The following is a 288358-nucleotide window of genomic DNA, read 5'->3' as shown; positions in this document are numbered from 1 at the left end:
TAGCCGTGACGAGCAATGGAGGATCCAGCCCAACAAAAGTAGGGGTGTTTTGATCATTTCATAGGGGGCTGCCTGTGAAATGATCCACACACCCTTGTTTTTGCTGAGTTGGATGTTCTAGCTCCCACTTCGATCGCAACCTTTTCTGTTTTTCTTTAATGCAATAGTTAATATATATATAGAGGTAAAAAAATTGGGTTTTTCAAATAAGTCCTCTATTAAATTACTTTCAATTTTTTTGAAAATTTTATTAAAATATATATATATATATATAGATATTTTTTTTTCATTCTTATACTAAAAATGCATTAAATAACTTTTAAGAATAAGACAAGAGACAAAAAATTTAGATTATAGCTTTTTAGTTCATCTACCTAATAACAACAAATATATGCATTATAATACAATTACAGGTTCAAGGGTTCTGAATCCGGATCCGATTCCATTATGGATGGGCTAAAATCGGATTGAATCGATAAAGAAAACCCTAAAATCAGCCATAGGTGACCCTTAAAATCCTATTTTTTCCTATCCTCGACCGTGACTGATTCCATTATGGATGGGCTAGAATCGGATTGAATCGATAAAGAAAACCCTAAAATCAGACATAGGTGACCTTAAAATCCTTTTTTTTCCTATCCTGGACTGTGACTGATTCCAATCCAAATCGACTGATTCAACCGATCTGATCCGATCTTAATTTCTCAAACCCTGCTTTATTGACAACCTTAGATACATGCATGAACAGAGGGAGAAAACATGAACAGATGAAATCAGCAACATCAAGGAAATAATGAAAGTCTCCTTCTCTTTAAGGTTTAGACTTTAAGATTACATGCCATGTCTAATCATTAATAGTAAGATAGATAGAACTTCCTATGCAAATTAATTCAACTTTTCTTTGGACTAATTCGCCAACAAAATCAACCCACATCACATAAATAAATTTCAATTTTCAACCTGATTAATTTTTCTGATTCAATTTTTCTGATTTCTATCTTCCCGTTTTGAAATACAAGTTAATTATTATAATATGAAGAAATGTTTTTTGTGAGGGGAGTGAGAAGCGAAATGACCGTCCCACTCCCATGATGTTTTCTTACGTATTTTCATTGGTCTTGTGCACGTACAAGGGCCATGCTCTCTCACAGAAAACTCTTCCCCTTATATTTTATAGTTTTTTATATCTTTTTTAAGAACAAGAAAGTCAATAGAGTCATATTCACCACAAAAAAAACAACTATAGAATCATCATAAATAATCAAGATCAATATAGAATCAAAACGAAATCTAATATAATATTTAACAAAATTATGAAATGTGAGAGTAAAAGTTCGATACTATAATAGGAATGATTAATGGAAGGATGGTGGTGGATGGTGTAAAATCTTCTCAAATTCCTTGATCGGCGTTTGCGGTTCAGTTAGTTTCAGGTTGAGAAGTAAACACTTGGTAAACGCGGCATCCAACAGTCCAAGGTCGATTGAATCAGTTTTCTTATTTTTTTGCTTCTCGAGTTCGGCATCATTGGATGTCGTGCCTACCAAGTTTCGAGCTCTCAACTTCAAATTTTTGAGTTGCAGATAGATAGATAGATAATTACGTACCATCGCCGTTGTCGTTAGCTTGGAGGACGATGAAGACATACTTGACGAGAGGGATAAGAACGAGGGTGTAGAAGATCATGGAGAGGACACCTAATATGTCATCGTTGTTCTTTATCCCATTAGTGAAGGTGCTTGCATACACATAAAGTGGTGACGTTCCGATGTCACCGTACACTATCCCTATGCTTTGGAATGCCAACTGCAATATCGTCGCCCAATCCACCGCCTGAACATAATTCATTCATTCACACATTTTCACAGTTACTTACAACACAAAAATAACAATTAATTAAGTGACAAAGCAGAACAACACCAGAGAGAGAGAGAGAGAGAGAGAGAGAGAGACCTTGGAATGGTGGCCGTCATGGCCACGAATGTGACCGGATTCGGCATCCAAAGAGTCGAATCGCCGGAGCGTCTGCGAAGAGAGCTTCTTTCCTTGCAGTCCTCCATTCTGTGGTGGTGGTGATGGTGGTTGTTCTTCTGACGCTACAACCACATCGGTTGATGACATCTCGACCTCCGGCCAAGTTGCGTACAACTTTAGCTGCCTACGTAACTAAGCGCGCTCTCTTGTTGAGGGATTGAACAGATCGATATCTTGAATCCTTCGTTAACCGAGAGAGATTATTTTAATATACTATCAGAGGCACAGAAGTCTTCAGCACTCAAAGAAAAGAAAGAAGGAAAAAAAAAAGGTTGAAAGTGAAAGATAGCTTGGGAAACTAAGCCAAACTGGTCATCGCCGACCGACTTGGAAGTACGGAGTTATTAGTGGAAGGTATATTTATAATAAAATATATAGACAATGGAGGGGACAAAACCAAGCCAGCCAAACACGTACGTTTCTCTCTCTCTCTCTCTCTCTCTCTCTTTCTCTCACACTTTTTTCGGGTCCAGGTGGGAACTTGCTAGTGTTGTTCATATGTGTGGGCGTCCATTGGATGTTTCTAACAACCTCTGGCTAGATTTGGAAGGCGATCTACTTACCTTGCCTTACTTTGCTTCTATTTGCCAAGGAAATGGGATTTTAAAGGTATTTTAAAAAATACAAAAATCGAAGGGTATTTATGAACCCAAAAGGGAAGTGAATTATTCGATTTCCTTAGCTGTCAACAAGATAGTACGAGACGGACTCACATTCCATATAAGAATGGGTTCTAACCATGCAGATGGCATCCACTATGTATGGGACCCACACATAGTGGATGCGGATGCCATCTGGATGATTGGAACCCATTTTTATACATTCACATACGAGAATGTGAACCTAACTCGGTAGTAGGAGCATTTCTCCAACAACTGTAGAAGCAAAAAATTTCCCCCTTTGCCATGCCAGTTGCCTCTTCATTTGATGCTCTAATATTGCTTCCTTATTTAGTTATTAGTTAGTGTAATTACTAGTTTTTATTTACTATTTTTTAATTAGTTTAACCTGATGGTAATTGTTTATACCCTATTTTCGGTCTAATTCGGCCAATAACAAATAGACTGAAATTCTTTTCAATCAAGACTGATTTGTCAATCTTTAACCGCTTTCGGTCAGTGACTGAATATAGTTTACACCCCTATTTCGGTCATCACTGGGCCGTACAATCGGGTTAAACAAATACGGTTGCAAACTGTTCCTAGGGAATTATTCAAATTTCAAATTTAAATAGGAGCAATTGCTGACAAGAACTACCCTAACTACTAGGCTACTTATAAAAGAGGAAGCCCAGCAACAAAGGAGGGACAACAAATTAAATCAAATAAGTCTTTATATTTATTTTTTTTTTTTTCTTTTTAGGAGTAGTGTAATTGTAAATGGTTTCTGTTCTTTTCCTTAAAAGAACCTGTTAGGATTATTCTCCAATAGTACTATCAGATGCAATGATGCATCATTCCAAATCAAATTGAAGATCTCTAGCTACAGTCCTTCATTTTACCAAAGATGTATCTGGAGCAAAAACTAATTTGATTGCTTCTTTTTCTTGTTTTTGGCATTGCAATCTTTGCATTTCTTTTTGAAAAGTCCTTGGATAACCACGGCACTAGTAGAATCCATCTTCCCTTGGAACAAAAGTAGAATAGTTTCCTCATTCAACAACGGTCTTGAGAACGAAGTAAAATTTGAAGGAAACAGTAATTACTAGGGGTTTCAATCGTATAGTCAGTTTTGGTTGGGCTGAATTGGTTTCAGACCCATAGTGATCAAGTCGATGCCGAACCAATAAGGTATATATATGTCAATTTCGGTCAGGTTCAATTTGATTCCGATTTTTTTTGCCCCCTCTATACGATTAGAGAACGCTACATGGTCCTATACAGTGTGTGACTTCTGCACCTAGACATAGGGTTGTGCAAAATGACCACCACACCCGTAGGCATCTCTGCCTTTCCTTGAGGACATGGCGATCATTTTACACAGCCATGTGTTTAGGTATAGGAACCGCGCATTACATGCGACCAGGTACCATTCTGTTCCACATTAAATAACTTTTGTGAATAAAAAAGGGAAGCAATTAAAAGAAGATTATATAGCTTCTTTAGTTCATCACTTTAGTGACAACAAATTGTTCTTGTTGGGTTTCCTATTTCTGTTGGTGTAGTATCAATTTCTACTGGTTTTAAAGAACCCATAACGGAAACGAAACGATAAGCATTCGGTTCTCTTCGGACTGAACCGATTGGTTCAGTCTGTCCAATCGATTCGGGCTGGAATTTGACACCCTAGTAATTGCTCCTCCCTCTCTATAATATATAGTTCTACACCAAGAAGTCAACAACAAACATGGGGTTTTAAAAATGGAATAGAGGCATAAGTTGAATCGACCGATACTGAACTTGATTAACCCGAACTCTGTTTCTACTGAGTCTGACCGAGTTCAATTAATTCTTAGCTAGGTTTTCTGATTGTGCAGAAGTAGCAGCAAATATAGAATCAGTTTCTGACTTTGACTATTCAATTCATGAATTCAACTAATTACTCAAAAGTCAAAAACCGAATTCCTCACCTTCCTTCTTCTTTCTTCATCTTTCCCTCTATTTTCACACGGAATAAACACAACTTCTCAAATCCAATCTTCCACTTGGCAGCTTTAGTTGCCACCTTTAAAGGACTTTTTTTCTCTTTCTATTTTTTGTTTTCTCTTATCCATCCATTGTCCATAAATAAACATACAAGGGTTGTGTTTGTTTAGCACTTGTAATGAGAATGAGCTTATTCATTATAAATCAATTTCCTAAGCAAACAGAAATAGTGAAGGAAAAATTTTTGAGTTTCAGTTTTAATGGCAAAGAGATCGATCATGGGAAAACCATAGCCATTAGGGTATTTTATATTATTGGGTAAATTATACGTCGCCCCTTGGTTTTTAAACGAAACTCAGATCACCCTCTGGTTTTTGAAAAAACTCAAATCCCCCTTGGTTTAGACCCTAATATGACAAATTAGTCCCTACCGTTAGTTTTATGTTGTTAAGTGATGATGTCAGCTAGTTAAATAAATTTAAATTTCTAAACTACCCTTGACCAATGTTGAAGATGAAGGAAGGGTAGTATTGTAAATTTAATTCTAATATTTTAGGACAAAGGTAAAATAGTCCTTTCACACCAATAACTAACAACGAACTAATTAACACCGTTATTGTAGAGGAGGTGATTTGAGTTATTTCAAAAACCAAGGGGTGATCTAAGTTTCGTTTGAAAACCAGGGATGACGCGTAATTTACCCAATATTAATTGTTCTAAAGAGAGAAAAAACATATAAAAATATCTACAACGAGGGGGCATAGGGTAGCCCGGCGGTTCAGAAATACTTTCCTTCATTGATTCTTCATACCATGCATTGCTTCCTAATTAAGTTTGATAGAACCAGTACACCTCCCTTTGTTTTCTAGTACCAATATTCAAGGGCAAAATTGTCCATATATCATGCATGGCGATGGTTCCTATACTTATAATAATTTGGTAATTTTCCCTTTAAATATTCAAACCACTAAACATAGCCATAGGAATGGAAATGAGTACACCCCTCAATGGCTCAATCTCATGGTTTTAGGAATCGATATTGTATTGGCTGACTCATATTGGTATCGACAAAGATCGAAACCAATTCCTGATAAAGATTGATATCAATTCCCAATCGATATTGTGTCGATGGATTTATACAGACAAAAGGTAAAAAGATTTAAAAAAAAAAAAAAATTTATGAAGAAAAACAAGATAGATATGCCCAATTCCAATCAAGACTGATCCAGATTGATATCGGACCCTCAATACTATATCGAATACTGATTCCTAAATTCGTGTTCCATCTTAGGGCCTCATTAGATGATGATGTAGTAAAACCTAGGATTTATATCGTCTACGGTTTCTTGACCGGTGCGGTTCCCTAGTGCCTCTCACAAGAGGGGGGTGAGACCCACCCAGGGCATCTGAACAAACACCTTGCCCGGATGAGATCCACTCTCCTCTTATGAGAGACACTAGGGAACCGCACCGGTCAGGAAACCGCCCACAATAAAATTTCTAAAACCTAAAGAGGAAATGGTGTGTTTCAATCCTCACACGGAGACTAATTGTATTAAAAGCATTTCCCTTTTATCTTCCGTTTTAAACATTTCATTTATAGTTTGAATTGTCAACCCTAATTTTGTTTCTTTAGTGTGAAAAAGACTGGTTGGTCAGGGATACACATCATGAGGCAAGAACATCAGGTGCAACGAATACCTCCTCCTCGGTTCCCCCACAACACAATAAGAGAGGTGGTCGAGACTCGGGATCAATCAAACGTCAAAATATTCTTCGTCCTATTATTTGAATTGTCAACCTTTTTATTTGATTCGTCTCTGACCAAAGAATCTCTTACCTTCAATAATTAATCAAAACGTGGAAAAAAGTTTCTCTAAGCTGGAAGTTTGAAAAAGGATCTTCAAGCGGATTCTTCTCTTTTGCCAAGTGGATGAAGGATATGATAATTTTAATAGTTGGTACATTGGATATGCAAATAGTATATTCAATTGGTCATATGTCAAATTTTAGAACTTAATTCAGTTAAGGGCAAGGGATCATTGTCTGGTCACGTGACCCCTGCATCAACACAGAGGTTGGCAATAATTTTGCATGCTCCTATATCTTGGCATAGGAGCCACACGCCCAAGCAGTGGTCTTTTTTCCTTCAATTAGGGCGATAATTTTGCATGCTCTTATGTCTTGGCTTAGAGTCATGCGACCATGCAATGTTCTTTTCTCCTTCAATCAAATACCTTCTCATATATTAGCATGTATCTACATATTTTTCCGTGTACAAATACTATTACTTTGATAATTACTGTGCACTTTTTTTCTCATAAGAAAAAACTACTGTGTACTTTCTCTTAGTCTTTGATTTCTTCTTAACTTGTATCTGGCCTGTCGAATATTTTGGATTAGGTTAGAACTTAATTCATAGGTGAGTAGGGGACCTTGGGGTTTGTCTGTCGATAAATTTTAAGTTCCATCTGGACTACTACGAGGCAGATTTTCTAGAATTTGTTTCTTCTCCCCACACCCCATGGACGGTATGAGATGGGGTAGGATGATAACCCGTGAGGAGGAGATTGGGACTTGATTTTCATGTGATGCTTGGACATTATCCTCTCCCATCAATTTTATTGTCCCATAGGGTGTGCTTCAATCATATACTTTGTATTATCCACGGAATATGATCTCACTTGTTGACCTTTTCTTTCTTCAAGTTTTCTTTCTCATTATAAAGGAGGATTAAGTTTTTCTTAACCCATGTCTCTATCATTGGTGATGTGATGATTGGACTCTAGATTCATCATTAACTCATTATTGTATGAAATTAAAAATACCCTTCTTTAGTTAAATCATACAAGAATAAAATAGTTGCAGAGATTCCCCCTTCACAATGGGTAAAAGGAAACGGACCGAGAGAGGATGTTCTTTACTATATATGTTAACCTCACAAAACTCTACTGTCGCAGTCCAACCATATGCCATGAAATATAATTAAGTCATCCCCTTTGTCTTATTGGGTTTACGAGTCTTCAGATCCTATTTGACAAATTTAGATAGGCTGTGAGATGATTATGAAGTTAAATTTCCCAAGATATTTAGCAAAAGTCTAAGGTTGTGTTTGGTATATATTCTTGGAATTCATTTTAGGTCGATTTTGCATTCTTGAATAATAAAAACAACTATTTTTTATCATCCGCAAAAATAAAAAATCGACCTAAAATGCATACAAACGCAAAATAAGTTTCTAATTTCGAATTTCAAAACAATCTTACATGTCTATAATACCATCAACGTGTGGTACACTATTTTTAATTATGATTTTTTTTTTTTTAACATTCCATACTTATAAGATTGGATGTGCATATTTTATTGTTTTTTTAATGATATTTAAATATATCTACATGGTTGTGGTATTATAATTTCCAATGCATAGGGAAATTGTAATTATGTGACAAGTGACAACCCCATTTACATATCTTGGTCAACCTTATTTACATATGTGGATAGGGCTTAATAGTGATATATGTACTCTTCTTATGCATTTGATTAATTATGTATGTTCTATCAAAAAAAAAAAAGAAAAAGATTAATTATGTATGTTTAGTACCAATTGGCCATTAATTGTTAAGTGAATAAGTAATTGTGTCTATCTCTCTCCTCCTCAAAACAAGGGGCAAAGATGTCTTTTCATATAGGGAGGAGATAGAAAGACTCATGGGAGTACTGGCGTAGGTCACACTTCTGGACAGAGTTCTTTTCCCCTAAAATTTATTCTTTTTAAGTAATTGAGAGGGATTTGAGAAGCTGTATGAACCGCTAGGGGAGGGCACACTAGCACCCTCTCTTTTTATTTTTCTACTCCTTGCATAAAATGAAATCACTGCACTCCTATCATTCCTATGTCCGACATCGTTCCAGCACACGTCATTGGTGTGCTTCGATCCTTCTCCCAATATTAAAATGCAAAGTAATAAATAGAATAAAAATAAATTAAAATAACAACCCATTCAAGTGGAATCAAATATTTTTTTTTGGGAAGCAGTTTTCTGTACATTAGCACTCTCATGTGTCTTTCTCTCTCCTCTTTAAAACAAGGGGGCAGATGTGTCTTTTCACATGGGGAGGAGAGAGATAGACTCAAGGGAGTGCTGGCGTAGGCCACACTCCCGGGCAGAAAACTTTTTCCCTTTTTTTTTTAACTTGTATTTTTAATTGTCCAAGTGCATACACGTGCAAGTTTACTAGGGCGGCTCAACCCTAGGCCTAAGTTTAAGCCAAGTCTAACCAATCCCGGGCCTCGAAATCCCAATCATGGCTCATGTCCTTATAATCTCAAGATGGGCTCTGGCTCGTGGGACAAACTTGCACCCCTAGCCATATGTAAAGAAAAAAAGTAGCTCCATTGTTGTTGTTCAACAATGAGATATCAAATTTTTTTAGGGAGAGGGATTGGTACATTGCTGCATGTGGTAAGCTAGCGGACACTCTAATGAGGGTGCAAGACGGGGCATTATATAGGAGGGTAGCGGGGTCATTTCAAAGGGGGGGGGGGGGGGGAAGAGTGATAGATACAATGGGCTCTAACTCATGGTATGTGGGTAGTGTTCCAACCTTTTTTTCTTATTTAGAAATTTTTTGTGGATTTGGGGCGGGGGGTTGTGGAGTAGGGGTTGAAGAAGTTTTGTAAACTATATATTTTTCCATAGGGAAAAAGAACGTTGCCTGGTTGTGTGGCCCTTGCACTCAGACACAGCCCTCTTAAATGACCTTCCCACCCCCTACAAAGTGAAAAATCTCCCTTGGTATACCCTTGCGTCCCCTCATTGCCCCCTGGTGCAAGGCCACATGACTAGGCAGTGTTCTTCCCTTTTCAATATAATAGACCAAGATTTCCTTCACCCACCATGAGCATCAGTAGCATCAAATTGCCAAAGAAAAGGATAATTTCAACTGCATAAATAGTGGGTGAGAATGTGAAGAAGGCCCAAGAATTCAATCACATGATCACTTCATCGGTGGAAAAGGAATTTGTCGGTGAGGAAAATTTCTACCACTTTCAGTAGTTCAAGAAAGAGATACACCAAGCCGTAATGTCAATGTGTGTCTATTCAAGGGGTCACATCCAACTAAAACCAGGAGATGGAGGGGAGGGGAGGGGAAAAGAAGAGAAGAGAATGTTCTTGTGCTTTCCTCTTCGCTAATGTAATAATGCTTTGGTAGATGGATCCATGGTTTGAGGTGTCAATAACGGTTCGGTCACATCGGATGATCTGTAGGCCACTCCTATATCGGTGAAACAGTATGGACAAGGGGTAAAACTCTCAAAAGAACTCAAATTTTAGGAAAACCAAAGGCAAAAACTGTCCGATATGGCGATATGGGCTGATCCATGCATCGATACCATATCAGTTTTCGAGATGACCGATACTTAATGTGATACCTGCACTAAATCCATGGATGGATCTGCTTTTCTTTTGATAATTTTGTGATGAAATATCAGAGTCACTCATCATCTCCTCCATACTATATGGAGATATGAGCATGGTTTTAGTGCACGGTATCCACAACACGCAAAACCGATACGATACCGATATGGTATCGGCTTGGATCGGTTGTATCGGACAAAGTTACCCTTACATTTCCTTTAAAAATGAGTTTTCTGACCATTTTACCCCTTGTCTGTACCGTACTACCAATATGGTATCGGCGACTAACAAAACTGGTACGTATTGCCCGATACGATACCGATACTTAGAACCATGGATATGAGGGTTTAGTTAGCTCATCCCTATAATTGACACTTCAACAACCGACCACATAATGCCCATAAGCAATTCTAACTATGATTAAAGGTTTTGAATGATGCATTAATTCAAATTGGTCATCATCCATGAAAAACTTTGAAGAACTGGGTGGCATTGTTTACCAAATTCTGTCTCACCTCACCCACTTGATAATGTATGCAACTCATCTTGTTGGTCTGAATTAAGTATGTGATATATTATATATATAATGGCTTTCATTCTCTTCTTACCCTTCAATCACTTCAGTTGGAAAGATAATATTAATGGATTCCATGGTCTCCTTCATCTTTGTGATCCACCATTTATGATTTGTCCATTCTAGGGGTCTCAATTGTTTAGCTTGAATTGGTTGGACAAATCAAAACCTCTTAGAAAAAATTGGATCGAATTCTTTTCGGTTTGGTTTTGATTTGGGTTTTTATGAAACTTATTAGAAAATCGAATCCAAAAAAAAAAAAAAAAAATTTTTAATTGTTTTTTGAGTCCTTTTAGACATCACTACGCCTAGTGAAGTGTAACGCGTTCCTACTTGCTATTTGGTAGAACATGGGTTAGTAAAGATAAACAAGGAAAATTGCTCAAATTCTAATTCAAAGTTTTAGTAAAATTACCAAAATGTCATCAAATAGAGACGAATATGAAATACAAAATGGCATCTTTTGTAATTTTAGATATTTTCTCTACCCATTTTAAGTTGAAATTGTACCAATGAGATGCTTGCCTAGTCCTATATCACATGGATTAACCTAAGGGTGTCAAAATCAAACTGAAATCGTTTACCGAAATCGAAACCATGAAACCGTTTAATAAATGGTTCGATTATAGTTTTAAAATTGAGGCCGTTTAGTTAAACGGTTTGAGCCAAACCGTTTAACCGAATACATCGTTTAACACACTTAAATGTATATAAATGTGCCAAAAATGGAAACCGTTTAATAATGGTTTGGTTATAGTTTCAAAATTGAGGCTGTTTATTTAAACGATTTGAATCGAACCGAACCATTTAACACTCTTAAATGTACATAAATACGTCAAAAGCAAACAGAAACCGTTTACCAAATCGAACTGAGAAATCGTTTACTAAATGGTTCGGTTATGGTTTCAAAATTGAGACCATTTAATTAAACGGTTTCAACTAAACCAAGTCGTTTAATTGAAATCGAACCATTTAACCCCCTTAGACTAACCCATGTATTGTCATGTAGCAAATAGTGAAGCATTATACTTCACTGGGTATAATGATGGGGAAGAAAACCTATATATATAACAACCCGGTAATGGATCGATGAAACCCGTTAAGCCAATCCGATAAAAGGCAAGGCTGAACCAAACCAAATCAAAACCAAAACTGAACTTCAATTTAACGATTTGGTTTTGGTTTTGGTTTGGACTAGTATCAGAGTAGAACCGGTTCAGTCTGACTGAAACCGGACCGAACCAAACCAACTAATTCACACCCCCTGGTTCACAGATTTTTGTACCTTTCCAGACAACTGTTATTCTACTAGAAGGATTTTACCTGCCAGATGTTTTTACCTGGTGCCTGTCCTATTATAAGCTCACATTGCTCTAAGTACTTCTTTCTTTGCTCCAAGTAACTAAAACCTTTCTTGTGATCTGAATTTTATGCAGTTCTACTAAAAGAATCTGAGATGGAATGTTATTGGTTTTAGTACCAATTATTATGTGTTTAACTCACACGGAAAAACCCTAAAAGTGTAAGAATTGGCCAAATTTATAAGCAATGTTAAGAACCTCAGGATCAGCTATCTAATGAACCCCTTGTGATGATGGCATAGCTATATTAAGCATTTAGCAACTTTTTTCCTTTCCTGCACCCTTCACTATATTCCCAGGGAGACTAACAGCTTGACTGACTCTCTGGCTAGGAAGGTGGTGTCTTTAATGTATAGGACACCTTGACCCAACTCCACTCCTTGGTTGTCGGATTCTTGTAACTTAGACACCTTGCATTGGTCACGCTTCAATAAATAATCCTTTTTCTACAAAAAAAATAAAAAAAAAACAGATTGATGGCATAGCTGACTCTAGGGTCCTTAGACATTTTCTAACTATAAGATTGTCCATCAATTGTTTACCTCTAATAGACAACACAGTCAAGAAGATATGGATGCTCATTATAGCTAAGATTTGTAATAACAGATTCTCTATTTGAGATTATTATAATTGTAATTTGTGTAAACACCCTTATGTTTGAAAAGGCAGGTTACATCATTGGTGTATTGTAAACTAGCGCCATTGTGTTTATCTCTCTCTCTCTCTTCCTCCCCCCTTCTCCCCTTTTTCAAACTGACCCCTGTCCCACCTCTATGATACCCCATCCCGCTCCCCCATTGGTGTCACCCGCTAATTTACCATACACAGGGGGTGTGTCTATCCCTCTCCCTATATCATGTAGTGGAATGACTTTATATTATTAGGGCAAGAGATCGTTGCCTGGTCATTTAACGTTTGCAACAGTGTAGGGGTCAATGAGAATGCATATAGAGGCCCATCAATGTAGATGCAATTTTTTATTTCATGGGGGTACTTTCGTGAGCTCCTGTGTCTGGGTGTAGGATCCACACGACAAGGTATAGTTTTTTTTCCCATATTATTATTAATGTTTTCTTTATGTTGTTATCCTATAGTTATATTATATTGTGTACCGACTATCTTCTATGTCTACATCTTTATAGGGAAGTAGTTTTCTGTCCGGGATTGTGGCCTACGCCAGAACTCCCATGTGTCTATCTCTTTCCTCCTCAAAACAAGGGGGTAGAAGTGTCTTTTGAAAATGGGAGGAGAGAGATAGACTCATGGAAGTGCTGGCATAGGCCACACTCCCGGACAGAAAACTTTCTCGCATCTTTATATTATTAATGTTTTTTTTATATTATTATTATATTTTGTATTATTATATTAATCAATGATAATTCTCAAAACTCAAGAGTTTTATGGTAATCGGCTTTAAACGGAAACTAAAAAGTTCAAACTAAACCGAACCGTTTAGATAAACGGTTTTATTCTTTAAAAACCAATACCTAACCATTTAATAAACGGTTTGACAGTTTCGAATTAAACAATTTGATTCTATAAACGGTTTCCGTTGATTAATTTGGCACCTTTAAATTAAGCCATGGCATACACACATAAATTTCCCATAAATCTATTTAAATACAAAATAATAATAATAAGGGAAAATTACATATACCTCCCCTGTACTTTGGCCTAATTACATGTTCCTCCCCTTGATTTTCCCACTTTACATTCGATTTCCCAGTAGTTTTTCAAAAATTACTAATTCCTCCCCTGCCATTAGCATCTGTCAGTTATGTGCTGATGTGACGTAGTTAGATTTTTTATAATGCCCAAACTAACCCTTGATCATTTGAGATGGCCCTTTTGCCCTTCTTCTTTATCTACCTCCTGCAACTTCGTCCCAACTATGCTCCAGCAACCTCTGATTTTGACACTGAATCAAACTTTTCTGAACCCAACAATACCCTTCTTCTTCTTCATGCTGCAATCCCACCCGCCCCCACCCACCTCATCATGGATAAATCCACATTTTGATTACCCTTCTTCCATTTCATCTTGCTTTCTAGGGTTTGGTAAGAATCGTTCTAACTGGTCCCTGGATTCCTGTGAACCTAAGTTACAGGTGTTGAAGATGATAATGTCCGAAGAAAACAAAGTACAAGAAGTAATGCTAGGGCTTGCAACACAGGTTTTCAAGTTCATGACTCCTTGAGAAGCAAGTATCACGTTCAATCGAACTGGAATCAATGAGATTAAATTAACAACGAAATTCCTGCAAATTCTAAAATTCTATCAATACCCATCAGTCAAAGCTCCTAGAATAAGAAGGTTTGCATTCGAGCTAGCAATTTGGATGATGAAAAACAACAAAGCAACGATTCGTACTTTTAGGGCTCCTGGGATGGAGGGGGAGCTTGAGATTGTGAGACAGACGATATCAGAGATGGAAAAGGCTATAACATTTTCTCAGGAACAGTTGGATTAAGCAGGCACACTGAAACACTCCACTCACTTGTTGATAATGCACATGAGTTTCTGCAAATCTAATATTATTTGACTAAATGCACATTGTGTATAGTTATTGGTTTTTCTTGGAAAGATTTAGAGATAAAATTCTTCATTCTTCATTCATTGTTGAACCCCTAATTTCCATCTATAAATACCTTTTGCTCTCCTCCCTTAGAATCAATCAACTTTGAAGCTGTAAATAGAGAGGAAACAGAGAAAGGGAGAGGTAGAGAGATGGCGTTTTTTCAGTTTTTGCAACTTCTGGGATTAGCCATGGCAACCACTCTCATGTTCATATGCTGGATTTCGCCCATCCAAGCTATAAAAGGCTTGAAAGAATGGTTTTGGAGGTCCAAAATCAAATTTCCCTTTGAGGAATATTGAAGATATGTGGAAAAAGGATAAAGATTCTCTTTTGAAGCCGTAAATGAAACCCATAACATCCATTCAATTGTCTTACCTTACTTTGCTCCTTGGGGAAAATTATATGGTAATTAGTTAAGCTTCATGGTCCATGGATGGATTATCTTTGTGTATATATTGCTAAGAGGAACAGAGTGAAGGAGAGGAGGCAAAAGGGCTTTGCGATAAAACCCATCTACAGGTGGCCTCGCTCAAATCATGGCTGATTTCTTGAGTGGTTTGGAGAGTAGGGTTTTTATTAGAAATGAAAAAAGTCAAATAGGTTTGTGAGTTTTTTTTGCCGAGGGATCTCAACTCTGTGCTTGGTTTTCTTTCTTTTTGGATAGCCTACCTTTGGCTAACTTTGAAGATGCAGAGATATGGGGTATCTTGATCACCGAGGCAAGTGGCAGCGAAGTTAGCGATGGAGTCGACAATGGGGGGGATTGCAGAGGGGTGGGGGTGGGTGGGGTTACAGGAAGAAGAAGAAGAAGAAGAAGAGAAGATGAGCATCGTTTTTAATCAAAAGGGTGAGAGGGTCATCTCACAAAGACTCAGTATTTCTCTAATGTTGCTGACCGTGAAAACAATCTCTGAAATCTCTTTCCTGAGAAAATTCCCAACAGTACTACAAGTTCTTGCGAGCAACTTCAACAATTGCAGGGCTCGTTTCATCATTTATATTCGATTATTTGTTTGGTGACTATTCCTGAGAACCCTCTCTCCAGCATGTCTGAGATCAATTTTTTGCAGGAGACCTCTAGTGTTACCGTATAAGAGTCCGAAGAGGAGGAGGCGGCGGCGGCAGTGGTGGCGGTGGAGGAGGAGCCAACGGATGTAGTGATGGCGGCTACGGTGGTGGTGGTGGCGGTGGAGGAAAGAAATGAGTGTTTTAAGGTTGAAGATGATGAAAAGGGTATCATTGTAATTCTACTTGTGATATTTTAGAACAAGGGTAATATTGTCTTTTTAAACCATTAACTAACAGTTCTCCAACACCGTCAGCCATAAAGGGTCAAAGTGTAAAGTGGGAAAATCAAGGGGAGAAATGTGTCATTAAGCCAAAGTACAGGGGAAGTATATGTAATTTTCCCTAATAATAATAATAATGAAAAAGAATGCTGCCCGATTGTTTCCCTATAATAGTAAATTATCGTAGTAGAAGTTTCATAAAAATAAAAATAAAACAACTTTTTTATGATAGAAATGATTAAAACAAGAGAATTGTTAATATGTCAAACCTTATTTTCTAGTGTTAATATTGTCTTCCCCCTTCAAACCATTGAAGACATTTACAAAAATGTTACTATAACTTCAAATTCTATCCAACTGATATTATTATTATGGGAAGAGTTCTTCGTGGGGGAGCTCAGAGAACTTTCAGTTCAGGATTTGATTGATTTTGTGCCATTGAAAAAAAATTTACTTTCATTTTGTAAGTTACATTTCTTAAACTTTTTTTTTTTTCTTTTTTTCCCCCCTAATTGTCTGAATATCAAATCTATTTGGGCAAGAGAACACTACCTGGTCGCGTGGCTCCTCCATCAACACAGGTGCCAATGGTACATTGGCAGTACCATGCAAGGTTCGAAAACTCTGGCCTCAGTGCCAACTCGGACCCTTGAAAAATCGAGTCGAGTCGAGATCTCGCCGAGTTGGTGCATTTTTTTTTTCCCGACTCGAAGCCTCATCTCGGTGGATTTTAAACATAGTTTGGGCCTGAAATTTGGTATTCAACCTATTTCAGGCCATTTAAACACAATGGCACTATCAGATTTTATAAAAACAAAGTCCAAATAGGAGTTTCACTTAGTGGGAAAGCAGGACAGACACTTACTTATGCTAGAAACCAAGACAGACATAGGACAAACACACTTATTTTAGCAATCTTGGATTTGTTGGAAAGCTTTGAAAACAAAGCTGTCCAACAAGTCCAAGATTGCTTAAATCTGATTTATATTGAAGGAGTTATGTAGTGGTCAAATTTAATTCGGTGTGCGCGAATGTTGTCAAAATCGCTCTAAATGAAAATATTTTTTTGGACATAAAAAAAAATGAATATTTTACTGCACTTTTGGTTTTTAGCAATGCATTACTATATTAAAATTTATGAAATTTTTAGATTTGAGAAAAACTTCAGCATTAGAAAGTTGAAAATTGCACCTACCACCGAAAATTCAATTTTTTTTCTTGAACTGAAGGGTTGACTTTTTTTTCCTTTTGGAATTTGATTGTTTAACTATTTTTATTGGATTCAAATAGGGGAAATTTGCTTATTTATGAATAATATCTTAAGTAAATGATATTATTTAAATCATATTAGGCATAAATAAGTGTCGGTCTTGGTTCTTGCCATACATAGGTGTCTGTATACCAAGATTTTTCAGCAATATCTCGAGATCTGGCACTCATATAAAGGACCTAGATGGGCATTTTCCTAGGTTAAACCAAGATCTCGGCGAGATATTGATATTTTGAGACTCGTAGGCAGTCTCATCCCGGGATTTCGAAAAATTGAGAAACTCGGTGAGTTCTCGAACTATGGTACCATGCACACTAACATCACGATGGGCGGGGCAATCATTTCACTTCTCGCCTTGTCTAGGGGTAGGAGCGACACGACTAGGTGTTCTCTTGTCCCAATTTTAAAATAATAATTATGAAAGTTAATTTTATGCACCAGTCTGGGGAACTAGACCAGCACCGACTATTAAAAATTAGAATCTATTATTAATTAGTTGATTTTGATCCTAGCCAGTAGAGTAATTTGGGAAAATTATATGATTAGCTACTTTTGGGTTTTCATTTACAAAACTGTCCATCCAATGTTTGAGTTAACAAAAATAGACAAAAACAAGTTTAGTTTTACAAAACTAGACAAAATAGTGACTCTCCTTCCTTCCTTGGCAGTTCCCCCCTCTAAAAAAATCTCTTTTTTTTTTCCCTCTGTTACTTGGGGTAACAGAGAATGGCGGTGGCTGGGACAAGGGTAGGGTTGCAAAGAACGGAGGATGCCTGGGCGAGAAGGCAATGACAGGGGTAAAAATATCTAAAAAATTAAGTGTGGAGGGAGAGACACTATTTTGTCCAATTTTGTAAACCTTAACTTGTTTTTGTCTATTTTTGTTAACTCAAACATAGGATGGAGAGTTTTGTAAATGAAAACCCAAAAGTAACTAATCATGTAATTTTCCCTAATTTATATCGGAGAACAAAAATTAGACCAAGCCAATTAGGTTTGAACCGATTAAGAATCCATTATGTGGTTTTAAGTTTTTCATTCATTAATTCACTCTGTTGGTTCAAACATACTCATGTTAAAATGGATCAAGATTGTGTACGCTACGCCCCCGCCCCCACCCCCCCCCCCCCCCCCCCCGGACATTGTATGGGCTAAAATGTATTATTTAGGTTTAATTGAATTGGACCGGGTCATCCAATGTTTCCAGAGTTTGGAACTGATTAACAAATTGGAACGATTCTGGTCTTGACCCCAAAAAAACTGGGACCCGCCCGATTAACCAGAACCATTCCAATTGACATCCCATACAACCAAATGCGATCTGAAATCCATATATTTTTTGTTGGGAATTTTCTCCCATTTTGGAAAGTAGTTTTCTGTCCGAGAGTGTGGCTTATGCCAGCACTCCCATGTGTCTATCTCTCTCCTCCTCAAAACCAGGGGCAGAGGTGTCTTTTCAAGTGGGAAAAAGAGAGATAGACTCATGGGAGTGCTGGCATAGGCCACACTCCCATACTAAGGAGGTTGTATATTGGTGCAGCAAGCACTACTGCATAAAAAAATAAAAATAAAAAACCTACAGATTGTGTAATTAGTAATTACCCCCAAAACCTTCTTAACAAAATTGTGTGATAACCAACCATCAATTGCATCTTTATTAGAGAAAAAGAATGAATACAGAAGAATCCTCAATAAAGAGGCAAAAATTGAAAGTAGAAAAAGGAGTATACTGAATCAGGCCAGATATCTGTACAATGTTGCGTTCTCCGGGTGCCTGTCCAAGAATTCCCGAACGATCAGGTCTTCAATCCGTCTCTTAATCAATTTTACATCGGGCTACAAATACAATGGTTAAATGTATCATTAACTTAATATTAAAAAAACACAATACTGAAACAAGAGCTTTGATGTGGAAACTAGTTTTGGATTAATTAGAAAGTTACCAGCAAATGCCAAGGTTAAAATCCAGTCTGTTGTGTGTGTGTGTGTGTGTGTGTGTTTGGGGCAAACGAGGCTAATTGAGAAAAGGCCAAGCCAGCTCAATCCAGTCAAGAAAATTGGACCGAAGTTGATATTCAAAAGTGTGGACTGTGGATGTCTTGGTAACCTACCTTGAAAGTGCCGCTTAGCTGTTCCAAGCATTCCCCCACAAGCTGTTGGTGGTTCAAAACTTTCCTACCCTTCATGATCCGAACAACAGCAGCATCGATCGCATATGCCCTGCTTCTTCCAACATCTTCTATCACCTTTTTCTTCTCTTCTACGTGAGGAAGTGGAACCTGTGCAATTCAAATCAACGGACCATCACCCCTTGAGAGATTGAATTTAAAAAAGGAAACACACACACACACTACTAGGAGGGAGAGTAGGTCCAGACCTTGATACGCCGCATCTTGTCAGTAAACATAGAGTTGAACTCAAAAGTATCATTTGCAGAGATACTTCTATTGTTTGGTTTTTTTATCAGAATTTTGTACTTTGAACACGAGAACGAGTGTAGCAGCTTCGTAACTTCTTCATTGGGTAACTTCAACTGGGACACAATCTCCTTAAAACTTAGCTTATCTGATGTGTTGAATAGCAACAAAACGGCAGTCTGAAAATGGAAGCACAAGGAAATATTAACTTCTCATCCCTACAAGTACTTCATTTCCAAAATGAAATGAAGAAAAGAATACTACCAAATGCCATAATGAGAACAGACCTGATAAGTTGTAAGTTGAAGCTCAATGGGCTTTGGTTCAAACCTCCCAATCACATTACAGTTACCAAGTGAAAATATCCAAGTCAACTTCCTTCTTTTTGTAGTGGATGCATAAAATCTGTTAAACACCTCGATGCAGCTAATCTGTAATTTGAATTTCAAAAAATGAGAAATATGAACCATCTAGAATTAAAGATCATCCAAATATTCAGAGTAAATGTTAGAGAAGGAGCCTTTACCAACTCTGCAGGAACATTGAGATCTAAGGACTTATAAGTTGGCCAGTACCCCGTAGTTAGAATAGTGACAGCCATGTCTGAGCCTCGATTTGCATGTGAGTTACTAAAACGGTAGTCCTGAAATTTAAGTTCAGTATCTCTTGCAAAGACCAAATCATTAACCTGTATGCATCAAGAACAATCATTCTTATACTTGGTTAGCCAAAGAGACTGTTCTAAGACAACATTTAGTGGATTCTGAATCAAGTAGTTCATATAAACAAACCATCCCCTCCATCTTTGACGTGAACTGACTACCAAATTGTTGCTTCAGTTTTGATAACAGACACCTCTCATGGTCATCATTAGCACTTCTATCAGAAAGGAGCCTGCGGGCAAGCTTTTTCCTGTGATAAAAAAACCAATAGATAATTGTTCTCAGTTTGAAGACCAGCTAGAATGAAGATTGTGCAACTACATCCTACATGACCAAAAAGTAATTGGTAAGTTGAGTGTTGTACCGACAAAACTCAGCAAAAAGATCTTTTTCGTGGAGATAGACAAGCAATCTCACAATCTGCAGGGTAAAGAGAGTGGTTAAGTACTAAGATCAATTAAGAACGTCCTAGCACACGTCACAATTGAAAAAAAAAAATTAGAAAGAAACCTTTTCAAATATCCCCTCAATTTCTTCATCACTTAAGCTTTCGCTTCCACCACCCTTTTTAAAAGTACTATCACAGAAAGACGCAAAAATTTCTGCACTTGAACTTCCAGCAATTTGCTTGTTGCAGAAGACCTCAAAAGCTTCTTTCAGTGCCTTCCAAAACAGTAAAGGTGGAACAAGTTTCAACCACTTGAAAACTTTAAGAAAGAGAAAGAGGGGAAAGAGAAAGCTATATAGAAAACCAACCTTATGGAATATAGGCTGACCCATGAAATAGTCAGTAACATAAGAATAGTACTTATTGTAAAGTTCTATTGTCTTTTGCACAAAAACCTGGAGCTCAGAAAGAGAGTTCAATTTCTCAAGTGGGGAAAATAATCACAGTATGAATCATAATCAACAATATTGTTCATGGAATAATTTTAGGGAGCAGACTATAGGATATTTTTCACAATAACTGAAGCATTTGCTAGTAATGAGATTATTACCTGCTCTTGCAAACCAACAATGTTTTTATTCTCAACCTGTAATAAATGTGTGAAGTTAGAATAACTTTCTTCAGTATAATATAGATAAGATTGAACACTTGAACATAAAATAATATACCAAGCCTAATGAAGTAAAGCAGAAAGTAGACAGTCCTGTAATAAATTTATATTAACTGACCCCATTTTCTTGGGAAAAGCTTAGTTCAGTTGAGTTTAGTTTTTGCAATATAAGATATAAGGGCAGGTCTACTAAACTCTGAAGCAGGTATACACCTTAACCAAGTAATTTTTTTTTTTTTGGATGAATAAAAATTATATTCAACAAAGCAAAGAGAAACAAACTCCAAAAAAGTAGAAAGAACAAGGAGAAATCACCACAACAGAACAACGGACAAACCTACAGCCAAATCAAGCTAATGGGAAACCAGCCAAAGAGAACATAAACAGACCCAAACAATCAATCAGGAGATTTTAAAGTTGACCTTAACGATGTAAATTAATTCACTAGTGAAGCTATATGTCCATGTCGAGTGAAATGGTGATAATTGGAGAGGTCTTATTATCTAGATAGCAATCAGCTATAGTTATGCAAATGCAAGTGTAAAATTTGTCAATGACTAGGTTTAAGCAGTAGCCTGACTCTCCAGAGTTCCCCCCCACCCCCCCTTTCTCTGCACCATATACTCATCCACATTTCTCTATTCTTAGTTATACCCCTTGTGCATTTTAAAAAACTTAAATACCAAGAGATATCCCTTCACAATAGGAGGCAGATCATGGAGAAAATAGAACATCATCATCTGCTGGGCACATATGGAGGGTTGAGTTGACCTAATGCCTAGAAGGAGAAAATGTTCAATATCTCTACGGAGGACATCAAAACAGAAATCTAGTTAATTTCGTCCATCAATATAATACTAAAGCCTGTAAGATAGATATAAATAGAACAACTTGAGCAGAATGCTCTACAGGTTCTTATCTCAGAAACGGACAGTAGATTGGTTGTTTTTCCTTGGTTTTTATATTTTGTTTTTTAACCCACCACCTTTTTTATAGCAACCAATGGGAAGTTGCTCCATACGTTTTCCGTGAGAAGAGGATTTGTAGCAATTTCATCAGTGGATAAAGCGTAGAGTAATTTTTCATAACTTGAGAAAAGAAATTTGAATCAAATATAGAAAAGCTATTAATCAATAAAGTCAAGTTTCACTGAGAGAATCATCACCAACCTTTTTCTGACTAGCTGCATCATCCACTTCTTTTACCATAGCTGTACCTTCCGAAATTAAATGCTGCAACACATGTTAATATTACAGTGACTTATCTCTCTTGTATAAAACACCTTTTTTTTTTAGTTTTTTCCCTGCTCAGTAAAGCTCCAATTGTTTCAGTAAAACCAAGAATTTTCCTGAAAATATTCCTTCTCTATGGTTTTTACAAGGAAACAAATAGATACTAGTTTAAAATGATGTGAAATTCATAAATACCTCTCTAAATATCATAGATGCTGGTTCTAGCCCTTTGTCTATACTTGAAAAAAGTCTATACATCCTTGAAAGATCTGTCACCTACAGTGAAGTAAACATGAATTATCAACTTTAATCAAATCCACAAATTTCACATTTCCTTGCCTACAACAACCACAAGGTGAATGATATTTTCATATCTAACCATATACCTGACCATCTCGTAACAATATATGCAATCCACTGTGTTCTTTTTCAAGTAGTTGATTCGCAGGTAAAAACAGAAGTTCATGCCGCACTATCTGTTCTCAAATACCACATTGGATAAGATTGTTATAGAACCACACATCTCCAGCCACCTACCCACTCAAAATGCAAATACACAGAAAAGATAGGAACGACAACCCCACCACCCACCCGCCCACCCCCCAAACCCCCCCCCCAAAAAAAAATCTGCAGATATTCTCAAATTGGATACCTTTAACAGCTTCGTTTCGCTGCTCAAATCTAAGTAATTAGTTACCCTTTCTTTCTCATTTTTCAGACATTGCTCTGCCTGCAACATGTCAAAATAAATACCATCAATTGTTTCCAATTCAATTTCTTGTCCAAAATCATCTAAAACCAAAATAGAGACTTACCATCAACATGTAATCTGAGCAAGAATCCTCCAAAATATGGTTTGAAGCCTTGCGAGCATAATATGAGGATGTATGATCAAGCATACACTCCTCAAAGTCCTCATAAACCTTAAGAGCTGTGAACATAGTCAGAGAATTCTTCAATACAGATCGATCAATCTGTGCTCCTTCGCGCTCTTGATCAATCTGATACAGTGATTTTAATCAGTAAGGTTAGGTTAGCACCCCATAAGAAAAAACAATGAAATTAAAAGAAGCCATATGACCAGATGAGGAAGGAACCCCTACCAAATTAATTATCAAATCTCTGGCTTGCTTCAGTCTATTGTGAACCTGAAATTCAATAATTTTCATATTTTAGTTCTGAAAAAGAATGAAAGAGATCTCGAAGATAAGACACTGATATATTCACTCACTCACACAAGTACACTTTCAGATTTTCACTTACAATATCTTGGAAGCATTTTAGACCCAATGCATTCAATTCAGGTACACCATGTCTTGGAATGTAGTAGCGAGTAAGATATTGAAAGAACCGTGAAAGCCATTTGACCATGAGGTTGTGATTCACCCATCTTCTCTCAATTTCTCTTAGAAAGAACTCACCATGTTTCTCTTTTAAAGATGGCAATACCTGATTATGGGAAAAAGGAAATTAGAAGGCATCGAGCAGTCTTTTATGTAAGAATTGTTATCACATAAGCATCATCCAACAGATTTTTTTTTTCTTTTCGAAATGGGTAAATGTTCAAGACATCTTCACAAGAATGGTGTAACAAAAAATAGTAATATATAGAAAATAATAAGCAAGAGGACTGATAAGATGCTATTGAAGCCATCAAATGAATTTCCAACAGAATTGGTTGACAGTGATGAATGAAGGTCCAATTCTGGTCTCATAATTACTATTGTTCCAACTTTGAAACTCCTTCCTAATTTCAATGTTTTATAAAGAAATAATTCAAGGAAGAATTTACTTTTTACTGCTTACAGGAAAGTTATACATCAGGATGCACCATCCAATACAGATGAAGCTAGGAGTCAAGCTCCAATTCATTTGATTAACAAGTAGAAATCAATGTTGAGTTTACACATTCAAGTCCGATAATCAATACACAGTTTGATTATCCGCAACGTATTTTGTCGACTTAGTTACTCCACCTAAAGATTTCAGGGAAACCTACTGCATAACGCCTGATTTTGGTAATAATGAGGGACACCATATCCTAATACAGTGCAACATTGTTTTCAAGTGGTAATAGATTCAACACTTTTAACTCTGTGCTCTATGTTTTGTTTCCAGCATTACTTGACTATTTTTCTATTTTAATAGTAAAACCAAGCTTTATTATTGTCATTATACCTACAAATATCAAAAGGATAAATAATTAAAGGCTAAAACGAACTAGGCAACTCATAAACAGTAGATAAAAAATGACCAAGTGAAGTTCCAATCAACCAAACCAATGTTTTGGGGACGTTTAACGATAATTAAGTTCTTAAGCAAAATAGTCTCTGATTTTCACCCTTCACTAAGAGTGGCAAAGTTGATTTAAGAAGAGCAACTGAACACAATGACAGCATGATGCACTTGCCAACCCACTACTAGACATGAAGACGCAATCATAACCATCATATTAAGATGCAATGGAATAGGAGCACATATAAAGTAAAAAAACCTCAATTTCAAAAATGAGGAGTGACAGATTTTTTTAAGGGAAGTGGTCTCACCGTCTCAGTACGGTAACTGCATAACAATTCCTTGTACCACTCGTAGAGTTGTTTCGAAAAATCATAAGGGGGCTTTTGGATACACATATTATAAACTGTTCTGTTTAAAAAGTGAAGGATATAATATAGAATGGAAGTCTTTGTGGCCTAGATAAACATAAACAACCCCAGCCATATAATTGACTATAATGAAAAGGATACGTGTATAGGGGCATATATTCATCAGCATCAAACAATCTGCGTGTGGATTCAGCTTGGTCCTCCAAAAAGGCCTTCAATTTGGCAATTCCATTATCAATTAACTGCAACCCTTCCTCAAGTTTAATATATGAATGATATTCTATGTTTAATTCCATATCAATCGTCGCAGTGGTGTTGTCAGAGGGAGATGGTACAGCTAACCTGAAAAAAAATACATAAATAAATAAAGTATGTGAGCATCAGTCCAAGTATTAAGAACTATAACCAATAATTGTAAGGCATTCCTATAAAAAAATTTAAGAGGAACCATTGTTTATTGATCCTTTCCAGAGTCGAAAGACTAGAGTTGATTCAGATGAAAATAAAGTAGGCAGTCAAGTAGACCAAGAGAGAAAGATAAAACAATTGAGGTAAATGTTTACAACATTTAAACTTTCAAAAATTAGACAAACTGAATATGCACTATACTATAATATATCTGATATAGACAAAAGGAAAGCAGAAGAAAAGTTGTGAATTTCATAATCAGATCACAATAAGCATTTAGTAAAATTGGTGAAGGCCCTTTCGGGCATTCACACCCTAATGGTCTGCCAAACAGTTGCCCCTTGGAAATAATGCAAGAATTTGAAGCCAAAACAAGTGGATGACCATAAACACCCAATTTATCACATTTTTATGGAAAATAAGAAGGAAGCATGAGAAAGCAACATGAAAGAAAGGTTGTAAGAGCATATCAGTTGGACAGTTTGTATCATCTCCCATCTAATTAGAAATTGGCACAGAAGATCTCATGTTGTACACCTCCTTACTGCTGCAAGTATGCAGGCTTGATAATGAGCCAATATTAAGCTGTTATTTGGATAATCAGTATTCCACAAACGAAAAGATTGAACACGAAGTATAATAAATAGCTCTGAATAAACAATGCAATCATGAGTTTATTTTTATTTTATTAAAAAATAAAAATAAGATAAGACATCCTCGTCGTACACAATAGAACATATTTGGAGAACCATTACTTTTGATATCAGAAATACGCCTCGCAAAACCAAAACCCAATGCGAATTGAAAGGCAATCTCTACTAATCCATCTGACTAAGAAAAAAAGAGAGATTACATCACCTCTGTCTCTTCGGTGTCCCTCTCCGAGTAGTTGCTTCTCGGCCCATCAACTGTAACCAAACCGATCAAGGATCGAGATCAGTGACAGTTACAGGATTGAGCAGAAAAGCAAGATTGTTTTTGCCTTTCCTTTGAAACCTCCTAATATATATATATATATGTTATCCAGTTTAGCAAGACAGACTCGATTTAAAGAAACTACACACAGTGAGTTCATCATCTTCGTATCCATTATGATAGTACGAAACAATGTTCTTCCTAGCAAACAAAGTAAAAGATGGAGATACAGAACCGTATACCTCTGTTTCTGTGAACAACAGTCAAGCTTCGCAAGAAGAAACTGCAGAGAAAAACCTAAATTCGAACAGAAAGAAGAAAGGCAAGTAGAGACTGCGTTTGAGAATTAGAACTACGAAAAGGATCGGATTGGATCGCTACTTCTGATATAATGCGAAAAAATAATAAGGAAAATCGCAAGAAACCGACTTCAACTTCATTAGAGAAGCAGAATTGTAGTGGACGATGGAAAGTTCTTAGCAGAGACTGCGTTTGAGAATAGAACTACGAAGAGGGTTCGCTACTTCTTGCAATACTGCAACGAATTTATAAGAAAATTGGAAGAAACTAAACTTCTTAAGTTCAACTATATAAGGGAAGCAGAATTGAAGCGGGAGATGGAAAGTAGTTGATAGAGCCAATGAAATTACTTAATTATCCCTCAATTTCCAAGATATTTACTGGAATAAGCTTAACGCCGTTTGCTCGGGTTTCCCGTTTCCCTGTTTTAGAAACAAACTTGCAGCTCACGTCTAAACTCTGAAGTCTCATGAGAGTATGGAACGGTTTAATTGACAATTCACATGATTTCTTTCATTTTTTTTTGGGGAGGGGGGGTGGGGCCGGGGGGAACAAAAGGTTTTGTGTATAATCGTACATCATGCACAACCATATATACAATCGTTGGATGAGAGATGAAGGTCTATGGTACATTCTTTAAACCCCATTCGACGGCTGTGTGCATGGTCGTGCATGGTTTTACATCATGCATGGCCATACCCTAATACCATCATTGGATGGGAGATGAGGATCTATGGTGCACCCTTTCATCTACATCTGACGGTCATGCATCGCCTCTATTGTGCCACAGGATGTGCACCACACACCCTGCAGTACGGTAAAGGATCTAGACTCGTGTCTGAATTGGGGGTATCAATTGGTTAGTCCGGGTCGATTTCAATTGGGCCTAATCGGTCCCCTTATTTTAGGATTTTGCATCATGATTGGCTCATTTTAGTAATCAGTCCTCATAAGTTAGGCATGGTCCTATTTATTAAAGGTCGATCGCGTACCGGTCTGTAGTTGGGTTCGTACTAAACATGCTATAAATCGGTTAAAAGTGCCTATAAACGGGATCATGCTAAATGGGCTACAACCGGACTAAGCAAGTCTGGTCCATATAGTTCCTAATGAGATTCAATTCATTGGGATGCAACAAAAACTTAGTTAAGAGAATGTTTCTCACTAGTCCGGCCAACAGCTAAATAAGTAAATCTAATGCATTTGTAGTTCTATGGGCCTCAATCTCAATGACATACGTATGATGACATTTCTAACAATATACATGGCCTTGATTATGTGTTTCGTTAATTTTTTGCTCATCAACTTTATAGTGTATTAATATTTAATTATCAATTTTATGTTTTTATCTGGCCCATAATTCTTTATATATAGGTTATGTAATGCGAGAAGATAAATTAATCAAGGAGATTAAGAAATGGTATATTTGGGATAAAATAAGGAATTTAAGGGGTAATTGAGGTAAAATACATTTATGTCCGGTTCATAAACGGGCTTTAAATGTGTCAGGCTCAGTCAGGTGTCCGTCAGTCCATCCCTATGCACCTTGAACGATACATTTAGCTAACATGTCAAGCCGGATTCATTCTTTCACCACTTAGGATAGGTCGATCTTACCAATGTAAACTTAGAATTGACAACCCTAATCTTAATGACACCTCCATAGTTGTATTTAGAAGTTGACACTTTCTTTTAATTGCCCCTTTTTTTTTATGAAAATCTTTTAATTGCCCCTTGTTTTATTGTCAAAAGATTTTAAGATAAGGTATAAAAAGATTTTCAAAAAATAAGTTGAAAGTGATATGTCACTATCTCTGTCATGTATATTTTTCAAGTATACAACTATTTCAACCAAAAAAAACAAGTATACAACAATGCATATGAAATAACACTATTACCCTTGTTGGGGAAAAAATTGTGTGAAAAGGGCAAAAGAGTAAAATTATAAATTATTTGACACTTCCAAAGATTTCGATTAGAAAATCCCTTTTACTAGGTAATGATTATAAATTTTTTTTTAAATATTGAACTATTGATTTAATTTCACTTAAAAACCAGATGGAGACTTAGTTTCTCAGTCTTTAGTCTTAAGAGACTAATGCCAGGAGAGGCAAATTGGCAATTATCAGCCTTGCTACCTTCCCCGCTGGGTTTTAATTTTGGATCTGACATCGGTCAGGTCTGATACCGATATGACATCGATACATATCGGTTTATATCTGTTGGAATGGGCTGAAAATTCAAAAAAAGACCAGTATTTTAACCAATACATATCAGTATTGGTCACGATTGATACCAATACGATCAATCTAATACCAATACCTAAAACCATGCTTACCCAACCCGAGTCGAACGACTGTGGCCCGATCAATGAATGAAATGTTTAATCGTTCACCCAATATTATTGAAGGGTCGGACTCACTGTTGGACCCCAAAATGATGGGCTAATGTTATGCTTTTAATTACCATCCAAACCCTGATTAGCCCACCCCTTTGTCCAAATTAACATGTTTGCATTATGGTTAAATTGATTAATTAGAAGGCAAAAAGATTCACTATTGGGCTTCCAATATGACCATTTAATGTTTCAGCTTGGACCCTAGCTGTCCACCAAATTTTGGGCCACTCTGATTGCCAAGGCCCAAGGGGTAGATATTAGGGCCATATATATAAGATGCTCTTCTTGTGTGCGTAGTGCCCATAACTAAAGGTCACTTCATTTTCAATTTATGAGCAAGGGTTCTCTTACACTTCTTCTTATTTTTTCTAGGACATGGGCCCTCCACTATGGTGGCCCGGAGAGGGATTTGGCGTCCAGTGGGGGCGGGGGAAGAGTGGAGAAATCAGGTGGGGTAGGAGTCTATCACTCGACCCTTTGCGGTCGAGCCGGTCTAGGACCATCCATGTAGTTTTCTTCGGGCTGATACCTTCTTCTCGGTTCCTTCTTCCATAACCCGAGCTCGGAGAAGGAAGAGATAAAAGGGATCCTATGGAGAATGTGGTCAGAAATCTATAATAAAACGATCGAATTTATCATCTTCATGCACAAGGATAATAGAACAAATGGCAACGAGGTTCAGTTTTTCCAACCTTCGATCGGTCTAACACCAATCTCACAGATTGGTAGCCGCAAATTATTGTCCCCTCCAATTTGCTGCCCCCCTCCAATTCCTCACATGGGGGCAGAAATGATCACCCTACCCCCTGTCCAAAAACACTGTCCAAGGTGGGGTCCACTCCCCCCTATTGGAGGAATTGGAGGTGCCCGAGAGTTGGAGGTGATAATTATTCGGTAGCCGCCGCTATATTATAAGTGCTTCACCAGCTAAGGGTTAGAAAACTTAAACCCTAGACGGCTAACAGGTTGTCCTAATATGGGACTATACTGTCAAAGATCCATGAAGATGAAAACTTTTTTTTTGGGGGGGGGGGGGGGGGGGTGGTGGGGGGAGACTAAAGAACACCAAAGAATGGAATTAAAGAAACGAGATCTCTCTCTCTCTCTCTCTCTGCTACCCATGAAATGACATCTCTGCCATCTATTGATTGATCCAGGATAAAGCATTGATTGGCTCTTGCCAGCCCGCATAGCCTCGGCCATCCGACAGGCAATGTCGACGCTAACTCTGAACCCCTCTTCCCCAATGAAATAGGAGAATTGATCCCATGACCTCCTGAGACCCCTACTACCTATTGGCAGGGGTACCACCAACTACTTTAGAAGAAGTTTTTTCGGTTTTTAGTGAAATTATTCGAAGTAGCTTGCTTTGTCACTATGTACTTATTCATTCAATCATTGTGGGATTTTTGTGTGTGTGTGTGTGTGTGTGTGTGTGTGGTACTTAATCATTGTCAATGTTACATAATAAGGGGAATAGCCTAGATAGCATAATGTCAAATATTGAGAGCTTACCTCAACCATATGACCAACATTTACAAAGCTTTCCCCATATTTTTTTCAAGGGTTTTCATGTTACACATAGTACCAAGCAGAAGATACTGTTTTAAATGCATTAAATTGATGTCTATAAAATTATTGGTCTCGAAATAGATCCAAGACAATCAAATCAGAATTAGCTAACCCCAATCCAAATTTCACCAGGTTCAGACAATGGCATTCTGACGGAGTCGTCTAGTCGATTGCAATGGAGTTTTCCTCATTTCCAATGGATTTGAATCATCAGATAATTGATCGATGGAGACCGACCCAATGCCCGATTACAAGTTGTATAACTTTGGGTGCACAACTTCTGTCACAACATTGCCCATCTGGAAAATCATGGCTATATGCAGATATGTATATAGTTAGATGTAGAAGTTTAACTACTGAAACATAACAGTACCACTAGATAAAGCAAACCCTTATCCCCTTCTAGAATCTCCCGGCCCGGGGGGTTAAGATGTTTCATTAATCCAACTTGATTCAATTAATTTTATTTATTAAGCTTTCTTTTTAATCTAAAAATGCTTTCACTTTCACAGATTTTGGGTTTGGCTCCTCTATGCAACACTGTCCAAGAACATTCAATTATCAAAAAGTTTGACTTACAAATGCTTCTATATAACCCCATCCATCTTCAATATCAGGTCCCACCCAATAACCAGATATCATTACACTGTTATTAGACATGGGATCTAAAAGTTTAGAAATAGTTACACAATGATTGCTACTGGATGCTGTAAGATGTTCAAGATCAGAACTCTCTGTAAATCTTCCAATATCCGAATGACTGGTTATATGCAATTTGTTACCTGGAAGGGTAGCTTGGAATTGTCAGTTTCATATGAATAGGAAGGAAACTATCTGTGTGAGCATATTTAGTTAATCAACTTTCAAATACATAATGTAAGACTAAGTTACTAAAATCCAACTTCAATAGGGTTTTAAGCTGTCATCTACTTCTTTTTTAAGGTTTTAAGCCTCCTAACTGTAAACTGAACCAGCAAAGCTTCTCCAAGGATGAAGCATGCCCAAATTTATTTAAGGTCCATTTTTTTCACTATCTAAAAGATGGGCATACTGTTGTCGTCCAAAATGCATTGAACTTGGTCAAAGACAATCAAACCAACTCTTCCGAATGTAGTGAAGAGAAAGTAATGACAAATGAAGAAATTATTTGCAAGAAGTAATGACAAACAGTAGAACTTTTAAAAAAATTGATCTTTTCCTCCAAGAAGAAAAAGATATAAAGCAGACACTAATTTGGTAATATTTGAATTTTGAGGTCAAAGATGATTAAAATCTCTTGCCAAGAGTTGGCTTGTTTAGACAATGGTAATTTTGGCTTCAAAAGTAAGCAACAAAATAGTGCAAGGAGATTGAAGAAAAGACCTGGCCTAGAGGCTCTGTATCTTGAAAATCTGCTGAAGGCCACCCTAGTTGAATGCTTTCTCTGCAGGGGATCCCCATCACACTATCAGGTTTAATGATAAACATATACAACTAACTCAAACTTTTCCCAGCAAAAACAATATGCCCAGATCAAAGTCATATCAAACAAAAATTTATGACAATAGCTCTCAATCTGAAATAAATGAAGTAAACCATATGTAACAAAACCTAACAAACCAGGACCTGTAGATGGAGGAGAGAGGAAGTGCTGAGAACCACGATAGACTCGGCTCATCTCTATCGTAGACAGACAACTTTTATTTATAATGTTTAGTTACAGCAAATAGAGTCTAAATAAAACTCATACTTAAGAGTACAACTCAAGTCATAAACCAATAAGGAAATTAAATATATCTTAACAAGGAAACTAACAACTAAGACTCACAACTACACCATGATAGGGACTCCCCCTCAAGCTGGAGTATACACATATCAAAAGGCTCCAACTTGGAACAACAAGAATAGATATTAAAGGCAGCATCAATCTTAAAGAACAGTTGTAAACACCAGTGAGCATGGAGAGAACTTCATTCAGGTAGTAATATCAACTCAAGCGCATCAACCATCAACAACAATAGTAGATAAAAATCTTCGTGTTTAATAAATCCAAACAGCAACAATAAAAAAAAACAAGCGATAGTGAACACCAACCGCAATCCAAAAATATCATAGTAGCAACACCAAAGGCTCTTCCAAAGGAATGTAGGCAGTAAGTAGTCATCTTCACAAAGAAGACAAATAAAACTGCAGCATCCGATAGCTACATCATAAGCCCTTCTCAAATAAGGCAAGTACTAATCTCCACAATGAAGATAATGATAAAAGTGCAACATCCAACAGCTACATCATAAGCCCCTTCTCAAGAAAGACACTTCAACAACAGAATAATAATAATGTGATTACTAAAGATCACATAATTAAAGATCTGATTAGTAAATATCAGACTCACTCTTAAACCCCAAACTGAGGTCTCAAATAAAAAGTTTCACTGATAAATAAGCAATATAGGTTATTGCAAACTAAGTAGCAGGATTAGGTTGTTGAGACTAGGCAACATCAGGATGTTGGACATCAAATAACTAAACACCAGGTTGCTGTAACCAAATAAATATGTATTGATGTTGAATATCAGGTTTGGTTTCAGGAAGTTATCTCATCATCCACGCAAGTATTGGACACCAAATTTTACATGTTGGGTTGTTGGGTCGCCCTTGGGGATGAAAGAGATAGGGATGAGGGAGACAGATCAACTCTTTCTCAGTTTTGTTGGTTTAATCAATACTTGAGAATCGTCTGAAATAGCTTCCGGAGTTTCAACCAAATTTGTAGAAGATGAAGAAGACATCAGCCTCGCCATCAGTGGCGCGAACTTTCTCAGTAGCAGTAGTGTAAGATTCCACTCCGGGATCTTGTGACACCTTGTGGGTGTCCCTGGGGCTGATAGCCTCTTGGTGAGATGTATATAGGTACCATGGACTCACGGAAGCAGGGGTGGGATATCATACAATATTAAAAATAAAATGGTGTTGCCACCTAGGTTAGGGCCTAGGACCCGATTGGTGTAGCCCTATCCATGAAAGTGGAATGGACTACATGATTCCATATGGTCTGCTCATATAATTTGGGTAAGTTGTCAGGTTACGAAAATGGGAAGGTGTTAGGCACCCACCTCGCCCGACTGAACCGGCCTTTCTGCTAGATGCTTGATTTCGAATGTTCTCCCATGATAATGCAATATATACTAACATGTATGATGATGAATATGCATAAAATAATGAAAAACCGTAAAAAGAGCAAAAATATGTTTAAACGATTTACATTATGCCAAAAATAAATGACCAGAATAAAAATATGTACCTGACTGGTGAAATTTACCAAAACCATAAAAAATGTGAAATGGGTAACCACCCGACTTAGGTGAAGATGGACAGAAAAGTAACTGCCTTGGACGCCTTGGCGTCACCTTGTGGCCTTGTGACAGCACATCTTATATTATATCAGTTTTGGGCATTTCACAAGTTTATGTTTGATGAGCATATTTATATGTGAATTATTGCCTTTATTTATTGTCTTTTAATTATTAGAACAGTGCTACTCAGGTTATTTTTTTGTGTTTTCAGGTGTTAAGTTTATTTCTGTTGAAAGAGGAGTATTTAAAGCTTAAAGAGTGCTAGGAGAGCAGTTCAAGGCTAAGATCAAGAGAGTTGGACCTTTGTGGGCCAGAACCAGTCCCAGCTTGAACCAGTTTTGAAGACCAAAGTTGCGCAGCCCAGGAGAAGGTTCCAGCCCATATTCCCTGCGATTTTTAGAGAGGGTATTTTTGACCAAGGCTTATTTGTTGGTGACATCTAATATTTCCAGATTTTAAGAGAAGACGAAATCAAACACCAACAAAAAACGAGGCTTGTTTCTTTCCTAATTGCTCTCTTCTTCCTAAAATCTCTCAACTCTCCATGTCTCTCATCTCTCTTCCATCCATTTTCTCTCTCCTCCCTACAATCTCTCTCCTTCCTGAATTTAATTTCTCTTTTCTTTCCTAATTTCTGGCCTCTACTCTCCCTAATTTATCTCTCCCATATATTTCACACACCTCACCCACACGGCTATCCATCTTTCTTTGCTTTTTATATAAATTGTAGGGGCTGAAAAGGGGAGAGATTCAGTATTTGGAGAAGAGGATTTACATTGTTTCATTTTTTTTTTTAGAGGATGGGGATGAGAGTTTTTTTTTTCTTTGAGTTGTAATCGAATGTTGGAGATTACACCATGAATATTCAATCGGATATTTATATCCTCTTCTCCCAATACCCTTGATCGCATGGTGGATTGATCGAATGACGAAATCAAACACCAACAAAAAATACCTATGAAAGCAAAGAAAGATGGATAGCCGTGTGGGTGAGGTTTCTCTCATCCCCAACAAAAAACTCTCATTCCAAGTTGCGGAACTATCATACCTCTAAATTAGGGAAACTCTTATATTTTGGTTGGTCACACGATTTTCCCTCGAGATTAGATCTAGTGGGTCATCTAAGTTACAAAAGACTTTAGCTTGGAGCTCGGGTAGAACCTTTAAGCACATGCACGGTCTCAATTTCACTTTGATTTCACTTTGCCATATATGGCTAAGTATTGAACTCAAACTTTCCTCTACTATGTTTGGCTTTAATGACACACAGGGCTTGCACCAGACACCCAAGTTACTAAGCAGTGTTGGAATAGATTTTTAGTACATATATCTCAATGTAAGGCATGGTCCTTACATTGTTCATAGAGTTTTGTCATATGAGCTATTGAGATTTTTAATCCAGGTACTATTGAGATTTTTAATCCAGGTACTAGTGCGATTTTTAAAGTTAATGGCCAGCATTTAAAGCCTTACATTGAGATGGCTTCTGCAAATTTGGAACAGGTCATGGATCTCCATGAACCACCTTACTCTGAGCCAGAATGATCTTATCAGGTATGCCCTCTCCTTTGTCATTATTTTTATTTTTCATGCATTGTAGACATTGCATATTTTAAGTATGGGGGGGATAGTTGATGAATTGAAATCTGACTTAGGCTTAGGTGTGAGTTTGTACCCATTTTGAAATTCTTGGAAATTTTTCTGCTGTGTTTTTAAAGAGAGAGAGAGAGAGAGATGATTTTGGTACCTTGTGCTTTGAAGTAATAAAATTCTTGTTTTCAAGGAAAGGAATTGGAATAAATCTCAAGGTGGGATTTAAATGGAAAAAAAAATTTTAAATCAAAAGCACTGTCTATCGAGAGAGCTGATCTTGTTAGTAGTCTTGTATACAAGAGTCTTGGTTAGGAGCTAAGGCTGGACCGTGGCACACTTGCATAATAAGTGCCCAAAAAAAAAAGTGAAAATTGGTTGTAGATGACAGGGCGCTCCACCTCAGGAAGCGAGGTTCCTTGATCGAGAACACCCCTTAGCCATCCCCTTGTGAAAGGAAAGAAAAGAAGTTTGGACTCATACTGCATCAATTTCTAAAGCCACAAAGTGGCAATCAAAAGATATATGTATTGAGAATCTATTCCAACACTGCTTAGTAACTTGGGTATCTGGTGCAAGCCTTGCATGTCATTCAAGCCAAACGTAGTAGAGGAACATTTGAGTTCAATACTTAGCCATATATGGCAAAGTGAAATCAAAGTGAAATCAAAGTGAAATTAAGACCGTGCATGTGCTTAAAGGTTCTACCCAAGCTCCAAGCTGAAGTCTTTTGTAACTTAGATGACCCACTAGATCTAATATCAGGGAAAAATCGTGTGACCAACCAAAATATAAGAGTTTCCCTAATTTAGAGGTATGATAGTTCTGCAACTTGGAATGAGATAATAACGTTCAAGTATGGGGGTCCGTAGGAATCTCAATCTCAAAGTTTTATTATCATGCTTGTTTTCAATTTTCGAGTGGATATAGACTTCACCTGTGCTTAGGTAAGGATCAGCTAGAAGGAAGTGAGAATTTGAATTTTGTGTGTTTATTCACTGAAAACACTCACGAGACACAACTCGTTCACTAGGGGTAACCTAAGGGTTTAAAGGCTTGTTGCACGTGCTAAGTGCAATCGTGATTCCTATGAAAGTGAGTTAGGAGGTTTTCTTTTTCTTAGTTTTTCTTTTTGCTCGAGAACTAGCAAAGCTCAAGTATGGGGGTATTTGATGAGCATATTTATGTGCGAATTATTACCTTTATTTATTGTCTTTTAATTATTAGAACAGTGCTACTCGGGTTATTTTTTTGTGTTTTCAGGTGTTAGGTTTATTTCTGTTGAAGATGAGTATTTAAAGCTTAAAGAGTGCTAGGAGAACAGTTCAAGGCTAAGATCAAGAGAGTTGGACCTTTGTGGGCCAGAACCAGTCCTAGCTTGAACCAGTTTTGAAGACCTAAGTTGCGCAGCCCAGGAGAAGGCACCAACCCATATTCCCTGCGATTTTTAGAGAGGGTAATTTTTACCAAGGCTTATTTATTGGTGACATCTAATATTTCCAGATTTTAAGAGAAGACGAAATCAAACACCAACAAAAAACGTGGCTTATTTCTTTCCTAATTGCTCTCTTCTTCCTAAAATCTCTCAACTCTCCACGTCTCTCATCTCTCTTCCATCACGTTTCTCTCTCTCCTCCCTACAATCTCTCTCCTTCTCGAATTTGATTTCTCTTTTCTTTCCTAATTTCTGGCCTCTACTCTCCCTAATTTATCTCTCCCATATATTTCACACACCTCACCCACACGGCTATCCACCTTTCTTTGCTTTTTATATAAACTGTAGGGGCCGAAAAGGGGAGGGATTCGGTATTGGGAGAAGAGGATTTACATTATTTTGTTTTTTTTTTTTTTTGAGAGGATGGGGATGAGAGTTTTTTTTTTCCTTTGAGTTGTAATCGAATGTTGGAGATTGGAGTTTAGTCAAAGCTTGAAGAATTTTCTGCAATTTAATCAGTAAAGTATTCCTTTTCTTTTCTTATTTTCAGATTTGATTACCATGTCTTCTTGTTCGTCTTTTATTTATTTTTCTTCTTCTCTCCTCATCTCTATGGCTAACTAAATCCTGCAACTTGGGGATTGGATGAAGCCATGAGATGAAGAAGAGGAGTGATGATCTCTAGATGCCCATAATTTAATTTTCTGTGTAACCAATGTTATATTTGTAACATGCACATTATTCATGCCATTAATTTCGTATGCATAGTTGTCCAAGTTCCAACATAATTTTGCTTGCCATCATCTTTCAATGCTATGATTTAAAATAACTCATAGGAAATCATCGTTGCTTCAACCATATTTTCTATAGACTTAGTTCATTCATGCGATCAAGGGTGTTTTTGATCGTCATACGATTGAATTTTCATGGTGGATTCCGATTCCTGAGTGCTTTATTAAATCTGATTTCTTTCTTAGATCTGAGTTCTATTCTTAATTCTGAATTTATCTTGCCTTTGCATTCATTAAGTCTTTGCTTGTTAATTTTTTATTGTCATTGTTAGATTAGGTTTGTTTCATTGATTCATTCAATCTTGCTTTTCATTATTAGTAGATTAGTTGTTAGTTGTTAATCGTTATTCGAAAGAGGGCGCTTTGCCTAGGTTAGGACTGAATTTACATAGAGTTCTCCTCCCTATGATCCACCCGTAGCTACATATGACCTGTGCACTTGCAGTATTAATTTTAACTCAAACAATGTTATTTACGTTTACTATTTTGTTTTTTGTTTTTTTATGAATATGCTTATACTATATCCTATGCTTTGTTTATTATACTTCGGTCTTCTCATATTAGTATTGCATTGATATCTATGTTGAATATAAGCATAATTCTATAAAATTATCATCACTATATTTACATATACTGCACGCCTAGGGCACCTAGTCGCATTGACAACTATGAAGTAAATCAATACAATTGCATGGGACAAGTTGCAACCGGAAAACTAATCCAGAATAACAAAGCTTGAGCAAAACCAGTCAACTGAAAAGTAAATCATCGAACCATGAGCCAAATATAACTGACCTGATTGGTCATTTTTCACTGAGGCATTGCATAACATGTTGCAAATAATGGTATATGTATTTTCCAAGTAACATCAACATACTGATTCATGAAACCTAACTTTTGGAAGTTACAGAACAGAGATCACTAAGACCTTGGCCATTTACTCACTTTGACATGCTAAAATCAAAATCAGAGTGCTACTGCCCAAAACTTACGAAGGATTTCTGAATCAAGATTACTCACACTAGTAAGTATTCTAATTCAAGGAAACCAACAAAATTCATGCATTTGTAACTATGTCACAGCATCATAGAAAGATACCAGATCAAATGGGTATAGGTTCAGCATTTGTATCAACTTCTTAAACCACTGGAAGATTTATGTGATTAAGCTTGCAATGCATCCATAAAATCAGAAGATGTACCAGATCAACCCCAATCAAGTTCATAGCCAGAAAGTATTAAAAAAAAAAAAGCATCTACTGTAAAGCAACAGAGTTGATATATGGTCATTTCAACATGATTTATTTCACCCCCTTCAGTTTCCAGATGGTAAATCATCATCTATAATTGAAACAAATATTCACAGAAATAAATATTCACCAGAAACAACTGTACTGTTGGCTTGTCAGCATTTGATGGACCAAGTATAAACGTTAACAAATGCCATGGTTTTCTACACAACACAGCTACTCAAGAGTCGTAAAACTCATTCTCAATGTTGCTCAATACTGGGATATGATAAACAGGCCTTGAACAGTTAAACTGAATCGTATTTGTATTAGCCCATTTACACCATCCATAGAAACCAGTCCTCTATTTTTAGAGAGCGAGGGGGGGGGTGGGGACGGGTGGAGAAATTACAGGATTTCAATTCAAGGATAATAGAGAGATGGTTTTATTCTGAAGAGCTAAAAAGAATCAGAAGAGAGAAAATAAGGGCTTCTGGGTGGAGTGTTTCTGTATTTCTTCCTTACCTTACTTGCCATTTCCGTTGAAGCTTGAAGGGAAGTCGCCCTATAGATGCAGATGCAAACCGCAACCTCGGAAGCCATACTGAAGGATTCGGCTACCGCCCTGGTTTGGTCCTTTCTTTCTTTTCTGTCTCAGTAATTCTATTGCTTGTTTGCTTAGTTGCTGTAAAGTTAAAACCCTCGATAAACCCCGACATGAATTCCATCCCCATAAGGACCATAACCACCGTCTTTAGGGATATTTGATGCTATTTTCACGAGAAAATTACATGGACACCCCCTGTACTATGGCCATTTTGCTTACGATTACCAACGTTTGAAACAATTACTTGACACCTCCGAAACTTGACACTAAGGGTGTCAATTTGGGACCCGAACCGGAAACCGTCCTAATACCATCTCCTTAAAACCCGGTACCGGACCGTCCCATTAGTAAATGGGACAGTACTGATATTTGATTTTGGTACCGAATGATAAATGGAACGGGACGGTTCTGGGACGGGATTCCCAACGGTACCAATACCGAAATACCAATAAGGTACCAGATGGTATTGAAACTACTAGTACCGTTTAAAATGAAAGAATATATAAGATCTTTTTTAAAAAAGAACTGGTATAAGAATTACGACTCATTAAGATTGCCTTTCGAATACGAAGAGGAACAACAGGTCAACAGTCGTAGCTTGAAGTCTTTCCTCACAGAACCTGCTACAGTGCTACTACCTCCTCCCTCCTCCCTCCTCCCTCGACCAACTACATCTACCAGGTTCTTCCTTTTTACACTTCGTACTTCGTACCATACTACCATGGGACATGTGTGATAAATAGAGTTTTGTTTGAGAAAATCAAAGAGGAAACACAACGGGATTTTTCCATTTTGTAGGATTTCTCTAGATTTAAAAAAATGAGAAGCTTATTACATATGATCTTGGGGAGTTTGAAGAAGTAAAACTATGATTTCATAATTTAAGTTGCTTTATAAAAAGCAGTAGACAACTTAGATTTCATGATAGTGAAAAAATTCCACAACACTAATAAACCCGCATTGTTAGAAACAATTAAACTTCTTCTCCCTTTTTCTACAGTGCCTAGAACCGTTTAAGAATCGGTCCCGTCCCGTCCTGCTAGTAATCGGGATTGGGATCTAGGTTTGGTCCCATTAACTAAATGGGACGGTACTAGGATTGGCACTTTTGGTATCGGTACCGGTACCGTCCCATCCCAAATACCAGGAACTGTCCCAATTGACACCCTTATGGACTTGGATCATGTCAATCCGGGCAGCGTACAGCACTGCACACGGCTGCAAGCTGCCCGGATTGATAGGATCTTTTCGCACCTGACAGTATTAATTTGATGTTAGTGTTTAATTAAAAATATCTATTTTACCCTTATAACCATTTCTATTGAAACTTGCTAAGTATAACATTTGCCCTTTACATGTTTTAACCTTGAAAAACCCTAAAAACCCCAAATCGAGGATGTTGTAGTCGCCGAAGAAGAAGCAACCAGGTCTTCGTGTATCAATTTGCAGCCTCAAAGCTTGGAAAATTGGTGAAGCCATGTGCAGACATCTGAGCTCACCACATGGCACTTGCGCTCAAGCATCCATGAAAATAACTACTGGAATGAAAAAATAAAAAACAATTAAAAATTATCCTATCTTCTGCAAATCACGAACTACCCACCTTCAAAAAATTATCCAATTTTCTGCTAATCCAAAGAACCCATTCTTCAAATCCATTGGTTTCTTCTTTCTTTTTTTTTGATGAAAAAACAAAACCATATATTAAAACCAATGGGTGGGGGTATGACACCAAGATGTTTGGGGGTATGACACCACTTAAAAGTTAGAGTACTAAAGTTCTTTGTGAGTTTAGCAAGTTCCAAAAAACTAGTTAAAGTATTCCAGGGGATTAGGGGTGGGGGGAGAAGGTCAAAAAGGTGTTTGTTGCAGCACCATTGGTTTCTTCTTGTTTCTTCTTCTCTTAGTCTCGTAGTAATGTCGACGTCGATTGCGTTACAAGACGATGAGCCCCAACTTCGGACTAACCAGACCTTCTGACCTAGAGAAGAGTTGCAAAAATTGCAGAGTATAAGAGCTCATCTCAGGAGGATCAACAAGCAAGCCTTCTGTCAAAACAATTTAGGCATTTCCATTGTCGCTGATTTGCTTTTCAAGACTTGATTTTTATTTTTCTTGTTTTGTTCTGGGTTTAATGAGTTAGGTTTCTCAGATAAGAGTTTTCTCCCGTCTATGTTTCAGCAATAAAAAAAATACAGAACACCAGTAGGTGCAACAGGATTCTCTTCGTTTAATTCTTTCTTGAATCCCAAAAACCCTTTGTAGGGTAGGGGTAGGGCGTTGGGGTTACAGCAGGAGGAAAAGGAAAAGGAAGAAGAAGAAGAAGGGGGTAAATATGTCACTTCACTACACCTTAAGGGTAGTTTAGGTATTTACAAAATATTTAATCCATGGTAACGATGACTGACTCCCGAACAGGGCTACTTGAAATAAATGGTAGACGACAGGGGATGTTCAAGTAATTGCTTTGAATGTTGGAGAGATTAAGTAATTAGGCCATAGTACAGGGGGTGTCCATGTAATTTTCTCTATTTTCATTTAAGATGGTAAACGACTTGGTCCAGATCTGAATCACACTAATACTCTTTGGAACCGAACTAGAATCGAACCGAATACCTGATTCCGGAGGAAAATTATCCTCTCCAATTCCCTAAAGCTTGGCAGTGCGTCAATGCTGGGTGGAGATGTCAACACGTGGCAGCTCAAACATCCAACGGTCCGAGCTCATTGACTATGTTGAGCTTGGACCAGTCAATGAGCTCGGACCATTGGATGTCCGAGCTGCCACATGTCGGCATCTCCACCTAGCACTGTCTCACTGTTGAGCTTTAGGAATTGGAGAGGATAATAATCTGGTTCCGGAACGTTTTACACGCTTAGGGATGGGTATGCTATGGTATATCGTATGCGAGCCCTTATATGTCTATCTCTCTCTTCACCTTTTAAAATGACTCTTTAACATACGGTATAGCGCTAGCATACCCAGCTTTTTCCCAAAAAAACGGGAGAGGGATGGTGCTACTATGCTAGCAGTATACTGTATGCTAGCACCGTATGTGTTTATCTCTCTCTTTCCCCTTTGAAATGACTCTCTTACCCTTCAAAGGAGGGAAGGAAGAGAGAGAGAGAGAGAGAGAAGAGAAACACATACAGTATACCGCTGGCATACACACCATTTTCCCAAATTTAAATTAGACCTGAGGTATTCTAGACATTGTTTCTTTAAACGATAGTTACCCAAGTGTAGTTTATCCAAAGTTAAACACAATATAACTAAGAGAGAAACAATGCTACCTGGGTGTATACAGTGCGCTGCCCCTACGCCCAGACACAGGGGTGTACGAAATAACCGTTGCACCCCATGGAAAGGTGGAAAATCTCGGGGGTGTGGCGGTCATTTTGCACACCCCTATGTCTGGTCACTAGGGCAACGCACCGCACACACCCAAGTAGTGTTGTTTATCCTTAGACATAAATATAGCATTGAAGGGGGGGGAGAGGGTATGACCATAGTTAGTTAAAACATGACTGATAAAATTTTTTGTTTAGTATGGCATTTTTACAACGGCTTAAAATTTGAATGAAAGAAAAAAATATAATCAATTATTTTGCGAACAATAAAAATTCAAAATATAAAAAATACGAGTTCTAAAATCCTAAATCATTCAGCAAAAAAAGATCGATGGTGTGGAATGACTGCTAGACTGGTAGTCCTTCAAAACACAAGCCCTAACCATTCCATTAAATCTTCGTTTTTGTGATGGTCTCTAATCCATAAAACAAAGGGAGAGGGTTCTCTGTCTGACAACATGGACCCTGCGCCAGTGTAGAGGTCAATCACAGCGTGCATGGAAACATCAATAGTGTTCAGATTTCAGAGAATCAAACCACAGAGAAAACACACAAGGATTTAACGAGGTTCGGCCATGGATGCCTACGTCCTCAGATCAGAACTCCCAAAATCTTATCTTATTTCTTTGTTGGGAAAAAACATACAAATAAATAGATGAGAAGGTGGAACAGTTGCCAAACAAGGAGCACACAAAAGAAGGAAACAATAATTCTACAATATTTGACGATATCTCCTTCCAAGAATAGGAGATCCGGAGCAATCTTTCCAATAATCCCCCTCAAGTTGGGGCGCAGACATCGTCGGAGGTCAACTTGTTCACCATGTCTTGGAATGATCCTTTTGGCAGAGCCTTAGTAAAGATATCTGCTAACTGATCTTCACTACGAACATATGGTGTCTCAATTGTTTTATCTTGGACCTTTTCACACACAAAGTGGCAATCCACTTCTATGTGCTTAGTTCTTTCATGAAATATAGGGTTTGAAGCAATATGAGTGGCAGCTTGATTGTCACAAAACAGCTTTGTAGGTTTGGACACAACCTCACACCCCAACTCCTGCAAAAGCAATCGAAGCCACACAATTTCACTAGTGGCAGAAGCCATGGCCCGGTACTCAGCCTCGGCACTTGAGCAAGCCACCACAGTTTGTTTTTTACTCTTTCAAGTAACAATATTTCCACCAACAAAGGTACAGAATTCGGTGGTAGACTTTCTGTCCTTAGGGCTCCCAGCCCAATTTGCATCAGAGTACCCAACGATTTGGGTGTGCCCATTATTCTTCATCAAGATCCCTCTTCCAGGAGAGGTTTTTAAATAGCGAAGTAAATGATCAACAAGTTCCATGTGACCCTGAGTGGGAGCCTGCATAAACTGGCTCACATAACTAACGGCATAGGCAATGTTAGGTCTAGTGATGATCAAGTAAATCAGCCGCCCTACCAACCGTTGATATCGCCCAGGATCACTCAAAAGAGTATTATTAGTGTTAAACTTGCCGCTGTAGTTCATAGGAACACTCACAGGTTTAGCCCCAATTTTTCCAATTTCTTTCAACAGGTCTAGAACATATTTTCGTTGTGAAAGGAACAGACCTTTGTGTGAGCTAGCCACTTTAATACCCAAGAAGTATCTCAGTTTATCGAGATCTTTGATTTCAAACTCTTGACTCAGGTGTTGTTTGAGTGCTTCAATTTCAAAATGATTACTACTAGTGATGACAAGGTCATCCACATAAACCAGAACGACAACAATGCCTTTGTCAGTGTTCTTAATGAACATCGAGGAATCAGATTTATCTCTTAAAAAACCAAATCGGATGAGAGCAGTACTGAGCTTACCATACCAAGCACATGGGGACTGTTTAAGTCCGTATATAGCCTTTTTGAGCTTGCAAACCATCCCATCCTCATTTTGTAAAGCATGGCCAGGGGGGAGATCCATATAAACCTCTTCTTCAAGATCTCCATGTAGAAACGCATTTTTTACATCCATTTGGAACAGAGACCATCTGCAATTGATTGCCACAGACATGAGCACCCGCACAATGTTCATTTTCACAACAAGGGCAAACGTTTCCTTATAATCGATACCATAGGTTTGCGTGTACCCTTTGGCAACCAGGCGAGCTTTGTACCTCTCGATTGACCCATCACTGTTATATTTGATCTTATAGATCTAACGACAACCAACAGTACGTTTGCCGGCAGGTAAACGAACCACTTCCCAAGTGTGATTTCGATCAAGGGCTTGGAGTTCGTCCTTCATGGCATTCACCCACACACGATGACTGTTTGCTTCTGCAAAACTGTTGGGCTCTTTATGACTCTCAATGGCAGACAAAAAACTCCAAAAATTTGGAGAGATACTATCATATCCAACATAATCTTGGATGGGATGTTGAACCGTATGATAAGTGGCAAAATCACGAAGCCGAGTTGAAGGCTTAGGAACCCGGTTTGACTTGCGAACAGGAACAGTGGTGGAACCCGCGGGAACAGGAACTTCTTATGGAACAAAAATTTTGGGAACTTCGGGCACAGGCACAGTCTCTGTCTCTGTCACAGGTGTGGATTCAGCCATGTCTTCGTTGCCGGTGGTAGGTTCACCACCCTCACCATCAACCTCAACCTCCACATTATTATCACCATCATTTTCCAAACTGTCACCCTGACTTTCAGCTAACGGTAACGGCACAGGAGCCAATTCAACCAAGAAATCATTATAGTACTCCCCTTAAATTGGAGTCCTGTCAGGAAAAAACATATGAGCTTCATTGAAAAGAACATCACGAGAGATGTAAAGGCGTCTGGTAGTGGGTTCATAACATTTGTAGCCCTTTTTAACAAAAGAGTAACCCACAAACACACACTTGCGGGCATGGGAATCCAGCTTACTACTGGTTTGAGAATGGAGATAACAAATGTAGCCAAATACCCTCAAGTGAGAGATATTAAACTTCCGACCATGAAGGACCTCCATAGGAGTCTTATAACCAAGAACCTTACTTAGAAGGCGATTAATAAGGTAACAGCTTGTAAGAACTGCATCAGCCCAATAGGACTTGGGCACATGACTAGAGAACATCAAAGCCCGGGTTACTTCAAGGAGGTGCTGATTTTTACGTTCGGCAACTCCATTCTATTGCGGGGTGCCTACACAAGATGTCTGATGAACAATACCCAAGCTGTGTAGAAAGGACTGAAACGGGCTGTTGGTGTATTCAGTCCAATTATCAGTCTGTAAAATCTTGATGCAAGTATTAAATTGGTTACGAATCATGGTGCAAAAAACTTGAAACACATGAAGAACCTCACTCTTAGACTTAAGCAAATAGATCCAAGTAGAATGAGATTTGTCCTCAATAAAATTGATAAAATATTTGTAACCATTTCTGGCATCAACAGGAGCACTTCCCCAACGTCAGAATGAACTAAACCAAACAACTCAGCTGATTACCGATTACTGTGAGAAAAAGAAAGTCTATGTTGTTTAGCAAAATGACAAGGATCACAAGAGTTAGAATCATGATTCAAAGACATATCAAGAGAACGTAAAATTTGGTCAGAAGGGTGACCCAGACGCAAATGCCACAACTGAGAAGCTCCCGCTGTATTTTCCTTTGCAACAAAAGCACCTTCATGAAGATTTATGGTATAGAGACCATTCTGAAGTTGACCTTCACCAATCATCTTCCTAGTGACGCGATCCTGAAATAACACCTTTTGAGGAGAAAAAATGACATTGCAGCTCCACTCTTTAGTACACTTGCTTACAGATAACAAATTTGAAGATAAATCAGGAACAAGTAATGCATCAGAATTTTTTGAAAAAATTTTAAGTTGCCCAACACCATGAGTAGGAACCTGCACTCCGTTAGCCACAGTAATTTTAGGATATGCAGTACTAGTATTAGTGTTGAGGAACAGGTGTGAGGAATCACACATGTGATCAGTAGCACCAGAATCAACAATGAAACCATTTTTAGAAAGTGCAGATAAGGCATGAATATTACCAAATGTCTTGACCATATTTCCTGATTCGGTTGTAGAACTGACAGTGCCAGAAGAAGTCGTCCCATGTGCCTGAAGCAATTGTTGGAATTGATGAGCTAAAGTTTCGAGTTTTGATTGAAATTCGGTGGAATTCGCCTGGGCTGCCACTTTAGACTCTTGGTTCTTATCTTTGCTTTGGCGAAGATGGGGATAGAGTGACCAACACCTGTCCTTGGTGTGGCCATCACGATTACAATGATCACAATGGAATCGGTTTTGCCCTTTTCCTTTTCCTTTGCCAGATCTAGCATTTTTGTCACTTTGCTGTTTATTAGTTGTAACACTATGAGCCAAGTTTTCAGAAGGATCTTTTTGAACAATGGACTCAGATTTCATAACACGGCGCCTGATTTCTTCTCTCTAGATTATGGAACACACAGAGGCAAAGGATGGCAAAGTAGTACTCATGAGAACTTGACGTTTAAGGTCCTCGTACTCGGGTTTGACACTGGCTAACAACTGAAAAATTATGTCATGTTCTTCATGCTTAACATAATTAGCAATAACCTGAGTAGCAGGTCTATATTGACGAAGTTCGTCCCACTTTTTCTTTAGGTTCCCAAGATGTTCAGTTAAAGATTGATTGGAACCTTGCTTGGATCGAGCAAGTTCCTGCTGCAACTCAAAGATGCGAGACGCATTGTTCGCTTGACCATACATTTCATTCAATGATTCCCATAAATTCTGGGCATATCCGAATATGCAAATATCTCATAAACTTGTGATTCCATTGAATTGAAAACCCAAGTCATGACCGAATGGTCACTGGCTTGCCAATCAGAAAATTTGGGATCATCCTCAGCCGAGGCCTTAGTTTGGCCATTAATATGGCCGAGTTTTGATCTCCCTCCAAAGGCAATGGTCATGGCTCTAGACCAGGGAAGGAAGTTTCTTCCATTCAAAACCATGGAAGTAAGACGCTGGCTGTTTGTTTCTTGCGCCACAGCCTTGGTGGAACCAGAGCCATTGCTGGCATCTTTTCCACGATTATTTTCTTTCTCAGTTTCAACATCAGACATGATGACAAAATAGAATAATAAGAGATCAAAGACAGATGTAAGAAGAAGCTTATCTGGTGAAGAGAACACTCAGCAAGCCAAGAAAAGGAACCCAATAACAGTCTCCCCGACCGAGCCAGCAACTCCTTCGAACTGAGCGAGATAGCAAGAGAACAAGCCGATATTACACCCACTCTGATACCATGTTCAGATTTCAGAGAATCAAACCACAGAGAAGGATTTAACGAGGTTCGGCCATGGATGCCTACGTCCTCGGATCAGAACTCCCAAAATCTTATCTTATTTCTTCGTTGGGAAAAAAACATACAAATAAATAGATGAGAAGGTGGAACAGTTGCCAAACAAGGAGCACACAAAAGAAGGAAACAATAATTCTACAATATTTGACGATATCTCCTTCCAAGAATAGGAGATGCGGAGCAGTCTTTCCAATAAATAGGGATGCGATTTTTGCATTTCACAAGAGATGTAGCAATAATTTCACCCCGGGCTGTGTCTAGGCGTGGAAGCCATCCTGCCAACAAGTAAAATGATACTTGACTCAATAATTATTTTTTTTTGGTAAAAACTTGACTCAATTGTTAGTGCCCCATTTAATATGAAGTTTGAAGAAAAAAAAATGTGAAATGGAATTGTATAAAATATGGGGAAAGAAGCATATGTACAATTCCTTTACACTACTCTCACATAAATAAACAATGGGATCCACACTAACTCTCTCTCTCTCTCTCTTATTCGGACAACGTAAGCTCCATGTAGAACCCATATGGATGACATCATTTTGTAGACCCTCATTGGTGTAACATGCAAATTTCCCCTTACACTGCCCTTGTAGAAAACCCTCCCCCATAAAATATAAATAAAGCAAAAGAAAAAGGTGTGTTTCTGTTTCTTGTGCGAATCTCTTCACCTTTTCTTTATTCCAAGTACAATCATAACTGAGCAACAATAACACGAAGCAGTAAGGATAAAATCATATTTCATAAACATGAAGCATAAAATTTTGCATTTTCTCTTGTTCCAGTCCTATCCACACACTTATTCCTCCTCCCTCATTTCCTCTGCTGCTACTACCCTGGGCAAGCAAGAGCACAAACTCATCAGTCCCACCCACAATTGGCCCATAGTGAATGGGCTTCCCACTCCCAAAATCAAGCTCATAGAAAGGCAGCTTCCACCAAGCTGAGACATAAAAATTCCCATTCAAAGTTGCAGGCACCCCTTTATGAACCTCTAACCAATCAATCACTGATCTCGCATACTCATCTGTTACTCTATCCGTGGCTCCCATCACCATCTCCACTGCAAAGGACAAAGGCTTCTCCTCCAAATCACCCACTTTTGCAGAAGCAAATGCTGTAATTACAGCATTTCCAATGAACCCATTTGGCAGAGGTGGAGAAATCTTAGACCTTATGTCTACTGCAAACAGAACTGTTGAAATCTCCTCTGGGTGACTAAACACTACCCTTGTTCTTGCTCTCCACAGGTGAGCAACCATGACATCAAAGCTTGAACACTTGGCCTGGGCCTTGTCTTTGAGGGTTTTCACCATGTGGGGACTGAAAGTAAAGAGCTTGCGAGTGTACTTTCCTGAGAATTGGAATGATGGGGAGGGTTGGCAGGGTGAGGTGAAGGAGGATGTCAGAGAAGATATCTCTATTTGCTTTGTGTACTCTTGGTGTGGGTACTTAATCTGAGGTGGGTTTCTTGCTTTAATACAGGTTCTGTCAATGTATAGTACGTGGGTCTTCAAGCCCTGGCCTCTGCAAATAGAAGCAAGGTTCTGAAACATCTCACTTGCAGCTCTGCCGTCGAGTATGCTGTGGTTTGTCACAAACCCAATTGAGAAGCCTCCACATTTAAACCTTGTGACCTGAAAAACAATGATAATATCATAAAACTTAGTTACAGGTTTCTCATATAGATTTCTTTTGAATTGATGATGAAGTAACAATATCAATTGCCTGAATTGTAAGAAGTGGTTTCTCAGGTAGGCTCTTGGACCGGCCAGGTCGATGAATAAGGTGATGAAATGAAGGGTTAGGAAGAGAGAGGTCTCCAAGGTCCTTCAGGGCAAGTCCTGAAGTCGCACTCACAAACAAGGCTCCAGCATTGTTGCAGATAAGCTCCAGCCTATCAGTCTCTACGTTGAATTTCAGTCTGCCGGCCATGAAGTAGTAAGGAATCAGAAGCACCTCAGACACTGATCTCTTCACTCTTTCTGATATATCCAGTGTAGATGAAAACCCACAAGGAAGAGCCTCAAAGAAGAAGACTGTCTCAACAGGAAAGCACACAGCTTGATCAATGTTGGAAAGGAAGAGAGTCTCCACTGGAATTGGATTCTTGGGAGACACCAGTGTTTCTGGTTCTTCCTTGGTTACATCTTGGCTTGTTATGGATATGATGGTCTCCATGGCTTCACAGATTTACAGTAACAGTTGGTTTGGTTAGTTGAAGGTTGGATCATTGGTTGAGATTCTTATCGCTAATCTTTATTATATAGTAACAAAACAGAATATGTCGGAATAGAGCTCGCGGCTGACGGGGTAGAAAAAGCATGAGTAGGTATTTCCTAGTTTCAGGCTTTTATGTTGATCTCACATAGAAGCTTCCTCATGGCTTAAATTGGTGTGCATTCACCATTCATGCACCTTATCATGTCCTTTGTATTTCTTTCTGTCCTAGTTATTTGTTACAGGCTTCTCATACCTTTGAGAGAGAGAGAGAGAGAGAGAATTTTGGACCTTCAAGGTAAACGGCCAAGCCAAACTAATTTTAAACTTCTATTTTAACTTAACAATATCAAATAAAATAATTGTTATATTGGCATTTAGAGTTTTCATTAACTAAAAACAAGGTTATTTTTAATTAAAATCCATAAAAACCCTATATAGTCTACCCATTGACCAAATTATGTAATTTCATGATTATGTCTTAACAGTATAGATCCAATTTGTTCAATGCACAACCTAATAGTCGATAACCATGGCCTGTGCAACAAAAACTGTGAGCTTCTCTCCTCCAAACCATTTCAATCCAATTTGTTCAATTACCGAACCCTACCCAATCCATTGCCATCCTACCAGCTGCAACTGGCATTTGTTCTTGGAGGGTCTATGAAGCACCCTGCATTCTTGCTTTCCATGTTCCTTCGGTTTTGAATTTACTCCTAACTTGAACCAAACTCCTTGTGAACAACTCTGGCTTCATAAAAAATACTGCAACTCTCAATCATTCTGAATTAAAACCAGTATGCAACTTATTGCATCTAGTATGTTGTTTTTAGGGTTTTGCTTTGTGTAACCAACCAGCTGTCACCATACTGAATTTGCCCTCCAGGGTGGTCTTTTTTGGCTAGCATGTTGCAATAATAGTAATACCAAAAAAAAATCAATGATATCGATTTTCATAATTATCCTTTGTCTTATACGGTCTCATAAGATGGTGACAGCTCAATGCCACCATGCTTGGTTACATTAAGAATATCCCTATTTTTTAATAGAATTATCCGTATATCATTTTTTCTAAAGAATATATACTCATATATTCTTAATGCTTTCAACACAACAAAGGCGCCAGAGGATTTTCAGCATATAAAGGAAATCCATGCTCATGTGTGGAAAGTTGTTGGGTGCAATGTACCACACAAAGTCAACCACAAAATCATTGCAATGGGATCAATGATAAGAGACTATTATTCAAAAATTAAAGAACCATTCAGCAGGATGGAACAAGTTCAATGAAAATACCGCTGCTGATTTACCATCACTACTGAATAACCATTCCATGGAATAAAGAAATCCCACCAGCAATGTCTCGTGCTCTTGGTGATGTGGATCTTGTCTGGTAAATGCGTAGTTGTTAACTTCAATCTTGTTCTGTCCTTGAAGAACTCCATGGAAAACTACATATAAAATCTCCAACCCTGGGGACAAGAAAACCCTAGAATTGGTATAAAACTGCAACCCAAAATGTGTGAACTTGGATAGTTATTATCTGTTTCAATGACAAAGCTCGACATGTTCCATCAACAAAACTGGCTTAGCACATGAACAATGTAAAGTTTCAATTACCAACCAAATAATTTATTTTCAGCTCTGGATTGGAAATGCCAATATCCAGATTTTTATCACAAAGTCAAACACTGTCTAGAGGACAGATAAACTACACTAGCAAGATGAAAGAATGTTACAAAAAAAAAACAATTATGATGAGGCCACAAAGATGATGAGTTCCTCATGAGTGAGATGAAGGGACATAAACAAGCAAGGAGTAGAATCATATAGCCCGAGGTAGTTTCTCCAGCAATGCAGAAAGATAAACCTCTTCCTTTGATTTAGGTGAAATAACCCACTTGTGTTTTCTATACCTGAACTGCAAAAACATGAACATGTAGTCATCCAGGTCCCTTCTGCTGCAAAAGAACCGATCTATCCACAACAACCCCCCTGGCCTTAAAATGCGATCCCAATCAAATAAGATGAAATCCATCAATTGAAGATCAATCCATCCATCCAACAACCCAGTTGTATGAATCAAGTCCATTGTGTTGTCGAAGAAAGGAAGCCGTTGGTTCAATGCAACATACAAAGGAACCAGGCCTCTTAGAGCAATCATCTCATTGAATGGTGCCCCAAGGTTCAGAGCAGTTGTTATAATTGTCACATTTTGTTCTCTCATCCTCGCAGCAAAAGTTCCCGTGCCAATGCCAAAGTCCAGACCTATTCTTATCTCCCCAGGTTTGACTGCTAAAACATCACTTATCAGAAAATCTATTGGAAGTGAACCATTACTGACCCATTTAACCATTTCCTTCTCCATTTCGAAACATCCAGTGCACTTGCTAAAACCCCGCCTGGAATTTTTGCTTGATAAGCAGCCAAAGTTCCTGCACTGATAATTGCTCCACCGAACATTTCCATTGTCCGGTAACTTCCAGAGGGACTCATTGATTGGGAAGGGCTTCTGATAGAGTTTCGAGGCTCTTGTCAAGCACCGCCTCCTGGGCAAAGGGTCACAACCTTTAATCATGAGCTTCTGAGCTAGGTTCCAATCATCTTTGCAGTAGGATCCAACATCGTAGTTCATGTACTCTTCTAGTTCATTCTTCATCAAGACACAAGCATGCCCTATTGTGTTATAAATCCTCTCTGTACCATAAATATTGAGCTTCCCTATTCTGTTACTTTTTGGTGTTACATACTTCCGAACCTCCTCAGTCATGAAATAGTTAATCAAGGGGTCTTCCCTCATTGTACTGTTCCTAACCCCATCAACTCCAGGTAGTCGAATCTGTCTAAGGGATATATGAGCACTGTATAGAGGGTGGATTACCTCCTCCTCTAAAAACTTCCCATACTCTGCTTTGGAAATGTTCATTTTATCCGAGGTGCTCTCCAGATTTTGTACAGTGATCTCTAACTTGTCCTGCAAACTAGCCATCTTAGACAGAACTTCATCAACCCGGTCAGATAAAGCTTTTGCATCAAACCCAACATAAACATCTTTTACATGATAAAAATGATGGCAAATGTCTTCATCATGGAGGAAGAACCCGGCAAAGTAGAATCTAGAGAGACTGGTTATACTTAGAAATATAACAAGCCCACCTAACAGAACCTGAAATGAACCCATTATTCTTGAAAGTCTGCATCTTGGAAAGCAGAACCTACCCATTCCTGACTAAAAAAAATACTGTTTTGTTACTCAAAAGTCGTAAAATTTTCCCCTCTTCAATGGATGGCCAACCTGACTAAGATTTAGAACTTTCAGAAATTAGCTAAAATTTTAAATGTTAGTAAGACTAAATTGAACATGGAGTAGTTAATTGATGCTTGATACCTGGATCAATGGAGGGTTAAAAGAAAGAACTAGGTGCCTTTTCAAACGAAATTCACAGGAATATGTAAAGCTCAAAATAACTGCATTGCAAGCTGTTTGTCTACGAGAGAGTCAAGAATGTACCAAAATCTAGTACTCCAGTGAAAATTTCCTCTTCAATTTAGATATCCAGAGAAGAGAATGATCAGAGCTCGACAAGTAATTCGTGACCATAGCATCGACTGATACATAGCCCTTCAAAAACGAAAAGTCAGAAAATTTTATATCAGATCCAACTGAACTCGAACTGGAACTTACTTAAGGTACTAGCAATAACGTTCTCACATCTGTAAAACAGTGAAGATGAAGCATTTCAAAAACTATATTAAAAGATGGGTCTTCGGCTGATACACTTTGCTTCTTCGAAGGAGATCAATAGAAACTCTAGGGGCTCGAATCTCGTAAATAGAATCCCTATGAGAGATAATTTTAAAATGCGTAGAAACGTTAAGTGCAAGACAAAGGGTTGGGTTTTCCATGATGCAGAGCAGCTCAACTTGTGCTTCTCGGCCATTTCACCCCACCTCCTCCTACCCCTTACTACGGGTCTTCTTTTTTCTTCCATTTTGGAGAAAAAATCTGTGATACATGAACCACTCATGAAGACAGTTCAATGATGTAGATAAGATCATCGTCTTCTTCAGAGTGAAAAGGGTTTGGTTGTTTCTTCCTTTTCGAGTTTTTGATCTCAAAGAGCATTTCCGTGTATGCAGAATGCCTCTCGCGGAGACTTGAAAGAGAGGATCACACGGATCAGTTGATTCGGTCCAGTTTCCGTCTGCTTTTTTCAATCTTTGTCCCCTCTAGTTCTCTGCCCGGGCCAGTTCCCAGTGCCTGTAATAAGGGGGGCGCAATAACCACCCTACCCTTGTCCGAACACTCTACCTAGATGAGGTTCACCCCTCTCAGTACAGGCACTAGGGGAACTGGAAGAGATAATTTTCCGTATTGGAATGGAGCGAAATCGTCTACAAAAGAATGCTATAGTGTCAATTTGGAACAAAACCGTTCATATAAAATCATACCAAATCGTACCGCTCCAATTTGGTACAGTTTAGATATTGGAAAATGGCATCTCTCTTGATTCAGAACGGTATCAATTTCTAAGACGAAATTGTTTGGTATGTACGGATACCATACCAAATCATCTATACTGTATCGAGTGTGTACCAAACCTATAACTGTATATTTAGTTTCAAATTTTTAAAAATGGAAAAAGAACACTACATGGTCGCGTGCGACCCATAGTTCCTACGTCTAGACACAAGGCCACACAACTATGTATCTAGGCGCAAGAGCCACACACTGCACACGACCAAGTAGCGTTATCTTCTCCTTTAAAAAATTTAAAATTTCTGGATTTGTGTCTTCATAAGGGTACTATCCTACCTTCCCATTTTACTCTTTAAATTTTATTCGGTATCATAACCACCGAAAACTATTTTACCACAAGTGTGCGGAATTGGGGCTTCTTTGGAGAAAATAATTGTTGGTTGCATGCATGGTTTGATTGGAATTCAAATGTGTAACTACTCCAAGCGAGTTATGATGTCATAACTGATTGATGGGATGATGATCCACGTAAAAATAGTGAAACTGAAGAAGCACATGTTGGCCACCATCGTTCTCGGCACCGGTAGCTATAGGTGGCGGTGGCATAACAACTGCTTTTCAAGGTTGAAACTCACGATATTCCTCATACAATAGAGTAGAGCATTCTCCAATTTGTGAGGATCAGGAACAAATCCCCACATAAACAAAGAGATAATCGATTGATGAAGGTAAGACTTGGGTAAAGTTGTGGCTGGCCATTTTCTCTGTTTTCGATACCGAAAAAACCGTTTTTAATACCGAATACATACTATTTTTATGCCAAATACATACTGTATCGAAACCATACCAAGTCGGTACAATATCAGTATTGAAAATACATATTGTCCCCATTACTGACTGACACCCTTAATTCCCTATGAAATAAAAAACCACATCAATATTGATGCCCTTGCATGTGCTCTCATTGGCCCTTGCGCCAGTGCAGATGCTACATGACCAGACAACGATCTCTTGCCCATCAAAAAATTGTAAAGCCGTATTGAATTTTATTGGATTTTTTGGAATTTTCAATTCGATCCAAATGGTTTGGTCCGGTCGATCTATTTGTCGGTATCATTGATTTCGGTCGATTAACGGTTTCACCACATATACTTATTTGGAAAGCTCCACTGTCTGCTACCTAAGAAACTTTCTCAATTTCAACCCATTAAACTTTGCAAAATGAAATGAGATGAGTATAAAAAAAAATTACATTGCAAAATGAAATGAAAAGAAAAATAGAAAATTAATGCATTGAAAAGGGAAAAAAAATTTTGAATACTAAAATTAAATTATGCCACCTAGAGAGAAAGACTCTCTACTAAATGAATTACATTTTTTCTTTGGTAAACTATTAAATGAATTACATAAGGAAAAGAAGTATGAAAAGATAAACTCTCTAAAGACTAATCCGATAAGAGGGGGGAAAATTAAAGAATGCCTATAGATAAGAAATATACGGTTGAGGGAAGTTAGAAAGAGGTAATAGGAAATTACTAGTTGGATTGCTTATTCTATTTCAAAAGTAAGTTTCAATATGTATTTTTAAACCATTCCTCTTTTTGTTTTGGTTTATTGTCCTTAAGGAATGAACTCTTGACCAACCAAGTTTGCTTTGTCAAAAGTAAAAAATCTTTTAGTTCTTTTATTTTTATTTTTTATGAGAAAAGATGATTCTATTAAGTAAGTAGAAAAGTATGTACATCATACACAAAACACTTCGCTGGAGTCTTAGGTCTGAGTGTAGCCAAAGTATGGGATCGAAGAGAAGTTGTCCATTGATTATGTTTAAGAGAGATTGGGATAGTAGTGAAGTTAGAGGTGAGTTCTGCTATTTCTATAAAAAGGGAGAGCATATTCCAAGGTACAGGTATGTGGGAATTAGGTACTAAGACTATGGTTAGATATCCATAACTCCTTTGGATTGATTCCTTGTTTGAGCGCGTGTTTCCACCCTTGTAAGATTCCTGTTAGCTCAGCCTCCCATGGCTTGGGTGAATGCGAAATTCTTGCAGACACTAAAACATTGTCGCCATCTAACAAAAAGTAATACCCTCAGCCAGTTAGGCCCATGGACGAGTCAGAGAGGCCTGCACAGCACAAAATAGGGAATGGTATAGCATAGTCTTTTAATTATTTAGTTCTACATGAAAGGTGGGAGAAACTCTACTAAATTTATGGTGAGGGTAGGGCCCACATATTGTGCGCTTTTTGCAAGCTAGCGACATGCACCAGTGAGAGGTGCGAGATGAGTTGGGCAAGGGTGTCATTTCACTGGAGGTGGAGAGAGACAAGCCCATGGTAGGGCAGTCCAGCGACATGCCCAACAATTTCTCTAAGTTTATATATCCTTATGGGAACTATAAAAAATAATGGTTCTAAATGAGAAATATCTCACTTTGGGGATGTCTAGGGTTGGGTCTTAGATGCCAACCAAGTGCTTTTTCACACAAACACACATGCACATTGGGCCAGACTGAGCCGGTGTGATGAGGTTGTGGGCCCACCTTATTTATAACTATATAGTCATATACATACATGAGGTACACATACTATAAATATCTCATTTGTGGTAGCCTAGAGTTTATACTTTATATTGAAGACTACTCTCCCTTTTCTCTTCCTTTGTGTTTTATTAGATTGAGTATTCTTTTCCTTACTTCGTCTTTTTGAATTGTTGAGCATAGCTTTCTAAATCTCTGAGTATTTCTGAGAGTGAGTGCAACACCTTTGTGATTTCTAAGAGAGTTATTAAACAACTTACTAACTCATTCCCTCCCATTTCAAATATGCGGTCATTCTCTATTAGTAGTTTAATTTCAGTATTGTAGCTTATGGTCAGTATAATTGTGTTTTTGAGAGAGCAATGGTAGTGAAGAGAAAGCAAGCAGAAATAGAAGTTTATGAGAGAGAGAAAGTAGTGAAAAGAAAGCTAGGAGAAAAGAATGATCCATTAGTGAAGCTGAAGTTTTGGACTGGGGATACATCAGTTGGACTTGTGAAGAAGAAGCTGATGAAAAGTGATCTTAATAATCTAAGCAGGTTGATATTGCCAGGGGCAGAGGTGAGGAAGCATGTGTTGCCCTTGCTTCATCCCTGGGAATTCTATGAAGTGGAAGGGGGAGATGGAGGAAGAGGACTGATGGTGCATGTGAAGGACTTGGACACGAATACACAACATTGGTTGAGTTTCAAAATGTGGGAGAACAGCAATTCTTACAAGCTTGGGCTGTGGTTGATTCCGGATTTCGTGAGGAGAAGAAATCTTCAGTAGGATGCCATGATCGTCATGTTCTGGGTTGACAACGATTCTAATTCCACCAAGAGGGGCTTCTATTTCTATGTTGTCAAAAAATCCTACCCTCAACCGAATCCTTATCTCTGCAAATTCGCACAGATTTCCTCCATCTTAGCCTACCTGGACCTGATTCTTCTGATTGGTCATCCATCGATGCATGGGATGAAAACTTCCCAAAAATTAATTAGCAAATCAATTGGATGGTAGCAGTTAATTAGGGAGGGAGTAATTAAGCAAGAAACTATTTCTTGAAAATTAATAATCATATGAATAGGCTTTGAGACAGCTTGAATAATGGAGCCAGATTGGTCCCTGGTGATGTAGCCCAAACCACCAAAGGAGTTTCCTTTATTAAGTGAGGCATTACAATTGATCTTCACCATACCTTGAGGGGGATTAGACCTGCAGGTGTGAGATGGAATATCAGCCCAAGAGTTTGGTCTAGGATGATGCCCACCATTGTGATTATGAGCGCTGCAAAATTCTCTATTATAAGCTTCAGCCATATCGATAACCTCCATTGGAGATTTGTTGACTTTGTTAAAAATCAAGTCATTCCTTGAGAGCCAAAGCGACCAACATATGAATGAACAAAGAACAAAACTCTTCTCAACTCTGATCTTATCAAGTTTGCTGAGGTTACACCAATACTAGATCCAGGAATGGATGAGGAGATCTTCATTATCTCGGATTCTATGAGATAAAGAAGAACCAAACCAGATGGTCTTCACACACTGACAATGCAAAATAATATGATCAATGAACTCCATTTTTGCTCCACATCTAGGGCAAGAGGGATTAGTAGGAACTTGACGAATACGAAGACCTTCTATAAGCGAGCCCGTTTGTACACATCTTCCGTAAAAAGGATTGGATTTTAGGCAAAGTTTTGCATTTCCAAATAAAGTTTCCATACCTGTGCAGGTATGTTAGCTCTCATAGAATGGCGATATGTGGAAGCCCTACTAACTTTGATATCTCAAGTTGGTTGGATAATATATGATATGCCGATTTAACTGTAAAGATCCCATTCCTAGTACCACCCCAAACTTGATAGTAATCTCGAGGAATAATACCAAGTTTAATCTTCTTGATGCCTTCACTGTCAGATGGAGAGAACCATTGATCCAACAACTCTGTTTTCCAAGACCTACTTTCAACATCAATAAGCTCAAAACCACAGTGAGAGGACATTCAAGTCAAGGAGAGCAGGCTATTGAGGCTTGAAATCCTTTGCAGTTGGAACAAGGGGTGTCAATTCCAGTCCCGGCCCGACATATCCAACCAAGCCCGGCCAGCCCAGTCTGTTTACTAAACGTGTCAGGCTCAAGCCCGGCATGTTTAGTAATCGAGCAGTCCCGATGTGGGGTCCTAGTCCGTCAGATACCCGACTAGACTGATCGATTTTAGGCCCGACCTAGCCCGCTCGGTTACAGCCCGACCCTTTACCTTGTAAACTTCCCCTCCCTTGTGTGGCTGTGTTTCATCTTGTCTTCTACCAGTTTATGTTTTTCAATTTCAGAATTTATGGATTAATTACAATAACCTAATCTTATTAGGACCGTTTAATTTTGATAGTTGGTGATGATTATTTCAATTCTGTCCACAAGATTATTCAATTAAAAATTTTTTCTTTCATAATTTTGTCTTCAATTTCAAATTCTGTTGAACACTTGATAGAGTCTACTTCGAATAATCGAATAGGATTTCTTTTATGGGTTTCAACCGTTTCATTGTTGAATTTGATTCCTTGACATTACTGGTCTGATTTGTTTGAAATTGATATCACAAGTTAAAATCAAGGCTTTGCGTTAGCACTAGACTTTGGTCTATAAACGTATAACCCGTAAAATGGTATTGCGATATTGCAATGTTGCAATTTGCATGGCAGATATCGTTGACAAGTCCACTTGTCGGTCTGCACAAGTTTCCTATGCTGCTGTGAGCTGTAGCGTACTTCCGTAGGTAACGCCAATTCCAGAGTCTTGACTGGCAAACCGACGGCTCACAACTGTCTCTTTACACCGTTCCTCATGTTTTCAGATACCAGTATGTGGGACCCACATTGATTATCCAAACCCTACACGTGGCAAAACTACGTTTTTGCCCTTTGGGTCACCGTGGCAACTGGCAAGCCCAATCTGCGGCTACGACATCCGTAACTATCATTATCCGTCGGTTGAAGGCTTAAGGGTCTAGAGGAGTAGATTTTATAGTGCTTCGCAAGTAAACAAAGGCCGTACACAGAATCCTTCACCGTTGGATTATTGGCACATAGTAAAGACAGTACAGAGTCTAGTCAACGCTACAATTCAAGATACAATAATAGCCGTATGATCCTATTTGAACGGTGATTTTGTCCTATAAAACCAACCCTGGCCCGCCGTATTTCTCATGGGAGCATCGGATAACTGCCTTCCCTGCCAAATTATATTCACGGAAAGCACATGTATATATCGGGATTATCAGCCATATTATAATTTTAACTACCCTAATCAAAACTCGAAAAGATACCTTCACTCAATGCTTTTTATATGACTGAAATGCCCTGCATTATTTTCATATTTCTGCATGGGTCTTTCCCATTATTATTATTTTTAATTTTTTCAAAAGTTTTTTTTCTTCTTTGGGTAAATTTTTTTTCAAAAGTTAAAAGAAGGCTGAATGTCCTGAGGACTCCTGAGTTCGACTCTGCCTCCTCTCTTAGGGCCACTCGGTTGAGAGGAAACTCCCTGGTGAACATGGGGGCCCAGTATCTCTCGGTTCGTGTGTGTTGCAAGGTCGTGCATGAGCCCTGGGGGGAATTAGTCGGCCAGAGGTCGGATACCTCCAGTTCCAGGAAAAAAAAAATACTTTCAGGCTGCATGGTGCCTATAATGAAATGATTGACCTATCTCTAGTGAAATGAAAAATTCTATCCCTGTTGGATGCTCATATGTGCGTTCTCATTGGCCCTACACTGGTGCAAAGGATACACAACATGATATTGTCAAAATTCAAGATCATGCGATGATAAAGTTTTAAAAATCGGAATATTTGGATTGAAATTGGTTGAGGCCGATCTTAGTTTATGTTGATCCGGTTTGACCGATCCCTTTAAAAAATTAGGATTAGGGCATATTTGGGCCGATTTTGACTGATCCTGATCCAATCTGAATTGAAATCGGTCGGACCGATCCGATCCGATCCCGATTCTGGGGTTTTAAACTTTATCTCATCATCCGGTGGGCTCCATCATGGAAAACGATGGATTAGGACATCAGAATCAGATGGTTGTAGCCGTAGATTAAAGCCCAAACTTTTAACAGATTCTGAGTTCTGACAATCGAATGGACCACCCTATTCTGAATCTGAACGGTCAGGATTAAATTCCATGTTTTTTCCCCTTTTTCGTTTATATCGTAATTATTTTGATAAAAAAAATTTTCCTTCGATTAATGAAATTTCAAAATCTCAGATAATAAGGGTAATATGGTCAGAAAATGGCATGGAACCTGCTTACGAAACTAGAAATTCTTCCAAACCAGCGTAAATTTTTTTATTTTTTTTTCTTCTACACTGCTCTGTCTCTGTGTTTTAAATCCCCCCTCCCTTGCTAAAAACTCGTATGTTATTATTTTCTCTCTCTAGCCCTTCTCTCTCTCTGTAGTCTAGGCCAGAGGGAGAACACGACTTTGGTTTAGTTGTCCTTCCCTTGGCCTTCCCTCTCTTTTTATCTTCTTCTTTGCCTTCGTTAGCCATGAAAGCTCAGCTCTTTTAAAGCAGGTAAACATCCTTTACTATGTCCTTGTCTCTCTCTCTCTCTCTCTCTATATATATATATATATATTCTTTTCTTTCTATCTGTCTGGTTTATTCTTGTGGTGTGTATGTGTCTGCTGTGCTTTGTTTTATGTTATTGTATTCGTCATTTTTCGTGAAGAAGTTGACAATCGAGGTCAATCGATATATAACCATGAAGACCCATTTGCGCAGGCTTTCGTTTTAACGTGGGTTTTGACGTTTAAGCTCTTCCATGGAGGTTAGGAAATCTTCTCTATCATTCCTCTCTGTATGTTTTGTTCTTCTTGTGAGACGATTTAATGTACTTCTCTTGCTGTTCTTATGGTTTTTTTAGTTTTGGAATAAGTTGAATTCGATGGGATCATATGGGAATTCTCATTATGAATGCTGGGTTCGTGATGCTTGTACAGTTTGCTTAGTTTGAGCGTTGTTTGAGTGGTTGATAATATGGAGTTCAGTTTCTAGAGTTTAACACAATTGGGTTTCTGGGTTTCTTTCCAATTTGGTCTTTTTTCTTCTGTTTCTTGATGTTCTTTTGAGATGGTTGTATGCGGGCTAGCGTCAGATGTTGCTTCGAGTTCGGAAATGGATCTGGGATTCGTTGTCATTATGTACCCGGTTTCTGATTTTGAGGCTCTGCTTTTATGTGTTTTTTGCTGGTGCTGGTTAGTTTCGTAGGAATCTGGTTTCTGAGTTTAGTGAGTTTTTTAACTTTTAACCCTTTGAATGTTTGCCCACATTGTTTGTGGTGTTAAAGTGGAGTCTTCCCTCTGATTTGCATACCCAAATATTGGGATTTCTGATCAAATAAATGTTTGTTTTAATTTGTTCTTCAAGAGCATTTTCTCCTGGATTGGGCTCTTCTTTGGTGGTATGCAAGAAAATCTTTTTGTTTCCCATACTGGCATATTTATGGCTAATTGGGTTTGCCTGATTGGCTCAATGAGGTCGCTTGTGTGTGTTCTTGATTATGAGAAACTACCTGCTTAAATTCTCGTGGCTCTCTTCGGTAATGGAATATTTATGGTTTTAATTTTTGAACCATAGAAAGAAGAAAAGCCATTAAACCTGAGTTCTCATGTTAGAGGATCTTTGTGCACTTGTTTTAGGTTTTGGTGTTTTCCTGTTTGAAAACTGATACATAGTTACTGTTTGTTGTTCCTTCCGGACTATCTAGTCACTGTTTTCTGCTGTAGTAAAATATCTGAACTCTACATTCACACATTTCTAGTGGCATTTGGGAAAGGCCATCCATCTATTTGGATTTATTATGTCCAGAAAGAATGTTTATTTGTTTGTCTCTAGAATCAATGTTGGGGAGCTGAACTATCTATCATCCTGAAGTGGTTTGCTTGGAATGTCATTTTAGTACTTTTAGGGTTTGTTTGGAATCTACTTGAAATCTAATTTGTATAGATTAAATTTTACTTGGTGACTTATCACTTTAACAGTTAGTTGTGGGAAGGAAATTTCAAGGAAAATAAATGACTTTTTTTGTGCATATCACAGAGGTGATTCTGTTGCAAACTGTGTTTGCCTTAATTTCACTACATTCAATGTGAACTATGAGCAGAAATGCTAACGCATTATCTACTGCTGAGAACCACATCCTTAAATTTATGTTTGTAAACCTCAAGCTTGATTGCTACCTTATGATAATGTAGAGAGCATTCTAAAGATTCATATCAATGGAATCATCACTTAGCTTTTGACACATTAGTTATTTAGTACCAAAAATGTACTTTCATGTGTTATTTTTGTCATTCCTCTTATTGGCACGTCAGTCAAACATTTTGTTTCTCCATTTTTAGAGTTCCAAGTGGTCTGTTTTGCACCTACATGCATATTGCAATATTTTGGTAGGCCAAGCAGGTCAGTATGTCAGTCTCTAAACAGGGTTTTGTGAGCCCAGGATTTTCATTTTTTAAAGCTTATTCATTTTGTTAATGTAAGCTTGCTTAAGCTATGCTTAACTTAATTCATTATTTAGTTTAAGTAATTTCATCTACTACCCGGTCATGAGTTGCAAATGATTTTATCTGTTTTGAATGGTATTTAAAGTAGTAGATTCATATGTATGACAGATGATTTGCTTACATTTATTGGTTTTAATTTTTTTTTTTTTTCTCTTTTAGCAGATGGATTCAGCTGAACTGAACCTTGAATGCATAGAAAAAACATCTCCCGACCAGTTACTTGCACCAGGTTCTCCAGAAATAAGTGGTATCGTTGGAGATCCACAGGTGCTTCCTCGAATTGGGGATCAGTATCAGCTGGAAATTCTACCACTGATAGAAGAATCTGACCGTATTCAGCTTCTAAAGAATCCAACTGATGCACAAGACATGGTTGACATTACCAATTCTTTTATAATGGGATTACCCATCCCTATTATGTGGGTCCATGATGATCTTGCTAATGATAAATGTGAATCGCTGGAACATCTCAGTGATCCAGATGACGCAATGGACCGAAATGGGTTAGTAGAGTCTGAAAATAACAAAGAGGACCAGATTATTTCAAATAATGGAGATTTGAAACTTGAATCTTTGGATGTTGCTCCAAAATATGGAAAAGGAGTCGGGCCATCAGAAAGCCTTGAGTCTTCTGTGGTGGTAAGCAAGCAGATGGATGTGGTGTTGCCTATGGTCCAAGAAAGGAAATCTAACCTGGTTCAGATGCGTGGAGGCAGAACTTATTGTCCAGTTCCGGGCTCTTTAGGTGGATCCTGGAGTGACATTGAGAAGGAGAGTTTTATCCTTGGTCTATATGTCTTTGGAAAGAATCTTATTCAGGTGAAAAGATTTATGGAGAGTAAAGAGATGGGGGATATACTATCTTTCTATTATGGGGAGTTTTATGGGTCTGATGGGCATCGTAAATGGGTAGAGTGCAGGAAGATAAGAAGCAGAAGGTGTATACATGGGCAAAGAATTTTTACTGGATTGAGGCAACAAGAATTGTTGTCACGCTTGCTTCCTCATGCGTCAGAGGAATGCCAGAATACTTTGCTGGAGGTATACATAATATAGTTTTTAAGTATTCAATTTGAACCTTTATTTTTAGAATTTTTCTGATCAGAATAAGTTGGTGTCTAATGAGATATATGTGTATATAATATGATGAAATTTATATTTGGAAATTAGGGTTTACATGTTAATCAACTTTTTTTCTCCTTAATATGTCAGTGTACAATTACATTGCATGTCCTTATCCAGGCTTTTTGACTTTTTGATATCCTTTTGTATATTAGTTATGTCATAGTATTCTTTACTGCTGAAATTTGGGCATATAATTCCTCTATCAAGTAGTTCTGTAGTGTTTTGATACATGATGGCCTGGTCTTTATATTCCATGATAGGGGAAGTATGGGATTTTTTTTTCTTTCTTAAATTCTATAGTAGCTAAGACGCATACTTATAAGCTGAGGAATGAGCATGTCTGGGCAAGGTGTGGACCATAAGCCAAATGAAGGTACACAAGCATTGTTATGGAGGTTTGGTTATGGGTTCAGGTATGGTATGTGTCCAGGAATCAGATCACCCGACTCCCAAAACTTAGGATATGGGGTGTGTGTTCAAAATTGGGTATGGGTACAGGGACTCGACTAAAATGTGTTGGGGAATGTTAATATTCTCCTTCGCAGCCATGTCTAAATGTCCGACTATTGGTGTTGGACACATATTCCAATACCCGTACCCATGCCCTTGTCCTCTTTTACATGGAAAGTCGAATGGTTCTCAAGTGTCTGGGGAATTAGATGATTTATTGGTTTAATTATTACTGTCATTGTTATTATTTTGTTGGTGGCTCATCACAATATTAATAAAACATAGAGAGTGCCAGCTAGGTCTTGATATTTTTCTTAATGAATTACATTGCACAGATCTTTGTGTTGAACATGGAGAAGATCAAGATGTCACGGGGGTTGCCTTCTATTCTTTGACAAGAATAGAAGCTGAGTGACATCCTTTGGGTCGTACTTAAACTTTTTCTTCTTTTTATTGGGGGGAGGGGGTTGGTGATGCAGTTCAGAAGAACAAGAAGGCCACAACAAATCAGGCCATTGGACTGGGTTAAGAAGGGACCAATATGTTTAATTTTGAGTGTCCAATGGGTTATATGGGCCATGGGCTTAGTATTTTTGTATTTACTAGTATAATAGGCCAATCTATAAGACCAAATATGAGGGATTTAAAGCCTACACGGGATTAGCGTTAGTTTCTATTTTAATAAGTTGTATTTTTTATTTTAGTACTGTTTCTAGAAGGGTTGGATAGATATGCTACAATCCAGCCATAGTTTCTATTTTGTTAGGTTCTAGAAGAGTTTATATTTTCTGGAAAACTTAGGTTCTTCCATTCATGGGGGGTTTCCTATTTTCCTTATTTCATTGAAGTTATAAATAAAGAGTAAGGGATCACACTACCTGAACGATTTGAGAAATAATTTAGCCTGAGCTTGTGAGTTCTGTGAGAGATGAAACATGATTCTGTGGGATTCAGAACTGTTCTACTGTAAAAGTTTCAGGTTTCGGTGGTTGGTTTCGAGGCCCAAATGGCCAAATTAGGTCCTAAAACTTATAGTGAACCCAATTTTAGGTCCTCTAAACATAGTTTGACTTTGGACCCTAGGTTGGTAGTATACGTTGTACGCTGTATACATTTTCTAATATGACTTGTTCCACACAAAATTCAGTACTAGAACACATAATTCAATTAAAACAACTAGAATATGCACAAGGAATGAATAGACATAAAATTATTGACCATCAAATGTTATGCATGATTCATTGCAAAGAGTCAAAGATATAGGAGTCAATAATACAAGCAAGTCACCCTCTGCCCATCCTAGAGTCCTAGTACCACGTCAAGTTCTAGGCAGTGATATATCTTCAACTTTGAATCTTTCACAAATCTACCACAAATGCAGCAAAACTTCGATTCCGATGCGTTCCACTACTATTCAACTACTTGCTCCACGCTTATGTGGGAGTGATTTGGCCAAATATAACAAAACCCAAGTTTTCTCTGAAACCAGCGAAATGAACGAAATGGTTCAAAATTTCGATCCTGTTACAATATCAGACTTACAAACCAGCAACCACTAGAGAGAAAGTGGAAGAGAAGAAGGGAGAGACTGCTAAAGAAACTAGCAATCAGTAGATCTAGCAGTCCCCTCATAGTATCTATTTATAAAGAGCAAATACAAGGAAAAGAACCCTTGAGTAGTTACAATATAAGACTCCTAGTTAAAATAGGAAAGTACAACTAATCTAACTAGTAAAATAACAAACCAAAGCTAATTAAAGAAACCAGCCACAATAGGGACACTCCCCCTATCGTGGTACACACCAATTGTACCCCCACGGTACAAGTTGTAATCGTTAACACTCCCCCTCAAGCTGGAGCATACAAGGCACCCATGCCCAGCTTGGAACAGACTTTCCAGAATGCAGGACCAAACAGAGGTTTGGTGAAGACATCCCTCAGTTGATCAAAAGAAGAAACAAATGGTGTAACAATCAGCTTGTTCATGTCATGATGACATTCCTTACAAATGACAGTTGACTTCAATGTGCTTGATTCTCTCATAAAACATTGGATTACTGACAATGCAGATAGCAGCACGGTTATCACAAAACATCTTAATAGGTGAAGTGAATGGAAAACCCAACTCTTGGAGCAATGATTTCAGCCACATCAATTCAGCTGTAGTATGAGCCATAGGTCAATATTTAGCCTCAACACTGGACCTAGTCATAGTTGTTTGTTTCTTGCTTCTCTAGGTGACTAAATTACCACCAACAAACGTGCAAAACCCTGTGGTAGACCTCCTATCACCATCAGAACCAGCCTAGTCAGCATTAGAAAATCCTACCAGATCAAGACTCTGATGAGGATGATAAATGAGCCCTTTCCTGAAGCCCCTTTTTAGATACTTTAATATGCGACAAGCTCTCTCCCAAGTGAGCCTTCTTTGGTGATTGCATAAACTGACTTGCAACACAAATAACAAATGAAATCTTTGGTTGAGTTACATTGAGATAAATAAGCTTCTCGACGAGTCTCTTGTACCGGTGTTTATCTTCAAAATCTTCACCACTAGACGTCTCAAATTTCGGATGTGATTAATTGATAAAAATATTTTCATTCAGAGCGATTTTGACAACATTCATGCACGCCAAATTAAGTTTAACAGAAACATAACTCCTTCAATATAAATCAGATTTAAGCAATCTTAGATTTGTTTGAAAGCTTTCTATTCACGGTCAAAATCACTCTGAATGAATATTTTTTTAGACATCAAAACAAATGAATATTTTACCACACTTTTGGTTTTTAGCAATGTTTTATCATATTAAGATTTATGAACTTTTTAGATTTGAGAAAAACCCTAGCATTTAAAAGTCGAAAATTGCACCTACCGCCGAAAATCCAATTTGTGTTCTTGAACTAGGGGGTTGACTTTTTATCGTTATGGAATTTGATTTTTTATCTATTTTTATTGGATTCAAATAGGGGGTATTTGCTTATTTATGAATAATATCTTAAGTAAATGAAATCATTTACTTAAATGATATTGGGCATAAATAAGTGTTTGTCTTGGTTTCTGGCATAAATAGTTGTCTATCTTGGTTTCTGGCATAAATGTCTGTATACCAAAGTTTCCCTTTGAGATGACCAAGACCACCGAGATCTCGAACCACTCGACGAGACAATGCAATCTTCTCATTTCGCCTAGCATCTCTTCTCGGTTTTTTAATAAACCGAGATATTACCGAGATCTCGGCGAGTTCTTGTTCCATGATCATCCCCAGATATAATAGTGTCATCTACATAGACAACAAGAACAACCACCTTCGAGACTTAGCGTTGGATAAACACAAAGTGGTAAGAGTAACATTGGGAAAAACCACAATGAGTAACAATAGAATTGAATTTGTCAAACCACACTCTAGGTGACTGTTTTAACCCATAGATAGCTTTGTGTAGCTTTGGCTGAATTCTCCCTAAGCAACATACCTGGGAGGCTGCTCCATATAGGCCTCCTCCTATAAATCACCATAGAAAAATGCATTCTTGATGACCATCTGATACAAAGGCCAATCTAAATTCAAAGACAATAATATTAGTACACAAACAAAATTATGGTGGGCAACAGGAGAAAAGGATTCAAATAATAGTCTACACCAAAAGTCTGAGTATATCCCTTCGCTACCAACCGAGCCTTGAGACGTTCAACAGAGTCATCCGGGTTGTACTTTATTGTGTAGACCCATCGACAACAAACCAAATCTTTTCCTGGGGGCAAATCCACTAGAGTTCATGTCTGTCTAGACAACAGAGCATCCACTAGAGTTCATGATGATTCTTAGGAATAGAATCAATAGGCAATGAAAGAGCAAAACTATGGAAGGAAGATGGAAGATGAGATACAGACACATAGCTTTCTATAGGATAGGCAGTCAAATATTTGTTAGTGTAAGATAGAGTACTTTTCCAAAGTGCAATTGGTTGGTTGGTAGGAACCTCAATAACAAGATCAGATTGTATGGTGGGCTGAGCAGGCACTGGAGCTGAGGTGGATGGCATGGTCTTCTAGCGCTGCTGATATACCTGTAGTGGAGCATCATCAAAGGGAATAAGTACAGGAATAGGCGGAGAACAATCAGTATTAACTGAGAATGTAGGTGGCATGGAATAATAAGATGTACTCTCAAAGAAGGTGACATCAGCACTAACAAATTGTCGCTGATAAATAGGATCATAGAATTTGAATCCTTTTTGAGTTCTAGAATAACAAAAAAAAATTCATTTGACTGCCTGGGGAGATAATTTGTCAATGTGAGGTTGTAAAACATGAATAACACACACACAACCAAAGACCCATGATGAAAAAGTAAACACGGGAGCATGACGGTATAAAATAGAAAAAGGTGATTGATTAACTAGAACTTGAGGAGGGCATCCTATTAGTTAAATAACTCGCAGTGAGGACGACATCGCACTAATACTGTTTAGGAACATGCATATGAATCATAAGTGAGCGAGCAATTTCCAACAAGTGTCTATTTTTATGTTTGGCTACTCCATTTTGTTGTGGGGTATCCGAACAACTTGTTTGATGAATCATACCATGAGCTAAACAAAACTCGGAAATTTCCCGCTGAGTATATTCAATGGCATTATCAAATCTGAAAATTTTAATGGGAACATCAAATTGAGTTTTTTATTTCTTGATAAAAGTAGTTAAAAACAGTAAGAAATTCGGAACGATCTTTCAACAAATAAACCTAAGTCAACTGGGAATGATCATCCACGAAAGTAACAAATTAAGAATAGCCTTATCTATTACTGACACGAAAAGACCCCAAATATCAGAATGAATTAAATAGAATAAAGACAGACTCCTAGACTCTTACGAGCAAGAAACGCCTACAGTTGATGTTTGCTAAGTTCACAAGCTTCACACTCGAGGCAAGAGATGGATTTACAACTCGGAACCATCAATTAAAGCTTGCACAAGGATAGATGCCCTAGGAGAAGATGTCATTGAAGAGGAGAGGGTCCACTAGTAGATGTAGCAACAGCAGTCAATGGTCCAATGCCATCAAGTAGTATAATCCAGCCTGCTCAAGTCCACCACCAATCGTCCTCCTTGTCTGAAGGTTGTTTGAAGGTCCTGAAAGGCACAATAAGAAGTGTAGAAAGCAACAGAGCAGCTAAGTGCCTTAGTAAGTTGGCTAATACATAGAAGACTTAATGGTAACTTCGGAACATAAAGAACATATGACAATGTCATGGAAGTGGTAGGAGATACCGCTCCATGACCTGCCACATAAGTGGAGGAGCCATCAGCAAGGATTAATTTTGAACTGGTAACATGGAAGAAAATAAGTCAGACTTCCTTGTCATGTGGGAAGATGCCCCAGAATCAATAATCAATGGAGTGGTGGTAAGGAAGGTTGAGTTACCTACGTGGGCTGAAGTAGCTGTGGAAGTGGAAGTAGATGACTCAAGTTGTTGTAGACACTTTAGTATCTTATTATAATTGTCTCGAGGCACATAAACAGTGGAAGATGCCCCAGATGCAGATGCAAGTGTGATGTCACCAAAGGTTACTCTTTCAATAGAACTGTCAGTCATAGCTGTATTGGCTTAACACATTTTCCCAGTCTGGTCGACCATGTTTGGCCCAACATGTGTCAACAGTATGAGTTGGCTTGTTGCAAAAAATACAATGTCAAGAAGACCTGTCAGTTTGCTGTCCACTAGTACCACAACCATTAGGTCCACGACCACGACTTTTCCATTGGCCACGACCTCTACCAGAGAAGGAGGAACCTCGTCCCCTGCTAGCAAGAAAAGCTGAACCTTCCCGAAGAGTATAAGAGGAATCAACCTTTGGTGCAGTTACCAAACGCTGAAGGCGAGAGAATGTTTCATTCAACAAAGGCACTTTTTCACCAGTGAGAAGTTGACTTTTAACAAACTGGTAGTCAGGATGAAGGCCAGCTAAAAATTTTGGAGCATGGAACTCAGCTCGTTGATGTATCATTTGTTTCAAATCAGTAGTAAGAGGCTGATGGATCTGAAGTTCTTCAATAATACCCTTATAGTTGCTGAAATACTCATTCAATGGCTTATCCCCTTGCTTGAAGTTGAACATCTTCTCATAGAGTTCATAGGTTCAGGATGTATTCTTCTCTTGAGAGAAGCTGTCTTTCTTTTTATCATCCTAGACCATAACATTGGCTGTGATAGCAGGGTTCATACTATTCCACAACCAAATTTTGGATGTGGAATTTTCACGCATCCATTCTTCATAGGCAGTAATAGCAGTAGGATCCTTCAAATCAGCAGACAGAGGATCAGAAGTAAGGTATTTCATCTTCCTTTTGGCATGATTGTAGATTTGGACAGCTTGAGCCCATAACAAGTAGTTAGATTCATCATTCAGTTTTATACTGGTAATTTGAATGTGTACATTACCAACAGGAACTTTAGGATCAGTCATCATGCACATGGGTAAGATGGGAATCAAGGACAGAACCAACAGCAGCAAGGAACAATAGCCGGAACCCAGTCAAGTAGCAGTAGGATGGTTCTAAGAAGTAACAGCAGCAAGTAATCGGCAGTAAGTATACTCCAAACCAAGACAAATTAGTACCTTAAAAACCCAGAATTGGTTGATTTGGAGAAGAAGCAGATAAGCAGGTCTGATGGACCTGAAATTGCAATCGAAGGAACACCTTGGAGAGAGAAACAAAACCCCAAAAACAGAGTATCACCAGCAGTTGAATAGAAAGATAGCAGCAGCAAATCAAGAGCTTAAATCAGTTCTGGAACTTGGATCGAAGGCACATCTCCAACAGTATTAAATAGCCCTCAAAAGAGGAATAGCATCTGATGGCCGGAACAAAAAATTCTACCAGCATGATAATGGCGATAAAACAGGGATATCCAGAATCGATAATAGTAGCAAACTTCACATATATTGATCACAGTGGGCCAGAAACTCCATTGTCAGCAAGGTAGATAGTGTAGAGAGCCCTAGTTTATCTTCTTATCATTCTCAACTAGGGCTGTGGATAACACATAGGCAGCATGGGCTGCTGCAACCAGAAACCGAGAACTGTACATGAAGAACCATCAAACCAGTGAGAAGAATGGTGATAACTGGTTAATAAATCTCTGATACCATGTTACAATATCAGACTTAGAAACCAGCAACCACCAGAGAGGAAGTGGAAGAGAAGAAGGGAGAGACTGCTAAAGAAACTTGCAATCGGTAGATCTAGCAATCCCCTCTATAGTATCTATTTATAAAGAGCAAATACAGGAAAAAGAACCCTTGAGTAGTTACAATATAAGACCCCAAGTTAAAACAGGAAAGAACAACTAATCTAACTAGTAAAATAACAAACCAAAGCTAATTAAAGAAACCAGCCCCGATAGGGACACTCCCCTTATCGGGGTGCACACCAATTGTACCCCCACGGTACAAGTTGTAATTGTTAACAGATTCATTTCATTCGAAACTTGATATTTTTTATTAAAGGAATGTATTATTTTGGTCGAAACGAAATACTGAAACGATACTTTTCGTTGAAATTTCGAACTCTTTTTTCTTGGGATTTTGTTCAAGGTTTCGTTTCGACATCTGTTGAATCGAAATTTTGGCAAAATCTTGAACTATATCTACTGTAGGATGCAGTAGGGAAACCTTGGTCAGATGCCAAGGACCTTGGTCAGTTGGATTCCTTCTCCACAGTTAGGTGAGAGGCCTAACATATCCTTTCTTCTATTCTTCTACTCTTCTAACTTCTTTTTTTCTTCCATTAAAAGGTCGGATTTTGTTTTTCAGTCTTACATATGTTACTTTTCTTATTTTGTTAGCTCTCTTGAGTACTATTCTGTCCACTAACTGTTGTCTGAGTTCCTTGTTAAGTTTTGGACAGATTTTTGGTGCTGTAGTTGATTCTATGACATCCCATCGATCCCTTAAACTGTAGTTGTGCCTTCTAAAAGACCTGCGGCAGCACCTTATTGGCTTGTTTCCTAATTCTGTTCTGCTACTTTCTATTTTCTATACCCACTTACTAATTTGTTCCCTATTTCTTCACTTTAGTTGCTGTTTTCTGCCGTTACCAACCTTAAGTTCCTAAGTTTAGTCACTTTCTATTTTGATAACCTTTAGATTTCTCCCTATCTAACTGTTAGATTCGATTCTAATTTTGGCAAGCCATTCCTCACACAGTCACACCTAATAGCCCTTGTGATCAGAGTTGCATCCAGATCTGATCATTCTTTGACCTGGTTTCTGATATTGCTCTTTTGGTAGGTTATTGAGAGACCTGCTATTCTAGATCTTTGTAGGCTATTGGTCCCAACTTTGGGTAGTTCTATAGCCATTATTTGGGGTTGTGCGAGGTGTGTTGGTGCTTTGAGCCTCGATAAGGTGACATAAATGCCATCAGTTAGATGTCATATACCTGGATGATAGCTTATCTAGATGATGGAGTCATCAGGTCTTCATGATATCTAATTCCTTGATTCGCTGATGTGAACTTTGTGGTTTTCAGCTGATGGACAATGTTATGAATATAATCTTGGTTGGTGGAGAGGAAATCACCTTGCATGTTAAGATCAAGTGTTTATTTTCATTTTCTGTGATTGCTTGGGTTGTAGGCTGTGATTTTCCCACTTTAAACTTGGTAGGGGCAAAATAATGGGGAAAAAGATAGGATATAAATAAGTTGATCTTTTCATAAAAAATAAATTAGTATAAATCATTTGTTTGTGAATTTGAATAATATTTAAAATAATATTTCTTTATGCCCTAGTGTCTCTGAATCCTATTCTTTGGGCCTTGCCGAGTCCAACACCTTGTGTCCGTGTCAGATTCTAAGACCTGCCCCTATCTGTGCAACATAGTGGATTGCTAAGTGCCACCTTGATTCATTCGTTTGATTATTAGTGCACGGATTTTGGGTTCTGCTTGAGAATAAAATTTGGGCCATAGGGGCTTGGCTGAGGCTATGATCTTCTGGGTCATATTCAGCCTGGCTTAGGTGCTGGGTTTAATTTGAATAAACTCGAATAGGCCTACCCAAGCAAACTAAATGATTCAGGTGTACATGAGAGTAGTCATCAAACATATTTGAATTTTTTGAGCTTAGCTAAGAACATTTTCTTTTAAACTATTCCACTATTTTTAGGTCTGTATTTTCTGTGAGAGCATAGATCTCAGATCTCTTCCTGCTATTTAGACCTATCATTTTTCGCATTCACCTTCCATTTTTTGGAGTCTAAAAGTTGTGCAAGACAACTCTTCACTAATGCTGTTATTGGTCTTCCCTGCATAAGGATTTCCTTCATAAATCACATAAGGAGGCAATCCTTAATTTTCCATCCATTAGAACATCTTTATCTTGGTTATGACTTTGATTTCTGATGATTGTATGATTATTCTTGTAGTTCTGTTAAGGAATTCCCTTAAATCTTGATTGGTAATGTCAGTCATCCAACACTCAGAAGACTTACATACTCCATCACATGCTCCAATTCTATGGCCAACATCTTGTTCATCTACTCCTTAGTGCTAGTTGGTCCATTATTATGAAGTGGTTGTCTTTCAAATTAATTTTTTCTGTCCCAACTAACACCTCGTTTTTCTTTTAATCCATTTCATGTGAGTAGCCATTACTGAAGGAACAGAATCATGAAAAATCCAACAGAGATATAACTAGCGGGCACATGTGCAGTGGGCAATCGACTTTGTGCTGCAAATTATAAACCTTTCCATCCTTAAAGCCTAGGGCTAACATGTTCTCGTTTATGGATACATGTGGTTTACTAATCTAAGCTTTCAAGTAAATAATACAGGTTTTGCTTGCTATCTTGTTAGAGCACCCTGGTGCCTCACTGACCAGGCTCTTTTTTAGGCGAGGAGAGAAGTCACCAAGGTTCTATTGTGTCCCTGCCTGGACATTAAGGTATCTTCTTTGGTCCCTGGCGGCTAATGAGAGCTAAGGGTAGGTGCTTGGGGTCCCCCCGGGATTGTTGATGCTCTCTCAGTTACAACATTACCCTCACATAGGCAACTCAGCAACTCATTAGAAAGAACTCTAGCTATGTGTATGAATAGGACCTATCTACGCTCATAATAGGAATTAGTAATCATTTCTATGTCCATTTTGTCCTCCCCTTGCCCTTCCTATGTGAGTCTTCAACTTGCACCTGATCATTCCTTCTTGCCAGTATCGTTGCTGGTCTTTGTCATGACTGAAATATGATAAAAGGTCCAAACTGTAAGTGTGAAGATTTATATTTCACAATTTATCTACCTTGATCCTTTTATCATCATCAACTTTGTCAGCATTATTGTTATTGTATTGTTCTCATCTTTTGGATCTTCTAGAGGTATCATAGTTGTTGATTTCATTTTTGGGTATGGAATTAGTTTTCTTTAATACTTTTTTTTTCTTTCAGAAATAACTATTATGGTGAAAAATAATTTTAGAAACTAAAATTAAAAAGAGTGAAATTTAATGTGCAAAAAAGGGTATTTATATGCTTAAGTATGTAGCCTATGTAACGAGCAAAATCCATTTTCTGAATTTTTGGACTTGTCCGACTATTGTGCATGCATCAGACACATGTGGGTAGTTCTACTCAAGAGATTATTTTATAACTCCTGTCTTGTTTTCAACTGTTATTTGCAACATGCATGATTTATAGAGTTGAATGGAAAAACAGGATTTGTATGGCCAACCCATTTTAGTTGGAATGAGGTTCAGTTGAGTTCAGTTTCAACTGTTACTTGCAAAGATTTCAGTTCTTATCGGCTTGTGCACAAAGTAATGGAGAAAGGTAGCTGATTAATTCAAGTGTTTTGGTATTCTCCTTTAGAGACAGGATTCTTGTCTTTAATTGAAAGTATTAGAATATGTTTAACAATTTTTGAGGAAACAATAGAGAATTTCTGTATTCTGGTTCCTGGAACAGATACCCATTGGATAGGATACAAAGAACCCTTAAGTAAGCATAGTGCAGCAGAAGCTGCTGAAGAAATGCTTTCCATACGATTTGTTTCACTGGATTCAATACAGATGTCAATTTTAGCCTTATGTACCGGTAAAATAGCCTTTCACTGCAACATCTGGAGTTAACATTGCATGCTGAGAACATGCATATGTGTGGAACTAAGCTTGGGAACGTAGAATAGTGAACCAAGAATGTGCAGATCAATATTATGCACTCAAGTACATGCACATAGTGTGTCTAGCAACTGCTGCGGTGCTTATCGAACAAGTATTGATAACATGTTAATCTCATTAATATTGGACACCAATGAAAGGAAATGGATTTGAAATTACATGGTTGCATCTTTTGTAATAATGAAAATGAAGGAAAAGGAATTCTTAGAATTTACACTGAAATTACACTGGATTATCTTTTTAAACACTGTGTTCTTCTTACCTGGGTTGCTTGTTAGAAATTTGCATATCCTGTTATATGCTTTTTCCAATGAGTATGCGGATTTGTTCTTGATATGACAGAGTGTAGGAGACAATCTGATGCTACTTCCAGTATTTTCATTAATGGACATTGGCATGGAGGTGGTATCCTTGTCATCTTTCACTGCTAAAGCCTCCTGTATTTAAATTCTGGACTCAATTTTTTCCTCTGTTAGGTCTTAGATGATAAAGTTTAGTACTTGCAGATGTCTCCAAATCTTTTGTTATAGTGACTGGTTAAGAAAATGTTGGACCTGTATCTGCAACTATTATTGCTTCTTATCTGTTCAGAAAATACTATGCCCTTCTGTCTGCAACTAAGTTGTGAGCGATTGGCAGGTGTCTAGGACATTTGGAGAGGGGAAAATTTCTTTAGAAGAATATGTATCCACCTTAAAGGCTACAGTTGGCATGAACATCCTTATTGAAGCTGTAGGAATTGGTAAAGGGAAACAAGATCTGACAGGCATCATGATGGAGCCTCTAAAGTCCAATCAAGTTATTTCTACTCGTCCTGAAATACCAATCGGCAAGGCATGCTCATCACTTACATCTGGGGAAATCATCAAGTTTCTAACAGGAGACTTCCGGTTAAGCAAAGCCCGGTCAAATGATCTCTTTTGGGAAGCAGTTTGGCCCCGTTTACTAGCAAGAGGGTGGCACTCTGAGCAGCCTAAGAATCATGGGTGTACTGGTTCCAAGCATGCTTTGGTGTTCCTTGTACCTGGTGTTAAGAAATTCTCAAGAAGGAGACATGTGAAAGGAAACCAATACTTTGATTCTGTCAGTGATGTCTTGAATAAAGTTGCGTCAGACCCAAGGCTTCTGGAGCTTGAGGTTGAAGCAGTTACAAGTGGAGGCAAGGAAGAATTTAGGTGGGAGTCGGAGTTGAAATTGGATCAAGGTGGGTTCTCTGATCGTCAACGACATTGTTATCTTCGACCACGCCTTTCAAATTGCAAGTCAGACCTCATGAAGTTTACTATTGTGGATACCAGTTTGGTTCATGGAGAAGGACCATCGAAAATCAGAGAACTAAGAAGTATACCTGTCGACACTACTAATACTTCCATCCCAACTAAAATATCCAGAGAACCTGAGGGAGATAGCTCTGAGGAGAATTTGGATGATCCAGACCCGGGTCATGATCAAGGTGATGCTAATATTTCCAGCCCTTCAAAGGTCATGTTTAACAGGGGGTCTCATTCTGACACATCAAATTGCATTAAGCATGTTATGCCAACTTACTGTCAAGATCCCTCAAATGGGCCATCAGACAATCATGAGAATTCATATCGCAATATTGAGAAGCAACCAAGGAACACTAAGTGCCAACTCAGCCGGCTTGCTAATGGTCCAGGTCCCTCCAGTGGTTTATCAGACAACCATGAGAATACATACTCCAATACTGAGAAGCAACCAAGGAAGACTAGGTGCCAATTCAGCCAGAGGGTGAAACCCAGCCAGTCAAACCATGCCCCCGTCACAAAAAGGCGGAGGTTGACTGCTTGTAGTCATTCAGAAACAAGCCGCAGTAGGAACAGTTTTTCTGTGGCTCCTGTACAAAAACAAGGGGAACCTTCTTTCCAGTCAAACTTACTTCATGCAAGTGATAACATGGTTTCTCAAGTGGGGCAATCTCTGGATAAGGTATCTTCTACATGTTCTTCAGCTAAAGGCAGTCCAGACCAGAGCAGTGAAGGGATCCTCACTGGGAATGGTTTTGGTGAACTACTTAATGAGAAACCTCAACCGCGGACTTACTTTGACCTTAATCTACCCCATGCTCCACCAGATTTTGAAATGGATGAACCCTTTACTGAAAATGTAGACAGCCAGGGTGACCCAAAGAGGTCATTGTTACCATCTGAAAACAGCCAGAAGCCGGAGGATTCCGAGGCATTGAGAACCAATAATGCTGATCAGCAGCCCACTGTAAATGCCCGGAGGCAGAGCACAAGAAACCGGCCATTGACAACGAAGGCGTTAGAGGCTCTTGCTAGTGGGTTCCAGAACACAAAGCGAAGGAAGAGGGGTGCAGAGGCCCTTTCAGGAGAGACCTCAATTCCAAGGCCTTCCAGACGAGCCCGTGGCAAGGTTGGAGTTACTGGAAATTGGGGTGTTGAAGCTGGAGTCGTGGATTCCAAGGTTGTGGCAATGGTGGTTGATGGTGAGTGTAGCAGTGATGCCTACACAATTAGCAAGCCCCAGGTTGGATCTGAGAAGGATGGGACTCATGAGTTATTAGGGATCACTAAACCTACATATCATCCTGAAGTTTTAATGTGTAAAGACGATTGATATTGTTAGATGGTGACATCATTTGGGTGTTGCAGATGAAGATGCAAGAAAGTTGGGAAAGAGTGGTCTGCCAGTTGGCATGCCCAAGAACTTGTGTTCATTGTATTTACCAGTAATCCAGGGAGATCAGTGTCTCTTTTGGATGCTTTTATCCCATTACATGCAAGGAGACGAACAATTTATCCGTTCCAAATGTCTGCAGTGCATTTGGCTGCTGAAATCAATGAAACATAAAGGGGCGAAAATAATGGTGTTTCAGGGCAGGTTAGTCACATCTGATGGAGCAAAACTTTGTTCTTTTGAGTAGTAGGAAGAAGAAATGAAGTGACTTCAGAGGAAGTCGGGTTTTTCAGATAAGAACATTTGACAGTTTCAATACTTATCCTTTCCCATAAGATCGATCGACAATGCTGTAAAGCAGTTCTGACCAGCAAAGCTGGAGGGTGTCATTCTCTTATGTCAACTAAGGGGAGTAATGCTTTGCGTTGTTGACTGGTCGCATTCTGATTGTTGTCTCTGATTGTAGAGCCACAATATACACAAATTTGGTACCCATAATTATCGATTGTGGCCGTGTTGTAATGAACATAGTTTCTCCCAGGTTTATACTCCATCTGTATCGAATCATAGTTTCTACTTTTGAATTCTTTTCTTCTTTTTTTTTCCCAGTTCTGCTTTATTCTCACTGTGATATAGGATTCATTACATGAACAGAACTTATATTCGTCCAGCTCTGTCCTAGGAAACATGTTTTGATGGTAGTACCTGAGTAGGAGTTGAGCATATAATCATTGGTTGTCTTTACAGGCAAATACATTATGGACTGCCAAAATACAAAGTCCTTGCATGAAATGACATCTCTGCCTCCTATGTATGAAATATAACACAATCTGTTTCCCTCTATGTGCAAAACCATTTCGTCGCCCCTTATTGATGTGCTGGCCCCATGCCGCTTGCTCAGAGAACCCTCTCATTTTTATTTTTATTTTTGGAAGAAGGGAGAGGGGGGGGGGGGGAAGTGTGATATTAAACAGTTGAAACAGATACAGAAGCTTCAAAGTTACAAATCTTGGAGTTTCCAGTCTCCATTTGTAAATGAATGAGCCTAGGCTACAAATGGTTCACCTAAAATTTTCAAAAGTATTATTGGATTTTCCTAATCTAACTCAGAATTTTAAGTTAAAATGGACCTTTTTAAACAGATTGCTTTGAGAGTAGGTTAAAGTTGTGGAAGGAAGAAGACAAGGCTTGAACTGATTCATTGATGGGCTGGCTTTTGCAGGGTTTTTGCATTAAAGAGATCCAAAACCCACATCCCTACAACTGATTCCATACTTAGTTGGAACCAATCATTGGAAGCTTTCTTAAAATAAAAGGCTACTTTTCTGTATCCTTATAAGAAAATTTTTTGATCTTCCTAACTTCCTTTTTCATGACAATTATAAACAATAAGTCTACTAAGGACTCTCTATTTAATTTTTTTTTGAAGCTCCATTTTATTTTTATTCTTATAAGTTATTTAATAACACCAACTTAGGAGTCTTTGAATCTTTTATTAATATGAGCTGAGAAATGGTACCTTACCATATGATAGCTAAGCTTTTCTATTTCCAGATTTCATTTGGTCAATTTAGATGGACCTTAGAAGTAAGGTATACTCATAAGATCAAAATAATTAAATTTGATCTTATGACTGTAACAAATGAACAGCCACATGATTGTTTGGTCTCTATCAACTCTCTTATCTCATTAATCTCTAAATCTTCTTTATTAACCCACCCAACAAATCTCATTAAGATCCCCAGAATGGATGGTTGTGATGTTTTATATTTAATTAGTTGGAATCCATGAAATATGGGAAAAAGATTCTCTCCAACTTCAACTCCTCTCCAACCACCCATCCAATGGTGGGGTGGATTTGGATACGCATCCTCAAGTGTTGGCAGGTGTTGGGATATGTGTCCAAGTTCTCCCAGCCGTTGGATGGGTGGTTAGAGAGGGGTTGATCGTCATGAACGACTTTGGATTAATCCATTTGACAAGAAAAAAATTTTGGATCTTGATGTTGCATGCCTTGTACAGAACTACATAAGATATATTATAAAAGAAGGTAGCTTATGAATTTAAGGACTCACATTAGCATCCATTTGATCTTATAATTACAAGAAAAAAATAGAGAATCATGAGACTCACACCATGTTGAAAGACCAAGTTAACTGATAATTAACAAGTATCTTTCATGGGGTGGAACATCAAATATGACAAATTTTGCTTATTAATTTCTTTGAAAGAGACTTTCAATAACATTTTTCTTGATCAGACATTGTTTGCATCTCATATAATTATGTTTTAATGGAAAAGGATACAAGTAATGCATGGATCTATCCATGGGAGAGCCATAATGCATGGTGACAGAACTAAGAACAAAATCCTGTCTGAGGTTTTTGTCTTTTATCTTACATATTAAGTTTAAACCAATCAAGTAAGAGAGGGGAGAGAATGTGTGGTCTTGTGGGTAGTTTGTCTTTTACATGGTTGTGTTCATGTTTGAAGTTTGGTTCTTCAAAATGATCCCAAAAAGAGGATAAATTGAGTGAGATTTATCTTGATTGTTCATCTCAACACTGTCTCACAGGAGAAGTTTCGGCATACCTAACTCTACAGGGAAATAAACAACGCTTTGGCATACTTGGTTCTATAGGTGAACAAACAACTTAGGGGAGGATAATAAAGGAACCTAAACTTTGATACCATGTTGGAGGATCCAACCGAGAAACTTAAGGTATTAGATAGAGAGAGCTCTTCAAGTATATATGAAGGCACCAAGGACTTGAACAAATCAAAGTGGGACCATAATTCTATAACCTTACAACTCAATATAGTGTCTTGTCCTTTCAAAAGCATGAGAGAGATTTTCTCATTATAATATTAACTCATTCTTCCTTGTTGGCCTTTCAGAAGAACACCTTCAACTCCAAAAGTTAGATTTAGAGCTAAAATTAAACCTAAAAGGCTAAAATATGCATGGGTTGCTAACAAAGAGTAGGTGGCATGTTTGGCAGTCTCTCTTATCTCACTCCACGGGGAAGATATTGACTCATTTTCTTGCACGTACGGGTCAGGTGCCAACACCTGTCCTTTTTGCTTTCATAAATACTCTCTTCATCCTTTAAATGGTAGTAAGTGGGACAGGTGTTGACACCTAACCCATACGTGTTGAGGATATCGACTCCATTTTATAATCATATAGTAACTTTGCATTAGTAACATACGTAGAATGGATTAGAACCTCACTTACATCATTTTCATCATCTACAAAAGAATAAAGAGATGATATTCTTCTCTACATTATAGTAATTACATTTTATTTAAAGCTAATGCTTCCTTTGTGGGTAGGTTTGTTATCAAAATTATATTAAAGGAAGTTAAGCTATAAATTTTTGTAGAGAAATGTCTATAAAAAATTATTTGTTAGGAGGCATGAAAAATGCAAATAAATTGATCCTTTTTATTAATTAGCACGCGCGAATGTGATTGCTGAAAATATAAAATCTCAAACCATAAACCCAAAGGCTTACAAAAATGTAAGTTTCTTTTGTATTCTATTGAATAAATAAATTTGTAGTTTGAACTCGGTTATTAATCAAATCCATACCATGCATGAGACTAACATAGTTTAGGTCTGATGTTTATAAGAAATAAGAAAAATTACAGGAGAAGTTCATACTAAAAAATAGAACTTAGGTTGTTGGAAGTAAAGTGAAGAAGAGAAATGATACTAAAACAAATTTTTTATTTAAAATTAATAATGATTGTGTAACTAACTCAAAAACTTAGGCTGTGTTTGGTATGCATTCTAAGTTGATTTCACATTCTCGTATGATACAGAATGTGAAATTGACCTGGAATACATTTCAAGAATGCATACCAAACGCAGCCTTAAAGTTGGTTTTATATTTTTTATGACAACTATACGGCTAGTTCCAAGATTTTTTATGGGGGTTGGAAAATTCTAAAAATTTTCTAATTTGGTAATGTGCATATCTATTTGTTGGGTAGTGATTTCTTCTCTCTTGGGTGTTGTTTATTTGATTTTTTTGTTTGGTTTTGAGTTTTTTTGGACCTTTTGTATTTATGTCCCTTGTGTTCTTTTTCTTTCCCTCCAAGTATATTTCTTTAGTATTATGGAAACTTAATTATTAAATAGTTTTCTTTTGAAATCCAAGTAATTCGATTAATTAAAGGAAGGCAGCAACAGCAAAAGACACCCAACATATATTAAGAAAATCAGAACTAGAGTGCCTAATTAAATTTACTTTGATTTGAACAGGAAAATATCATAGGGTTAAGGAATTTTTTGTAAAGTTTACTTATCCCAATTAAAAATTTCTATTTATCCAATACTTTTTTGCAATTTATGTAAAATAGAACGGTGAAAACTCCAAATTTACAAGAAAATTTTGTGTGTCTGTGTTTTTTTCTCATTCCTACATGAAAATAAACGGAAGCTAAAACAAGGTTTTAGTTATCAGCATCGGTACATATATCTGACTCAATCAATACCAATATCGGCACCAATATGTATTAGTGAATCCATAGTATCAATACAATTTGAATTAATAAAAAAATCCACTTTTAACCGTATCCATCAATCCACATTGATGTCGTATCAATATCAAACTCCATTATTGATATGTATCAATTGGCATGATTGATATGATACCCGATTCTTAGATCAGTAAAATTATCAAAATGCCATCAAAAGTACATGGATATAAAATAAGAGAGAATGTTCTCTGTGCCGCAACGCAGACTGCACCCAGGCACATGGGTCTACCACTCAGGGGGCAAGGTGGTCATTGCGCCCACCTCCGTATGCCTGGGAACAGCCTATTCTACGGCACAGAGAACAGTGCCCCATAAAATAATATCATTTGTAATTTTAATTGCTTCATCTACTCATTTTAAGCTGAGATTCGCTTGTGCAATCTTTTACCATATGGACTAATCCATGTACCACATGAATTAACCCATATATTATCATACGATAAATAGTAAAACATTATACTTCACTAGGTAGAGTGACAGATAATAAAACTTTTTTTCGTAAAATGAATCTAAAATTCTAAATGCCACCGACTATGGCATGGAAATGAACTTTTTTTACTAAAATTGAAAGTCTGACGTGACATGATGACATGACACCCATGATCTACCTCCTAAAGAAAGAAATGTTAGCGGTAGGGTCCATGAAGGGATAGGCCATCTCAATTCTCAGCCACCCAACGAGTAGACCCTACCATTGGGACCCACTGTATTGGTAAGCCATGACATGAAATCATAACCGACCATTGAAGAGGAAAATGGGTCCTGGGGCCCACTGTATCGGTAAGCCATGACATGAAGAAATCAAAACCGACCATTGAAGAGGAAAATTAGTCCTGGGGCCCACTACTTAGAAAGATTTCCTGGCCAGACCGCCAGATTGGAATGCCTTGGATGATTCCTAATCGTGTAATTTATGTCCTATGGTTTTCTTGTGTTTTATGAGAACACAAATGCTACATGATTGGCTAAGTTTTTTGCTCTTGCCATAAAGGAAAAAAAAAGACATTCTAAATGTCACTATGTCTAGTAAAATATAATATTTTATTATTTGTTACTTGACACTCCATGTCATAGAAGATCCACATATATCTCAATGGCCAAATTTTAATAAAAAATAATCAAAAAAAATTACTCAAACTCTGATTCAAAGTTTTAATAAAATTATCAAAATGACGTCAAATAGAGATGAATATAAAATACAAATTGACATCTTTTATAATATTAGCTATTTCCTCTACTTATTTAAATTGAAATTGTAGCAATGAGATGTTTGCCTCTTACTATTTGTGATGTGACAAATAGTGAATCGTTATTCTTAGCATAATGACGAGTAATCCTAATAAAATTCGAAGAAAATGAATATACCATTATTAAATATGGGAAGTTTTTCTTCATCGCCACCATTCTAGGGTCATGAATGTTTGACCCCCCCCCCTATAGGAGAAAAGTTGACAATGTCCCACACCCGTTGCATGATATCCTCTCAACACCATCCACACCTATTGATCAGGGAATGACCGTGGATGTGGGAATACTCTGTCCTTATTAGATTATTGAATGAGGATTCATGGTTACCTATATGAGAGATAGAAATATTAAAGGAAAAAGAACGCTAATTAGTCATGTGGTTCCTATGTCCAAACACAGGATCACGTGTTTTTACCCTAATGCAGACTCTACATGCCCTGAAAGCAATTTCTTGCCCAAATATTAATTAACACCCTTTTTTTTTTTGGTAGAACACCTTTTTTTTTTTTTTTTTTTTTTTTTTTTTTTAACTCGTGGGCACAGTCAATTGGACTAAAACACATTGAGAGCAGATGAAGAATACTGAGGACAAGCATGGTTATTAATATTGGTATTGGGATTCATATCGATCTCGGCCAATATTGATATCATTACTAATGTAAATCGATTTTGGCCTTAATTTTAGTAAATAATTTAATTTTTGGATAAATTTATCGAAGAATTGTTCCACTAATACTAATACTGAAATTTTGTTCCTTCACTAATATCGATACCAATAGTTAAATCCATGGTCACAAGTCATTGGTAGAATTCAAATCCAAACTAAACCTTCTGTGGAATTCTCCCATGGGAATTATTCCCGCCGAATCTGAATTGTACGAATTATTCGATCGAATCCAAATTAGACTCAATGATTCGAAAAAAATTGCGATATATTGATACTAAAATTCCGCAAAAACCCTTTTTTTTTGGTAAACAAAAAAATATTCGGATTCGGGAATTATTCAGCGAATTAAACAACTAAACTTATGATTGTCTAAAAAAAATTAAAAATTAATTATTCAGTATGTAATTCTTGGTTAGAAGTCTCTTTTTTTTTTTTTTGAATAGAAATTCTTGGTTAGAACTTAGTATTCAGTAGCAAAAAAAAAAAAAAAAATGGTCGAGTAACTGTAACTTTTTTTTTTGTTGATGGTTTAAAACCATAGAATCAATGACTCAATAAAATATCCATGATCAATTCAAAAGGTCTCAACTTGAACTTTATGTAAAAAAAATGACCTAATGTTTTAATCACAATCATATAGTCAAGGCTTATCCAGTAAAAAATTATATAGTCAAGAACAGCATGTCATTTGAAAGTTTAACTTGAGATCCTTATAGGGAGATCCTATTGGTTATGATTTTTAATTCTTGTTATGTTTTTTAATTAATGAAACAAATGTTATCCCAATTTTTATATTATTTATATATTGTGTACATATGATAATTGGTTGATAATAGTAAATATGTACTACAAATATTAAAAATAACGTCCCAATTTTTTGTCCGAATTATTATTTTTTAAACGAATAATTCTCGAATCCAACTTTGAATCCAAATTTTATTTTGTCCACTTCTTTGACCACTTTTTGACCAAATTCTTAAATTAAAAAAATGAATTATTTCAAATAATTCTCCGTTTGAATAATTCCCGAATCCGAATTTGCTAACTAGGTGTGGGAACACGGCAATTAACAAGTGAACTATAATAGGTGTAATGGATGGTACAAATTTTAAACTTGGTACAAAATTACAAACCGACGATCAAATAAAACGATAAAAAAAAAACAAAGAACGGTAAACAACGGGAAACAAACGAAATAGGTTTTAATGTTTATATTTATAAAAAAAATTGGAACCAAAAAAATGGCACTAATCTCATATAAATTGGCCTCCTTTTTAATATTCAATAAATTTTTATTAAAAAAAATCTCATATAAATTGAGAAATTTTTATTTGAAATACATGTTTCTTTCTAATGTTCAAAATAACTGTAACATCCAACTTTAATCCATATATATGCCACAACCCATTGGAAGTTCCAAGACATGTCATCTAATATCATCCAATATCAATTCCCAATTCATACATTATAACGTCCAAAGTTGAGCAATGTGCTTTGGCTATGGTGTTACTGTTGTCAACATAACCAACACACTTATGAAGTGATGCATGTATAGTTGGAGTTAGGCGTCATCGCTTTAGAAGCCCTTTTAGTAGATGCATCGGTTTCATTGTAGCTCAATTTCAAGATACATGCATTGACCTTGAGTTAAAGGTGATATCATGAGAAATGTAGCCCTTCAAGTCATCTTTACGTCAGTGAAAGAATTAGGTCGATCAGAGAGAGAGCGAGTGAGAGAGAGAGAGAGAAAGTTGATTAATTAAGTAAGATATTGTTCAACAAGTCCAAAGTCTTAAAAAACGCTAAAAAAAAGAGGAACATATTTTAAATGCGTTTAAAACGGGAATACTTATCGTTTCTTCTTGTATGTTTGGGAAACATACGACAAAACGTGTTTAAAACGATAAAAAAACGTGAACCAGATCCATTGTGTGTGTGTGTGAGAGAGAGAGAGAAAACCGGATACTCTCCAACGCGCTAGTGCATTTAGTGCGCATTGGATGGCTAGTGTTGTCCTTGGGGTGCATGCCAACCCGCTCAGCCATCCGATGCGCAATGGAGAGGATATGAATTCACAATTTTGGCTATAGCTAGGATTTAAAAGAATGGAATCGGGATTCAGATTGGTTCATCATGTTGCATGTTGGCCACGCATTTACTATGCTGACAAATTTTTATTGTTGGAAATATATCCATCAATTCTATGTTGTATGAATTAAATAATTTAATTTATATGGTTCAATAATGCAACTTGATAGTCTTTAGGTTTTAACCTATAATTGTTCAGGACTAGCACTACAAGAAATAAGACCAAAGTGCACTATTTGAGAACTTTTCTTGCAGTGTAAGGATCGGACTGGACTCTCCGTTTATTATGTGTACCTATGAATAAAGATTCCATGGCACAAGTGCAATTGCACATACAGTGTGTAGATTTAAACAGATCATATGAGAATTTTACATGTGTTTTTGTATGTTGATTGGAAAAGAAATTCTTGTCAATAGTATATGGATGATCTCTTGACGTGAGGGGTCCTTATCGGTGTGATTATGTATTGTGAGTTTTGATCGACCAACTATTGATGTCTCCCTTGACTATATATCGGTGTACTAGAGTTATAATGTTTGACTATATTCAAAAGAGAAGCCCAACATGGAATCTATTGTCCTTATTGGGAGAATATTAAAGAGAGAACTTCTATAATGGATTGGACAAAAATCCAATACCAATGGTATTTTGATAAAAAAAAAATTTTAACCTTTGAAAATTAATATATCTATTGATAATTATTTTATAAAATTTTTAAAAATATCTTACTGGTCTAATCGAAATTATATAATCTCTGAAAAATGAATTTACTTAGATTGGAGTTTTCTAGGAAATCCATACATGCACTATAGTCTATAATGCGATATTTTATATATATATATATATGGACTTGATGCATAATTAAGTACTTAATTTGGGTCTTCTCTCCATTGTAAAGTAGTTCTTGCCGTTTTCGGCTAAGTACATATCCCCTTTTATGTAGGGATGTAAATGGATCGGATTCGGCTCGGATAGCGCTCTATCCGCATCCGCATCCGCATCCGATTAGCTTTCGAATGGATTCAAATAGTAGTAAATGGATACGGACACGGATACGGATCGGATATTTTTTTCGTGTACATGTAAATATAGCTTTTCGAATTGCTATAGCTTATCCGTATTCGCATCCATTTAGCTTTTGGAAGGATTCGAATAATGCTAAACGGATACTGACACGGATATGAAAACGAATTTCGGCTATTCACTTACACCCCTACCTTTATGAGGGTTTTTGCACCAAAAAAATTATAAAAAAAAAAACAACTAATTAATTTGGGAAAATTTTAGTTACACCTACTTGATAGAATGACATATAAGTAAATATCACATTATGAATATGAAAATATAAGCTGGAACCCTATCACATTGCTAAAAAATGCTCACATGATCGTAATGTAATTCCAAATGTATGTAACCTGCTACTTAGCATGCCAAAATTACTATTTCCATCCCTTCCCCACGTGAGAGAGAGAGAGAGAGAGAGAGAGGGGGTAGAGTATTAGAACTTAGAAAAAGACAATGGTATGGGTCCGCAATGGTGTCAACTTAATTAAAGAGTCCATGTCGTTTTCCATGCTTTTTCTCTAGGGCGGCAATCCGGTGTTTGCAGCCCAATAACACAATACAAGCCACCACACCAACGGAAGTATGGATAATAGAATTAATTATTCACATAATAAGACCTACATGGTCAGACTAGAAAAGATAAAAATAGGAGAAATAGTACTCTGGCATCATAAGAAAGTATTTTTTTTAAAATATATACAGGGAAAAAGAATGCTAATCAGTCACGTGGTTACTGTACCTAGGCACAGGATCATGCGAAAGGACCATTAAACCCCCAGTGAAATTGAAAAGCTCATACAAGTCAATGCCTCTGCACATTCTCTCCTTGGCTCCCCTCGTAGGTCAGGGGCTATACGACTAGTTAGCGTTATATATATAAGACTCTCTAAGCCTAAGGCATATATTGCGTTTGCTTAATTTTTTTTGCATTTCATTAATAAATGAATAAACAATGTTTATGTGAGAGGGTGAAGAGTTTCTGCTTTCAGAGAGAACCCTGTCCCTATATATAGGATTTTCTTATTAATTCCCTCAAGGTGTCAAATAATTTATAACTTTATTTTTATGTCATTTTAGTATGATAAATAATTTTTTTGAATGTGGGTAATGGAGTCCTTTCATGTATACTAAAAAAATATACATGACAATGACATCTTTTGATAATGACATAATGATACGTTACTTTCAATTTATTTTTGAAAATCCTTTTTATATCTTTCTAACAACTTTTGGGAATAAGACAATGGACAATTAAGAAGTGTCACACACACACACACACACACACACACACACACACACACACACTTACACTTGTAAGGCATTGCATCGTTTCTCACACACACACACTTACACTTGTAAGGCATTGCATCGTTTCTTGCTGTTTAGGCAATCAGACCCTTAGGCGAGGTGCATGGACACGTTTCTATTCGATCAGTCAATTACTGATCCATAATCGGGCTCAAGTGACTGGGCTTTAAACAAGCTAATTGATTAATTGGGTTATAAATAGTCCTTAAACTAGTCATAAACGGGATATAATTGGGCTAAATTGGCTGAAATTGATTAATCGGATTATAAATAATCGGTTATCGATAGGTTGCAGTCTTTGGTTGATCCCGATCGAGCAATCATCAGGCTACTGCCTTACATCGAAAATGTCCAATTATTAATGGTCAATGTTCCAGCCCAACATGTTTAGTAATTAATCGAGCCAGTCTCAACCTTCAGCCGATTAGTTCAGGTCGAATCTACTAGTGCAGTTCAAGTTTTAACACCCCTAATGAAGTCCACCCTGACATTCTTTCTCTTGTTCTACCCAATGGAATGATACCATTTTCTACACTGCTATTGGAGTGGTGTGCAGATTCCTCCCCACACTAGCATTGTGGGAAACCCTCTCCATAAATATATCCATATTCATCCAATCTATTTTCTTCTTTTTATTTTCAATTATTATTTTTTACTCGTCCAAATTTAAACAATTTTATAACCCATCAACACGCATATGAACAAATGTGCCACGTCATCCACTATCTGATCAACCTTCACCGTCTCTATTGATTTTAAAAAAGGGGAAAATATTAAAGAAAAACAAAGCATAGAATCTATCAAAACTCGACGTGATGGAGTACCTAAAAAAGAATCTTCATGCAATGACATAATCACCCCTATGATTGTCTTGAATATTGGATGTCTACCCTTACGTTTAGTTGTTCACGTAAGGGTATCAATTTAAAACCGAAACCGGTCGTGTAAAACCGAATTGAAGTAAATGGATTCGGTTGTAGTTTCAACTGGAATCTTCTTTAGGTTTGGTTTGATGTCTAAAATCGTTAAATCGAATCGAATTACCTGTTTTCAAATCGAATAAGGAACCGTATGAAATTATATATTTTTTTAAAAGTTTTTAATCAAATGTGGATGATAAATTCTTTTCCATTTTAGTGTTTTGAGAAAAATTTGATGGACTATAATCCTAATAGATAAGGATTTTTTTTAGCGAACATGTAAAAAAGTTAGCCTAGCTAAATACAAAATCGAATAAAAACCTAAACCGAATCGAACTGAGTCAATTCAATTGCAATTTTAAAAATGTATTGCTATTTTTGGTTTGGTTCGATTTTATTTTTTACATTTTGTTTCTTAAATCGAATCGAAACGAAAACCGAAATCGAACCAATTCACTCTCTTTCGTTTATGGGACTACGGGTAAGGGTGTCAAAATCAAACCGAAACTGTTTATCGAAACAAATTCAAAAACATTAAATAAACGGTTTGATTATGGTTTGAGAATTGATGCTGTTTAGTTAAACGGTTTGAACCAAATCGAATCCCTTAACCGAATAAATCGTTTAACACTCTTAATCTACATAAATGTGTCAAAATCAAAGAAACTATTTATCGAACCGAATCGTTTAATATCAAAACCATGAAACCGTTTAATAAATGGTTCTGTTAAGGTTTCACAATTAGTCGGGCCGTTTAACACCCTTATCTATGGGTGTAGGTGATCAGACAAATTAGGACTGGTGAGGGTACTTCAGTCATTCAGAAATTTATGGCGGCTTGTTTCGGGCGTGAAACAAAATCGTACGGTTCCAGAGGTACTTTGTGAGGATTTGGCATATTTAACGCAGGCGACATTTTTGAAAAAATGAGCAAATGAGTAAAAGTGAGACTCTTAGGGTGAGTGAATGAATATTTGAATAAAATCAGCATGGGACCTGGGAGGGCTTTACTGGCTTAGGCTTACTTTGAAAATTAAAGTAAGCCAGCCCCACACGTAAACAGACAAAACCACGACTATAAGCTCTCCTTCTCGTCTGCCAGCGATGTTTCAACTCAAAATCTCCTATTATTTTATCTGCTTCACGGCCACATTTCTATGCTGGTCTTTCCAACTCAATGACCCATCCTTTGTCTCGTGCAAGTATTGATATGTTGCCCCTCTCTCTCGGCTTGAGCTCCTCTCCAGGGAGTCCAGTACGTTCAAGGGGTATCCAGACGTTGGGTTATGTCGCACACATCTCTAGGCATGTACCGAGATGTGTGTGGCACAACCCAACCCTTGGATGCCTCTTGGACGTGCCCTAGGCGATGAGCTCTCTGGAGAAGAGCCGGACTCTCTCTCCCCTTTCGGGTAGGGAGCGACTATAGATTTACATAAATATCTACCACATGACAGATTGTATACGGGGTTAAAATTTTGTGGAGAGATGGGATAGGTACCAAGGTCTTCAATTATATGTTTAGTTTTAGTTTGAGTGAAGTTGGTCAAATGACAAAATAAAGCTTTGAAAATTCAATAAAAAAATTAAATAATTAAAAATAAAGAAAAAAGATCTCTATTTGGTGGTGTTTGACTCTGAATTTTTATGTATGATCAATCTTGACCATTCCCTAGATATCTGATGATTTGATATGTTAAATGACTCCTTTACTTGTATGACTCACAAAATTGTATATCTAAGAACAACGAGCACATGAAAGTAAAACAAGCACACACACAAGAAATGAGAGATTTACGTGATTCGGCGATACTACCTACGCCCACAGAGTAATACGATCTTCTACTAAGAACAAGAGAAGAGATACAATTCTATCATTGTAACTTGATTCTCAAACATGAGATCCTTGTACACCACTACACCACTCTCTCTCTCTCTTCACTTTTCTCACTTCGTCAATTACTCACTTTCTCTCTCTCAATCTTGATGTCTCTCCACTCCTAACTTCTCAGGTACTAAATCCTTGGAAGATACATCTCTCATTTTATAGACTCTTCCTTCACCATCTTGGAAGAGTTCATCCACTTGGAAGACTCTACATCTTCCTCTCTCTTAGAAGCCTTCACCTTCTTGAAGACTTTACTACTTGTAAGACTCTACACTTTTTTATTTTCTTGAAAGACTCTACTTTCTTAAAGACTCCACACCTTTCTCATTAAAAGATCCTAATGGATAACTCAACTAGACCATTGAACTAAATCCATCAACCGGTCTAGATAAACAATATCAAACCCAACAGTTTATTCTAAGTTCATTTACATATATGAACAATATAATTCACGAAAATCACTACACAAAATTATCAAAATGTGATACATGTGGCAAAAATGTTTTTCTGTTGTTTGTAGATACGGTAATTGAAAGATTATGCATCTTTGTCACAATCACCAATATCTCATCATAAAAAGGGGTGTAACTAGTGCACGAGGCTCCCCCGGCTGCAAGGTCTGGGGAGAGTCATAATGTACACAGCCATACCTCACTTCACAAAGAGGTTGTTTTCTGACCAATGTCTCATCATATCTCAATGAATTAATGTCTTAGTGTGATCTTGATAATCTTTAAGTTACCCAAACAATAAAATTCACTTAGTAAAATATGGGAACACGTTTTCTTGTCAGCCTAGCCAAGAAGGAAACTCTAATTGGTAGACCTAATTCTATCGTCTGCAAAATTGTATGGCTGAATTTTATTGGACACATAGACCCCATAGTCCCCTACTCACATATCAAGTTTTCGAACAAACCAAGTTTGTCACACCACACCAATCAAAATATGACCGAGAAACGATTTCTTAAAGAAAGAGAGTGTCAGTGTGGACTCACTACCCATTATGTGAGAGAGCGTGGAAAGGAATCCTCGCGACGCTTGGGTGGGAATCTCTTTCCCTAACTTCTGATTTTGTACAAGAAAATAAATAGTTTTGTATATAGTGGAATGACATAAAAGGACTCATGTCACTGTTAACGGCATTCTCCATGTTAGGGTTTCAGTCATTTTTAAGCTTACAATATATAAACAAGGAAAAAAGGATTAAATATAGAGTAGGGTGGGAATTAAGGCTGGGTGGCAATACTTTAATACTAATGAGCAAAGGAAGGGACAAATCCGTAGAGCTTGAGTGACTTGTGATCATTTATAAAATACAAAGGCAAGGGGAGACCAGGTTCCGATGTTCTTGAGCTGCAAGAGTTTCCTTTCTACTCCAGAAATGAAGGAGAATTCCCTGGTTTTTGTCTTCCTCTAGCAATGGCAAATCCCAACTTTTCTGTACACTTACAGACAAACCCAAATCCCAGTTTTCCTTTTGAGAGCACCAACAACTAAGAAATTACCAAAGAAAGAAAATTTTTTTTTCTTTTCTTTTTTGGTAGAACTTGAGAAAAGAATAGAAGAAAGAGAGAAAGAACGACAAAACTACAATAATAAGCTCAATCATTCTCTTCCTTCCATGTCAAACATCACAGGTGAAGCAGCTGGGAGCTTCTCTTCTGGCAACACAGGAGAAGAAGAGCAACAACAACAACAACAACTGGTGCAAGATCACTTCCATGGTTCTAACTCAGGACCTTCAACTACAACTAACAGCAATGGTTCTATCTCACAACAACAACCACTGGTCAAGAAGAAAAGGAATCTACCAGGAACTCCAGGCAAATCCAACTACTCCCCTGAACCTCAATTATTGCTTTCTTATACTTAAAATATTCTTTTTCTCTTTTCATAGTCTTTATCTTTGATTGGTTTTGGAGATTTCTCCTATCTAAGTGGGCCAGAACTTATCAAAGTTTTGTGTTTGATTCTTGAAGTTTTTCCTATAATTGAAATGGATTCAGATTTTTCTGGAAACTTTATTGCTTAGTGTTGATGGGTTTTGCATGTAAGCCTAGGTTATGGTGATTTTGATCTCTAATTTGAAGTCTTTAATTAAGGGTAATTAAACCTTAAAATGATGATTAATGCTAATTAGTAATTGTCATCCATGTATGTGAGTGTAGACCCAAGTGCAGAAGTGGTTGCTCTATCTCCAAAGACTCTTATGGCAACCAACAGATTTGTGTGTGAGATATGCAATAAGGGGTTCCAAAGGGATCAAAACCTGCAACTTCACAGAAGAGGTCATAATCTTCCTTGGAAGCTTAGGCAAAGAACAGCAAATGAGATAAGGAAGAGGGTGTATATATGCCCTGAGCCTACTTGTGTCCATCACAACCCATCTAGAGCATTGGGTGACCTTACTGGAATCAAGAAGCATTTCAGTAGGAAACATGGAGAGAAGAAATGGAAATGTGATAAGTGTTCTAAGAAATATGCAGTTCAATCAGATTGGAAAGCTCATTCAAAGACTTGTGGTACAAAGGAGTACAAATGTGATTGTGGAACAATCTTCTCCAGGTTTGTTATTTTCTCCTTTTCTGAATCCATTAATTTGGGTTTCTGATTCAGATTTTTTACAGTAACAGAGGTTGATCAAAGAGGGTATTTCTCATGTTCATATTAACATTAATGGAGGTTTTACTATTAACTTCAAAATAGTTCCACTTTAAGATAAGCTGTCCATTGCATGAACTGGCTGGCACACAATACTTGATTGATGAGGATTTCAAATTTTCAACACCTTGAATTATTGTCACTTATAACTTCCCAAACGTGTTAAGATTGGTGAAATGGCCGACAAAGTAATGAACTCTTTTACATCCCCTTTTGATTCCTTTCATACTTTCAATCCCTGTCTACATCAAACCCTACTAAACTCTTAAAAAGCAAACCCAAGAAATGTAATCTTATTCTCTATTCTAATTTCATCTTTTCTTCTTTCTTAAAAGACTTCCTGCATTATCTACTACTGGATTCTTTTTTTTTTGCTTCTTGCAGTACTACAACCTTCAATTAACCTATATAAACAATTTTTTTTTACCATTTCAATATGAAATGGGTGTTCTCATAATTAACTAATGGAAGAGGATTATTTGAGCAAGTGGCATAGGGGAGCGCAGCAGAACGATTTCATACATAGGAGAGCAGTCAGCTCATTTTATAGATCTGGCTCTCTCCGGCCGTGGTGGGAGCAGGAGGATCCAGCCTAGCAAAAACAGGGGGGTTTGGGTCATTTCACAGGCAGGCCTGCCTGTGAAATGACCTAAACCCCCCTGTACCCCCCTGTTTTTCTGGGTTGGATCCTCCCGCTCCCGTCAAAGCTGGAGGAGAGCCGAATACCATATCAGGTGAGAGGCAACTGCGATAAGATAAGCCCATGCTCACAATGAAGTCTCGAGTTCAAGCCTTCTGCACTCACCTCCCCCGCCCCCTTTCTATAGAGTAGGTATTGACAAAAAAAAAAGCTCATTTTTTTGTGAGTAGGAGAGAGGATGCTAGCATACCTTCCCTTGGCGGCTCAAAATAGAAAAAGTATTTCTGAGCCGTCGGAGTTTCCTATGCCACCTCACAGATAATTTTTATTTGTTTATTGCTCTTTCTTCAAAAAATAATTTAATTATTCTATAAAGGGGTTAAAAGAAACCTTACCCTTAAAAAATATAAAAAAAGATGCATGGACTTCCATGGACTTACAAGGCCACAAAGGACCACATCCCAATGCACTTTCATATTCTTTAATTTTTTGTATTTTATTTATCTAACTCCTCCTGTGAGAGAGAGAGGTTAGTGGAAATTTTCAGGCCACACAGTGGATTCAGGATCAGGCTGGTAGAACCCTTAAAATATAACCCAATTGTAAAACATTATTATTACTACCACTACAGTACAGAGAGATCAGAATCAGTTATTTTTCTATGAGTATCTTTATGTGTTCTCTGTTCTTGAAAGTGTTTCTTCTTCTTTGTGTATGCAGAAGAGATAGCTTCATCACTCACAGGGCTTTCTGTGATGCCCTAACAGAAGAAAACAGTAAAGGAAGTCATGGGCTCACCTCAACCTTTGGAGGGAACTTACATGGTCAAGTTTCAGAGCTCATACCATCATTGCCTGTCACCAATATATCAATAGGAATACATGAATTCAGCCACCAGGAAACCAAGAACCCATCAATGATCAAGTCTCTCCCACAGGATCTCATGTCAATGCAAGTAAAGTCTCAGAGCATGACAGGAGGAATTTTCTCGAACAGCTCAAGCTCACTCTTTGGTGTCCCAAGAAATAACATATCTTCACCTTCCTCTTGCCTTCAGCTCAGTGCCAACAGCTCATCGAGCTTTAATGGCCTTCACAGCAGTACTAAAATGAACCAACAACTGGCCGGTTCGACGTCGTCGTCGGCCCACTTGTCTGCAACTGCATTGTTGCAGAAAGCAGCTCAAATGGGTGCAACTACAAGTAATAACATTAGCTCTCCTATGATGAAAAAGAGCTCGGTTACAGCCATGGCAGGGCCTGATCAGATCTCAGGCATTAGAACAACATCATTTGGAGGAGGAATTTCTCAGCAACACATACAACCACAATTAATAGACCATTCATCACAACTAGTTGGGATGGATGGTGGAGGATTCACAAACCACTTCTTGCAGAAAGCCCCAGATCAGATTTCTAGGGCAAATGAAATGGGAATGTTCTCTGAGATGTTTACAGGTGCAGGTAATCAAAACCATGGAAGGAATTGTAATTCAGGGTTAGGGATGCCAAACAATGGACAGAATCCGGCAGGAGCATCCACGTCGAGCTTCGGAGGGACCAGAGGAGGGGATGATATGATGACTGTGGATTTCTTGGGGATTGGTGGATCTAGGTCAGTAAATTTGCATGAACAACAACTGAGTCAGAAAAGATTGCAAGAATTGAATCCTTTCCAAGAACAGATATCACATGGACAAGAAGACATGGAGAAATCATTGTGGGATATTTGATTGTATGATCTTTATGAGCTTTCCAATGATTTCAATCATGCAAGGAAGGAGGAAGCACTCAAAAAGAGTGTAATTAAGGAAGTAATGAGGGCCTGCCTTGGTTGCAGGGAAGACAAGATATTTTTAGTTAGTTTTAGTATATGGTTGACCTTAAGAATGAAGCAAAAGACCAACTCCACTCCATCTATTTTTGAGGAGTGGGTGGGAATACTTTCTTGCATTTTAGAAAGAAAACAATATTTCAGTCTTGCATGGTCATTTGGCATTTGATGGGCCCAGCCCAGCTCAAGTTTAACCTTCAAAACTATTACATACTTATTTGGGAAAATGATTTACACACTAATGGGGTATAATAGAATCTTATATGTTAGCATTGTATTGATCATCGGATGGGACGGAAGGCATCTCAGCCACTCATTCTTGCTATTGTTGTATTACCTGCATCCCCTCTTCCCATCCCCTTTCTCTCCATCTGATCTGGCTCCCCCTCCCTCTCCTTATAGCCACCTCTCTTTGCCCTTTGTCAAATTGCAACATTTCCCATGTCGCCTTGATTCGAAGAGGATTCTCAGGATGATCTTCTCCATCTAGGGTTGAGTGATGGCACATTTTATCATTTTAGACAAGTGCCACTTAGTGCCGGTGATGGATCTTCTCAAACTTCTTCTCCATTGCCAATAATTGCATAGAACTGAGAAGAACTCAAAGGAGTTTAGCAACTTCTAGTTGAGGAACAATAAAAGAGGGAGGGGAAAATGAGGTAGGAGAGAGATTGAGATATTTTATGTTGCAAAGATCCTCAGAGATCAATCTGGAGTGCCAAGTAGGAGGCTAGGGTATTGTGGCAGAGAAAGGCAAAGGTGGCTAGGGTGAGGGAGATCGATAAAGGGTGGCAGGGAGGCAGTGGGAGGTGGGAGGTGGTTGGGTGGGGTTCAAGGGGTGGGCACAAGAGTTTTGGAAGAGGGTAGTTGCAAGGGTTGTGTGGGTCGCGAAAGGGAGAGTTGGAGGAGTTGCTCTGTTCGGAATCTGTTGAAACCCAAGATTAGAACCTTGTTGAGTGAGATGATTATCCAGAGATAAGGCTCTTACGTAGCGCAAAGAGATAACAAATGATGATCCTAGCACTATCAAAGAAAGCAAGGAGAGGGTCTCTATTAATAGACATTTTTGCTTCATTGGATAACTAGGAGATAATATTTTTTTCATCCCCTTACACACGATAGTCTTCGGAAGCTCTTCCACTTCTGTTGGAAGAGATGTAGAGAGGGGGAGTCCTGACGTAGCTCATGGGTTGCAGTAGCAGTGAGTTTTAGTGGTAGAGGAGGGAAGTATTGGTGGTTCGTAGACTCTGGTGGTAGCGGGAAGCTCGATCACGGTCATGGTTGGGTGCACAGCGGTGGATCGTGTATGGGTGATGTAGGGCAATGGCAATAGAAGATTGAGATGCTTCCCACATCACCAACACTGAGTTCCATTACACAATGCTAGTGTGTAGATCCATCCCCCTTCCAATTTAATTAACGGGATAAAAACGGGCACATGAGTTCCTAATACACACCCCTTACATCCTTCTCTGGTCTCTCCTCATTTAATGTGTCGGTCCTATATATGGTTTGTAATCCATCAAAACCCCTTCTCCCTCTCTCTTGCGTGCATGATACCTATATACATGGGTCGTGTGCCCATCCCTCTCCCTTAATTAACTGAAAGAGCTACGATGCAAACTTGCCAAAGACAAATCTCAAAAAAAAGGGAAGGGATATGGTTCTCTAAGCCAGTGTCATAGGGGAGCACACCAATGAAGAGTGATGAAACGATTTCTCAATTAAGGAGGAGAGAGATAATGCTACTGTGCTCTCCACAGTCGACTAAGAGAACCTTTTCCCAAAAGAGAATTAGGAAAGTGGTGAACTTACCCATTTGAGGCTTTTGTCCCCTAAATATCCAACCATATTCCAGTACCAGATGCATATTTCTACTTCCAAGAAGCTTAAGCCAGCTCCATCTAATTCTGATGAGATCCCATGTTATCTTCCAACCTACCCTAGGGGGTAGGAAGTGTTTCATATACAATGATTTAAAGCTTGGTACCAGATACATGGGATTGACTAGTAACAAGTATGACTTTGAATAGAGTTGATCAAATACCGAAGATCTTTATAGCCAATCCTATTTAGTTATCTGCCCAATTGGATCTCAGACGGTGCAACGACCAAGTGATCTAGAAAGAAAACATTAAGCCTCTCAAAAAAACCCTATCCACTCCCGTCGATAGAGAAAACCCTCACTTGCAGCGGTCTCCTATTTCAAAATTTTCACCGACAGTTGCATGACCTCCGGCTCGCGATGTAGCTACTCCGCCCCTGTGGCATGATCCTTCTCCGCCACAGTGGTGTGACCACCTCTGCCCCCGGTGGCATGTTCCATCTTCCCTTTTTTCCCCCTTTCCCTTTCTTCTCCTTCTCTCCCTGGCCCCATCTCAGATCTATATCTCACTCGCCTCATTTAATTTCTGATCTGTTTCAGATCTTGGTGCTTCGTCTCCTACTCTCACTCTCCTCTTTTAATTTCAGATATGTTCTAAAACTCCACCGTTCCCTCTCTTTCTTTTTTTTTTTGGTTCCCCTTTTCCTTCCCTTTCTTCTCCTTCTCTCGCTCGCCTCATCTCAAATACCACTCTAACCAGGGCTCTGTCTCCTACTCTCACTCTCCTTATTTCATTTCAAATCTGTTTCAGATCTTGGCACTGATGTCGGATCTTGGTAAAGTTTCCTCGGTGGGAGGCGCTAGCTAGAGATTACATAGGCAGGGAGAATGGAACCGGCGATGAAAGGGGTTCTACCGCTGCAGATGCCGGAGATCTAAAGACCTGGTTCCTAGTTACCCTACATCTCGACAATCTCTCCCTCATTTCAGTCTGTATTATCGACCCTAGCTCCTGTGTCTGGCTTCGCATTTCCATCGTCGTCATCCACAACTTCATCATTTCAGATTCTGGGCTCTCTGTGGACAACACCGAGAGGCTTCCAAACAAGGGAGCTTCAATTTTTCTTTTTTCTTTGTTTGTGTTTACAGGCGATGCCGACTCAGGTGCTGGTGGCACCGAGGTTACCATCGGCTCCGAAGCTCCAGCTGTCATTCAATCTTCACCATCCTTCTCCTGCTGTCGGACGAAGTTCCACTCGCCGATCCAGCAGATCCTTGCAGATTTGTTCGAAAGAAGGTTGTGGCAGCGATTCTGGTGGTCTTCTTGTCGTCGGTCGAAGCTCCACTCGTCGATCCAACAGACCTGTGCCGATCCGGCAAGTCTGTTTGAAAGTAGGTTGTGGCAGTGTGACGACACACGTGGGTAGTTTGGCGTTGGTCTTTTCGGCACGTATGGGCCCCCCTCTATTGATATGCCTGTGCATGCACTTAACTTTAGCTGTGTTTACGGCTTTTTATCTAGGGAAGTGGTTATGACCCATCCCCTAGTCTGGATGACCCAGTCAATGGCCTATGAGACTGGGTCAAATTCCATGCGATCCTTGGTTTTGGAATATCCATGCCTTGTGTTTATCATGTCCTCTATCTATTTTATGTTTCTCGATTTCCTTTGTTTGGCGTTGGGCGCCCATGAATGAATAACCTTCTTTCTACTCAAAAAAAAAAAATCCTATTTAGTTGGAATAAAACTAAGTTTGATTGAGTTGAGTTGTATTAGATATGGGATTTACCACGCCGACTAGGATTAATTGATCCAAACCGATCATTACCCGATCCTATGAGTCATTGGCAGGTATTGGTTGGTTCAATTTCAGCCTACGTGATATTTGAATCTATGCCCATCATGGATCAAGGAATCGATATCGGATCGTTAGAATTGCCCGATGTATATTGATATTGGTAGTCGACGAGACCGATTCTTGGTTGATCCCATACCAATGGATCGACATGGACCAAGGGTAAAAATATTTATAAAATGATTTTTATTGAAAACCAAGGTCAAATCTATTCGATACGGGTCAATCCAAATTAGTATCGACTGAGACCAATCCCACATCCAATACCGATTCCTAAAACCTTTATGCCCATACATATTCATCATCATGGTTTAGGTAGGGTTGTAGTGATGCAGACGTTTTATCCAATTCATAGAAGTTGGTACACAGTTTTGGACTTGGGAAGTTGAACCTGAGCAGTTTTGGAGTACATGGAGTGTTAATGGGCCTAAACTAATACATAAATGGGCCAAATCTTAGCTTTCTAGCTGCGGCTAGGGAGGAGCTGGGCTAAGCTGCTGCTTACCTCACCCAGCCCAAGCTTGGGCATCAAGCCAAGAGTGTATGTACATTGTACACTCTCTATACAGTATACACTGTAGGAAATCATCCCTAAATGAAGAACAAAGAACAAAAAGATTTCATTCATTTCAATTCGGTAATACTCTTGCATTAATGGTTAATCAATTGAGTATTCTTACCACACAAAAAAATCAATTGAGTATTCTATTTCTTTACGTGTAAAAATACTCTGCCGTACTGCAAGCTGTGCGCGGCGCACAACAGAGACCATGTGTGCCATGTGGCTTCTATGGTACCGCAGGATGTGCATCGTACACCCTGCAATACGACAGAGGATCCGGATTCTTTTTGGACCAAGATCCTCTGCAGTACCGGCGGGGCGATAGTGCACATCCGACGGCACAGCAGAGGCCAGGTGGCACACATGGCACACATGGCCTCTACTGTCTTTCGGATGTGCACTGCGCCCCCGCATCGCAGAGGATTTTCATGCATTCTTTTTTACAGTCTTGTATAGGGAACTGAGTTTTAAATGTATACGTAGAGAAAGCTGCGTGCATAGAAAGATGTAAGCACGGTTTGGGGAGGGATTTTTTTTCTTATTTCTTTTGCGACCAATTTTAGGGTCAAACAAAGAAGACTTAGGGAAGTACTTATCTTTAAGGACTCTGGCCCAAACTGAACAGGATCTTGGACTTGGAATAGTATTGCTAAGGTACTACCGGACCTTAAGAAAATCTCTTTCCGGCAAATTGGCAATGGGTTATCAACTTCCTGTTGGCATGACCCTTGGATTCCAGCAGAGCCAGGTAAATCTTCTCCTCAGGTTATTCATCCTTCTCCTAATTTTCATTCTGTCTATGATTTATTACTTAATAATATGTGGGATTATTCCAAGTTGATTGCTTGTTTCCACCCTTCCAATGTAAATGCAATTCTTGGAATACATGTTTCTCAACGCGAGGACTCTTGGAGGTGTACTCTAACTAAGAATGGCAGTTTCTCAACCAAGAAGGCTGCTACATTTATTACTACTTCTAACCCCCACAACTCCTCTCTCTCCAAATGGTGGATGTTTTTTTGGAAATTAAAAATTCACCCTCGATTTAAAATCTTTTTTTGGCGTGTTTTACATGCAGGGATTCCCATACGAGGCACCCTTTCACAATGTATGGCTATCGAGCCTCAATGTGTTCTTTGTGGCTCTTGTGTTGAGTCCATCCGACACCTTTTCTTATCTTGTGATTGGACTAAGCACATGTGGGCTTCTGGTCCTTTGGGTCTGAGAACTGAGCAATTATCTACTCCCTCTTTCATCGATCTTGTTACCTCCATGCGTGATTCTCCTTATCTGGACAAGGCTTCTTTAGTTTAGTTCTTTTCTGTTTTTATTATTACTTGTTATTTTATTTGGATTGTAAGAAACAAAGTTCTTATGTGCAATGCTCCAGTTGACCCTCGGATGGTCCTAAACAATGAATCAAGATGGTTATCAGATATGGATATCACCCCTCCTGAGCGGCAACTGGCTAGCTCCTCCCATTTAAAAATAAATTACCTATCTTTGACACCTCTTAATTCCAATATATCTGGTTTGTTGGTCACAGGAATTTCTGAACCAGATCTTAATTTAGCTCAGTGGGCTTATTATGTTTTGATAGATGGTCAGAGTGTCCTAACAGATGCAGGTAGATGCGCTACACAGGATAGAAGGAAGCGAAACTTGTTGCTTTGTGGGAAGGATGGCATAGAACAAGACAAGTAGGAATCGAGATTAGAGATATATGATTATGCAATAGCATACTTTTTAACTTTGTAACTTATCAATCCCCATCCCCTATATCTTTGAACATATTACCTCTCTTTGTTCACTTTGCTGAGGTAACTGAACACTTTCGTAATTTAACTTTTCACATGTATAGGGTCAGTAGCCAGGACATCCAACCATTGTAAATTTTACTTTGTAGCTTTTTCTATTTTCATCAAAAAAAAAATTATAGGAGGTCTACACCATAGCCAGTTCCTAGTATCGTTTTAACTCTCCCTATTAACTGAAGGTCCAAAATGCCCTACTAGTTTTTGACAATCCCATCATAATGAAGAGCTAGGGTGTGGAGGGAATCTCCACACCCATGATGTAGAGAAACTAGATCTGGGAAATATTTGTTCACAACCTCTCTCTCTCTCTCTCCCATTTCTTGGCGTCAATGTTTGAAGGTGGCCACAAAATTTTGCTGAGGCAAAGATTAGCACTTATAGTTAGGGATGTCAAAAATCAGCATGGATCCCTCATCTTTCTTTGGGGCCGGAACAATTGGATACCTAAAATCCACCACCCCTCTTCCATCTACCCGAATCATCATATACCACCTTTCATTTTTGTCTTTGACCTTCTCCCAAACAGAAGCTGGAATCTCCCTCTTCTTTCCTCCATTATCCCACCACACATAGCACACTTCATCACCACAATCCCTTTATCAAATAATCCTCATGAGGATTTCATTTTCTGCCCTTTTACTCAGACTAGGAATCTCACCACCAAAGTGGCAGCTAGACTTTTAGATGACCAATCATTCATTCCAAATCAGAACAATCATGTTGACCATTCTAAACCGGTCTGGAAATTGATCTGGTCTCTTAAGATACACCCAAAATTCAAGATCTTTCTCTGGAAAATTCTCAAGAATGGATTAAGTACTCGGTCTGTCCTGGCAAAATTTTTGCTCATTCATGTAAGGATGTCAAAATGGAACCGCAACCGAATATCAGAACCGAAACCGACCGTTTACGATTGAACCAAACCGCACCGCAGAAAAATTATCTAGTTTTGATTTTATAGGTTCTCTTCCCGGTTCGATTTTGATGTTCACTGCAAAATCGCGGTTCTAAACCGAATAAGAAACCGGAAAAACCGAATAGAAACCTATACCTCTTACTTTAATACTAACCCATGCATCAATTGGATTAATTAATAACATATAATTAATTTAATAAATATAATTATTGCATCAACATGAAACATAAAATAAGTAAAATTCCATGGGTTAACTATATATTATATTTGTTCAAGTATGAATTGAAAATTATAGATGATGTTAAAATGGATTAACAAAATCCTACTTTTTAATAGAAGAAATAGTTTATTCATCATGTGAGAGTGGAGAAAAAAAAAATGGAAAAACAAAGAATAGGAAAGGAAAATGACGGGTGAAGATGAAAAGTTTTTTATTTTTATCACGTAGGCATAGGAAATATGATGAGTGAGGGAGACCGGGAGAGAATGGGGAAACACGGGAATATAAAGGCCTTGAAAACCAAGGTTGTCTTCATTAGTATTTCCCAAAACGACATTACACAAACCGCATGTAAACCGGTTGTGAATCGGATAATGAAAATCGAATAGAAACCGATAAAACCAGACCGTATGCAAAACGATTCTGATTTTGACTGATTCTTATCCGGTTTGATTTTGATTTCACCTTATCAAAATATAAACCACCGCAACCGAACCGAATAACCAGAACCGCACCGTTAGACACCCTTACATTCATGACCTGTGCCTTTTTTGTAAATCCCACAGTGAAACACCATGGCACTTATTCCTTTCTTGTGATTTCTCTAAACATGCACATTTGGTCTGTTGGACCACTGGGTCTGCGGACTGAAGCTTTAATGGCAGATTCGTTTCTCCATCTCTTTCTTTCTTTCAAAATCACACCCCCACTGTCTTCCTTCGATCTTAAATTCATGATGGCCATTTTTTCTATCACTTGCTACTTCATTTGGAATGAAAGGAACAAATGTTGGGTATCCAATTCCTCTCCAAACCCCACCCCAGTTATTACCAACATCCAACACTGGATAGGTGACCTACATCTCATCCCTCATGAATTCCAAATTCCATATGAACCACAACCCCCCCTCCCCTCCACTCAAACTATTGCATCTTTGACAAATATCTTTAACTTCACCACTCTTGATTCATTGACTGTTATTTGTGATGGGAGTTTCCAAAATGAAACAAGGAATGCAGGTTGGACAGCAATTTTAATAAGAAACAAACAGGTTTTATGCTCTTGTTCTGATTTTGGTTTTGCATGATCAGCACAAGAAGTAGAGGCAAAAGGACTTCTACTTGGACTACAACAAATAGGCCAAATTGCAAGGCATCACGCTCAACATCTAGTCTGATTGCCATGAACTGATACAATGGCTCACTCAGTCTACAATGCAATGGCCAGGGGAATTGTTTTCTGTCTCGTGGGATATTAAGCATATTTTGAATTCCTTTCCAAATTTTTGTATCTCTAAAAAGGACAGATGTGTTATTCAGCCAGCTCACGAGTTGGCAACCAAAGCTAGATACTCTTAAGACTAATATGTACTTATCTCCTACTTCTCTTTAATTTATATGGGAAAGGTATTCATATACAGAAGATTCTCCCATCTAGTCCATCAAATAAGGGGTCTTAAGGGTTTATATGACATTTCAGATGGACATAAATGCCAATCTGACTGCATTTAATGCAAGTCGTGTACATACACGACCGTACAAGAAAACTTTTGCCAATTTATATATCTCTTTATCAAAAAAAAAAACTTACAGTTTGACTTCAGTTCTAGTTTTTTACAAATTTTTTTATTCGGTTGGATCTCAATCTAAAACAATTAGATCAATCGAAACTGGAAAAATCAGCCAAAAAATTATTGGATTTGATATTTCATAATATTTTTGGGTAACCGAGTGCTAACGGGACGTGGAGCTCTTGCACCAGTGTTGTAGCCAATGATTATGCGCACAAAGACATTGGTTTGGATGCGATTTTCGATTTCACTAGGGGCTAAACGGTCTTTTTGCGCACAAATGCATTAGTTTTTGTCAAGGCGGAGGAACCATTCTAACCATGCGATTGGTTAATGTTCTTTTTCCAATATTTTTAAAGGAAAAGATCTTTGCTTAGTGGCACCCCCTACGCCCTCTCACAAGGCACAATGAAATGACAAACATATCCCCTGGGTAGATATCTAGGAGTAAAGGTGTCAATTGGGTGGCTCGACTTTCGGTTTTAGTGTGAGTTTCAGAGAAATCAAAACCGGACCAATAAGGACTTTCATTTCAGTTCAGGTTGGACTCGGGTTCAATTCGATTTGTGATAACAGTTTCAATTCAGGTCGCTTGGTTTGAAAACTGGTTATAAACTGGTTTTGGATAGGGGTCGGTTTCAAAACGGATTGTTGAAAAGGATCTCCCATTCTTCCTTCAAATATTCTACTGTATTTTTTCCCTTCTTCTTTCGATACTCATTGTTTTAAATCCGTGTCGGTTCTTTGCTCCTTGGGAGATTTGGCTCCTGTCCTACAGTGGCGGGAGCATCCAGCCGGACCAGCCCAGCTAAACAACACCAAAAACAGGGGTGGGGTGGTCATTTCACAGGTGGGTCCCACCTGGGCTCCACATGTGAAATGACCACCCCACCCTCGGTTTTTAGGGCGGATCAACTACCCACATGGGGATGGGTGGGGACAGATCTGACCCCTCCATGGGGCATGGGTCCCACACCCCATGGAGGGTTCAGATCTGTCCCCACCCGTCCCCATGTGGGTAGCAGATCTGAACTCGTTTTAAGGTGGTTTTGCTGAGTTGGATGCTCTAGCTCCCGCCACTGCAGGACAGGAGCCGGATCCGCAAAGAACACCTTTAATAAAATTGTAATTACAGAAAAATAACAGGGGTAATTTGGGTATTATGATTATGAGAAAAGGAAAACCCTAACCCTAACTCGTCTGTTCCGTGCGGCTGTGCCTCGTTCAAGCAGAAATATTTTATCAATCCATCTATATAAAGAATAGAAGACTCAGAGATGCAAAATCGTTAGCGAAGTCTACCGAAGGTTTGGTTGCAGGAGTTTTATGTCTGTATCCTGTATGTATGGTCCATAGAAACTCAGGCATTCTGTTTACTTTGTGTCTATCTTCTTCTGTTTTTCAGTAACCACTCGTGAACCCTAGTAACGATGTGAATTTTGATCTTTTTTTCTTTTTTTTTGGTTGTTGTTGTTGTTGTTGTTGTTGTTGTTGTATGATAAAGAAAAGGAGGCTGTGATGTTGAGAACTACCTATTTTCTGAAGGGAATGTAAAAGTTTCTCTTCTGATTATAAATCAAACCAATGGATCCTTCTGAGCCCTCCTTATCGATCATCGATCATCTCTCCCTTCTTCTATTTTTCAGTTTTTCATTTCTCATCTCTCTTTTAGTTTTAGTTTTGTTTTTTTTTTTTTTTTGATTCGTAAGGTTCCGTTGAAGTGATGATAAAGTGATTCGGAAATTTACAAAATGTCGATTATTATATCAGACTACAATTATCTGATCAACGGCATCATTCATACATATTTTCAAAAAGCTTCTTCGCTTTCTTTTCTCAATATGTAGGTGTTAGAATCGATTCTGCATTGGTTTTTCATTTTTTTTTTTTTTTTTTTTTTGAATATTTTCTGAATCCCGAAGATAAAATCTCGAAGCAATCACTGCCGAGAAGAAAGAAGAATAACAACACCTAGAACTCTCAAGTTAATGTCATTTTCATTTTCTTTTCATTTTGTTCATTTTTTTCATTTGTACTCAATTTTCTTCACCCACCTACCACTTTTGATTTTTTTGAAAAGAAAAAAGTCTACTATTTCACCTTAATGTTATTTTCTTTGTTGCCCAAAAAGTGATTATTTTTCCATTCCAAATTATAACGAAACAGTATATTCATGGGTTTTGCCATTAATTTTCCTTCAAAATCAGTTGTTTACAGTTTTACCCTTATCTAGACTTCCACGAATATGGGATAGGCCAGGTATTGGAATCAGACAATGCCCATACTAGGAGGATGAACCCTAAAAATTCCATCTATCCCCTCCCCAAAAAAAAAAAAAAAAAAAACCCTAAAAATTCCGTATTGATTTCAACGCCAATTGAGCATCGATTTCATTCCGATTCATTCTAGGGTTCTTGAGCACCAATTCCATAGTATATTTTTTTTTGGTAAGACCAATTCCAAAGTATTATGACAAATGAAATTGCACCATCAGAATTGGTTCAGCATACCAACTATTCTGGCAATTTAATCTGGATGTTGAGGTAGTTTTATTTTTCCAACCTAACCATGTACTTGAGATAAAAAGTGGGATTTTGAAATGTCACATCAGTGGATAAAACATTTAATGATTTTTTTTTCATATATATCACGAGGCTGATTTTATAATCGATGAACTCGAACTTTCTCAATTGCATCTAAGATCCAAGGATAATTAGCCTATTCTCTAAATATTCTAGTGGTATAGTTTTGTTATAGTTTGGTAGTCAGAGGTTATGCCTTTACCTTAGCTTTGTAAGTTCACCACTCCAAGGTAACCAAACATGGTTATATCATCATTTTCCTACCCCCACATGAATCACCTCTAAACAAATGGAGCCTAATGGATCTACAGGCCATAGTCATTTAGGAATGTTTCCACATTCAAAGGATCAGGGTCTATCCAAGAACTAGCATACATGCCAAAGCTTAAAAGCTTGGAATCAGATTGGATCCGTATAAATCATTCGGAACACTAGAAAATGGATTGGAAAGATCTAGCAGGAAATCAAAATACATCCATAGCTCAACTCAAAAAAAAAAAAAAAAAATTGTAGGAAATCAAAATTGGGCATGATAAAAGAGAAAATGGATTGGGGAGACCTAGCCCCCCTTTGGTCCTGCAAATTTAACATCTACTTTAAAAGAAATCAAGATTTTACATTATTTGCATTAAGTATGACATGAACAAGCATTTACCCACGACCTATTGGTGGTGCTATTGGATGCCCCAACCTCAATAGGATGTTCACTTGGTTTACATTAGTAGGGGCTGCCTTCAAAATTTCTTTTTCTGCTTTTTTTGCCACATCAATTGCACCCCTGTGATGGCAAACTAAAGATTAGTAGTTTCCTAAAGGTTAACAACAATTATAAAATTAACTTAACGAGCATTGGTCCAGGGAAAGTATACCTGATCAACATCTCATGAGGCATGGAGACCTCAACCTGGAGTAAAATTTTGCCTTGTATTGAGTGGCGTGTTATGTGCTCAACAACCATCTTCTGAAATTTATTCCAGTTAATTTAATACACCAATAGTAAGAAACTAATAAATGGCACAAACCACCCCACCCCCCTTAAATAAAACTCACACAACAACAATAATATGCTGAAAAAATACAAGACAAGGAAAGTGATCAAAGCTCCTGCATAATGTGCATATTCAAGGACAGAGATATGGTATCAGAAGAGAACACCACAACCAATGCCTCAAGGTTCTGAATATAGATTATTGGAAAAGTGATGTGTTAAGATATTTTTTGTTTCGATAAATCAGACATATTAAGACCTTAAGATAGTATCAAAACCATTCGTGCCACATTTATCACATTGACATGTACTTGCTAAGTGATAATCCCAACCACCCTGACAGAATTAACAGAAATACTGCAAATTTATTGGATTGCATGTGATCTTCAACATCATATAAATATGAGGTTTGATGATGAAACACATCTAACTAAAGGACAATGAAACTGAGGTTTTTTTTTCAGAATAGACTCAAATAGAGTAATTCCCACACCCCTTTTATGGAGATCTTTATCTGGACACTTCAAATAATGAGTCGTGTCATATCCGTGTTTGACACATCATATAATGAATGCAAGAAATGAAATTTTTTATGCACTTACGTAGTATCCTTAAGCCATGTCTGGTAAACATGCTATAAAGAGCAACTAGCAAGTGGTTATATGCACTTCATTTGTCTTTAGCGATAATACTAAAACTTTCAGCTAGTTTAAATTGATCAGAATTAAATAATAACAAATGGAACATGTCACTCTGATGACTCAGCAAGTGACTCAGCAACCTCTCATAAGACGTCTCCTGATCTGGTTAAACAAACCGACTCACATACGATAATGCAACCACCATAACAAGTTCATCTTGTTCTCCTGTACAACTCCTTTTTACTTATCTCTTGTACATCTATTGTAACTAATTCACAGTACTATAAATATACAAGAAACTCACGACTGACAAAGTGAGAAACCATTCCATTAAACGACTCTTTTATGATAATCAGAGCAAACCTGGTTTTCCTCTAAAAACACAAAAAAAAATTTCCGATGGCTATGGCTTCTTCCGCTTCTGCAACAACAGAATCCTCCACGACTGTCTCCTCTTTCTCCTCTCAGTCTGCTATGGCGTCATCCAACGTCGCCACCCCGATTGCCCTCGGCAACATATCCCACATTCTTCAGATCAAGCTCAATCGCAACAACTACCTTCTTTGGAGGGCTCAATTCCTCCCTTTGTTTCAGCTACATGGTTATCTCCGCTTCGTCGACGGCACTCATCCTTGTCCTCCTCCAACCATCATCTCCACTGATGCGCAAGTCACTGTGAACCCTGCAGTCACGGAATGGCAACACCAAGACCAGCTTATTTTATGCTGTCTTCTCTCCACACTTACTGAATCTGTCTTCTCCAACATCGTTGGCCTCGACACCTCTTATGCGGTATGGTGTAAGTTAGAAAAACTGTACGCTCCTCAATCCCAGGCTCGCATCATGCAATTGGAGTTTCAACTCCGTTCTATCAAAAAGGGTTCTCTCCCCGTCGCCGACTTCATCCAAAAGGCTAAGACTTTGGCTGACCATCTTGCTGCGGTTGCTTACCCTGTACCGGATTCTCAGCTCATTCTTAGTATTCTCAGTGGCCTCGGTCCCGAATATGATGGCTTCGTTACCTCGGTCACCTCTCGGATTGACCCTATAGAACTTGATGATTTAATCGGTTTGCTATTCAATCAGGAGATACTGCTTCAAAGCCGTTCTACTGATCTCCAACCTGATGCCTCCATCACTGCTCATGCTGCTATACGCTCTTCCAATACTTCCTCTTCAATTTCACATAATCGTGGAAGGGGTAATGGTCGCGGTCACGGCCGTGCTCGCTCTTTCTCCCAGCATTTTGATAATCGGCCCCGTGTTACTTGTCAGGTATGCACTAAGCCGGGTCATTCTGCTCTACAGTGCTATCAACGCTTTAATCCTGCATATAAGTATCCACAACAGCCCTCTGGTCAAGGCATCTCTTCACCACCAGCAGCTATGTATGCTGCCCAGCCGCCATCTTCTCCTCCCTGTGGACAGTATATTACTACTCCTACGGCTTCGGATCCCTACTGGTATCCTGGTGCCACGCATCATCTTACCTCTGACATGGCAAATCTGAGCACTTGGTCTGACTACACTGGTTCTGATCACGTTCGGGTCGCCAATGGTTCAGGTTTGCGTATCTCTCATATTGTATCCTCCACATTATACACACCAGTTTCTAAATTTTCTCTACGTCATAGTTATCATGTCCCACATATCAAGAAGAACCTGCTTTCTGTATCTCAGTTTACACAAGAAAATGATGTGGTTTTTGAGTTTCACCCGACTTTCTGTTGTGCTAAGGATCGATACTCGGGGAATATCCTGCTGCGGGGCCAGAATAAAGGTGGGTTATATCAGCTTCAAGATGCCCACACCAATAAAGTCTCTACCTCTCTTACGGATGTGCTGCGCTCCAGTGTTTCTCCTTCCGCTTGTCTTGGTGAACGTGCTCCAATCATGGTCTGGCATGATCGGTTCAGTCACCCTACCAATCGCGTCACCTCCTCTATTGTTCACAAGCATGCATTGCCGACTACAACATCCTCTTCTCATGGTTTTGTGAACCTTGTCACTTGGGAAAGTCGCATTGACTTCCATTTTCTTCTTCTTTAAATTACTGTACTGCACCATTGGAATTAATTCATTCGGATTTGTGGGGACCCTCTCCTATACCTTCCCCTTCTGGTTTTCGCTATTATATTAGCTTTATTGATGCTTACAGTAGATATACCTGGTTATTTCCACTTACTGTCAAATCAGAAGCTCTTCCTACCTTTATCAGGTTCAAGACACTGGTGGAATTTTTTGGTTCCAAAATTAAGGCAATACAATCTGAGGGTGGTCGTGAATATCACATTTTTCGTCATTATTTGGAACAACATGGCATCTTACATCAGCTCTCCTGCCCTCATACTCAGGCTCAAAATGGCAGGGCCAAACGCAAGCACAGGCACATCGTTGAGACTGGTGTCACCTTACTTACCCGCGCCTCTGTTCCCCGCACACACTGGGATGATGCTTTTCTCACAGCTGTATTTCTTATTAATCGCATGCCGACTCCAATGCTTCACAATGCCAAGCCATATGAAATATTATTTGGTCAGCAACCCGATTATTTACAGTAAAGAATTTTTGGTTGTGCATGCTACCCGTGGCTCCGGCCTTACACTCACCACAAATTGGAGGATCGCTCCAAACAGTGTGTTTATTGGCTACGCACCTCACCATTCTGGGGTGGCGGAGGGATCATACCATTCGAGCCTTTTTTTATGCTTTTCCGGAGGTCTGGAGAAAGCTGTAATCAATAGGTCGACAAGCCTCCCTTCCCGAAAGGAAGGACGTGAAAAAGCGTGGGTATCGATGTCTTGACCGCCAAACTGGTCGGATCCATGTCTCTCACCATGTGGTCTTCAATGAAGAATTTTTTCCATTTGCCCTCCCTACCACCTCCACTCCATCACCACCACAGCCAAACAAACCCATCGTTCTCGGTCCATTCCCTAGTCCCCTGGTTCCCATTCAGGGGGTGCCTACCTCACCGTCCCCACTCAACCCCTTAGGTATTACTTCACCACCCTCCACTGACCCAATTTCCCCTACCCCAACCGAGATGGCTCCCTTTCCACTACCGAACCCATCTCCCACTTTAGCTCTACCACCCCCACCCACACCATCCCATCCTATGCTCACTAGGCTAAAAAATAATATAAGAAAGCCTAAGGTGCTGCTCACATCTAAGCACCCCATTTGTCAGTGCTTCCACTCCATGGTTACCGAACCTGAGGCGACATGTTTCTCAACTGCAAACAAAGATCCCTGGTAGCGCCACGCAATGGCATCTGAGTTCAATGCGTTACTTTGCAATGGCACTTGGGATTAGTTCCCCATAACCTATCCATGAATCTGGTTAATTGTAAATGGATTTATCGGATTAAAACAAAGGCTGACGGTACTATTGATCGTTATAAGGCGCATCTTGTCACCAAAGGCTTCACCCAACAGGCTAGCTTGGACTATGATGAAACTTTCAACCCGATTATCAAGCCTGCAACGATACGGGTTGTTCTCTCCCTTGCCGTCACTTACAAATGGACGTTACGCCAACTTGACGTCCAAAATGCTTTCCTTCGTGGGAACCTTACCGAACAAGTCTTCATGCGACAGCCCCAAGGGTACGTTGATCCACAATTTCCCAACCATGTCTACCAGCTCTGCAAGGCTCTCTATGGCCTCAAACAAGCCCCTAGGGCTTGGTACCATCGCCTGAGTACCTACCTCATTTCTCTTGGCTTTGTCACATCTCAGGCTGATTCATCACTATTCATTCATCGCACCTCCAATGCCATTCTACTTCTCCTCATCTATGTGGATGACATTGTCATCACCGGCAGTAACCCCCACTCGGTTACCTCTCTCATCACCACCCTTGGACAGGAATTCACGATCAAGAACCTTGGCACTGTAAGTTATTTTTTGGGCATTGAATCTCATCGCTCTTCTCAAGGTTTGCACCTCACATAATCTAAGTATGCTGCCAGCCTCCTTCAACGCACCCACATGCTCAAGGCAAAGCCGTGTTCTATTCCTATGGCCCCTTCCTCCTCCAAACTTTCAAAGGAATCCGGCCAGCCCTTGTCTGATGTCACTTTGTATCGTACCACTGTAGGTGCTCTCCAGTATCTCACACTTACACGGCCAGATCTGGAATTCTCTGTCAACAAAGTCTGTCACTTCATGCATTGCCCCACCACTGAGCATTGGATTGCTGTCAAGCGCATTCTTCATTATGTCAAGGCCACACTCCATCATGAGATTTATCTCCAACCCTTTCGCTCAGCTACATTAACTGCATTCACCGATGCAGATTGGGCGGGTTGTCCCGACGATTGCAAATCCACCAGTGGATTTGTATTTTCCTTGGACCCAACTTGATCTCCTGGAACTCCAAGAAGCAACCCACCGTTGCTAGGTCTAGCGCCGAATCAGAATACAAAGGGGTTGCTAACTCTGCCTCCGAGTTACTCTGGCTCCAATATCTCCTTCGTGACATTGGCTACTCACCACCTTGCCCACCGGTCATTTGGTGTGACAATATTGGGGTTGCACGCACAAAACACGTGGAGATTGACTATCATTTCATTCGTGATCAAGTTGCCAAGAAGGTCTTAGAGGTTCGCTTCATTCCAACTCAAGAGCAAACTGCAGACATCATGACCAAGCCCCTTGCAGTTTCTTGCTTCGGTGTTCTTCGTTCCAAGCTTACTGTCACCGACCCACAGTTGCGCTTGAGGGGGTGTAATGGAACACGTCACTCTGATGACTCAGCAAGTGACTCAGCAACCTCTCATAAGACGTCTCCTGAGCTGGTTAAACAAACCGACTCACATACGATAATGCAACCACCATAACAAGTTCCATCTTGTTCTCCTGTACAACTCCTTTATACTTATCTCTTGTACATCTATTGTAACTAATTCACAGTATTATAAATATACAAGAAACTCACGATTGAGAACGTGAGAAACCATTCCATTAAACGACTCTTATAATAACAATTCGCTTTTATTTTTATTAAATTCCATTTTTTTTTATGAAATAATTTTTCATGCCATGCTTGATGATGCATGTGTCATTTAACTTTAAACATCTTTTCTACTGTATAGAATACAAGTTAGACCAAATCAACTCAAATAGAGTGAGAAGGATGGGGGTAAGAGACGGAAGGGTGAAGGCAGGACTCAATCGCAGGTCTGGTTTATGACAACCCAAAGAACCAGCTGAGCTAGCTGGCACCCTCACACTGCAAAGTTAAGTAATAAGCATACAGCATAACTGTGTTAAATGTAAAGTCAGATGGGAATCTGTAAGTTGTACTGGTCAAAGGATTGATGAACTTTTCCATAACTTGATAATAGCTTACAAATGCCTCACAATGAACTCACACAAGCCTCCAACTTTCAACATCCAATCTTGAATTTGCTACAGTCCAGTGCAAAAATACTCCCTCCCCCCCCCCCCAACAAGATTGACTTCCTCTCCTTCGGATGTCCCCAAATGTTTGTCCACCTTATTAATTGGGTAATAACTTCTTGGGAAAAGGCTGGGTATGCTAGCGGTATACAGTAAGATAGCACCCTATGTGTCTATCTCTCTCTTCCTCCCTTTGAGGGGTAAGGGAGTCATTTCAAAAGAGGGGAAGAGAGAGATAGACACATAGGGTGCTAGCTTACGGTATACAGCTAGCATATCCATCCCTCTCCCTAACTTCTTATCAACTTTACCATTCTACTCCTTGCATTGATTACAACAACTCATTTTTAAAATCAATCCTATGAGATGAAGGAATAAACTAGTGGAAGGTAAAATTGAAAAGAAAGGACCCACCTTAAACTTTGTGCTATTCAAAAGTTGACAGACATTAGAGGGCAGAGAGAGAAGTGTGCTCATTGATACACCCAGCCCATTGCATGAGTTGTCGACCGACATTAGAGAGCAGAGGGAGAGGTGTGCTCATTGGTTGAGTTGTCTTCTCCACTAAATGAAGTTACATGGTTAATTATTCCAGGCAAACCTGTTAGCCAAGTGAGGTTCAGAGTGTAATTGGTCAGTAATTGTCTTAAGACATGCAGTTTAACCATCCTGTTTCAGCTACTAGTAATTTCATTACCCCCTACCCCCCAAAAAAGAATGTATCTAATTTTATTGTTGTTCTAATTAAGTTGAAATATCAAAATAGGTCAAAAAGTTTTGGGATAATGCTTGAAATTGAAAATTGGAAGATCCAAGACAGTTTCTACTTTGAGATGCAATGTTATGAACATCTATACAGCATACTAATTTCTTTCTGACAGCAAACTAGATATCCTTTTTCCTAATAGGACTGACAGCATTGTTTGAATGCTTGTCCAAGCGGAAAGGCAAAAACTTGGACTCCATCAGTTTATAAGCTTTCTTTAAGCAACAAGACAGTTGATGCAGTTAAGATTGTCCAATTGGGCCAATGAGGCCTTGGAAGACTTTATTGTAGCCCAAGGTGGTTTCTATGGACCGTGGAATTCTTATCTTTAGGTTTATTGATGTAACAGGCCTCTTTTCTAATCTCATATCTGGGGTCTTAATTCTGTATACAGGATTAAGTATATAGATAAGATTATGTGGAATCCATTACTTGTTGTTATTAGATTATTTTATTTTAAAAGTGTTTTAGACAGCTGCCATTAGAAGTGGGACCCAGTTTGAAGACTTCTAAAACAGCTTGCGGTTTCTAGATTCCAAGATTTCTGAAATCTTATCACTTCAGGTTGTGTAATACTTTATAACAGATTTTTATTGTAAAAGTGGGGCTAGATTAGGAAACTATAAGTGCGTTAGTTTTTTATTTATTAATCAAGTCGTTAAGATAGATTTGGACACTCCAAGTCAGCCAACGAGAGGAGTTTTCCTTTTGGTTGATTTCTTCTATTATTTTAGTCAAGTAAGGACTCTCCAACAGCAGCCCATGATTGGAGAGTTTAACAAAATTTAGAATTCTGTTTTATTTCCTTTTTCTGTTCAGCTTTATAAATACGATTTGATTGTTGGAAAGGAATTAGATTAGTTAGTTAATGAGTTGAGATGGTTTTCTCTTCTCACTCCTCTCTCTTCACTCCCCTCATGATTTGGGACTTTCCTTTTTCTCTCTCTTTCCCAGCACCAGCAGATCCAACTCCTATATCCTTATTGCCCCCACCAACCATCTTCTAGTTGCTGGTTTTATTTTCTGGTCATTCTTGAAAAGCTTAAAGCTGCCCAAAAGTCTGCTTCTAAGCAAAGTCCTATTTTTAGATCTTAAAATTAAGACCCACTAAACTAATTGTTACAGTCACCTAATATAAACCTTATTTCTTCCCCCAAACCCCCACCCCCCCCCCCCAAAAAAAAAAAAAAAAGAAAGAGGAAGAGAGTGCAAATCCATTTTTCACACTGTTAACCTAAATGCCTAAAACCAAAAAAAAAAAACGAAGAAAAACTCCATTGCCAAAGAAAGATGATCTGTTGACTGTTGTCATGAGCTGGAGAAGAGGACAGGATACCAATGAAAAACACTCCTTTATCAGTAACACAAAATGGAAAAGGAGGGAGATGGATACCAACAGAAACTAGCAAAAATCATTTGAAAACAAAACAAGCACCAACCTAAAGCTTAACTTCCTAGGGTTAGAGTTCCATTGGTCCATGTGATAGGTGAGATGAAGAGAGTCGATTTTCTAGGTAATAAGAGGTAATGATTCCACAGATTCTTGAAACCCTCTCTTCTATGAGTCATACCTATTATAAAACTGAAAGTAGGAGTTGACTTGAACAATTTCTTTGGCAATTAAATTGGGTTATATTCACCCTTTTTTTTTTTTTTTTTCCACTAGGCATTTCAGTTTTCACATTATAATGATATGGCCATTAGCTACCTTACATGAATTGTCGATGGATGCTGTCTCAGGTATTGAACTCACAAGGGACTGATGGTAATTGTCTCAAACTGGGGGGGAATTTCTATAATTTACCAAACAGCAGCAACAATGCAACAATGGTAGGAGGGAAGAAGTGAGTAGTAGTAAACAAAATGGAAGATATATCCGTAAACTAAAAGACTGAATCAAAGCAACTGAAATGATACCTCTGAAAACTTAGATGCGAGAATGTCAGATACAACAGCTTCAACATCATTATTCTTGGAACAGACATTCAAATTCACGGGATCCATACCCTTTGCATTTTCCGATAGGTCTGTTGTACTGGGAGAAAATTGTGAAATCGCAGGATCTAGCACACAGAAGAAAGCCAAAAGTCAATTGAGACTGAAAAAGTATGGCTGAGGACATGCCACCATGATATCTTCTTTTCTTTTTCTTCCTTTTGGGGTGGTGGTTAGAGGGGAGGGGGGGTTGTGATCTGTTTATCAGAAAGATAGTGCACCCAGCCAGCCCTCTCAATATATCAATCCAATGTCTATGTGATAGATCATGAATGCTCCATACTTCAGGTAATCCAATAATTTCGAATACAATGATAAGTCTTACACTGGTACCAGACTCTTCCAAAATCTGTATCTGCATAACTATAATTTCATTTAAACAACTTCATATAGAAGAGAGTAGAATTTTTTTCTGGATTTCTTTTCAAATCTGATGCAAGACATAGTGTACCAAATAGTTTTCACAAGTTGACAGCTGAATACAGAAACTATATTATGGGCTTTTTTTAATCACTGGTCCTCACAATGGGTCTTTCTTGTGTCTAGTTTTTGGCTTGGGCATGGAAAGATGGGCCAAGACTAGGCCCTGCAGTAGCAGTTCTCAATTCATATCATCTAGCCCACCAATCCCAACCCATTAATAACAGATGTAACTGGGTTTGGCCTGCTATTCCACCCAACTGGCACCCCCACTTGAGCATCCATGTGGGCTTTGTTATAACCAAATATGACATAATGTCCATACTGAGGCCTCCCTCATTGGGTTTCCTTTAGCCCATTGCTGGGTGGTTTCACAAATCTTAAGCTGTCCTATACAGCTGTACTGCGCCCAGAATACCAAAAAATAAAGTTTCATCTTAATAATGTTTTTTACCAGGGGAAAAAAAACCCCAATTCAAGTTAAAATCTTCGGAATTAATGTATTTTGTCTTAGGGGAATGTATTATGGATGGATCAGTTCCAAATTCTGATCCATGAGTATCATGCAGACCATCCACTAATTGCATGCCAACTCTTGAAAAATGGAAGAATACTTTGAAGGTACCAACAACCAGCAAAGAGCGGAAAACGTAACTGCAATAGTCACTGATCTGGCCGGAGGCCCTACAGTTCTCTGTTTCATATGTTTTTTCTGTAAAATACCTGTTATTTCTGTGGTTGACCAAAAAAAAAGGGGAAAAAGAAGAAAGAAAGAAAAAGCCCATTTGCAGCCGTTATGGTCGCTAGAGTGCTAGACATTCTCAATTAGCAAAGATTGTATATTCCTCAAAGAAACTGAACATATTCTTTGGTTTGTACACCATTCTTCTCCAATTAATTGGTTATAACATATATAGTTCATATTACGATAACAGCTGTCCTATTTTCTTTTTCTTCTGTGAAACTAGCATAAATGAGTGAGCCGATGCTAGTATATTCACAGTTAAACAATTCAGGTGCATCACATTGATGGGCCATTTCCAAAATTCTCATCTGAAACAATAAAGACTGTACCTATGTGTATGAAGACTTCAGCTACCTCAGTATGGGATCTCTGGATTTGACGACGAACATTTTCACCAATCTCATGTGCGGCACTCACACTCAAAAACGGATCAACCTGCAAGAAAAATAATAAAAACCAAGCTGCTAAAGCTAGAGAGGAGATAGAGTCCAGCTATCTCATGCAGATGCAGTACTCAAATTAAACTAGTCCGTCTTAGCATTTAGAATAGCACAAGAATCATGAAGACTGACCTCAATGTGTACATCAAGATATATAGAAGATCCAGCCTTCCTTCCCCTCAAGCGGTGGCATCCCTACAGGTATTACAGAAATTCTTATCAAACAAAAAACAAGTAAATTTTGCAAAAAGAAAAATTAGTCCTGAATTCATCCCACAAGTGACATTCTTCTTTTTCCCCCTTCTAAACAAAGTTCTGAAGAAGCCAACAGGTTATTAGAACCCAAACATCACCAATATGTTCTGAACAGTGAAACATAACGCTAGAATCATCAAAGTAGAATAAACAGCCAACCAAATCCAGTAGCAGCAAGCATTAAAAGAGACTAATAAATGGAAACAATCAAATAACAAGCATATACAACCAATAATACCATATTTATTGTCATGTATCAGCAACGGCTAGGATAGTGATGCCGATCTCATCACAAGGGAAGAGGAGAAGGACCTACGGTTTTAGGAAATAGGGTATTGGTCTTGTGGTTTTAGTTGAACCAGATTCTTGATCTGGTCTATGGGTGGGTTCATTGTTTGGTTGAACCAAATTTCAAGTCTTGCGCAGGAACAGTTGAATATTTTTCTGGATTTTCTTATTAGCAAGTTGTGGACTATTCCTATTGTGTATTTTCTTTTTCTTTTAGTGTTCTAGAAGGCTGGACAGTTGCCTAAGCCTCAGTCTTAGACCTTAAGTCTTAGTTTCTATTCCTTGCAAGCAGTCTAGAAAACTTTCTATTTTGTTTTCACTAGAACGCTCTTGCTTGTGCATGAAGAGTTTCTATTTTTCTTCTACTATTGCAAGTCTATAAATAAAGAAGGGGTCATAACATCTCCCATGATTTGAGAAACAATTTAGCCTTGGGCTTGTTGAGTTCTGTGAGAGAGAGAGCATGATTCTACGAGATTCAAAACATGCTCTACTCTGGGATGCTAAGGCTGGATTTGGTGGGATTCCTTCTCCACAGTTAGGTGAGACTTGAGAGTTGATGCAGAATTGAAGACCTACCAGTGTAGGAAGTCCAAGAAGTTTCAGTCATAGTGTGGCCCAGCCTATTTTAAAGGGTTGGGTCCACTTTGATTCTTGTTTAAGTTGTTCTTTTCTGTTTTAAGTGTTTTTTAAATCAGTCCCGGTTGAACCAGTGGTTCAATTTGTTCAGTTTGATTCAGTTTAAGTTAGATATTTTGTACATTGTCTTTAAGTGTTTTTAGTTGAGTCCATCTCCTCTTAAAGGCCATTTAGACTTCAAAGAGGATTTGGCCATGTTGTAGGAGTCAGCTAGGGGGTTTCCCAGCCCAACTCCAACTCTATTTTGTGGACTTTAATAAATAAGAAGCGTTGGGGGTCATTCACTAGGACTGCTGATTTGAAGGTGATTTACAACTCTGAATTAAAATCTGATTTCGGAAATCTCCAATCGATATTGTCCTCTTTCATAATCTGTTTTCAGACCCAGATTCTGTTGGCTACTTGCTATAGTCCTACTTCAAGTAGGATTGGGTTTCGCTGGTTTGAATGCTGAAGTCAATACTCCTCATATGCTGATCTATTTCATCTGATTTTAATATCATACATCAAGTTTTAATTGGATTTTATAATTCTATAATCTGATCATTAATCAGAATTGTAGTTTGACAGATTTGACTCTGTCCTACTGTTACTAGCAGTCCTTCATATCTTCAGATCCAGCCATTGGATCTTGCTGGAACTTTCAGCAAGGTTTATAACCCCCAAGAGGAGAACTCGACCAGGCATATTGCCTGATCTAACAGTTTTTAAACTATCTGCTTTCTCCCAATTCTGGAATTTTATGTCTCTGTTTCGATTCTGTTTTTTAGTACTGGTTTAACCTTTAAATTAAATCAGAACTTTTAAGTCCTAGCATATCCTTCTATCTTCTACTCTTCTTCTTCTTCCACTTCAAAGTCAGTTTCTGATTAAAACCCACAGCTGATAAGAATATAGTTCTATTTCGGTTCTGGATATCATTCCTAAAATCTGATAATTACTCTCATTGATTATTCATACTATTGTTCTGACCATGGTACTAAATCTCGTTTCATTTCAGTGTTTCGGTCTGACCAAAATTTCCGAGATACCGAAATTTCGTCGAAATATGGTATTTTTTTGTGGGTGTAAAATGCCAAAAATGACCGAGATTTCCGAAATTTTCGAAACGAGATTACCGAAATTACCAAGATTTCCAAAATTTCCGAAACGAGATGACCGAAATTTCATTGAAATTTCCGAAATATTAGAAATATTGCATTTTTTCATATCGGACTTACGTTTCGTTTCGGACAGGTCGAGATACTCGAAATATTCGATATCTCGACCGAAATTTCGCGAGTTATAGTACTATGGTTCTGACCATGAGTTTGGTTTTATTGCTGTGAATCAATTCTGATCTCACCTCTGGTTTCAGAAGTCTTAGACATCAGACCTGGGGTTTGGAGTGGCCTGTGCATGCGGGTTCCTAATTCTGTAGAGCAGAAGCCAAGCCCCTGCAGTTGATAAACAGAACTCAGCTTTGGTTACTAATTTCTGAGAGCTTCAAATTCTGTTTTTGGAAGCTTTCTACTTTCGAAGACACTGCCGTATCTCTTGATCTAACTGTTGGATTTATTCAAAATTTTGGGGATTCTTTCTATTACTTATCTCTTACACAACCCGAATTTCAGAGAAATTTGATTCTCTGATCGAGAGTCACTAGGTTTCAACCAAGTATGTCCTGTTTTGTGTCCTGCGATCCCACCTGTTGAGCAGAATCTGAAACCTATTTCTAGGTTAAACCAGATTCTATTAAATTGGTATCAGAGCATGACAGAGGGCAATACAACGGCTCCAGATCAAACCCCTGATCCTTTCACTCGAATGTTTGAGATGATGCAGCAACTGTCTGAAGAATGACTCTTAGGGAACAGAGGATTAGTTCTCCACCCCTATGCTTGGCAGTTTTGAACATCAAGGAGTTTAGGTAGGGCAGCCAGCTTATTCCACAGCTAACAACACTCACACATTTATGGTAAGGGGGCACAGAGGAACATAACACCACTATCCCTTGAACATCGCCATGCGTTTTTACTGGCACTCCTCAGTGGCGCTTCAATGATACTCAAGTTGAAGTTGGAGCTGAAGGAGTATAGCGGGAAGCATGACCCCAGGTGTTCTACAACTGGTACGACCTACCAAAGGTCAGGAAACTGAAGCTGACATGAACAACTTGGTTGGGGCTGCACGTGAATGGTGGATAACATATGAACGGAAGTTAGAGCAGCGTGGTACAGCACCGACTACTTGAGCTGCGATGGAAGAAGAGCTCAAGAGTATCTCCCTCAGACGTTTAAAGATCGATTGCACTACCAACTCTCTATGACAGGGGTCTCTATCTGGAGCTGAGCACATGGAACGATTATCCCTTTCTTCTCGCACGGGTATCGAAATAGAGGACATAAAACTGATTGCCAGATTCAGGTTAGGGTTGCAACCAGAGATCAATATGGCAATTGATGTCACTGATATATTTAATCTTCAAGATTGTTTCCGAAAGGCTCTACGTGCCAAAGAATTATTGAAATCCGCAGCCAGGCACTATGGTTTCCAAGTTTGTGAGTACAGTAGGGCACCAAACACTGTTGCCTTGGATAGTCCTACAGTTCGATAGACAGGTGCTTCTACTGCTACAGAGAAGGGAGAGGCTTTTATGGTTAGTGGCAGTGAAACGAAGTACTACCACTACAACAACCATGGCCACTTCGCCAAGTTCTGCCCTCAACACCCGGAGATTGCTAGTGTGGCAGCCGTTCAAGCCCATGTGAAGGTAAAATTATATAATGGAATCCTTCCTGAGGAGGAGATTAAGGAGCAGCCTGCTGATGTTGGTGATAAGGACGGTCCGGAGACTCATGTCACTCATGTTGTATGTTTTTGAAGAACTAGAGAATAATGGCTTGTGACCTTATGTCCACAGCCCACTTTATTTATAATAGACTAGAGACTATTCTAGAATGTGCACAAGTACAAGAATACCCCCTAAGGGATAAAATAAGACAAAAATACCCTTGTACCTCAAATTACAACACTCCCCCTCAAGTTGGTGCATAGATGTCAATCATGCTCAACTTGGAAATAATTGGATGAAAAACTTTACTAGATAAGGCTTTAGTGAACACATCTGTCAGTTGCTCTGCAGAAGTGATAAAAGGAACACAAATGAGGCCTTGTTTTAACTTCTCCTTGATGAAGTGATGATCAATCTCAATATGCTTCGTCCGATCATGCTGAACTGGGTTGTAGGCAATATTGATGGTTGATTTGCTATCACAAAAGAGTTGCATGGGAAGCTGAACAGGGACACACAGATATTGGAGAAGACCCTGAAGCCAGAGAAGTTCACAAATACCATGGGCCATAGCCCTAAACTCAGCCTTTGTAGTAGAATGAGCAACCACTGCTTGCTTCTTGTTGAGGCAAGTAACGAGGTTTCCACCAACCAGAGTATAGTATCTGGAGGTGGAACGTCTATTGTGAGGAGAACCAGCCCAATCAACATCAGTGTAACCTTCAATGCAACTTCAGTGGTTTTGGTTTGGTGTGCCTGAACCGAACCGGTCCCACGACCACGACCACGACCATGACTCCATTTTGGTGAACTTCAAGGCATCAGTAGTGCAAGAAGCAGAGAAATCCTCATAATAGTCTAACTCTTACCACATACTTCACAACTCAGAAAAATATTGGGATAATGTCATCTCTTTCTATTTCGTCTCAAGAATCTTCTTCTGGAGTTCATAGACTTGAGCATCATTACCCACTTGAGAGTAGATATCATTAGCTGCTTTCCAGATTTTGGCCGCTGAATCCAGTAAGAGATAACCCCGCGCAATATTTGGGTGCATGGAATTAATAAGATAGGACATTACCAGATAGTTGTCCGAATTCCATTTGTTCTGAGTAAGACCAGCTTCTTTAGGCTTCATAGCATCCCCGGTAAGTTAGCCAGAAAATCCACGGGACGCTATGGAAAGGAAGCAGGAACAATACCACATCAAATAATTGTTCCCATCCAATTTAATGGAACAAACAAGGAACGTAGGAAAGCAACGATCACAATTAGTGTCTAGAGCATAGCTGTCAAGGCGGCAAGGCAAGTAGGCAACCCAAGGCGGTGGAGGGGTGTCTAAGCGCTTAGGTGACCAAGGCGCCCAAGTATTATTTCTTATTTCCCCTCTTTTCTAACATTATTTAGTATGATATGTACCTTATATCATCAAAAATCAATATTAAGCTACATCAAGTCATCAAAAATCAACATTAAGTCACATCAAGTCATCAAAAATCAATATTAAGCCGCATCAGGTCATCAGAAATCAACATAGAAATAAAAGACAACAGAACTGAAGAAGCAAGTTATTGGAAGTTTGAAACAATCAAAACATACATTTGGTTTTATATGTTCTCGGAATTAGTCATTTTCAGGTATACCTAGTCACATATTTGGTTTATATTGTTCTTAGAAAATATGATCTTATCAATAAGTAATTAACCTGCTCTCGATTTAGAGAAATGTTCTTGTTCTCTAAGAAATTTGATTGATCAAATGATTTTATTTTTACATGAGACTTTTTGTATTAGGCAAAGCACAAAACCAGCTTTCCAACAAATCCAAGATTGCTTAAATCCGGTTTATATTGAAGGAGTTATGTTTCGGTCAAACCTTATTTGGTGTGCACAAATGCTGTCAAAATTGGTCTGCATGAAAATATTTTTTTTAAATATCAAAACAAATGAATATTTTATAGCACTTTTGGTTTTTAGCAATGTTTTACCATTTTAAGATTTATGGAATTTTTAGATTTGAGAAAAACCCTAGCATTAGAAAGTTAAAAAGTTCACTTACCACCAAAAATCTAGTTTGTGTTCTTGACTGGGGAGGGGGGTTGACTTTTTATCCTTTTGGAATTTGATTTTTTAACAATTTTTATTGGATTCAAATAGGGGGTATTTGCTTATTTATGAAAAATATCTTAAGCAAATGTGTTTCACTTAAATGATATTTGGCATAAATAAGTGCTATACCAATTAAAGTAGTACAAGGGGGTGCCCTACAATAAGGCGGTAGGCCGGCAGCCGTCTGGACAACTATGGTCCGGAGAAGCCACATCGGTGGTCACGCCTGACATAGTTGCTAATCAGAAATCAAAAAATCTTCAAACTAAAGGCCTCTGAAAAGGGCATAGCCAAATCAGGCAAATCAAACAATTTCTGGGAAGAGAAACATGATGCAGATTCATCACCGAAATAGTCTTGTTTTATTAGGAATAAGTCTAGGGTTGGGTTCTATACATTTTGGGCCTTTGATCCCATGGGTTTTCTATGTAATAGGTCACTTTTATGGACTTAAAGTATGGGTAATAAGATTGAATACGGGATTAGTTGTTTTAGTTCCATACTTAGTTTTATTTTGGTGTTTTTGTTCATAAATTGAACCGGTTCAACCAATGGTTCAATTTAAGTGATTTTAGTAGTTTTCTTTTAAGTGTTTAGTGGGGCTGGATTAGGACTCTATTTTAAGTATATTTCAGTTTCTTAGCCAGTTTAAGTTACCTAATAGGTTAAGGATTAGGTTAGGCCTTTCCTTTCAGTGTAGGAGTCTATTTTTTAGTCTTTTACATAAGGTTGAAAGGGGGGCAAGTATTGAACACGAATTTTGATAATAAAAATGTTTTTAGCTGCTCTCTTCCATTGAAGATTTGTCTTGTGTTTGATCAAAGCTGGAGGGATTGGTGTTTGATCCAATTGATACCTTGCGGTGGGAAACCCAAGTGGTTTGTTTTGGTTCTCTTTTGAGGCTCTCCATTATTGTTCTACTTGAATTTGACTCTATGGTTGAGGTTGGCGGTAATTCTTCTGCTAACAAAATCTATGACTCATAACCCATCCCTAACCTAATATAATTGGGTTCCCATTGTTCTCTTGGTTTCCCCATATGTTTTATTTCTCATTGTTCTCTTGGATTTCTCATATGATTTATTTCCCATTGTTTTCTGGGTTTCCTCATACGATTTCTCACTCCATTGTTCTCCTGGATTTACCCTAAAGTGATTCACCTTTTGATAAAAGATCCTGGTTTGGTTCCTAGTTTGACTATTCAAACTTAGGACTACATTATGTTTGGTTCCTAGTTTCACTATTAAAACCTAGGACTACATTAAAACATAGATCTCAAAAAGGGAAAAATAGGAGATCTCTCAAACACTATAGATTCACCAAAAAAAGGAACCCTCGGTGGAAGGAATCACCACCAAGGGGTGAGACAAAGGAGCACCACGACGGGGAGTCACTAGAAGCTGGCAGAGGCGGTATTTGGTGCAACCGAGAGAAAAAAAGAGACCGATAGGAGAAAGAGAGAGGCAGAACCGAGAGGGGGGCATAGTTGTCACTGCGTCTAGGCGACTCAAGGCATTGGAGAGGGTCCAAAATCAAGGTGGCACCAACTAGGCGTCCAAGGCGTCCGCCTAGGCGACCAAGGCACCTAGGCGATGCCTTGACAACTATGGAGGGGGCAGCAGCGCTGATACCGAGGGAGGGAGGGGGCGCTGGTGCTGGGTAGTGGCAACGTTGAGAGAGAGAAGGCTGCTAGGGTTTTTGCATTAGGGTTCAGATCCCCATGATGATCTTCGCTCTGATACCATAAAGAATTAGAGGATAATGGCTTGTGACCTTATGTCCACAACCCACTTTATTTATAATAGACTAGAGAATGTTCTAGAATAGGCACAAGTACAAGAATACCCGTAAGGGACAAAAATACCCTTGTACCCCAAATTACAACAGTTTGGTTTAACTGATGGAGGTTACTGAGAATGGTAGTGGTGAGAAGTCTAAGGCATTGGTACTACAATGGAAGTTGAAACAAAGGGTGCAGAAGTCGACGATAATAATGCAGAAGACTACTAGGGTACATCCTTTACTCTTGATGATGATTGTGACATTAAACACGTCGAGTTCGTCATTCCACCCGAATACTTCAAAGTGTAAGCTCCATGCCTGGAAGATAAATTCCCTACTTTCTAGACCTGCCAAAGTTTTGCTACAGGTTAAAGTTGGATGTGCACCATACTAAGCTCATTCCTTGACTCTCCAAACTGGGGAGAGATGATGCAGATCTCATCACAAGGGAAGAGGAGAAGGACCTACGGTTGTAGGAAATAGTGAATTGGTCTTGTGGTTTTAGTTGAACCAGATCCTAGGTCTGGTCTATGGTTGGTTCATGGTTTGGTTGAACCAAATTTCAAATCTTGTGCAGGAACAGTCTAATAAAAAAGGGCATACCCAGAGCACGAGACTCCTGCCACTGTGGGGTTTGGGGAAGATCATAATGTATGCAGCCTTACCCCCACTTTGCGGAGAGGTTGTTTCTCGACTCAAACCTGTAACCAATGGAGCAACCTTACCATTGCACTGAGGTCCACCAATGCGGGGTCTGGGGAGGGTCATAATGTACGCAGGAACAGTTGAATATTTTTCTGTATTTTGTTATTAGCAAGTCGTGGGTTATTTTTATTATGTATTTTCTTTTTCTTTTAGTGTTCTATAAGGCTAGACAATTGTCTAAGTCTCAATCCTAGTCCTTAGGTCTTAGTTTCTATTCCTTGTGACCAGTTTAGAAAACTTTCGACTTTGTTTTCACTAGAAATCTTTTTACCTGTGCATAAAGGGTTGCTATTTTTCTTGGTACTATTGCTAGCCTATAAATAAAGAAGGGGTCGTAACACCACCCCCCACGATTTGGAAAACAATTTAGGCTTGAGCTTGTTGAGTTCTGTGAGAGACAGAGCATGGTTCTGTGGGATTCAGAACTGCCCTATTGTGGGATGCAGTACGGAAATCTTGGTGGGATGCTAAGGTTGGAGTTGGTGGGATGTCTCTTAGCAAAAATGCGTTTAAAACACATTTAAAACAGCGTTCCGTTTTCTACCGTTTTAAAGTGTTTTAAACATGCTCCCTTTTTTTTGTCGTTTTTAAGATCTTAGACTTGTTGAACACAATGGCTTTACTTAACTGACCATATCTCTCTCTCCTGAACTCCGATCGACCTGATATTTCACTGACATAAAAGCTGACTCGAATGGCTACATGTCTCATGATATCACCTTCAACTCAGGTTCAATGGACGGACCCCGGGAAATAGTCCAATCAACAGCTTGCTTGACGATGCTCTGAAGTCTCCCATGTCCGTCCTTCCTGGGGTGGCACCGCCACCACCCGAGGACCCTCTCCCTCCCTCTCTCCCATCTTCTCCTACCTCCCGCCATCCCTTTGCTGGTCCCCTAATCTCTGGCCTGTCTTGGTCCTCCCTTTTCGGCAACTCCAAGTCTCCTACTGGAGATGGCCATTGTTTACATTTTGTTCCCCCCCCCCCACCTTTATCGGTTCCACCATGGTTGCCCAGTACGATTCTATCCTCCTGGTCAATGAAGCTCGCAAATGGGAAATATGCCTTGTTGGGCATTTTATTGATAGTCGTCCCCCCTTCCCCATTGTCAGAACCTCCCTTTCCAAGCAATGGAAACTTCTGGGTTCAGTTGAGACTTGCTTGAGAACGGCCTCTTTATCTTCAAATTTTCTGAGGAGCTAGACAAATCTCGTGTTCTTGAAGGTGGTCCTTGGAATGTTGGCAGGAAACCAATTTTCCTCAGGCAATGGGATCGATACCTGCAACTCAACAAACTCGATCTCAGCTCTATCCCTCTCTGGGTTTCTCTGTCAAGGCTTCCACTTCACTTCTGGTGTGAGGATGGTCTCAGCATGGTGGGCTCTGTCCTAGGGAAGCCTCTCTTCTCAGATGGAAGAACAAAGAAGCAAGATAGGCTCGCCATCGCCAGAATCTGTGTCGAAGTTACTGCCAATGTCCCTCTACCGACCTCTATAACCGTCACTGATAACGAAGGATTTTCCTTCCAACAATCCATGAACTTCGATTGGTCTCCTCCCCATCCTGCTTCTTGCAAAGTTTTTAGTCACTTCCTTGGCAAATGTTAGTCCCTGCCTTGTCCTCCTTCCATTTCCCTTGCTTCTGAAACCAACCCCCAACCCTCTCTCGAACCCGTCAACCCTATCGCTCCTCCATATTCTCTCACCCATGCCATTGACCTTATCGCCTCCCCTGGTAACCCTAGCTTGGGCTCTCAAAAGTCCCTTTCTTCCCTCTCTCCCATCGTTTCCTCCCCTGGTGGAGACGGTGCCCCCTCTTTTTCCCCCTCTCGAGATCGTCGTTGGCGGCAGTCTCGTAATCATGCTTGCCGCTATGTCTCCGCCTCCTCTTCCCCCTCCAATCTCCCCCTGTTACTCCCTCCTGTCTGTTGGTCTCTAATGGCCTAAGGTCCGCTGGTCACAATTGTTTCCTCCCCTTGGACTCTTCGTCTGATCCCTCTGACGCTCCTGCCATCCTTGCTCTTCCTTCTATGGTGCTCGAGTTGGCCCCTACCATCACCGTCTTGTCCTCTCCCAATCCTATCCTTTTGAACCTGGGGATTTCAAATTTCCTCAAAGGGCAAAAGAAATCCTTTTTGACCTCTCGTACCTCTCTCCCTTCTTCCCCTTGCGATACTCCCTTTGTGGGCCCCTCTGTGGTCCCTACTCTTATCCCCTTTCCCTCTATGCCCAAGCCCATCTCCCCCTCCTCTTCAGCTATTCCCGCTGGGCTTAATAGGCCTAGAAATTCTTCCCTTTCAACCCATTGTTTTAATTCTCCTCTCCTCGCCCACCCTAGTTTGGGCCTTTACTCCCAAGTTTGGATCACCCCCCTTTGTGCCCCAGCCTATTGCCCCCATTTGTGCCCCCCTCCCCTTAGAGTCTTTCGTCTTCGCAACCCCAGCTCCCCTTCTTTCCCTAAGAATCGCCCCTACATAGCCTACTCCCTTCCCCGTCCAGACTCCGGAGAAGATTTGCCCCTAAGCTTGGATATCAGAGATCATGCTTTTTGCCGCGAGATTTTGGACCCGGGATAGAGTGAGTTCGTCGAGGCTGGTTTGGGTGTCCCTTACAGTCCAAGAGTTTGCCCTTTCCTTAGCGTGATGCTTTTTGTTGGGGTTTTTGCCCTCTTTTTTGCAAGTTCTTGCCTTTTTTGGTAGAGCTTTGTAATTGGTTCGTGCTTGTTTGTATCCTCTCCCCCCCCCCCCCTTTTTTCCTTTGGTAATGAATTTTTTATTCACCCACAAAAAAAAATGGACGGACCCTAAAATTGAACAACAAACTGTTGCATCTGCTGAAAAGGATTTCTAAAGCGATGACTCCCAACTCCAACTGAACATTCTCTAGGCTTGTATTGGCTGTGTTGACAACAATGAACAACACCATAGCCAAGCCACATTACTCAACAAGACTTTGGACATGTTTTTTTGTTATGGTGTATGAATTTGGAATTGATGTTGAATGATATGTCTTGGAATTTAAAATGAGTTGTGGAAAATATATGCATTAATGTTGAATGTTATCGTCATTTTGAACATTAGATGCAGGCATTCAGGTAATAATTCCTCAATTTATAAGTATACTGCCAATTATTTTCTTTTAAATCTATACGTTTAGAACCCGTACTGTCCTATGGGTCCGTTTCCATTTTTTACCGTTTACCGTATCGTTCAGAGTTTTGCACTGTTTAAGACCAGTACTGTCCTTTTCCCTTTTCTTTTTTTTTCCATTCCGTTTTTGTTAACTATGGGTGAGATTCCTTCTCCGTAGTTAGGTAAGAGGTCTAGCATAACCTTCTATATTCTACACTTCTTTTTCTTCTTCAACTTCAAAGCCAGTTTCTGATTCAAACCCACGGCTTGTAAGAATACAATTCTGTTTCAGTTCTCGTTATCATTCCTTAAATCTGATAATTAATCTCGTTGAGTATTCCTACTATTGTTCTGACCATGAGTTTGGTTTTATTGTTGTGAATCAATTCTGATCTCACCTCTGGTTTCAGACTTCTTAGACATCAGCCTTGGGGTTTGGAGTGGCCTGCATATGCTCTTTCCTAATTCTGCTGAGCAGAAGCCTAGCACCTGCAGTTGACAAACAAAACCCAGCTTCGGTTACTAATTCCTAAGAATCTCTACATCCTGAACCTGTTAAGTCCTAGTTTCTGAATCTGACTTTTATTAGTGTACCTTCTAATTGTTTTCAGTTGCTATTTCCTGATCAGTTTTTAATTCTGTTTTGGGAACTTTATATTTCAAAGACACTGTCATATCTCTTGATCTAGCCATTGGATTTATTCAAAATTTTGGGGATTCTTTCTATTACTTGTCTCCTACACTTGACCAGAATTTCAGAGAGATTTGACTCTCTGATCGAGAATCACTAGGTTTCAACCAAGCATGTCCGGTTTTGTGTCCTGCAATCTTACCTGTTGGGCAGATCTGAAATCTATTTCTAGGTTAGATAGTCAAGAAGCAATGGCCTAAAATTCAATCCGCAACTTTCAAGTCAAAGGCCCAAGTGAAAATCTTGAAGGCACATGAGCTGATAGTAATATAGCTAAACTAGCAGATCAAGTGTAAACTACTTAAACAAGTAGAAAATGGACTACTGTCCAGGATACCTTTTGGAAACTTGGAAAATAGTCCATATGTTTCCTATTAGGCCCTGTTTGTTTGACGGAAAATAGTGGGGTGGGAATAAAGGGGTGGGATAATTGTATGGTTGATGCAGATTCATCACTGAAAAGGGCTTGTTTTATTAGGAATAAGTCTAGGGTTGGGTTGTGTACATGTTGGGCCTTTGGTCCATGGGGTTTTTAATGTAATAGGCCACTTTAATGGGCCTAAACTAGGGGTATTAAGGCTGCATACAGAATTACTTATTAGGGCTTAAATTCTTACAATAAGTTTATTCTTAGGTTGTCTGGTTCAAGCTGGTTGAACCATTGGTCCAGTTTAAGTCGTGGTCTAGTTTGAGTCAATTTAAGTTATTCCTTTTCCTTTTTACTTTTAGTAATTGTTTAGTTAGTTAACTTCACACCAGAACAGATCTGGTAGTATCTTGTACTCCAAGCTAAGGGCCGATTGAGATCTTCCAATTTTGGAACCTTCTACTCCAAGACAAGTGCCGATTGAGAGCTTCCAATTTTGGAACCTTCTAATTTGGTTACTAGACTCTCTTTCTATTTCATATCCATAAAAACAAATCATTGGCATAGACATAGCCCTAGATTTTGATGAATAACCACTGTTGTTGTTGCATGCTTGCTTCTCTAATAAAGTTTCCTTGGTGTTTGATCTGAGGAAGGGACTAGTGTTCGATCCTGTTGACACCCTGCAGTGAGAGCCCGGGTGGATCATCTTTGTTCGTGTTCTTATATTATTACTGCTCTATTGTTGCTTAAGGTTCTCTACCATCATTCAACCCATTATCGAGTAAGTTCAGTCACAGAATTCCTTAGTTGCACATTATGTTCTTGAGTTTTGTGTTAGACTTGTTCCCCAAGTCAATCACCCCCAGCCCAATCCAGCCATCAAACCAACCCCATCTTCTGGTCAAGTATTCCCCTTTCAACAGAGGCACTCGATCTGCTGATTCCCTGCTATGTGATATCTCTCCTATTCTGCCCAGATTGAGTTTTTACATTGTACTGTGACTTATTTGAAATCGGTAGGGAGTTCTATTGTTGATAATATTGTATTGACCCCTGTGGTTCTGACTTCTATTATGTTGCAAACCGATTTTCAATACATAATCAACTCCTAAAATCTGAATTTCTAATTTGGTTTCAGTTCTACCAATACCCTGCCTGCCCTACTGTTACTCGATTCTCCAAATATTGTTGATCTGCCTAACTGATTAGGATCAGATTTCCAATATATGTTAATCATCCTATCCTACATATTCCATCTCAGTTTTATTCCCTTTCCAGAAACTGAAATATATCAGCCATTATCCCTTGGATCTGAAGCATTCTCTGAGATAAGATCCTGTTCTTTGGGGCTGTTTGATTATTTAAAATCTCTACATTAAGGGTTTCCCATTAAATTCCAAAAAAGGTAGGTGTTTGGTTGTCTGGGGTGGGAAACTAAACAGACAACCATCCATGAATTAAAGAAACCTGTCTACTACATGGCAAGCCATTTATACCACCCCTCCCTTCTCCAAAGTCCCACCACTTTGGATAGGATTTTGTGGGGAAGAGAGGGGAATGATTTTATTACAGGTGGGGCCGTGGGGGTCAGAACTTTATTACACATTGGAATAAAAAATAATGAAATTCCATTGTTTACTTTCCTTTCCTTCTCTTTCCTATTCTTTAACCCCATTACATGTGGGGCCCAGAATTTCTCTTTTCCCATCCCTTTTTGTCCACCAAACAAACAGGGCCTTAGTGCTAGAAATGTCACTTTGATGTTGGAAACATGCATTTCCTCACCAACTCGGCATCTAGCAAGTATACAAGCCCATAAAAAGTAGAACTACCAACATGTCATTTCATCCAAAATAGACTAATCAAAACTAAAGTTGGAACAAGCATATGGAAGAAAACTAAAAAGGTTTCATATGAGTCATAATAATTAATAATCCATAAAGGTTTATCCACTATGACTGGTGTAACAATCCCAAGGATCTGTAACCAATGCCTGGTATAGAGAGAGAGAAATTGAGGGAGAAGAAGAGAAGGGCAGCCGACTATGTTAGCTCTCAGTAATGTGAGAGTGTAGTCTCTTCTACCTTTGTCTTATTTATAATAAAATCAACAGAAAGTTACATTAGAAAAGGAAATTAACTCCTTGTCAGCCAAGGAGAGAAAATAGGAAGCTAATCTAATGAGGAAAAAAAATAATTTAATCTAGAGTAGGAAACATAGCAAAGAAATAGCAACTAGCCTATGTAATCATGATAGGGACAATCCCCCTACTCGTGATACATATCTTAACACTCCCCCCTCAAGCTGGAGTATACATATCAAGGGCTCCAGCTTGGAACAATACGAACAGATATTAAAAGCAACACCAGTTTTGAATAGTAGTTGTAGACGCCAATGAACACAGTGAGAACTTCAATCAATCAAGGAGTAGTACCAACTCAAGCAAACCAATCATCAACAACTTCAATAGATAATAATCTTCATGGCGAACAAATCCAATCAACAGTGAGTAAAATAGGCGCCAGTGAACACGAACCGCAATCCACAAATTGTAGCAGCAACAATAAGATCAAAGACACTTCTCAAGAAGGCCAATAGTAGATAGGTAGTCATCTTCTCAAAGAGAGATAAAAGTGCAGCATCCAACAGCTACATCATAAGCGGCAGGTAGTAGGTAGTAATCTTCCCAAAGAAAGATAAAAGCGCAGTTTCCAACGGCTACATCAAAAGCGCTTCTCAAGGATCACAGATAGTAAATAGTATTCTGCTCAAACAAAGGCCGATTTAGAGCCTTAAACAGAGGTCTCAGATAAAAACTCCAATGATAAATAGGTAGTATAGGTACTGCGGACCAGACAGCATCAGGTTGATGTAGACCAGATAAACAGTATAGGTTACTGTGGACCAGATTAGGCAGTATAGGTTACGGCAAACCAGATAGGCAGTACAAGTTATTGCGGACTAGACAACATCAGGTTGCTGTAGATCAAATAAATATGAATTGTTGTTGAATACCATATTCATAATCTTCAATAGCAGATTAGAGAATAATAATCTTCAATCTCCCCCTCATGGGTAGCATTACAAGTGGACAAATGATGACCACCAATAAGCAGCATCTCAAAGGATGAGCATCACAAAAACAATCCAATAATCAAGAGTAGCGCTGCAACAAGATCCCAATAATCTCCAATTCACCCCTTTCACGGTAGAAATAATCTACACGCAAGTACGATCCCAATAAATAATTTCCAATTCCATGCAAATATCAATCTTCAAAAATTGGAACCCTTAATTTGATATCATCGGGCCCACCAAATAATAATATGGTAAATATATAAGTCCAATGGCAATTCTGTAATTACTGCATGCAATCCCCAAGTAATGCAGAAACCGAAACAAAATACCCAATTGAGTTCGGTATGGACCCACCAAAGTACACAATAGGCATAATGCAAGGGGTTAATGGTGGTTTGGTAAATAACCAGAATTTTGCAAGGGGCTATTTATAAATAAAGGAGAAGAATGGCAATACTGTAAAAGTGTAAATATAGAAAAACAAAGGAGAAATGGCATGAATGTAATTTAGAGGAATTCAAATATAAGCAAAAACGGATTGGAAGGTATGATAAAATATGGACATGGGTGGATTAATGCTGAAGAAAGGGTTAAATATGGAAACTAGATAAAGTAATGAAGACATAGACGTTATCGTCCAAGTAATACTGAAGAAGGGGCGAATTGGAATAATAAAAAAAAAAAAAAAGAGTAACTTGTAATTAACTTGAGAAGATTGGGTAATAGTAAAGTGTAGGGGCAAACCTGGGAAGTAGGACTTAAAAGGGATAAAATACTGTCACGCAACATTGGAATTCATGAGGATAATGATTGAAATAGACATAAAGACGGGCATACATGGAAACCAGGAAATAAAATAAAGCAGAAAATCGTGGGAATACCATCATCTTCAACCACGATTCTCAGCAGTAAGGAATTGAGAAGGAGAGAAGGTAACAAGATGACTCCATCATCTCCTTCCTCGGGACGCAACCAGAGGGTGCAAACAGTGGCAGTCGAGAAAGGAATTGTTGAGGCAGAAACCAGGGAAAAGGCAGCGGCAAATTGCAGTGATGAAGCGGAGAATACAGCATTCAATACCATGAAATTCCAGGGAAAAGCCAGGCAGCGGTAACTACAATAGCAGCCGAGATGGTTCCATGTACGAAAACAGCAATAAAATCAGCAATATGGTGGAACTGCTTATCTTTGTCTTCGATCAAATAGTTGTAGAAAAGATAAAATAAAACCACAGCAGAGAAATAAATCCCAGAAATCAAATAGTTGCAGCAGGGGTGTCTCAGCAATAGAAAAAGTCCAGAAATCATCAGCAGTTAAAGTAGAGGTAGTTTGGCAGAAATAGAGCACCAACAATAGAGCTTCAGCAATAGAGGAATCAATCAGCAGTAGCAGGTATGATATTCTTCATACAATACTTCAGTCTTCAAAACCCCAGTTCTTCTATGAACTAAGGTTTCAGCAGTAGCAGGAGAACTTAGAACAACTCTCAAAACAGCTACTGGTTACAGCTCTGATACCATGTAACAATCCCAAGGATCTGTAACCAGTGCCTGGAAAAGAGAGGAGAGAGAGAAGGGCAGCCGACTATGTTAGCGCTCAGTAACGTGAGTGTAGTCTCTTCTTCCTTTGTCTCATTTATAATAAAATCAACAGAAAGTTACATTAGAAAAGGAAACTAACTCCTTGTCAGCCAAGGAGAGAAAATAGGAAGCCAATCTAATATGAAAACAAGAGAATCTAATCTAGAGTAGGAAACATAGCAAAGAAATAGCAACTAGCCTATGTAATCACGATAGGGACAAACCCCCTACTCGTGATACATATGTAACAATCCCAAGGATCTGTAACCAGTGCCTGGTAAAGAGAAGGGCAGCCAACTATGTTAGCTCTCAGTAACGTGAGTGTAGTCTCTTCTCCCTTAGTCTTGTTTATAATAAAATCAACAAAAAGTTACATTAGCAAAGGAAACAAACTCCTTGTTAACCAAGGAGCGAAAATAGGAAGCTAATCTAATATGGAAACAAGAGAATCTAATCTAGAGTAGGAAACATAGCAAAGAAATAGCAACTAACCTATGTAATCACGATAGGGACAAACCCCCTACTTGTGATACATATCTTAACAACTGGCACATAATTAAATTATTCAAGTAAATGACTAAATAGAGGCTTGTTAAATACCTCTACGCATTTAAAAAGAAACTACGGTCCAGATTATAAGAATATCCAATGTGAAGAAAGAACAAAATAGGGAAATAACATGTCCATCGTACTATGAGATGCCAGAGACTAAACCACAAATACAAAAACCATAATTATCCTATTGAAAAAACAGAGAGAGAGAAAAGCATAGTACTTACCCTGACCCCCTCAACTTGGAGTATTGTTTGTTTAAAAAGATCTAAAAGATGCGTCTCAACTCCAGCATCCACCAGTTCCATGACACTAAATGGTTTAACCAACAAACACGTCAAATGAGGAGATCATGTGAGCTCTTACAAAAGTTCTACCATAAATTGGAAATAGAAAAAAAAAAAAAAATGCAATATCCACCATAAAGTAACAAGAAAATGAATGGATGAAGAAAACACTCCGAATTTTATTTTTAAAGTAATAAACCATGTTGTCAGTATATATCATGCATAACAATTTCCTTTAAATGCAAGATCAAATGATACTCAAAATATCGCTTGCAAATATATTAGTAATTCTACAGCTCAACATGCAAAGAGATTGCAACTAGAGATAATTTTAATAATACATATGGAAGATCTTGCATAGGTTTACTACTTAGACACCTCAGAAATATAAATCCAACATCCAAGGCAGTTCAAGCCCTTAGCAAACAAAAAAATAGGTCTCCCTCCCCTCTAAAATTAACCAAACAGAAAGTAGAACAGATTACAGATATACCTCTGGTAGCCGGTTTCAACTCCAACTTTTAGGATCATCCCTGAGACAATGAGCCCTGCAAGAGGATCTAGAAACTTCACACCTAGAATAGAACCTCCTACATTCAAAAAGAATCAGTTAGTGTTCACAAGGTTGAACTGTACGAGGTGATTCCTCATAAAAAGTTTATCGAGAGGCAAATAAGCAATTAAACTTCCCCAAGTAAAATCTTTTGACCATCACACCTCATTGGAAACAAGCACCATTAGTGAGAGGGGAGGGGGGGAACAGGAAGTATTCTAATGCTGAAACCCCAAGACTTTCTGCAAGCCACCCAAATATCCCAAACCCCCTAAAGATTGCATCTGTTCAATTTAGGTACTAGAGCCCTAGTTGTCCGACATTAATTAGTTCAATAAATCGAGCTAAGTCAAACAAATAACCTTATCACAGTTATCATAATAGAGTGGGTCTGAAAACAACAGTTCTTACCAACCCCAATGAGAGCAACTACTGATGAGACAGCATCAGCACGATGATGCCATGCATTTGCTTTCATTAGTCCACTTCCTTGCTTTTCCCCAGCTCTTTTTGTTACCCAAAAGAGACTATTCGCAAGATAAAGAAACAGAGCATAAGTACCCACAATACCAAAACCAGATACTGAAAAACTGAAGCACACTGCCAAATAGAATTAATATGCAAAAAGAAAAACAGAAAGGTCCAGTCATAGAATACAAATATATCACATTTTGCTCATTCACAAAGATATTAATTTTGTGGTAAATAATTACTAATTTTTAAATATAATAGTGCAGTCCATGTAACTCCATAATGAATAGTGTAGCTGTAGTACGCATATTCCTCACAGTAATGAATAGTGTAGCAGTAGTAAGCATATTCCTCACAGAAGTCAGGAGTCACCATAAGATACAAAGGCATGACATAATGAGTAAACAAATGTATCTATGATTACCCAAGCTTGTCAGCTCTATACACCCCTTTTACAAATATCCTAGACAAGAAGGCTATCTTAGCAAGAAACAGCATCAAATTTTTTTGCAGATATCAACGGTGCTTTAAACCAGATAATCTGACAGGTTTTACACTCACAAAGGCATGGAATGTAACATACTAATTAATAAGGTTTTAAGTATCGGTATGTATCGTATCTTATCGTATCATATCGACCGATACATATCGGTATCGATGGGGACCGATACGATACTTTTTTTTCAAATAAAGTTTGTATCGACTGATACGGTCCGATACAGGTAAGATACACTTGATATGCCCTCCTTTAAACCTGTAAAACAGAAATTGTGAGTGAGATACAAAACTGAGAGCAACCGAAGGCCTTGAAACTTGTTTTTCTCTTCGATATGAGTTGGGAGAAACATCTAACATAAAAAGTGATCCTCATTTCAACAAGTTTTGGGGACTTACAGTGCTCAAATCACAGATCGAAACAGATTTGGCTGAAAAAGTGGTAAAGTTGCAGATCTCTTTTTTTTGGCGGTTATGCATCACTAGATTAGGTAAAAACAACACAAATCCTTGCATCAAGATGATATATATATATTTCCATATTGCATAATAAGGTGTTTTATGTTTCAAAACTGTGTTTTATATGTATCATAAGTACATCGATGCATTTCTTGACCATTACCATGCATATCCTTAGCCTATCTTGCGTCTCTCCGATACGATACGATACGTCTCTTGAAATCACCCCTACGATACGATACGTCTCTTAAAATCACAAACACAGCCTTATCCCAACTTAATGGGGTCGGCTACATGGATCCAAATAAAACAAAGTAGGGAAAACTGAGGTCTAAATAGAAAAAAGAAAAAAAAAAAAAGGGGATGAAGAGATGGGGAATGAGATGAGAAATGCAAAAATGAAAAATGACAAATGAAAGGTGGAAAATAAAAGGAAAAATGAAATATGTAAATAAGAGGAACGAGGCACAGCCCAGCAAGTCAGGAGAATCTCAGCTAAATGGAGTCTGCTACATGGATCCTTGCCCTCCCATAGGCTCTATCCGAGGTCATACTTGATACAAGACCTAGACTATGCATGTCCTTCCTCACAACTTCTCCATGGACATTTTAGGCCTGCCCCTAGCTCTTTTAACTCCTTCAATTGGAATTATATCACTCCTCCTTACTAGTGGTCCCTAGGCCTCCGCTGAACATGACCATACCACCTCAAATGACTCTCTCAGAGCTTGTCATTGATCGGGGCAACTCCCAAGTCAGCTCTAATCCGCTCATTTCTTACTTTATCCTTCCTAGTTTTTCCACACATCCATCTTAGCATCCTCATCTCCGATACGATACCCGATATCGATACTTAAATCCTTGACAAGGGTTTCATGATAATTAAAAAAACTAGCAGCAATAGTTGGCTGCACACCACAGAGAGAAACCCTAAGAAGAGTCTCTCAAAATAGAAAGGAAAAAAATGGTAGTGACTGATCAGACCTACTCTGATACCATGTGACAACACCAAAACTTTTTGTTTTTGTTACAAGTGACAACACCAAAACAGGTTATCAGTCCTACAGAAGAGAGAGAGAGAGAAGAGAAGTAGAGGAGAAGATGCCACAAATCTTAGAGAAGAAAATAGACTCACTGTTCTGGCTGAATACCAAACCGTGAGCACAAGGGTGAGTTACATAACATAATATCGAAAGATTTACAATAATACCCCTAGTAACTAGATATTACATAAAGAACCCTAAATATAAGAAGCATATACCCCAAACACCCCTGCAGTAGAACTAACATAATACCAAACCCTTTAACATAGTAGACAGTGAGAAAATGCTCCATACCCTTCTTTGACAGCGATTGACACAATGGTCATATTCAAAGCCAGGATTGGGTGCTCCATGCCAATTCCATGGTGATGGCTACCATGCTCATGTACTGAAGAATGATTAACCATTTCAGAGGTCGACATCAGTAATCCCTGCAGATGGAAAGGAACTTTAATCCTAAGAGATGCAATCAATCAAACACCACACTTCAACACAAACATATTGAAGTGTCACAGCAAGTTGTTGAAAATGTATTAACTTGTCACAGAAAGATATTAGTTTAAAATGCTTCAACTTACCGTGATGTTAAAAATAAGAAGAAGAAGAAACTGAAGTCAATATAGGGGGCAAGAACTACTCATTATCAGTAATATGGTGCAATGAAATGAGGTAAAGGGTGAGGAAAAGGGAAAATGAAACATACTTGCAAAATATCTAAAGCATGCCATGCAATGCCCCCAGCTGTAGCCAAAAGCATACAAGAAATTCCAAGAGCCCCTAGAGTCTCAAATTTTCCATGTCCTGTAAAGAAAAGGAGAGAAAGAGTACATATCAACATAACCAAAACATGAATTTGCAGGAGCTATTCACAGTGAAATGTACAAATAAGCCCAAGACCATTATTGGGAAAATAATTCTGCAATTGCCATTGCATAAACAGAAACAAGTTATTGAAGTTCATAAAAGCAAGTGGTATCACTTTAAAATTCATATGGAGGTTAACATAGGAAACTCTACATAGATTTTGTTTCTTGAAAAGGAATTTTGCCTTATTCCACAGAACTGGTGCACACCACACAGCAGAACAATCAGCAAGTAAGGTTAGCTGATCCCGCACAAGAATCACAATGTTTGCAAAATAGGATTCAAGCATGGTATGTGCTCGTAAAGCAATATCTAGAACTTCAGTACTACATACCTGAAAGATCTCTAAACTGACAGAAAGCAAGCACAGAAGTTCGCTAAAACCCAAGATCACCCAACTTCAAGTGATTGCATCATAGCTAAGGAGCTTAACAGTTCCTTCTATAGGCCATTTTAATTTGAATAGCTGTGATGGTCAAAATACTCTTAAAAAAAAAATTTGTTTTCTTCTACAGTTCCTTTAGCCTTTTCCCCATATTGTTGTAACTAAGTCGAGTTTAATGGCATAACATGGCTCTTGAAATCAACTCCAAATTAGTTGGGATATTAGTTAATTTTGTAACTTAATTGACAAATTTGCTTCCAAAAGTTTTTGGGGTGCATAATATATGAAAACTAAACTTCTAATGTCACACAATGAACGTGAACAGAGGACATAAATGGGAACAAAATAACATTGAAATTTGGCAGATCTTGGTCTAGATTTGAGGTTACAGTGGCCAACATCTCATGATTGCTATGCATCAGTGAATTTGTCTCCTTAGAAAAGGTGGGTCCTTCATTAAGGAAAACCACAAGTGACGTTTGTGTACAGCTTGAAAAGGCAACAATCTATAGCATCTCATGGTTGCTATGCATCAGTGAATTTGTCTCCTTAGAAAAGATGGGTCCTATGATGGATACTGATATGGTGCAAATTGAGGAAAGAGAGATATCTACCGCAAAGTGACTATTTTAGATATATAGGGTCAATCATCAATAAAGAAAGTGATATAGAGGATGATGTTTCACATAGAATTAAAGTGGAATGGATGAAGTGGAGAAGTGCATCCGGAGTGTTGTGTGACCGACGTATTCCTTTAAAGCTTAAAGGAAAGTTCTATAGGACTTTTGTTCGACCAAACATGATGTATGGGGCAGAATGTTGGGCAGTTGACAAGTGTCATATTGATAAGCTTTGTGTAGCAGAAATAAGGATGTCAAGATGGATGTGAGGAAAAACAAGGAAGGAAATACGGACTGAACATATAAGAGTGGATTTGGGAGTTGCCCCGATCAATGACAAGCTCCGAGAGAGTCGTTTAAGGTAGTATGGTCATATCCAATGGAGGCCTAGGGACGCCCCAGTAAGGAGGAGTGATATGATCCCGATTGAAGGAGCTAAAAGAGCTAGGGGCAGACCTAAAATGACCATAGGAGAAGTGGTGAGGAAGGACATACATAGTCTAGGTCTTGTACCAAGTATGACCTCAAACAGAGCCTATTGGAGGGCAAGGATCCATGTCGCAGATCCTGGTTAGATGAGATTCCCCCGACGTGCTGGGTTGTGCCTCTTGCCTCTTACTATCTTTCATTATTCATCTTTCATTTTTCTATTTATTTATCACCTTCCATTTGTCTTTTTTTTTTTCCTTTTTCATTTCTCATCTCTTTCCCCATCCCTCTTTTCCCATCTTTCTTTCTCTTTTTGGGTAGATCTTTGTTTTCTCTACTTTGTGTTGTTTGGATCCATGTAGCCGACCCCATTAAGTTGGGATAAGGCTGAGTTTGTTGTTGTAGAAAAGGTGGGTCCTTCATTAAGGAAAACTACAAGTGAAGTTTGTGTACAGTTTGAAAAGGCAATCATTCCATAGATTTCCACAACATATCAGGAAGTGCGCTATCAAGAATATAATTCCTATGAATCTTACAGACAGTCTGATAGCAGAACACAAAAAGAAACTATTACTCTAAGTTGTCAGCATTTGAAATTTTGAAAAAGGTGTAAATTTATGTTAAACCTCCTCCACATTATAAGTTGTCAATAAGGTTCCAGCATAGAAACTGAAGGAAATTTCAGGATTTCCAGGTCAATTTTTGACATTGCTTCTGGAGTTCATATACATCTTTGTGTTAACAATAATTATCATGTGAACTTTATTCTTGGGAAATTTCTTGGCATACCTAATTTGAAAAGTGCCCTACAAAACTATTCAAACTCTCACATCCAGATACCAACTATGAAAAAGGTATCAGACAGCCCAAAGCTAACTGCCAAAAAAACAGAAGAAAATCCCTAATGCAAATAAGCTGGTTTCTCTTTCCTTGAATAATAATCATGCAGAATAATATCAGATGGACTAACAGGCAAGCCATGCATATCCTGAGATTCATAGAGTAACGCGTAGGTACAAATCAACCATATGGGTGTTCTTTATCCTTAGGAGCCCTCGAAGCCTGAAATGACCACAAAGCAATGCCACTAAGGACCTGTAGAATCAAAAAATATAATAGCAATAAGCATGGAAGCAAACAGATATAAGCTTTTACTATGCTTTAAAAGATACATATTAGTAAATGTATAACTGAAACGCTAATCTTACAATGTTTCCTAATCCATTAAAAAATATTTCAATTGGTCCAACATCTTTGACTCAAGGAAGTGAGAATTGCAATATAGAGGGGGGTAGGACCATTTTCGAGCGACAATGGTGATTAAAGAGATTAAGTGGATTGAAACAATAAAGAAAGGATGAAACTACCAACTCTAATAATCTTTGCAGAATATGATTATTCTTCCAGGTTGTGCATGATAGTGAGGATGGCACCAGGTATTGATCTCGTTAAAGCATTACAAAAGGTTTCTATCTTATGTAATGGTTTCTAGGCGTATATTTGATGGGAGAGCATCTAGAACTGATAATCCCAGATTTTCTTCCATTGGAACACAATATTCCATTATTCTAGCAGTCGACAACAATTGCAACTTTGAATTCATCATTTTTACCAACCACATCGTGCTAGAAAACTTGCAACAATGTTGTGCTCCACATCACGAATCCTAAAACTGAATCCCTAGATATTATCATAGTTGTCATGGCGTCGCCATATCAACGCCATCGCGCATATCGCTGGAGAAGTGGGCATATCGACCACCGATATGGATGATGTAAAAATATCGACCGATATGGCCTCCATGTCGTCGCCATGGCGCCGCCATGGACGCCTTACCACGACATATGGCCATATCGGGCGACATGGTTGTTTCAAATTATAATACTTAATTTTTTAACAATAATCTTTTTTAACCATTTTTTATTTTAATGCTTTTTCCTTGACATAAAAAAAATTAAAAAAACATCAAACAGAAAACACTCATACACCATTGACTAATACACAATCACATATTCACATCAGCAATTTTTTTTTATTTATTTAGATGGGTTGTTTATTAGCTTTATTCACTTAATATAAATTACGTTCTTGTAATTGTTTTTTTGTTTTATTACTTTTGTAGTCACTTTCATATGAATCATATCTCAACTCTCATGATTTTTCAACTTTATTATCAGCAAGACTATTGCTATCAATTATTTGATAATCCATGATCTCATATACACTAATGGATATTACACTTTCATGAATTAAACCATAGTAGATTAGTAGTACACTTTCATGTTAATTTTTGATGTTATAGGGCATATATTATAGCATACTAAATGACATTAAAAATAGAGAAAATAAAAAATAAAACATGGTCGATATGATCGCCATGGCGGGCGACATGTCGATATATCGACATGACACCACTCCACAGACTTGGATCGCCATGACGACGTGACAACTATGGATATTATGGGCTCATACATCAAGACCTATCTATTTAACCCTGTGGTATCAATTTTTAGTTTCTATCATTTTCCAATGTGCCATTTAAATTTTCAACATTTTTCACCATCTCTATAATTTCTATAAGAATTTCATGTATTAGCAAGGGAATTTAAACAAAAACAGAGTTAAACTCAAAACACTGTTTCCGTTTGGAAACTCCATATACTTTTTACAAGGGAGGCACCGCCGAAGTATGGGTAATATACATTACATGTTTACTGTGCTCCAGTTGGTTTGTTTGGTCGATATGACATGAGCTGACAGTTAGCCATCTCTTCTGAAGTGAGAACATCTTAACGGTTATAATTGCAGACTTATTTCTGGTTCAGTCAGTCCATTAAGACTGGTTCATCAGATTTGGTAGGCTTGCTCTTAATTTCTTCATGAACATCTACTTGTGTGTTCAGCCAGTATCTAACTCCCATCTGATTTCAGAGACTTGCCTTAATGTCTTCGTAAACATCAAGTTCTATGGTTACCCAGTCTCTAGAACTCTCTTGTGGATGAATTAGACAAGTAAGGAATGAACGGGATCTCTATCCACATAGAGTTTTTTTTTTTTTCTGCGCATTCTCTCGTTTCGGCAAAATCGTGAAAGGATCACTACTTTAACACTAAGTGATCTTCGTTACTCGTTTGGGAAATGAATATGACTATAATAAGAAAGAATAAACTGAAACCTCAAAAAAAAATCCAGTAAATGAAGACACATATTGAGAGACTCTTGGGATGGGAATCGAACGTACGACATCGGAGATAGAATGGGCGGCGTCGGCGATAATAGCAGTGCTGCCGGTTAAGTATCCAGTGAAGGCTTTGCCGGAAGCAAGAGCAATGTCAGCAGCAAGACCCAGTTTAAATATGTTCTTTCCCTCCTCTCCCGACCGATGATGGGAATGGCCAACATGCCATCTCCTGGGGACCTTGTAATAAGGATGATGATGATCGTCTTGCAGATGAGAATCGAAGGAAATGTAGAAATAATTGGAGCCCTTTCTCGTGTGTTGAGATGAACAGGAAGAGATCCTTGAGACGTAGGGTTTATAGATGGAGCCGAGATTGGAGAACCTGAACCACCCCATTATTCTACTTTACTTTGATCCCGGCGTTTAATTTTTTTCCCTCCCGAGCCTCCCGACCTCTTCGCCGCCTTCTTCAGTTTGCACTTTGCAAAATGAAATGGGGATCACACGGCCAAGCCTCGAGACACACTGCGTGTCTACACTTCTTCCGGAGAGCAGAGAGCAGAGAGCAGACAGCGGAGAAAGGACTATGTTGTCTCTCCTTCTCTTTTTTTCTCTCTTTTTTTCCGTTCTCCCTCCACCTCCTTGACCACCTTTTTAATTTTATTTTTTTTGGTATATTACAAGTCACCCTCTGATTTTCAAACGAAAATAAGATCACCCCCTAATTTTTGAAAAAACTTAAATCACCCCCTGGTTTGGACCCCAATATGATAAATTAATTCCTACCGTTAGTTTTATGCCGTTAAGTGATGATGTCAGCCAATTAAATAAATTAAAATCCCTAGACTACCCTTGATCAATGTTGAAGATGAAGAAAGGGTACTATTGTAAATTGGGTAAATTACACATCACCCCTTGATTTTCAAACGAAACTCAGATCCCCCTGATTTTTGAAAAAACTCAAATCACCCCCTCTACAGTAACGGTGTTAGTCTGTCGTTGTTATTGGTGTGAAATAACTATTTTACCCTTGTACTAAAACATTAGAATTAAATTTACAATACTAGCCTTCATCTTCAACAGTGGTCAAGGGTAGTCTAGGGATTTAAATTTATTTAACTGGCTGACATCATCATTTAACAACATAAAACTAACGGTAGGAACTAATTTGTCATATTGGGGTCTAAACGAGGGGGTGATTTGAGTTTTTTCAAAAATTAGAGGGTGATCTAAGTTTCGTTTGAAAATCAGGGGGTGACGTGTAATTTACCCTAGATAAAATAACAGTTGTGTATCTTCCTTTTTTGGAATCTTGATCAAAGGCTCAAAGCTCCCATCGGAGAACCTGAACCAACCCACCATTGCGTTGTTAACCAATCACGCAGTTAGCATAGTTCCTGTGCCTACACACAAACCAATGCCTTTATACACGAAAAGTCGAAAAGATCATTTTGCCCTTAGTTGGCTATCGTGCTGGTGCAGGGGCTACACAATTGGTTAGCATTCTCTTGCCCTTAGAACACTACCTGGTTACGTGTAGCATGCGGCCCCTACACCCAGATATAGGCAACACGAAATGATGCCCTCGGGTATTTTCGCTTTTTTATGGAGGCATGGCAGTCATTTCACAAGTCATTTCGCACGGCTTGTGTTTGGGCACAAGTGTTACGCGTCATACACGACTATATAACATTCTCTCTCTCTCTCTCTCTCTCTCTCTCTCTCATGTTTTATGGGAAAAGAAAGGGGCGGGGTGAGGCGGGGCGATAATTTTTGGCCAGCTGTTTCTGGTCGGGCAAAGGTACACGCCACAACTCATGATCGGGTGGCGTTCTTTTTCTCATGCTTTATTTTAGGGAAATTATCAGTGCCACCCCCCTGACGTTTGCCTATATTTTAAGGCACACCCACCAACTACCATAATTTCAGTGCCACCCCTTGCTTTGCCAAACTAATTCCACACAGACCCCCTACCGTTAGTTAAGAACTATTCAATGGTGATGTCAGTTATTTAATATTTTTTAAAAGATAATTGTGCCCCTTCTTAAAGAGCGAAGTACCTAATCTATCCTTTCAATTAAAACACCCACAAACCCTTCTTCTTCCTCACACTCAGCGGACGACCTTGGAGAATATCCACTACAACCTACTGGCTTCTGAAGAAGAGACCTACTCCGGTGACCAAGAGTCAATCGATGAAGCCCAGCGTAAACAGTATTCTGTTTACTGTGTTATATTTTCGTTGATGATGTTGTTTTATAGTTAGGGTTTTCAGTTTTGTGCCAGCTTCACATTGTTTGAGAGCAATATATCCTTGGTTTCTCCAGTTATAATTGTTTGCAGTAGTCTACATTTATGATGGTCCTTCTCCATTTTAATGGGGTAAGTTATTGATTCTCTTAAATAACGAACGGCAAAGCCCTACCCCACGATTTAATGAATGAAGAAGAAGAAGCTTTGCTGCTACTTGGTCCATGGATTTCAGCCGTCTCTTCTGAATTAAAGAGGTTTTACTCAGTGGATTACTGTGGATGTGGATTCCGCAGCTTAATCTGTTAGATTCCATAAAAAGTTTTCGGTGGATTCTAGATCTTCGCTTGGGTGGATTCCTGAACTGGATCTTCTATCCCTTCTCATATCTTTTCTGCTTCCCAGGTAACAACTTTCAATTCTCATCCCTAGGATATCTAGTTTGCTGGAAAAATTTTAACTTCTAGTTTGTGCTTTATTTCAACTTCAATTACAACATAGATCTTTGATAAAATTGTGCTAACATCTCTGTTGAATTCCCCCTTGAATCTGAGATCAGTTTATGTTTTAAAGGTTCTGTTACTAATTCGATTTCAAGTACAACTCTTCAAAATCTCAGTTTTCTAGTTTGATATTCTCAATTTGATTTCTTTTATTGATTCTGGTTTCAGTTTGTTGCATCATAGATGATTAAAACATTAATTTTATTCTATTTAAACCTGTCAAATTCTAGAATCACACAGAGCAAGTTTTTAGTTTGCAGATGTATGGTACGACAAGCTGATAGATGGGAACTTCACAGTTTTGATAGTTCTTCCAATCGACTGATCTTGTGGTGATTCTAACTCACATAAAAAATAGCAAAGACATCACCGGCGACGTCGACGTCAACGTCATCCAAGGGCAGGGGATTGAGGTCGAAAGGCAAGGGTCTGCGGAAGGAGGAAGAGGCAATATCACCGTCATCAATAACCGATGAAGATGAGTCACAGTCGCTGTGGCAGTCGTCAAGGAGAACAGGTGGTGAGGGAGAGTGCCGGCGGTGGTGGTGCGACCTTACAACAACAACTGAAGTCTGAAGTCGGAGTGGATGAAGACTACTTAGGCTCGTTGAAGGAGTGACGACGAAGATTCTAACTAAAAATGGATTAATTTAGTGACTGTGTTGCCCTTTTATGTTTTAGTGTAAAGGGTATTTTGGTCAAATGAAATTCAAAGATTAACACTGTTAAAAAATAGGTAATAGTTGATATTATGGTAGTTAGTGTGTGTGCTTTAAAATATAAGCAAACGTTAGGGGTGGCGTTGATAATTTTCCTTTATTTTACCTCTTGGCAAACGGCTTGAAAATTGCCACATGATCAATGTAGAAAAGAAACGTGGTTCGCAAATGAACCAGATACGTGGACGTCCTATTCTCAACTTTAACTTGTGTTGAGCACAGACTCAGAGCACCTGTGTTTTTGCTTTCGAAGCGCAAGTTGGTGCACGATCGGAGGACTTGCCCCTGCTTTCATCGGCTCTTCTTGCAAGCTTCATCACTTTTACTGATTACCAGTGGCTTCTCGTTCTCTTCTTCATATAAGAATCAATAATCCATAGACCTATAGAGCCGAAACCCTACCTAGTTCGTTCATTGAGGCTTCAGCAGCAGCAGCAAATGCAACTGTAATTCAAACCAATCACCGACGACATTTTATGGGGCAGGCCTTGCGCCGAGCGTCAGGGCGTGGCCGGAGTTGGAGCCCCGACGCAGCGCCCACATCGATTTCGCAGGTGAAGAAGAATGTCGAGCACCAGCGGCCACCGGCTGTTCTTATTGAGTCAACGGAGAGCGGCAATGATGGAGCCATTGGAGCTCCCGATTCAGGTCAGTGTACTCCCATTGCATTCTCACATTTACATGTATATCAGGACGTTAATCCAAATTCCAAAAGTACATTACATAATCATCGATAATCATCAATTTCTCCTCTTGAGGAATTGATGTTTGGGTCAGTTCGATCCATCTAGAACTCATTTGATGCTACAAGGCTCTACCGAGAGTCTTAGATGCCAATATGATCTGAGGTAAGTATAGACCTTTGAAACTCTAAAGCTTGATTTATTCATGCGCCTAACTGATTATGTTCCTCCTTGACTCTTCTCCTTCTCCGCAAGTTTATGTTGTACCTAAAGCCTAAGGGCATGTCTTCTCTGAATTTTATCTCGGATGTTGTGAAATTATCTCTTGCAAAATTTAAGACGCAAGAACTTGGTCCACTGAAGAATTCCTTTTTTATGTAAGATGAGTTCTTCCTTAGATTTTCTCATCAGACTCGATGATCCTCGCCGAATGTTTCATAGACATAGCTAGAGTTCTAGGCCCATTTCCAGCGGTCATTCAATGATACTTTCGGATTCCTTTCTCCCTATCATGTCCAACCTTTCACGCCGTTTTGTTTATGGAAAATACATGAAGTTCCTAACCTATCGGAAAACTGAGTGATAACGATTTTTTTCCCCCAAGTTCTTTAATTCTTCCTTAATTTTCAAGAAAACAGTGTAGTCTTTCATATCCTCCATAAATTTCCTTCTTTATTTGATACATGCTCCATTTCAATCTACCATCTCTGTGCTTCTATAGTTCCACAATGAATTTCTCTCAAGATATAGCATATAAGCTTGTGATGCTTTGATAATGAAAAATTGATTTTTTTTTTTTTTTTAATAAACTCTTAAAGAAATACTCACAAGGGATTCAAAACTTGAGGCATATCTATAATGCTGTATAAAAGAGAACAGCAGTGGAACCAAGTAGCAAACAGTTGCATGGATACATGCTTAGGGACTTTTTTATTTGGAAGGCGAAATCCATTGAATTTTTTTGAAGAACCATCTGCACAGAGCACTTCATATGGGAATCTACTCCAAATTGTGAAACTTTACAGTGGTCCGTCTTCCATTCCACTCAATTCAGGGCCTATCCGAACACAAGTCCTGTTATCCTTTCTGTTTACCCAATACATGTGCCTGTTTGCCATTCCCCATATCCATTTAGACGCAACAACTAAACAATTTAAACCCACAAGATCCCAAATGACCAAATACATGTTTTCTCTGATAGTGAAAGGTTGTTTCCTTCCACTGTAATGCTACTTCCCATAACCTCTTTAACCGTTTATTAATTAGCAATGCATCATAAATTTTGTGGTGGTACCCAGCTTTAAAATACACTTTAGGCAATCATCTAATACCGTCAACCACCTAAAATACCAAACGATCACTTAAAATCACGGGGACTAGTTGGAGCCTGGAGCCACCTGTAGCTGCAAACTCATAGGTGACAGTTTTACTACACTTCTCTTAAGTAGTGCGAATGGACTGGACCATCTCTATTGATTTACCCTAATCTTTTTGCCAATTTGTGTTTCCATCAATTTTCTGCTCAGTATTTATTTATGATCTGTGGCTTTGACTCTTGCCACTCATCCATCTTGGCATTTTCATTTCAACCATCTCATTGTGAGTATGCGTTGTTTCTTAATTACTTTATCTACTTCATAAAATCTGGGCTATTTTATGGCCATGTCATAATTTACTCTTCAATCTCTATGTTGATCACCCTGCTTTCCATTAGCATATCTTTGCTTAATGCTGCCTACTATAGTTCTGTGGGCTACGTCTGCTTCAAATACCCCCTTTTTTATGAATAGTTAGTGTATAATGAAAATGATTGCTCAGGAGTTTTTCTTTCTGATTAAATTAACTATCTATCCTTTCTTTGCTAGCATTAGTCTCAGATATACTGTTACTGTCCAGTCCAGCATGTTTGTCTATTACCTCCTATGGGCTTTTCAACCATCCTATGTCTCAACAAATAAGTGGCTGATTGGGAATATTTAATTTTTCTTAATTCTTGATCTCTCTTCTTTTCATCAACTTTTGGTTGATACTTTAAATTCAATAAGGGGAAAACTGTTTCTCATGGCCCCATTTAGGGAGGGTTTCCTAATGGTCCACCATATGAGCCTATGTGGACAGATTATCTGGAAATTCCGACCATTGGATAGAGAGGATTTGGTATGGATTAGACGTGTCAAATTTTCATACTCAAATTTAATCAAATTCCCTCCCATCTTTACCCATGCATCCCCATGTATGTCCATCCACGTGTATGTTACTCCGACCACTACTATGGACTGTTCCATTGTCCTGGATTTTTCAAAGCTCTAATTTGCCACTTGACAAGCTCCGTTTGGGCTGAAACTTGACATATGAATTGGGGACCTTGGGTGTCCACAAAATTTGGGTCCCATCTAATTTGCCACACAGCAATTTTTTGGGGCTGCTTAGGAAAGGCTTCCTGAATGGGCTGTGTAGAGAAACTGTCCCACTGAATATGTACTTTTGAAAATTAAATTCCACTTCCCACCTCCTTTGTCTCTCTCCCCCCCCCCCCTCCCCTCCCTTGCAGTCCCCAATATGGTTAGACCAACCTTTCTTCTATATCATTGGTATAGAAAAGGAACCTAGATTAGTTAGCCAAGTTAGTTTTTTCATAAATTTTTTTTTTACTCCTCTACAGGCCATGTAAAAGTTGTCTTGTCAGCTAAACCAAGAAAGGGAAATACCAGGAACGTTTAAACAAATAAACTGATTTTTTTTTTTTTTTTGGGGACGTTCTTTTATATTTAGCATTTCCTTTTTAGTATGGACCATCTAGACCATGATAAGAGTAGAAAATTCTTACCTTTTCCTTGTCTAACTCAACTCCATCTTAGGGATCACAAACGCCATGAAAATCAAACTTTGCTACCCAGCAAGAAGAAGATGCTCATACTCTCGTAAAGCATGAGAGAGAGTAATGATGTGGGCAATTCTCTAGAATGTGCATGTATCTCCCTTTGTTCCTTCTGCTAGCAAGTAGCAACTTTAGTTTGTATCTCCTTTTGCCCCTTCGTCCTAGCTTGGAACTGAGACAAACACAGGTAAGGGTGACATGCTAAATTAAACCTGGGACTGGTGTCTTGCACCCACTCATGTTTTATTTAATTGTTTGAACCAAATTTTGTGTTTGAAATCTTAACCGAAACCCTGCAAGTTGAAGTTCAAGTTCAAACTTTAAACCCAAATTTTATGAATCTTCTATACAATATTTTTTTTACTCACAGTTCAGGTCATATTATGCTAGGCACTTTTATGAAGTGTATAGGGCCGTTGCTTGTTTGCATTGTTCATCATTCTCAACTACTGAGCTTGAGATGAATGAGTCTTTCGAACATCCACCTTGATAATTGCTAGAATTTTGTGTATAAAAAGTTGATATTGATGTTATGCTTCAGAATCATAATTTTCACATTCTGTTATTGGTGTTATCCTTTCTTTCTTTATTCTAGTTGATGTCTCAAGGGTGAACACTGATAATGTCCTTGAAGAGCGAGATCCACAATATGACACCATGCTTAATCAGATGGTGGGTAGAATTAAATCAAAACCTGGAGGGAAACTTGAAATGGGTGAGGTGAGTTTATGAAAGACATTGACATTTTTTTTTTCAGTAATCCATCAAGATATGTTATTTAACTTGTTCTAGTTTTTATTTTTTTTTCCTTTCGGATGATGCAAAAACTTAATTTTAAGCTTTTCGCTTCATTTTCTTCCACTAATTTAATATGAATAGGAAGGTTTGTTACTGAACTGATGAATTTGATAAATTTACTAAGGTAGCATATGGTGGAATATTGGCTGCTGTAGTTAATAGAACTAGCCAACTAGGGCTATTCCATTCATGGGAATGTCGATAATTTGCCCCCTTGAGTTCATCTTATTAATTATTAGATGTAATAGTATTATTTGCTACTATTACCTGTTATCGTAGATAGTTGATCCTACAATCTTGTCAACAATTACTATTTTGCTGTTATTACCTGCATTTTATTTGATATAAATTTGTAACAACTGCTGTGGCTTTAAAGTGGATGATTAGCTTGTAGCCAATTCCAATTAGTTGGGATAAGGCTTAAGTGAAATGAGTTGTACAATGTATTTATTATTTAACATTGTATTATGGCCATGTGTTAAGCCGTAGCACTCTTGTTTCTTGGAATTTTTTTGCACATGGTACAACAGCACTATGCTATCATCTTGTTTCACTATTCTTTCCCCCATTGGAGTTATAGTGAATCAAAATCTAGCTCTGATACAGAGCCACTGATTAGTTGCTCTTCACATTGTGACTGTGAGGTTGCTAAAGAAAGGCCAGAAAACTGTTATGCGGAGGCTGGAGTAATTGTTGTATGCTGTTTCGTCAATTTGGGACCGTATATGTACCTTTTTTGCTGAAATATATCATGTTACATGAACTTATATAACTGATTTGTCTTTCAATTTGGATATTTCTCAGAAATGTTTTTTTTCCTGTTCTATTTAATATAAGTACTGATTGGTGGTGGTGGTGGTTTGGATTTGTTAGTTAAAATAATTGTGAAAGTTTTGTAGCTTTTGTCACTCTCCGCTGTGTTCTTCTTTCTTCTATTCCTGATCTCTCTTGGACTACATTTCTTCTCCTTTGACAAGATCTCAACTCCTATTTCATGTCATACTGGGATATTATTGTGTTCCTCTTTTATTTTGGCTCCTTTGCATTGTTTCTGTTTCTTCTTCTTGGTGTACAAACTATTCCTCGTTGTAAAGTCCCCATTTAGTTAGGAGCCCAAGAGCCTAGATGTACTCCCTTGTGTTTCTATATATGATGTATGAAAGGAAGAGTTTTGTTGTTACATTCAGAAGCCTTATCCACTTGGAGACATATGATGCTTTCAATCCTAAAGGGCGTACCCAGTGCACGAGGCTCCCACCACTGCGGGGTCTGGGGGGGTCATAATGTATGCAACCTTACCCCTGCTTTTGCAGAGAGGCTGTTTCCAGACTCGAACCCATGAGTCCGTGACCACTTGGTCACAATGGAGCAACCTTACCATTGCACCCAGGCCCGTCCTCTTGATGCTTTCAATCCTGCTAGGTATAATTCCTAAAACACTTACTAGTGTGATGTTGGTTCTATCCTCGTCTTGTCCATTTTATTTTATATTCTGATTTACACACTTTTCTCATCCTTTTGCTTTAGAGTGTAAATCCTGTTGGTACTCTCCAAATAAAAACCCTTACAGTTGGTTTACAGGTAAAACTAAACCCGCTAAAAGAAAAATTATCAGGTAAACTCAATTTGAAGAAAAAAAGGGGGGGTTTTCTTGAAAATTGTCCTGTGTAGTGTTTTTTACTAAAGATAAATGGAGGCCTATTTGCAATTCATACTTTCATCCAAATGGGCTCCATTATGAAATCTGTTTAACATTCAAGTACGCTGCCCGATGAACATGCTGGAGCATGCTTTTACTGGTAGTCATAATTGTCATTTAACTGCTTATTACCCTTCTGCATACTTTATTCAATGCTTTTGAGTGTTTGTTGGTTCATTCCAAACTTATGGTGCAGGCATTTGTTGTGGAGAGGTATAATCGTCCCTTGCCTAAGCAACGGGATACAAAGCCCCGATCAGGGAGGTATGAAGAAAACCCAGTTCCTCCTGAAACTTTGAATGTGGCCCAGTTGCGGCAAATCATCCTTCTGCATGAAGGCAAGGCTGATGTCCATGATGACCCTATGGGTATCCACCAGATTGCCGAGAAGTTCCGGGTTGACACAGTGCAGATTCAGAGGATCTTGCAATTCCTATCATTACCTCCAGAAAACAGTAGCAAAGAGAAAGACAGGCTCTGATGATAGGTGGCCTTCAGTTTCTCTGGCTCTTCTAACAATTCCGAGGATGAGAAGCTCTTGAAAGGAGGAGCAGAAGGACCAAATGAGTTAATCGTATGGATATCTAAAATACAGGATTTCTGTGCACATACTTGTTCATCATTTCGAATAACCCATTCATAAGAAATTCATTTATTCATTCTGTTTCAGCAGAGAATGAGAGAAATGGTTGATTTTCCTATCATTTGGAGGAAAAGATGAGGAATCATGTGTAGGTCTTCTTCATGTGTAGGAAATTTTGTATGAGGAATCTCTGAGGTTCTGAGCTTGTTCTGCACCGTGCTGTGATGTCTCTGATACAAAGCAGGAAACGGTTATTATATAATTATCAATAAATGATGTTCATTTGTCTGAAAGATAGCTTGAAAATGTAAGGACTGGGAAGGGGGAAATGAGTATGGTTTTGCACATGGTCACTGTTTCGCATTTTTATCATATTACAGTGATTCAACTTGTAATTTTTAGGATGTATTTCCACTAGGTTTTAAATATCAGAATCGGGAATTGAATCAGTCAAAATTGGCCTGAATCGGTCTGATCCAGCCGACTCCAAGCCATTTGGAGCATAGTTGGAAAATCTGGTTTTCTGACTCGACTCCTCTTTAAGAAAAACCTGATGACTCGGCCTTGTCAAACCCAATCAAAACGAGTCACGTTTTTTAATTTTTTAACACAATAAATATTTGTAAATTAGTTAAAAATCAGAAAAATACTGAATAAATATGAGAAAACCAGAAAAAAATCAAGGAATCACATATCAATACATTTTGAGTTTTTACCATTAAACACGAGAAGGGAGTTGAGGGTTTCTCATTGTTTTAGAATACAAATTTACTATTTTATTCAACTTGGTTCTAAGTGAACTAACTTCCTGAATTTTTGAAAAACGACTAAACTCGTAGAGCTTGACATGACTCGAACGATTTATGACCCAATCTCGTCATTTTTTACCTTGACCCAGTCTACTCGACTTTTGACTAGGTTTTTCAAAATTTTGACTCGATTTGGGCAACTCGCCCCAATTATCCAACTATGATTTGGAATCAAGAATCGGTCCGATCCAAGTCGGAAGATGAAAAAAATGACATTGAATTGGCCAATCCGATTCTGTTCAGACACTAAACGATTTGAAATTTCGACAGTTTTTCCCCCTTTAATCAACTCCATCAAAGATGTTTATCCCCAAGGCCCCAACCCCACAAAAAAAAATTTTCATTAGAGATTAATCATTACATTTTTTTGAACGGACCTTGGATTCCACCTATCCGCAAAATTTCTACCCCACAGAATCTACCGCAGGAAAGATCTTAGAGCTATACAAGAAAGCCTTCCTATGTGATTCCTAAAACCAATGCCACATAATTAGTGTTAAACTATAAGGGTTACAAAATGTAGATTGGGGAGCCTAAAATTCTAAGTCTCACATTTGGCCAATTTTCTTAGGAAAGTTTTTTGGCCTACCCAACTGAAGTGGTATATCTAGTCCACACACAAATATTGTCATGTAGCAATTCAGATGGGGCTGGAATTTCGTGGATGGATTCACCCTATGGTCCTTTGAATACATATCAAATTTTGCCTCTATCAAAACTTGACCAAATGCCAAAATAAAGCATTGGAAATTCTAGAATTACAGAGAGGTTGTGTGTCACACTACATGGACCAATCTAAATTTTTACTAACTATCCAATATTTGGAAGTGCCACATTATCCTTCCACAGTTCCATGCGACACAATTAGGTGTGCAATCTAGAGATGTTCCTTTATAAGTCAAGTCGACTATAAACTTTTATACATTTTTCTTTTAATTTTAGTTTATTTAGATCATTTCGTAGATTTTTTTTGTTTGTTTTTTTTGTTTTTGTTTACCAAACACTTTCACCAAAACTATATGTATGCTGTTCATGATGCATTGACTTGCAACCTACCACTCCCAAAAAAAAAACGAAAAAAAAAAGAAAGATGTATTGAATATGAGAAATTTACATTATAAGAGTAAAATCATGATTTTAGTAGGAAAAAAGCATTTTGCCACTTGGACAAATTATATGATTATACCAACGAGTGGATAGAGAAGACATTGTTTGAATCAGCCACACATCAAATTTCATAGCCGCCTACTACGCTGGAATGGGAAGGTTATGCTAATGGGAAGCACATGATCATTTTAATCAGTAGGGGACAGAGGAGAGACAATGTAAATTGTCAAAGGCTACTAAGGAAGAGAGAGACTCTGAGAGACTTTCCACTTTGAAAGTCAATCGTTGTCCCCTCCAATTTGCTGTCCCTTTTAATTCCCCCAATTCCTCACATGGGGGTGGAAATAATCACCTTACAAATCGTTATCCTCTCCTGTTACAGCACGGTGTTGTAACTCATCGTGTGACGCTACAGAGGCCATGTGGCACAACGGACCCCATATGGTGCACATGACCTCTACAGCCGCCGCACGATGCGTTACAACACCATGCTGTAACAGCAGAGGATAAAAATTGCCACCCTACCCCCTGCCCGAAAACCCTGTCCAAGGTGGGATCCATTCCCCCTATTAGAAGAATTGGAGGTGCCCGCGAATCGGAGGTGATAATTATTCTTCCACTCTGACATTGAAGGAACTTTTTTCCTTTCAACGAAGTACCTCTGTGTATTGGCATGCATCTCTATGTATGTATACTAGTAGTCTAGCAATTACCATGCATTCCAAGCTCTTGGATTTTTCATAGGTCTATTTTACCATTAGAAAAAAATCCTTTTTAGTTGAAAATTGATATTCGAACAAGGGATTTAAGGTTTACCTGTCCACAATATGTTGCCAATATTTGGGCTGCACTTGAAGCCCTTCCTAGGTGGGCCGTGCAAGAACCAAGAGTTTTTTGAGTATCTGTGGACCGTTATTACATTGTCCTATTGAAGAGAGTGTTTCCAAATCCATCTGACCAAAAGTTGCTCCCACATGTCCCCCTCACAATAGGTGAATTGAGTTTTTTAAAAAATCAAGGGGTGATCTGAATTTTGTTTGAAAACTAGGGAGTGACATGTAATTTATCCAAATAATAAAATAAGGTTAGAATATGCAATGAAGGGCAACCCTGTTTGACTGGTAAATCTTGAGTATCAACTAATCCCAATTTTGAATCTTAGGAATCTTTTTTAACCATCAACTGCCCGTTTGGATCTAAATTCTGACCTGTTTTAGTCTCTACACATCTCTATACTTGTCATTAGAGGATCCAAGCGGCAGTGAATAATAATTTACAGAGACTCAGTGCCTTCGTTCTCGTCTCATTCTCCCATGTCTATTTCGTTCCTGGTACCCAGAATTCCGTTGCCTTGACCGATCAGGTCTAGAATTCCAGCCATAAGCATTTCTGGGTTCGTGAAAGCTCCACCCAGATTGATACGATGGGGACCTCACTGGACTCCTCTCTGGACTCCACATCTCTAGCTCTGGCTCACCCACATACCCATTGCTGCGAGGGTGATATGAGTTGGGAGGAATAAGCCCTTGTGAAAATGCATTATAATTGTCATGGTTAGCTTGGAAATGGCGACTTGTTGCAGAAAACTGCCCAACATTCCCAGAAGCAGCCATGGAAGAATGCCTCCCAGAAGCAGCTGGATTTGCATTGGGAGGCCATCTGGTGTGTGGTGGCTGAAAGGGTCGAGGATTTGGTAACAGAGGCGGGTTTGGTCTTGGCGGATTCAGCAACAAAGCTGGCAAAGAATGCCTCTCCTTTGGTGGGTTCAAAACAATTGAAACAGTTGCAGGCTTCACATTCTGCATTTGCCCAAACTCTATTGAATCAGTATTCAGTGTGAACTGCTTCATAGGAGGCCTTTGTAAGAGAGGAGGAATGGTGGGAGATTGTTGGCTTAGAGATAAAGAGGGAGTTATTGAGAATAGTTGTTTCTCAGGAAACACAGAACCAGTAACCTGTTGAGATGAGAGTAGCTGCATTGCTGCTTGAAGTTGTTGGGGCACTGGACTAGCCATTGTTGGTATTTGCAGTGACGAAAAGGAAGTGCTTGGAATTTGGGTCTGCATGGAACCAGTATGAGGGAGCTTTCCCAAGGAAGGGATGGTGGAAGTCACAGGCACGTCACTGTAAGCTGCTGAATTAGCCTGTGAGAAACGATCACTACTAGCTTCAGATCTCCATCCACTCTGCAAAATTAAGAAAATTTCCATAAAAAACGGGAAAATACAACCAGGTTGAACAGTGAGGCTTAAAAAGGGGGAAAAAATAAAAATTTAACCATGACATCGTTAATCGGCCATAAATTTTAAACAGCTTCGTACAACACATACCACACTTGCAGGTGATTGACACCCAACTGAATCTAACCATTTTTGCCCCCCCCCCCCTTTTTCATTTCTTTTGAATAGCCAAGACACTGAGTCACAGCACAAGTTCATTGTTCATCCAGAAAAATTTATGTGGCAGCTTGGAAGATCTACCACGAGGAACCCTTTGGCTGCTAGGTTATATTTTAGGCTGTATTTGGTATACATTCTAGGAATAGATTCTGGGTCTAGAATGTAATCTGAACCAAGAAAATAGAGAAGAACCGGGTTTCAGAATACGTTCGCCAGAATCTATTCTGAGAATGTATACTAAACATAGCCTAATTTTGAGATGCAGGGCAGCATCCTAACGATGTATTGCATTCGATTGCAGAAATCCAAAAAAGCACCCTTTCAATCAGAGAGTCCCTACGAATCCAACGCCAAAATCTACTTTTAAAAGTCGGACATTTAACTTTCTGGAACAAGACAGCCAGGATCAGGGAATTCTCCAAACTAATGACTGATTGTGGATACAATCCCTTGCAGGTGTGGCACAGTACAGTGTAACCAATTTGGGATCTAACCAACAGAATACAAATGCAAGAATTAAATTACACACCATGATGTGATCTGATCCAGGAGTTGGTGATGGAAGAGATGTCACTTCCACCTTCTCTTCAGCCTTTCCACCCATCCCACTTAAAATCCCAGGTAAACCAATATCACTAGCCTTGATCATATCGAGAAGCCTCACTGTCTCTGCACTGGTTAAGTTACCACCTTGGCCACCAGTCAAGGCAAAAACCAGTTGTGGATTCTTCAGTAGCACAGCAAGCAACTCAAGATCCGGTTCAGGTGCACAACCATTACTGGTTGCAGCAGCCGGAGGGGGGCGACATTCCTTACTGGTTGCAGCTACAGCAGCTGCAGTAGTCTCCACGGATTTTCCGTTATAAGTAGGAGAAGCCAATGATTCTGTAACATTGACATCTGATGACTGTTCAGTCGGGATTTCCGGGGTCAAGGTGTCATCATAGTCAATCTCTAAGTCCCATGGTTCCTTGGGATTAGGTGGAATTTCCAGATTACTATGGTAAAAGGTTTCCTTGTCCCGTCTTATCCTCTCAAACTGAACTTCAACTTCTTTGCTCTTCTCTCCGGTGCCAATTCTCCAGAGACTGCTGATCCTCATCTCTGCAGAGAGTAGAGATAGAAAAGATTAAAATCCTAAGGGTATAATATGAATTTCTACTTTAGATAACAGACAATCAGAAAATATATAAAGAGAACAAAAATTAAACTAAGAAACAAGAGGGAAGCACCCAAATGGAAGGGAAAATCATAACTCCAACCATTAATATATTCAACTTTAGCAGATTTGATCTCACGCTACAGTCTCCCTTCATTTATTAGCTTTCAATAACGCATCCAAAAATCAAAAGGGTCTATAATAGAACATAGGTCAATAGATTGAGTCACATTCACATCCAACTAAAACAGAAGCAAAAACATGCACGTCCAACTCCACAAACTTGCACTGATGTTATCTTCTGCTTATTTCTTTTAATTGTTAGTTACCCAAGATATTAAACAAGATACTGCATAGGCAAGCAGATCACTGTCAGTACAAATGTGTAAATCCAGTTTTTTAAGCCATGTCTGCACCAAGTTATTCATATGATTTACTCGAGAGAATGATTTTCAATTGAGGGAAGGATCTAGCCTTGCAAGAAAATGGGTGCGTTTATCCATTTAATAGGTCATCCAACTGCTGTTCAGGAGCATCCCCAATTTATTCATCAGTTAAATGATTCAAGTAGTTAAGTTCCTTTTAATATTGCTGGACCTGCACTATTAACCAATGGTCATTCAATTCGAAATTTTATCAAGTTCAGCAAACAATGTAAACCCAATGTGGGAGAATCAGGTCATCTCCAGAGGACTTAGCAGTATCAATCAGATGCAATAAACATCCTTGTAATGGGTATTAGATTCTTAGAATGGACGGGACTGGTAATTAAACAGCGTCGCATAATTACTAGTAAGACAATCAATTACCCATTTATTCCCCCCCCCCCCCCCCGCCCCCCAAAAAAAAAAAACATAAATTCAATTGCCCATGTACTGAGCAAAGTACCCTTTACATGAATATTCTTCAACAGGATTATCCAGAAGCAAATTATTGTTCTATTTTCATCTGGTACAGTGATACCAAAAAACATTATTTGGCAATACCAACTATTTATCTTCTCAGAATCTATTTGAGTTCGAATAATCCAGCCTGCATTCAAATACCTGGTTTGCATAGGATCAGGTGGACCAAATCAGGAATCTTGGGGTTACAGTGCTCCCATCTTCCAATTTGATGTCCATGACCTAAAGGAATTGAGACCTCCACCAAAAACTGGAGCTAATATTTTAAGAAATATTGGGATTTATTCTTCTAAGGGAGTCCAAACAGACAGCTCACGTTTACTTTAATCTTTAAGTTATTAACTACTAAACATAAACTAATCGAGAGTTCCAATTCGCACTGTCCGAACTCCAAACACAGTTAATGAATAATTGCTTCATGGAGGGTTTTTCAATCTTTAATCTGATGATTATTACCACAAACCAGGTTACAGGGAAAAGTCATACTTCATCTACCATCCACCCTGTGAAGATCATTCATATGCTGTTCACATGAAAGGGGTTCGGCTTCCGTATTCAATCGTTGCCATCCAAAATATCTTGCATAGAAAACTGATCAGAAAGAGATAGTTAAGTAGGTTTGTTATCGACTTCAAGGGATGACCATAGTTTTCATCTGATGTGCAAAAGAGGATACAGGACCCAGTACAATTGAGACCACATATTGGATGTCACAATCAGTTGCTCCAGTTTTAACACATATGACCAGCATGATTGGCCATGCTACACCCAGGTACTCCTTAAAAAGTTCCTTACTTTTTTTTTTATCAGGAAAAAGTTAGTTACCTTAAAGGTACAAATTGGAGAGAAATCAAAAAATTAGCCCACTAAAGAAAATAAATGAAGTTTGTATATTAATCATTATTCAGAATTTTTTTTTTTTAAAGCGTCAACGGTGGCAGAATGGCCGTTTTGCCGAGCCACATGGCAGCCAAATTTGGTGTACAGGTAGACCCATAGTCCCCCACCCTAATAAATTTCAACCCAATTTAAATTAGACACGGAGAAAACTAAAGACAAAAAATGATCAAAGATAAGAGGCAAAAATATGAACCGCTGAAAATAAATAGGAAAAATCCACTACAAGTCAGATCATACAATTGAGTTTGACCACCAAATTTAATCTATAGCTAATCCAAGATATGCCCTTCCCGTCCATATGATCAGAAATTGCAACATGGCAAAAAAATTTATTGGGCCATTGTGTTAAGCCAAGCAAAACATCCATACTGAAACCTTCTTGCAGTAAATGGAAGTATCTGAATTATTTTTCACACCTTGATTCATTCTCAAGATTTTTACCAAATGGAGATATTTGTATAACAAAAGGAGAAGCGAACATATTTGAAGGCCCCCCTTAAAGGGTATGTCAGCAACTACCATTACAGTACTTGAAATTGCTTTTCTCCAGTACTGGAAACTTCCTAAAATAGATACCCACTCTATCCAGCAGTTAAAATAATTTGACAATAAAAAGAAACAACCCAGATAATGAACAAATGTACCTGGAGGTATCTTCCACGAGATTTGGTCCCTCCTAAACTTCTCCTGCGAGAATTTCTGGTGATTCAAGCTTTCCTTTGATTTAATTGGATCTTCTAATTTGCTGGAAGAAGTTGTTGAGGCAAGCGCAGCAGAATTAGTATCTTCCTCAATTTTTGGTCTATGATGAGGTGTTTTAGACGCTGAAAGCAAATTGCCTCTCTGAGAAGCATATGGTTTCATTGAATCTTCGCTCTTCTGTCTCTGGCCATCATTAGAAGATGAACCAATCTCGCCATACTTGCTCTGCATGAATAGAGCACGCCTTTTGGCTTTCTGTATATCATCGGCTGACATTGGACGACTTTGGTTGACAGACACTGCCCTCGCAACCTGCAGGCTTCTGCTGCTTGTTTTCTGTCCTGGCTGTTCGACTAATACAACTTTTCTGCGTTCTTTCGTTTCTGAAACTAGCTAAGGAATTTCAATTTAACACCAAACTTTTTATAGAAATTGAAGATTGCCATACGACCTAAGCATGAAAGGTTCTTCTAAAACTGGTGCGTTAATTTGTTTGGACACATGTTGATCTCTAACATCCCACCAGATTCTGCTGTGACATTACTGGATTCTCATTATTTCTGTTTATGTTTTCGAATAAGAATTATGTTTACCCCACTTTCCTTCCATCATTCTCATTTTGCTAAGGAGTTCAAATGCAACTCTGTTTCACATGAAGAGTCAGACACTATCAATAGTTTGTCCAGTAGCCCCTTTGGTATAATAGGAATTATTCTGTAATAATGCATCCCTTTTCTGCTTTTGTTTAAAGCAATGAACGAATCTTCATATTGTAGTTGTCTTACCCAAAGGATCATCGGAAAGATACAGTTGTTTTTCCTTCAGAGAAACAAACTGCGATGCTTGGAGGCATGGAATAATAATAAAAGGTGGTGAGAAAGTGATGTTACAAGTCAAGAAAAGAAAAAAAAAAAGGGTGTAACCAGTGCACGAGGCTCCAGCCACTGTAGCACCTGGAAAAGGACATAATGTATACAGTCTTAACCCCAACTTCACGGGAGGTTGTTATCAGAGACTCGAACCCGTGACCACTTGGTATATAAATAAATATTCTGCAGCAACCCTAATCTAATATCACAGCACCCAAGGTGCATTTAACATCAATCTGCCGAAGTTGACAGCCATGAAATAGTATCCCCTTCCATCAGCTTAAACTACACCACTGAAACTGAAGGCAGAACATTGTTGTTGGGTAATTGTTGTTACAGGCCCCACCCCCTTATTTTTTGAGGCATCCAAAGCATATGCAGCCAAGGGCTCTTATTACCACATTCATGCACTGTTCTTATTATACCACTTGATATAATCCTCCGTTTAGTGATGTGAACCCTTGTATTAAGTGTTAGATCATACAGATACAGAACTTTTACTAAACAAAGAAAGGAAACTTCCATAGTTCCATCACAATGTTACCAATAAAGTGTAAGAATGTTGTCCTCTGTAATCTCAAATGACTTACAATTGCATAGCTTGAATTCAAATTTTTCACTGGTCTGGAAAGTAAAATCACCCCAAGACCTTAGTAGTGATATTACAAAGTTTTAGAAGTATCACGCTATATGTTTTGTCGCAATCCCACGGGAGTTTAGAGAATTTCAGCTTTATCAACCTTCGGAGAAATAAAAGTCATGAATTTAACCAAAGAATCAATTTTAACTTGTGTAGGCTGCCTAAACCCAATCATATAAATTTTAACTGTTCAATCTATTTAGTTTTGTTATACTGTGAATGTTCAACTTCAATGGGTAATTACACCAGTAGACAGACAGAAGCAATGCAATATCCCTGGAATTAGATGTTTGGAGATTAAGGTGCTTTGCATAGTTGTCAACCTAGGAAACACCTAGGCATCCAGGCTCATTTTTTTGGATGGGCACCTTCGTTACCTAGGTGACACCTAGGCTCCTTGTTGGTGTCACCTTCGCTGTTCGCCTAGACGCCGTGACAACTATGATGCTTTGCCAATCCAGATATAGAAGAAATACTCCTATTATAGGGCTTGCAGATGTCTCAGTTCCAAAGTGAATGATATGCAGTCTTTGGTCTTCAGTGAAATGACATGAATTCCTTTAAGCAGAAGTAAGCTCTAATCACTCTACCTTGACACCCGAGGGGAGACATCTCAACTCAATAGGTAAAGTGCCCTATTGGCCATGGGTCAGGAACAGTAATAAGGCTCTAGTTCAACTAGTCATGGCTATTGTTTCTGAAGATGAGAAGAGCTTCAATGTTATGTGAAATTTATGAAAACCCGATTCTTTAAGGTCGGTAATATTAGAAGGCTCACCAACAATTTAGAACAAATTTGATGCAGATTCGTGGTTGAACCGACTTGACCAGTCTGGCCATCCAGGCCAAGATAAACCAGGTCCCAACCTTGTTTTGATTCAATAGGATATTAGTTTATTTTATTTATTATGAATTTATTCCCTTTATCTTGTTTATCTTGTTGGATTACTTTATTAGGAGTACAATTTGTAACAGGATTCCTCCCGGGCAAACACACAAGCAGGAACCTCCACTTTTCATCAAAAAATTTCGACATTATGGATTATAAAAAATTGAGATTATCTGGTCACAAATAAAGAAATCATTTTGTTTCAGTATGGAATGTTTGCTTAATTGAGTTAAATTGGTTTACTTAGTTACCTTTAGTTGAGTTAATTTCTATTTTTGGTCTTTAATTTCTTATTTATATGCAAGTCAATTGAGATTTACAGATTTGATAATGGAATGAAATTGGGTTTTGTTTGAATACCTGCATAGCACTTGCTTGATCCCATCTCTGATAAGTCCTACCCATTCTTATTCTTCTTCCTTCTTTTATTTTCTATATTGTTTTCTGTTGCTGACAGTACCATTGGATAAGGGAAAAGATCGTAGATCTCAGTTAAACCTTCATGGTTTGGACTGAGGTTTGGGGGTTTGTTTCCTCACCTTTAGGTGACCCTACCCTCTGGGTCTCAGACCCAAAAGCCTTTGTGTGCATTCCTTCCTCCTTAGTTGATGGTTCACTGGTTTGTTTGTCGCTTTCACAGAATTAGAGTGGTAACAACACACCTCTGGAACCAGGTTTGGGTGTTCCACCTCCTTGCTGGTCGGGATGTTAAAGATACACCCCCCAACCCCTTTACGATTTAACATCCTCTTAATTAATTGACTCAATGGCCCTCCCCTTCTTTCTTTCTCTAGCTTTATCCTAGTTTTATTTTTTCCCAAAATTACCCTCCCCACTTGCGTACATGCAGAATTTGTTCCTCTTGTTAAGCTTTGAACTTCATTAATTTACACGATTACCATCCATTTATTATTTGAGTTTTTTAGAACTTGAATGGGTCATAAACGATCCAAACCGGATTTTTGAAACAATGGATTGCATTAGCATCCACACGCTCTGTGGTGGTTTTTGATGTGTTGTTTATGTATGTCCTAAGAAATGCTACTAACAAGGCTGATTTGTTGGTTGGCTTCCAGCACGAACCATTGTTCAGCCAATCAGTGCTACTTCTGCATTATAATCTAATTCTCCTCTAAACAGGGCAGCACTGCAATTTTGGCTTTGTTTGTTTCCAGGTAAAAACTATGTAGAAGGAAAAATATCAAGTAAAGTCAGAATAAAATAATAGGATTTTACTTGAAATTTTCCTTTTTACATGCGTTTTTTTTACAAGGAAACAAACATAACCTTTTTGTTAAAATGGAAAGGAGGGAACCAAAAGTACTGAGGATACGTGAAGGCACACTTCGATTGTATCTTCTGTTTGAATCATCAGCAGATGCAGGGAGCAGTTTCAGTGTCCGGGAAGGATCCAATTTCCTGAACAAAAAATTAAAGTTAAATCCCTCAGACAATTATTAAAATAATAATCTAAACAGAATTCCAACAAGAACTCGATCTGAGTGGCAATGAGCCAATGAGCAACAATTAATAAGGTTGTTACCTAGAATTTTCTGAACCATCCAAAGTGAGAGCAAGGATCTCCTCCTGCAAAACACAATAAGAAAATAAACTTCAGAACATTAAATGGTTTCCTAAAGGAACTATTTGATTGCCATAAAGCCTTACAGGAATATCAACTTTTGACTGCCAAGCCTCATCACTGAGAATTTCACCCATCCTGCACATAACATAGGGATGATTATAAAAATTGATGGGAGAAGACAACTAAAATATAAAGGATTGAAAACATGCCTCTGCTTCTGAATTATCTCCTTCTGTGCAGCATTGGGGGATTTCATACAAGTGGGTCTCTTCAAAACTTGACTTCTCACAAATATTTTGCTCCACCTTGTTAACAGAACTTTTGCCCTGTTTGATATGTCTGATCTTCAAATCAGATAAATGAGTTTCACAAGGTCAAGGGTAGAATTTGGAAAAGTGCATGGGAAGAGTTTAATGTAACTAGCTCATAAAGGAATTTTCTTCCAGATGTAAAGTGGGAAGTCTAAAAAATGATTAAACTGATATTCTCCGAAGTCTCAATCATCTTGGTTACATCCACAAGACGATTCTTTATTGACCCATGACACTTAGGCCATTCCGTTTTCTTCCCCTCATGAGGATCCTAACTTTATCAGCCAAACAAGGTTTCAATAGGTGTGTATGTCTATCCTAAAAAGAAAAAGGCATATGCTTCCTTTTTTTCATAATTTTCTCTGTACTTTTTCACAAACCAAGAAAAATAACATAAAACCACATTCTTTATGTTAAAGTTTCACAAACAACTAAAGGTTGCTCAACTGAAGTGTTGTACTTTGCTAGCATAGCTGTCATGGCACCAAGGCAAGTCAAGGGGATGGCCAGCCCTACGGCAAGCACCATATTTTATAGGCCTCATATTCCAGGTATGTGGCTTCTCATAAAGGTAAATACGCTTACGATGTTGGTTTATTAAGGTCAAAAGATGCACATAACTTGGTAAGTATAGTATTATAAAAAGTTAAAAAGGGTAGAATTGAGAAATGCTTTAGATTTATAATGAATGGAGGGCCCAAGACTGGGTCTTTACATCTAGGCACCTTGACACAAGGCAATTAGTCGTGTTGGTTGATAAAAGGCTCGCCTTGTTGCCTAGGCAGAAGCTAGGCGTCACCTTGACAACTATTTAGATTGTTTAGAAAACAAAAATGCATGCGGTTTAATTCACCAGTGATAGTTGACATTTTCCAGAGTATAAATAAAACTGCAGGGTCTGGGGAGGGTCATAATGAAAGGAGCCTTACCCCTGTTTCGCAAAGAGGCTGTTTCCAGACTCGAACCCATGACCACTTGGTCACAATGGAGCAACCTTACCATTGCACCAAGACCCGCCCTCTTTCCAGAGTATAAATAAATAATAGAAAATTGAAGATTGACATTTATGAATATGTTAGATACTAAAAAATCATTCTTTTAATATTTTTAAAATGCTAAAAAAGTATAAGCATAGAGTTGCACCAACAGATTAAAACAAATAGTAATTCCAACCCAAATACCCAAACAGCTTTTTGCTTTTTGAAAACATTAAGCTATATGAATAATAAAGCCCAGGCAATCTAGATCACGTAAAAATGAAATTTTAGATAGATCTATTGCCGCCTCAAGAAAAAAGACAAGCACAAAGAGATGAATATATATATATATATATATATATATAGAGAGAGAGAGAGAGAGGATAAAATTGCAACATAGCCACACCTGATGACCTATAAAAGCGCAATCTGTTAACAGTTTGCAAAATGGCAGACATGTGAATAGGCAAAGCTTTATGTAATGGCAGGTGACAAAGAACCTACAAAATAACCATTGTAATATGGTATAAGGATACATTAGATGAAAATTATTGAACTGATAACCTAACAGAATAAATATAGATATACACCTTAAATATGACAACGAGAACAGTTGTCTGTTCCTCCAAAGCTGCTTGGCTCAACCATGTTGTTAAAATTGTCAGACCATCTTTAGTTAAAAACCTGGAAATAGAAAATGACTAGGTTACACTGTGAACAGCAATAGCTTATCATGCCCCCCAAGTCATGGAAAGTTCAATAGTGAGTACCAATATAAAACTGAAGAATTTTGTATCTGCAGGATCCACTCCATCAGCTTCACCTGCCCGGAGAATGTTTCCTCTTTCCTCATCAAATTGAAAATATTCTCAAGGAAATTTTTATCAGAGTTGTCTATGTCAGGTAGAGCTTCCTCCTGCACATTGCAGGAGGGGATTCCTTCAACTGTCTTAGAGTCCACAGAATTCAAAGGAACTTGGTCAATAGGCATGGCCGGATCAGAGCCAGTTAAGCAGCCATCCTGGGATGCCTTAGACTTAACCACCTTTTCCTTTGACAATCGGACAAGCTTTCTCACTCTTGAACGCTGACCAGCAAAGAATTCTCGAACCTGCATGTTAAAGTAATATAACTTTAACTAATTAAAAAATCCAGCATTAACCAATCTAATATCCCAAAAAAATGCTTCAAATAAGTAATATTCTTATTTTAAACTTGCAAACTCTTTCAAAATAATTTCCTAGTTGAAAAGGTGTTTCAAACTCAAAGACAGTCATGTCATATCTTTCAAGGCACACTGAGCAAGATAAGAACAAGAGATCAAATAACTCATACAGACGGTGAAGTCAACGACAACTTCATGGACAAAAATTGAAATAAGAGAGACACTCATATGGTGTTCATAAAGCTAATAAGGTCAGATACTTGAGCTAGATTAAATAGAAAGAACATCACTTTATATTGAAGGCCAACTCCAAAGCCACAAAAGATTGTTTTGTGAGACAATTGCCATAGGGCAAGGGAGGAAAAGGTTGGAGTTCCATGCATTAGATTCAACGTGAGAAGGTCACAACCTGTGTAACAGTAACACCACAAAGAGCGCTGATCTCACGAGATTCCTTCTTGCTAATCGTATCTTTAATAGAAAAGACTGCTTGCATATACTTTACAGCCTTAGGGTTTAGCAAATCTCTTGGTCTTTTCCCTACAAAGAAAGTAATATTATCATTAAATGGCGACTCCAATAAATTGATTACAAAATTCACATTAATATGATACTAGTGAGTTGAATAAGGAAATAGAGAAGTAAAAAGACAGCACAAAAGTTACGACGACAGTTTCCAGCATATAATTGGAAAGCAAAGATATTTCAACAATTACCCTCCCAAAAAAAGGGACATTTCAGTAGTTTTGCATAACATTTCTTAAAATAACCACAAGCCTAAGACAAACAATCAATCATTTTCATAATTCTTAATATCATGAGCTCTCTCTCTCTCTCTCTCCGATAGAGCCATCGCTCTGTCAACTTATAAGCGCCATGCTTTCTCACCCCTTCAAACCAAGTTAGTATCAGGCATCCTCTTTCTCTTTTAATACCTTCAACTTGCACCATACAACAGTTTCAGATGCTCAGGATGCCATCGCTCTGTCAACTTATAAGCGTCATGCTTTCTCACCCCTTCAAACCAAGTTAGTATCAGGCATCCTCTTTCTCTTTTAATACCCTCAACTTGCACCATACAACAGTTTCAGATGCTCAGGATGGCTAAAATTTGTGCAGAGGTGATTAAACAAGATATATCCTATGATCAGAACACTACTGTAACAAACCAAATAAACCTCAAACAGTATCATCATTGCATAGCCAATTAAAGCACCAGAGTCAATCCCCAAACAATAATTAACTTCTCTAATTGACATTGAATCAATAAGAACTAGAACAAATTATACACTCCAGTCAGCACACAGTACAACTACAGAAACTTGAAGTCAATTTAATTGCAACGACACCAAGAGATATGAGAAATCAAAAGATCAAACCATTAAGATTACATGCATTATCATGAACAAGAATCAGATAATCTCCATTACTCACCAATTTTAATTGACAGTGCACCAGCCGCCTGCACAATGAACAAAAAATAAAAAATGGAAGAATGAATTAATGAGCTTCCAATATGGAAAAAAAAAACAAATTATATATAAAAGAATATAAGTACCTAAAGATATTAAAGGAACCTTTAATATATGTTTCCAATTTATCTCAGCTGTACAGTCTTTACAATTCCTTCTTCTTCATTGAACTCTTCCACTAGATTAGATCTTAAACCCTAATTTCACGTTAGGGCAACCCCAGAGGGGGGTGAATTGGCAAATTTGCTAAGGAGAGTTGGCATTAGGGTTTTCTAGAGCATGTAAGTATTAATGATTAAGTTTCAACTTTAACAAAAGAGAAGATCGGTGCATTAGTAATATTAGCGTTTACATCTGCATACTCAAGGTACTCAAATTGGAGAAAATTAGGGTTTGTTGAAAACTTAAATTCACTCGTTCCACAACAAACTTCTTGAATATTAATATCTTGAGAAGGAAAGATTTCCCTTAAAAAGCCCCAGCATCTCTTTCCTCATCCTCACAAAACAGAAGCTGGAGGAAAGGATTACCCGTGAAGATCTTATTTTCTGTCAGAAAACATTCTTCCGGGAAACAATTTCACAATTTCGTATTCTTCCGGCACACATTACATTTTTTGGAGTTCAACTCCAATATATGGTGTCGCCTGCTCTATAATCTCAATGTCAACACTAACAGCTTTACAAGAAATACTTCAATCCAGGTCAAAACCAGACTACCTAAAGAGCGGTTACAAATCTGAAGCTTACAGGCAACGCTTATCTTACAAATTCAAGTCGTGGGAACACATACATGGTAATTGAAGTACAACCTGAGGTTTCACTACTGATGCTTTTTTTTCCTTTTTCTAAAGACACATACAAAAGAAAAGGAAAGACGTACCATTTCTTGAGCCAAAGGATTTACACCAGTGAGTTTGCATTGCGTTACAACAATCTTTTGAAGCTGATCGACCTGGCTGTGAAAGAGCTCTTTCTGAGATTCTAAAAACTTCTGAAAGGACTCCACAGAATTCCCGACATCTATTTCCATGAAAGCATCCTTCGAATTCTCCTTTGAAACCTCCATCATCGACCCGAATTGTACGCTTTTCTTCGTCATATACCACAGATCGACAAAAACGATATAAAATTTCAAGCATTAGGGCTCGAAGAGAGGGATTTTTAAACTGAATGAAAACTTCAAAGCCACCGTTCGAGAAGACGCTTTTGATTACGCTTAGGGTTTGCTAACTCCGACTACCTAACAGAAAGGAGAGAGGAAGGGCCAAAGGGTGCCGCTAATGCGCTCAATCCATCCCACGGGAAGAAAGCTCTGCACGAGGTAATGATAACTTATTATATATTGGCATCGATTTTAAATACCCTTACTTCACAGTTCCCACGGCAGATTGTGCAGTTGTGCCTTGTGGCGGTCGGAACTCGGAACCAGTATTACGGTACACATCTGCAACCGGTAGGAATCGCTACGGAACCACTTTGCGATTCGATGGACTGCAGTTTTGTGACATGGCATGGCAGGTGGGCATATCTGAATCGTTCAATCGGAAGCGGGTAACGTGGATTAATCACGTGTAATATTGTGGGGTAATCCAAATGGTCCACAATAATTATTATTATTTTTCGTTAAGCCCCAGGCCGGGCCAGCCAACGATGGGCTACAAAGAGACCCATAAGGGGCCAGCAAGGGGTCTACTGGGCCACACTTATTACTATACTAGTATATTGTTACTACTATTTTAAGAAAGATGGGGTAAAAGGATCGAAACTCTCTATTTTCCCAGGTTTACACTAGACCCAATTAACTTTAGCTTTGTATTTTTCAATAGAGGTATGAATTACATAAAATTCTTATTTTTTATCCTTCTTTTTATGTTAAAAAATAAATTTATTAAAACTAGGAATAAGAGATTGATAATATTGTTTAGAATATTCGCATGCATATATGACTAGTTCTAGCTAAGTTGGTTAATTAATGAGCTATCATATTTTGTTGTCCATCCACCATCTTAGTATAGTCTGAGATTAAATTGTTTAAAAAAGGCTGAATATAGTTGGAAAATCAGGTTTTTTAATTTGTCTCGTCTTTCAAAAAAACCTAGTGACCCAGTCTAGTTGAATTGGTCAAAGTGAGTCATTTTTTTTTTTTTAATGCAATAAATATGTATAAATTACTAAAAATAAATAAATAAGGAATCACATATCAATGCATTTTGAGGTTATACCATTGAACAACAGAAGAGAGTCGAGTTGAGGGTTTCTTACTATTTTAGAATACAGATTTACTATCTTACTCAACTCAGCTTTTAAAAGAATATTTTTTTCTGATTTAAAAAGAAAAGACTAAACTCATTGAGTTTGTCATGAATTGGGTAAAAATACAAAGTCTTATTTGACTAAGACGATATATGATTGAGTCTCATCATTTTTTTACCTTAGTCAAATCTACATAACTTTTGACCAAGTTTTCCAAGATTTTGACTTGACTCAGACTACTCGTCCCGACCAAATCCCGATTTTCCAACTATGATAACATATATAATAAAAAAAAAAAAGTGCTCAGGGCCATGATTCATGGTTGGGGCCACTCAGTCCATATTTCTATTTTTCCTTGTCCCATTGAGAGTGCTCTAGTGGCTCATAACTTGATTCATCGCGCTTCTGTTTCTTGGGGTGAACCTGTCCTTCCAAAATTTGTGTGAGCAGGTTAGATATAATAGCAGCTGTCCCTCCACTATTATTGGTATTGTGATTGAAACCCATCAATAAAAATAACAATGACATGGTTTGAGGTGATGATGTTAATATAAAAATTAATGGATGGCAAAGGCTTTGGCATTGGGGTTGGGTCTCGGGTATGTTCTTGTGGGAGAAGGTTTAGATCGTTTTCCCAACGGTTAACGAGGTTTAAAAGATGAGGGAGGTTTGGAGCCTTATTTTGAAAAATGAATTGATTTATGGTTTGTCATAGAAAAAATACGTGATGATATATACAATATTAAAGATGTGGGATTTTTATTCTTCTTTGAGAGATTAGGATTAGAGGTGAACATCTCCAAAAGGGGCAAGATGTTTTGGCTTTGGATGTATTCTATACGGAGTCCAAGATACCCACTTACCCAGATCCTTTTGCTGAAATCAAAAGATAGGAATATATGTCACTCAGATTCCATGGCAGAGTTGCAGAGCTTGCATTGAGCATCGATTCCTAAGAGAGGAGTTTTGAAAGGGTGGGGATACCTCCTTTTATTAATCTCCATAGAAAAAGTTTGAAGTTGGAGTACGATTTGATGCCCCAAATGAATTTTATCCTTCTTGTACGTTATTTCGATAAAGAGAGTTGTCTGGATCTTGAAAAGAATCACCTCTTGGCCCCTAATAACTTTGCTATTTTAGAGTTTCTAGAGGAAGAAAGGCTACCTGATCATTCAACCAGTGGGCCTCACTCTCGTTTCAGCAAAATGAGCCACCTAGTACTATGCACTATGGAAGCATAGGAGATCTACAACTAGTGGATGTGGGGCCATTGGAAGCTAATGAGGAAGCTAGTTTGACATTGGTAGAAGATAAGGGTGATGTCAATACGGCTCGGAGTGACTTTGACAATAAAGGAGATATGGGTGTTTCTTCGGGCTATAATTATCTTGTAGGGGACCCTGGGCCTGACCATATCATCAATTCTCTGCAGGGAGATCATAGTGGGGAGTGCAATGTTTTTGGAATTAATGGTAGGGGAGAGCTTGGTTCTAATGGTGTCATTTTGGATCGGAAGAATCCTTCCTTTAATTCAAAGAATCAAAGTGAGAGATGGGTGGTTCCTCCCCACAAACCAAATGGGAAGAAGGTCAATTTTATATTCAAGCGATTGGTAGTTTGGGGTTGATTCTATCATTTTGTCCCTCTTGGGTGGTCTCCCTTTAGCTTGATTTGGTTGTAGGGTAGTCATTTTGTTTGTTTTGGAGCTCTCTCCTCGAATTTTTTTGTTCTCTCTCCTCTTTTTTTTATTTTTGGTTGGGTGGGGGGGAAAGATTCTTTTGCTTTGTTGAATATAATTTTCATTCATCCAATAAAAGTATACAACTAAGGATGTGGTTTTGAACTGGAACCTAAAGCCACCTGAAGCTACACTTGTATGGGTTGGGTTGTGCCCAAACACAAGATGGGACGACATGACCACCCCACCCCCATAAAAGGCGATACCGCCCATGCTCTCATTGGCCCACCCGCTAGCACAAGAGCCACACTCGTAGACAAAGAACGCATTACCATATGTGTGTGTGTGTTAATTTTTTTTTTTCATACAACAATGGAAAAAAAATATGAAAACATGGCCAAGCTTGGCTCGCCATTAACCTACTAGGGCCAAGCATGGGCTAAGATGTCCCAGCTTGGTCTCGGGCTAGAATTCAAGCCTAATTCAGCCCGATTACACCCTCAAATAGAAGTAGGGTTCAAACTTCATATATAGCAAGCAAAGGTGGGGCTTACCTAAAATTCAATCCAACCTAAACCCCCCTCATAGATAACACCTTTGCACACGCACCTGCCTACCCTTAAATAAAATTCAACCTATTGACATTTTTTTTGTATGTCATACCTCTTTTCCTTTTATGGAAGCAAAAATTGTTTCTCATCTCAAATGGAGGTGATTGGATTTGCACCAATGAAAACCATAAATTTCATATAAAATAGAGGTATATGATAAATCTTTTGCCTTCAATTTTTAGTTTTAGATAGTGAATATGGCTTTTCGATTCTATCATAATTTGAGCGAGTCACACATACACCCTAGTATAGGTTCTTCGGCGCTGAGGACATCCCCAAAGAATGGGAGATTTCGTGACAGTTTTGATTGAATGTCTTGTGTTTATATTAAGTTGTTTAATTATTAGTATGTTGAATCATATACAGAATGGGGCTGGTTTAGATCGATCGTAACCAGATGATCATGAATTGCATGAAAAAATGGGTAAATGTAATAATTTGTAAATACCAAAATACTCATGCTAAAATGTCAAGTTATAGCACAATGGAGTTGACCAAGTAGCATAATAATGATTTGAAAATCCAATGAATAAATTCTATATTTTTTAATAATTAATTTATATTATGTTCATTAGTGGAATGAGGAATTAAAGATGCAACAGAAAAAAGCTTAAAGTACATAGAAATCTGGACAAACATATCTCAGTTTAAGTGATGGGTGCAACTTGGTCACTCTCCTAACAGGCCTTGGTCTATGTTCGTTTTATCATCTAACATTCTATTATTCCTAAAACCATTACAATTTGTAATTTGTATTAAAAAAAAAAGGGTTTTTTACAATTACCACCCCAAAAATTTTGATATCTACTATTACCCCCCTAAAAACTTTCAAACAACTGTTACCCTCCCCTGTTGCATACTAATAACTAACTGGCCCCCACCGTTACATACCCGTAACGGAGGGGGTTAGTTGTGACAGTGTGCCGTTGTCATGGATTTTTTAGGACCAAAATACCCTTATGTCAAAACAAAATAAAACAAATCTTCAAATGGGACACTTCCTCTTCACTTTACTTGCACTTCATCTTCTTCACTTCCTCTTCACTTCACCTGTTGCAGCAAACCGGAGGAATAGTAGATATCAAAGTTTTTGGGCTGAAAACAGATCAAATAAAAACTCTGAAACGAGAAACCCCAAGCCAGGCAGAAGTAACCATATAATGAATCCATAGTGCAAGAGCTCCCCGCCCATCTACCAGATAATATGAGAAAGCTTCAGATCCCAGACACTAATCCCACATCGAAGAATGGATCAAAAACTTTAATAAATTATTCCAAACAGGAAAATAGTGGAAGTTATTCTAAATATTATGTTCAATTTAGAATACAGAAATGGAGAGAGAGAGAGAGAGATTTCTTAACAAAACCAACCTTTCCTCTGAACTTGCATTACTGAACTGATGGAGGATCCCCTTCTTATTGTGTATTGCATTAATGCTCATCCTCAAAGGCATAACAAAAGTTCTATAACAAAGAAGAATTTTTATTTTACGAACATAACAAGGGGAAAGGGGAAAAAAATAGAAAATGAACAACCGACCCCTTTGTATAGGTAAACTTTTGATTCAGCATGCATTCAATGTCATATGTCGAGCTGCTGTAACAAATCTATAACTAATATTGTAGACAAAGGAAAGACCAACGGGAAATTTTGGGAGTAGGCTAAAAAAGAGTACAGAATGTGTAGCATGCAAACATGGAAATGGGTTCCGATCTCTTCTCCTTCGGATCAAGCAATTGTTAAATACAATTAAAAGTAAAAGAAAAAGGAATCCGCATGCCCAAATCCTGAAGACTAAACACACCATAAAGCCGTTTCACTGTAGAGTTTAAAGAAATAGCAGCAAAAAAAGAAAGAAAATCAAAATCCCAGAAAATGGAGTTACCTATTAAGGAACATGGCTTCTTCAAGAGCGCAACGCAAGCTAGATTCTTGATGACCCAGACCCTCGCAAGAATCACAATGTTTGCCAGGGCAATCGATTCTGTCACCCCAGTACAAGTACTTCTCCAATGCATGATGTCTATGATACCTACTCTTCACGACCTTCACTAGGGCTCCTACAGAAGGGAAGGAGAACCCAGCAATAAAAATTGAAGTGGAGAGAAGGTAGAGAAACAAAATGGAAGCAATAGAGATGATTAGTATGAGAAATGGGGATCTGGGTTTGTATTTATTGTACTTTGGATTCCTCTGAATAGCCATTACTGTGGTTGAAGAGAGGAGAAGAATGAAGAACATAGAAGAGAAAAGGAGAAAACTGCGTTGGAGATGGAAGAGGTCGGACCAGAGATTCTTCCTCCGGTTTGCTGCAACAGGTGAAGTGAAGAGGAAGTGAAGAAGATGAAGTGCAGGTGAAGTGAAGAGGAAGTGAAGACGAAGGGTCCCATTTGAAGATTTGTTTTATTTTGTTTTGACATAAGGGTATTTTGGTCCTAAAAAATTTGTGACAACGGCACACTGTCACGACTAACCCCCTCCGTTACGGGTATGTAACGGTGGAGGCCAGTTAGTTATTAATATGCAACAGGGGAAGGTAACAGTTGTTTGAAAGTTTTTAGGGGGGTAATAGTAGATATCAAAGTTTTTGGGATGGTAATTGTAAAAAACCCAAAAAAAAAAAAAGGTCTGTCTATGATGCATATTTTGGTTGCTCATGGCACCAACTAGATTCTTTGAGCTAGTTGGTAGATGGATTTGCGAATTGAAGAATATATATAATCTTTAATTTTTTAACTTATTTCTATTAACCGCTCAAAAATATTTTATTTATTTTTGAAATAAATGGATGGTTGAAAAGTACAAGGAGATATGCAACAACATTGGAGGGTATATGATTGGATTTAAGACTCTGTTTGGTTACAAGGGAAATATAAATTCTTTTCTTGAGAAGTAAAATATATTTTACAAGAAAAAAGTCACTTTTGGTGTTTGGTATTTTGGTTGCAATGGAAATTCAAATATTTCCTTGCGAAGTGGAATATGTTTTATAAAAAATATAAATATTTCTTTCACATGAAACCTAAATTAGAATTTTACTACATGGTCAATGTCCACCATTTCCTATAATATCCATACAACTAAAAAGTGTCACATCACCCTTCAACTCGACAAAACTTGGTGTGGGTCTAGAGTGAAAATTTTGCCCTTCAGTGCCCCCCACCCTACCCTCCAAAAAAAATAAAATTAAATAAACACTATAAGGCATTTCTTATGATATGCTCCAACTAGCAATACTTGAATATTGAGACCATACTTTAATTAAAACAAAAATAAAGAAGGGAAAAAGAACTCTACTTGGTTGTGTGGGTAGTGTGTATTGCATGTAACCAACATGTGAATAATCGGACTATAATCAAGTAATAATGACCTTTGATGCAATTTAGGCAATAAAAATTACTCAATTTAGTTAAATAAGATTTTGAATATTGATTGAATAATGGTTATACAGGTTAACGATTGTGTTAATGAAGGTTTACAAAAAATAAAATGATTCACAATTAAGGCATATTCTCACCCTTATTATGTCTCTCTTTCTTCTCCATGTTTCTTGATTTGTTTTGAGTATTTTTTGCAAGAAATCCTTATCCTTATTCTCAATGACTTCTCCATTTCTCTCTCATGTTTCGACAAATTCGTTTGACAGATCACCACCCCACTCTAATGGTGATTCTTACTCCATTTATCAAAAAACAAATAAGGTAGACTCTCTCTCTCCTTATTCTTATTCTCAACGACCTCTACAATCTTGCTAAATCCATAAACTTTGGACAGTTGAAGGTAATTAAACCAGACTACAATTCACTCTTATTCTGCTCTAACATAGCGTGCTAACGCATCAAAGCATGCTAACGCAGCAAGAAAACGTATGCGCCCCTATATGAGTAAGGGCCGCTGCTTCTTTCTTCGTTTGTGTAAGCGTTTTATTCGCTCCGTAGTTTGCTGGTAAGGCAATGAGCAAGAATTCGTGGAAGTGGCAAAAGAAGTGTAGAACAACCTGCATCCTAGCTCATAAAGGTGACAAAGGTTAATTGGTCACTCTCTTCTCCACATTTCTTGCTATGTTTTATTTTATTTTATTTTATTTTATTTTTTGCAAGAAATCCTTATCCTTATTCTCAACGACCTCTCCCTCTCCTCGATTTTTTACGGATTCGTTTGACCAAAACAAAAAACGTGTCCAATATTTACTCACGGATATCTTGCAAATATTGTCTCCTTGATTTCATCTTCTTTATCTTCATATTCCAAAACTTTCACCATTTATACCAAAGGTGAAAGACTTTAACGCTTGCATGTTGCAATCATAGTTTACCTCCATTTCTTTCTTTCGTTCATCTCAGATCAAGGATGAAGAAGAAATCAGGGTCATCTTCCATTGCAAAAATGAAGAAGGCAAGCTCAACAACCACCTGATCGGTTAACAATAATAGGAACATGAAGGAGATGGTTAATGATGGTGAATCCATTACACCATCTCCTCACCTTGAGCTTCGACCGCAAAAGAAATCTGCTGGATCTTTTGATATTCTTTTACCCACTTGAGATGGAAGCACCCCATTGATCGGACGTCCACTTTTCAATCCTAGGATTATCAATGTTTGTATTGATAAGAAACATGATAAGTATTTAACATGTTGATTTTCATACCTTAAAAATGGGGCTAAAAATAAAAACATGGATAAACACGTCTACAACAATTCTTCATCTATCTGTTTTACAAAATAAAAAACAAGATTAGTCTATTGCATCATGTCAAACATTAAATTTTTTCTTTATTGTAATTCAAGGTTAGTATAAAATACCTTTTTGTTTAAAGCTTTGCACTTTGTCTTGTTGTGCGGTTGTGCCCAGTGCCATGATAAATGCTACATTCCACTTAAAGTTTAATTGGCAGATACATTAATTGAATAAATGAATTTGTGATCCCTTTCTTTCATATACTCAAAATAAGCTAAAACTGTCGGGAGATCCCCTTCAATCATCTTCCGTTCATTTCTTTTCATACGACCATTAATTGTCCCCTCTGTCACAACTATATTATTGTAACTATCATAGCACTCCACACCAACATCAACTATTTGTGTTTGACCTATACCAACACTGTGAAAATTATCAACTAACACTTTTACACCATCTGTTAGTTGTTGGTGTGATCGGAGCCCAATTGATTGGTCTTCTGGAATCAGTGGGTGATTGTGATATATATACCCAACCATTGGATTATGGTTTAATAAAAAGAAATGTTGGACAACTAACTCTAACTTTAGACCGATGATGCACTACTTTTCCCTTCTGTCGTTTGTCATTGTTATATCGAAAACCTTCTTTGTAACATAAAAACTCCTTTGAAAAAATCTTAGTTATTGAACCAGTAAGATTCTTTTTCTATGATACTTCAGTCCTTCCTATGCGAACACCAAAATCTTTCCTCTGAGCATAAGTATTATAAAAGAATAAGTTTATTCCCAATTTAAGAAATTCAGACCAATATACGGTGTTTGTGCTTCATTTGAATCCTTAGAATGATGGTCATTCGATTCTTTAAAATCATTCACATCCTCATCCACTATACCTTCAACATCACTATGCTCGGCTTCATCTGTAATGTACACATCTTCTCGTTGAGGCTTCAACTCTGCTACATTTGATTGAGATGCCTTCTCCAACTCTGACTGTGGTTCATTTCCATATACATCCTTTGTCAAACGTTGAACAACAAGATCCAAGCCCTCTTGGGCTTGGCGTAGTGTTCTTGAAGGAAGGAAGGTCTTAAAGAGTGGATTGCTGTGACAGGTTGGTAACGAGAAAAATATAGACATCTGGAATGACTACTACGTTCCTTCTCTTCCATTTTTCAAGTTCCAAGGCACCAAACTAGCTCAATGTGAGATTGTGAAAGTCGTGGATCTTATTGATGAGGCAAATCATTCTTGGGGGTTGACTTACTTCAGCAACACTTCTCTGCTTCAGATAGAGAAACCATTCAAAGGATTAAGCTTACGCTTCTTCCAAGGGAGGACTGTCTGATTTGGGATGGGGCCTGCAATGGCACCTTTTTCAGTCTGCTTATCATCTTCTCACCAACCAAAGGGATCATCTTACATCTCTCTCGCCCTCCTCATCTCATAAGCATAGCTGGGACGAAATGGAAGCGCATCTGGCACTGTAAACCCCCCCCCCCCCCCAAAATCAAGATTTTCCTCTAGAAAGTGTGTGCTCAAGGTGTGGCATCCGGCGACCTTCTTAAGCAGCAGCTCCCCTTGGATCCGAGTTGCAAACGATGTGGCTAGGCAGTGGAATCGAGTGACCATATATTTTTGGAGTGTCCCTTTGCCAAGTCTGCATGGTTTAGAAGCGATTTATTCTTTATTGTTCCTGATGATAATAGCCCTCATCTATCCCACATTCTAAAGATTTGAGATCAATTCAACTTTCCAAGTAAGAAGATACGGGCTAAAGTGCTAAGCCAGTCCTTCTTAGTTTGTTGGCATTTATGGCTTGCCCGGAACGACTACGACATGATACTCGGTAGAAGGAATTGCACCCCTGTGGAGGTGTTTTCTAGAGCAAAAGCAGCTTATCTCGAGTTTAAAGTGGCAAGTTCTGGTAATTGTTCAAGCCTGGACCCGGTGGATACCCCACAATGCTGGTTACCCCTTCCTAGAGCTCGTCTGGAATTGAACTGTGATGCTATTCTTTCCATGGATACAAATGTTGGAGGACTTGATTGTGTTCTCCGTGATCACTGTGGAAGCCCTATCTTGGCAATGTTGGAACCCTCCATCCTTTATGACGCTCTAATGGGAGTGGCGATGGCCATTAGGAAAGGGTTAGAGCTTGTGATTGAGGATGAGCTTGAGCAGGTTACTATTGAGTCCGATAGTGCTCGGCTCATGACATTAATCCAACGATCTTCAAAATCTCCTCCATTCGAAGTTACTGGAATTGTGGAAGACATTATCTCTTTGCCTGCTCAAATACTAGGATGTTATTTCCTATATATCTATAGAGATGCGAATCATGTTACTCATTCTCTAACAAGGAGGGTCTTGTCTCTAACAAGTAAGACAGTGTGGCCTGTTTCCAATCCTTAGCTTCTTGATTTATATAATTGAGATGCCTTGAGTTCATCTCGTCCGTTATCTCATTAAATTTCTCATTTACCAATAAATATACAAAAACATTGAACATGACATCCAATAACATACAAATGAGCAATCACACAAAAATAATCCTATAGTCCATATTGGACCATACATTGAAGGTGCTTTTCTTGTGTGCTATTATACCCCCATTGGTGCGCGATACTCTCTCTTGCCCATTTGAAAGTTGCGATCAAGGAATTCTTCTTTATTATGTTTCAGGGAATAATTGGTCCATTATTTCTTCTTGATTAAAAAGAAACTAAAAATTCATCAATATATATTCATGTATGCATGAATACACCCTAGAGTCGACCTCGGGATAAACTTGACATTGATTTCTCTCTCTCATTTTTTGGCAAAGATTTTATTGCAGCATGTTACTAACAACTTTGTTGGAGCTAATTTTTTTGTTGTTGTTAGGATGGTGAGGGCAGTGGTAAGATAAAGACCATTTTGAATTTCCCATGTCAAAATATATAGAGCTTTGAGAATTAGTTGGATTAGCAATATAGGAGCAAGCTTATCCCATTGTATCAAATACTTAAACAAAAAAAAGATCTCACAATGTTAGAGTAGGGATTCTTTTTCATACTGTAGACATTGAAATTTTGCCACCACCTTTGGCGATGATGATGATGGGACACGGACGATGGACGTCGCACCCCTTTCCCTTTCCTACGACCAGAAAGACAGGGTCCATGGGTACAGACACATTCTAAATACAAAAAAAAAGCCCATTTAGGCTCAAAAAGTGAAAAGTGGGGGACCACACTGTCCATGGCGCCGTGGACAGTGACCTATAGCCCTGTGGAGGCCTCCTACGGCAGTAGGATACGAAATCACGTCGCCGTGGACAACCTATCCGAGCCGTGGGTGCAGGACACCCCCTATAAATAGGAGGGTCCCCCTCCCCTCATTTCATGGATTTCAAGCCTAGAGAGATCCTCCCAGTCTGATTTTTGCCCTCTTTTAGGCATTTGTGAGTGAGTTTTGAACGGTGTTCGGAGTTGTGGGTAGATCCATCAATTACCCATTCGAGCGAAGAGTGATCCCATTCCAGTCAAGTAGTTATTCCGTCTGTATACGGATAACGAAAGTTCATTTGTTATAGCCGCTATTCTATCCGCTTACAGATAACGAAACTTCCCTTTTATTAGCTGTTATTCTGTCCGCTTACAGATAACGAAAGACACATCCAGAGAGCCATTACCCTGTTCAAAGAACCGATGTTGATCCATCCATCCGTCTCCCCTTGAGCCAGGGGATCGCCAAGATCCGAGGAATACTAGTGTGAAGGTATAATCATTGCATTTTTGTCGTTACAATGTAGTCTTTTGTGTTTTTCCGTTTTAATGTATATAGTGTAAATAGAATGTACATTATGTAGTCATACGTTATGAAGAGAGAATATTTGCCCTTTTAGCATCTATAACAGAAAGATCGATTTTTGCCGGGCAAGATGGGTGCCTAACACCTTTCCATGCTTGTAACCTGACCCCTTACCCTAATATCTGACCAGACCATATGGAATCATATAGCCCGTTCCGTACGGATAGGGCTCCACCCATTGGGTCCTAGGCCCTAACACTAGGTGACGACTCCTCACTTTATTTAATATTTTTATGAAGTATAATCCTTATCCCATGATAATGTATCAAAATGATACCCCCATAATACCAGACCGATAGTCTGTCGCCAATAAGGCTGAAGAAACCTCGTCACCGGGGACCACGGTACTTACACATACCCTCTCACATAATGAGTTGTGAGATTTATACTGAGACATTTTCTATCTTCAAACAAAACATAGATCCCCTATTGAATAAATCTGTCTCCCACGTTCTCATTGGTGCAGTTTACCACTATAGAGTTGTAGGAAATCTCAATTCATAAAATAATTTTTCGAAGAAAAGAAAAAAGATAAAAAGGTATAGAGCATGCATGTCAATACATAGACTAGGTGTATGTACTTTTCTTCCCCATTAAAATGTTTGGGCGAAGAATCAATTTTTGACTTGAAACAACCGGACCAACATAAATCAACCGGTTCAATCAAGTCGAATCCTTATTGGTTTGATTTCAGTTTGGGTTGTTTGGAAACCGGTAAAAGCCAAATAGAAACTATTATAAATATCGGATTGAAAACAATAAAAATACAATAAATCGATAAAAATCATTATTTAAAATAAAACGAACCGGTAATGCCCCGATATGAGATCCTTAATTCAGTTTGATTAAAAAAAAAAAAAAACTAATTTGAATCGGAATCAACTCTTTTGCTTAACGGATTAATTTTGGTTTGATCTAGTAACAGACTCAGACCGGTTCATTCAGACTGAAAACCAGTACGAACCAATTGACACCCGGAACAGGGAATGCCACATGGCGTACTACGCACTCCGCGCTCTTTAATTGTGAAAACCAGCAACTGTGAGAGAGAGAGAGAGAGAGAGAGAGGGGGAGTGAAAGGGAAGGAAAAGAAAAATTTTCACGAGAGGTTTTGAAATTGATTTCGAACGTACCTGTAACTCTATTGAATTTCGAAGCTCACCTGACGCAGAGAAGATTTTTGGTTCTTGCACTGTACGCAATTCGTCTCTTCTATCACAAGTTGCCTAACCATCCGTATTGCCCTTACCGTTTTGTTCTCCTGTTTTAATCGGCAGAATGGCGATGGCGAGAGCAAGCTCTGGCCTCGCTTACCCGCAGAGATTCTATGCCGCTGCTGCGTATGTTGGTTTTGGTGGATCTCCAAATTCATCAAAAGGCGTGATTTCGAAGTTCCAGAACGACGTCGCTTTATTGCTCTACGGATTATATCAACAGGTAAGCATGTAATTTATATAAAATGATTTAGTATTGGTACAACTATGGTGGATCTGATGTTGTTTTTCACGAATTTCTCGTCTAATTCACTCAAAGGCTGACAAAGTTTGCGTATGTTGGGTAGTGGAACGTTGCAGTTTTTCAATTACGTTAGTTAATGCACTTTGGTTGAGAAACTTAAAAATTCAGTTAGATCCGGCTCTTAGATTGACATAATATTCTGTAGATTTTTGACCCGGGAAGGGTGAACGCAGATCGGTTAAAAGACATGATTTTTAGGACGAGATCCCTGTTGGAACATGCTGTAATCATATATGCATGTAGTTTTGGGTTGATTCTTTTAATGCTTCCATGAAGACAGAAATTATGATGCCTGTATTGTTGAATTTTGTTCAAAATGGGCTTCTTTGCATGGTTTGAGATATTTAAATCATGACGTTCTACTGAAAGCGCACAGTTGTCTTGAACAATGAAATTGGTATGTTATTTGCAGGCAACAGTGGGATCCTGTAACATTCCTAAACCTCGAGCTTGGAATCCTGTTGAGCAAAGCAAATGGACAAGGTACTGTCTATGAACAGAGTAGTAATTCCTCGGTGTAATTGTTGTAGCTTCAATTTGAAGTTTAAGCGGACAAGTTCTTTTGGATTGCCTATACTGTTGAAGAAAGTGAAATTCATTCTATTAAGGCTTAGTTTTATATTTGTGATACATTCAGTTTACTTCTCAATGTTGTATATATAGGATTCCGCTATGCATAACCGCGTTGGTTACAATTAGACTGTAGCCGTGGCCCTGATTCAGCCATGTCATAGCTTAGATGGAATGAAAATTTTTGGATATATAGATTCCAAGGTCTCCTATTCATATGTCAACTTTCAGCGCGGTCGGAGTTCATCACAAGGCAAAACGGAATTCAGAACTACATGAGTGTGGATGGGACTATAGTGTGTGTATTTAGACTAGGGTAATGATTGAATTTGAGGCGGAAATTTGACACATGGTCAAGCTAGGCAATTCCTTAGATATCCAACAGCCAGATTTGCCACATCATTTTTCCATGGGGCAGAATCAGGCCATGGTTACAAAGCTACTCGGGAATCAACATTTCATTAGTTTTTTTTTTTTCTTCTATTGTAGAACTATTTTGCTTTTTTAATTGTGGTCAAAATTGAATTGTTGGAAGAACCCTGGCCCTCGCACTTGATTTTATCACTAGAACCTCCTACAACCCCCCCCCCCCCCCCAAAAAAAAAAAAATAAAAATAAAAGAGGTGGAGGAAAGATGTGGAATATGCAATGAACAGAGGGGATTCTCTTTTCTCAAAATGGCCAGCCTTTGTGAAACATGAGTTAAGCAATATCAATATATTCTCTCTACAATTGCAAGAGTACCAAAATCAGCTGGGTGTAATTGTACTGTAACAACCGTTGTAATTCAATTATTGGGATAGTCTGTGCATCAATTATAAACTATTACAGCCAATGTTCAACATCACAGGTCATGTCTATGGACTGAAATTTAATTTTATAAAGGATAAGTATGTTCTGAAAAAGTTTGTAGAGGAGAATATCTCTTTGAATCACATGCTTCATTTTCCTTACGTTGTGAACCATAATCTAAAGGTAGTTTTTCTGATAGCTTAAAGTAAAATATGTCAAAATAATAGTTCATATTTGGCATTTTTTAGCTAGAAATGAATGGCTAATTGAAAAGGTGGTACCCTCCTTGAAGTACATGAAATTGTTGGTGCCTTTTCACAATGGAATCAACAGATAATGGTAAATGATTAAGTCAATGATTTAATTGGGTCAACTTCTATACCACATTATGGTTTTCATGGTAATGTATCCTCGAAGGAATACCCCAAACTGCACATTACACGAAGAGCTACCTGCTTTGGTGAATGCAAATCCAAATTTTTGGCCATCATCAACTTTTCCAGAAGAGATCTGAAGCATACTCAAGTATCTGATCATAATTAATTTAATTCCATAACTAGTTTCAATCTAATGGCCAACAATTATTCCTGCTCACGCAAAGCCAATACAACTATTATGTGGAGCCCCAAAACTTTCATGATTGAGTCTAAACATCTACTCTTGCATTTCATCAATATGCCTTGAGAAATTATCTTTCATCCTTTAGTCCCACTTGTTATCAATAGTGATGTGGGAGCACAGCTATCTGATACCACCTTCGGGAAGTCGTCCAAGTGGATCCAGCTTTCTCCAATTGGTCTCCTCATGGTTCTCTTGGCTTTCTGACTATATGATTCTCACTTTGTCTTACATGGACCCACAAAGCAATGGAATTAGTATCATCACAAATAGATTAGATTTTGATTTGATTTTATATTGTAATTCAAGGTGATAAGTAGGAATTGTTTAGTGATGAAATACAACAACAACAACAACAAAAACAACTCAGCCTTATCCCAACTAAATGGGGTCGGCTACATGAATCCTTGCTCTCCAATCAGCTCTATTCAAGGTCATACTTGATACAAGACCTAAGCCATGCATGTCTTTCCTCACCACTTCTCCTAAGGTCATTTTAGGTCTGCCCCTAGCTCTTGTAGTTCCTTCAATCTGAATCAAATCACTCCTCCGTACTGGAGCATCCAAAGGCCTCTGTTGAACATGGCCATGCCACCTCAAACGACTTTCTCGTAGCTTATCATGTATCGGAGCTACTCCCAAACCAGATCTAATAGGATCATTCCTTACTTTATCCTTCCTAGTTTTGCTACTCATCCATCTCAATCCTCGTCTCCGCTACACTGACTTTAGTGATGAAATAAGGATGCTGAATTAGTGTCTCTTAGTGTCTGAGAAAGAATTGCAAGTTGTATTCCTGTCATTTTCCTTTTCCTAACTTCCATGGGTAAAAAATTTCCTATTTGATATGTTTTTGTGTCATTCACAAGGTTATTCATTTACTTTTCCTGGATTCTTCGATCATGATTCATGAATGCAAGCTGATGCAAAAAAATTATTATAAAGACTAGCAGAGTGTCAGTTTCTGAAAGGATTTCTATATTCTGTGTGGTAGTAGTCATAGTGGGAGTTTGAATAAACTACTTTTGTGATTGTGGAGCCATATGGAGGAAATGTAGTTGTGAATATAGATCCGAGATTTTGACAAATTTCTGCATTGATTCACACTTTCACAGTGGGAAATTTGAATGAACTCTTGGTGTAATGTCATATAAGAAACCATGCCTTATTGCTTTCAAAATTTTGCCTAGATTGCCTTCCCCCCACCCCCAAAAAAATAATAATTTTATTGGTGTGTTAAATTTGTTTGGGTTCACCTCTTCACCTTAATCAGGCTTCATTCTAGAAGCTTATGATGTAATATTCCAATCAAAGAGTCAGGTAGGATGTAGCTATAGTACATCTGGGTTTTAATGTAGGTAATTTCTATTTTATGTGATTTGCTATTGCATTTGATATCCAATTATACATCAATTGTTACTCTGTTATGTCTTTTTCTTCTTGACGTGTCAATTTTTACAGCTGGCATGGTCTTGGAAACATGGCCTCAACAGAAGCAATGCGTCTTTTTGTGAAAATCTTGGAGGTGCCTACAAAGTCTTAGAAGTCCCCTCCCCCCTTTATGTTGTTATGAAATGTTTAAACTTTCAGTGAGCCGATTTTTTCTTGTGTAATTTGTTTATATAGGAAGAAGAACCAGGGTGGTATTTGAAGGTACCTGAATTTGTGATCGAGCCTGTTATAGATGTGGAGATGAACGTGAGTTCTTTGAAATTAATAAAAACTTGACAACCCCCCACCCCCCCCCCCCCAAGTATTTTTTTTTAAGGTATATATTAGTATATTATGAGCTTTATGTTTTGGTTGTATTTGTTATTATTATTATTTTTAACTTCCTCTAGCTTAGGATAGATAATTATCTGATGAAAAAGCTGTATTTGAGGAGGACAAGATTATATAACCCCATATTATGTTTTGAGTTATTTGTTTCTGGTATCACTTTTGATTTGCTAGAGTGGTTCTTCTATGAAGCACTTCTTTGCTTCTTACAAGTGATTCTTATAGTAAATGATACTTACCAAGTTACCGTATGATACCTATAAAAGAATGGCGAAGAGATTCATGGGCTGATAAGCAAAAACTTATGAAAACACCTCAGAAGACCTCCCTCCCAAAAAACAAAAAAAAATAAAAAATAAAAATTGTAGGGAATCAAATACCTATTCAAAATCACTCTGTCAAAGTGAATTACAAAACTTCCTTGCAGGGTCTATTACTGATTTGTGGAGTAGTTGGGTGTGCATTGCTTGTTGTAGAAATCATAGTTGTCAAGGCGTCGCCTAGGCCACAACTTAGGCGTCCAGGCGCCTTGGGTGCTGGCGGGTACCTTGGTCGCTGCAGACGCCTTGTCGGTGTCGCCTTATGTCGAGGACCCCTCCTATGCCTCGGGTCGTCTAGAAGCCGAGACAACTATGGTAGAAATGCATTCCATGTCTGAAAATTAGATAAATCATCTTGAAGTGTGATTGGGATTTGAGGTTGAGAATGCCTTGAATTTCATTTCATTTCATATCTGATTCAATTTTTTAGAAATTATGTAAGTTAAAATGTCAGAATTCTTGGAAAGCAAGAGCCTGTTCTTCCAGGTCCAAATCCGATCTTTGCAAACTATCCATTTGAAACGCAGACCAGCCTGAGTAATTGCACTTAAACAGCGTAGAACATGCAGAAAATTCATCTTGTCTTCGGGAGAAAAACTTTGAATGTACTCTTGTTCTGCAATGTTTGTTACCAGTGCATGTGTTGCCAGTTGTTATACAAGTGCAAGTTGGGGTGCTCTGGGGTTGACCATGTGAGGATGCAGAATTCATGTGTTTTTTCCTGTAGTTAACACCCTCTTAAATTCCTCTGGTTTCATTAAACTGTAAACATTCATGCAAGCATGCCATGTAGTTTGAGTTTCTTTGTTGACTTTGTTTAAGTCTTATTCTCTGCAGAATCCAAAATCTGAGTCAGTCACTCAGAATGGGAACTCCTTTCCTGAGCCAAAGACTATCTTCACTGAAAATGGGAGCATAGAGACTCAGGATAAGGATGTTGTATTGGAGGGCCTTGGTTCAGTTGGTGTTTATGATCAATGGGTTCAACCTTCAATATCTGGCCAACGCCCAAAAGCACGATACGAGGTATCATTTGTATCCTTATGACTTATAATTGTCAGTTTGATGTTTCTCTACAAGTTGGAGGTCCCTACTTTGCTGTAGTTTACCTTTATATTGATTGTTTTCAATCTTTGTAGCATGGAGCAGCTGTGGTTCAAGATACAATGTATATTTTTGGTGGAAATCATAACGGTCGTTATCTTAGTGATCTTCAGGTATGCTGTTGAGGCTACTTTGGTTCTTAATCATAAAAACGGATTTTTATATGTGGGACAGGGGCTTGCTTTTTGAATGGGGATTAAGTTGTAGGGGCCTTGATGATGGAATCCACTCAGTTTTGTGAGAGATATTTAATCTCTCTCGCATAGAACCATGGTTTTGGCATTCAGAAAGTTTGTTTCAGAACCCAACTGATGCAGGGGTTTTGTTTGTTTTTGGTTTAAAAAATATGCCTATCCAACCACCATGAATTTATGTTCCTCTTCATTAGTGTTGATTTCTATTTTTTCATGGGGTTTTTAAGAAATATTGGACCATGGCTTGGTGGTATATGCAACGTATAAAGAAGTTCTGGAGTTCGTTTTTTGAAAGATGGAATCTTCCTCCCCCCTCCCCCCCCCCCCCACAAAAAAAAAATAAATCTGTTGGAATTCTATTCTTTCAAATTGAAGATGTAGTATTTCTTCCGCACATGATGCTTGGCCAACAAACATTTCTTTGGTAAGATTTTATGGATCTCGCCCCTTTTATTTCTTTCTTTCCCTTTAATTTTCTCTGAATCATCGTTTCTTGCAACCTGAACCCTAAATTTCCATTTAAGTTCTTTACAATCCTTTAAACCTTCATCCTGGTAAATTCTTAAACTGCCGTATTCTTATTTCTTAAACCTATTAAACCCCTAGTCCATTGTATGCTGTCAGCCCTTTAGCACTTAGAAACTCTGTAAAGTTTGTTGGCAGATCCATATCAAGCCAACCATACCATTTTTTTTATTGTTCACGAAAATCCAATTTTCCCTTTATGGAAATTCCAATATAAACAATCGACCTCTCTGGCTGTTGTTTATGCTTTCTGTTTTGAACTAGACCCCTTAACTTTTGCTAAACTGATTGAGAACCACCTTCTACACCAATTGTTTTTGGGATACCAAAATTTCTCTTTTACATCACCAATGAACTCTTTCAATTAACCCCAATGTGAACCTCTGAGTTCATTGGTTTGAGGTGCATTCTATTGTGGGATTGGAATATTCTGTTTGTTTGATCCTTGATGTTTTAAGCATTATAATGGTGCTTCAATCTATTTTCATAATCTGGGGTTGGAAGTTTAGATTTTTCCAAATTCTTCATGTTTGCTTTTTTTTTTTTCATATAAATGGAGAATACTAAACTACATTCGTTGGGCATTATTTTAGATTTTAGATCTATTAATTCTGTGTCATTAGAGGCCAAACTTAAATCCAGAATTTTTTAAACTATGCTTCAATGTGCAAGAAGAAATAATTTTCTTTAATTATGGAAAATGCAGGTTCTGGATTTGAGAAGTTTGACATGGTCAAGAGTAGAGGTTAAAGCAGGCACCGAGTCTCTAGAATCACCATCTGCAGTACCCATGGCTCCCTGTGCTGGACATTCCTTGGTTAGTATGGAATGAGTTTCTCCTTTGCTTACGTCTGATCCATGTGCACTATACATCTATCCTCTTTCAGTGACATTATTTGATCTATTCTTTCTTATCTAGATACCATGGGAAAATAAACTTATTTCTATTGCTGGACATACAAAAGATCCTTTAGAAACCGTCACAGGTTCAATTCATAATTTATTTTTCTTTGTATTCTGTTCTCATTTTTCTTGAACTTTTCCTTGCCTATTTTTTTCCTTTGATTTCTTTTGACATTTTTGGTTTTTATTGACAGTGAAGGCATTAGATCTGCAAACATGTACTTGGTCAACCTTAAAGACTTATGGAAAACCACCGGTATGTTATGTGCATTTCCTCTACTTGTCGATGAATCTTCCTTTAGTTCGTAAGTTGTATAACCATTATACTTTCAGATTCTCTCTGGATCTTTCTTAACTTACGGATGTGCTTTGATTTTGTTGTTTCTTCGTTTATTGGAAATGCTCCACACATTGGTTTTTTGCTTGCAGGTCTCACGGGGAGGTCAATCAGTGACCCTTGTTGGTTCAACAACTTTAGTCATGTTTGGTGGTGAAGATGCAAAACGAGCTCTCCTTAATGATTTGCACATTCTTGACCTTGAAACCATGACATGGGATGAAATTGATGCTGTGTAAGAGATTTCTCTGGAATAACAACTTTGTTTCACTCTCGAATGTTTGGTTGGGTCATTCATGGTTAAGTAATATTGGAGGCTCTATGGAAGCCATCAGACGTAAGAAGTGGATAGTCCTGGTGTTTTTCCATTCTTCTGTATCAAAGTTTAACAGGGTCATCATATTGAGATTTATAAATTCCTTGGCTATTTTCTTTTCTTGATAAAATGTGCTATGAACCATTGTACTGCCTTGAAAAATGGTGGTGAGCTTAACTTTGTTCAGCATTCCTTAGCCTGAGTTCTGAGATTTCAGTCATAATCTCAAAGGAAAAAGATTGCTATACTGCCCTTGTCCTTTATATCCTCCTCACATAATAAACAGTGGGGTGCACACTGAAATCATATCTCCTATTCTGACCATGTGGGCCCCGTGTGGACCCCATATGGATGATACCATATTCCAGCCCTCATTGGTGTTAAAAGAATGAAGCAGTAGTTGCTTAATTTATTGGGTTTCATGCATAATCAATGTAGGGATGGCAAGAGGGTGGATGGGGATACTGTTGAAAAATGCGGAACGTGCGAAAACAAAAAGAAACAAAAAGAAACATAGGCAGTTAGATAATCAAAACCATTTGATAAAAAGTCATCCTTCCTTATAACCTGAGCCTGTCTCAAGGTAACCATGTGAACCTTAAATCCCCGTCAAAAGTCAAAACTGAATTAAACCTTCCTGAGCCTGGCCAAATGTCATAACTAAGCTAAATCTTGAGGAAGCGTTTTTTTTTTTAATTTAAATAATCGGCTGAGATGGGTCTGTTTTGGTTTTACCTCAGCATTGGAATCTTATTCCCTTGATCATCTTGTAGAGGTGTGCCACCATCTCCAAGGTCTGACCATGCTGCCGCTGTACATGCTGAGAGGTACCTTCTTATCTTTGGTGGGGGTTCGCATGCCACATGTTTCAATGATCTTCATGTCCTTGACTTGCAGACAGTAAGAATGCTGCTTTCTTAGCCAAAGCTTATGTACTTGTATGGTAGGACATCACATTTGACATTCTTCCTGGATATTGCAGATGGAATGGTCAAGACCAACACAACAGGGTGATATACCAAGTCCAAGGGCTGGCCATGCGGGCGTAACAGTAGGGGAGAACTGGTTTATTGCTGGTGGAGGCAATAATAAGAGTGGTATATGATTTGATTTTTGAAGCTTCCGTTTTCTGTATCTAGAAAGTCTTTTAATTTTACATCATTGTGGTAAACTGAACCAACAGGTGCATACATGCTAATTGTCACCAAGTAATACAAGTACCAATCATAACTGTAGAGAAGGATGTGTCACTGAGGATTAGCTCTAATTATGTTGAAGTCAATATGGACTGATCATCATGGCCCAGTCTCACTGCAATATATTTTGCTTGCTTGTGAGAAAGTGTTTCTGGAGGTTTTTGTAACCTATAGCTATGAGCCTATGACCAGCTATATATGTAATTTGGTTGTGGCCATGTATAAAGCTGATGGGTAGGATAGACTATCAGATGCATTGACATTTTAAAAAAGTACAAAATGGAAATGCTTACCCTTGCAATGCACACATTTTACTCTCATATTACAAGCTATGCTTTTGAAATAATTTAGTTTCTGACTGTTCTTAGAGTAAGCACGTGGTTTCAAGGATTGATTTGGATCAATTTGTAGGACCAGATTGATTAGGTTGAAATTGGGTGGGACTGATCCAAAACCCTGTCTTGATCTGACCTTCAACAATGAATAAGCTGTTGCGCAAGAAAATTATAAATTTATATGTACCATAAAGTTGAAAATACTATTTGTCCTAGGTGTAGGAATCCCAATTCAACAAGAGAAGGAATGGCAAGAAACTAGAAAAGGTTGATTTGTCTTGAGTTTTGTGCAATTGGATGGGTAGGATCTGCAGGTCAGGTAGACAGTAGCCCCAGTAGTGATGTCAGACCAGTGGGTATAGGGGGATACTAATTATAATTGAATCTGAATGGCTGAGAGACAAGAGACAGATGAACAGAACAATAGCTTTACTGTTAAACAAATTAAAGAATTAAAAAAAAAATGAAAATTCAGCCAATTGATTGAGTTATTTTTACTGTCCAGAGAATTAATCACTTGCTAAGTTTATTTCCCGAAGTCTTCTGTGTATTAGAAAGATGCATACGATAGTTCGAGCTTGAAATAAATAAACTACCTGACCTTGATTGATTGATGCAGAAGGAGTCCCAAAATGGTAATTGTGGAACTTGAATAGATGAAACTAGAAAGGAAGCACAATTAGGTTTGAACATCAAACCAGGGGAAGGGAGAACCGTTTTCTTAGCAGAAACCATAAACCATTCCCTCGTAAAAGATCTCGTTAGGCTAATATGCATAGCCCATGGCCATGCTTATTGGACCCAATCCTACTCTTAACTCAACATTACTAGTCCTGTGAGGAATTATCCATATTTAGCTAAATAGAAATTAATCCTATCTTAATCATTTCCTATTGGGATTCAAACAAATTACCTTGTTTTCTTTAAGGGTTTTGGGATCTTTTTGTAGGGGAGACTGGGCTGCAGTCATGGTTGGCTCCAGAGGTTATCTAATTGGCCTTGGAGGCTTAGATATTTTTCTATCTTGTCAGGCACATTTGCCATCTCACTTCTTGATACAGGTTTATCACCAAACTGGGCTTCTTTCCTAAGAAATAAGTCTAGGATTGGGTTATAGACATGTTGGGCCTTTGATCCCATGGGTTTTCAATGTAATAGGTCACTTTTATGGACCTAAAGTTGGGGTACATAGGTTGCATACGGGATTAGCTCTATACTTAGTTTATTTTCATGTTTTAGTGTTTTAAATTGAACCGGTTGAATCACTGGTCCAATTTAAGTGATTTTAGGATATTCTTTTAGGATAGAATCTTTTTAATGTAAGTTATATTTTAGGGTCCATACCTCTCCACGAATTTTAGAGAGGGAGTGGGTTGTATTTAGACTTAGCCGGGGATTTCCTATTCCTCACTGTTTTATGAATTCTGCTCTTGCAACCTGCTGCAACCTTTCTTCTATTGAAGATCTGCTTTGTGTGTGATCAAAGCTGGTGGGATTGGTGTGTGATCCAATCGACACCTTGCGGTGTGAAGCCCGGGTGGTTCGTTCGTGGGATTGGTGTTTGATCCAATCGACACTCTGCGGTGTGAAGCCTGAGTGGTTCCTCTCAAGTTCTACTTTCAAGTTTTCTGTCCAAGATCCAATTTTTATTGAAGCCACTGCCATTACAAGCTGCTGCAAGTAAGTTTGTAACCATCCCCATCCCCATACTTCTTCTCATCCTCTGGAGCCCAACCCTAAGTTTTCCCCCTTTTGTTTTTCACTTTCCCATAACCCTAAGTCACCCACAGACCAAACGAGCCATCACCTCAGCCTCAAATTTCAATTGAACCTTCCCCTCCTCAATTGGGAAACTCGATCTGAGTTTGATCTCCAAACTCCCTCACAAACCCTAATTTCCATCACTGCCATTAAAATTCCATAAACCCTAGAATCTGCCCAGCCCATCCCCAACCCTCAAAACCTCACCCGAAGCTGGCCAAGTGACCCTCTCCATACTTGGAAAACTCGATCCAAAGCCCACTCCAAAATTCCTCCAATAAGCCCTAGAATCCCTCACTTTTACACTTTCTAAAAGCCCGAAACCCTAACCTGCTGCCATTCTAGTTTACACACTTCTACTCATCAAAACGTCTCAAGACCTTCATTGGTAGACTCCCATACACCTGCCTAGCATAACCAACACCTCAAACCCTAAACCTAATTTTGACCTAAATTCATATTTTGCCCCAATTGGATTACTAGTTCATATCAGATCCTGATGTACTGGCTCCTAGTTGGTCTCCTACCAATCTAGGACTACATTACTTCTTCAGCAAATACCTTATTTCACTCGAGGATGGAAAGTGAGGTTGCTTTGCCCTTGCATGCGAAGAAAGCCGAAATCTAAATCAAGAATTGGGGGCCCCATTATAGCTAAAGCACCTATTTGAGTAAAGCGCACACAACCTATAACTGTGTTTCTGCGTCAAAGCATGCCAACTTACATGTTCGTCCTGGATTGATTGCATGTAGGGGATAGCATCCTTTTGTGAGATGAAGCTATTGCTTTCTTTCCCCCAGTTTTGGTGTTGTTTCTTATTTTCTTTTATTTTGGTCTGAGCTTCAGCTTTTGGCTCTGTACTTTTGTGCTTTTATCTTCTCTCAGCAATTTATTATTTGGGCAAGAGTTTTCTATTGGTAGTATGGTCTCTACACAAGCGTCTGGGCCAATGGGTGAGCACGCCTGGGTATCTACCCAGGGGGCAGAGGCGTCATCCCACGGTGCCCTGTGAGAGGGCGTAGGAAACACCACCAAGTAGAGATCTTTTTCTCTTATTATTTTTACATAAAAAAAACTTCTGAATCAAACATGGCTTCAAATCCTAAAACACTTAAATAAGTAAAAAGGTGACCGAAAAAGAGGCCAACAGGTGAGATTGTATAGCCCAATCGGCTACAAAAAGGTAAGTTCACTGCTTGGCAAGATTACTGCCCTCCATCAATTACGCTAAATTTTGTTCCAAAAAAAGGTGATGGCTTGTGCATGAGACATGAATGTGATGTCTGACATGATCAAATAAAAGAAAATAGTATCCTTGTGTCGCCAGCAGTGGAAGGATACCTGGCCCACATTGGAGAAGTCTCTCTGTAATAGGAACTGTAACTGTACTAAATCACTGTCGTTGCTGTTGGTGAAACATCCCATGTCTTTCATTCATCTATCTCATTGGAAAAGTTGTGTTGACCAGTCGAATTTACTTCTTTGCGGAAAGTTCCTGGTCCATCTAAATGAACTGTCATGTGTCTAGAATTTGGGTGGTCCTGCTTTCAAAAGGAGTTAAATGGAATTTAATGCATGACTTTTAGATCCCATTGTAAGGAAATAATTGTATGTTATATGACTCATCTATGAATAGGCTTTTGGATTCATTAACCCCCTTCTTCACTGCTACCGTCACCCCACTCCCTCCCTCCCCCCCCACCCCTCCAAGACAAAAAAAAAAAAAAAAAAAAAAAACTCCTTTCTGAAGTTAGAAAATACTTTTGAGCACATCAGTGGATAACAGTCTGTTCTTTTATTCTTGAGAATAGAAACAGATTTTGGTGGTGCTTTACCATATATAACCGGAGTCCCAAGCTTATTTCCAGGCCACTTTTTGGGACCTGTAGCAAGTTTTGATGAGTCATTATCTCATGCACAAATGTTGTTGGTATTCAGGTCCAAGTGGGAGAGGGCAACACCAATGAGCTGAGGTCCTTGCTCCTTTCCCAGGACCTCCGTGCACTCTCTCTTATTGGATATGACTGGATAGTGGTAAGGAATGTTCAAACAATGCTATTGGTTTGGCCAGATCTTTGATGGGGCTTTGGGAACCAACTCACGTGCTAATTGAAACTCAAGGGCGTACCCAGTGCATGAGGCTCCCGCCACTGCGAGGTCTGGGGAGGGTCATAATGTCCACAGCCTTACCCCTGCTTTCGCAGAGAGGCTGTTTCCAGGTGCTAATTGAAACTCATTCCTGGGAAATTGGGGTGTTTGTTGAACATCTCATTCTCATGGACATCAAGAAACAGCCATTCACCTTTGGAAATTATCTTGCTGGATGAGGTATTTTCAGGTGAACTTTTCTTGATAATCCAGATTTTCTGATTCAATCCTTTGTTAGAGTTTCTACATGGATGCGTGCTGCTGTATCTTATTCTTATCTAATACAATTTTCATTTTTATTAATGAACATGTATTGCTGGTCCGATTTGTTTATTTTTTCTTAAAAAAAAGAGCGTCCCGATTTGTTTATTTTTTTCTTTCCTGCTTACAAATTTTCTTTTCTAGGGGATGCAACTGAATTGTGATTGGTGAATAACAATAGTAGTTCAAATTATTGATATTTTGAGTATGTATTTGGAAGAAGAAAGATTGAACAAGCTGTTTCTTTTGTTTGCGTTACCCCTTAAAATTGGTTCTAATATATTATTTGTTTATTTCTGTTTCCTGTCACAGGGGCTTCAGAAACTGTTGTGCTTAATATGTCCACTCTTGTTTGGTCAATTGTAACCACTGTCCAAGGACGTGTACCTCTTGCAAGTGAGGTATGCCCCCTTTCTTGAAGTATCTTATCATCAGGTTCATTGCAGTAAGACTTACAACTCCATGAAGTTTGCTGTACAAATGACATACTATTGCTTGAGAATATACAAAAGAAAATTCAGAAATAGGAGTGGACCACCTCTTTAAACTCGAAATTATGTCAGGATCCTATTTTGTCAAGTACCTCGTGATCCACTTCTTCCCCCCCCCCCCTCCCCTTTCATTTATTATTTACAGAGAAATAGTACAAAAGATTGCTCCACGATAGTGTTAATTGCGTAACCATGAATTAGATATTTTACTGCTGCAATGGTTTTGTCGTAGATTTTAGGATTATTTGTTCTGAGCATCTCAGATAGGTCGGGAATTTATTTGTCCAAGAAAGAAGAATAAACTCTCAAGAATGACAAAGTTGTTCATTGCCTTAATTACAACATATTTATCTTTCGATAAAACTGAAATTATAGCCCTTGATTTATTTTGAGGAGCATTTACTTCTCTCTCTCTCTGGGTGAGAAAATTCGTGGTAACCCTGGTTTCCAATTATCACCAGATGGTTATTCCTTATTGTCTCTGAAATGTCACCTCTTTCAGGGCTTGAGTCTGGTTGTGAGCTCCTACAATAGTGAAGATATTCTAGTGTCCTTTGGAGGATACAATGGGCGGTACAGCAATGAGGTTAAGATTTTTTTTTTGGAAAAGGGGGGCCGGGGAGGAGGGCGACTGTTCTAATTTCCTAATTTCAATTCCTTTTCTTAAACTATTTTCCCCTGTTGTTTAGGTTTATGTTATCAAACCAAGCAACAAATCTACATTGCAATCTAAGATGATGGAGAGTTCTTTGCCTGACAGTGTTGCTGCTCTGCATAATCTGACGAACGCTACCAGAGATGTGGATTCTGAATTTGAAGCAGGCCAAGAAGGAAAAATAAGGGAGATTGTAATGGACGACGTTGATTCAGAGTCCTTGGTAATGAGTTTGTTTGGTGTATAAAATATTTCTTTGTTCAAGTCCTGTTTCATAGTTTTCTTTAGTGAGGTGCATGGGGTATATTCAAGCAGATACAGACACTAAAACATGTATAATCAGTATTAATGCCATCTCAAACTCTTGGATCAGCCAGAGCTAATTTATTTGACATGGATTTCTGATTGATCAGTATTCTTTTTTCCCTGTTGGAATTAATCTTCCACACTCAATTCATCATCCTCAACTTGAATTCTGCAAATGACTTGTGCAGAAAGTAAAAGGTGAGGAAAACAAAGAACGGATTCTAGCAGCCCTAAAGGCAGAAAAAGAAGAACTAGAAGCATCGTTTACAAAGGAGCAGTCGCTGTCCCTTCAGCTGAAACAAGAATTAGCAGAAGCTGCAACACGAAACACAGACCTTGTGAAGGTAAGCTTTTATTTTACTCTATACAATTTTTTTCCTTTTTTTTTGGGGGGGGGGGGATGGAGGATGGAAGTTGGCAATAGGCAAGCACACTTATAGCACTTAGTTATATATGTGGTTATGTTGTACAATGAATTAAGTGCTCATTTTATCTCAATATCATATGATATTCTCACCATTGTGTGAGGACTTGAGACATGGAAGAATAACTTTTATTGTGTAATCATTTTCAGAAAGCAATGATTATGTTGACATGATGAACGTGCCATGGTATAGATCTATAAATGTGCTAATGGCATCTAAAGTTTCGGCTTTAAATGGTCTGATATACAGGTTAAATGATCTGCCTGCTTCCAATTTAACAAGATCCTAGTTTTTCACTTAAGATCTCTGGCTTCAGCTATTATTCCCTGCTTTTGGAAATGCAAAGTTAAATTTGAATCATCTGTATGCAAGTTTGTGGATAACTTTCAAAATCAAAATGGAACTATAAATGCAATTCTTCTACTGTGTGGAAACCTTTCTTGCATGCATGCTGTAACTGCCTACTGGCAGCTTGGACGGTGCCCAAATTCTGTGGACAAGTCCACGTCTAGCCATGTTTCAAATTGCAGAAAAATCTGATTTCTCCATGTTACTCTAATGCTTAAAAAATTATTTGAGAAAGTCAATTCTGTTTTAGAGCGTTAGAATAAGAGGGACCATTGAATAAACAAGGGGAAAGACACCATTGATGATGCGCCAGATGGTTTATATGGGCCACCAAATTTGATGTTGCCGACCCAATGAATTTCCCTTCCATCAAATAGGCAGATTGCCATATCATCTCGTCCATGTGGCAGAAAAACAGCGGGCAAAAGTCTGTCCAAGTAATGTTTTGATATATATCAAATGTTCTTGAACTGTTTTGTAAGTAATTAATCTCAATTTCATTATATGCGACTTCGCAGGAACTTCAATCTGTCCGTGGTCAGCTTGCTGCTGAGCAGTCAAGATGCTTTAAACTTGAGGTATGTACTTGTCTCAAGTTTATTCTTTCATAACTTCTTTGTTGGCTAATGCTTTATTCCAGTAGAGTCAGTAAATATTCTTTCCATGTCTGATTCCTTGGCCAACCAATGTCTTTCAGTTGCACGCTGATTTTTTTTGGATGAGTAACCAAATTTATTAGAAAGAAACCAGATAAGGAAAGGGTTATGAGTTATGACATGATGTACAACAACAATGTTTATTTGTTGATCTTGATTATTAAACAACTTGAATAACAATAATAAATTTTTTTTCACGGTATTTGTTGGGAAAGGAAGGGCAGAGGAGATCATTCATGCGAAGAGTACATGGCAAGACCGAGAGTATCATGGTTTTGGTCAAAAAGTTTGCCCACAAGATTGAGTTTAGATGTCAGTGATAAAGTCCCTGTTGTAATATGGGTTCAGGGTAAAATTGTCCTGGGGGTAATTGTGTACTTGTACCTATTCTAGAATGTTCTCTATCATATTATAAATAAAGCATGGCTGTGGTCACACTGATCAAGCCAGTATTCACGGAATTCAACATGGCATCAGAGCCAAAAATCTTCCGGGAATATGGGATATAATTTCTCTCTCTCTCTCTCTCTCTCTCTCTCTCTCTCATTCGTGATCTCGTCCTAGCCCCACACCACCCACCTTCCGCCAGTCCTCCACTACTTCTGCCAGCCTTGCCGACTTCCGTCGGACCTCCGCTAGCCTTCGTCGGATCTCCAGCAGCCCCGCCAACCTTCCACCTTCCTCCTAGGCTCCTGCGGCCCTCTCGCCCTTCCTCTTTCTCGTGGGAGTCGTCATTTCCCTTGTCGCCATCCTTTTTTCACACTTGGTGGTGAGTTATCTCCCACCAAGGGCTGTTTCTTGACATCACCATGCGTTAAATTTCTGGGGATTTTTTCTTGAGATTTTTTTTACACTAGCCACCATGCCTGACAATTTCGAGATTACGTCCGCTTCCTTTGGCCCCGACGGCACATTGCAATGTGACTTTCTTTCGTTTCCAGCTAGCTCCATTAAATTAAATGGAAGCAACTATCTTAACTGGTCTCGTTCTTGTTTATTTGTTATCAGTTCCCGTGGTCTCTCTGGCTACATCAACGGAACCACTGTCAGGCCTATTGAGGCTGGTCCTACACAAGATCGATGGATGAATTTTAATTTCTTGGTCATGTCCTATCTGGTTAATTCCATGGACCAAGAAATTGCCGGGCGCTACCTTCTCCTTGATATGGCTGCCAAGATCTGGAAGACAAACTAGAACACATACTCTCAGGTTGGGAATGCTGCCCAGTGTTATGAGCTCCGTCAGAAGATCCACTCGACCAAGCAGTTGGAGTTGTCCCTCTCTCAATATTATAATAAAATTGCACTATGTGGCAGCAATTGGATTTTTTGGGCACCTTCTCTGCTACCTAAGATGTTGACGCTGCGGCTTTCCGGAAGTGGGAAGATGGGTTGAGGGTCTTTGATTTTTGGCTGCTCTCAATATTGAGTTTGATCAAATCAGGTCTATTCTGAATCATGATCCTCTTCCCACTCTTGAGCAGGCCAATGCAATTCTTCTGGCTGAAGACAGTAGGCGTATAGCCATGGTTGCTCCCATTACTTAGGAACGATCGGCCCTCCTTTTTGGCTCTCAATCTTCTTCCGGTGCTATTGGTGGTGATCGGCCGACTAGTGATCGCCCCCTATTAAATGTGATCACTGTGGGAAGGAATGGCACACCAAGGACCGATGTTGGAAGCTTCATGGTTGCCTTGCGGATACCCATGAGCGTGGGAAGGGTGGTTCCAATCGGCCCAACAATGCCTGTGCCCATCAGGCATCTACTGAAGAGCAGCCTGAACAATCTCTTTCCCAAATTGTGGCTGAACTGCAAAATCTCCGGGATATGATGACTCACTTGGACACGTCTTCTTCGGCATCTGTGTCTCCTTCATTGGCTACTTCAGCTGTTTCTCTGCCTTCCGATCATTCTACCACTTCTTCCACAGGTATTCCATTTGGTGGGAATTGCACCTCGGTCATACCCATTCCTAATCATCTCCCTGGTAAGCTTTCTTTTGATCCTAGTCTTGTCTTACCCATTGCTATTCGAAAACCAAAACGGAGTTGTACACAACATCCAATTTTCAATTTTATGTCATACAATTCTCTAACTCCTTCATTTCATGCCTTTATATCTTCATTATCCTCTGTTACTATTGCTAACAATTGGCAGGAAGCAATAGTCGAACAGAAATGGAAAGATGCAATGAATGAAGAAATGCATGCCCTTGAGAAAAATCAGACTTGGGATTTGGTGGTTCCTCCACTAGGAAAGAAACTTGTTGGCTACAAATGGGTCTTCGTTATAAAGCACAAATCAAATGGTTCAGTAGAGAGATATAAAGCAAGATTAGTTGCAAAAGGGTTCACCCAAACCCAAAGAATTGACTATCAAGAGACATTTGCTCTTGTGGCAAAGATGAATACGGTGAGAGTCATTATTTCTTGTGCTGTGAATCAAGAATGAGAACTCCAACAACTTGTTGTGAAGAATGCCTTCTTGCATGGAGAATTGGAAGAGGATGTTTACATGGAAATACCTCCTGGCTTTGCTACCCCAGAGACTTAGGGAAAGATATGCAAGTTGAAGAAGGCCTTATATGGCCTAAAGCAGTCGCCAAGGGCCTGGTTTGGTCGCTTTCATAAAGCCATGGTTGCAAATGGCTATAAACAAAGCAATGCTGACCACACGTTGTTTGTAAAAAAGGTGGGACAGCATATCACAATTTTGATCGTTTATGTAGATGACATAGTGTTAGCATTATTATGGAGTTCTGTTTTTTCTTTAGTTCAAGCTGGATCTTCTTTCTTTACTTATTTGTATAATCCAGCTTGAGGGGGAGTGTTGGAATATGTACTCCGGAATACCGTGGGGGTATTCTGGTCTTTTTGGGGTAATTTTATTCTTCTTATATTATTTTGGTATTCCTAGTAATAATGGGAATTCCTAATAGGAATAGGTAAGGGGGTTAGTCCTATTTTGATTAGGAGTCATTCCTACTTTGATTAAGAGTAAGTTTCATTCCTAATTAGACTAGGAATAAGGTGTAATTCTGTTTACTATAAATAAAGGGGCTAGGTGATCGATTAGGACACTCAAGCATTCAAGCATTACAACTTCCATCTTCTCTTCTCTCTTTTCTCCTCTCTAAAGTTACTGGTTACAGGTCCTAGGTTTTCTACATGGTATCAGAGCAGTAACTAAGTACCAGACTCTCTCTGTAATTGCTGTTTTGAGAGTCGTTTTTTATTTCTGAGTTGAAGAAGAAACCCTAGTTCATAGAAGAAGAAGAACTAGGGTTTTGTATTGTTTCGATGACGATTGTGTATGAATATCATACCTGCTACTGCTGATCGATTTCTGGACTTATTCTACTGCTGAGACACCCCTGCTGCAACTATTTGATTTCTGGGATTCACTCCTCTGCTGGTTTTATTTTATCTTTGCTGCGACTATTTGATCGAAGACGAAGATATGCAGTTCCACCATATTGATGATTTTATTGCTGTTTTCGTACATGGAACCGTCTTGGCTGCTATTTTAGTTACCGCTTCATGGCTTTTCCCTGGAATTTCATGGTTCATGGTGTCGAATGCTGTATTCTCCGCTTGGTCCTTCCACTTTGCCGCTGCCTTTTCTCTGGTTTCTGCCTCAACAATTCCTTTCTCGACTGCCACTGTTTGCACCTTTGGTTGTGTCTCGAGGAAGGAGCTGATGAAATCATCTTGTTACCCTCGTCCACTCTCAACTCCTTACTGCTGAGAATCGTGGATCGTGGTTGAAGTCTTGAAGATGATAGTATTTCCACGATTTTATGCTTTATTTTATTTCCTGGTTTCCATATATGCCCCTGCCTTTATGTCTAATTCAATCAATATCCTCATGAATTCCAATGTTGCGTGACAGAATTTTATTCTTTTTTAAATCCTACTTCCCAGGTTTGCCCCTACAGTTTACTATTACCCAATCTTCCCAATTTAATTACAAGTTTACTCTTGGCCTTGCGTTTGCTTTACTTGGATTTCATCTAAATTACACCCTCTAATTTCCTTTTTAAAATGGGCCGGGCCACCCTCTTATTGGCTTTTTCAAATGGGTCTTTTCTTGTTTTTGGTTGGGCCTATATTTCAAACCAGCCCATTTTGGGCAATCTCTTTCTCTAAAATCTGTCCGGGCTCATCCTTTTTACTCAAGCTCTTGTTGGGCTTTTTTATTAGTTGGGTGTTTATTTGGATTCTGGCCCATATATTTTACTCATTGCATCCCATTGCTTTTTGTTTACCAAAAAGTCTTTGCAAAATTCTGATTATTTACGGAACTGCCATTATTTTTTCATACATTCTCCTATTTGACTATCCAATTGACCCTTTGAAAATTCTGATTTATTACCAGTTTGCCCTTTGGCTTGGATTGTATTTAAAAGTGGATTTTCACCAAATTACAGCCATGCCATCCTTTTGTTTTTTTTTTCCAACACCGTTCCCTTTCAATAAATCTAATTCCCTTCATATCCCATACCTTTGATATTTTCCCATAACACGTTTGGAAACTTTTGGTACATTACAATTTTGCCATTCATTCCTTTTTACTTACCCATAGCACCTTTGGAAAATTCTGGAAAGTTCTGTTTTTGCCATTACACCTTACATCATCTCTGTTATGTCCACGTGTACCACACGTGAGGGGGGGATTATGTATAGTACACCTGCAGACATTACAGAACGCAGAACTTGCAGGAACATTAGTGCAAAACATAGAAGATCAGTGTTTACCACCATTGCTATTGGGTATCCTTTGTTATTGGGTTGAGTTTGCCGTAAGGGGGAGATTGAAGTATTGAAGAGTATTGAAGATATTTGGTTGTTGCCTATGTGAGGACTTTCAGTTGGGTTGATACAATATTTTTTCCGCTGCCTGATTCAGTTTGTTTTCGCTGCTTACTGCTTTCGTTATTTAACTTCAAGATTTTATGTCATTATGACAATCTGAGATTCATCACTGGATAGCTATTGAAGATCGTTGAAAGCTGCCTTTTTTGGAAGACATTCCAGTCCCGGTTTGCTGATCATATCTGTCCTAGTTTTGAAGATCTATTTTTTTTCAAGTTCTTGAAGGTTTATTTGGGAGCTGCATTCATATGTCAAGATGGATTCTGCTGCACCTTATTATTTTTCCATTTTGTTCAAGTTGGGCATTAGTACCTTGTATGCGCCAACTTGAGGGGGAGTGTTAGCATTATTATGGAGTTCTTTTTTTCTTTAGTTCAAGTTGGATCTTCTTTCTTTACTTATTTGTATAATCCAGCTTGAGGGGGAGTGTTGGAATATGTACTCCGGAATACCGTGGGGGTATTCTGGTCTTTTTGGGGTAATTTTATTCTTCTTATATTATTTTGGTATTCCTAGTTATAATGGGAATTCCTAATAGGAATAGGTAAGGGGGTTAGTCCTATTTTGATTAGGAGTCATTCTTACTTTGATTAGGAGTAAGTTTCATTCCTAATTAGACTAGGAATAAGGTGTAATTTTGTTTACTATAAATAAAGGGGTTGGGTGATCGATTAGGATACTCAAGCATTCAAGCATTACAACTTCTATCTTCTCTTCTCTCTTTTCTCCTCTCTAAAGTTACTAGTTACAGGTCCTAGGTTTCCTACACATAGTGATCACGGGGAGTGATGCACAAGAAATTCAGAAGTTAAAGACTAACCTGGGCACCGAATTTGAAGTCAAGGATTTGGGAAAGTTACGGTATTTCTTAGGGATTGAGGTTGCCTATTTCTCAGAGAAAATATACCTTTGACCAGTTGAGTGATACAGGGATGCTTGGTTGTAAACCGGCAAATACTCCTCTTGAACCCAGTACACAATTGAAGAGCAAGGAAGGAACCCTGTGGATAAGGGTAGTTATCAGAGATTAGTTGGTCGGTTGATTTATCTCTCTCATACCTGACCAGACATTGCATTTGCTGTGAGTGTCGTGAGTCAATTCATGGATGACCCTCACTCCTCTCACTTGGAGGCAGCATGTAGGATACTGCGGTACCTAAAGTCCTCCCCTAGAAAATGAGTCTTATATTCTCCACATAGTCATCTCCAGATAGAGGCCTACACTGATGTAGATTGGGCAGGCCCTGATTATAGAAAATCAACATCCGGATATTACACCTTTGTTGGAGGAAATTTAACTACGTGGAGAAGCAAGAAACAAGTAGTGGGAGCTCGATCTAGTGTTGAAGCTGAGTTTAGAGCTATGGCACAAGGTATATGTGAAATTCTCTGGCTCAAGGGTCTTCTTCAAGATTTGGGTCTAGATGCTGACCTTCCTATGTGACTCTACTGTGACAGCAAGTCCGCAATCAGCATTGCTCATAACCCGGTCCAACATGACTGTACCAAACATGTTGAGATTGACCGGCATTTTATCAAAGAAAAATCGGAACAAGAAGTAATTTGTGTTGGTCAACCGGGTCTATTGAGGTTTTCTGGAGTGGTGTTGTCATTGTTGGCAACCTTATTATCCATATTGGTGATGCGGCAGTGGTATTTGATGAGTTGGAAGAGCTGAAACGGTCAAACAGTCACCTACACAGCTATAAGGGTATTTTGGTCATTTGACAGGGCTACAGGGGTACCCGCATTTGAAGAACACCATTTAACAGCATATTAAGTCCTTATATAGTGTTTGGCAAAGGGGCGAAACAACAGGTGAAGGTTTCATGCTGTTAAAGTTGTGATTTCACAGGTTCATGCAATGGCAGTGACTTTAAGGTCATTTTTGGAAGGTTTAATGGCATTTCTAGGTGAAGTGGTCTTCATGAGAAATGAAGTTCGTCGAGTCACGGTTCCAACGCAACTGGTCTCGCATCATTTCAGTGTCGGAAGAGAAAGTTACAGTTGTTTCCTTGTTGACGCGCAAAAATGGAGCAAATCTGGCATTGGCAAAAAGTTTTATACTTAGCCAATTTTTTGGTCGTTTTTTTTTAAAGTGCTACTGGAGACAGAGGTGTCCCATTGTTTTATAAAGTTACAGAATCATGGTGGCCGTTGGATTTTGTTCATCACGTCGCTCTGTAATTGGCTTGCCATTGATGGTGCACGGTGCTACGCCATACACCATAACATTGTTCCTTAAGAGAGTAGTACACGGTTGTTGAAATTTGAATTTTGACTTGGGTAAGTGCTGTACAGCTGTCACCATTTTTTGGAAAGTAATTTCTCGGCAAATCTTGATACGCAAGTCGTGCATTGTCGATTGTCACAAATATCTTTGAATATTACAATTCTACCCTCCACTTGCCATTTTGGATCATCTAACTTTGGAAGGCAATATCTCTCTCATTCAGAGTCCAAATTAGTCGCCGTTTTTTTTTAAATTGCATATTTTTTCAAGGAGAACACAGTGGAAACGTGAGAAACTGCAGAAAAATGTCAGAAACATAAAAAACTGTGAGAAACCTTGATTGAACAGTCGAAGATGCTGCTTTGAACATTGGAGAACGTGCACGACATCAGGAAGGCTTCAAGCCGTAGGTTAGTCACGGGATTACTCAGGGAGAGGTAATCTTTTGTTTCACAAGGCCTATTTGATATTTAGGGTTTGATTCATGTTGAAAGAATCCTAATTTTTGTTCATGTTATTGGGAGGGATTTGTAATTGAATTTTTATATTCATATTGTAATTCCATTCAAGTTGGACTTGATTGGATTGGGGTTGTAGCCCTAGATTTCGTTGTTGCGGAGTCAGAAGCAGGTGTTGTAGCACCTGGGCTATTGTAGTAGTCGAATTCGAGTTGAGTATTTGAGGAAATATGAAACCCTTACGGGTATTCCTCCGTGGATGTAGGCAGCTTGGCCGAACCACGTATATTTGGTGTACTGTGTGCTTGTTATTTTGTTTTCGTATTCTTGGAGTGTGTTTGCTGCAGAGTGGTGGTGCATTGTCTGGTAGACCTGGCCACACAGTAGTTGCGAGGTGGACGTGCATGTGTGATTGGTAATTATGGGACTGCCCCGGCCAATCTTTTTGTGTGATTGTTTTTGCTACGGGATTGAGTTTGGAAGAATTTTTTTGAAGGCACTGATTCACCACGCCTCTCAATGCACATGGGATTATCAAGTAGTATCAGACTTAAGTTACCTAGTGAATTGAAGTTTAACAGCTTGGGACAGTGAGCTGAGAGAAAGAAGGATGGATAGCAACATGAATTCTGATCACGAAGAAGTACCACAGTTTGATGGAACAGGTTATGGCTTTTGGTGCATCGGGATGGAGACATATCGAAATCATTGGGCTACGGTGTTTGGATGTCTGTGAAGAATGGTTACAAAATTCCCACAGGTAATATAACTAAGACAGTTGAACTCAAGAAGTATGAAAACGACTCTAAGGCTAAGAATGCACTTCTGAGTGCATTGGTCAACACTGAGTTTACCAGAGTTGTTGGATGTGAGACTGCTAAAGAAGTGTGGGACAAGTTACAGAATGTCCATGAAGGTGATGAGAAGATCAAAGAGGCAAAACTACAACACTATAGGTCACTGTTTGATAGTTTGAAAATGTCTGATGAAGATACAGTGGAAAGCTTCATGAGTAAAGTGAATGAAATTATAAACACCATCAGAAGTCTTGGTGAGGAAATCAAGGATGCAGTGGTAGTAAAGAAGATTCTCAGGTCTTTGTCGGATCTCTATAACCCAAAGGTGTCTGCTATAGAAGAGTCAAAGAACTTGAATGAGTTGAGTTTAGATGAATTGCATGGTATATTGACTGCATATGAAATGAGAATGGTGAAGCCTAAATCCACAGAGAAGGAGGCTGCATTTAAAGCCATGAAGAAGTTGAAAATTAAGCAAGAAAATGATAATGAAGATTATGATGATGAGCTTATTACCTACCTTGCTAGGAAGTTCAAGAATGGTAAAGGTAAATACAAGGGAAAACTTCCCTTGAAATATGCTTTAATTGTGGAGGTATAGGACATTTTGCCTCTAAGTGTTCAAAGAAGAGCAAAACAATTGAGTCAGATGATGAAGATACTCAAGCCTCCAAGAACAGCTTTAAAAAGAAAAAGTTCATTTCAAAGAAGAATGACACCCTCAAGAAAAAGAGTTTGATGACACAAGAAGATGACACCTCTTCAGAAGAATTAACAGAAGTTGAAGATTCTAATGATGAACTAATGTTCATAGCCTTAGCAAGCAATGACCATCAAGAAGAGGAAGAAAAATCTGATGAGGATGAAGAATCAGAAGCTGAAGATCTGGAAACTATTTTTTATACTACCTTAAATGAGCTCAAGATAGAAAGAAAGAGAAGCAAGATGTTGGAGAAACAGCTTGCAGAAGGAGAGAAAATCAGTCAACTAAAGCTCACCATTGAAGAAACACAGAAGATGACTAAAGATATTAGCATTAACTTATCTTTGAAAGTTGATGAATGTGCCAACCTTGAAGAAGAAATAGTAAAACTGAAGGTAAAACTTGAAAATTTGAAAAATAAGGACTACCTTACAGTTGCAAATACATCTCCAATAGTTACAACTGTGAATGATAAGGGCAAGGAGGTTTGTGTTCAAGAAACTGAAGAAGAACATGACCAAGCATCAAATGGAGTTAGCATGTTAGATGATCTCCTTAGTAGATAAAGACCTATCAATGATAAATCTGGTCTTGGCTATGAGAATGGGGGTTCTTCAAAGAGAGTGAAGATAAATGGGAATGACACTGAACATAATCCGGTCAGGTTTGTTAGTGAGAAGAGAAGAGGTTCAAGACCTATGAATTCTACTAGCAAGAAGGTTGACGAGGATGGGCTTACTACAATATACTATCAGAGATCCAAAGACTATATGAAGAATATTTGGCGGACTCAAAGGTTCATGGGTATTGTTATGGCTGCAACATGTATGGACACGAGTAAACGAATGTAGAAGGAATGTCAAGCTGCGATTGTCAAAATGAAGAACAAGTTTGCACCATTGGTTGATCGAAATGTGGAATGTTTTAGATGCTACAACCTTGGTCACATTGCAAGAAATTGCAAGACCTTGCTTCCCTCTCAAAGGCAGTCTATGAAGAAGGAGAAGAAATATCATACAAAGTACAAGAAGGTGTTTACAAAGAAGGAATCTAGAAAATCCATCACTGTATCTAAAAAAGCAGTTTGGGTTGAGAAGAAGAAGACAGGAGAAAGCAACAAATCATTGATTGTTCAGACGGCTTTTAAGGCTCGAAGAAGATCATCTCCATGGATTCTTGACAGTGGGTGTTCTACTCATATGACAGGTGAAAGAGATAGATTTTTAAATATTGATAAAGTTGAAAGTGTCTTCGTTAGATTTGGGAACAATGATGGGGCCAAGATTGAAGGCAAGGGGACAGTCAACTTGGATCAAGGAAGAATAAAATCTGGCAGGGTGTTGTATGTGAGCGGGTTGAAACATAACCTTCTGAGTGTGAGTTGGATATGTGACCAAGGAAATGAAGTCTTATACGAAGGAAGGTTTTGAGATAAGGAAGACGAAAAATGGAAAGAAAGTGGCTCATGGTTCCAGGACAGCTGAGAATTTGTATGTTCTTACAGAGAGCAATGATGACAGTTGCATGATTAGTCAGGAGAATGAAACTACACTTTGGCACAGAAGACTTGGGCATATAAATTTCAAGAACTTAACCAAGTTGAGCAAGAACAAGGGTGTTAGGGATCTTCCAGAAATCAAGAACCTCTCAAATCATGTTTGTGGACCATATCAGAAGGGTAAGCAAACAAGGGCTATATACAAGTCAAAGGAACACTATCCTAGTAAGCCTTTAGACTTAATTCATACAGATTTGTGTGGACTAATGAGGACTCAAGCACTTGGAGGAGAGAGATATTTTATGTTACTTATTGATGAGTACTCAAGGATGACATGGGTCTTTTTCCTCAAGGACAAAAATGAAGCCTTACACTGCCTCAAGGTGTTCAAGAAAAGGGTTGAGAATGAGACTGGCAAAACAATCAAGTGCATCAGATCTAACCAAGGAAAGGAGTTCACATAGAGTACTTTCATAGAATTTTGTAATGAACATGGCATACAAATTCAGCATTCGGTAGCAAGAACCCCTCAACAAAATGGGGTAGTTGAAAGGAAGAATATGACAGTTTAAGGAATGGCTAAGGCAATGCTTACAGATAATAATATTGCAAAACATTTTTGGAGAGAAGCCATCTATACAGCTGTCTACATTGGCAACAGGTGCTTGTTGAGACCACAGGAATCCAAGACTCCGTATGAATTATGATTTAATAGAAGAGCCACACTGAAACACTTTAGGGTGTTTGGTAGTCGTTGCTTCATCAAAAGAAAGGAAGACAACCTTGGAAAATTTGACGGTAGAGTAGATGAAGGGATTTTCTTAGGGTATTCCTCAAAGAGCGAGGCTTACAAATGCTTCAAAAAGAGGTTGGGAAAAGTTGTGGAGAGTTCAGGTGTGAAGATTGATGAAACATTACCCCACTTTAAACCAGTAGTGTTAGAAGAACAAACTTTTGAAGAGGTTGATGATGATGCGACTGTAAATGATGAAGTTGTGGAAGTTCAAAAGCATGAGGATGCAAACACAAATGCCCATGAGATTGACACAGTGACAGAGAGAGATGGAAGACCTAGTTTTGAAAAGTGGCAAAAAGTGCATCCCCTAAATCAAGTCATCAGAGATCCTAAAGCGGGCATGCAGACAAGAAAGATGAAGGCCATTACATATTCTCTATTGTCACAGGTGGAACCCAGGTCCGTTTATGAAGCAAGCATAGATGAACATTGGTTTAAAGCCATGAACGAAGAGCTGGATCAGATTGAGAAGAACAACACATAGGAGTTAGTTCCCAGACTAGCAGACAAGAATATTATTGGCACCAAGTGGGTCTTCAGGAACAAGTTAAATGAAGATGGCCAGGTGATGAGAAACAAAGCCAGACTTGTGTGCAAGGGCTAGGCTCAGGTGGAAGGAATAGATTTTGATGAGACTTTTGCACTGGTAGCAAGGATGGAATCCATTCGGATGTTCCTAGCTTTAGCGGTATACAAAGGATTCAAGATATATCAGATGGACGTGAAGTCAGCTTTCTTGAATGGTAATCTTGAAGAGGAAGTATATATAAAGCAACCAGATGGTTTTCAGCTTGGGGAGGATCCAGATATGGTTTGTAGACTAAAGAAAGCTCTTTATGGATTGAAGCAAGCTCCAAGAGCTTGGTACTCCAGACTTGATACTTATTTGCATCATTTGGGACTGCGAAAGGGTATGGTTGATAGCAACCTGTATGTGATGACAGAAACCAGTAGTCAATTGATTGTGGTAGTATATGTAGATGATATAATTTTTGGAGGGCATAATGATGAAGTGTGTAAACAGTTTACAGAGTGCATGAAGAAAGAGTTCGAGATATCCATGCTCGGAGAACTCTCATACTTTGTGGAATTGCAGGTGAACCAACGGCAGAACGGCATTTTCATATGCCAGATGAAGTATACCAAAGAGATGTTGAAGAAATTCCAGATGGAGGATAGTAAACCAATGGGTACGCCCATGGTTGTGGGATGCAAACTGAGTACAGATGATGATTCCCCCTTAGTTGATCAAACAATGTATAGGTCTATGATTGGCAGTTTGTTGTATTTGACAGCGTCAAGGCCTGATATTATGCAAGCAGTTTGTCTGGTAGCTAGATTTCAAGCCAGCCCAAAGGAGACACATCTATTGGCAGTTAAACGAATTTTCAAATATCTTCGGGGTACAGTTGAGTATGATTTATGGTATTCTAAGACCTCTAAATTCACTCTCACGGCATTTTCAAATGTGGATTAGGCAGGTAGTGTGGATGATAAGAAGAGCACTAGTGGCGGTGCATTCTCCCTTGGCAAAAGCCTTGTTGCATGGCACAGTAAGAAGCAAGAGTGTTTCATTGTCTATGGCAGAGGCAGAGTATATTGCAGCGGCAACTTGTTGCACTCAAGTCATTTGGATGAAGAGGCAAGTTGCAGATTATGGCATTGATGGTTCTGAACCGATTCCTATCATGTGTGATAATATGAGCGTAATAAATATTGCAATGAATCCGGTACAGCACTCGAGGATAAAGCACATCGATATCTGATATCACTTCTTGAAGGAGAAAGTCACAACTAATGAGGTGAGATTGGATTTTGTCTCTACATCAAAACAGGTCGCCGATATTTTCACAAAACCACTTCCCAAGGAGAGTTTTGAACGGCTCTGAGATAAACTTGGAGTTGTCACTCCAGTTGCACAGTAGGAGGCATGTATACAGGGGGAGCTTCTGGATAGGGGGAGTTTCCATGACCCTTTGTATTTGTTGTCAAAGGGGGAGAAGTTGGTGTATGTGTATGTGATGCACTTGATTGTTTTGCCAATCTCATTCTCAACCCTTTTCTTGAACACCTTGAGGTAGTGTAAGGCTTCAGTTTTGTCCTTGAGGAAAAAGACCCATGTCATCCTTGAGTACTCATCAATAAGTAACATAAAATATCTCTCTCCTCCAAGTGCTTGAGTCCTCATTGGTCCACACAAATCTGCACACAAATCTGTATGAATTAAGTCTAAAGGCTTACTAGGATAGTGTTCCTTTGACTTGTATATAGCCCTTGTTTGCTTACCCTTCTGACATAGTCCTCAAACATGATTTGTGAGGTTCTTGATTTTTGGAAGATCCCTAACACCCTTGTTTTTGCTTAACTTGGTTAAGTTCTTGAAATTTATATGCCCAAGTCTTCTGTGCCAAAGTGTAGTTTCATTCTCCTGACTAATCATGCAACTGTCATCATTGCTCTCTGTAAGAACATACAAATTCTCATCTGTCCTGGAACCATGAGCCACTTTCTTTCCATTTTTCGTCTTCCTTATCTCAAAACCTTCCTTCGTAAATAAGACTTCATTTCCTTGGTCACATATCTGACTCACACTCAGAAGGTTATGTTTTAACCCGCTCACATACGACACCCTGCCAGATTTTATTCTTCCTTGATCCAAGTTGACTGTCCCCTTGCCTTCAATCTTGGCCCCATCATTGTTCCCAAATCTAACTAAGCCATTTTCAACTTTATCAAGATTTAAAAATCTATCTCTTTCACTTGTCATATGAGTAGAACACCCACTGTCAAGAATCCATGGAGATGATCTTCTTTGAGCCTTAAAAGCCGTCTGAACAATCAATGATTTGTTGCTTTCTCCTGTCTTCTTCTTCTTCTCAACCCAAACTGCTTTTTCAGATACAGTGATGGATTTTCTAGCTTCCTTCTTTGTAAACACCTTCTTGTTCTTTGTGTGATATTTCTTCTCCTTCTTCATAGACTGCCTTTGAGAGGGAAGCAAGGTCTTGCAATTTCTTGCAATGTGACCAAGGTTGTAGCATCTAAAACATTCCACATTCTGATCAACCAGTGGTGCAAACTTGTTCTTCATTTTGACAACTGCAGGCTTGACATTCCTTCTACATTCGTTTACTCTGTGTCCATACATGTTGCAGCCATAACAATACCCATTGAACCTTTGAGTCTGCCAAATATTCTTCATATAGTCTTTGGATCTCTGATAGTATATTGTAGTAAGCCCATCCTCGTCAACCTTCTTGCTAGTAGAATTCATAGGTCTTGAACCTCTTCTCTTCTCACTAACAAACCTGACCGGATTATGTTCAGTGTCATTCCCATTTATCTTCACTCTCTTTGAAGAACCCCCATTCTCATAGCCAAGACCAGATTTATCATTGATAGGTCTTTGTCTACTAAGGAGATCATCTAACATGCTAACTCCATTTGATGCTTGGTCATGTTCTTCTTCAGTTTCTTGAACACAAACCTCCTTGCCCTTATCATTCACAGTTGTAACTATTGGAGATGTATTTGCAACTGTAAAGTAGTCCTTATTTTTCAAATTTTCAAGTTTTACCTTTAGTTTTACTATTTCTTCTTCAAGGTTGGCACATTCATCAACTTTCAAAGATAAGTTAATGCTAATATCTTCAGTCATCTTCTGTGTTTCTTCAATGGTGAGCTTTAGTTGACTGATTTTCTCTCCTTCTTCTGCAAGCTGCTTCTCCAACATCTAGCTTCTCTTTCTTTCTATCTTGAGCTCATTTAAGGTAGTATAAAATTTAGTTTCCAGATCTTCAGCTTCTGATTCTTCATCCTCATCAGATTTTTCTTCCTCTTCTTGATGGTCATTGCTTGCTAAGACCATGAACATTAGTTCATCATCAGAGTCTTCAACTTCTGTTAATTCTTCTGAAGAGATGTCATCTTCTTTTGTCATCAAACTCTTTTTCTTGAGGGTGTCATTCTTCTTTGAAATGAACTTTTTCTTTTTAAAGCTGTTCTTGGAGGCTTGAGTATCTTCATCATCTGACTCAATTGTTTTGCTCTTCTTTGGACACTTAGAGGCAAAATGTCCTATACCTCCACAATTAAAGCATTTCAAGGGAAGTTTTCCCTTGTATTTACCTTTACCATTCTTGAACTTCCTAGCAAGGTAGGCAATAAGCTCATCATCAGAATCTTCATTATCATTTTCTTGCTTAATTTTCAACTTCTTTATGGTTTTAAATGCAGCCTCCTTCTCTGTGGATTTAGGCTTGACCATTCTCATTTCATATGCAGTCAATATACCATGCAATTCATCTAAACTCAACTCATTCAAGTTCTTTGACTCTTCTATAGCAAACACCTTTGGGTTATAGAGATCCTGCGAAGACCTAAGAATCTTCTTTACTACCACTTCATCCTTGATTTCCTCACCAAGACTTCTGATGGCGTTTATAATTTCATTCACTTTACTCATGAAGCTTTCCATTGTATCTTCATCAGACATTTTCAAACTATCAAACAGTGACCTATAGTGTTGTAGTTTTGCCTCTTTGATCTTCTCATCACCTTCATGGACATTCTGTAACTTGTCCCACACTTCTTTAGCAGTCTCACATCCAACAACTCTGGCAAACTTAGTGTTGACCAATGCACTAAGAAGTGCATTCTTAGCCTTAGAGTCGTTTTCATACTTCTTGAGTTCAACTGTCTTAGTTATATTACCTGTGGGAATTTTGTAACCATTCTTCACAGACATCCAAACACCGTAGCCCAATGATTTCAGATATGTCTCCATCCTGATGCACCAAAAGCCATAACCTGTTCCATCAAACTGTGGTACCTTGCTGTGACTGTAACTACTGTTGCTATCCATCCTTCTTTCTCTCAGCTCACTGTCCCAAGCTGTTAAACTTCAATTCACTAGGTAACTTAGGTCTGATACTACTTGATAATCCCATGTGCATTGAGAGGGGTGGTGAATCAGTGCCTTCAAAAACATTCTTCCAAACTCAATCCCGTAGCAAAAACAATCACACACAAAGATTGGCCGGGGCAGTCCCATAATTACCAATCACACATGCACGTCCACCTCGCAACCACTGTGTGGCCAGGTCTACCAGACAATGCACCACCACTCTGCAGCAAACACACTCCAAGAATACGAAAACAAAATAACAAGCACACAGTACACCAAATATACGTGGTTCGGCCAAGCTGCCTACATCCACGGAGGAATACCCGTAAGGGTTTCGTATTTTCTCTAATACTCAACTCGAATTCGACTATTACAATTGCCCAGGTGCTACAACACCTGCTTCTGACTCTTCAACAACGAAATATAGGGCTACAACCCCAATCCAATCAAGCCCAACTTGAATGGAATTACAATATGAATATAAAAATTTAATTACAAGTCCCTCCCAATAACATGAACAAAAAATTAGGATTCTTTCAACATGAATCAAACCCTAAATATCAAATAGGATTTGTGAAACAAAAGATTACCTCTCCCTGAGTAATCGCGTGACTAACCCACTACTTGAAACCTTCCTGATGTCGTGCACGTTCTCCAATGTTCAAAGCAGCATCTTCGATTGTTCAATCAAGGTTTCTCACAGTTTTTGACGTTTCTGACATTTTTCTGCAGTTTCTCACGTTTCCACTGTGTTCTACTTGAAAAAATATAAAACGGCGACTAATTTGGACTCCGAATGAGAGAGATATTGCCTTCCAAAGTTAGTTGATCCAAAATGGCAAGTGGAGGGTGGAGTTGTAATATTCAAAGATATTTGTGACAATCAGCAATGCACGACTTGCGTATCAAGATTTGCAGAGAAATTACTTTTCCAAAAAATGGTGACAGCTGTATAGCACTTATCCAAGTCAAAATTCAAATTTCAACAACTGTGTACTACTCTCTTAAGGAACAATGTTATGGTGTATGGCGTAGCACCGTGCACCATCAAGGGCAAGCCAATCACAGAGCAACGTGATGAACAAAATCCAACGGCCACCATGATTCTGTAACTTTATAAAACAATGGGACACCTTTGTCCCCAGTAGGACTTTAAAAAAAAACGACCAAAAAATTGGCTAAGTATAAAACTTTTTGCCTATGTCAGATTTGCTCCATTTTTGCACGTCAACATGGAAGCAACTGTAACTTTCTCGTCCGACACTGAAATGATGCGAGACCAGTTGCGTTGGAACCGTGACTCGACGAACTTCATTTCTCATGAAGACCACTTCACCTAGAAATGCCATTAAACCTTCCAAAAATGACCTTAAAGTCACTGCCATTGCATGAACCTGTGAAATCACAACTTTAACAATATGAAACCTTCACCTGCTGCTTCGCCCCTTTGCCAAACACTATATAAGGACTTAATATGCTGTTAAATGGTGTTTTTCAAGTGTGGGTACCCCTGTAGCCCTGTTAAATGACCAAAATACCCTTATAGCTGTGTAGGTGACTGTTTGACCGTTTCAGCTCTTCCAACTCATCAAATACCACTACCGCATCACCAATATGGATAATAAGGTTGCCAACAATGACAACACCACTCCAGAAAACCTCAATAGACCCGGTTGACCAACAATCTCCCCCTTTGGAATTGTTGGCAACCCTTTACACACACACCAACTATTTGTATCCCATTCATCCAGTCTAGTGAGCAGTTGGCTGATATTCTTACCAAGGGACTTAGTAGTAAGTTGTTTTGTCCTATAATTAGCAAGTTGGGCATGTTTGTCATGTATGCACCAACTTGAGGGGGAGTGTTGTAATATGGGTTCAAGGGTAAAATTGTCCTAGGGGTAATTGTGCCCTTGTACCTATTCTAGAATGTTCTCTATCATATTATAAATAAAGCATGACTGTGGTCACACTGATCAAACCAGTATTCACAGAATTCAACAGTTCCCAAGCCTCACCCCCAATCCTTTTTGTATGTTGTGCGAGTGTGATCAAGACAATTGTTGAAAAAGAATCATCAATTTTATGCAGAATTTAGAATGTTTTTCATTGGGATGAATTGAAATGTGTCCTCTCCCTTCTCCCCCCCCCCCCCCCAATATGATGTGACTGTCACAACCGCTTATCCCAAAAGCTTGAGCTGTTAAGTAAGGGCCACAATAATGTATATCAACAAATGCCAACATCATCCCACCCCCCGAGGCATGTGCAGGCCCACACAGACACATGGTTCTGCATGTGATACCATCACGTGGCACCAAGAGAGCACAAAGCATAGGGACAACAACACAACACAAACCCCTCGTACTTATCATGGATCAAACACCTGGCCTCCTAGCTCTGATACTGTGTTACAACCGATTACCCCAAAAGCTCGAACGGTTAAGGGCCACAAGATGACAAGAATGTATATCAACAAACACCAAAATACGACTAGGTTGTCACCAAAACAATCATCTTGTTGATCTGGATCATTAAACATCTCCCACTAGCATGAATTGGAATGAGTGTTATGCAGATTTGTTTACTGCACCGAGCTACAAAACTGTTTGAAACTAGAGATAACACTAAAATCCATTATGTAAGACTAGGGGAATGGCAGACTGATTGTCATAACCCTGTAATGGGATGGCCAACATGCTCTCCACTAGCCCTTGTGGTGAAAACAATAGCTTGTATTGTTACTGCCCTCTATCAAATGACAGCTCTGGTATGTCAGCTCATAAAAAGAAAAATGATTAGAACTGAACCCTGACTGGGTTTTTTAACTCATGTAGTTCTTGAAATCTTGACTGCAACAGTGAAGTTGCACCTGACACCTGAGAAATTCTGCCTCTACATAGCTAATACTGAAGACAGGCTGTTGCAACGACAGCCGGTTTGATGAAGTTTATTATTTTCTTGTTTACCGTTGTGTGAACCACACTAAACATGGATTTGCTCGTTTGGGAGAGAAGGGGTTTCTTCCCGTCCGGCAGAGGGAGAGATAGGGAGAGGAAATCATAGATGCCGGAGATGCGCTAGTTACAGCAACAGCACTGCCTGCGCATCCAGCCGTTCGTCACTGTCATTATTGCTTGAAGATGGAGGGAAGTTGCCATCCATGGCGCCTGACCATAACTGCTGAAAATGGTTCCACCGCAAAGACCCAATCACCGACCGATCCAACTCAGATCACAACCCTGGGCAGACAAAAGACCCCAATAACCTCCCTCCCTCTCTTTCTCTTTCACGAGTCTCCTCCTGCGTGTTTTCAAACCTGGAAAGTGTGAGCAGGAAGTTGCCAGCCATGGCGCCTCACCAAAACTGCTGAAAATGGTTCCGCAGCGAAGACCAATCACTGACTACTCCCTCTCTCACGCAAACCTCTCCCTCACCATCGAAGATGACAACCAGCGACGTCCTGCTGCGGCTCACCCCAGCCTCAACCCTCCGTGGAAGAAGAACCCTGCTGCGGATTCAATGAATATTCCGGCGATCTCATCATTTTCCGGCAAAGGGTGACAATCAGCCTGACCCAAACTTTAATGTCAAAAGAAGCCAATCTTGTTGATGAATTTGAGAAAACAGAACTGATAGAGAGGATTGTAAGGGACTAATGAGAAGAAAAACTGAGATTAAATCACAACGGAATGTACAGAAATGAAGATGAGATAAAAAAATCGAAAATTAAATTCTCACTTTGAAAGCCGACGTATTTAAAAAGAGAAGGAACACCAAGAGAAACTATACCACTTTTTTTTTAAATAAAATGACCAAATTCGAATCCAAAGCTTATTTTGAGATATCAACTGAGAGTTCGTAGGAGGGGAGATTAGAAGTAAACAGAGAAGAATATGTGGAAGAAACAGAGCTGAGATTTAAGAAACAGAGATAGTGCTTCGATTGATGGATGTGGAGTTGAATGCCATTGATAATGCCCATAACAGACACTTTTGTGCCTCACAGGGAAACACTGAATTCATTGTGAAGAGGCCAACCCTGTGAATTCAAAGTGAAGAGGCTAACCCTTCACCATTGGCAGCAGCCTCCTCCAAATTGGATTTCAATAAATTAATAAATTGTGATGGCTGGAATAATCTAAGGGGCTATCCATTCGCAGAGTATTTTCTGAATTGATTATTTGTTATTTGAGGGATGCTTAAAGCCAAGCATATGAGAGTCATTCATCTCCTCATTTACTCTGGCACCTTCATGGCCATCAATGCAGTTAAAGGAACTCAACAGGCTCACTGGACTACTTGGAATCTTCTTCAAGACGTCTATGAACTTGTAGAACACTTCAGTGAAGTCAGGTTCCATCTTTTTTATAGAGAATCCAACCATTCATTGTGCAGATTGGCTTGCAGGAATAGTATATAACATACACGGAACTCAATTTTGATTTTGACTGTTCGAGGTTTTGTGATGATTTTGATTTCATTTCATTTCTTCAGTGAACGGTCTCATACATTCAAATTCAACTTGGATATTTTGTTCCCCTGGTTCATTTTTTTAATGCAATTGACTGGGCTCTAAGAATCATCAAATTGAGGGTTGAGGCTGGGGTGAGCCGCAGCAGGACGGCGCTGGTTGCTGTCTCCGATGGGTACTCCGGCAGCGCACGAGAGAGAGAGAGGAGTGAGAGAGGAGAGGAGAGGATCACAGTGAGAGAGGAAGGGGTGGGGACGGCGGAGTGAGGCTGGGGTGAGCAGCAGCAGGGAGGCACTGGTTGCCGTCTCCGAGGGGTACTCCGGCATCGAGAGAGGGAAGAGTGGAGAGAGGAGAGAGAAGAGAGGATGTTATGGTTGAGGCTGGGGTGAACTTCGGCCGTCCAATTTCAAGCCTCCATGTGTCCTTTCTCTCTTTCATGAGTCTCTTCATACGTGTTTTTTTCTTCAACCGGCTGTCTGTCACATGACAGCAGGTAATAGGTTTTCAGGTTTTTTTCATTCAATGGCTTAGATCAATCTGATATAAGATCAACGGTTCAAAACAATTCTGGTGTGAATAAAGTTGCAACACCACAGTGTTGCTACCGCCTATCCATATATATATACTTCCAAATTGGTCTGAAGTTAAAATCCATGTTCTACCACTTCGCACTGCCCTTCACAGTTTCCACTAAGTATGTACCCACGGGCTTATATTTCCCTTCTAAATGACACCTTGAGACCAACGTAGTTCATAACCATCTCTTCCCAAGAGAGTAATTGTTTTGTTTCTTTATGAGCACTTGATTGGAAGAAGCAGAGAAGAATCAAGATGTTTACTAATTAATTTTGCAACAACAGGTTGATGTTGCAGAGCTACGGCAGAAGCTACAAACAATGGAGACCTTACAAAAGGAACTTGAGCTGCTCCAAAGGCAAAAAGCTGCCTCTGAACAGGCAGCCTTGAATGCAAAACAGCAGAGCTCAGGTGGTGTCTGGGGCTGGCTTGCAGGATCCCCCTCAAGCTAGAAAGCTGATGAAGCTTCAGAGTAACATGTAGTTTTGTCTCATTCTCTCTCCTAATATTTCACTCCCCAACAACCCCCCCTCCCCCCCAAAAAAATTCCCAACCCTAAATTGGTTTTTTCTAGTGATAGCAATAAGATATTTAAGTTTATGTTGATTAATTTGAAGCCTCGGGCTTCTGCTCAATCATATTTTGTAAGTCCATCTGTAGTTACATGCGGCTCGATCAGCATTTTGTTTTTTGCTTGTTACCATTTTTATCTGAGAAGCTATATTCTAAAGGAAGAAGAATGTGTGCAACAGAAGATTTCTCTTTATTTATTTGTCATTGTCACTGGGAGGAAGAGATCCTGATCTAAACAACTACTGGAATAAGACAACTTTCTAATGTATCCATGAGCCGCTCAACAACTAATACAACCATGTGGAGAATTTAACCTGGCTCTTAAAACCCCTTTAAAAGGATGGCTTCATCCTTTTTTTGTATTTTTTTTTTAATCTATTCTGAAGACTTGGGTGTTTCAACAGACGACACCTGACAACAATTGTTTGAAATGCAAAAGGAAACTGTATTAGTCTGAAAAGATAGAAATTGTTCTATTGAAATATATTCCCCAAGCTTAGAAAATGGTTTTGGTTGTAAATCTCTGGAAATTTTTCCACGACAAAAGTAGTGATATCTTGGTGAATGATACTATTGTTACCCCTGGAATCATCAAATTCTTTTCTTATCATCCACCACGAGGAAAAGACAAATGAAAAGAAGAAAGAAAATTAGGGAAACTTCAATTGGTTTTTCTGATTGTTTGACAATGTAGGTCCCATGTGGATGATATCATTCTGTATGTTACTATTAATATGGTATGAGAGATTCTCTCACACTAGTTTTGTGGAGAATTCTCTTCAATGAACTTAGTATTTTATATTAGGGAGAAAGAATGGCACCTGGTCACGCTGCCCCTACATCGTGACACGGGTGCATGAAATAACTGTTGCATCCTTGGTCATTTTCAGTAGGTATGCAACGGTCATTTTGTACTCCCCTGTGTCAAGTCAAGAGCAGAGTGGCGTGTGCTGCACGACCATGTGGCTTTCGCTTTCCCTTTATATTAGGGATAATGTTTTCTAACTAGGAGTGTGGCCTATGCCAGCATTCCTTAGGTCTATCTCTCTCCTTATAGGGCTAGAGATGTAATTTCTTAGAAGGGAGGAGAGAGGTAGACAAAGCGCAGGTATATGCCATGCTCCCAGACTACATTTCCTCTTAATATTCAAACAAATAAAATTTTAATTTTTAAAATAGGTAAAGAGAACGCCACCATGTCAGGGCGCAGGGATGGCATGTCTGACGCAATCGGTGGCGTTCTTTCTCCCTTTAGAATATTAGAAGGGAGAGGGATCCCAACCCCACAATAGGGAAAAAATCTAATACACCAAATCAATTAAGGTGCGGTTGATGATTTCGTAAACAGGAGAGAGCACAAGATAGTCAGGGAAGGCGAGTGCGAGCCCGCATGGTGATGTGAATAGGTGTGGAAAACATGAAACAGAACCATCTCAAAAATGCGATTGCTCTTGGTCAATTCAAATCGATTTGAATCCAAATAGCATAGATCAAGAATCGACCAGCTTCTGCCCAGACCCTAGAAATGCAGTACAGATCCGCCAAAATCGTGACCAACCTCAGCCAATTCCAATTCAAATAAGCAGCATCCAAGTTTTAAAACCATGCCTTCCCTAGCGGTCCTGTGTGGCTAACAAACACAATGCAAGGAGATGCTTGACCAATTCAACGGGAAAGTTAACAGCAGGAGGTGTATGAGATGTGGCCAGACCCAAAGGATCCTCAACCGGATGGATGCTCAATATTGACCACATGAAAATGATCCATTCAAGGTGGCTGGAAAATACATACCCACTGCTAAATGGCAATGAAAATAGCTTAATCAAACAAAATTTGCTGTGATATTATGGTAATATATTTCATTTCCCAGACATAAAACAAATCCAGTAATCCCTCAAACCTATTACATCGATATAAAACAACTCAATTATAAACAAATCCGCCACTAACAAACCTTTTACTCTTTTCCCTGGGAAATAATTTCTTTCCAAGATGATTTAACTTGTCAAAGACGCTTCAAAATGAAACAGAGGAGAAGCCTTTCCTTCTCTTTTAAACTGGTGTTTATGTCATAACAAAAGAATGGGGATTGCAATTTTCCTCCCTTTCTTTGTGGGAGGGGGGAGGGGGGAGGGGGGAGGGGGGGGGGGGGGGGGGTTAGTCATGTCAAGATGGACTCTAACCAATCTGATGTGCACTCATATGTAACAAACGTTACTGCACCTGCTGGGGCAGCTTTGATAATGGATGGAACAATGCCTTTGTAAAGGCCAGCCCAGCCCTCCATCTGCACGATCCGGCGCAGGGCATCATACATATTTCTGTAGGCTTGTGGCTCAACTCGTGCCCCGTATTTTGGATGCCTCTGTAGTCCTTCAATCTACACCAACATACAAAAAAAGACTTAGTATCTGTACTAACAAAGGAAGATAGTACTGTGTGGCAACCAATGTAATTCCAAAAGCAAAGCTATAGGGAATTGTTATAAATAATTTAAATATTTGAACAATTAATAAAATAGAATCCCCATAGCTACATTAAGGGGTAGATCCCCACTACAATCAGCGGTTGTGTGCTTTACTACCTCAATTTAAGTACTTCAAAAGGATTTATATTGGAAGATCCTTTATTGAAATATGAGCTTGGTGTTATGTCCTCTATTATATGGACTTACCCATGTCTGCCACATAGGAAGAAAATAGTCGTTGGAAAAATTCTGTAACTTCGGTGACAACTAAAATATGACGGAAATACACCACCATGGATAGAAGAAAACAAGAGGCAAAAGTACCACACATCATGGTTCAAAAGATGATTTACATTTTCAACTAATATTAAAAGGTCCTTACCCAACCTGTCCACTACAGCTTAGCAACCTGGAACATTCCATTCCTTTCATATACATAAAGTATGGTAAAAACAGGCAGAGAGATACCTATTAACAGCATAAACATACAGCCCACCTAATACTCTACTTATGTTTACACATATGCCTATTTGGATACTGGATGATTTGAGTCATCCATCTATCTGTATCTTTAGGAAATAAAGTTAAGCATTTGAAAAGGTGTCCATACATTAGGTGGTTATGATCAATCAACCAGGTCAACAGTCTATTATAGGAAAAAGACATCAAATGGTAGACCACACCACCCTGCTCCTGTGTTACACAGTGGGCTGGGGAGTATTGGCGGAACCGGGACAGATTAGATACTTCGATAGAAAAAAGCGCGAGGATGAAAACATGTGTAAGCAATCAAGCAATTTTAATAATTTCAAGTATAACAGTCTTGGTGGTAGATTTAAGAAGGCGTTGGAGATTACCTGGAATCTTTTCTTAACCACATCAAGTGGGTGACAGACAGCTTTGGCACATGTTCCAGCTGCTAACCCACAGACGAAGAGCTGGAAGCTTGAGATGCTTTCATCTTTAGAGGCTGAATTTACACGAGAGGATCTGTACCTGTTCAAAGCCTACAAGAAACAAATTATCAATAAAAATTAAGATTGAAAAGCAACCTCGATGGCATTCTATTGAGACCAAACCCCAACAGCCCTTATCTTCACCCCCCTGCCCCACCCAAAAAAAAAAACTTTTTTTATAAGTTTTTGTATCCTACAATGTACTGTACTTAAGATTAAAAAAATGATTCAACGAGAATATAGTCAGGTATCTCCTAATTTTTCTTCACAATAGATATCAAAGTCAAAGTATTGTAGAATGACAGAAGGATCATGTGGAGTGATCAACAGATTCAATATCCAACTCCCTCACCCCCTAAATAAAAGAGGATCATGCTTTATTCTAGCCAGGGGAAGAAGGTTGTTCTGAATTCTGTTCCTTTTCTCGGAGAATGGTTCTCATTGACAGATAGTGCAATCGATAGGTGAATAATTGTGTATAATAAGGGCCTAAAATACACAAGGAATATAAACTTACCATAGTCCAGCGTTTGAATGTATCATAGGTACCGAATTGCAAGCCAGCATAAGGAATGATCTCAACCAGTGTAGGTGACAACCCAGCATACAATCCTCGAACGCCACGGGTTCTGACTATGTCAATAAATGCTGACCTCATCGTAGAATATACCTGAAAATGTCAGAGCATCTCAGTGTATTTACAGGAGTCTTCATAGAATATTTCTGTGTTCTGTTCAAGTGCATGAATAGGAGCTGTTGCTTGGTGCAATGGTGAAAGCTCAGGCTGCAAGCATGAAAACATGAATTCAAGTCTAAGGGCAGTAACTACAAGCAAAAAGTGCCAAAAGTATGGATTGGCCGCAATCCACCCTTTCCAGGACCCTACAGAAGAGGCACTTGTACCAGGCATGGAACTAAATCTCGGTATCACAGCTAGCCGAGACGAAACCTTAGGGAAGTTAAAAAAAAACCCAAGTTTCGACTGGTTTCGACCTTTTTTTGACCATATTTCGGTAATTTTGCAAGTTTCAACCAGAACACCTAATATAAATTCACTTATCCCCATCGAAACTTGAGGAAACCTGGCTTGAAACTAGGATAGACACTTATTTATGTCACAAATAAGCAAATACCCCCTATTTGGATCCAATAAAAATAGTTAAAAAAATCAAATTCTAAAAAGATAAAAAGTCAACCCCCCAGTTCAAAAACAAAAATTGGATTTTCGACGGTAGGTGCAATTTTCAACTTTTAAATGCAAGGTTTTTTCTCAAGTCTAAAAATTCCATAAATCTTAATATGAGAAAACATTGCTAAAACAAAAAAAAAAAGAGGATAAAATATTCATTTGTTTTGATGTCTAAAAATTTATTTTCATTTAGAGCGATTTTAAACAGCATTCACGCACAACAAATTAAGTTTGACCAGAACATAACTCTTTTCAATATAAATCGAACAAAGCTTTCCTACAAATCCAAGATTGCTTAAATCTGTTTTGGATTGAAGGAGTTATGTTCCGATCAAACCTTATTCGATACCATATGTAAGAAAAATATACACTATCAAACTTGGGTCAAAACCACAAGTATTATTTTGAGTGTTCTCTACGTGAAACTAATGCATGGATTGGGTTCAAAATGTAAAAAATAAGCAGCACAACAAGAATCAGGGCAAAAAAACAACTTTTGTGCCTCGAAACCAAGGTTCGAGTTAACCTGGAGAAAGTACTAGGTTTTGACCGAGATATGGTCGAAATCGAGACAATCTCAGTTTCCTACTGGTCGAAACCAGTGTCGGCACCGAGTTCTCAATCCTTTGTACCAGGTTACAGCCCTTTTTTTTGTTTTAAGTGTATATGTAGGTGTGGACATGGGTGAAAGTGCCATGTTTGTATGTACTTAAACTTTTCCAATTTCTACAAGGCGGTAAGAAATAGATCTACATCAGCATGCAATGCAAGAATGGTGTACTTTATAGAATAGTTGTTGACATGCACGACATCTTTACAAATATGTATTTCCCCCTACTGCCACCCCCTCCAAAATGAAATATGCGACCATAATTACGTAAAAACATAAAATACACAATGAGTGAGTTCAATTGACTCATGTCTTCCAAAACCCAACTTGCAAGAGATGATGCCGATCATACTTGTCCAACTGTACTTGCATCAACTAAGATTGTTCTTTTCTTCTTTCCCTTTTAATTCTCATATTTAAGATATCTCCATGCTTATATTCAATAAAGGGTGTACCAAGAGCACGAGACTCCTGCCACTGCGGGGTCTGGGTAGAGTCATAATGTACGCAGCCTTACCCCTATTTTCACAGAGAGGCTGTTTCCAGACTCAAATCCGTGACCTCTTGGTCACAATGGAGCAACCTTAACCATTCAATATTAGCTATAATTGTGGACTTGATGATCATCATGCCTACAAAATGAATATGCTAGCAATAGAGGCTTCATCGATGAATGGATTATTGGAAGGTTCAATGCAATATATTATTTCCATGATGTTGTTCACAATTCACAAGTACTCATAAATGACCATATGAAGATTTGAACTATCAGAACACAACAATAGGAATTGCAAATCCATATATGTACATCAATTTTCCTTTCTTCAAGACGATAATATCTAAGAGCTGCATGTAGTGTTGGAAACAGTGGGCCCTAATGAATGGGGTGCATAGATATTTAGATATGGTAATATCTCAGATGACATAATAAAAAAAATTAAATTAAAGAATAATTTTCTGACAGACAACATATAAAGGAATGTCTTACAAATTCTACCATGCACCCTTCAGACAGTCATTCAAGAATGTACAAATAACTTCCTATGGAATGTTCCTGCTTACCTAATAAGAAGAGTCCATGCAATATGAGTTTTGATTCTTATCAGCCGTGAAGCTTCAGTAGCTGACTTCTAAATTCTTTTTCTTTCATGACTAACAAACTCTTCCAAATATAATTATTTCTATTAGTTGAGTAAGGTCATTTCACATGCTTGAAAAAGGCATACCTTTGGCTCTCCCTGAGACGCTAAAATTGTACGCAGAAGATCAAATGGATATGATCCAACAGTTGCAGCACATCCTGCTAATGCTCCACTTAAATAAGACCAATAAGGACTCAAATGAATGTGATCCTCTGCAATGCCACCACACACAAACCAACACAGAAAATAAAAGGTTATAAACATCAGAAATAGACCTCTCCTAAAGGAAGCACTATAATGTATACTGGAAATTTTTTACTTCATTTGCGATGCTACACGAAAAAAATGTGAAAATTACACAAAATGCAAGTAGAAGTCTTGTCCAAATAGTCATTGTAAAGGGCATGAAATAAGGTTAAACTCATGGGGTTCTGACTAAATCAGCACCAAACTTGACGTAACATTTGTTGCTCTGGTAGTCAAATTTTTTTTTTTGGGGGGTGAATAAAAAATTCATTACCAAAGAAGAGAACTACAGGGGCTCCTCAAGAAAGAGGGAGAAAGAAAAAATAAAATACAAGCAAATCCCAGCTTAATCACGAGGCAGCATGGGAACGAATTAAAGAAAAAGGGAGACCCCAGGAATCCACGATTAGCCTATTCTGCGGGGAGTCAATGCATCGAGTGGCGGCCAATGAGAATTTGCTTCTAATGTTAAAAGAAATAGTAGCAATAATCTGCTGCCACGATCTGGACTTGGGAGACCACCTTCTGAGATAATGCTCAAACCAGTTATGGTAGATGGTGGCATCAAAGGCAAGCTTGCCCACAGAATCACAGCTGGAAGCACCACCAAAAGTAATGTCCACCAATATTCATTTTCTATCAACTCCAATGGGGCCAGCATTTAGCTAGCAGTCCTTTCCAAATCATGGAGGAGAACAGACAGGCGAAGAAGAGGTGATCCACATCTTCGGGAGCATTCCCACATAGGCAGCAATTTGGGGGGACCAGGATGTGCCTTTAGATAAGGAATGACTGTGTTGGAAGGCACCGGGAGAGGGCCCTCTAGACAGTAAAACTGTGGTGCGGAATACACTTTTTGAACTAGACCAACTTGCACCAAGGGATTAAAGGGCATGAGCCCTAATGAGATCCCAAGCAGATTTGGAGGTGAAGATGCCGGTGGATGAGGGAGACCAAATAACCTAGAGCCTGGGGCCTTCTACAGATGGACAGAAGAGAATCCCAAAATGCCGATAAGGATAGATAGAGGTAGAGGGAGGAAGGACCCACCCATCAAGGAGAAGGATATCCGATACCAAGGACAATCTGTTAAAACCCGAGCAGTATCTCACTCTGTCCCCAACTGAGTGGATGAGAATCCCCAAGGGATGCCAATGATCCAGCCAAAGACGAGTAGCAGAGCCATCATCAACTAGAAACTTGATGGCTCCAGAGGCAATAAATCTGAAGGCATAAATCTTTCTCCAAACCCAAGAGTCATCAGAAGGAACAGGGGCAATCAAATGGAGTTGTGGTAAAGGAAGCGAAAGTAGACCCAGCCTACCCAAATGCTTTTCTTCTTAGCTGCAAGCTTCCATATTAGTTTAAGAATGCCAGCGGAATTAGCATCTTTAATTCTTCTCAGCCCAAGGGCCCCTCCTCCTTGGGGAGGCAAATCGAAGCCCGGCTGATGGGATGGAGGGAGTTAGAACAAACAGTTCCTTTCCAAAGAAAGGCACACATAAGGTATTCAATCTTCTTGATACGAGATTTGGGCAGCCCAAAAATGCCTGACCAGTATTGGAGGATTGGAGCACAGATCTGATAAGCTCAAGCCTACCGGAATAGGAGAGCAGCTTATCCTTCCAGAGCTGGAGCTTCTTGCGCATTTGATCCAAAATAGGGGTGCAATGGTAAGCCGTTAGCCTGGAGGTGATTAAAGGCAGGACCAAATAGGACCCCGTAGCCTCTTTATGGCAGAGCACATCGGAATCGGCAGTCAAATTTTTTATGTTCAAGTTCAACTGAACAATAGGCAATCTTAACTTCTCTACGTTTGGTCACAATAGATAACTTGTGATTGTTACAGATGATTAATAAAACTATTTCCAGAAACCAGAAAATACACCTAAGGCCCTCTTCAGTATGATTTCCATTTTGATTTCAGGGGTGATTTCTATTTTGGAAGCTGTTTGATATGGATTTTTGCACCCTATTTCCGATCAATAGAAATCAATTTAAATAGAAACTTTAAAATAGCCGAGGAGCTATTTCAATTTCACAGATGAAATCACTTCAGCCTATTTTTCGCTGGAGTTTAATGAGCACACGTTCACAACAGCTCAATTTAAGGGTAAGAATGTAATTTCTATTAAAAGAATAAAATCCAGCGACACGTCTCTCTCTCTCATGGCTGGCAAGCTCAACAACACGTCACGCAGTGGCACCCCCCCCCTGCCCTCTCCCTCAGCAGTTTGCACCGCTTCTGATCTTGGCATCATTCAATCCATATCATAGTTGTCATGGCGTCGATCTCGCCAGATCGACGCCATGGCGTCATATCACTGGAGAAGTGGGCATATCGACCACCGATATGGATGATGTAAAAATATCGACCGATATGGCCTCCATGTCGTCGCCATGGCACTGCCATGGACGCCATACCACGACATATGGCCATATCGGGCGACGTGGTTGTTTCAAATTATAAAACTTAATTTTTTTTAACCATTTTTTATTTTAATGCTTTTTCCATAACATAAAAAAATTTAAAAAAACATCAAACAGAAAACACTAATACACTATTGACTAATACACAATCACATATTCACATCAGCAATTTTTTTTTTATTTAGATGGGTTGTTTATTAACTTTATTCACTCAATATAAATTACGTTCTTGTAATTGTTTTTTTGTTTTGTTACTTTTGTAGTCACTTTCATATGAATCATATCTCAACTCTCATGATTTTTCAACTTTATTATCAGCAAGACTATTGCTATCAATTATTTGATAATCCATGATTTCATATACACTAATGGACATTACACTTTTATGAATTAAACTATAGTAGATTAGTAGTACACTTTCATGTTAATTTTTTATGTTATAAGGTTTATATTATAGCATACTAAATGACATTTAAAATAGAGAAAATAAAAAATAAAACATGGTCGATATGATCGCCATGGCAACGCCAAGGCGGGCAACATGTCGATAGACACCCCTCCACTGACTTGGATCGCCGTGACGATGTGACAACTATGATCCATATTCATCCATCCCACTAAGACTGAAGAAAGACGGTAGAGATTAGATAGACTATTGTCGTTCTTTTTTATTTTTTTTTCTGGGGTGGGGGATTTTTCTGGTTTGGTTTCTACTTTCTGGTGCTGCTGTTATTTGATTGATTAATTGATGATTAATTGTTGGTTAGCTGTTGCTTGCTATTGTTGTCTTGATGCAGGTTTATCACCAAATTGGGCTTCTTTCCCTAGAAATAAGTCTAGGGTTGGGTTATAGACATGTTGGGCCTTCGGTCCCATGGGTTTTCTATGTAATAGGCCACTTTTATGGGCCTAAAGTTGGGGTACATAAGTTGCATACGGGATTAGCCCTATACTTAGTTTATTTTCATGTTTTAACATTTTAAATTGAACCGGTTGAACCACTGGTCCAATTTAAATGATTTTAAAATATTCTTTTAGGGTAGAATCTTCTTAAGTTTTTTTTTAGGGCCCACACCTCTACATGAATTTAGAGAGGGAGCGTATTGTAGTTAGACTCAGCCTGGGATTTCTTATTCCTAGGCTGCATAGGAATTTAGGCCTTTGGCCATTATAAATAAAGGCAAACTGTGGGGCTCCTTTTTACCTCACTGTTTATGAAAATTCTCTCTTGCAAGCTGCTACAACTGTTCTTCTACTGAAGATATGGTTTGTGTGTGATCAAAGCAAGGTGGGATTGGTGTGTGATCCAATCGACACCTTGTGGTGTGAAGCCCGGGTGGCTAATACAAGTTCTCCTTCAAGTTTTCTTTGCAAAGTTTCAATTTTATTCAAGGTTCTGCTGCTGCCGATTGTTCACTGCATCTCCAAGTAAGTTTGAGACATCCCCAACCCCAAACTTCTTCTTCTAAACCTTCTACATCCCAACCCTAATTTGCACTTTTTGTTTTCTTCAAATCCCCATAACCTAATTCACTCACAGACCTAACCCTCCATCAAAACCCTGCCAAATTCAAACCACAGCACCCTCAAGACACCGCCCTCCACTCGATCCTGACCTTTGCCCCTTTCCATCATCAAAACCCTAACTTCTCTCAATTCTCATTAAAACCCAAAACCCTAGAATACAGCCCAGCAACATCCAGCCATGACCTGACCTTCATACCTTGGCTGAATGTCCCTCTCTACCCCTAGAGAACTCGACCTGAAGCCCCTGCCTAACTCTACCTCTAAACCCTAGATTCCATCATTTCCTTCTTTTCAAAAACCCGAAACACTAACCTGCTGTCATTTAAATTCTCACACTTCCGCTAATCAAACCATCACTGGACCTTCACTGATAGACTCCGCTACACCTGCCTAGCATAACCATACCCTCAAACCCTAACCTAACCCTAACCGTAACCCTAATTTTGACCTAATTCCATATTTTACACCAATCGGACTGCCTGTTCACAGCAGATCCTGCAGTACTGGTTCCTAGTGGGTCTTCTACCTACCTAGGACTACATTATGTCTGAGATCTGAGATGTTGGGTAGGTCCTTGTTAACTTTCTTTCTGGCTGTATTACCCCTTTCTGTTGCTTCTTCGTTCTCTGAATTGCTTGGTAATTTTCATGAAAGCTACTCAAGAAAGCTAATGGATTCCGCCTTACGAGACAGAAATGGGTTGGTCTCCATCAGGAGAGAGATCCATGAAAATCCAGAACTTCGTTTCCAAGAGAACAACACCAGCGCTCTTATCCGTAGAGAACTCAACAGGCTCAGCATCTCTTATTCCTTCCCCTTCGCCAAAACCAGTGTCATCCCACTGATTGGGTCTGGCTCTCCCCCAGTTGTTGCCCTACGAGCCAACATGGATGCTCTTCTGTTGCAGGTCTCTACAAATAATTCTCACATTTTCACTAGTCTGCAAATTCAATCTCATGGAGAGTCTCTGATCCAATCTCAGTTTCTTCTTCCCAATGTCAATGTCAAGTCATACACACAAACCCCCAAGGATGAGATGCCTGTCCTTGAACGTGTCTCCTATCGCAATGCTCTCAAAATTTATTCTTTCTTTCTACTACAAACCGTTCTCGCTGAAGAGTCCAACAAACTCCAACAACAACAATTCGAAGGTGATTTCTTCTTCTTCTTTTTAATTCCTTTGTATGAGAAGGAAGAGTGGTGTTGAGTTGGAGAGAATAGGACTTGTGTCAATATGACACTGGTCCTCTTTATTTATAATATCAGGAATAGGGTTACAATGAATACAAAATATATAGAAACTACCCAAAATACCCTTCTTCCTAATTTACAACACTCCCCCTCAAGTGGGTGCATAAATATCATGCATGCCCAACTTGCACACAATAGGACAAAAAACCTTACTACCCAAACCCTTTGTAAACACATCAGCCAACTGATCTGCTGATTTGACAAAGGGAGTACAAATCAGTCCTTGTTCTAATTTTTCCTTAATAAAGTGTCTGTCGATCTCCACATGCTTCGTTCGGTCCTGCTGGATAGGGTTATGGGCTATGCTAATGGCAGACTTGTTGTCACAGTAAAGCATCATAGGCAGTTGGACCGGAACAGTCAAGTCTTGTTAAAGACCTTTGATCCACAACAGTTCGCAAATGCCATGAGACATGGCACGAAACTCTGCTTCAGCACTTGATCGTGCAACCACAGCTTGTTTTTTGCTACGCCAAGTGACTAAGTTACCTCCAACTCAAGTGCAATACCTAGAGGTGGACCGTCTGTCATCAAAAGAGCTAGCCCAATCTGAATCAATAAAAGCCTTGATCCGAAGATGATCATGTGGAGAGAAAAGTATAGCCTTTCCTGGTGCTACCTTCAAGTATTTGAGTATCCAAATGACTGCTTCCCAGTGTGAGGTGTATGGATCATCATAAATTGGCTGACCATACTCACAACAAAAGTAATGTCCGGACGCATATGAAACAGATAAATCAGCTTACCTACCAAACGTTGATACCGACCTTTGTTTACTGGCTCACCTGTTTGACTAGACAGATGAGCATTTGGTTCTACAGGAGTATCGGCTGGCTTACATCCCATCATACCTGTCTTAGTTAAGATGTCTAAGGTGTATTTCCATTGAGAAAGAAACACACCCTTTGTAGACCAGGCCACCTCAATGCCAAGAAAATAGCGCAATTGTCCCAAGTCTTTAATCTCAAATTCTCGGCCAATATACACCTTCAGACGTGTTATTTCTTCAATGTCGTCCCCAGTCACCACTATGTCGTCAACATAGACAATTAAGACTGCTATCTTGGTCCCCGTACGCTTGATAAAGAGAGTGTGATCTGCGTTACTTTGAGAATAACCAAACGAGATCATAGCACCATGAAAACGACAAAACCAGGCTCAAGGAGACTGTTTCAGCCCATATAACGCATGCTTGAGCTTACATACCTTGCCATCGGTCGCTGGACTAGCAAACCCAGGAGGAATATCTAGATACACCTCTTCTTCGAGCTTCTCATGTAGGAAGGCGTTCTTCACATCAAGTTGTTGCAAGGTCCACCCAAGATTGGATGCACATAAGAGGATGACCCGAATGGTGTTCATCTTGACAACCAGTGCGAATGTCTCCTGATAACCTAGACCATATGTCTGTGTAAATCCTCTAGCAACCAGCCTCGCCTTATAACGATCTACAGACCCATCAGCGTTGTGCTTGACAACAAATACCCACTTACAGCTCACAGTCTTCTTGTTAGGAGGAAGAGTCACCAAATCCCATGTACTGTTCTTCTTCAAGGCCTACATTTCTTCCACCATTGCTGCCTTCCACCTTGGATCTCTGAAAGCCTCCTGCCAATTCTGAGGAATGGAAACAGAAGACAAGGACGATACAAAGGCAGGAAAATATGGGGACAGACACCCATACGAAACAGCCTTAGAGATAGGATGTTGCGTACAAGTTCTAGTGCCCTTACGGAGAGCAATGGGAAGATCAAGAGATGGATCAGGTAAAGGGGAATCTAATGATATGAACTCAGAGGAAGGATGTGTTAGACAAGTGTGTGTCCATCAAGCCCGGTTCGGTCCGGTTCAACCCGGTTCACCTTTGTATTGAACATTTATACATTTTAGTTTAATATTGTCACATGCGATATAAACTTTTTGAGCATTATGTGTCCGTAAGTTATACTTAAAATGGTAGTCACGACTAGGGTTTAGGCTGGGCACCCTTATCATATGGTCGTCGCATTGGGTATGCCTAGACATGTGATGTCAGGGTACGAATGCGAGTGCTCACATGTTTGATGTGTGCATTGGCGAAGAATCTACTTTGTCGATTCCCTCATGTATTACTGCCAAATGTAGGAAGGGATAGACATGTGTCACCCACACCCTGTACCTAAGGGAACCCTGTCACTGCAAAGTGTGATCGCATTCTTTGGTTCATCAATGACTGAGACTTAAGCGAGTCAAAGCCGGTGTTCTGGGAATGCGTGAACACTTTGTGAGTGAAGGAGTTATCCAACACGGTCACCACTGCCCGATTGGGGAACACCAAAATAGAAACTGTCTGTGCATGGTCGGATCAGAATCTGGATCCAATACCATTTTGGAAATGGTTTTGCAAAATTTATTTTACATAAAATGATACATTATTTATAGTTATTTCAAATAAAGTGTTTTATCGAGTTTTGCGGGACCCGATCGGATGCACAGACGCTCTTATATGGACATGTACTATGGATTGGGGTTTGGCAGTACATGTGTACATGCCCTAGATTCCATAATGATGGTGTTGATTAGTGGGGGGGTTGTATATGATAAATTGTTATCATATAGGGAGTTATTTGGAATTTGCTAATTTAATTGGCTCTTTATTTAATTAATGGATTTGATGCTAATTGTAATTATCCATTAATAATTAAATAAAGAATCTAATTAATACTTTCCCTATTAGATTCTGCTTCTTCACCTGTGTAGCACTTTGAGTTTAAATAGAACTGCCAGACTGAGAGAGAGAGTCAGACTCTCACTAGGGCTCTATTAAATCTATCTAGGATTTAATTAAACCCTATTATTATAAATAGGGGACCATAAAACGTAGAAGAGAGGAGCTCTCCATGTTTTTGGAGCAGACACTCTCTCTCCTGCATTTTTGGTTTCTCTCTCTCCCTCTTGTGATCTTTCTTCTTCTTCTTGCTTCTCTCACCTGTGTTTGAGAGTTAGGGTTTGTGAAACCCTAGATCTGTGCTGAGGAGTTTGAGGGCATCTGGGACTGGCGTGTAGAACCTTGGTAGCACCATTGGAGGTTCAGATCTGTTTGCTTGGAGCGCTCGCTGGAGGAAGAACCACTGTCTATTGGAGGAGCAACACTTGAGGCTCACCAGGTTAGCAGTTCTTCATTAATTCCTTCAGTTTATTGATTATTAATATTTATGGGATGCGAAAGAAACTCGAATCGACCTTTTCCGTTGCGCATTCGAGTTAGGGATGGATCCCCTTGCCATGTGATGGACTAGGGATGAGTTTCTTCGTCCCTACTGTGATAATAAATTTTATGGGACACATGAGGGAAGGAGAAACCCTAATAGGGATGCACCAGGGTTCCCATGGGCGACCATGGGAAGCCCTAAAAATTAAAATGGGGCACCCATGGGACACCATGGGCTAACCCAGGGCGTGCAAAACCCTAAGGATAAATATCTTGGTCTCCCTAGGGAACCATGGTTTGATCCCTGGACCGTTGCTTGGCCAACAGGATGGTCATTACCAGATGGAGCTGAATCTGAGATCGGATCTGATGTAGGAATCGGTTGGCTAGGTAGAGTTGATGCAGCTGTGGTAGGCTCTATTTGCTTTTCACGAGGTCGCCAATGATAAACAATGTCATAAGGGATAACAATAGGCTGAGAGGTATCTTGGACTGTATCAATAGCAGCTGAATCAAAGGGCTCCCCCTGAATAGTAGCAATGGGAAGAGGGGCTGGACCAGAACCCTGAGGCACATCATCAGTGAAAACCAAGGTCCCCCGAGATGCCGAAGAGAAGTAGGGAACAGCCTCATTAAAAACTACATCCATGATGACATACATCCGCCGTGTAGAGGGGTGACAGCAACAGTAACCTTTCTGAGTTGGTGAATATCCCACAAAGATGCACTTCAATCCACGAGGTTCTAACTTCCCAGGGTGCTGATGATTCCAGGCAAAGCAAAGACAGCCAAACACTTTAGGCGGAACCGTGAAGCTAATAGAGCCCTAGAGAGCCTGGATAGGCAATACGAAGTCTAGAATGCGACTGGGCATCCGATTGATCAGATAGGTTGCAGTAAGGACTGCCTTACCCCAATAAGAAGTAGGCACATGCATCTCAAAAAGCAAGGAGCGCGCAACTTCAAGGAGATGGCGATTCTTTCGTTCTGCCACACCGTTTTGAGCTGGTGTGTCAACACAGTTGGTTTGGTGTAAAATACCATGTGTGTCAAGATACGTACAAAATGCGCCATCTAAATATTCCAACCCATTATCACTGCGAAGGACTTGGATAGTGGCCTGGAATTGTGTGCAAACCATGCTATGAAAGGACTGAAAACGGATTGAAAGGTAAACAATCCAAATTGAAAGACCAGGGAGAAGAGGTCTGTGCGTCGAAAACCAGTGGTCCTATGTGAAGGAAGAAGAAGACTATAGAGAGAATCTATTGTCAAAAGTGGACTACAAACGAATTTCTTGTTCTAGAAATTATTTTCAATGGATGCAACCAAACAGTTTCAATTTATTGAACAAAAACCTATTTATTAACTTATTTCTAGAAATCAATGAAAAGTTGAGATAGAAACTGTACAACGAGGGCCTAAGAACTGTGAAGAATTCAATTACATGTACTAGCAGTAGCTACCTGTCTTGGATGAACCTGATGCAAAAGTCTTCAATTTATGTAACACCATAAATTGTATAGCTGTGTACGGCATGACCATAAGTAGTGCCGGTACATTACCTCGCCAAAAACCCTGTGGTAAGAAAGCATCTTCAATAATCTTGTTGGTACAAGGTTTTCACAAAAAAATTGCTGAAAATTTGTTCAAGGTAATGCATATAAATACACCAATGATCACCCAACTGAAGATGGCATTACAACACAAGTCGCATAGACAGTAATGTCTTTAGTGAAAATCAAATATAGTTTACATAACAAAAAGCATTGTTTGGGTACCTCTATGGTCAAAGTCCTTTCTATTAAAAAATAAATAAAAATTTCTGATCAAGGGGTAAACATTAAAAGAATAGCATATCAAAAAGCTGAGTTCATAGCTAATCTGGTGGGTAAGAGGCAGATATATAACAGAAAAAAATTGGAAAGCTCTTAAATTATGACCTCTCTATCTGGAAAGGACAAAACCAAAAAGTGTAAGGAGATCAATCTAAAATTCGCAATTGTAATACAAAATGTAATAAACGAAAGGGGAAATGTACTCTACATTCACCACTTTAGAATGACGAGGATGATGATAATACTAAAAATAGGGTAAATCTCCAAAGCACAGCCCCATAGAAAAGGAACCTACACATGCAATCCTTCAAATGCAGAAGAATATACACATGCCCAAATTCAAATGGACCAATAGATAGCCTTCTTATTCTAAAACAATCACCCTCAGCGAGCACATGTTCAAATTCCTCCACAGCTATCGAGCTATCATACTATTATGACCACTCATTCATTCTATTAATGCCTCTTGTTGAGTTTATGGATACGGTGGACCCTCATACCATACCCCACTAGCATAGTTCGAGAACTCGCGAGATCTCGCCGAGTTTCTCGGTTTTTTGAAATCCCGAGACGAGATTGCCTACGAGTCTCAAAATGTCAATATCTTGCCGAGATCTCGGTTTGACATAGGAAAATGCCCATGTAGGTCCTTTATATGAGTGCTGGATCTCGAGATCTTGCTGGAAAATCTTGGTCTACAGACACCTATCTCTGCCAGATTGCCAGGAACTGATTTATATTGAAGGAGTTATGTACCAGTCAAACTTAATTCGGTGTGCGCGAATGCTGTCAAAATTGCTCTGAATGAAAATATATTTTTGGACATCAAAACAAATGAATATTTTACAACACTTTTGGTTTTTAGCAATGTTTTACCATATTAAGATATATGGTATTTTTAGCTTTGAGAAAAACCCTAGCATTAGAAAGTTGAAAATTGCACCTACAGCTGAAAATCCAGTTTTTGTTCTTGAACTGGGGGTTGACTTTTTTTCCTTTTGGAATTTGATTTTTTAACTATTTTAATTGGATTCAAATAGGGGGGGGTATCTGCTTATTTATGAATAATATCTTAAGTAAATGAAATACAAATACAAAAGCATTTACTTAAATGATATTAGGCATAAATAAGTGTGTTTGTCCTGTGTCTGTCCTGGTTTCTAGCATAAGTGTCTGTCCTGCTTTCCCACTAACTGAAACTCCTATTTGGACTTTGTTTTTGCAAAATCTGATAGTGTCATTGTGTTTAAATGGCCTAAAATAGGCTGAATACCAAGTTTCAGACCCAAACTAGGTCTAAAACCCACAGAGATGAGGCTTCGAGTCGGGAAAAAAAAAAGTGCACCAACTCGGCGAGATCTCGACTCGACTCGACTCAGTTTTTCAAAGGTCCGAGATGGCACCGAGACCCGAGTTCTCGAACTATGCTTACTAGGCCATCCCAAATATTACCGTGATGCTTATAAATGAAAGGCGAAAAGTCCAGAATGTGGCTTTCGCCAACAAGGATTCCAATGTCCTTATACCAATCATATTCGTGAAAAAATAACGGAGGCATTCACAGAGTTGGCAGTGTTTAATCCAATAGGTTTGAAGCCAAGCACTTGGACAGTGGGCTTGGCTGTTATCCTAGGAGTCTTAGTATCAAAAATTCGGTGGAACTCCCAAATGATACCAAAAAGAGAAAGAACCAAGAGCATATTCTCTTTTGTAAAGGAGAAATGAATAAGTAGGAATCTGGAAATTGAGATTATTTTGAACATGGCCATACCACCTCAAACGAATCTCTCGTAGCTTAATGGATCGGAGCTAGTCCTAACTCAGCTCTAATATGGTCATTCCTTACTCTATCCTTACTGGTTTTGCCACACATCCATCTCATTATCTCAACATCCTCATCTCCGCTACACTTAGTTTATCTATATGCAACAACAACAACAACAATATTGACCACCTCCTTAACCGTCATCGTGTGGCTAAAGTAATAAGAAACTATGAACTCTTCAAATGAGAAACTAAATAATTAGTACTTCCCAATCATTCAAGTTCCATAATATGATTGAAGACCAAGACACTCTAACAGCCATCACCTCGAACCAATTCCTCACAATGCTTCCTATTCCAATACTAAAGCATAAAGAGCATGGAAAATTAAGGTTCGTATCTCTTCAAGTCATAGTTGTCAAGGCGCCGCCTTGGCATCCAAGCGGAAATCTTGTGGGCAAGGCGCTTTATTGTCAAGGCGCTATTTTATTATTTTTCTTATGTTTTTATGTTTTATTTAATCTGTTATATTTCTATTGGGTTGTGTAAGTTATTACTGTACATTGTTTTACACCAAATCACCTAAAGGCAAAGATATATCGAATGAAACCCTCGACTCTGGATACGCCTGGTCTCACGCCTTCTCTCAAGGGAAGAAATGAAACCCTCGATTCCTGCCCCAGCTCTTGCCTCCAGCAACTCCGGCAACCATGAACTAGGCTCCGATGATCCTGTAAGTTCTTCGATTCCTGACCCAGCTCTCGCCTCCAGCGACTCCGGCAACCACAAACCTGGTTCCGGTGACGACTACAACCTCAGATTTTCTCCGATAAGTTCTCTTCCTCTCTTTTGCGATTTATTCTATGTTTCTTCTTCTTCTCTGTTAGCATTTTTTTTTCTTTGTTCTTCTTTTTCCCCTCCTCCGACCTCGACTATTCTCTGTTTTTTCTTTTCTTTTCTTTATTCCGATTGCTTTTCTGCTCAAGCTCCAGCTCCAGCTCCAGCGACTTCGGCGACCACAAACCTGGCTCCGGTGACTACTGCAACCTCAGATTTTCTCCGGTAAGTTCTCTTCCTCTCTTTTGCGATTTTTTTCTCTGTTCTTCCTCTTCGTATTATTATCCATTTTTTTCATTCTTCTTCTTTTCCTCCTCCAACATCGATAGTCACTAGTCTGTAACGGTAACTTCTTCTCTGTTCTACTGCTGCTGCTTATTTTTTTTAAGTCAGTAACTTCTTTTGCTTCTTCTGCTTCTTCTTCTCTGCTGCTTTTTTCTTTTTTTGGCTTGGTAATGGTAACTTGGTTAACTGCTGCCTGCTGCTTCTCTGTAACGCACTAACTGGTACTGCTTCTTCTCTGTTTTTTTTTTTTATTGGTTAACTGCTGCTTCTTCTTCTTCTCTGTAGTACTAACCCTAAAATAGATACTAGAATATTAGATACTGATTATTCATTTGTGATTTTGTGCTATGTCTTTTAGTTTCTTAATTTATGATGTTTGATAATTCTGAATTTTTATGTGTCATGTATGATTTTTCATCTTGATGCCTTGAGGTGGCTTAAATTTAATTTTTAATGATATAAGGTATGATACTATGATGCATCATGCCATCATGTATTGAGTGTTTTGGGGGGGGGGGGGAGGAGGGGGAAAACTAACACTAAACTGCCTTTACCGCTTAAGCTCCGCTTAGGTGGCCGCTTTACCGCCTAAGCGCTTAGACAGGCCTCCACTGCCTTGGACCGCCATGCCGCCGTGACAACTATGCTTCAAGTATAGTTGTAAAATGAAGTTGACATACTAGGTGATAAAGTATCTATCTAGTACAAACTTTCATAAATTTGTACACAAAAAAATATACATGAATACACATAACGAGAGGCATATAAATGCATGTATGTGTGTCTTATCCATTAGATTCAAGTACAAACAAAGAATACAAACTTATTAAACCAAAAGGACATTTTCCTTTTCTTTTTTTTCTTTTTTTTTCTTTTTTCCCCCCAAATTATGTTTGGGAAGGGAAAAGAGAAGATCTATGGTACCATGGAATGAAACTTAACCAATAAATTCTCTAACAAGTTATTGCAACATATAATTGCATATATAAACATTTTTCCGACCTAGATATATGCCATTTAAAAAAAAAGGGACAATTTCTTAGATCTACTAGATTAAAACAATAATTACAAAACAAGTAGGTTTACAAGAAAATTAGGTGTAAAACAAACTCAGCCCTACTTGTTTTGTAATTTATTTTCTTATCTCGTAGATCTGGGCAATTTTCCCTTACAAAAATTCTACACACAATGACTCATTAAGGAGGAAAATATCCTATGAATTCTCCTCTTGAAGAAACAGTAAACCAAGTCCATGGATACTCTGTCATGAACTACTAGAAGAACATAAACACAAAAATAAAAGCATCAGCTGATTTCGAGGAAACATATCAAGAGTAATCAAAACCTGTAAGCCTTCCTCTCTAAATATGTCCTTAGCTGCTTGCGAGATACCAGTATACTTAGATGTTCCATACAAATTTCTACGAACCAAAGCCCATGAAGTAGTAGGCTCCAGCTGAACCTGTCAATGCTTACCAATCAGAAATTAAATAGGTCCAGAATATAGGCATGGAAACAGACGGAGAGAAAGAAGTTTCAAAATACACAGCTTAGGACAAGAACTAAAATGACATTAGTAGGAAAACAATTTGAAATCAAAAGAGTGAAAAGACTACGTAGCTTATGATAAAACACACGCACATCTTGGAATCCAATTCCAAATCAGATAGATTCAGAACAAATTTATTTGTTTTCTAACAATGTCTTGCCATCTATCATAGACTATTACAAATCGATGACTGAACATCCAAACCAACATGGATAAGCTTTATAAATGAAATCCAGCTACACCAACCAAGATGTGGATAGAACACAAAGAAATCATCTTGTTCTCTTCCCAAACATCCCCACATATAATATGAAAGTTTAGCATGCTGTAAGAAATTAAAAACAAGTTCCAGCTAAGTTGGAATTTCCTGTGTGCTTTCAAGGACTGTCAAATGATTTCCAAACTACATTTCTCCATCTTGAAAAAATAGGTAATGAAGCACAACAACCTTGGAAGCTTGAAATAGGGTGATTTCATGAAAAAATTGGTAAATCATTAATACAACTGCCAGGAAAGGCTAGGAATGTTTGGATTGTATAAATGGCATATATACAGTTCCATCTAAACAAATATAATGTAGTTCCATACAGACACTATCAACATCAGTCAAGTTATTTCAAACACCCATGATAATCGAGGCTTACTGAATAGTACTGAAGCCAAACACTGACCTGAAATCTGATTTTTATAACGTCCAGTGGCGACGTGACTGTCCGAGAAATACCCCCAGCAATTGCACCAGCGGCGGCATCTATGAAGGCCCGTTTCAGCTGGTTCGGTTCGTCCATCACCCGACAAGCACCCCGGGTAAGTCTAAAACGAACTGCAACCACACCAAACTTCGAGTCGGTTTCCTCAACAATCCCAGGAATTGAGAGGAGAAATAGAACCCAGGTAACCAGAAGAAACAAGTGGGCAAAATATATACTTTTGCTAAATTAATTTAGGGGTATCTCAGATTCTCATCAATCCATCAAAAAGCAATCGAATTTTGGCCCTAAATTCCAGCTGCTAAAAAATTTAGGGTTTCCGGGATAAATTCTTCGTGAATAACTGAAGATCAAAAAATGCAAACTAAAAATACGCAGTAAAGAGGTAAGAAATTGTACCTTAAACAGAATAAGGGCGAAGAAAAAAAACGAGCCGCCATTAGAGATTGTAATAGATAGAGAGATGACAAAGAAGTCTTCTGAGCCGCCTTGAACGGCGACCAGAGAGACGTCAACTCGGTTCAGGAATCAGGAAAGTGAGATTATTTTGTCAATGGCAGGTGAAGGAATGAGACGGCCGGAGGAGGCGGAGATTTGCGGTTTCTTGGTTGGACCCTTAGATCAGTATCAGAAGGGAAACGGCCTATGCAGATATTTCAGATGGATTCTGATCCGACGTCAATGACAGCCTATCCACTACTGTTGAAACCCTTCTCTATGCGCTTCTTGGGCCCTGAAATCCTCAGCACCGGCGAGTGAGAATTAGAAGAGAAGTTATTGACCTTACCGACGTAACCGACCAAGAAAAGAAGGGAAGGTCTAAGATTCTGAATCTCTGTCGAACCGGAAAACACGTCACAAAACTGAAATGGTTAATCACCGTGTGTATTTAGATAAACGCCCAGGCACATGAGAGTGGGAGCAATGACCACCCTGCCCCCTGCCCAGGGTGTTCATGTGCTTGGGCGCAGACTGTGCTGCAACACAGAGAACTTTCTCCTAGGATTTTTTTAGGCAGAGGATTCCCAAAGCTGCCACTATGTAGAGGAATCTGCACGTGTCTTGTGAAAAAGACATCGTCCATGTGAGCCCACATTTTTAAAATGGATGAGAGAAAATGATAAAATAAAAATAAAAAGCTACTTTGTTGCGTGATCTATGTGGCTCCAATGCCTAGACACAAAAACACACGAAAATACCATGTTGTCTCATGGAAAGACGAATATCCCACCTAAAGCAATGCTTGTGCGTGTGTTTTCATTGGCTAACACGGACATGCAAGCTCTAGAGGCCCAAGAAGTGATCTCCATCCCCCCAAAAAAAAAATTTATGAGGTAAGAAAATTGCACATTAGCGAGATTCGTTTTTAAAAGGGTCCTTTTAGGCATCACCATGCCTAGTGAAGTATAATGCTTCATTATTTGCCACTTGATAGTACATGAATAATTTATGTGATATATAAAGGACCCCAAATTCATTTCAATGACCAAATTTTAATCCAAAGTAAGTAAGAAAAGTTGCTCAAACTTTGATTCAAAGTTTTACTAAAATTACCAAAATATCATAAATGGAGATGAATATAAAATAAAAATGAAATCTTTTGTAGTTTGAGTTACTTCCTACGCACATTTTAAGCTGAAATTGTAGCAATGAGATGTGTTACATTTCACTAGGCATAGTGATGGGAAAGAAAATCATTTTTTTTAAAACAACACGCTTCATTTTTGTTCATTTGGTGAAAATTGTACTTGAATATAATGCATGGACGATAGCATGTACATTTTTCAATTATTTTTAAAACCTTTTTTTACCATTGACTTAAATAACTTTTAGGAATACGACAATGTGCAATCAAAAGTAAGTAACAAATTCTAAATACATCTATAGAGGTGTTATTTAAACAATTCCTTCAAAAATCTACAACTAATATTCTATTCCAAAATCCGTTCATAACTATAAAAAACGTTAAGGCCTACTTTGCAATATCTTGGTAATGATCATTAAATCCTATGCAAGAATAACAGGGTTGGATCCATTGCTCAACTATTCGGATTTTTTATTTATTTTATTTTATTTTAAATTTTTTTTTGGGGGGAGTCAATAACTATTCGAATATTTTTATTTTTATTTTTTTGTAAAAAAGAGTCTTATTGAGAAAAAGAGCGTGTTATAGCCAAGGCCTCCAGGTGACACTATGCGAATATATTTAATTGGGAAGAAAAAAATATTTGTCTTTGTTCATTACCTTTTTTTTTCTTCCATTTTTGTAATCTATTTTTTACCAACCTAAATATTAAAAATTGCTAATTTGTGGGTAGTGGTTAAGCACATGGATTTTTTATTTATTTATTTATTATTTATTACTTTTTATTTTTTTTGGTGTGTGTGTGTGTGTGTGGTAAATAAGCATGTGGATTGTCTTTTCAAGTTTGGGATTGAAACCCACCTTCAAAGTAGAATTAAAGATGTTGGAAAAAAGATTCACAATTTGCCAGAGTGCAATTTCCTTCTCATATGTTTTTCTTTATTATTTTATCTCTCTTGTTTTGAATATGAGCTTCATATGAATGATACCTTTTTGGAAAGTAGTTTTCTATCTAGGAGTGTGGTCTACGCCAAGTCGCCAACACTTGCATATGTCTATCTCTCTCTTCCTCAAAATAGAGGGCAAAAGTGTCTTTTTATATGGGAGGAGAGAGATAGACTCATAGGAGTGCTGGCGTAGGTCACACTCTTGGACAGAGTTCCTTTTTCGTACATTTTTTTAAGACAACCATTGGTGTTGCATGCAGATTCCTTCTCACACTGATAGCATTGGAAACCCACTCCCAAAAGATATAGACAGAAGTACATAAAAATACCTAACAATAACATAAGGGAAAATATTGTTCTGCTCGAGAGCATGGCCTTTTCCACCACTCCTCCATGTCTATCTCTCTCCCCCCCCCCCCCTTATGAAATGACATCTCTAACCCTCTTTGGGAAGGAGAACAAACCTAGGAGCGATGATGTAGGCCACGCTCCCAGCTAGAAAACTCCTCCCGATAACATAATTATGGGAGTGGAACCTATAGGACATCCATTTATATTGGCATTCTACACGCCAAACCAATAGCGGATAGCAAAATATCATATACAATGAGGAGAGAGAGGTGAACCCACATATTTAATGAGAGAGAATCTGAGAGGGAAGTACACACTCAGAGTTGTACTTCATACATGCCAAGCCAATAGCGGATAGTAAAATATTATATACATTATTAAGGTCTACATTTTTTTTTGGGGGGGCGGGGGGGAGGGGAGACCACATGCCTAGGGTGGAAGCATTCCCACACGCCTTAATATGGGCCATAGTTTTGACCATGTGATCAATCAAAACCATTGTTTGTGTTGGCATCCTACAACCAAGCCAAAAAAAGGGATAGTAAAATGGTATACACAATGAGAGAGAGCTTAGTAAATATGCTTATAATACACGTTTTGATCGTATAATTAAAAAAAAAAAAAACATTTTGTTACGATTTTTAATAGATATGGTAGAAATCGTGTATTTTATAAAAAAGAAGTATTAAACACTATAATACATGTTATACGTGTATATTTGCTTAACAAACGGCTCGGTTATACCCTGCCTTATCTCTCTCTATCTCTCCCTTGATCCCTGTCCTACAATTTGATGCTTCCATGGTTGCACGGTGAAACTTCCACCACCATTTTCATTTGAGGTTCCTCTATTATGAAAAAGAAGAAGAAGTTGTTTCTACAATCGACACTGCTTCTATGATTTTTTGGGTCATCACTGGTTGTATCAACCACCGACATCGCTGCTTCCATGGTTTTTGGGATCGATTTGCAGTCAATGTGGTTGCTCCATCACCATTTTTGCTAGAAGTTTCACCCTATTCACTGCTCATCTATATTGTCCGAGTGTTGAGAGAGAGAGGTGATAATGAAGCTCACTGTTACTCTGTTACCAAGGAAAAAGTGATGGTGACTTTGGCAGTGGATGTGGATTTCTTTTGGATCCATTGTTGTGTGAAACAGTATCGAATAGATTTTAAGCACTAATTTAGTTTAATTCTCGTACGATGTACGTATTCATATTCGTTTTATTATCTTTCCTGAACTTACTACGAGAAAGAGACAGAGAAAGAAGGGAACCCACACATTTAATGAGGAGAGAGAATGTGTGAGGGAAGTACACACCAATAGCATTTACTTCCTTTTCCCATAATTAATTATTGACATGTATTTTATCCCTCACATTATTGAATTCTACATGGTTTTTTTTGAGTTGGAGGGGGGGGGGGGGAGGGTTCCCACATGCCCAAGGTGGAAGCATTCTTACACGCCTTAATATGGCCCATAGATTTGACTTTGTGATCGATCAAAACCATTGTTTATATTGGCATCTTACATGCCAAGCCAATAATGGACAGAAAAATGGTATATAGTATGAGGAGAGAGAAGGGGACTCTCTATTTAATGAGGAAAGAAAAGGGAGAGATACTTCCTTCTCCCCATAATTATTTATTGGCATAAGTAATTTATCAATCACATTATTGAGTTCTACATGCATTTTTAGCTGGGGGGGGGGGGGAGAGGGGTTCCCACATGCCTAGGGTGGAAGCATTTCCACACGCCTCAATACAAGCCATAGATTTGACTCTGTGATCAATCGAAACCATTGGTAATCGCTGCCTTAGAATGAATTTGATCCTTTCTTCTTTCCTTTTCTTGACAAACTTAGTAGTTCCACCTTATTCTTCGTTCTTGTCCAGCAATATGAAACCTTAAATTGCTCCAACTTTTCTTCTATATATGTGGATGGAGGCGGTTTCCCTTCACCCACGGCGAAGGAAATATCTCTTCACCGTGGACATTAATGGGGGTGGGATGAGAATCATATTGATGGTATGGACATTTTTGAACATTTGTCGTATAGGGGGAGTATTTATGAGTATTAGTTCGTGGGTTTTCCTATGTGGCAGGTGATTTCATTGAAAAACATAAACCTTAATTATGAAGACTCAACCTCAAAGAACGAATTTATCTCCATCGTCTTCCCTGTCTCTCATGAACTAAAATGATAGTTCTACGTCGTCTTTACCTAATTTAACTTGAGCCTCCATATCTTCTTCTTCATCTCTGGTAAGGTGAAATTATCAAAAAGCATAAAAACCTTGAAAATTCGGAAAGACATATCATGAAACCTCATTGTGAAACTTTTTTAAAACATTTAAATGTGAAGAAGTCTTAACCTAAATTGAAAAGCTATGTGAAATTGTTGAACCATTGCAATTGTTGGTTGGGGGAGCTTCTTTGTATTAGCCATGTATCAAGTTCTAGTTTGGCCTCTGCCATTTCTATTGCTCGGACGTACCGCCTTGGGCCTGGATTCCACTTCTTCAAGAGCTATCTTTTCAGACCTCTATACTAATAGCATCTGGGCACTCCATTTTCACTACATGGTATATTACTTTGGAACTTATCTAGGACTTAGTTATTCTTAAATCATGCTAAAGGATGAATTATTTCACCAATAACTATCATTGGCTCTGAATGGGTGTCAAAAAACAATAGAAGACATTTTAGATCTCCAACAAATGAGAGCAATATGACCTAGATAGGTGGGTTTTTCCTTCGTCGTGGGTTAAGGATTTTGATTTTGATTTTGATTTTTATGTTAGGGTTAAGGAAAGCTTTCTTCGGAACAATTTTTTTACTGAATTGCAAAAGTTGAGTCTTTGATATTTTTTCAAAGCTTTTAATATTTCCCATTCCACATGAGAACATTGGATTGGAAACTTACATAACATATATGGCGCATAAGGGTGTCAAGCGGTTTGGTTCAAAATACAAAATGCAGAAATTAAAACCAAACCAAATAGAGAATATGAACACATTTTCAAAACTAAAATCGAACTGACTTGGTTCAGTTCGATTCTTTATTCGTTTTCATAATCAGTTTAGGTCATATTCTAGGTGTTTGGGCCAACTTTGTACATCTTCAACCGGAAAAAAAAAAAAAAAAAAAAAAAAAACAACTTATTTGTTAGGGTCATAATTCACCAAATTTTTTCCAAACATTCAAAAAGGAAAAGTATCATCCTCATTGGCATATATATTCCCGGTTCCTTAATCGGTTAAAAAAATAGGTAATTTGGTTCTTTCATCAGTTTTAGTCGTGAAACCAAAATTGAACTAAAAAAATTCCAACTTTGGAACCAAAACTGAATCGATTTACTTTGATTCGGTTTGGTTTAAATGGTTGGTTTCAATTTCGATTGTAATTTGACACCCTTAATGGCCCATTTATTCGTCTATTTATATCCTAATTAGGCTTTTAATAGCTTAAGTAGCATGATTATGGATCAGTAACTGACCGATCGAATATAAATGTGTCCATAACTGGTCTATGACACATGATTAACTAAAAACATGTGTATCTGAAGATGAGTCCATCTGAATCTACGGACTGCTGGAGATGCTGTCTTACTAAAGATGGAAGCTTCTCCATCCGACTTGCGGCAAACATTTTTAATCCACTTATTCAAACTAGGCCCCTTGTATCCAAATGGTGGCGCTTTTTCTGGAAACTAAATATCCATCCGAAATTTAAAATGTTTTTTTGGCATGTCTTGAATGCAGGTTTACCTGTCAAGGCCACTCTCTCAAAGTGGGCATCGATCGAGCCTACATGTGTTTTCTGTGGTGCTCATGATGAATCCCACTAGCATCTCTTTCTATCTTGTGAATGGACTAAGCGTATCTAGGCCTGCGGACCCCTCAGACTCAGAACTGAGCACCTAAGAAGCTCTAATCTGGCACACCTTTGTGCTTCCCTCTTCCAATCCAAGACCATATATGGACAAACCAACAACTATTTGGTTTTTTTTTTTCAGTTTTCATTATCACTTGTTATTTTATTTGGACTGCAAGAAACAAAGTAATTCACAAGCTTGAGTCAGCAGACCCTACCCCTGTACTCAAACTTGTTACCAAATAGATTAGAGATTTGAATTTAAGACCACCATTGGAGCATAACCAAATGCTTGATAATTATGTGCATACACACACTGATCTTGAGGCTTCTACAAACACTAATCATGAAATGAACTTACCTATTTTATGTTGTGCATGTCTTTCTGAACAAAATGTAGGCCTAATAGGATGGGCTTATTGCTTTTTGCTAGACGACTAGAGTGTTTTAGCATCTGCAGGATTTGCTATGTCGACCAACGAAATGAAGGCTGAATTACTTGGAATCTTGCAGGGGTGGAAACACGCTGTGACTGATTGAATCCAATTAAAAGAAATTTGGATCACTAACAAAAACCTACATAACCTTTTGCTTGCCAAGCAAAATATAAACATTCCTTGGCAAATTGTCCCTAGTTTTTTTGATTTAGCTGAAAAAACCTCGAACGTTGCAAATGTACAGTTTAAATATAAAAACAATAGATGGACTAGTAGAGTACGCTCTCTAGCAACCTTCTCTATCACCAATAGGAATATTATCCCTCCCTTTCTCTATGATGTAAATATGTTTTGCTCTCAGTAAGTTTAATATATTACTTTTCCCATAAAAATAAAAAAAAATAAAAAAAAAACTAAAAACTAAAAACTAAAAACATGTATAAGGCTTTAAGTTAGTGGATAGCCAATGAGATCAGACCAAAACTAACTGAAAATGATCGATTGACACCCTAGGCATATCATCCTTCCTCTTGGGTAGCTTCAACTATTGTTTTTGGTATCAGTTGAGGTGTTTGTATTGGTCATCGTCGATACCAATACAAACTTACTAGTCCTTACCAGTATCTAACGAGACACAAGTTGTGTTTTTCTTTAACACTCTTTTTTTTAATCAATACTCCCAATCTGTATCAATATTGCATTGATATCAAGTACCAACAATATTGATATTTATATGACTAATACAATTGATTCGATACTGCCAGGAATGATCGATTGACACCCTAGCCTTATCGTCCCTCCTCTTAGGTAGCTCCAACGATCAGTATAGGTTTCTGTATTGGTCACCGTTGATACCAACATAGATTGACTAGAATTGACTGGTAACTAATCAGACATAAGTGTTTTTTTAACACTTTTTGATGAATACTCCTAATCTGTATCAATATTGTATCAATATCAAGTACCAACAATACTGAAATGTATTTGATTGACCAATACGACTGATTCGATATTCAAACATTAAACCTTGTCTCCAGCCCCAATATACTGTCAATCATGGTTTTAAGAATGGGAATCGGCCAATTGGATTACAGTTGAGAATTGTAGGATTGAATGGCTCCACCTAAGAGGGGGGGGGAATTGAGTGATATTTTTTCTTTCATTTAACACAAAAACTTAACAATTTGCAAATGAAAGGGATGAGAGAGAGAGAGAGAGAGAGAGAGAGGAGACACAAGCAATTTAGAGTGGTTCAGATCAACCTGTCCTATTCCACTACCTTGATCACAAACTAAATATTTCTCCACTATCTGATTCTTTTCCCGACAAAAATCAAGCCTTTACACAAATTCAACCATTTTTTCAGGCTCAACACCTAGACCACCTAGGTCAAGGATTTCCACCCATGTCACAAAGACCAAGGATTTTCCTTACGCCATGCATGCTTCCTCTATGGTAGAAATGTCTTATTCTTTCAAGCCTGATAAATGTAAATCAATTAAACTCACTATGATCAATTACAAGATACTTTTGCTTAAGAACTTTACACGTTATAGCACTTGTATCATCCCTTCTCAAGATGATTAAGCACTTGAGCTCAGTCATCGTAACAACAGTGTCAAATAGCACTTTCTCAAGATGATCTTTACAATGAAGCTCAAGCATAACAAATTTTCTCAAGATGATGAATCAATTCAAGTTTGCACACCAACTATTGTTATGTATTGAGCTCTATACTTGACATCAAATGATTTCATCTTTTTATAAGCAAATGAACTAGTCGTTAGAATCAAACTAAGCTTCTCTATTTGAACATTTGAATTCTGCTTTTATTTCCAAGAAAAACTAGTTATTGGAGAGCTACTAAAAACTTCAAATTAGTTGGAAGTATTAATCAATTTTAGTCTCCAAGATTCAACTAATGATTTCCAAGAAAAATTAGTTTTTGGAACTCCTCAACATGAATGAAGATATGTAAGAATTCCACTCAAGTGATTATATTCCAAATGGTCATAAATAACCAATCAAAGACTTTCAAATTTCTTGACCACAAAACATTAAACACTATAGCATGAAAGACCGTGCGATAGTCACTTGAGATGGTCACTCTTGGACATGCACAAAATATGGTTATGGAAGATTTTGGCTTCATCCGCCTGAGACGACTTAATCTCATAAACTCTCGGGCATTCATGGAAGATCACACAGAAGACCACAGTAGTCGTCTGCGGACACTTAACATACTTCAAGTGTCCTTGAGTTTAGACTTAGAATATTTTGGATTTACTAATTAAATTCGATTGTTTGTCCTTTTGTCACTTTCTTCTAAGTTAAACCACCTAGTTTTTTGGTTTTTCTATTTAAGTCATTATTATGTTATTGAAGGAACCTTCCATCTTATATAACATTTTTTTTTTTTTTTGATAAAAATCTTATATAACATTTAGTTTCTTGATTCTTGAAGTATACGAAAGACCGCCTTCAATAATTATTATTTCAAGTAATATGTCTTGTTCTTTCTTCAACTGAACCTTTAGAGTAGCTTAGGTAACATCTATCTCTTAGCACATTTATTATTATTATTATTATTATTTTGAATAATTTACCCAGACCCCCTATATGTTGCCCAATACTCACGACACCCCCTTGATGTTTAAAAGTCACTTGGATCTCCCCTACTTAAAGGAGTTTAATACAAGATAGTCCACTCCGTTAGTTGTCTGCGATTAAATGATGATATCATCAAGTTAATTTTGTTTAAATGCCTAAACTACCCTTAGACAAGGTAAACTTATTGTTTTACCTTTGTATAAAAAAAACCCAAAATTCCATTTACTTGGCTGATGATCCTATGTTTTGAAGACCGACTTGCTGCTTCAATCTTCGACTTCCTAGTCGAGTATTCTAATCCGCTTCAACTGCCGGTACCCTTTATCGCCGCTGCCGCCAACCTCAGAAATCTCCTCACCATTGAAGACTTTGATCCCACCTTGGGAAGAGGAAGACGTGGAAAACCCATGTTGCAATAGCAGACACATTCATTTTCCGTTTAACCTGGAACTGCTGCTTCAATCATGGCGAAGCATCCTAGATGTCAACCCTTTTGCAGTCGGGTCTGTGTAAATTACCTTAAAAAAGAGAAAGAAGACACACTCTCTCACTCACAGTGATTCATCAGAAAGAGCTCTCTCAACCCTCACTTGGGCGTGTTCTTTCTTTTTTCAAAAAATCTTCCTATTCCTATTTATAGAGTATAGACTTTACTGTGAAGTCAAATTCTCTTTCTCAAGTACCCAAAAAAAAAAAATTTCTTCTCAATTTTTGTTGTGTTGTGTTGTGTGAAACACAACATTAATTACGACTGGAATGTTTACTAGGGTAAACGTCCTTAGCCTTACAGGGGAATGTATATGGTGGACAACATTCCAGCCATGATGTCGAAAAAAGAGGAAAAAGTAGAAGCATTGTCTCTCAGTGATCTTCCGGTCGTAGAAACATTAAGGGATGAAAAATGAGAATCGACAGATCAAAGTCGAGGATTGGAAGAACTACAAGAAGAAGATTTTGAATTTGGGTCATGGAGTACCAATTCTCGTCTGAAAGAATCGGACATGTGCGCTGCCGCGCGAGGACGTTTTCTTTCAAGGGCAGATCCTCCTACTGCGATTCTCCGTCAGCTCCGATGGCGGAATGGCCTGGATCGGACATGATAGTCGGAACTCTAGTTGTTGTGCTTCGAGATCAGAGTCCATGGATCATGGTTTCACCAGCAACAACAGGAGCAGTAGTATAAGGAGTCGTAATTCTAACTCATCCTCGAGTGGTAGCTCCGTGACCACCACCATCACCAGGAGGAGTGTTGGTTACAGAGAGAGAGATCTGTTGTAGAATAATTTTCACCCAACCCAAGCCCAAGACCGCAGATTTGGCCATCCACTACTCCACCCAAAAATGGTGGTAGTCGGAGCCGCAGATTTGGTCAAGACAGACTCAGCGAAGACTATAGCTATCTCGACCCCATTGCCATGGTGGTCATCGTTGTCTTTAGTACCAAGGGCTCATCGGGCTTCAACTACGTTGCCTTCATCATTCATGTCTTCGTCATTCTCTTCATGGTGCCCCCATGGTTTGCTCACATGGTGCTCCCATGGGGCAGACACATTGCAGAGTGGTGTTGTTCATCTCAATCTAGATCAAATGGAGAGAAGAGGGAGAAAATAGAGAGAATAAGGGGTCTTACCATAGCTACTCAGGTCACCGGTGGAGGAGAAGATGGTGTTTGCAGCTCTAGTTGCAGGTCTTCATCGCTTCATAATTCAAAACCCAAGGAAGGGGATGGATTATATCAAGGAATGATTTGGGGTTAAAATGGTTTTTGTAGTTAAAATTGTTATTCTAGAAGGAAACAAGATTCTATCCAGCCGTGGCCGGAGTTGGAGCATCCAGCACTTCAGTCCCAGGCTAAACGACAGCAAAAACAGAGGTGAGATGGTCATTTAACATGTGGGGCCCAGGTCATTTAACATGTGGGACCCAGGTCTAGGATGGTCCGTATAAATAACCCTTTTTTTAAGCCGATTTGGATTAAATAGCTATTCGCCTATTCTCCCATCCGATTCCCGATTTCACTCTTTTTCGAAACCTTGAGGCGATACCTATTCCACGTTTTAGTGCGACCCTTACCCACAAGACCCAAACTCAAGGACAGGCGAAAAGCACGACGGTGGAAGAGAAAACCCGAAGTCCCGAACCCAGTTCTATCCCATCTCTCACACTCTTATCTGTTGCATTCTAGAGTCTAGGGTTTTGAATTTGGATGACCCAGGAAAGTTGTTTTCTTCCTGAGAATCGTAGAAATGAGTTGCTTTTCTCGGCTAGATTTCATCCTTGAACCAGCTTAAGAGGTATGGCTTATGTTCTGCAATTTTTTGGAATTCGTAATCGAATCTACGGATTTTTTTGTTTTCCGTTTCATTTTGCTCCGTCGCCATGTTATCTGTGATGAACAACGAGTGCGAATTAGATAGAAAGTCCGATGTCGCCGTTGATCTGACTTTATATGAGGGTGAACATCCCGATGTAATTAGGGTTTCGGAAGCTTCGCGTGCTGAGCGTCGGTCCGTTGCTCGGATTGATGGAACTGAGTGTTTGACGACGACGGCTGTTGGGTCCGAGGATTCTAGGGGTTTCCCTGAACTCGTTGGTGGACAAATGGAGGCCAAAGCTGAAGTCAGGTTTCCAGATGGAGAGGTATATGATCTAGATTCAAATGGTGGGAATTTTGGTTCGGTAGCGGAACATGTGGAACCGGAGAAGGTGGGATGCGTAGAATCTTGTGTATCGCCGGATATCGATTCCAGACAAATGGCTGAAACAATGGATTCTAGGGTTTCCGTTCAAACTGACGTGCCGTTGATTCAAGACATAATGATGGAACATGAGACGACGAGCGGCGGAGTGATACCTGAGGTTTCTTTTGGAGAAATGGGAAGAGATGCGGAAGCCACCGTTGAGGCCATTGGCTCTGATTTCAATTCTTTATATTCTAAGGTCGATTTAAATTATGAAACAGCTAGGGCCTTGAGATATGGATTCAAAATAGGGGACATGGTTTGGGGAAAGGTCAAGTCTCATCCAATGTGGCCTGGACAAATCTATAATGATGCATTTGCATCTCCTTCCGTGCGTCGGACGAAGAGGGAGGGTCATGTTTTGGTTGCTTTCTTTGGTGACAGCAGTTATGGTTGGTTTGACCCAGAAGATCTAGTCCCTTTTGAGCCTTACTACGCAGAAAAATCACGACAGACAAACTCGCGGAATTTCTTGAAGGCTGTTGAAGAGGCTGTTGATGAGGCCAGCAGGAGAAACGCACTTGGGTTGGCTTGCTATTGTCGCAGCCCGTTCAATTTCCGGCGTACAAGTGTTCAGGGGTACTTTGCTGTCGATGTAGATGGGTATGAGCCTGGTGGAGTTTATTCAGTGAAGCAAGTTAAAATGGCAAGAGATAACTTCCAGCCAGCTTCGATGCTTTCGTTTATTCTGCAAACAGCATTAATGCCTCGGAGTAGTGAACCAAAGGGCATTGATTGGGTTAAGGATAAAGCTACTGTTCTAGCTTACCGGAAGGCAGTGTACGAAGAGTATGATGACACCTATGCTCAGGCATTTGGAGTTCAACCAACACGACCTTCTCGTGATTCGATGGGGGTATTAGTTCAACCTGAGAAATTTCCATTTCGAGGTATTAGTTAGTATATTTATTAGTTTCTGCAAATTTTTTTGCTCGAGTATCTTTTCTTTTATTTCATTCAAAATTCTTTAACATGGAATCATGAACTGTGTTTCTCAATTTGCTCTTTCATGTTAGAGTTGTTTTTAGTCTGCCATTTGTTTTCAAATGATATGGTAATCTTTTATTAGACTGGGCATGGAACATTGATAAGTTCTTTTTTTGGTCAGGATGTGATGTTTATTTTTTACGTTGTATTAAAGCTTAATGTCTCAGTATGTGCTATATATTTAATTGTTCAACCTTGCCTACTATGTTAGATGAAACTGAGCCACATTAACTAAACTTTCAGACCGAATGACTTTGATTGTTTTGTATATATGAATATTATTTGGTAAAAATAGCCATTATTGTAATGACACTTTCAGTTTTGGAAATTTCAGATGCTCTGGAACTGTTCAACCAATGAAAGTTAACATAAAGTAAATTTTCATGAGTACAAGTATTAAATTGTCAAAATTAGTACCATATTCCTTAGCTTGTTACCTATCTAATATGACCAAATTTCTTTATTTTCTGTCACCTATGAAGTCTATTTCTGATTTCTATGTTTTGTGTTCATCTCCAAGAGTCATTTTGCTTCAATCTTCTCTTGATATTTTACTCGGAATCGCAGTTGCGTATGCTTCAATTTGCCATCCGAAGTTAAATAGTAATCATCATAACTTATTCTGGACCTGCTCATATTGTCCATCAATACCATTCTAAACTTTGCTCATGGCAGTAATATCTTCTACATTTCTTTACTTCTCATTCCATCAACATGCTTTTGCTTGAGCTAAGTTACTCTTTACATCTAGTCATTACATCTCCCTTTCTAATATTATTCTTTTCACTGCTCCTTTCCTATGGGCCCTGAATTTTTCGTCTTAAACGGGGAAATTCTTGCAGAGCTGCAGATTGCTGTTTCAAATCATAATGCCTGCATTTTAAAATATGACTATGTTAGATCTGATGCTATTATAATTTAACATGGAAGTACCTGGAGACTTTGATTATCTTTGAACATCACATTTTCAATTTTAATTAGCTGTGCATCTTTTGCCTTCTTAAACGATAACTTTTGCATTCCTAGATGGATATCTCTGTGCTTCTTATATCCATGTATATTTCTGGCTTGTCCTAGGAGATATTTGGGGGAGAGAGGATAATAATAATATTGCTCAAGTGAACACTTGAAACTTGGAAGAAATGATGGTAAATACTAAGTATAGGAGTGCCTTCCCCCAGTGCCTATCCTATGAGTATTTGGGGTAGAGGGGATAATAATATTGCTGAAGTGAACACTTGAAAGAGCTGGGGATGGAAGTGGTTGTTTTATGCTGCTTTTTTGTGTGTGGGGGGGGGGGGGAGTTTAAAATTTTAACTTTTCTGCTGCATAGTCCTCTGTGCGTGTCAATTTTATTTTACTTTGTTCACTATGCATGAGCGTAGGGAACCTCTTATCACACTTCATGACCTCTGGATATGTTATAGGATCGCTAAAAATGTTATCCATACAGTTGGTAGCGACTTGGAAGTTATGGTCATATTGAATTATTCGTTAAGCATGTTATGATCGCTATAAAATTTGTTCATATTATGGTCATAATATGACCATAGGTGAGGTTGTGAAGAATGACATGCTTAGTCTGGGTCTTGTGCCAAGTTTGACATCAGATAGAGCCTATTGGAGGGCAAGAATCCACGTTGTTGACACCATGTAGCCAAATTTTGCCTGATTTCCTGGGCTATCCTTCTATTACTGTCATCTTTCATTTTTCATTTCTCACCTTTCTTATCTCAATTCTTCATCTTTCTTCTCCATTCCCTCTTTACTTTATTTTGAAAGGATTCATGTAGCTTACCCCATTTAGTTGGGATAAGGCTGAGTAGTAGTTGTTGTTGTAAGCCATCATCACACTTCCCTTGAATCGAAACCACTGCATAAGAAGGTAATATATTAACTAAATTTATGTTATAACTCTAGAACTTTCTTTATTCCACATTCTAATCAATGTACATATTTGGCATGCTGTCTAACCTTCTTGGCCAGATGAACTTTCTCTATTTGCAACTTAATGGTCAATGTACACCTTTATATGAACTTGTAAAGTGCTTGTTAAAAGTATGACTGGCCCTTCTTGGATTTATGTGCTTTGTACGGCGGTATAATCCCTTAGATAGTTGGACTGGCATACCATTGATATGTTGGGGGCATTTTTGTCATTTCAAGGGTTGGTGTACCTCACGGATGTGTCTGGTACGTTTAGCAACACCTTCGTATTTCAACCCTTGATGTAGATCCTAGCCTCCTCGAATTGAAGAACCCACCCTAACCCTAGGGTTTTAGTAGGAGCCTTAGTTTAGTTTATTTCAGCTCTATACTTAGTTTTTATTTTGTGTTTTTAATTGAACCGGCTTAAATTGGTTGCATCCAATTGGTTCAATTTGGTCTAATTTAAGTGAAGTGATCCTATTGGTTAAGAGGTTCTTATATCCTATTGGCTAGTAGGGAATCTTCTTTTATTTAAGTTGTCTTAAGTCATTAGGGGTAGATAATTCTATTTCTTTTAAGTTTTTAAGTTATTTTTAAATTGGTCTACCTCTCCACGATTTAAGTGAGAGATATGATTTGTAATAGATTTAGGAATATGGCCTTTGGCCTCTTAATTAATAAGAAATCGCGGGAGAGGCTCCCCCACCTATTATTGTTTAAAAAAATCGTTTCTTTATGCTGCTGCCATGAATGCTGCTGCTTGCTCTTTGAGAGTGTTCCTTGTGGGTAATATCAAGGAGCCCTTGTGAGTCATATCAAGGGTGAGGGCTGGTGGACTCCGGCGACTCCTTGCATCTTGTAGATCGGGAGGTCCTTCTTCTTCTTCAATCAAGTTTCTCCAGGCTACTGTTGTTGTAGATCTGCAAATCCAGTAAGAGTTTACAGTTTCTGCAAGTTTCCTTCTTCTCCCTCACCATCCAACCTAACCCTAATCTATCCCCCTTAAACCGTAATTATTTTAAACACTAGTTATCCTATCCAGCCCCTTCCCAGCATTAGATCTGTTCCAACTTTACACCACAGTTCCTGCAGGCCATCTCCTTCACTCGATCCCCCATTCTGCCCCCATTCCTACGGCTAAACCCTAATCCCCCTCTTCCCATTAAAACCTAAAGCCTCTAAAATCTGCCGAGATCTAATCTACCATCCAAACCACACCAAACTTCAACCGAACTACCCTCTCCATACCAGTGACACTCGGCCAGAACCCCTTGACCTAATTCCCCCTAAAAACCCTAAATCCCATCATCCCCTTCATTCCCAAAACCCGAAACCCTAAACCTAAATTTCTGAAATTTAAAAAACTTATTCAAACCTAACCAAGCCTAGTTCATTAAGACCCTTAAAACCTGCATATTAAAACCCTATAAACCCCATTACCATTAGTTAACCCTAACCCTAATTTCTGCCCTGTTTAGCCTAAGCTGTCCCAATCGGCCAGCCTTGTTAGGTGAACCCATTACCCTGGCTCCTAGTGGGATTACTCCTACCTAGGACTACATCAAGTGGTACCAGAGCCATGGTTGAACATGGCACTCCTGCTGTGGACCCCACACAACCACCCCACCCGATCCCCTTGCTGCAATTATGACTATGCTGTAGAAGATTTCAATAGACCAGCAAGTCCTTGGTGATCGAATGACAGCAATGGAACAAAGGTAAGCTGTGCCTCTTGTAAGCAACCCTCTATATGTAGAGGAGGACATATTCTAAGTTCATTCTGAAGTACATGGAACTCTGGGAAGGGATGAATATCATAGAGATCGTCACAGACGTCACAGGGACCACAGAGATCATTCCAGACACGACAGAGATTACAGGAACCGACGTAGACCTGACAGAGATGACTATAGAGAAGACAGGGACAGAACTACAGAAGCACCTTGAAGACTTAACTTTGAGGAATACATGAGATCCTACTTCACTGGAGATGAAGCTATTAATAGGAGGTACGATACAGAATGTCAAACTAGAGCTAAAGGAGTATAATGGGCATGGTGATCCACAGGTGTTCTATGATTGGCTTGCTGCCCTGGATGATTATTTTGACTGGTCTGACTTGCCTAAAGATCGAAAGATGAGATTGGCATGTACCAAACTGATTGGTCCTGCCCGAGAATGGTGGTGAGAGACAGAGAGAGATATGGAACGTGAAGGTAATGCACCTACTAATTGGGAGGATATGAAGTATGATTTGAGAGAGAAATACTTGCCCTGACATTACAGAGCCCAGATGCAAGATCAACTTAACTCCCTATGGCAAGGGACTATGACTATAGCTGAGTACATGCAGCAGTTCGATGCTCTTTCTTCTCGTATTGACACCAGGGAAAGTAATACTCAGATGTTGTCTCGATTTCGGTTGGGATTGAGATCAAACATTATTAAAGCTATTGGAGTTGTTGACATTCTGGACATCAAGGACTGTTTCGAGAAGGCGTTGAAGACTGAAGAATTATTGGTTGGAAATAGAAGATTTGATTCCTCCATGGAAGGTACCAACATAGCTTTTTCAGCATTCAAGTCTACTACCAATGGTCACAATCGAGCTGGAAACTCTGCTGCTGGTCCTACTCGCTCAGGATACTCTGTTGGTAGTTCTTCTCGCCCTACAGCCCCTTCTTGTGCTGATCATAAAGGTAAAGCTCCCATGGACAGCAATGAACACCACAAGTGTTTCCACTGCAATGAGCTTCGGCACTATGCCAAAGATTGCCCACAAAAGCATAGACCTGTTAATGTGGCTGCCAAGGTAGAGGAAACCCCTGAAGGGAACGAGGAGCAAGGTATATATGCACTACCCCCTGATAGTGATGACGACATAGAACGTTACCTTGAAGACATAGATGGTGGTGCTCGAGGTGTCCATACGATTGCTCCAGTTCTCATGGATGATGTGGTTGATTGTGAAGAGGTAATTGGGAGCATTTCACAGGGAGATAATGACAAGCAAGTTGCTGTTCTTGAAGAAGTGGGGCTGAATGAGAAGGTTATCAGTATTGAAGACCCTATGGAGGTTGAACACATTGATTTTGTGATGCCCCCTTGGTTCTTCGAAGAGAAGGCTCCACGACTTGAAGACTATATTCCCACTGTTCTAACCTCAACAGAATTCTGCCAGGGAAGTGTTGAAGCTGCTGCCCACATGTTGTTTACTCTTCCTCATCACAAGGTTTGTGGACGAGTTTCTTCACACATGCATAGTACTTGGGCTCCCACTCATGATGTTAAAAGGCTCAGCCCCAAGTTGGCAGAGTGTTGCATGAATTTCACCCATTCATCAGAGATGAATGTTTCTAAATCGGGAAGAGTTGATGCAGATCCTAGTCTCCTCGAATTGAAGAAGCCACCCTAAGCCTAAGGTTTTAGTAGGAGCCTTAGTTTAGTTTATTTCAGCTCTATACTTAGTTTTTATTTTGTGTTTTTAATTGAACCGGCTTAAATTGGTTGCATCCAATTGGTTCAATTGGTCTAATTTAAGTGAAGTGATCCTATTGGCTAAGAGGTTCTTATATCCTATTGGCTAGTAGGGAATCATCTTTTATTTAAGTTGTCTTAAGTCATTAGGGGTAGATAAGTCTTTTTCTTTTAAGTTTTTAAGTTATTTTTAAATTGGTCTACCTCTCCATGATTTAAGTGAGAGATTTGATTTATAATAGATTTAGGATAAGGCCTTTGGCCTCTTAATTAATAAGAAATCGTGGGAGAGGCTCCCCCACCAATTATTGTTTAAAAAAATCGTTTCTTTATGCTGTTGCTTGCTCTTTGAGAGTGTTCCTTATGGGTAATATCAAGGAGCCCTTGTGAGTCATATCAAGGGTGAGGGCTGGTGGACTCCGGTGACTCCTTGCATCTTGTAGATCAGGAGGTCCTTCTTCTTCTTCAATCAAGTTTCTCCAAGCTACTGTTGTTGTAGATCTGCAAATCCAGTAATTGTTTACGGTTTCTGTAAGTTTCCTTCTTCTCCCTCTCCATCCAACCTAACCCTAATCGATCCCCCTTAAACCTTAATTATTTTAAACACTAGTTATCCTGTCCAGCCCCTTCCCTGTATCAGATCTGTTCCAACTTTACACCACAGTTCCTGCAGGCCATCTCCTTCACTCGATCCCCCATTCTGCCCCCATTCCTACAGCTAAACCCTAATCCCACTCTTCCCCATTAAAACCTAAAGCCTCTAAAATCTGCCCAGATCTAACCTACCATCCAAACCACACCAAACTTCAACCAAACTACCCTCTCCATGCCAGTGACACTCGGCCAGAACCCCTTGACCTAATTCCCCCCTAAAAACCCTAAATCCCATCATCTCCTTCATTCCCAAAACCCGAAACCCTAAACCTAAATTTCTGAAATTTAAAAAACTTATTCAAACCTAACCAAACCTAGTTCATTAAGACCCTTAAAACCTGCATATTAAAACCCTATAAACCCCATTACCATTAGTTAACCCTAACCCTAATTTCTTCCCTATTTAGCCTAAGCTGTCCCAATCGGCCAGCCTTGTTAGGTGAACCCATTACCCTGGCTCCTAGTGGGATTACTCCTACCTAGGACTACATCAACCCCATTGTGATCATGTCAATCTTCGACCTTCATTGTACCGCCAATATATCTTGGCATTTGTTCATTTTGTAGTATTGGCGAAATGTGCCAAGGAAAGAAGGCTCGTAGCACATTTGAACCCTGTGGGTTATGAGGATGAGGATTTGATGTTTACATATATAGGTCAGAAATAATACAGTAAGCAATTAAAAGCAAACTTTTGAACAGAAAGGAAACAAGAAAATGAAGAGGGACTTGGATGAAATATAGGGCTGAGAGGGAAACATAAATGTTAGATACATAATCTCATGGAATTTGGAACAAGGCAATTTATGGAAGAAGATATGGACCAGTTGGATGCCTGTTAAGATCGAGCCAGATTGATCCCTTTTAAGAAAATCAATTATTGCTATTACAGGAAACTATTTCATGGTCTAGTGTAGATAAATCGTATTTTAGGCTGTCTTTGGTATAGTTCAAATATATGTTTATCTGACACAAACATAAATAGATGTGTTTGTATGATTTATGATCCCTATTTCTCATTAAAAAATTGTCTGACTTGCTGTGCTGTGCCTCTTTCCTCTTACTTCCATCCTTCATTTCATTGTTCCTTTTATTGGCCATCTTTCATTTGTCTTTTTCCTTTTTTCATTTCTCATCTCACTTCCCATCCCTCTTTGCCCATCTCTTCATTCCCTTTTTTGTTTAGACCTCAGTTTTCCCTACATAGTTTTGCTTGGATCCATGTAGCCGACCCCATTAAGTTGGGATAAGGCTGAGTTTCAATATAAGCATAGTTCAAGAGTTCTTTATGATTTATCACCATAAATTGTTAATGTTTGTTTATGCAAGTACCATTAATGAACATGTGCAGAATTGCTACTTAAGTGGGGGTAAAATGGTAAAATTAATGAATATTAGAACAAATATAATATATTATATTATGAATAATATAATACATAACATGTTCTTCGCTTAGGTATACCAAACCTAATTTTTCATTATATAATCTATTATGTCTAGTAGTATCCAAACGATTATTGTTTATAGTCCATGACCTATTATCATAATTGATTATTCATAAATAGGTAATAAATATAAATATAAACTATGCCAAAGAGAGCTTTAACGTCCCACTTATTTCTGCTACATGGAAAATTAATGTGGCAATTTCGATTGTTATACAGTGGATGGTCTAGATAGACCACTTGTCAAATTCTAGACTCAAATTCAACTGTATACTCCACGATGTATTTCCATGCATCCCCATGTGTATCCATGCACACCTACAGTTCTCTGACCATTACTGTGCACTCTTCCATAGCCCTGGATTTTTAAAGCTCAATTTTGCCACTTGGCGAGCTCCGTTTGGGCTGAAACTTGACATGTGAGCATGAGTTCTAGGGGTTTACCTGTACATAAACTTTTGTCCCCATCTGACATGCCACATTTGGCCAGCCAGATAAGCTTATAGGAGAGAGTTGCAGTATAATAAACCAGATCAGATTTAATTAACAGTTTAAACAGGGCTGAATTCTTATCGAATATGGATGAACTTGGCTATCTGGTCAAAGATTTAAAATATGACTTACTCTAAGTAGCTGATCCAATGTGTTCCATCACATCTTGGTTTAATTTATAATCCATGGACTTGCTATAAGTTAGTAAAGTAGGACTTCTTCAAATGGTAGTGTACATTTTACCTAAAATGTGAAACTTTAATTGCTATTTGCTACAGTTAGCATGGATGAATTTACTTTTAAAGAAGTCAGTTAACAAAATAAATCATCTAATGCCCCTCAAATACAATATTTTGGTGTGCCTACATTCATGACTACGTAAACCAAGAAAAAGAAAGCTCCATTGCTTGCAGTGGAATGTCCCTGCTGCTGTTTGGTACGTTGGCTAACTGTTCTTGGATCGAAATTATCTTGATCATGCCATATTTGAAATTGCAAGGGTCCATAGATAAGATGTTGGCATTTTGCTAATTTTTAAGGCAAGTGGATGTGGTTGATTTGTTTTATTTTATGGCTTCATCCATGATTTACGGGTAATCTATTCTACCAATTTATTCTGAACTAATATTAATGATCCCAACCCCTGGGCGGCTGAGGTGTTCTGTAACATGTAAAGTGGTCGAGTGGTGGAAATATTTAGCTCCGACATTCCAAGGTTTGGCAATAGCTTTCAGTTGTTGTTGACTGAAGTTTGTTGTTTTTGAAGTAAGGTAACGGTGGTGTTGGTTCCAAGTAAGTATATCTTAAAATTTGGTTTAAGATGATCTGATTTGTATGCTGGTTTTCGTTTTGTTTTATAAACTTTTGGTCACTGAATGTAAGGTGATTTGGTCACTGGCTGATTGGGGTTAGAAATGGTTCAATAAAGTTATTTCTCTGCATCTATTTTGTTTGGTATGACAAGGAAGAGTTTAAACACAATGTTAATAGGAATAAATAGCCCAATGTAGTATTAGTTCCCATCTCCCCTGTACATTCTAGCTGGCTTTTGATTTGATATATGTTTGAGTGGTAGTTGTTTTTATCTTTTGTTCGTACTCGTCGAAGAACTGGCATTGTACTTAGCTGTCAAGTCCATATGAGGCACTGTAAGCATTTCAGGAGGGCAATTTCCTTTTCATGTCGCCCACTTACTTGCATTCCTTGTGTCTATCTTTTCTGAAAGGCAGGTCTTACTAGCAAGTAATAAACCTTGATTTCCTTTTAACATTCTTTCATGTTTGAGCTCTACCTGCTCTCTTATCTAGTCTTAAAACTGTTTCAGCTCCTTTGAGTGGTCCTCTGGTGTATGCTGAATCTCTTGGTGAAAAGAAGAGCTCTACAAAGCCTATGAAAGGCAAAGACCAATCAAAGAAAGGCAAAGATCAATCAAAGAAGAGCAAAAATCAATCAAAGAAAGACAAGTACTTGTTGAAAAGGAGAGAGGGACCGAATGACGTCAAGGCCCATCACATCAGCGAAGGATGTGTAAGCATTTCGGTACCATCAAGTTTCAAGGAGGCAGAGCCATCATTAGCAGCTGGGGACTATTTGTTGCAAAAAAGGGAATCAATAAAGCCTCATACTCCAGGAAAAGGAGCAGAAATTTTCAGTGGGGTAGTTTCAGTGCCAAGTCAAGGAGGAGCTGGGCAAGAGGTGGCAGAAGTGGATAAGAAACCAGTAATTGCTAATTTTAACTCATTTGATTCACCAATGAACACAAATCGGGTTAGTGAATTGGCTGGTTTTCAATTGTTGAGTCAGCCTGCAGCCATAAGCGATTCTCCCGTTGCACCGGGGGGCCAAGAATATGGAATGCAACCTCTGGATGAGGAGATCTGTCTCTTGCAAGAGGTGAAAGGAAGAGTGAATGTGGATGTGGTGAGGGGTCCAATAAGTGATGGTATGCATGGATCTGATGCGATGGGGATGTCAGAATATCCTGGTGCAGTACACCAGGCTTTTCGGCAGGAAGAAGAAGCCATGGTTGATGTGAAACCTGAGGAGCACGTGAAAGTTGGCAGCACAGTTGAAGGTCTTGAACCACCGAGGATGAGAATCATAATGCCCTCTGAAAATCACCAGAGACTTGATATAGTGCAGGAAGGTGGTAGAAGTATGCCTTGTTTACCCAGTGATGTGAAGCATCCTGCTGGTAAGGTCATAAAAATGGGCAGTGACAAAGGAATGAAGGCAAAAAAGGTCCTTAAACGCCCTGGAGAGGAGTTGGACTCTGACAAATCTTTCAAGGGGGAGAGAAAGAGGAAGAAAAAGAAAAAGGAAACATGCTCAGAGACAAACATAAATCATCAACAGAAACATCTGAAAACTGTAAAAGATGGAGAATCAATGAGAAAATCTGCGGGCAAATCCATTGGCATTGGTATTGAACCACAGAGAAAAGTTGATGCATCCGAAAGTATCTTCCCGTCTGGCTCATTGATGACACCATCAGTGGTTGATATGGGGAATATGGATTTCGATCTTCCGCAGTTAGTGGAAGATCTGTTTTCTCTTGCTCTTGATCCCTTTCATGGTGTAGAACGGAACAGCCCTGCTATTGTACGACAGGTTTTCCTGCAGTTCAGATCCATTGTCTATCAGAAAAGTTTGATTTTATCACCCTTGACGGAAGCTGAACCTAAAGTTGAACCTGGAGCTTCTGATCAAGGGAATAAATCTCCAGCCATTACTGGTGCTGTGGAGGTTCCTCCTGGTGATGAGGGAAACCAGCCCTCTGCTTCCAGGCCAACAAAAAAACTATTTACACCAAAGGATCCGACAAAAGGCGGCCGTAAACGTAACCCCTCTGAGCGCCAGGAAGAGATTTCTTCCAAGAGGCTGAAGAAATTGAAGGATCTGAAGTCAATGACTGCGGAAAAGAAGGCTGGCAGCTTGAAGACTTCTGAAATGCAACGAGATCGGAAAGATGTGAAAGATACTGGTGTAGCAGTGTCAGCAAAGCCAATCAAGCCAGATTCTGTAAAGAAGCCGGAGCCGCCTTTGAGGGTGGTGGAACCTACAATGCTGGTTATGAAATTCCCCCCTAAAACAACACTACCATCCGTTCCACAGTTGAAGGCAAGGTTTGTTCGCTTTGGGCCACTTGATCACTCTGCCATCCGTGTGCTTTGGAAGTCTTCAACATGCCGTGTTGTTTTCATGCACAAGTCTCATGCACATGCAGCACACGACTATGCTGTACGAAATAGCTCCTCCCTATTTGGGGGTAAGGTCTTATACCACTTAAGGAGTTTGGAAGTACCAACGCAGGTGTCGTCTGATTCAGTCAAGCGGAGAGAAGATGCTGCTGATGAGACCACACAGTTGAGGGTACAGTCCACAAACATGTCTGCCACAGAACCTAGGCAAGCAGCATATCGGCCACGACCACCTCAACCTGCCGTCCAGCTGAAGTCGTGTCTGAAGAAGCCGACTGGTGACGAGGCAGGGCCAATTGTGAGTGTTCCGAGGGAGAGCCCACGTGTAAAATTCATGTTGGGAGGGGAAGAAAGTAGTAGGGGAGAACAGTTGGTGGTTAGTAGTAGCATCAACAACAATGGTAGTAATGCAGATGGTGGTGCATCTTCTCTTGCAATGGATGTTAATAGCAAGAACTTTCAAAAGGTCGTTCCTCTGCCTCCTCTCCTTCCTCTTCCCCCTCGTAGTTTTCGGGATGTGCATGATAGTCGTACAGTTCAATTACCCAATTACCACAATGTGCACCGTAACGAAGTAGAGACAAGGAACAACCCCAACAACATCGGCAACGCTACCACCGCCACCACCACCACCACTGCCGCTACCAACAACGTAGACATATCACATGAGATGTTAAGTCTTCTGATATGGTGCAGTGACATAGTAACCGATGTGAAGTCGTCATTAGGATATGTTCCTTACCATCCTCTTTGAGGGCAATGCGTGCTGATCGGGTCATAAAAACATGCATGCATGCCGGGGTACCATGTTGGTTCCTACTGTATGTAGCCTGGCTACGGCAACATAGGAGAGGGAGCCTGTAACGCAAGAAGGTTGGGGTCCCCTCTGGACCGTGGATACGTTGGGAGCGGTTGTAGTTTAAGAATAGTTTAGAGAATGTAATTGTTTCTTTGGCAATATTTTTACCGTGTGTCTCTTGTGGATACTTTTGTCTAATTTACTGGTAGTGCAATCATAATTTAATTTAATGGTAGTAAAAATGAAAAGGGAAAAAGATCGCCAAGACGCTACTATCACGGAAGAGACTTCTCTACTTCCAAAGCGGGCTGTATTTCTGCCCAACATTGCCCCACATACAAGGCGGTGGAAAGTACCGCCTTGTCCCTGACCGAGCGCCCTGCCCGAGCGGGGGAAAGGTGGTACTTTCTGCACGCCTTGTATGTGCGGCAATGTTGGGCGCACGAAAGTACAACCCGCTTTGGAAGTAGAGAAGTCTCTTCCGTGATAGTAGTAAAAATGAAAAGGGAAAAAGATGGCCAAGACGCCACTATCATGGAAGAGACTTCTCTACTTCCAAAGCAGGTTGTACTTCATTTTTACAGCCCGCTTTCGAAGTAGAGGAGTCGGATCCTACTATCACTCTCTTACAGATACATACGTTTTGTTGTTTATTATGTATTTGTGTTTTCACCATGTGGCCTATGTGATTGATACCGTTTTCCGTATTGTTATTGGTGTGACTTGCAGATTATCCCAAGTAGGTGACATGGAATAGCTTCTATATAAAATTTAGACAGTTTTTGTTATAAATAGAGAACCTTGTCATCACCACTTTACATGGTAGGATGAGACTTTTGGACCGGTGCGAAGGGGATTCAAACATGGTTTCGTAATTTGGATTCGGATTGGTGGATATTGGTTGGATCGGTATTGGCCGAGACCAATCTCAAATCATGATTGATCCGATACCGATCCAGATCTGTATTGGATTGGTTTTGGTTTTGATCCATCCCAAGATGGTAGGATGGGACTCTTGGACTGGTGCGAAGGCGATCCAATCATGGTTCATAATCTGGATAGGATTGGTGGATATTGTCTGGATCGGTATTGACCGAGATCAATACCAAATCATGATCGATCCAATATCGATCCAAATCTGTATTGGATCGGTTTCGGTCTTGATCGATCCCAAGAAAGAAACTCTCTCTAAAAAATATATTGGTTACTAGATTTTCTGGTAATTTTTTTGGAGGGGAGTGTTGGTGTGCTAGTGATCGCTGCGTGGTCTTGTGGTCCATGCACTAGCGTGGGGTCAATGAAAGCGTGTGCATGGACATAATATGGATGAGATTCTTACCAAAAAAGAAAGAAAGATGGATGAGATTTTTTATTTTAGAAGGATGAATTGGTAATTTCGTATGATTGTGTGTCTGGGTGTATGATCCACGCTATCGGACTTTTTTTTCCCTTTTTTTTTTTGGGTCAAGGCTGTCGGTGTCACGACCTTTGGTACAAGGAGAGCATTTTTTTTTTAAGGGACTGGGGCAGAGTTTTTTTTTTTTTTACTAATGAGCAATCTATTGAAAAGCACGTGAAAGACATATGGAAGAAGAATTACAAATTTCATTCAACCACGGAGTGGAAAGCGGCCACACTGTCAAATACGGCACCGACAGGGCCTTCCGAGCTAGGTTATCAGCCAATCCATTGGCTTCCCTAGAAATCCAAGCAAACGTGCAGTCAGGCACTGTAGTAGCCAGGAACTTGATGTCAGATATGATTGGGTCCAAACTCAGCGGCACGCCCCTCGACTCATCCTGCAGATAGGAGACAACCTCCTTGTTGTCGGACTCCAAAATGAGTTAATCGACGGCCATAGCGACTCCTTCAAGGAGACCACACCGAACGACCAATGCTTCCCCAACCACTATCTCCCCAAAATTTCCCAGCTCAAATTTCGCCAAAAGAATCCTCCCTAAGTGGTCGCGAATGACCACACCAATCCCACACTTGTGCCCATCGAGAGCCAAGGAAGCATCCACATTGATCTTGATGTAAGGGCTAGCAGGGGGTAACCAATGGGGGCTCTCCAGAGGCGGGGAGATGATAGGCCCGGGAGAAGTGGTCGGAGGCTTCTTTGCTGAACTAAGCTCATGGTTAGCGCTCATGGCAGCCCCGATTACCTCCACAGGATCCCAATTTAGCCGACCGAAAGCAAGGTCATTCCGGGCCCTCCACAAGTACCAAGCGACCCAGCTAACAAGACCCTCCGTCACTCTTCCTTAAGTTTTGTTCGGCTTGTAGAAGTCCTTCCACTGAGAGATCCAATCTGAAAGCTTACTCGTAGCACTGATGGGGGGCTTGAGCGAGAGGGGACAGCCGAACCAAACCGCATGAGCGAAAGGGCACCGAAGCAAAATGTGATCAATGGTCTCAGTAGGCGCTCCACACCGCATACACTGGGGATCCACATGTATCTGTCTCTTAGTGCAACCCTCCCCCGTAGCCAGTCCATCCGCCGCTGCCCTCCACAAGAAAGAACGGACCTTGGGAAGAGTCTCACAGCCCCAAACACGCTTCCACACTTCAGGAGGGGTAGAAGCCCAGTTCCCTCCTAATGGTGACGAAGGACGATGAATAGCCCCTCTATCCTCTTTATTGTGGAGGACATGATATGCAGACTTCACCGAGAATTTCCCGTTCTTGGCCCCTCCCCAAACAAGCTCATCATCTTTAGGAAACAGGGAGAGGTGGATTTGAAGGATTGCTTTTTTAGTGTCGCTGCTGGATAAGGCATCTAGCACTTCATTGTTCCAAATCCGCGTATCGTGAGAGATGAGATCGAAGACCAATTGATAAGGGCTGCTTCTATCGTGAGGTAAAGGCACGCTGAAGTTGGGAAGCAGGGGAATCCATTTGTCATTCCATATGTTGATCCTATTTCCACATCCCACCTTCCAGACTAACCCCTCTTCAAGGACTTTTCTGCCTTCCTTAATGCTTCTCCACGCCCAGGAGGGGCTGCTGCCAAGCTGTGCCTCCATGAAACTGCTATTGGGGAAGTATAATGCTTTGGTGAACTGCCCCCATAGTGAATTAGGATCAGAAAAAAGCCTCCACGCTGCTTTAGCCAACAGGGCTCGATTTTGAAGGGATGGATCCCGGAAGCCCAATCCACCTTGTTCCTTAGAATGACAGAGCTTGTCCCAAGATATCCAATGGGTCTTGGTAGTGTCCTCATCCCCACCCCAAAAGAAATTTGAAGCCATCTTTCGGACCCGAGAGTGATGCGAGCTTGGGAGCTTAAAGTGCGAGACGACATAGTTTGCAATGGGCATGGTTGCTGATTTGAGTAAAGTCTCTCTGCCCGCATGGGAAAGGAATCTCTTGGACCAACCACTCAATCTACCCGCCGTACGATCATTGATCTCATGAAACAGATCCTTCTTGCTAACACCGATAATAGAGGGCAACCCCAGGTACTTGGAGGGGCCATCTCCATAGGGAAGCTTGAGAATTCTAGAAAACCATCTCTTTAGGCGAGGAGCTGTATTGGGGCTGAAGCACATACTAGATTTCTTTGCATTGAAAGCTTGGCCACTCGCTCTACAGTATACATCAATTAACTCCTTAACATTATGAAGCTCTTGCAACTTAACTTCCGAGAACACAAGGCAATCATCGGCGAAGAGAAGGTGTGATATGGACCTGCTTCTATTCCTCACTCGAATGCCATGAATTTGCCCCTGTGATTCCCCTTGCTCCAATAAACAACTCATAACCTGGGCACAAATAACAAACAAAGCCGGGGAGAGGGGGTCCCTTTGTCTAATCCCTCTCGAAGGCGCAAAGGACCCTCTCACCTCCCCATTAATAATGAGGGAACAATGAACTGAAGTAACACACGCCATTATCAAACTCACAAACCTATTGGAGAAGCAGAGCCGGGTAAGGAGTCTGTGAAGGAAGGGCCACTCCACTCTATCGTAGGCTCTCCTCATATCAAGCTTCAAAATAGCTAGCTTCTCCTTGCCCTTCCTCTTCTTGTTCACATAATGAAAGACCTCATGGGCGGTGAATACATTGTCGGAAATTTGTCGGCCCGGAACAAACGCCGATTGAGAGGGGGAGATGATTTGAGGGAGCACCAACTTCAGCCTTGAAGCAAGAAATTTTGTAATGACCTTGATCACCACCCCACACAAGCTGATAGGCCTAAAATGATCAATCTCCTCCGGAAAGGCAGACTTGGGGATAAGACATATGAGAGTCTCATTGTAGGTTGGGGGGAGGGAGCCTGTAGAGAAGAAATCTATAACAAAGGCATAGAGGTCTTTATGGGTTAGCTCCCAAAATCTTTGGAAGAAGAGGGGGGGAAAGCCATCCACACCTGGAGACTTTAGAGGTCCCATATCGAAGAGAGCTTGTTTGACCTCCTCCATGGAGGGAGAAGCACTCAGCCACACATCATCCTCATCTTTAATACAGGGCTTAATCAATTGAAGAACAGTCATAGCAGCATCCTCCTCAGTACCTTCGGATTTGAACAAATTCTCATAATAGTCTATGAAGCTTTTGTAAATGACGGATTCAGATGAGGACCAATCTCCCGAAGGGAGTTTTAGCTTTAGAACTCGGTTCTGTTGCCGCTGTTGAATGGTTGATGCGTGAAAAAAAGCCGTGTTTCTGTCGCCCCCTTGGAGCCAATCAATTCTGGACTTTTGGCGCCCAAATTCCTCCTCACGCGCCAAAGCCTCATCCAGCTTTATAGAAAGCTCATTTTCCTGACCCTGAGAAGCAGCCCACGTCAGAAGGTTTTGGAGCTCAGCCAATTTGTTTTTCAAATGTTGAATAGAGCTTTGGAGATGACCGAACGTGTCCCTATTCCACTTCCCCAGATTTTCTTCACATAAGGAAAGCTTCTTCTGCAACACATGGCAAGAGACCCCCTGGACAGGTCTCTCCCAGCTAGTGGAGATGATTGTCTTACAATCCGGATGGCGCAACCACGTTGATTGGAACCTGAAAGGATGAGGTCCTTTTGTCGGACGACCCTCAGTATCAATCAAAATTGGGGAGTGATCCCAACCCAGCGCCGCACGGGTGAAAACCATTGATTCAGGAAAGCTTAACCTCCATTCGACATTAGATAGTGCTCGATCAAGGCAAATTCTAATGTTCGCTGCACCCAACCTCTTATTGCTCCAGGTAAATACAGGGCCTTGAGCACCCAAGTCCATCAACTGGCACCCTTCAACCATGTTACGAAATTGGAAGACATCTCTACTCCCCTTACAGTTGCCGCCATCCTTTTCATGCCAAGCTAAAAAAGAGTTAAAATCCCCCAAACAGATCCATTTTTCACGCCTCCCCTGGCTCAGACCCAGAATAGTATCCCAAACTTGCTGCCTATGAGCCCTGATAGGGTCCCCATAAACACAGGACATAAAGAAATTTGGGGTGCTGCTAGAAGAAACCAAGCAGTCAATGATTCTAGAATTTGAGAACAACACCTGAACCTTAAAAGAATCTTTCCAAAGGACGCATAATCCCCCTGAAGCTCCAATAGGCGGAACAGTAAACATACCATTCAGGTGCAAACTTCTCTTAATACATTCTAATTTTTGGTCCCCACATTTAGTTTCCATCAAGAAGATTACATCTGGCTTCTCAGATTTGGAGAGGTGTTTGAGAGACCGAACTGTCAGAGGCCTCCCCAGCCCTCTGCAGTTCCAACTTAGAATTTTCATTGCTTCCCGTGGGGCTGCGACTCTGCAGCTTCCACGGGGGTAACGGATAAAAAATGCTCTAATGCTTGCTCAGTGATACTCTGGGATTGTCGAAATGCCTCAATACTCTTCTGCTTCTTAGATTTTGATTTCACCTACAGGGAGGTGCTAGCAAGCCGCTGCTTTGTGGTAGTGCTCTTACTCGAAGTCCTAGAGAGCTGAGATGGGTCTCTCTGGGTGATTTGATCCTTGCCTACTCGCTGCCTTGAGGAACACCTGCTCTTCATGGGAGGGGGGACGGGTGGAGTAACTTGAAGCAGAGGGGGGGGGGGGGGTGGCAATTGTCCCAGAGACAGCTGTTGAGATAATGGTTTTCGTGAATTAGGGGTGGTGGAACCTGTTGTGGAGCCATGGTTGTCTCTTGAGGAGGTGTGGATGGGCTTTGGGTCACTGCACTTGGTTGGTATGGGCTATGGGCTTGATGGGGAGGCTGGTTGGTGAGATTTAGCTTGGATGGGCCTTGGGTTAGGAGGGTGATGTGGTTTGGGTTATGGGCCTCAAAGAAAGGGGGTTGGTTCGGAAAGATATTAACTCCGGTTTGGTTTGGGGTGACTTGGGTTGGGCTGCTGATTGAAATGTTAGAAAGGTGAGGTATAATGGCCAAAAGCAAGTTTGAAAGGTCACTTTGGGAAGGGTGGAATGTTGAGTTAATGGTGGAGTCTGACGGAGTATTAAGCTGGGGCAGAGTTTAAAAACACGAAATCGAGATCTGAATCTTTTTGAATTGGCCCCGGAATCAGTGTTTTAATGCTTTTTAGGGTATTTCACTATTTCTATGCAAGGATCGGAGGAGCTGGATCAATTGGAATTGGGATCAGCCTTGACCCATCTGGATTGGCTATTCTGACCTATCCAATCCCGATTCTTAAAACACTGGACGGGGGAGTAGGGAGAGAGAGAGAGAGAGAGAGAGGTTACAATCATACACACACTAGTCCAATGGGATTCCACATCATCAATCTGTTGGTTGGGTTCCAACCAGAACCAACTACGCAAGGAATGGGAGTTTACTGGACATAACTACTTGAGATGCTCTGTGTCACACCATTAAGGCAATGGTCCACTAGAGTGACTAAACAATGACTTCCAATCTTGTTTTTTACATTTGACTTCAAAGGTGACCTCCATTTGCATCTTCAGATTCTAATAATACCAAGTTGAGGCCCAAAGTTCTGTAGATAGTTGATGGGTTTTTATCATTTGTGGTTGTTGTAAGTAAGAGCTATGGAGGTGTAAGACTGCGTTCATTATGGTCCGATATTTTCGAGTCAATAGAATGAGAATTCATTGGCGTTTTTCAGTAATTTTCATGTTTTTTTTTCTAAAGTATAGTTAGCCTATTTTTTTTTTCCCCCTATTTTCAAGCCCTTAGCACCCTTGGGTGTTTTGATAAGCAAAGAACTTTATCAGGTGAGAACCTCTGCTCTGTGGAATCCACTGAAGATGGTTCTTGCCTCGGACTCCTTCCTGTACACTTCCTGAATGAGAGGACTTCAAACTTTATGAAATTATTGGGTTGAGATGACAGTGGCACCGGAGACTTGTGAACAGGTAAACATATGCTTCACCAGAAACCCTTGGCGCACTACATGATAAAGAAGGTAAAAAGAGTGAGGAATATTTAAAGGTGGAATTCCATTTTCATTGGTGTGTCTTCAATCTTGCTTTGCCTTTTCTAAGTGCCTTACTTTTATGCTAGCAATTTTTAGGAAAAGGTAGTTTCCACATAGAATTCTAGATGATCTTTTTGCCCGCATCCCCTCCGAGAGATCCGACTCCTCTACTTTCGCTTGTCTGGTACTGCCATGCGCCTTACCCTTGCTTGGGCAAGGCGCTCGGGTAGGGGTAAGGCGATACATTCTATCTTGCCTATGTGTGGGGCCGCACACGATAGTAGGGACAGGTGAAAGTAGAGGAGTCGAATTGCCTTCCTCTCCCCTCCCCCCACCCCCAACAAAAAAAAAAAAAAGAAGAGGTTGATTGATATAATTTCTTTTTTTTTTCGGAATAAGGGAATGCCATTAAATAGAGACGAATTATCTACACCATATTTTCCATTATTTTTAATCAATGTGCTTCGACATGGATTCGATGGCATATTGGTAATTTTAATAGAATTCATGTGTCTTTTTCATGTAGAATGGAATCATAGATCTATTTTCCCCCTACAAAAAAAAAAATGCCTTTCATTTTTATGTGGTATTTTATTTTGGGGGTGATGTTCTTTGCCTATGAATACATCTGGGCGCATCCTTTTCTTGCATCCCCATGGCGATCGCATGCAAAGAAAGTTTATCCCTTTATTTTGATATTACTATTTAAAGCTTAATGTTGATCATGTGGAGTACTTTTTTTCTACCAAATTTGACCTTCCGAACGATATCTTTCCACAATTACATCATTAGAAACTGTTTCTTTTGTGCAAAATAATAATCAAACTGGCTATGATTGAATTATATCTTTTCATAGTTTTCATATATAAATATTAACCTAATAACATAGTGGAGTCATCCCATAATATTTTGGACAAATGAATATCTAAACAATCAATATATATCTTACGGTCCGAAAATAAAAAGCCCATTCGAATCAACCATTGAGTAACAAGTGATAAATTTCGTATGACTAATGTTATTTTGGTATGTATAAAATATGCGAAAAAATATTCTAAATACAAGGTAGTAATTAGGCATATAAGATACCATCGTTTTTTTAGTAAATGCATATTAAATATGTTAGGTATGATATATAAAGTTATAGAAGTGGATATGTTGGATATTATATTTTAAAAATAAAGATATTCTTGTTATAATAACAACAACAAAATAAAAATATTAAAATAGTAGAATTATAATCATGTGGTTTTTCAGAGTCAAATTAATGGGTTGAGTTTTGAAGAAGGAAAAAAAAACAAAAGAAATTTAAGGAACATTAAGTTCTTTCTTTTTATAGAGGTAATAGATGAAGATATGGATTTCTCACACTTTAATTTCAAATGATTTGAGGCTTCTTTTAATTAAAACTTAAAATTGTTTCTCTATAGAAGTATTTATCATTACTTTATCCTTGGAGGGAGTTCAGATTAAAATACTTTATTTTGGCGGTTATTAAAAACTAGTGTAAAGGATTCCTCTTATACATGGTCGTGCATGAAACTTTTCCCCTTTAAGGTTTTACCATTTCAGTTTCTTTTTTCCTTCTCTCTTCCCACTTGCTTTGTCTGCTTCTTCCGTGGTGACAAATGATTAGTGATGGACCCCATTCCCATTGTGACTTGTGGTAGGAATTTTGGTTTTTTTCCCCTTTTCTCCATTTCTGCTCTAAGTTTTAGAGCTGAAAGAGTGGTATTGTATCTTAAATCAATCTCTCTCTGTTGTCTACAATTGCAAAGATCGGATGATGCAACGACCTGTGTTAAAGCCCACGAGAACATATATAATTATGGGAGAAAAGACTGGAAGAAGAGGGAAGGAGGAATAACGAAGTTTATCATAAGAGCATTTTGGTCATTAGTTTCTCTAAAACTAACGTCTAACGTCCCAGACTTAAGGATGTCAAAACAAATCGAAACCGTTTATCAAAATCGAATCGAACCATTTAAACCAAAATCGATAGGCCGTCTAGTTAAATGGACCGGTTATAGTTTTAGAAATGACACTGTTTATTTAATCGGTTCGATTTGATTTAAACCGATTAATTCAACGGTTTCAAACCGTGTAATCCAATTAAAATCGATTATAACCAAACTGTCTAACCGTTTAAAACCTTAGTTTCAGGGGAGCTATTGATTCGTACTGTTATGTGCTTCAGGGTCTCTCCATTTTGAAGCTCTAACCATGGCTTCCGTTGTTCCTATTTCATTCTTAATTTTTATGTTTCTTCCTTAATGGTTATGTACACTCCCAAAAGCCTTCATTTTTTATTAAAAAATGCAGCAGGTAACCAGTGTAAATTAGACTTTTTAGTAAATGGTTAATGAAACATCTAGTAACCACCTAACCAAAACCGTATAAAACCGTTAAAAATCCATTTAACTAAAACCGTTTAAAAACCATTTAACCGAAACCGTTTACCAAACAGTCTAGGTTTTGATTATGAGACTGTTTAGTTAAACGGTTTGGTTACAGTTTCTATCCTCAAGCAGTTAAAATCGAACCAAACCAAACTATTTAATCGAAATCGGGCCGTTTAACACCCTTACCCAGATTGGAAAATAGGAATGCATTTGTAAATAGTGAAAGTTCAGGGGGCATTTGATCTTATGGGCAGTTTGAAGGTAGGCATTTGAAAAAACCCCTAATTTTTAACCACGTTCAGCCACCTTTTACCCAATTTGGATCCTTTACTACCGAGTTGCCTGATAGGACCGTGCTGCCCAGACACGATATTGCGTGCATTGTCCACCTTACCCCTACCTAAACGCCTTATCCAAGTAGAGATAAGTTGGTCATTACCCACAGCATCTTGTCTAGATCGCACGGTCGAGGATCTGATCCTCTTTTACCCTTTAAAGTAAAATCAAGTGGGATTCAGTTACGAACGTCACGTCGACGGGAATATCACATCTGAGTTGCTGACAGAACACCACGTAACTACCAACACTGATTTTACACGGTCTTGTAACGTTTAACGTTTACGAATGAAATACCGAAGGTTCATTACTATATTTTTTGTTTTTGGGGGTAAATGGAAGATTATAAATTTTTTGTTTTGATAATAATCATTCCAAATATAGATAACTCGGTTTCGTCAGCACAGGAAATTTCCAGAGTCTTTTCTCTGTCTCTCTCTCCTATAAAACTTCCATCGTTACCGAATTCTTCTTGTATTGCTTGTCTTTCCCCCTTTCTCTCTCACATTCTCAGATTCAGAAAAATGGAAGACCGACCATTAGAACTCACCGTGATCGCTGCAAAAGATATAAAAAATGTCAATTTCTTCCGCAAGATGGACGTCTACGTCGTTGTTACCCTTAGCGGCGAATCCCTGAAAAAGAAACAGAAAACCCCGATCGACAAGAAAGGTGGGAAGAACCCTAGATGGAATTTCCGGATGAAATTCAATATCGACGAAGCCGCGGCTCTAAAGACCGGTCTTGTCCTCATCTTTCAACTCCGTTGTAATCGCAGATTCGGCTTCAATAAAGATATCGGCGTAGTATACGTCCCCGTCGAGGACCTCCTCCATAATCCAGGGAATGGCAAATCCGCCCAATTCATTAGTTATCAGGTCAAGACATCTTCTGGTAAGCCCAAAGGCCAATTGAATTTCTCATACAAGTTCGCCGACAAAATTACAGCCCCGGCATCGACCGTATCGAAGGGAGATGAACCTGTCACCGCCGGGAAAAGTGTGGCGCACCCGCCACCTTGGTCTGGCGGTGGTTATTATCCATATCCGCTGCAGGGGGTTTACCAACATCCACCGTCTCCACCAGGGTATGGTTGTTATCAACCAGCGCCGTAATAGGGTTACGGGTAACCGCTAACGCAGAAGCAGCAACCATCGACATCGAAGAAGAATAAGTTTGGAATGGGATTGGGTGGTTACGGTGATTTCTGAAAGCGTAACAACTCAACGGGTACAAAATCACTGCTCATAAAAAAGAGTTCTCAACCGACAGCTATCTGTTGTAGCTAATAGCTCTCTTTTGTTTATCTCTTAATCTTTACGTGTAACATCATTATCTTCTTGTAAAGATTGATTATACATACAAACCCTCAAAACACCAAAAAGGTGCAGAGGAGAAAATTCAAATTTCAAACAAATTTCAAACTCTATCATTCTGAAACTCTTTCCTTCTCTTCTCTGTATGTGCTTTGAACCTTATAGTTTGTTCTGTATCTATATCTGTCCATATAATTGCTTAGTCGCTTGGTAAACTTCCTCCACCTTCTCCTTTCTCTGTCTATTATGGAGCATTTAGGAAGAAGGGAGATCTTACATTTTTTCCTCCATTGTTCTCTCTAGTGCCTCAAACAGGGGTCCAAGGCTTGGTTTCATAGATTTTCGGACTTTCTTCTTCAGCTAGGCTTTCATGGGTCTAAGGCTGACATATGTCTTTTCATTCGACGTGTTGGTATCGATGTTAGTTACATCTTGATATATATGTTGATGATATCCTTGTCATTGGTAGTGCCCTTTTATGGTGTTGTCTCTCCATCGGTAGTTATCTGGTGAATTTTTTATTAAAGATCTTGGTGCACTTCATTTCTTTTTGGGCGTTGAGGCCATCCCTCGTTCCAAGGGACTCTTACTCTCCCAATCTCGCTATATATCATATTTATTGCGATGCACTGAGATGGTTGATTGTAAATCGGTGCAAACTCCCATAGCTACCCCTCATAAGTCCTAGATTTCAGGGGGTGAGCCAATGCCTGAACCCATTGAGTATCGATCGATTGTGAGTGCTCTACAGTATATCACACTGATCCATCCAGATGTTGCATTTGTGGTAACCGTGCCTGTTAGTTCATGCATGCCCTGACTCTTGATCATTGGCAACTTGTCAAACTGATTATTCGTTACTTAAAGAGTACCCACACTCATGGTTTACTTCTTGAAAGGTCGATTTCCCATTCTCTTCAACCCTTTTCTGATGCTGATTGGTCAGGTGATGGTTTCGACCGTAAGTCCACCGGCAGCTTTGCAATTTTTCTTCGTTCGAATCTTATATCTTGGACATCCCACAATTAGAAACCATGGCACACTCTTCTACAGAGGTTAAGTACAAGGTCTTAGCTGATGCTTCGGCTGAACTCATCTGGTTGGAATCGTTATTTGGTGAATTGGGTTACCCTCTACATAGTTCTCCTATACTGTGGTGTGATAACATTGACACCGCCTACCTTTCTACGAACCCGTTTTCCATGCTTGCACCAAGCACGTGGAGATCACGATTTTTATTTTTTCCGTGATCGTGTGGCCAAGAAGCAATTGCAAGTTCTCGCTGACACATTTACTAAGGCCCTTGGTACTGTTTGTTCTCAATTTGTTACATGACAAGCTGAAGATTCGGTTGCCTGACTCTCCACCTTGAGGGGGTGTATTATGTGATAGATTTCTTACCAAACTTGGACTCTCCATATCGCTTCTCATATGTGATATGGATTGAGCCTCTTTTAGAAACTCTAATTCGTATTCTCCCTTGGATGTAAACTCAATATTTTATGTATCCTTTATCCTCTCTTACCTTGTATAATTTGATTATGATTCTCTCACATGTAATCTCTATTTAATCTCCATTGGAGAATTGATACCAATGATGGAAAATATTCCACATTAATAGTGATGGAGTCCATCGTCATGTTTCATCGTCATTCCGGTACATACAATAGGTTCTCTTTTGGTTAATAAGCTCACACCCACACACACACGCTCTCTCTCTCTCTCTCTACCTCAAGCTAGGCATTCTTTCATTCTGTGTTTTTTTTTGTCACAGGTTCGAGTTTGGAAATAGCCTCTCTATGAAAGCAAGTGTAAGGCTACGTACATTATGATCCAATTTTTCCGAGTCAATGGGATGCCAGTTCATTAGCACTTTTCAGTAATTTTCATAATTTTTTAATAGAATTCATGTGCTTTTTTTATATAGAATGGAATTGTAGAGCTATTTTTCCCTCTACAAAATATGCTTTTCAATTTTTATGTGGTATTTTATTTTGGGGGTGATGTTCTTTGCCTGGGAGCACATCTGGGGTCGGTTGTGCCCAGAAACATATATGGGGTGGGACAGGGACGAGATTTCGGTCATTCAAGGGGGCGGGTTGGTCATTTCGCCCACCCCAATGTGTTTGGGTGCACCCTGTGCCCCCAATGTAGAGAACTTTATCCCTTTATTTTGATATTACTAATTAAGGCTTAATGTTGATCATGTGAATACTTTTTTTCTATCAAACTAAAAATCAAATATGTCTTTCTAAACGACATCTTTCCACAATTACATCATTAGAAATTGTTTCTTTAGTACAAAATAATAATCAAACTAACTATGATAGAATTGTATCTTTTCATAGTTTTCATAAATATTAACCTAATAACATAGTGGAATCATCCCATAATATTTTGGTGAAATGAATATATAAACAACCAGTATATATCTTACAGACTTAACCCCCTCCCCCTCCCGCCAAAAAAAAAAAAAAAAAAAAACCCCCATTATATGGGAACTTCAAATCAACCATTGTGTCACAAATGGTAGATTTTGTAGGACTAAAAACATTCTAAATACAAGGTAGTGATTAGGCATATTGAATATGGTAGGTATGATACTATGATATAGAGTTATAGAAGTGGGTTTGTTGGATATTATAGTTTAGAAGTAACGATATTCTTAGTATAATAATAACAAAATAATAATATTAAAATAGTAGGATTTTAATCATGTGGTTTTTAGAGCCCACAAAACATATGTCAACTTAATGGGTTGAGTTTTGGAAAAGGGACAAAATGAAAATTAAGGAACTTTAAGGTAATTTTATTTATAGAAGTAATAGATGAAGATATGGATTCCACTTTAATTTCAAATGGTTTGCCGCTTCTTATAATTAGAATATGAGAAATAAATATCTGGATAGATCTTGATCGAGAACTTAAAGTTGTTTTTCTGTAGATGTCGTTTGTGTGTGATTTAAATCTTAGCCA

General features: G+C 38.9%; 16 protein-coding genes and 2 non-coding genes across 25 annotated transcripts in view; 9 read left to right on the top strand and 9 right to left on the bottom strand.

Moving 5' to 3' along the window:
- The window catches only part of LOC122659520 (potassium transporter 5-like), a 7693-nt gene extending 5572 nt beyond the window's left edge, over positions 1-2121 (bottom strand). The window contains exons 1-2 of the mRNA XM_043854623.1: positions 1954-2121; positions 1608-1833 (exon numbers count right to left, since the gene is read on the bottom strand). Of these exons, the coding sequence (XP_043710558.1) occupies positions 1608-1833; positions 1954-2121 (394 nt within the window). The remainder of the gene's footprint in view (positions 1-1607; positions 1834-1953) is intronic.
- Positions 2122-18778: 16657 nt separating this feature from the next.
- Positions 18779-30990, bottom strand: LOC122659519 (cullin-1-like). The gene is made up of 20 exons (XM_043854622.1): positions 30932-30990; positions 25228-25428; positions 25027-25126; positions 23744-23929; positions 23584-23628; positions 23296-23481; positions 23133-23210; positions 22867-22956; positions 22676-22756; positions 22418-22480; positions 21189-21224; positions 20947-21033; positions 20701-20853; positions 20555-20610; positions 20320-20440; positions 20055-20216; positions 19816-19959; positions 19489-19707; positions 19223-19390; positions 18779-18947 (listed from the first exon to the last, which is right to left on the bottom strand). Exons 1-20 carry the CDS (start codon positions 30988-30990, stop codon positions 18846-18848), a joined length of 2337 nt encoding a protein of 778 aa, XP_043710557.1. The 3' UTR covers positions 18779-18845.
- LOC122660021 (probable methyltransferase At1g29790) lies at positions 27149-54160 on the bottom strand. Of its 2 annotated transcripts, XR_006332599.1 has the most exons (5): positions 52310-54154; positions 47589-47597; positions 40868-40878; positions 35857-35860; positions 27149-27159 (listed from the first exon to the last, which is right to left on the bottom strand). XR_006332599.1 is itself a non-coding variant. In XM_043855195.1 (2 exons), the coding sequence occupies exon 2, from the start codon at positions 53765-53767 to the stop codon at positions 52370-52372; it is 1398 nt and encodes a 465-aa protein (XP_043711130.1). In that variant the 5' UTR covers positions 53768-53839; positions 54056-54160; the 3' UTR covers positions 52154-52369. The 2 variants fall into 2 exon arrangements, 1 of the variants encoding a protein (XP_043711130.1); XM_043855195.1 differs by lacking the exons at positions 27149-27159; positions 35857-35860; positions 40868-40878; positions 47589-47597 and having other exon boundaries at positions 52154-53839; positions 54056-54160.
- On the bottom strand, positions 31210-39782 carry LOC122660023. The gene is made up of 3 exons (XM_043855197.1): positions 39580-39782; positions 32042-32102; positions 31210-31461 (listed from the first exon to the last, which is right to left on the bottom strand). Exons 1-3 carry the CDS (start codon positions 39655-39657, stop codon positions 31241-31243), a joined length of 360 nt encoding a protein of 119 aa, XP_043711132.1. The 5' UTR covers positions 39658-39782; the 3' UTR covers positions 31210-31240.
- On the bottom strand, positions 49050-50812 carry LOC122660022 (omega-hydroxypalmitate O-feruloyl transferase-like). The gene is made up of 2 exons (XM_043855196.1): positions 50053-50812; positions 49050-49961 (listed from the first exon to the last, which is right to left on the bottom strand). Exons 1-2 carry the CDS (start codon positions 50503-50505, stop codon positions 49059-49061), a joined length of 1356 nt encoding a protein of 451 aa, XP_043711131.1. The 5' UTR covers positions 50506-50812; the 3' UTR covers positions 49050-49058.
- A 3769-nt stretch (positions 54161-57929) lies between the features above and the next one.
- Positions 57930-58337, top strand: LOC122659518. Its single transcript, XM_043854620.1, has one exon. It carries the CDS (start codon positions 57930-57932, stop codon positions 58335-58337), a length of 408 nt encoding a protein of 135 aa, XP_043710555.1.
- A 3584-nt stretch (positions 58338-61921) lies between these two features.
- Positions 61922-80253, top strand: LOC122660376. 3 transcript variants are annotated; one of them, XM_043855657.1, is made up of 5 exons: positions 61922-62126; positions 62337-62382; positions 64280-65161; positions 77509-79401; positions 79432-80253. In XM_043855657.1, the coding sequence occupies exons 2-5, from the start codon at positions 62377-62379 to the stop codon at positions 79468-79470; spliced, it is 2820 nt and encodes a 939-aa protein (XP_043711592.1). In that variant the 5' UTR covers positions 61922-62126; positions 62337-62376; the 3' UTR covers positions 79471-80253. The 3 variants fall into 3 exon arrangements, with proteins under 3 accessions (XP_043711592.1, XP_043711591.1, XP_043711589.1); XM_043855656.1 differs by having other exon boundaries at positions 64283-65161; positions 77509-80253; XM_043855654.1 differs by having other exon boundaries at positions 77509-80253.
- Positions 80254-94575: 14322 nt separating this feature from the next.
- Positions 94576-98298, top strand: LOC122659517 (zinc finger protein GAI-ASSOCIATED FACTOR 1-like). The gene is made up of 3 exons (XM_043854619.1): positions 94576-95088; positions 95434-95830; positions 97287-98298. The coding sequence occupies exons 1-3, from the start codon at positions 94887-94889 to the stop codon at positions 98296-98298; spliced, it is 1611 nt and encodes a 536-aa protein (XP_043710554.1). The 5' UTR covers positions 94576-94886.
- A 10373-nt stretch (positions 98299-108671) lies between these two features.
- On the top strand, positions 108672-108771 carry LOC122660671. The gene has a single exon (XR_006332773.1). It is a non-coding gene; the product is annotated as a small nucleolar RNA R41 (small nucleolar RNA).
- Positions 108772-108878: 107 nt separating this feature from the next.
- LOC122660678 lies at positions 108879-108956 on the top strand. The gene has a single exon (XR_006332779.1). It is a non-coding gene; the product is annotated as a small nucleolar RNA Z155 (small nucleolar RNA).
- Positions 108957-110398: 1442 nt separating this feature from the next.
- Positions 110399-148393, bottom strand: LOC122659516 (metal tolerance protein 2-like). Its single transcript, XM_043854618.1, has 12 exons — positions 147949-148393; positions 145732-145801; positions 143112-143209; positions 142703-142839; positions 140352-140467; positions 139881-139977; positions 139328-139412; positions 121281-121343; positions 121038-121143; positions 119466-119611; positions 110617-110708; positions 110399-110525 (listed from the first exon to the last, which is right to left on the bottom strand). Exons 1-12 carry the CDS (start codon positions 148282-148284, stop codon positions 110399-110401), a joined length of 1473 nt encoding a protein of 490 aa, XP_043710553.1. The 5' UTR covers positions 148285-148393.
- A 3443-nt stretch (positions 148394-151836) lies between these two features.
- Positions 151837-158100, top strand: LOC122659657. The gene is made up of 3 exons (XM_043854756.1): positions 151837-152008; positions 155517-155641; positions 157615-158100. The coding sequence occupies exons 1-3, from the start codon at positions 151837-151839 to the stop codon at positions 157897-157899; spliced, it is 582 nt and encodes a 193-aa protein (XP_043710691.1). The 3' UTR covers positions 157900-158100.
- Positions 158101-161200: 3100 nt separating this feature from the next.
- On the bottom strand, positions 161201-175121 carry LOC122659514 (homeobox protein LUMINIDEPENDENS-like). Its single transcript, XM_043854617.1, has 13 exons — positions 174773-175121; positions 173853-173880; positions 172828-172958; positions 172024-172364; positions 171844-171937; positions 171660-171753; positions 170175-170304; positions 170049-170100; positions 169924-169967; positions 169714-169799; positions 165925-166365; positions 162846-163420; positions 161201-162103 (listed from the first exon to the last, which is right to left on the bottom strand). Exons 1-13 carry the CDS (start codon positions 174989-174991, stop codon positions 161201-161203), a joined length of 3138 nt encoding a protein of 1045 aa, XP_043710552.1. The 5' UTR covers positions 174992-175121.
- A 4354-nt stretch (positions 175122-179475) lies between these two features.
- On the bottom strand, positions 179476-184257 carry LOC122659513. The gene is made up of 4 exons (XM_043854616.1): positions 183924-184257; positions 180321-180744; positions 179806-179898; positions 179476-179626 (listed from the first exon to the last, which is right to left on the bottom strand). Exons 1-4 carry the CDS (start codon positions 184255-184257, stop codon positions 179476-179478), a joined length of 1002 nt encoding a protein of 333 aa, XP_043710551.1.
- Positions 184258-188077: 3820 nt separating this feature from the next.
- LOC122658759 (acyl-CoA-binding domain-containing protein 4-like) lies at positions 188078-226377 on the top strand. Of its 3 annotated transcripts, XM_043853859.1 has the most exons (19): positions 188078-188144; positions 188248-188409; positions 188903-188973; positions 191932-191995; positions 192097-192183; positions 193407-193595; positions 193709-193786; positions 195099-195209; positions 195312-195378; positions 195490-195551; positions 195725-195867; positions 196722-196848; positions 196931-197045; positions 201963-202051; positions 202644-202727; positions 202831-203019; positions 203291-203446; positions 204394-204453; positions 226131-226377. In XM_043853859.1, exons 2-19 carry the CDS (start codon positions 188251-188253, stop codon positions 226296-226298), a joined length of 2019 nt encoding a protein of 672 aa, XP_043709794.1. In that variant the 5' UTR covers positions 188078-188144; positions 188248-188250; the 3' UTR covers positions 226299-226377. The 3 variants fall into 3 exon arrangements, with proteins under 3 accessions (XP_043709794.1, XP_043709795.1, XP_043709792.1); XM_043853860.1 differs by lacking the exon at positions 188078-188144 and having other exon boundaries at positions 188157-188409; positions 192097-192168; XM_043853857.1 differs by lacking the exon at positions 188078-188144 and having other exon boundaries at positions 188157-188409.
- A 2151-nt stretch (positions 226378-228528) lies between these two features.
- On the bottom strand, positions 228529-248925 carry LOC122657693 (mitochondrial thiamine diphosphate carrier 2-like). Of its 2 annotated transcripts, XM_043852480.1 has the most exons (8): positions 248810-248925; positions 248372-248523; positions 247497-247613; positions 242894-243005; positions 232868-232995; positions 230360-230512; positions 229744-229893; positions 228529-228799 (listed from the first exon to the last, which is right to left on the bottom strand). In XM_043852480.1, the coding sequence occupies exons 2-8, from the start codon at positions 248486-248488 to the stop codon at positions 228581-228583; spliced, it is 996 nt and encodes a 331-aa protein (XP_043708415.1). In that variant the 5' UTR covers positions 248489-248523; positions 248810-248925; the 3' UTR covers positions 228529-228580. The 2 variants fall into 2 exon arrangements, with proteins under 2 accessions (XP_043708415.1, XP_043708416.1); XM_043852481.1 differs by lacking the exon at positions 248810-248925 and having other exon boundaries at positions 248372-248578.
- An 11528-nt stretch (positions 248926-260453) lies between these two features.
- On the top strand, positions 260454-273952 carry LOC122657691. 2 transcript variants are annotated; one of them, XM_043852479.1, is made up of 3 exons: positions 260454-261851; positions 271270-271362; positions 271405-273952. In XM_043852479.1, exons 1-3 carry the CDS (start codon positions 260600-260602, stop codon positions 273897-273899), a joined length of 3840 nt encoding a protein of 1279 aa, XP_043708414.1. In that variant the 5' UTR covers positions 260454-260599; the 3' UTR covers positions 273900-273952. The 2 variants fall into 2 exon arrangements, with proteins under 2 accessions (XP_043708414.1, XP_043708413.1); XM_043852478.1 differs by having other exon boundaries at positions 271270-273952.
- Positions 273953-284554: 10602 nt separating this feature from the next.
- On the top strand, positions 284555-285196 carry LOC122657695 (protein SRC2-like). Its single transcript, XM_043852484.1, is given in 1 exon segment — positions 284555-285196. A coding segment is annotated over 1 exon segment (606 nt). The 5' UTR covers positions 284555-284590.
- The last annotated feature ends 3162 nt before the right edge of the window (positions 285197-288358 follow it).

Source organism: Telopea speciosissima, chromosome 4 (assembly GCF_018873765.1).
Source record: "Telopea speciosissima isolate NSW1024214 ecotype Mountain lineage chromosome 4, Tspe_v1, whole genome shotgun sequence".
NCBI lineage: Eukaryota > Viridiplantae > Streptophyta > Magnoliopsida > Proteales > Proteaceae > Telopea > Telopea speciosissima.
The sequence above is the reverse complement of the archived record's forward strand: the minus strand, read 5'-3'. Positions and strand labels throughout refer to the sequence as shown.

What these genes read in the sequence shown, in the direction of transcription:
- LOC122659514 (XM_043854617.1), bottom strand. Translation starts at nt 174,991, where the DNA reads ATGACGAAGAAAAGCGTACAATTCGGGTCGATGATGGAGGTTTCAAAG. An exon ending in AGTCAAAAGTTGATATTCCT is followed by an intron (nt 169,968 to 170,048) that starts GTAAGGCTTTAT and finishes TGTGTTTTGCAG; the next exon opens with GAGGAGATCCTTGCTCTCAC. An exon ending in CTCGTGGAAGATACCTCCAG is followed by an intron (nt 163,421 to 165,924) that starts GTACATTTGTTC and finishes TACTCTCTGCAG; the next exon opens with AGATGAGGATCAGCAGTCTC.
- LOC122659657 (XM_043854756.1), top strand. Translation starts at nt 151,837, where the DNA reads ATGGGGCAGGCCTTGCGCCGAGCGTCAGGGCGTGGCCGGAGTTGGAGC. An exon ending in CATTGGAGCTCCCGATTCAG is followed by an intron (nt 152,009 to 155,516) that starts GTCAGTGTACTC and finishes TCTTTATTCTAG; the next exon opens with TTGATGTCTCAAGGGTGAAC. An exon ending in GGAAACTTGAAATGGGTGAG is followed by an intron (nt 155,642 to 157,614) that starts GTGAGTTTATGA and finishes CTTATGGTGCAG; the next exon opens with GCATTTGTTGTGGAGAGGTA.
- LOC122660023 (XM_043855197.1), bottom strand. Translation starts at nt 39,657, where the DNA reads ATGGCTTCCGAGGTTGCGGTTTGCATCTGCATCTATAGGGCGACTTCC. An exon ending in CAACGGAAATGGCAAGTAAG is followed by an intron (nt 32,103 to 39,579) that starts GTAAGGAAGAAA and finishes GATCCCCTGCAG; the next exon opens with AGAAAGCATTCAACTAGGGT. An exon ending in ATACAGAGCCTCTAGGCCAG is followed by an intron (nt 31,462 to 32,041) that starts GTCTTTTCTTCA and finishes CTACCCTTCCAG; the next exon opens with GTAACAAATTGCATATAACC.
- LOC122659518 (XM_043854620.1), top strand. Translation starts at nt 57,930, where the DNA reads ATGGTAGTGAAGAGAAAGCAAGCAGAAATAGAAGTTTATGAGAGAGAG.
- LOC122659519 (XM_043854622.1), bottom strand. Translation starts at nt 30,990, where the DNA reads ATGATTTTCCAGATGGGCAATGTTGTGACAGAAGTTGTGCACCCAAAG. An exon ending in TTGTTGGTTTGCAAGAGCAG is followed by an intron (nt 21,034 to 21,188) that starts GTAATAATCTCA and finishes TCTGAGCTCCAG; the next exon opens with GTTTTTGTGCAAAAGACAAT. An exon ending in CTTTTTGCTGAGTTTTGTCG is followed by an intron (nt 20,441 to 20,554) that starts GTACAACACTCA and finishes TTTTTATCACAG; the next exon opens with GAAAAAGCTTGCCCGCAGGC.
- LOC122660022 (XM_043855196.1), bottom strand. Translation starts at nt 50,505, where the DNA reads ATGGAGACCATCATATCCATAACAAGCCAAGATGTAACCAAGGAAGAA. An exon ending in AACCACTTCTTACAATTCAG is followed by an intron (nt 49,962 to 50,052) that starts GCAATTGATATT and finishes ATTGTTTTTCAG; the next exon opens with GTCACAAGGTTTAAATGTGG.
- LOC122657693 (XM_043852480.1), bottom strand. Translation starts at nt 248,488, where the DNA reads ATGGACGAACCGAACCAGCTGAAACGGGCCTTCATAGATGCCGCCGCT. An exon ending in CGTCTCAGGGAGAGCCAAAG is followed by an intron (nt 230,513 to 232,867) that starts GTATGCCTTTTT and finishes TGACATTTTCAG; the next exon opens with GTATATTCTACGATGAGGTC. An exon ending in CATTCAAACGCTGGACTATG is followed by an intron (nt 229,894 to 230,359) that starts GTAAGTTTATAT and finishes TGTTTCTTGTAG; the next exon opens with GCTTTGAACAGGTACAGATC.
- LOC122659516 (XM_043854618.1), bottom strand. Translation starts at nt 148,284, where the DNA reads ATGGGGTGGTTCAGGTTCTCCAATCTCGGCTCCATCTATAAACCCTAC. An exon ending in TCCAAGTTGAGGGGGTCAGG is followed by an intron (nt 121,344 to 139,327) that starts GTAAGTACTATG and finishes TAATACCTGTAG; the next exon opens with GGATGCCACCGCTTGAGGGG. An exon ending in TGAAGTCTTCATACACATAG is followed by an intron (nt 119,612 to 121,037) that starts GTACAGTCTTTA and finishes TCTGTGTGCTAG; the next exon opens with ATCCTGCGATTTCACAATTT.
- LOC122659513 (XM_043854616.1), bottom strand. Translation starts at nt 184,257, where the DNA reads ATGTCTATATTTTTCTCGTTACCAACCTGTCACAGCAATCCACTCTTT. An exon ending in AGCACAAACACCGTATATTG is followed by an intron (nt 180,745 to 183,923) that starts GTCTGAATTTCT and finishes CACCTGTTGCAG; the next exon opens with CAAACCGGAGGAAGAATCTC. An exon ending in GAAGCCATGTTCCTTAATAG is followed by an intron (nt 179,899 to 180,320) that starts GTAACTCCATTT and finishes TCTTTGTTATAG; the next exon opens with AACTTTTGTTATGCCTTTGA.
- LOC122657691 (XM_043852478.1), top strand. Translation starts at nt 260,600, where the DNA reads ATGTTATCTGTGATGAACAACGAGTGCGAATTAGATAGAAAGTCCGAT. An exon ending in TGAGAAATTTCCATTTCGAG is followed by an intron (nt 261,852 to 271,269) that starts GTATTAGTTAGT and finishes AAACTGTTTCAG; the next exon opens with CTCCTTTGAGTGGTCCTCTG.
- LOC122658759 (XM_043853859.1), top strand. Translation starts at nt 188,251, where the DNA reads ATGGCGATGGCGAGAGCAAGCTCTGGCCTCGCTTACCCGCAGAGATTC. An exon ending in GCCCAAAAGCACGATACGAG is followed by an intron (nt 193,596 to 193,708) that starts GTATCATTTGTA and finishes CAATCTTTGTAG; the next exon opens with CATGGAGCAGCTGTGGTTCA. An exon ending in TGGGATGAAATTGATGCTGT is followed by an intron (nt 195,868 to 196,721) that starts GTAAGAGATTTC and finishes ATCATCTTGTAG; the next exon opens with AGGTGTGCCACCATCTCCAA.
- LOC122660021 (XM_043855195.1), bottom strand. Translation starts at nt 53,767, where the DNA reads ATGGGTAGGTTCTGCTTTCCAAGATGCAGACTTTCAAGAATAATGGGT.
- LOC122660376 (XM_043855654.1), top strand. An exon ending in GCCAGAATACTTTGCTGGAG is followed by an intron (nt 65,162 to 77,508) that starts GTATACATAATA and finishes AGCGATTGGCAG; the next exon opens with GTGTCTAGGACATTTGGAGA.
- LOC122659517 (XM_043854619.1), top strand. Translation starts at nt 94,887, where the DNA reads ATGTCAAACATCACAGGTGAAGCAGCTGGGAGCTTCTCTTCTGGCAAC. An exon ending in GAATCTACCAGGAACTCCAG is followed by an intron (nt 95,089 to 95,433) that starts GCAAATCCAACT and finishes ATGTGAGTGTAG; the next exon opens with ACCCAAGTGCAGAAGTGGTT. An exon ending in TGTGGAACAATCTTCTCCAG is followed by an intron (nt 95,831 to 97,286) that starts GTTTGTTATTTT and finishes TTGTGTATGCAG; the next exon opens with AAGAGATAGCTTCATCACTC.